A 288,358-nucleotide genomic window follows, 5' to 3' on the forward strand; every position below is an offset into this window, starting at 1 on the left:
TGATGAGTTTTAGTCAACAACGATGAATCAACCGAAGGGCCAGAGGTCCTGTGTCAGGTATTTGCTGGATTTTGTTCTACTTTTTAATCTTCTTTTGTCCTCCACACACTGCACTGAAATATGCCATGTTTAGAGCTAGACAGGTCTTTGGGAATCACCTTGTTGGTTTAAAAATATGATTTTATACCTGTCAAACTATTATATTTAGCGTTTTCCATATAGTCAACAAAAAAAAAAGAAAAGAAAGAAATGTCTATAAGCAACAGGCTGCTGGTAACAAAATGTCTAAAGATGCAATTTAAAATTGGTTCTTGCTAAGTTGTCTGTTATGCATAGACACACTGGATCGTCTTTTGAGTTGAGTATGAGGTGTGGACTGAAAATTCTCTTTTGTTTTCAATTTTAAAAAATGGACAAGAGATGCATGCATAGTTTGTTATTGCAGTAACAAAGGTTATTGCACATTACACATATTAACCAATGACAGTAAAAATTTTATTTTACTCCAACCCAAAGCCTGATCATTACCGAAATCTAACCAAAGCTAATATGTCTGCCATGCTGGGGGAATATATGGAACATATGCACCACATCTACTCACCTAATGGTGGTTTCAAGTTCAGTTGTTTCTGGATCACACTAATGGGATGTGATCATACTAATAAGCCTAAAGACAACAAATTATCTCTATCATAATCCACAGCCTTTGTTTATTACATAATATTTATAATTAAAACTAGAGTTTGAATATGAAATTCTCCAGGCTTATTACTCAGTCCAATTTCAAAGTGGTTTGAAGGCATTAGAAGAATGAAGGCTGATTTCTAATCTCAATAAACACCTGCAAAGCTGCTACTTAGCTTCAAGGGAGTACAACATTATTCCATATTAGCAGTGCTGTCGTGACCATGGCTTTGTCTCTAGATATGATAAGATTGAATCAAGGAAGTGATTCACGAAATATCTTCTGTTTGCGTTACATCTCTGCATCGATTAGGGATGGGGAATGCACCGAGCAGTCGCACTATAAAATTTTTCATATACAGGGAATTAAGAATGTGAGAGTCCCCAAGGAAAGACAAAAGAAGTGAGCTGAAAGTGGGAGGGAAAAGCCATTCGATACTAAGGCTGATCACCGAGAGAGGTGTATATAAGTCTTATGCATGGAGGTTGTTTTCTTAGAAAGCTATAGGGCACAGCTGCAGCCTCCATGTTGTAAAAGGACTCCAGAGACACAAACAAATCCTTTCTTACACACAAACTAAGTCACGCGCACATGCTTGCACACTTAGTCCACTCATGCATATCGGTAAAGCTGATGATCTGAGAGTGTAATCCATGCTGAACAGCAGCTTTGCTTGTGTCTTTAAAACCATTTCAAAGCATGTGTTTCTCTTGAATTTTTGCTGGGATCAAAATACATTCAACAGTGTTTTGAAGCCTCTTTATTCAAATCAATAACAAAAAACCTTTCAAAAGCTCCCATCCTAAGGCTACAAGCAGGAGAGACAAAGAGATGGAGGTAGAGGAGAGCAAAAACGAAAAAAAGATGTAACGTCATTCACAAAATGATCCTCTGACACACTATCAAAGAAACCATCAACAAATACAGGAGATTTCTTAGATGAACATAAGTGGTAAAAGACTCTTAACTATTCAGTACTTTGTGTTTGGAAGGGCATTAGTTTTTATTTTGTCTTATGAGTCTCAAAAAGGGAAACACACAAAAAAATGTATTATAATGATACTAATGGTTTTCTTAAATTGATATCTGAAGGCATACTGTCAGGTCTATAAGATATAGAATTTCTTTTTGTGATTTTGCTGCTGTACAACCACAATGGATTTCAAATCAAACAATGAAGATGTGATTGAAGTTCAGGCTTTCAGCTTTATATCCAGGGGTTCAAGAAAAGTATTGCATAACCTTTGAGGAATCACAGCCATTTTTATGCACAGACCCCTCTTTCAGAGATTCTAAAGTAATTGGACAGTTAACGGACGACAACTTTCATGGTCTGGTGAGGCCTGTTGGCGCAATATTTCATGATACATGGAGCAGATAAACAACAAAATGGATCGATTTAAAATGCTGAACTTGCATTTTCGAACTTTCCAATGGAGTTCTCATTCTGAGCTTCAAAGAGATGTAATTAATCATTAGGTTGAAAAACTTGAATAACAAGAGAGAAAATAGGAAAAACCAATTTTGGAACCAAATCAACAATCTGGTTCATTTTTTTAAAAAAAGGAATGCACTGGGCAGCTCAGCAACACTGAAAGAAATCTGTGCTTGGTTAAGAAAAACCCTTCACAACATAATCAAGTCAAGAACTGCCTGGAGGAGGAGGGCGTATCATTGTCAAAGTTTACAATCAAGAGATGCCTTCATGAATGGAAATACAGGGAGTTTACCACAAGGTGCAAACTACTGGTTACACTCAAGAACAGGAAGAACAGATTAGATTTTGCCAGAAGAAATCAAAAAGAGCCAGCACAAAATAAAAAACAAAACTTCTTGAACAGATGAAGCCAAGATTAAACTGTAGCAGAATGATGGGAAGAGAAAAACATGGGGAAGGAGAGAGACAGCCTGGGATCTGAATCGTACCACGTTATCTGCCAAACATGGTGGAGGAAAAGTTATAACATGCACATGTATGCAGACTGCCAAGGTCACTAGTGTTCGCTGATGATGTGACTCCTGATAGAAGCAGAAGGTGGACTTTTAAAGTGTACAGGACTATAAACTCTGCTCAGATTCAGACAAATGGTGCAACACTGATTGGGCTTCACACTGCAAATGGATAGTGACCCAAAGCAAACTGCAAAACCAATCAAAGATTTTCTTAAGGCAAATGAAAGGGATAAAGTCAGTCACCTGATCTCAACCCAGCAGAGCACACTTTTCATCAACTGAAGACAGATCCTTAAATAAGCAGCAGCTGAAGGTGGCTGCACTAAAGACCTAGAGGAGGATCGCAAGAAAGGAAACATATTATTTGGTCATTTCCATGGTTACTAGACTTCAGACTTCAGTCATTTCAGGCAAATTCATTTAAGCCAAGAATTACAAACAGTCCTTATGTTTAAAATGATGTGGGTTTGTCCAGATATGTTTGAGTCTTTGTAAAGGGGAGATTGTGTATAACATTAGCTGTACAGTATTCCCTCCATTATCGCCGGGGTTACGTTCTGGGACCCCCGTTTTTAATTTCTTTTAGACTAGAAAACAATCATTTTACTGCAAAATAAATAACATCTAAAAAAAAAAAAACAATAGGTAAAAAAAAGGTGAAATTGTACAAATACTTTGGGAGTTGATGGTAATTGCTGTAAAACTACAAAAGCTGTAGACAGCAGCATAAAGGAAACCCACAGGGATTTATCAATTCATGTCAGGTTTGAGCATCAGTGTCACACTTTCTTGATTGAACTACCACTAGGCCAAAGAGAGAAAATATACTTCTAAATGAGGGCTGATAGAGAAGGAGGATTGGACTCTCCAGGAAAGTGGGTTTTCTTTGAATTTAGTCAGGGAAATGAGTGTTGGCTGTAATAGGTCCAATAAGGAGTTTGCCAACAGCCTGCATGCTGGCATGACTGTTCAAATTGTCTGTGAATTCCAAGGAGTTTCTTTTTATTGGAAGCAGAAGTGAGCAGATTCAGTCTGCCTGAGAACACGACCAGGTGGCCTGAACAGGTTTGTGGAAGTGGAGACACAAACAGATACACAACATGCAAAGAATTAGCTGCATGATTTAATCAAAGGAGAACAGTAGATACAAAAAGAAAATGCCTGAGACAGTTAGGCTCCAGAGAGGGTAAAAAAACCCTTTGATCCTCCTCAGTATAGATTCTGTAAGTCTTTAGAAGTCTGCTGAAGTCATATATCGCAAATATTCCCTTACTGGGTTTTTGGCACTGAGCTGAAGCAACCTTTGGTGAAAAATGATGCCAACACAGAAGTGCCAAAAATGGTCGTCCTTGAATGGCCACTTTAGGCTGGCACCGAAAGCTAGCTAATCCCCATAGTCTACTGTGTTAAAGAAAAAAAAGCTTTACAGAAACAAAAAATAAAAATGCAGCTTTTAAATAATGATTTCCTTTATTAAGGGAAAAAAGATACCCAAGCCTACCTGGCCCTGTGTGAAAAAGAAATTGTTCAATCATGAATTAACCTTGATTGACCACGTTTAATTTTTTGGAAAGCTGAGTTACATTTCGTTAGTCGCACCCACACCTGATTATTGCCAGATTTATTAAATCAAGAAATCATATAACCCATCTGATAATGTGGACTAAGGTAAAATATCAAGTAACACATCATGCCATGATCTAAAGAAACCAAAGAACAGATGAGAGACAAAGTCAACAACAACAAGCCATTTTTAAGGTTTTAGCAACCCAGTAACCTGCAGAGAGAGACGTTGTCCACAAATGAGGAAAACTCTGAACGGTGGTAAAGCTTCCCAGGACGGGCTGGTCTATCAAAAGTACTTAAAGAACGCACTGACAACTCATCCAGGAGGTCACAAAAGAACTCAGCACAACATATAAAGAACTGCAGGCTTCACTTGCCTCAGTTAGGGTCAAAGTTCATAATTCAACAATAAGAGACAATGACATTCATGGAAGAGTTCCAAGGTAAAAACCACTGCTGACCAAAGAGAACATGAAGACTTGTCTCACATTTAACAACAAACAACCTGATGATCCCCAAGACTTTTGTGAAAATATTCTGTGGACTGACAAGACAAAAGCTCATGTTTTGGAAGGTTTGAGGGCCGTTACAGCTGACATAAAACTACCACATCATTAATAGAAAGAACATCATACCAACAGTCAGTCATGGCGATGGTAGTATAATGATCTGGGGCTACTTTAGAATCTGGATGACTTACTGTAATTGCCTGGTGAAAGTTTTGAATCAAATCAAATTGAAAGTCTTTGTCGTGACCTTACTTAAGGTCAGGACCATTGCAGCATGCTTATATTTATTTCCAGTCATTATAAATGCATCAGTGCAGCACCAGTAGGTTTGAATAGCTTTTTCCCCCTTAAATCAAATGACTTAAAAACTGTATTTAGTATCTACTCTGATTATCTTTGTCTAATAGTAAAATATGTTTAATGACCTGAATCAGGACCGAGTGTAACGTATATACAAAAAACTAAGAAATCAGGAATGGGGCAATTACTTTTACATGGCACTATATAAATACAGTAGTGCAGTGCACTCAACTCACCAGGGACTGACTAAGGCATGGAGGTATTACTATGGCTGACCATTAAAAATAGAAAGATCAACACCAGTACCAGTAGTTGGTAATCTAACAGTCTCATATATTGACTGATATTTTCTTTCTCTCGGGTAAAGGAAACAAACTGGTTTCCCTGACATTTGTTATGTGTAGCTATTTATGTGCCCTTATGAAGATAGTCCAACTCTGCTGAGATCAGCAGGTTGTTATATTTGTGGCTCTGCAAACACATGTGTTGGTGACAGAAAAGTTGTAGAGCGCCCTCTGCTGAAGAAACGATACAACATCAACACTCATTACATGGTTGAAGGGTGTTTCTCACATCTTGTTTTCATATATTAATTGGGCTCTAATTAAAAGTGAACATTAGCTAATAGAATTCTTTGGTGTAGTTATTTTCTTGATCATGAAAATAAAAATATAACTCCCTCTAATCTCTCTTTTGATACTGCTGTAGTTAAAGTTAGGCCAGTTCTCATACAATGATTGTTGTCACACTGCTGTTCTTCCTTGTGTCCTTCAGGCGAATGCAGAAAACACGAACAGTGTACTAATTGCACGAACTTTGCTTTCCACAGTTGTTTGATATGGTGCACACAACCAGACATCTTTGCAAAGGGCAGGCAGAGTGAGCATAGTGACATTTTCGAGAGGCTTGCAGTCATTCATTCATCCCCATCTCTCCCCTGCTCTCCCTCAGAGTCCCTCTCTAAGCCAATACTGATCCCAAGCAGCAGAGTGGCTGACTGAGTGCCTGTCTGGTAGACACGCCGACTGTGCCCAGTGGTGGATTAATGTGGTTACTATTGAATCCCCGGGTTAGGAATCGATCTGGCCATTCGTGGCATGAATGCGTAAGGAGAGTTGAATCGCTGTGCGAGAGCTGTTTTTGTGTGTGTGCTTGCACAGCTATCTTTAGGTCGTCAAGTGTATGCATATTCTGCGCGTTCCAGCAAATTGTGCATGTGCGACCTTTACACTGTGCCCATTTACCTTGTTTTGATGGGCGAACCGATCATTGATTTCGATGCACTGTTCTCTTCATTTCTTTTTAATGCAACAAGTTCAAATATGCCTTGAATTTTTCTCCTCGTCTGATCATTTAATTCTTGTTAATTGCATCTGTAGGTCACGTCTTTGCTGATCACCTGTCTCCATTTGGACGATGGATGGAGCACTGATTTCATGATGAGTCTCTTCATTGCCTGATACAGCTCTATTAAATCTAGTCTAATTTCATTTTCCTTGGTGATTTGGCCACATGTCTCCAGCCCATATAGGTCTCAATGAGCTCTAGATTGAATTTGATCAAGGCATATCAGCTTCTGAGTAGATTAGACTTACCTTTAGTTTCATGGCATGGGGCACATGTTTGATCTGATTGTAGAAATAGGGCTTTTGTATGTTTATGTGCTAATCTATTTATGCCCAAGATGCACATGATGATACTTAACAGAGAACGCTTACCCTTACCAGCAACCAGAATACCAAAATACAATACTGGTTGTGTGTTTTAAAATTAAATTTCAGAATTTTATTTTCATTCTCTACTACTGAATTATGGATTACATTGAACTGGATTCAGCAGCAGCAGGACCCTGGAGTCTATAGAAAGCAACTGCTACGTTTAGTATCTGGGCTCACTGACAATGGTTTGCACTACACTCACCAGAGAATGCCTGTTAGACTTACGAGGATATAAAAATATAGAAGTTGATTTTTATATGTTTTCATATTTACCCCACTAAACTTCTTCTGGCCCTACACAAACAAAAGAAAACCAGCAGTCTTTACTTTTCTACGTTTATTACATGGATTGCTTTGTATTGTAATGTTATACAAGCTACAGTACCTTTGGTGTAACCTCCATCTTTCTGCTCTGTAAGCTTTGAGCACGCTTTGGTTGGATGCTGCAAAACAGTTGCTGTATGGATGTGCAAGGATAGCAAAACAAGGACTACGTATGGCCAATCCACCCTCATCATTAAATAATGGCCGACAAATGAAGCAGGAAGTCTTGAACCTGATATCTGTTAGCCTGGATTCACTGTATACCTTGTTGGTGTAGTGAAAAATTCAATGTCAACATGATAAAGTCATAGGAAGTCTATCATGGGAACTATGGATGGTTGTCTTGGAGTACCAAGACGATCTGTAGCTGATTATGCAGTCTGGTCTAAACTACAGTGTTACAGCTACAAACATCCAGTTAGTCAGCTCCCACAACACTATTCGAATATCTATTTGATATTTAAAGGTTAAAGTAGATTTCAGGTTTGTGGGGGAGGATGAGTCACAGTCAGTGATAACATTTATATTTAAAATGACATCTTTCAAAAGTTTTGGTTTTGTTGTTTCTTTAGGGGGTAAAAGAGAGGAAAACCAGAACAGAGTGTGAGCCATCTGGAAAAGGCTCAGTTTGTCCTTTTATGACAAAATGTTATTAAAAATAAGGACCAGAACTCAGTCATAGTTTCTTAGTATAACATGCATTCACATTCATATTCTTGCAGTCATCACACTTGACCATTTTCATGATCATTTCTAGCCACCCTGCCCACCCTCCCACTTACCAGTTATCACCTCTGGTCTCTAAATCACTACCTTCTAGTTGCTTCCTTCCAGCCTGCTGCCTCAGTGTCTCCATGGGTGGGTCTCTTTGACTAAGACCACGCAGCAGCATGCAGCAGCTGGTGATGGATTGTCCCATTACTCTGCAACTTCCCTGCTGTTTGCCTGTGGTCGACCACATTGTGTTAGAGTGGATGGTAGAGTGTTTGTGTGTGTATGTGTACAGAGCGCATGTATTGCTTTAAGGTCCAAAAGCAATAAGAATACACACAGCTAAGTAAATCTAAGCAAAGGCGTCTTTACTAAAATCTTAATTTAAGTGGTGAATGTGGGATTATAACTAGAATTTGGGGTTTCAATTTAAAAAAGACATAATAACATAAAAACAGCAGTTTTTGTAAATTTTTATTAATGATTTTGACGACAATAAACAATTTATTTACATGATAGTGTTACATGAGAATTCATAACCCTAATTACAATTATATATGGGACACTTTATGAAACCTGGACACAAGCATGGACCACAGAGGTCACATTTAAAGTAAGTATTTGTACATTGAATTGAAAACAGACTTTTCCAAGGTGTTGACAGGAGCGGTCCATGTGTGGGCAAAGAAGGAGGGCAGGCAAGTTGTTTCTCCAAAGCACTTCTCATGGCAGCTGGTGTCTGAGCAAAAGGAGACAAAAGCAAGTTCAAGCTTAAATGATTATCACGAGCAAATCAAAAACAGACCGGGAAGCCAAGTTTTGATACCACATGCGGTGCAATGATCTGGAGAGACTGTGGGACAACTGCAGCCTTACGTAGCCAGGCCATAATTAGCTTAACTGTGCACAGGTGCACAATCAGCCACGAGTTTCAGCAGGAGCGGAGACCCAGGAAAAACACTCCGACTCTGGAACACACTCACACCGGCAGAGGATAGAGAGAGCGAACGGGTGGCAACAGAGAGAAAAGGCCAGTCGAACCAGTAGGAACAGCGGACCACGACAATTTACATGTTTTCCAAAAAGAATTTCACATTTTTATCCGTCTGGCCTCAGAACAGTTTTTCACTTTGCTTCAGTCCATTTTAAATGAGCACTTGGTCCCGAGGTGACAGCAGCATTCAACCTGCATTGGTGGGTGCCACAGTTTAAGCGTTTTCACAGACAGGGATTTCTGGAAGTGCTCCTGAGCCCATGCAGTGACTTCCATGAGAAAACCATACCTGTGTTTACTGCAGTGGTACCTCTGGGCCTGAAGATCACAGGCATCCAATATTGAAGCAATATTTCAGCATCATCTGTTACGCACAGAGATTTTTCCAGATTTTCAGAAGCTTTTGATGATTTTATGCACCGTAGATGATGAGATATTTATTCTTCACTTCTTTATTGAGGAGCATTATTCTGGAATTGTTCCACAACTTGCAGACTCAGTTTTTTTCAGATTGGTGATCATCTGCCCATCTTCACATTTGAGAAGCTCTGCCTCTCTAAGATGCTCTTTTTTATATCCAGTCATGTTCCTGATCTGTTGCGAAATAAACTCAATTATGAAATGTTACTCCTCTTTGTACACATTCTACATTGTGGAAAATTGGGGTTATACATGGAGTTGTATTTTCACATGTCAGAAATGATATGATGATATGATTCAGAAAGTCCAGTTTATGCAAAGATGGAAACTGATTACACAAATCCAGGAACAGAGCAGCATCTGAGTCTGTGCAACTTTAGATTTCAGTTTTGGTACATAGTTTCTTTTGCATCACCTGAGCTTCTCAAGCATTTCCCTGACACCACATATAATCAGAAACACGGGATGGCTTTATTTTCACCACCTGTGACCACTCAAAACCTTGCAGTTCAACCCTATTCCTATATTCCAACATTCTAGACCCTTGTGGTAGGTTCTGAAAATATGTTGCACTTACTTAATTCCACATAACAGTTGTGCTTTTTAAAGTAATTGGTTATTGGGAATATTTTTTAAATAGCCCCAAAACTTTCCACAGACTGTTCTCATGTGAGTAAAGCTAGGTGCTGAGCTTCACTTGGTCTGAACACAGCAGAAACAAATTTCACCTTAGTTGTTTTATTCAAAATGTTCATATGTGTCCAGCTTTGAAGTCATTTTTGTTAATACGGATTTAGATTTGAACTGGGATGAAGCCTGGGCGGATGTAGAAAGTATTAATATGCATTTGATCTTAAGTAAAAATGAATGTAAACTGTCAGTGTGTCCCAACATACATTCTGTCATTACACACAAATACTTGAAAATCAGTGTATAGAGTTATGGATTTTTTTTTTTTGTTATAGCTGCATAACTATGAGATAACAGAATTTTTTTTAAGGTTAAATGAAAACGGTGTCCACTGAGATTGTGCTTGTGGTCTATTAAAGTCATAAACACTTTGAAAGAACTCACACTGACAGTGAAATTACATTTCTGTTTGAACACGCCTGGATGTGCGGTACCAGAATATTGTGACTGCGGTAGCTCAAAGAAGCAATCAACTACATAATAAATAATAAATGTGTTATTTAAGTGTTGTGCATTTACAAATAGATTGATCTTGTGCTCCACTGTTTTCCTGTTGCAATTTTTGTCTGTTAAGTTATGCAGATTTTTTTTTAAACTGCATAACTCTCAAGTGATTGAAAACTTTTATGACTCTGACTATGAAAATAAATAAATAAATAAATAAATAAAACACGACATATTTAAATGTGACTCATTTCTCCTGCGCTGGAGTCTTTTTTTAACAATGAAGAAATTTCACATGAAAGTTTGGTCATCACTGTAAAGCAAATGAAGACACATCTCAGTCTCCATAAATAAATTGGGTTATTTTGACACAGACATTTATAGTTGTTCTTTGTGAAAGTTTGCAGACTTTTTCCCACTATTTCAAGAAACATAATATTACAGTATACACACAAGTGATAAAACCCAATAATCCACAGTGAGCTGCCAGCAGCTTAGTGGGTGGAGACCTCTGAAACTGGACCACTGACAATTTACCGTTTTTGTTTCACATCTTCATTATGTGAACATGGTACACTCTATACTGACCAGTATTCACTCGTCTGCCATCACAAGTATATGAACTGATATCCCATTCATAATCTCTAGTGTTTAAAAGGATGTCAGCCCACCCTTTGAAGTTAAAACAGCTTCAAAGTTTATGGGAAGATCAGACCATTCTTCCAAACTCAGACTCATTCATGGGATGCCAGACAGAGAAGCATGATACGTCACTCTAGAGAACACACTGAGTGATTTTACATGGTCTACCACTTCATGGCTGTTGCTGTCATTGCCGGTCACTTCCACTTTTTTATAATAGCACTAACAGCTGACTGTGGCATTTTTACAAGAAATTCCATGACTGGATTTGTTGAAAAGTGGCATCCAATCACTGAGCTCCTGAGAGCGACCCATTCTTTCCCAAATGTTTATACAAGCAGTCTGCATGCCTATGTGTTTGATCTTATACACCTGTGGCCATGGAGGTGTTGGAACACCTGAATTCAATGATTTGGATGGGTGAGTGAATACTTTTGGCAGTACAAAGCAAATGTGGGCTAATCTAGCCTCAATTAAAATATACTCCTGCTCCCTTTTATTGTCCTATCAGCTTAAATCTAAAAGGAAACACCTTCTTTATTCATTTAATCTAATCAAATGAGCCCAGAGCTACCACTCCTCTCACTTACCCACACAGGAACTGATCAGTTATCACGCTCCTCTTTATCAGTCCAATTAGCTGCACCTGTACAACATAGCTTCCAGCTCCTGATGCTGATGTAAATATCCAGCTGTGTTGGTATTCATACCGCTGTCTTTATTCCAACCTGTGGCACATTGCTGTTAAGTGCTGTTTGCTGTTCTCTGTCATCTTCTTACCATTAGCCAGTTAGTGAATCTCCAGGGACGTCAAGTTGATGTAAATCTGCTGTTGTTTTCTAATTCAGCAACATTTGGAGTTTTTTTTCATTCTGTTTCAAAAAGCCTTGTTAAGTAAATTAACTGCCCACTATGCTGCTGCCGCTGCTGGTGGAAAGGCAATATTAAATGTGTAATCTGTAGAATCACGTGGCTGCAAATCTCTTGGAGGTTTGACCGGCCGCACTGTGTTTCTGGGCTACTGTTGCTGTGTGTTTATGCGCTGCCCTGGCATGGAGAGGGAGGAAAAACACAAGCAAATAAAAGCCAATTAAAAAAAGAAAAAAGAAATGAAAAAAAGAAAGGATCTCAATTCAAAACCAGTGGTCAGCAAAAGAAAGCTAAGCTGCCACGCTGATGTTTAGTGGATTTATATACAGCCAACTGCTGTGGTTATGAATACATGGAAATAAGATTACAAACTGGCCAACTGTTCTTTTAAAGCCCAATTGAAATTAAAAATCACTCATGCTACAAAATAAGTAGCCTTAGAGTTTGATTGACTTAGTGCGGTGTGCTCACTTGGTAAAAATTAAAACTAGCAAAACGGCAAAATTGAAGCTTAAAGCTTTAAGGAGGTTGAAAAGTACTTTATTTATGTCTGTTTCAACAACCCACATGCAGTTACCTGGAAAAGCTTTGTTAGTGATAACCAACTGCGGATCCCACCTGTGGGAACAACAACAGATCTGGGAGTTATTAGGAAGGAAGTTATTAGAATCTGGGAGGTGCATCGCTTTACACTTTTCTGTATATGCCTACAATCAACAAATGAAAGTTTAATGAGAGACATCAGAGGTAGAGTGACTGAGTCTGTAAATGAATCGCAACTAATATTATTCACCTTTTAAATAACCTTATGATGATTCATCAGCTGAATAGCTAATATGATAGCGAGCTTCATACCCCCTACAAACACTAATCCAAAAATAAAGAACACAAGAGTTTTTCTCTCCTTGAACGGGGCCTTTTGGGAGGTGACTGTGCTTCTAAGCCATGTAATTGGTTGAAGCAAAGTCTGTGCATTTTCCTGATATTTGTAACCATTTAATGAATAAAGAACAGATTCTAAACTAAGTAATACATCCTAAGGAAGAAAACTGAGTACATGAACCACTTATGGAGACATTTCCTGCATATTTAATCTTTACATTCTGGATTAAAACGCAATTCTATGATTCACTGTCAAACAGAAAAGTACTATATTGGCTGATTATTGAAAATATTAACATTTAATTGGATTCCTACTATTGCACACAAAATGCAGATATCAGTTACAAATGTGGTCATTAAAATTGAAAATAAATGTGTTCGTGCTGAAAAGTCCCTTTTTATGTTTTTGTACTTTAAAAAAACAGTTTATGTAAAGTTACAGGGTCTCTTATTCTATGTGGAAATATGAAAATTAGTTGTTGCAGACTTGGGGATTATTAATTCTGTCAGTGATTGACAAAAAAATTAGAAAAATGTTTGTTGACTCATTTTTTTTCTTTGATAAAATAAAAAGATATGGAAAATTTTAAAAGGCCTTTAAAAGGACATTATAACAGAAACCACAGTACTGTGGAAATGTCACCCCTCATATCTTTATATTTTGTTTCCAAGAATCCAGGCTTTCTTGTAATTTTGTAAAGTGTCCTTGACAGGAGATTGGCTGCTTTTTCACCTTTTTAATTCTTTTTTAATTTTTGGTTTTTGTTAAACCATCTGCACCTGTGTTGTGTCTACACATATGAGACAATTTAACTAAGAATTCATTTTTCTAATAAATCTTATCTTTATACAATGTGTTCCTAGCAGCCTGTCACAAAAACACACCACTTCTCCCATATCTTTAGTTGAATCCATAAGTAAATGCCAAATATTAAGATTTGACATACATTTGTACATGCTTTCATTTTTTTTATATTTTTAACAACCCAAATGTAAAAAAAGTGAATTGCCAGTGTGTGTAGTGATGGTGGGAAAACATAACAATGAAAGTCTCAAATCATTTTTTTTTCATTAGATTCATTTTAAAATTTCAGATTGAAAAGTAAAAATGGAAAGCATTAAATGGATTGCATAAAAATTGGCTCAAATAACACATTTATTCCCCCTAGGAAAACACTTCCCTAATAGTGACAAAAATATCTTTCTTTAAAAATTTGAAAATGCAATAGTATCACGAAGTGTATTTTCCAGCTCAATTGTTGAGATGATTGTAAAATTAGAAAACACAAAGGACAAAAAACTAGCAAAATAAAGTAAACAATAACAAGGAGATAAAGTAGTTATTTCTTTCTTTTGTGTTATTCTTGGTGGCTGTAATTGTACGAAAGCAGATGAAAGTTTATTACTGAGGCAGGGGTTTAAAGAAAAAGTGTGGTTGACTTATTTAAAGTGTACAAGCCTGGGATCGGTGAGGAGCGTAAGAACTGTGGAGCAATGATTAGGGTGCTTTTTCTATCCATGAGCCCAGGAGAGTTATGGCATTAAAATGGAGCACTTTCCCTTCCTTCCCACTGTGAGTTCCTGGCTCAGAAAAAGGCTTTACAAAGTAAGCTCTTCAAGTATTTGGACAGTGACACACTTTCTTATTATTTTGGATGTGAAATGACAGCACTACTGCTGACTGCCAGCTTTAATTTTAGGATATTTTTCAAACATACTGGTTGAAAAGCCAGGCTGGAGTCCTTATTTTAAAGTCACCCCTTATTACACTGCATTAAATCATCAGATTAAGATTGCAACAATTTATTAGGCCTTCATTTTTTTTCCTCTTTTTTACTTGTCAGAAATCCTTCATGTGCAATTACCTCAGGTAGCTCACTTAGAAGAGAAAGCTGGAGTGGTAGAGCTCACTGCTGATTCAAGACAAGCAAGGTGACATGTGGCGAGAGATGGAAAAAAAAGACGGAGATGTTGAGACAAAATTAGAGAAGGAGCTGTGAAGGGCAGAAAAAGACAGATAGGCAAAAAGAGAAACACCTGACAGCTCCAGCCCTTCACTCCACTTTGCCAGCATGAAGCCTTACACATCGGCAATATTTGCCCCCCAAACAGCTCCCTCCGTGGGCTGTCAGCCTCTAGACTGTCCCTTTTCACACCCAGAAGCTATCCGCAATCTGACAGGTATACACAAAGTCAAACTCACACACAGACATACACCCCCCACCACCCTCGCCAAAAAAACAACAAAAAAGCACTACTACACAAGTAGGCTGTCAGGTATGCACACTGTGCACCCATCAGCATACCTGCGCTGATGGGTGCACACACATAAAACCCACGCGAGCTCACTCAGAAGGCCAAGTGAGGTGTAAGAAGAATCCTATCAGCTGTCCACCTACAGATTGAGAAAAGCCTCGCTCAGGGACACACACACACATACACACACAAGGACACACACACGAGTGTAGTCCTGTCAGTTTAACTGTGCTAACCTGCTGAAGCTTGCATCTGATGGTGAAATGAAACGTGGATGACAGTCTTCACCCCAAGTCCTCTTCATCAGTGTATAAACAAACAAGTGAGGAAGAAGTAAGTGACAGGGTTGCATTGCAGTTATCCTGCCTTTGGGAGTCTGTGCTGCATTGCATCAACTACCCCTCAAAAAAAAAAAGGAAATAGGAGCAATTTTTCTTCTTCTCTTTTTTAACTAATTGTCTAAAAAGGGTGAATCAATTGATTTTTTTAAAAAATGTTGTACAGCCAGGGGCAATTTAGGGTACCTGTGCTGCGATTGAAATAGTTGGTTCATTAAATGAACCAGCTGAATCAGAACAAATCAGACTTTTACTGTGATTTTTTTTTTTTTGACTGAAAGTTGGCACTGCCTGACAGAAACATCTCTTATTCTACTGAAAAATAGGAAAGAAAATTCTCAACTCAAGTGAAACAAAAACCCAGATACAAGCAAATGAACTGTTGAATCAACTGTCTCTAACCAAATGACATGTCTCTAATGAATCTGACATCATATCTCTGGCGTCGTGTGCCTTTTCAGGTGTCACCGAAGGAAAACAATAAGCGGGAAGCAACTCTTTTCTAATGAGTTCATTTGATTAAGAGCACTCCGGTGGATTTCGCGTCTGAAAATAATGACGTGCCGAGTCGATAATATGTTACACGCTTCGGCGAGATTATGACACAGGCTCTGTAATTAATGCAAATATGTCCTCTGCTGCACAAGTGATACATTTGTGTGCCCAACACTGACTTAATTTCAAATCAGAATATTAATGAATTACAAAAAATATGAATCAGTTTTGCTGATGCAAATTCTGAAGCATGTCCAAAGTAACAGATAGCTAGAGTCAGTGAGCGATGAGGTAAAAGGTGGTAGGTGAATAAGTATATGTAATGAATATGTATATGTAAGCCTGCACTTTTAACCAAGAACAATATCTAATCTGTCCTAAAATGTAGGCTACTCAGTCACTGTGGCCTAACTACCTTTTAGCAGACTTGTCAGACTAGCATGCTGTTACCTGGTTGTTAGCCAACACGTTTGCTGCTAGCATTAGAGATGTTACAGACAGGGTGGTAATGTATGCTTTGTTTCTTCATAAAGTGAGGTAACTAAGGAATTCTGTTGTTTGCTTGGTGGATCTGGCAGCAAGCTAGCTAAAACTACTAGCTTAACCTACTGTAAGTTAGTTGTTTTAGCATGTTGCAATTGTATTTGTTTCATCATTAGAAAATCTCAAGCGTAATAATGCCTTGTTTGTCCTATAGCCGCATTAGTTGTGGTATATGACTGATAGTTGTCACTGCTCAGACAACGCCTCAGTAGCAGTGCCGGTATAGCAGTAGAGGAAATCAAAGATGTAAACATCTCCGTTTGTATAATCTTGGAATCTCTCAGTTTCTGTCCTGATATATCATTGAAATGGCGGTACTTGCGTTAACTCGGCCATGCCAAATGACAAAAATCAAGTGGTGCACAACAATCAGAAAAACTCATGGCCTAAAAAGCAGCTCATGCCAACAATTGTGGACTACTGTTTTAAAGTATTAAGTTTAAAACAGATTTAGCCTGGAGGGTAAAGCTGGGGAATTGGCAGCTCGCTTATTATGGTGATATTATTGGCTAGTGAATAGCATGCCTAAAACACAATGTATTCTTCCTCAACCTGACCACACCTTAGTTTATGCTTACTAACAAACTTTCTATAACTTAAATGGGCAAAAGGCCAAATGAAAATTAGCTACATTGTGCACTATTAGCATAAGTAGCTGTGCATCTTTCTAAGAAAAGAACAGAGCATTACAGACCTGAAAAACTTTGACGTGATAATGTTTTTGGACTGCAGTAAAAATAATTATAGAAAATAGCAATTAGTGTCAGCAACAAGGTCTGAAAAAAATAGAAATATTTTAAAAACTGTCTTAGATAAATTTTGAATGTATTATTGATGACCCCAAACATCATTGCACTATTATGGGATTCATTTATCTGTTTTGCCAGGACTACATAGTACAATTTTAGCTCAGTGACTCAATCCCATTTAACCAGTTTAGCAGGAAGCAAACAAACTGTACTGGCAAAGCAGAGACAGTGACACCAGTGTGTTCCCACATTAAGATTAGGCCATTTAGGATCGTACTTTTCTATGCAGATACATGAAACTGTTCTCTGCACATTACAGTCTCCTGTAGACTCATGTAGTCCTTACAGTTATGACACGATTGTAAAAATCTGGACAGACACGGTTTGAATGTCATCATCCACGCATAACAAACCTTAACAGCAGCTTCGGCAAACTTCACAGCCAGCCTCTTTAGGATAATCTCTCATGCTACGAAAACGCTTGATAGCGGTCATCAATCATTCTAATAATTACAAGACAGATAATAAACACTGTGCGGCTCCTTTGCTCTTTTTTATGTTCTTTCTGCTCACTTAATCTCTTGTCATTCTTCTGAATATGAAGCGCAAAGTTTTGACTTTGTGTGTCCTTTTTTTCCTTCTTTTCTTGCTTTAACCATCATCTGTTGCTCTCTCACTCATCAGTCATATATTCCCTCTGCCTTGCCAGTGCATTGTGTCTGTGGTTGAAAGCAAAAACGAAGCCACTGGCAGGTAATTCAAGAGAAAAATGTGAATCTGTTCTATAGACTGATATGCCAACAGCGCTACTTACCAACTCAACCTTCTCTAATTACTTCACAGGCAAACAGAGACACTTTGTGTTTACTTACGTGCGTGTGCGTGTGTGTGTTTTTGAGTGCACCTTTGCTGCACTGTTTGCAGTCGGGCATTTTTCATCGGAATGGGACTTTGTCTCCAGAGCTCACTGGCTAGCTACGAGCCTGGGCACTGCTACCCATCTGAGGGTATTATAGACTGAGCGGGAAAGGTACTGTGAATGGTGGAGTAGATTATGGAGTGATTCCCCTGTGCTCCACTCCGCCTCTTCACATTACACAGCTAATACACACACACATACACACACACGGGCTCTGTAGCATTGCTTGTCCCTTGGATCAAACCAGATTTTTATTCAGTCAGCTGGGAGCCGGCCAATTTGCGCTACACTCAATAGTATGGCTGCTTGTTTTGCCACGCTTTATTCTTTTTTTTAACATTTGTTTGGCTGTCAAGCAATTTTGGCATGATATAAGAAGAGGTTAGAGCTTGGCAAGGTTAGATTTTATTGTATTCCAGTCGGAAAAATAAGTAAAATCCTCACACCTGCAAGCTCTTCCGTTGCCTTTCCAATCATTGCAGCATGTACCCACACAAACAAGAAATCCCCACCAAAATACCAATTCCTCCTGCATGCTGTTGTCCCCTGAGTTTACTGTATATTTGCTATTCTAGCCACCAGAGATTGTTAGATATCGCAGACACATATTCCATATCCTCGGATCTCTTTCGGGGTAATTTTATATTTAGCCTTCTAGTGGCTTGTCTCGCATGGCTGCATGAGCCTCTTGCTCAATGCTGTGCCGAGAATCCATAAAGCCGCCCCGAGGATTCTGGTCTGTCAATTTGTGTTTTCTTTTTTTTTTCCTGAGTATACTGATTCCTGCCCTTCATGCTTCTCTCCTCTCAGTCACAAGGTTGAAGGAGGGAAAAAAAGATTCAAAGAAAGCAGAAGAATGTGCAGAAAGAACAGGCCAAGCCAAAAAAGGCTGCAGCTGTAAAGAGGTCCGTAGTTTTGGAATGTCAGACGTCAGAGTAGGATTTGACAGAAAATATATAATGGAGTGTAGTGGAGACTATGAGGCTGTGGGGAGAGAACAGACGTGAGACACGAAGACATCACAGTGCTGGAGGGCAACAAATGGAGGCAGTCCGAAGGGAGCGTTTGGTGCTGAGGGAAGAGTTGGGGGAAGAAGGAGGGCACAAGGGTTGCAAAAACAGTATGGAGAGGGAGCAAAGGGCGGCCTGAGCGCAGTGCTAGAGCATGTTAAAAAGTTAACTCAGATTGGAGATGAAAGCAGGGGCGAAGGAGAAGGAAGGAGCTGGCTAAAGCCAAATGGTGACTGGAGGAAAGGATTGGAGAAAGATTAGGCTGCTGCCTGCCTGTCTGGGGTGCTGATCTAATACACAACAAGGTGGCTGTTTCCTGATCGAATATGGATGATGAGCTCACAGATTGCCCGAAACAGCCCAAAGCGTGACGGGAGAATGGAACATGGAAAAGCACTTCCGCCACTCCACGCGTTAATCTTCAGCCTCGTTTGTGATCTAATTCGGAAAGTTCTCAACCCGTTTAGAAATCAATCACGTTCTCGACAAAAAGGGATTTGTTTGCAGTGAGACACAGCCTTATTATGGCGGAACAATGCCCATCATTTAGCTCTTCTGTAAAGAGACACAGCTCCCCTTTCTATAAATGGCTCTTTTACAGGCTTCATACTGAGCCTGGCAGATTTAAACCAACGGGAAATATGCGCACAATAGCTTTGATTAGAGCCTTGCTTCACGCTCACCTCTTATTCCCAGACTTCTGCTTCCAAGTATCTCATAGCACTGCTTCCAAAAAAACTCATGTGGGATCATTTCAGATTCCCAGTGAAATGTATTCATTACCATGCAAATTAGTTGGGAGTCGTTGACTTAAAGCATTCGCCATACTTCATTTCAGAGTCTGTAAATGCAATTAATGGGACCTCGTTCACAAGAAAGAGAACTGCCTGAAGATAATTGTCATTGTGGGGATCCTATTAAAAAGTTTTTTCCCTCCCCACCCCAGTTAAACATGGCATTGAGTGGAAGCGGTGGCCATTGCGTCACCGCGACATCGGCCCCTTAATGAGATAATAAAACCTCTTTCATCTGCCGTGAATAGAGTGATACTCACAACAAAGCAACACAAAAAATGATTTCCGACATGATTTCTGAGAGCACACCATTCAATTACCATTCTTGAACAATCTATGCAAATCGGCTACCTGCAGCGCCCAGCTGCGACGGATGCCGTGTGAAATCCTACTTAGCAAGGATCGTGGGGAAGGGGAGTCATAAAGAGATGTATGCAAGTGCAGGAGGAAGGCTATTAAAGAGATGCTGTTAGTTTTGTCTGTAGTTTGGTAAAAAAATAACTAGCAATGTCGTATCTCAAGGGGGAACCAAGAGGAAATTGAAGAAGGCAACATTTTTTTAAAAATCTAGGGCATCCAGTCTATCGCTGTTGTGATTATCTGTGATCCAGCATGATAGGGGTCAGAAGCAGGGGACAGACAAACAGCCCAGAGCGAATGGAGATGGAGTCGGCGGAAACTCCAGCTCTGCAAATCTCTGCCTCGGAGGGCAAAAACACATGGGCTGTGAGGTTTTGAAACTTAACTTGACTCTGCAGAATTAAATACTTATATTTAGGTCATAGCACAAAGCGCTTAAAGCGTCATTTTACCAAAATCATTTCTTTTAATATTGAATGTATTGTTACTGAAATGTTTTTAGCGGACCATATTGATTTTGCACTGCGTTTAGTTCAGTCTTCTTGCTGTCAGCAATTGTGCACCCTTTGCTCTCTGTTTTTTTCTCTTTCTCTCTTCTATTTTTTCTTTTTTTTATATACTGAAAATACGATCCTCAGCTTATAGTTTTAAAAGTTTGTGTATGTGTATTCATGTTAAGTTTGTGTTTCTAGCTAATTACAGTCGCACAGCTTGTTAGCTTATTACCAAGCTAACACTCTGGTAGTAAACACTGCAAAACCAACGTGTGGAAAAGATGTTCATGTTTATCCAGCAGGTAGATGCTAACAGCAGCATGCCAAAACCAACCAGTGGTCCAGCAACCCAGTTATTACCAAGAAATCAAAGAAATTACATTGTTGGCTTATAAAAAAACAAAAGTGCAAATTTAAGCTACGCTACTTAGATAGCCAAGTATTTTGCTGATATGCCTAGATGTTAGTGGTTTGAGCTAACTGCTCATTGTTTTTTATTCTTAAACCTTTATTTAAACCTTGCATCACTGAGATTGCTTGAGATGCTGATATGAAAATATAACCTCTTAAAATGTTAGCTTAAAAATATTTTTAGCCCTGTGGAGGTAAACACAGACGACACGAGAGCTCTCGATTAACACTCCTCGTTTATTCCTCATCACCACACAACTCAACACTTTTCCCTCCAAAACATAGCAACAACACTTCCTGAGAACTGGGTGTGAGTGGAGCCCTCCAGTGGTCCACCACAGCCCAGCCCTTTTACATGAAACGCTATATGAATAACATACCAATTAAGCTTATGTTATGCATTAAGATACCAGCACTGACTAAGAAAAACTTTATCCTAACCCAAACAATATACTTTTCACTATAAAAAAATACTTACAAATATGCATGACAAGCAAAATGTGCCTGAAGCAATGTGCTATAGATAAACAATTCAGTGATATCCCATAGGGGTAGCAACAAGGATAACCTCCTTGTAATAATTCATGAGCACTTTAAAGCTGGAAAAATGTGAGATTATCCCAGTCTTCACAGTCTGCCAGCATTGCATAAATGCAGCATATTAGCATTGTCACTTTGAGCACTGCTTTTAATATGATGCTGTTAGCACCTATCTCAAGTACCAACGTTTAAACCATTACAGAGCTCTTAGAATTGCTGCATACAAAAGGTGTCAAACATAAGGTTCGGGTGCCAGAATTGGCCAAGCACAGACTCCAACCTGGCCCACTGGACAACTTTGGAAAATATAAAAGAGGGCATGAATTTTGGACTTTTAACTGTATTTTCATCAGTTTTACATGATTTCCTACTCATAAAAAACTTCCCCATGGCCAGTCGTGCTACATCAAAGTAATTAAATAATAGCCAAGTAAATTAAATGATGTTTTCTGTTAACTGACAAAAACTTTATTTTTTTTATAATTATAGAACAGTAGTTTTAAACATTTCTTACAATTCATGCCCAAAGAGTCGTGCTGACAGATATATTTGATTTAACACAGCAGCATCTCTTTATCATGTAAAAAAAAAAAAGAGAGAGATGTATGGTTGAAATTGCACTTCTTTTTCTCATATTAAGATATCTCAGGGGTTAAATGTGTAATTAAACCTCTTTACACTGCCAAAAAGGCGATTTTCATTGGCCGGCCCCACTTAAGTTTAAAAGCAGGTGGTATGCAGCTCACAATGTAAAATGAGTCTGGCATCCATGCTGTAGACTATCACAGATCTTATCCTCTAATCTTAAATGGAAGCACTACATGAGATCATCATGCCTTATTTATTTCTAACTTCAGCTTTTTATTAAAGCATACATATGAAAACAAAAGCCAGCCATATGTTCTTCATATCAGTATTCCAAAGCATTTATGTCACACACTGATGTATTCACTGAAAGCAAAAATGAGAGGATGCTGCTGTTGCTGAAGGCTAAAACAAGAAATGTTACATTTATCCCAACTGAACAATTAACAAGCTGGCTCTATTAAGCCATTCAACTCCAGTATTAAATCTGAGATCTCTTTCTTCCCTGCTCTCTGCGGTGAACCGCTGTCTTGCACACATTCGGGAAGCTGAAAAGTCTTCTTGGTTCCCTCTATTTCTCCTAATCCATGACAGTCAGAGAGAGCCTGCTGCGCTACCAATAAGAAGACTATGTTCGCTTAAATCACTGAGTGGCAAGCTAAGTTCAAAGCCCTCCTCGGTGGCCCAATAAGGAGGAAGTAGCTTGTGTCTGGACGGATCAAAGTGAGGAAGCATAGAGAAAGGTCAGGTCTCAGACGCTCCCACAGCGAGAAGCTCAGCACAACACTGAAAAAAGGGAGAAGCTCACCAGCAGGTTTTCTATTACCGACACAATGGCTGCTGCGCCGCTCGCGCTATAGCGCTATGTGACAAACCAAGCCTAATGAAAGAAAATCCCGTATTCATCAGCAGTCTTTTGATTAGGAAATGCCATTACTTTCAAAATTTCGGTTATAATCATACACCTCCTTACAGCCTAAAATCTAATTAAGCCCTCACTGGTTCAATCTCCCACTCCCTGATTCCTAAACCACCCTGCTCCTAAACGGCCATTTCCCTTTTTTAATTCTGATGTACAGAATACGAGTGAATGCTTTCTGAATTAAGATCTAATAAATCTTGTTCTGGCAGGGTTTAAAGTGTATGCAACTAAAGGTTCAGTTCCTGGGACACAGCTTGTTATGCTCGCAGTAAACTCACTGACCACCACACATGCCGTGCACCTCTAATTAGACTCCCTGCTGTGGCACATCACAAAATCACATCATTTATAAGGAGAACGCTGTGTCTCGGCTCTGCTTAATTCTATAAGTACTTTTAAGAAATTCATCTTGCATTGTCCAGCTGAAGTTTGCCACCTGTAAAGCCTGAAAATCAGTCAGTTAGTGACTTTGCTGCTTTAAAACTTGAAAATATCCCTAAACTACTGTGTAAAGTTCCTCCTCTTCCTCCTCCTTGTCTTATTAAGGTTTCACTGGGTGGTAAAATCCTTGCAAAATCAATAAAACATGGTGTTGACAACTGCCAACAATCAATTACATAACAGCAGCAGGAGACGTATCAATAGAAGAGGCATGGAAACTGAGATTCAAAGACTGAAGTAGTGCATTAAGAAACAGAGACTCAAAGTGTTCTGAGCTGAAGAAATGAAAAAGCATCCTACGCACATCTGGTTCCTTGACCCAAGAAAGCCCTTTGTCAGAACCCAGCATAGTGTGAAAAGCAAGCGTGTCATGCAGAATCACGGTGCCACATCTGGCCCCTTTTCTCTAAATAATCTTTCCTGAGCATATCCAGAGTGGCTTCTAGTGCTCTTTCAGCCTGGTCATCTGTGGTGTCACTGATGCAGGCATCCCTGGGAAGATTTCACCTGTGCATTCACTGGTACCGCAGCACAGGTCATCAATGAGCTCTCAAGGCTGCGGCGATCCATAAATGACAGAAGAGCCTCTATTTTCAGTGCCACTGCCAAATGACTGAAAAGCAAACTCTGATGAGAGGTGTAGCTGCCATCAAATACAATTCATTAACGCTGCACTGCATTTTCCAGTACCCATGAGTGAGTTAAGGACCATTCATTATCTGTCTGTAATCATTTGATGTTTCTGAAATATCCAGGCTGCTTCAGTTTATTCTCCGACCCTGCTTTATGCAATACTGTCTTTTTTTTTTAAATTTTATGTGGTGTGATTGCTCATTTTAAAAAACTGGAGGTGATACTTAATTCATAACTGGATATTGCCTTTGGATACCATATCTCTTTAAAAGCATCATTAAGCATTATGTAAGCATAGAAAAGAGCTCTTTTTAGACTGGTTATATGCCTGTAGTGCTTTGGCTACAGGTATCATTTATTGCTCCTTCTGTGGTTCATCCTTTCTCTCGTCTCAGCTGCGGAAGTCCTTAGCTTTCTGTTAAGATGGGGAATCATCCTTTTACCAAAGGAGTGTGTTTATCTGATTTTTTTCAAAGCTGCCGCACTTGGCAGCGAGCTCGCTGCCAAGTGCGGATGTTTCTCTTAGAATCCCCATCTGCATTTTGAAGCACCATTCAAACTCTACACATATTTCTGGAATCCATTTGAACTCCAACATAGGCCAAACCCCAGCGCTTAGCACGCAACAGAACCAGTGTCACAATGTTGACTCATGTCAAGAGCGAATAAGATAATGTTTTATTATGGTTCACAGCCAAAAAGTAAAAAAAAAGGAGCCTGTCAGCCTTTGTGTACAACTTTGAAGCCTTTGAAGGGAGTGAGGGGGTAACAAGAAATAGCAAGAACTCACTCAGTGTTTTTTATGCCTTGTGCACTTCCTTCTGTTTGGAGTTGCAGAAATGTTACGTAAAAGTGAAGAAGAGGATAACATATGTAGGCCACAGCTTATGCATTATATCCAAGCTGAAGCAAATGGCTGTGAGAATGTGTGAGAGAGCAGCAGAGAATTATGTATATATGCTTACTTCCATTATTTGCAGCAAGAAACGTGTGAGTTTGAGTTAATGCATGTGTGTGTGTGTCTTTGTGTGTGTGTGTGCAAAGCAGGCTTTTGCATTTGTGTAGGAGGTAACGTTCCTGTTCTTGTGTGCTCTTGCGTTCAGCTAAGGAAAGCCATAGACTGTATGTAAAAGATGGGAGTAGTCACTGTGACATTAAGGTAAAATGGTTAACTCTACCTTGTGAAACTACCATCATGGTGTTTTTTAAGACAAAAGTTGTTAATGTTGGATTAGAATGGAGATTGCTAAATGGAAGTAAATTGTAACTGCAACTGTACACACAGATGTGCTATCTGCCTGTCAGTAACAGATATAAAATATGATTTCAGTTACCAAAAATGAAGCATAAACTTTCCCTACAGCCTGAAGAAGGTGCAAACCCACATGTGTTGATGTATTTTTAATGTGGCCAGCCCCCTGAAATAAAGTCTCTTTATTACTTTAGCTTAAAGACCTCATAGAACCTTATTAGCACTTAGCACACTCAGACTCCAGGCTCACCTGTGGTTCCTGGATTCAGCAGACGCGAGACTAGATGTAAAACTTTGCTTTTTGACAAAGCATGTAGTTTGGGGGGCAAGGCTGGGCTAGGCTGCTGGAGGCTTCCCATGATGCACTAAGCACTTCTTCACTCAAATATTTTCACTTCCTCTGTGTTTACACACCACTACTGTATTTAATCATTGGGCCATATTAAATTCTGGCTCTCTATCAATAGTTTGCCTTCCGTCCTGCCTCCCTCTCGCTGCTCTCTTCATTCTCCCCTCACCCCAACTGGTCGTGGTGCCTGACTCTGGTTCTGCTGAAGGTTTCTTTCTGTTAAAAACTGTGAGTTTGGGGGGTTTATTTGAACAATGCAGGGTCTTTACCTTACAATATAAAACATCTTGAGGCAACTGGGGCTATATAAATAACATTTAATTTAACTGTACTGAAAATTGATTTAAATTGAATTGAATTACTTGTTCAAACCATGGACCTTGGGTGTCTGGATTGATTTTTTTATGTCACTTTTAGGTGTGAATCTTTCCATTTTCACTTTTCTTATCATACACGTTTACAGACTCTGGTGGCACTTTTTCATGGCACAGACCTCTTTGATAGGTTGCATCTCACAGCAGCCCATATTATTTTTTAAGATTTCCATTTAAATGCTCCAAAAAGCCAACAACTACCACAAACATGGTGAAAAGGTGGAAGGTGACCCTGGGTAGGAAGCTAGCATCTGCCAATAAATACCAACTTTTTAAGCTTTTTTAAACTCCAGAAAGTTCAATTATAAATTAATAACAAATTTAAAACAGTTGCTTTGGCACAAATGATGTTATTAAGGGGACGCTGTAAAGACCAAAGTTGTTTCTGTACCTGTGGTAAACTTCGTGTTTTCATGGCTGACTCTATGAGGACTGGAACCAGCCTTAAGTGTTAAGTGAGGCATGTCTATTATTTTAGATTAATAATATTATAACCTCTAGAATATGGGTTTATAGGAACTGTTAAGGACACATACTGAACTTTACTGTTCAATTACAACCTGTCTTATTACACTTTGGTGGACTACTACAACAAAAATGTATAGCGGACAAAGCTCAGAATCTTTATAAATGATATTTTTGGAAGTGAGAGCTGCTCTTTTTGGCTTCATGGGAGCGTAATTCACAGTGATGTATATTTTCACCCTAAAGACAGTGAGATAAAGTGGCCACAGACATCAGCATTAGCATGCATGGCAGGTGAATACGTAGTGTAGAGGCCTCCAGGGTCAGGCTGCCAGCAGCCAGAACAGTTTCAGGCTCTGGCGCTGTCTGTGGTACCAGCGTGGCTCTGTGGGCTTAGCATTTGGCGCTGTCCATGGTACCAACGTGCCACTGTGGTGTCCGGCGGGCTGGCGGTATTCGTGGTGCTGAGGCTCCATTGCCTCGCTGTCCAAGGAGCTGTTCCAAAGATGGTGGAGCTGTCCGTGGTGCTGAAAACTGAAAAGTGCTTCCAGAGATATTGCAAGAATATTTAGTCATGTAATGACTAAATAATGACACCTAAGTTTAAGTTAAACACGTCCCAATTAATGTGCTGAATGATGGTTAAAAGCTATCTTTATGTAGAAAACCAGTGTTGTATTATAGCATACAACACTAAAAAGCTGCAGGTCGTAGTGTGCTTTATAGGCCATCCCTCGGTTAATGTAATGACACTGGGTTCATTTATATCCAGTATTACACAACATCGCCCCACTTTTAAAAATAATTGTATTAATGGGAGTACACCAGTGTGGTAAGGAAAAAAATACTGCAGAACTGGACCTTAACACAGCATTTCAGTAAATGTTCTCCCAGTGCTGTGAGCCTCGGGTCAGTCTGAGATGCCCCAACAGAGTACTGATCAATTTGGGAGGAGGCACTGTTACCGTGAAGATGGTTCGATGAGCTGATAACGTCACCATGCTCAATACTGGCAATAATATCCATTTATTTCAAACTGAAGCTTGTGCTCTCCCAGAGACGCTCAGTGATGTTTTGAGAAAATAAAGAAAGGCTGTGCATGCACTGAGACCCTTAACTAATAATGAGTGTATGATGTGTATGGAAAATCCCCACCACGGAGAAGCACATAAACAGCAGCACAAGCAGAAAAATATCGGACACCCCCCCGCCCCACCCTCCTCCTCACACCCCCACACCATCACTTTGTTAGTATCGCCCCTGTGTGTCGATATATTGCTGAAATGGGACAAACTCATCTTGATGCCACTGCAAAATAGTTCAAATCACACATTTGCTCCAGAACAAATATTGACCGTTCGCGGGACGATCTCACGTTTTCAGACGTGATTGATTGGAAAAAATCAAAGCGGGGTATATGAAATCGATACACTGTAAGCTGTAATTCACGCCGATTTAACGACGCAAAGCGATTGCTTTGGCGTAACAGCACCAAGCTGTTGTGCTTCCTCTAAAAAAAAAAACGCGACCTCAAGTGGCTTATTGCTGACGTAATATCGATTATGTGGATGTTTCACTTTAGGCAAAAACACTTGGAGTCGCACAGTGCGCACTTTTTTCCCTCTCCGTCTGCCTCTACCCCCTCCACTCTCCATCCTTCGGTTCCTTCTGTAAGCATGCTATGATCTTCATCCACTCTGTGCCCAAACCGAGAGCTTGAAGGACCCCCAGTCTCTCTTTCTCTTTTATGACCAACCCTCTTTCATCTAGGCAGGCGTTTGTTCGCTGGATTTTACAAGAGCCTGTTTAATTACATATATATATTTTAAACACAGTCTATGAGCGTCGGGGCTGCTGAGACTGAAGAGAATCGAGGAAACCTACCACAGGTGAAAGGAGCTTTTACGACGCTGCGGTACAGATGATTGAACACTTTAGCAGTAACTCAGCGCAATCTCCCCGCTTACTCTGACTGAAACGGGGCGGAAATTGAGGCTAAAACACTTTGGAACAACTAAAAAGGGACCAAGTTGTGATTCCGAGCGAATCAAAAACCCGCTGCGTTGTTTCCCCAACTGGGCTTTCTGTGGAAGATGTGACCTTTTCTGTTGCGCCCCGTGGAGCAAATCACTGCTTTTTTTCTTTTGTTATTGGTTCTTTTTTGGTTTTTTTCTTTTGTTTTTTCCACCCCCTAATCAGTTACTCGAGCTTGACATGTCTTTTTGTGGGATTACACGCGGAGATATGATCACTGTCAGAGACCGAGCTGGATTGTGAATTTACTGTCAGTGCTTTTTTTTCTTCTTTATTTTTTCTTTATTTCTTCTTCCTTTTTTAAAACTTGTCTCCATAACGAAGGAAGTGCTCTAGCTGTTTTCTTCAATGGCTTCAGTGTCAAGGTTGGCAAGACGCAAAGATGCCAGTCGCTGGCCGAGAATGTCGTCAAGTTTCTGGGCTGTGCTGCTCCTGACAGCGCTGCTGCTTCTCTATTGCGGTAAGTCCCGCCGCTTTCCTCCCCTCTCTCTGTCTGTCACACGCTCTCTATTTTGACCACACACACACCCACAGTGGGTGACCGTGTCATGTGGGAAGGCTTTGACAACAAAATTATGTGAGTGGTATTGGCAATCGCTCTTAGCGTATTGATCTCAGTAGTTGTCGACGTGTCATATTCTTCTTCTTTCCCCCCCTATTGGAAAACACGCACGGGGCTCACAGCTGCGCGTGCACACACTCACTTTAAAGCCCCTTCCTGCTCCTGTGTATGCAGACAGGCAGAATCAAGAGAAGCCCCCCACCACCACACACACAAATCCTCTCTCATAAAAAACAGGGGAATGTGTCTCATTGTCTTGTGAAACTACTTTCTTTGGCTTGGAATAGGAGTGTGCCACAGGCCTAATTAAGTCTCATGTGACTCCCGTTAATTCTTATTCTATCTGTCTCTCCAACACACACACACGCGCGCACCCATCTATTTCTTAAAGCTTCTCAGACTGACTGAGCGAGGTCAGGCTGTCATGCATTTGTCATCTCTGAAACACAGAATCCAGAAGATGTACATAACAAATTCACAGAATGTTAAAAGGTACAAATCTGGCTTTTTATTATTATTATTATTTTAAATTTATGAATAAACCCTATTTAGTTGGACAAACAGTACTCCAGGCAGTAATTCAAGAGTGCCCGAGGATAACCTTATTAGGCAAATGTATGCAAGTACAAGCACACACACACACACACACACACACACACACACACACACACACACACACACACACACACAATTTCCTCCTCTCTCTCTCTCTCTTTTGGGCTACTTCTCTGGCCATGGGTGTCTTTTCATTTCTTGTTCCCTGGCACCCTCACACCTTCTCTCCGTCTTGCTTTCCTTCTCTCGCTCAAACTGCCTCTGACTCACTTATGAGGAGGAATCCAGCTGGCACACAGAGCTTCAGTCTGCTATGTGTGAACAAAAAAAAGGAGGCTATGTGCAATAGCCATGATAAGCTCATGGAAAAAAAAGAGGAAAGGGAAAAGTTATTTCATTAGCAGCTGAGCTAATGGTTAATATAATCACCCTGTCCTCCAGTGCATTAGCTATGCTGGTGCTGTAACAGATTCATCCTGTGATGTTGAGTTTTCCTTACAGCGATGTGGACCGACCTCAGCTTGTTCATTTCCTTTTTACCGTTTCTTTTTTTTTTCTTCTCCACAAAGGACACAAGATTGAGTTTGCTTTGTAATCACACAGACCTCAGGTTAATCAATGACAGGCTTAATTTATAAGAGCGAAAGCTTCTGGAGTTTAAGGGGGGGGGGGGTGTCTTTTTCTTCTTTTATGGTGCCTTCGGCCATGTCCATTGATCTTCCGCTTGTGTCCAATCACGGTGCTTGGGTGTTTGTTTCAGTCAGCAGTCTTGCTTTTTCCTTTTGCAAGGATCTCGACCTTTTTACCCAGTAACACCTCGAGCCTTCAGAGACTTAATAATCTGAGTAATAATCATTCCTGGATTTCTCTTTTATGACCTCTTTACTCCACGCTGCTCAAATTGTGTTATTTGGTACCTTTTGTCCAACAGTCCGCCTTATGGGTATATTTCATTTTTGTTACCACCATTATTGGTCTATTAAACTGTAGTGCCGGGGCCGACTTTGTGCAATTTCCTCCCTTCTCGCTCCTCATTTCATTTTTTTGGGTTGTTAATTTCCAAACATTTGATCTCGCAGCTCTGAAGATCGCACAACTCCCTTTCACTGTTAGCTTTGCCTTTCTTCTTGTGGGTTTCCTTTTACTCTGACCTTCCTCGACAGTGCAGTATTTCTGTTTTATGCTTTTTGTATTTTTTTCTTACCCTCTACTTTGTTCATGTGTCCTCCGATGTCCCGGTCACACTGGGTTTGTTTGAGTTTTTTTTTTATTTTATTTTTTACATTTTTGTCTATCTTTGTCCCTGTTTTGTGCTTAACTTTCTTCTGCTTGAAATTTTTATGTTGTTTTCCCCCCACTCTTTGTAGCACTTGTTCTTTTATTCATTTCCTCTTTTTAACCAGATCTTTCAAACCATATCATGGTTTGGGTCTCTGAGCTGAGCTGACCAATGCATGTTCTCTATGCTATTCTGTCTGAAGTCTCTGCTTTCTCAGCAGACTTCTCTTCTCTTCTCTTCTCTTCTCTTCTCTTCTCTTCTCTTCTCTTCTCTTCTCTTCTGATTGTTGTTTATTTTACAACCCAAGCATTCATTATCATATTGACTGCATCTTGAGACAATAATGATATTTGTGATAGTGATCAATTCATTCTCACTACAAGATCAATATACATTAATGTAAGACAGGGGACATGTTTTTAGAAGCTGCAGCCCGTAAACCTTTGACATTTTGTGTGAAAAATGACCATTTTCAAGCAATTTGCTGATTATTATTCTACTATTGATTGATTGTATAATTAATTTTTTAAAAATGGCAGCTTTACTACAGCCTTCTACTCAAAATTAAGAAAGAAACCAATAAAACACGACTAACCATTGGTTTGTGTATATAAAGGGCAATAATCATATACACACATGGTAGTTATTCATATATATTCTTACAAAAATTGTCCACAGTTTGTAAAGGATTTGCAGTTTTACTAGAAATTGATGTCCATGTTACTCACAGGCTGTATATACAGAATCAGCATAACTGAAAAATGAAGCCAATGCTGAAGTTTCTGGAATCTGCAGTTTTTCTAATGGCCAGCAGGGGGCATCTCCTCTGGTTGCAAAAGATGCCAAGTTGTATAGAAGTCTATCAGAAAATGTCACTTTGGCTTTCTTCATTTATGACCTCTGTGAATCCTTTCCAAATGAGATTATGGGCTCAGTTCCTTCTTTTAAGTTTTATTGAGTACAACATGATGTTCATTTTGTCCATTACCTTCATCATTAGAGTCAAGAAGGAGCAGGATATACCTTACATCGTGATGGAAAAGCTGCAAACCTGTGAGCGTGTAAACCCTCAGTTTGCTGGTCAGATTCGCTCCATCACTGGTTTTAAACATGGATGGCAGCTACACTCATAAAAGGTGGACCTACCGATTTCTAAAGTCTGATTATTTAATGCCTTGAGAGGAGCGTTTCCACCTTCACCATCTTTGTTGCAGAAAAATCAACCAACTCTCATCTTTCAGATGTGACGAGTAAGGGCAGGTCTGACTGTGAAACAGCTCACTGGCTATCGACCAAAGAGTGTGCAGTTTCATGCTGCAGATAATACTTCATTTTGAAACATAGCATGACCAAGATTTACAGAACAGACCTAACTTTTCATTCAGTATGATCCAAAATGAGTGTCATCCATCTATCTATCTATCTGTCTATCTATCTATCTATCTATCTATCTGATAGATACCAAAAAAAGAAAGAAAATTCTCAAGTGTTTACAAAATGTGTTACATCTTAGAAAATGCATTTGTGTGATGGTTAGTAATGTATGGCTAATGTCAAGGGCACTTTTGCTTTGCATTGTTGCTGTGTTTTACAGCCAAAAGGGTGGTGGTGGTGGAGCTCTGTGATTATGGCTATGACTCATATGGTGCCTGTCACCTAGAATCAACATCCAACTTCACACGATACGCCGTCCTCTCTCAGGCCCTCGTGAGAGGGAGAGATTGAAGAGAGAACAGAGAGAAGCACGGGGTGGAGGGAAGAAAGGGAGAGAGAGAGAGAGAGAGAGAAGCAGAGGCACCGAATAAGGTGAGAGCAGCAGGTGACTTGATATCCCCTCTAATACCTTGATAAGGAAAGCAAGTGAGGCAAGAAGAGAGAGATGGGAAAAAAGGAGGGTATAAGGGGAAGGATGAAGGCAAGAGAAATAAAGCGGTAAAGGAAAGACAAGCCCTGCTGAGGGTGAAATAGAAGGCACGGTCAAGAGGGTGGAAGTGGCAAAAAAAAACAAAACTGAAAGGAGAAGACAAACATGAGGAGAGGAGAAAAAAGTAAAAGAGGGCGAGATAAATAAAAACAAGTCAACAACTGAAGTATTTGGAATGTACGCGTCGGTGTTGGAAACATTAATCACACCAGAATGCTCCAGTACCTTTTGATTACATTACAAAGAAGCCAACAACAACGACAACAACAACAAACAATATTGTATTCTGTGCACTAGCTCCCTCATCTGGAAGCTCTCAGCCGTGCATTTGTTTGCCAATGGTGCAATTATGTATTCATGAGACTGTAGCCCTGCATGTGAGCTCGGAGGAAGGCGGATGAGAGAGCCCACAAGGCTAGCTAATCAGTATGCTAATCTTAGCTTGGGATAGCTAAGGAATGTAACACGGCTGTGGTCCGGGTCTGAACTGCAAACACACTGAGAGAGGCAGAGACAGCAGAGAGCGAGGTAAGACAGAGTAACAAGTAGAGAAATTGGAAGCAAGAGAACGAGGAGGAGGAAGTGATAGAGAGGAAGAAAGGAAGAGAGGTCACGCACAACTCTTTTCTTATAGCAGCCTTCATTTTTAGGCATGTAGCAACTGCTGATTCATTCCACCCTTGGATACAATGTTGCGTGCAGGTACATACACCTCCGGCGCAGGCACATGCACACTCAGATCTGAGCCCTGAAAAGCAGACTCGTAGCAGAGACAGTAATGAACGTAACATCAAAGCAGGCACGCGGGTTACACCGGGGCACGCAAACGAGCGCAACATCATCAAGCAGTTATTCAAGGTCGTTCAGGAACATCAATCACCTATTTGCACATACATGACCACCCTGTAAAGATACAGACTTTAGAGAATGTTGAAAGGTCAGACACACACACACACACACACACACACACACACACAGAAACAAAAACAAACAAACAAACACACACACACACACACACACACACGTGCATGCATTCCCCTGCTGTCAGGCACGAAAGCTCTCTGCTGCCTCTTAAAGCCATTCTCATCACATCACTCTGTCGCTCAGCGTGGTATCCTGTGTTTCCTGCCTGTTTGTTTATGGGTCGCTGTACTTCTGCAGCTGTATCAATAGGTTGTTAACTGTTACTGAGAATTGCAGGCCTGGGGGCATTTCAACCCATCGCCCGAAGAGCTCAAAACACACAGTTATGCGTCTGTGGTGATTCGCCAAGGCTTACATGTGCTCACGTGCAACCTCACACACACACACACACACACACACACACACACGATCTGTTGCTGTTGCGAGGCTGGTTTGCCAGTGGAGATGACAGGACTTGACTGACCTGAAAAAAAAAAGAAAAAAAAAGACGCAAGAACTTGTAGGTGAACGCGCGCACTTATTTGAATATCTTATCCTATTTTCAGCATAGCCTGGAGCTTCTTCCTCTGCAGGGAGGGAGACAGAGAGAGCAGCCACTGTCAGGGAATGGCAGAAAGGCTTGCAGATGGCCTGGGGACGCAAATTCATAAAGAGTCAACTTGTTGAGTTTTTCCACAGAGAAAGCAAAGAGCCACATTACGGACTGCCGGAAATGGGTCCAGGGATCGCATGCATATTTGAGCAACTTTTTAAAAGGTAGCTTTGCAAAATTTAAAGACCATGATGAGTGTCATTTGAAGGGGAGGAGGAGCGTTTGCTGTTATCACGTAATGACCATGCTACTGATGGGAAGTGTCGAGCTTAGTAAGGCGAAGAACTAATATTGAGGCTTTGGCAACTTAGAGTATCAAATTTTAAGTGGATATGGAAACTTTTTTAGTGTGTGGAAGGATATGGCAGCATAGCCACAGGCAGTATTTTCTGTTTTTCCTTGTTCTGTTTTATGTGTAGCACTTGTGTCAATTCATTGATGGTATCTGCTGTGTGGAAATGATCAGTACGTTTTCAATGTTTGGTGTGCTGTAAGTACTTTTGGCTCTCTTTAAGGCAATCTATCATCCTGTAAGTTTTAAAAAAGTTTGCACATTTGGGACTGTGATACCACTTTATAAATACTCTTGTTAATAAATCATAATTTAATAGCTTATTTGCTAGTTTGTAAAGCTCATTTTATGTAAGTATTACTGAGACTGCATCAAAGCATTGGCTTAGGTTCAACTGTGACTTTATGGGGAGCAATGGGAGTCTAATACTCAAGCAGTTGGTTGCATCCATTTTAGGTGACCCCTTTGGTCCACAACAAAATATTTTAGCAGCTAAGGGTGGGCTCTTATTACAATTTTGGAAAGACAAACAGTATGCTGCTAACTTTGGTACTCTAAATACCTGCAAAGTGTATAATGTTTCCATTAGCTTCAGCTGTATGCTAATGAGCAAATATTAGCATGCTAACATACTAAATTAAGATGCTGTACTTAACATCACATTTGAATTTCAGAGAATGTAGGGAGAATAAGGCTAGGGCATTGTCGGAAGTTGTTCTTTACATGAATTAGTAGGCTATCATTAAACAGTAAAAAGCTTGGTTAGCATGCTGTAGCCATAAACTGGATGGGTGCTACACACAAGAGGTAATACCTGATAATTCAGGGTAAGTAACACCCAGGTAAAGAGAAGGGCTGCAGCTGACATCTGGCTATACTAAAATACTTGTATAGAAATGTTTAGAACTCTGGTGCATGTGTGAAAATGGATATTGTTACTATTACCAAACCAATTTTAGCATTTAACTCAAGATACTTCTGTGCCTTAGTAGAACTTCATAGATTTACTAACATGAAGGGGCTCAGTTCTGCTAAAAGAAAACATCAAACCAACGTTTTCTTAAAAACTTGAAAAAAATATCAGTAGATTTACATCAAAACACACATAACAAACAGAACTGCTTAGAAGTAACAGATGCATTGCTCTCCCACACTGTCACTGAATTAATGAATGCTGGCCTTTTAGGTAAATACTCTATTTAAGCCTTTTAGACATAAAACTCACAAATGAAGGTAAACACTCAGTTACATTCCCAGTACTTCTATTTCCGGTATTATTGGTGTGTATTTCTGGGCTTCTGGTTAATAATATTGATTTTAGGTATACAAAATACAAAAATATGCACATACACTGTGTGCTGCATACATGTAGTGACTGAATATTCAAGCAAAATACAGAGATGATGCTGACTAGTAAGAACAACCTGTTCCTCCAAAGCTGCTTTCATGGCCCCAGAACAGTTAGCAGCTACAACAGTTTGTGAGGTTGTTTACACAGAGATGCAGTAAAAGTTTCATCAAAGCTTCTTCCTTGTCTCCTTGCTTCATCTTCAACAGCCTCTCCTTTTTTCTCTGTTCCTCCACCTGCACCTTTGTAAGCAGACTCTGCTGTGTAAAGGGGAAAAAAACAAAACATAGATGTCATAATGGCATGCTAATATGCTGTGACATTTACTTAATGTGAAAACAAATTGCAAAGTGTTTGCTGTTTGCAGTTAGGCAAAGTATCACCGTAGCCGCCTCCATGGCTAATTGCACCTTAAATGCTCCGTGTCCCATCGTGAATTAATTTGGTGTCGATGTGACTTTAATTACCATTAAAACCACATGTGCAATATTTACATATCATGTTACGAGTAGTATATGACTGCAGGGCTCAACAGGTCACAGCTCAAAGAAAAGGGTTGTTTGTGTATAATAATTGTACGTGGTATGCAAATGTGAACTTCTCGTCCAGCTCTCCAGTGACAATAAAAATGTGGATTTTCTTATTCAGGAGCCTCATTCTGAGCTTTTGACAGAGAAAATGTGATTAATGGTACGTTTTTTTGTAACCAATTCTGTAAATTGCGTGAGATGGCTTAATTGGGTCGAAATCCGGACAGAGACTCACGATGTGCTCCTGCCCCGAGAGGATTGGCGGATGTGCACTTGTGCTTGTTTTGCCTAGGGCTAGTGAGCCCATTCAGACCGAGATGCTAAAGCTACTCCCCTTTATTACTGCAAGAAGCAATTGCTTGGAAGAAAATGCCAGAATGGTGCTTTGAATTCCTGCAGGGGCCCATCACTGAGACTCAGCCCACGGAGCTGAGACAGCTAGCATCTGGAGCAAAGACATGGCGGTAAAGTGGAGAAAGGAATAGGGGGAGGAGGGAGATTTCAGAGAGAGAGGGAAAGAGGGAGCAGGATGGCAGGGAGGCAATGAGAATGAGAGAGTAGGGGAAGGAAGCCAGATAGACATAGCGCACATGGGAGACAGAGAAATGGTGAGCATGAGACAGAGAGAGCAAGGGGTTGACGGGGGAGCAGTAGAAAGAGCTTGGGAGAGGAAAAAAAGGACGCGCAAGCAATGAGACAAAAGACAGACAGACGAGAACACTCAGACGGTCCACCAATTGACAGCCGGTTGGGGAATAAAGTCAGCTAACACAATGAAGCAGTCGGCAGACAGACTTGCCGCAGAGTAGCCGAGAGGCTCTCAGAAGTAGAAACAAATATTACATTAGAAGAGACAGAAGCCATTTGTCACAGTGGGAGGCCTGAGAGGTAGTTAAGCTGCAGAATATAGGGACCCGTGGCCTGGTTGATGCATGTCGCCACGAAGAGGAAATTGTGCTGAAGTCAACTCCGTTCAATCAATTGTCTGGTGTCCTTCAGTGACTCTCGTGCTTAACAAGATAACACCGGCGCAAAGTTTCGCCAGCCCAACTCTTGAGAACTTGTTATGGGGCCTTGAGGGCCTCCTCTCAGTCCTTTTCTTCCTCCTTTTCCTTCCATTCATGCCCACAGCTTGTCAGCCACACCATCTCCACATCAAGGCCCGGTGAGATACATGCTGACAGCCACAATTCAATGTTAATGTTTTTAGAAGATAAATCTTTGGGGCGTTTATGATCTAAATGACAGCTGCACTCAGTCTGCACCCACATGCAAGAGACAGTTGAGATTCTGAAATAGTTTCAAGGATTGTCTGTCAGTCAGACACCTGGTGGCTCGGTCAGTCGGTTGGTCTGAGTTTTGGCTCTGCGCCTCGCGGTGCATTACTTTGCCCTCGGTTTGAAATGGCTTATTTCAATAATAGCTGGAGTATGTATGTAACAACAAAAGCATCTGTTTTCATACTTTCAGCCTTTGCCTTTCTCCCTCTCCTTGTATCGTTCCATTCCTCCCTCTTTCCCTTTCTCCTTCTCCTCAACCTAAGCTGCTGACACTATGATTGATATGGAAATTACATTGTGCTTGCCCTCATTTATCTTGCAGCGTTGCTTGTTGCTGCTCCAACAACCATTTTGGGATGCAGAAACAAACTGATCTGCAGCTGCTGTTGCAGAGAGAAAAAGAAATATACAGTAAAGATTTGATTTGAGACCGTGTGTAGCCCAGTGGATGAGGAAGGTTTCCTGTTTTAATGGAAAAACTACCACTGTGCCTACAAGGCGGTAACCTTAATCTTTCCTGAGGCACATATGAAGTCTCAGAAGCAGCAAGTATTACTAACCAGATAAGTCAAACATATCATGGAATAGACAAATACATAAATAAAACAATGCAGTTAAAAAGGTAAATGTATTTATGGCTCTAAAACCTTTTTGGTTTTTCTTGTTTTGTTTTTTACCTCCAAGTCACCCATGAAAATGAATTTCTACATTCCATGTCCTTTTTGTGGGTCATAGCACACATTTCCTCTAATTATTTTGCAGTCAAAACATTTTCCATTTTCTTCTTTTATGCAGCTGATTAAATGCCGCCAAAAAGCTGCTACATTACCCCTCTTTGTCTACTAAAGGAATATTAAACTGGATGCTCCTCAGCACAAATAACAATATGAAATGTCACATTCTGAATGTCTGTTATCATTTTAGCTCATTAACAACTGATCCAATGGAGCCACTTTTAACTGCTCCCTTGTTGCAAGGGGGTCACCACCGCAGGTTCAATTCCAACTCTATTCAATTTTATTTAAATAGCACCAAATCCCAATAACAATTGTCTCAAGGCGCATTATATATTCTAAGGTGAAGACTTCACAATAACGCAGAGAAAAAAAGATGAAAACCCCAACAATCATATGACCCCCTATGAGCAAGTGATTTGGTGACAGTGGGACAGAAAAACTCCCTTTTAACAGGAAGAAACCTCCAGCAGAACCAGGCTCATGTAGGGGCAGCCATCTGCTGCCACCGGTTAGTTGGTTGCTGTTTAAGAGAGCCAGAGATCAATAATAACTAGTGATTAAATGTAGAGTGGTATATAAACACACTCCATAGCTCCATATATTTGATTTGGAGAAGTTTTACACCAGATGCCTTTCCAGACACAACCCCAAAGGGGAGTGGTTTATTTGGCAAAGAGTTAACCAGTGACCTTTTATTTGCCAAGCTAATATGTAACCCAGTACACTATGGCGCTACACTACTTACTGAGCCAGTAGAAGTTCTGATTTCAGGTGTTTATTCATTTAATTTATGCATTCATGTCACCTTTACTACAACAAAGTTACTCAGCTACCCAGGTTATTCCCATCAGTCCGTTTGTCCATCCATCCATCCTGCCAGCCAGCCAGCCATTCATCTTCTTCCATTTATTCAATATAGCCACTGTGACATCAACCACTGGTTTGCAAAGGCCTGCTTTGAAGGCTTTAACTTAACATTACAACTATGGCCATTCTTTTGTCATTTAGATGACAGCCTAGAATTAACACCAGTCAGCTAATGCTATCAAACCTGGATAGCAATTACTGCTACTGTATGGGTACGTTGCACAGATAACTAAGATAACTGATAATCAATGCGACATAAGTTGCAAATAAAACGCTAGTTCTTCACTTTACAAAACTGCAGCACATTCTTCTTGTCATTCTTTTTACATTATATGGAAAATATAACGGGACCCACTGGTGGGCTACCGGCCTACTAATGTCCAACTTTCAATCTTAATGTAATTTGAACTGGTAAGTTGTGAAAAATAAATCCCCCGACAGTTGTCATGATGTAAGACATCAGCTATAAAGGCCAGGGGCCTGTTCTTCGTACCTCGCTTACTACATCCAAGATCAAATGACACATCCAAGATCAAATCATCGCGCTAACTTTGAGCTCGCTAATCCGGTTCTCCGAACGCACCTGTTGTTGACGATTAGTATAGCTGGCTGAAGTAATCTGAGATCACTGGGTGGCTTAAAAGGGGCTACGCATCGATAGTAGAAACATTGATCGGCAACCCTGTGATTGGTCGGCGAAGATGTCGAAGGAGCGCGCGCAGTATCTCACGGCAGCAGAGCAAGAACTCTTGATTGAGGGATATCAGGAGTTTCAGAGTTTAATTAAAACGCAGGGGAACACTGCAAAGGCTGCAAAAGCACATTAGAGCCACAACAGGACCCACTAGAACATGGGAAAAAGTAAAAGTGAAATATAAGAATATTCTACAGAATGGTAATATTTATCACTTATATTGCTTTTAGTCTATGACAAGAGACCCTGAAATAATCTGTTTGTTTGTTTATAACAGCAACCAAGAAAAGGGCAGAGCAAATAAAGACAGGTGGTGGTCCTGCACCCCCTCGTCACACCCCTTTTTGTACTGTGACATTTATTTACATTGTGGGTTTTTATGTGTGTAGTTTGAATAACACTCCATCACTTTTACCTGTTCCCATGCAAGGGGTGACTGAAGCATACACAGTAAGTCGGGAGTAAGTATATACAGTACAGTAAGTATATATATATATAGAGGGAGAGAGAGAGAGAGAGAAAGGGGGAGGAAGAAAGTAAATAATACCCTCACGGGAGAATCGATATCTCTCTATGAGCACACCGTCGCGCCGAGCTAAAGGATCCTGTCTATCCCGCAATATACGCTAAATTCTGTAAACTTTCCTTATCAATCTTGCACCTTCCTTGCTCGCGTACAAACGGACAGGACATGGCTGCGACAGACTTCCCAAATCCACCTTCGCTTTTATAGTCGTGGTCTCTCATCTTGATTGCACGTAGTAATTTACTATTACTACTCTAAAATATGAATTACATCTGACATGATCTACTACATGTAATAGAATGGTTAATAGTACATTTCCCTTTTTTCGGAAATGACCTGTATGTATCTGTATGCAATCAATAAAAGAATCAAATACTGCATTATCTTTAGTTACATTGATAATATTTATTTATGGTAAAACAGTGGAGAAATGTCGCTCTTGCTTTCATATAACTGCAGCGGACATACCTGAGTGGCCGCGATCTAATCCTGTTTACATAAAGTAAACCTGCTCCCGAGCAGGCTTACTCTTACGGATCTGTTGCTATGACAGCAAGTCCCAGATGAGCTTCGGAGAACCGAACGATCCAAGATCACGCGAAATCGTCAACATTCAAATCCGGCTAACTTACTTAGCGAGGTACGAAGAACAGGCCCCAGTTCTGTTTGTTGTACAAGGCTGTAAATATGTTTATTTCTGTCATGAAGTTGGGGCATTGTAACATTGGAGTTTTGGAGCCAGCCTGAAGTGGCCATTAGTGGAACTGGATTTTTGGCAGCTCCTAAATGGCTTCACATGTCCTCTGGGTGGGATACAAGTCTCTCTAGTTAGGATGTTATTAGAGATACCCTCTAATAACATCCAAATAGTTGTATCCTCTGTACAGCTATTATTTTAAACTGTAACATATAAAACATTTCTCCTTTGATAAATGTGCTTGTTTGCTTGATGTTACTCATTTACAGTCAGAACGCCACTCTCTAATCCAACAGATTTTCGAGATGTGACATAAAATTCTGAAGGCAGCAAGTTTCATTGGAGCTTGGAAACTCAGTAAAGTTGCCCAGTGGAGTTTTTTTTTTGCAATGTGAATGTTGGAGTCTACATTAGTTGGGATTTAAAAACCTCAGTGTATAATCCTTATCCCACACTACAGCAGCAGGTAAAACAGAAAACAAAGGAGGATGTTTCTGCCTAGAAAGAGACAAGGCAGTCAGATGAAATGAGTAGCTAAGGTGAACTGTTGCAGTTTTAGCTTCTCGTGAGTCTCTTAAAGCTTCCTGGAATCTTTAACAAAATTTCAATGCAAGATGTTAATTTGATAGATGTATTTTTCTACCTTTTAACAGTTGTGTGAACAGCAGAAGAATGATGGATCATCTCTACTGATGGGTATTTTATGGTATAGTTAGAGTACTCACTTTACAGCCTAGACCCCAGTCATCACCAGCTAGAATTGTCTCTTGTACAGGTGTGTCCCTCTGCAATGTACTTCTTCCAGAACATTGCCATTGCCTGAACACTGAGTTTAAAATGGGCAGAAGCTTTCACTTTTGCCCTGATTATTACCAAAGTAAGTATTACCAATCAAGATGGAAGCAATAGAAGCCTAAACAGTTTTACACCACTGCTCAAGTACTTCATGACGAAATTTACATTGAATTAGGCCATCTAAGTTGCTACTCTAAAACCCTTGTCATATACATGCTTGCTTTTGCTGTCCAGGTCTTGTGCCCAACGACTAGCATGTTAAGCTGACCGCTGCCATTTTTGCGTCAACTGCTTTGCATATTGTGTTTAGCCAGTTTCAATCAGACTAAACCACTTAAAGAAGTGTCGGGTGTCTCCTAAAAATTGCTGAAGCATAAATTTCCTCATATATTTTCTATTAATATCAGATGGTTTTAGCAAGCCTTGCACTTCTGTGACCCCAAATTGTGCTCTAGACACTCCAAAAGCCATACTACTTGAATGTTTGATGGTCTGGTCTAGAAGTACACTCATACAGCACTAGCTGCTTGCAGAGATGTCTTTTTATTTTTCAGAAATATGAATAAATACACTGCTGTGGTTTGTGCAAGTTAGATTCTTTTGTCAGCCATCACCTCTGGGGCCCTGTCGTGTAAAACGAGATCCTCGTCTTCTTTTTTTCTCTTTACCCTCGTGACACAGTCTGAGGGAGAGATGGGCAAGACACAGCTAGGGAGGCAGAGATGCAAGCGAGGAAACTCAGAAAAGAGTGTGAGAGGCAGAAGGGTGGGACAGAAGGTTAGTACTGCTGCAAGGAATACAGTAGAAAATGTTGCCTGAAAGTGTTCACTGAGCTGCGGCAGTCTAACTCCTGCTGATACCCCTAGACATGCTGAAACATGCCTCTTTATGCATGCATGGGATGCTGGAGGAGATTTTTTTTTATTTCTCTCATGCACTCTTGCTATCTCAGTGCCACCCCCACCCACCCCACTCCTCAGTGCACACACTCTCCCCACAAGCCACTGTCAGTGATAAACCCTTCCATTGTCATAGCGACAGCATAACATGCGAGTTATGCCTGCCTCTTTAGGTTTGAAGAGCTCATTACAACTTCTGAGCAGAGATCCTATGGGCAACATTTCACTGTATGTGATGTGACAACCATCGTTACCAGTGTACTGTAGGCAGCCAGCTTACTGCATTCAGTTAAGAGTCATAGTTTCTTTTTATTTCACGCCATTAACTCCTCCCTGGGTTCTATTCGTGTAAGATATCATCTGGGAATGCATTCAGATGGTACAAATGGCTAAGTGCCATTTGTAGAAATGACACATTTTGACTCTGATAATTTAATACGATATTGGACTAACTCTGAAGAAAACATCTAATCTAATCTTAGGCAAAAAACAGAACACTGTCAGTCATTACCTCCTGAAAAAGACACAATCTGCATAATTTCAGAGCCATCGCTGACCAGATGGCCCCTGTGTGAATATGATTTTTCTCAACCATTCATAGCTGTGTCTTTAACCGGGGCCAAGTTCTTTAAATCCATCTACATTTATTCTGCTGAAATGGGTGCAGAAATCTGAAATCTTACAACCTGAATGAATTACTTTCCAAACTATCAGTCTGCATTGCTACTGGAAATTGTCCGTAAAACTCAGTTCCTATTTTACTATTCAATGTTTGAAAAGTTTTGCTGCATAAATGTAAAAAGGTGTAATTGCTGAGCTCTCTATTCTTGTGCTTCATGTGCTTTGTGTTGTTAGGTTCAGGGAATATTAAAGGGCAGGTAAAATATGTAACTTTGTTTAAACCGGTTAAAGTTAACAGATTGTCTTAGTGACAGAAATCCTTGCCTTGGTGTCGGTGTAGTGACCCAAGGCTATGGCAGAGGCCTGAGTTCAAATCTGCCCCAAAGCCATTTACAGCATGTCTACCCTCTGCTCTCTCTCCCAGCTTTCCTGTCTTGTCTCCACTGTTATATCTCAGTAAAGACCCCCCAAAGTACTCCTTTCCTTATCCAAACCAATCTCACCTGTTTACTTATCTTAAAAATCTAAAATTTGCTCACAACAACTATGAAGAGATTGTGAAAGGCATTGTTATAAATAATAAATACAATATCGATCAACATAAAACTCAAAATATTTGTCAATTTATTGATTGAACAACTTCAAAAATGGATTAAGTCATTTAAGAAAAATGAAATAACATTAAATTTTAAGGATTTGACCTTTACAAAGGGCAGAATTATTATTTGTCATTGCTTTATTGTATTTGGGTTGGATAGCACTATAACTTGGTAATGTTGGGGTAATAGTTTCAAAATAAAAAAGCTACAAAAATATTGTGATGATCTTATGTAATTATATTACCATGTAAGTATCATCTTAAATGTTTGGTAATAACAATGTTGGTAGGTTGCATTAAGTTACCAAACTACTCTTATTAATTTCAACCTTTAAATCAGTTTTCCTTTATTTTTTCCTCCGTATTACTGTGTTACATCAATTTTGGTCTGTACTGATACCAATCAATTAGAATCAATTAGTTTTTTTTAAATTGGGTAATTATTGAATTATTACCTTTTGTACTGAACAGTTACCCCATGTAGAGTGCTAGCATTTAAGAAGAAGAAAATGAATTTTCAACTGCTGGTGTGCAGAAAATAACCAGCTATAGCTGCAAAATGCTGCACTGAGCAGTTTAACTTTTGAAGTACACTTCCTGACTTGACTTGAGTATGAATGTGCCTAAGATTCTTTATGCAGCATGTTAACCTATAAATTAAAGTAGTGTTTTTGCAGTGTGATATTCTTTATTTAGGATCTAGTAAGCATTCTCAACCACTGCCATTAGCTTAGGATTTTGAGTCTCCAATCATGTAGCTGTCAGTCACATGTTATGGTGTGCATATTGCAGGGAAAAGTTTTTATAATTAATTTCTGTAAATGTTTTGCACATACATTACGAGCATATGTACATTTTGTATTAACAGCTGAAAAATCAATGATGAGATATTTCTACAGATTTGTTACTTGGTGTCGTGTCCACCAAGTAACAAATGGCACTGTACCTCCTGCACCTCTCAAATCATGAATAATTGCGACTCTATAGCAATTGTGTAATTGCTATAGACCAAATTGTATATCATTGACTCAGGGCTGTACTGAATTCCATATATAATACTGGGGGGTGATTTCATTTTGATAAAAAATGATCTGTTATCACAGGAAGATGCATGTGTCATCCGCTCCCCAATTAAATCAGAAGCTTTCTGTAGCAAGCGTTGTTTGATGAATCAATCCTACACACTCACATAAATGTAATTACTTCATTGGTCAATGTCTGGGGAGACCACATTGAGCTCTGTGTACCCAAAGCTTTCAGCAGAAAAAATGAATGGAGAGAACTCCTCACCATTTCACCCTCCTCTTCATCTCCTGTAGGATCTGTCCCGTACAACTTAATTATAAGTATAATCATTCCGTAAGAGCAAAAGTTATCCCTTTATCAATTCCGTTTGGCCCCTGGAGGACATTACAAGCAGGATATGAGTTTCACATCAAAGTAGCTTGTACCCCCATTCATACCCACCTACACCCAAATACACATACACAATTTATCACTTTGCAGCACTCTACCAAAGAAGGCCATGCATTATTCAACAACATGCTAACGTCAATTAAAGAGGGATCACATAAAAAAAAATGAGTCATTTCTTTTTTTTTATTCTCCTTACCTCTCAGCTATTGCGGTGGGGGTGGAGGGTGGTTGACATCTGTTGTTATGGGTGCTGTTGCGGAAAGGTGGTGATCATACGACGGGTGTTCTGGGTTTTTTTGTATTCTAATCCCATCTTGCATAGAGAGGACAGATGTTGGCAAGCTAATTAACAAATCCTTGGGCGATGTCGAAGTACGTCTTCGCGTTCAGAGGCTGCGGGAGGGAAGGGAGATGTTTTGTTGGATCATACACTGTCAGCATATCAATACGCAAACATGCACATGTAACTAGTTTATGGGTGCCGGTAGTAGCATTCACTCTCTCCTCTCCGCCACCGCCAGCTTCTGGAGTGACACATGAGTTTGAGAGCAAGTGAAACCAAAGTGAGAGACACAAGGCACAGAAGAGGTGGGGTGGCTCTCTTTCCATTTCCTGTTGACACGCCATGTCATCACCAGCCATCAGCTGTTGCTGTTTTATGTGCAGTGAGACGGAGGCATCATATTATTGCTTTGATGAATCTGATAAAAAGTAAACAGAATATTTCAACACTTTTGCATCAGAGGGGTATGTAATAACTTGAATCCATTTTCACAGCAGTTGTTTTAATAGATTTTAATTGGGACATAAGTGCATATTAAACATCTCTGTCAAGTGCACTGATGCATGTTTCCCCCTTTTACAAGTTAATTATCCAGTCCTTCCTAAGCCAGCCCATCCTGGATTTGATTCCAGTCTTTCTCCCTTTAGGACAGGGGTCCCCAACTCCAGGCCTCGAGGGCCGGTGTCCTCCAGTTTTTAGATGTGTCTTTGATCCAACACAGCTGATTCAAATGGCTAAATCACCTCCTCAACATGTCTTGCAGTTCTCCAGAGGCCTGGTAATGACCTAATCATTTGATTCAGGTGTGTGGACCCAGGGTGAGATCTAAAACCTGCAGGACACTGGCCCTCGAGGCCTGGAGTTGGAGACCCCTGCTTTAGGACATGCCTGAAAAATGCAACTTAAGAGGCATTTACGAAATATGGTAGTTAACTGCCCAAACCACCTCACCTGACTCCTTTTGATGTGGAGCCCAGACACCTGTTGGGGAAACGTCAGTTCTCCCGCTTGTATCCACAATCTCATTCTTTTGGTCATTACTCACATCTCGCGACTATAGGTGAGGGTAGGAATAGAGACGGAGATAAACTGATAAACCGACATCTGTAAATCTCCCACTCCACTCTTCCCTCACTTATGAACGAGACCCCCAAGACACTTAAACTTCTCCACTTTGGGCAGCAATTTGTTCCTGACCCTAAGTGGGCACCTTTTGCCAATTGAGAATTATGGCACCTCCAAATTACAGATTTGGAGGTGCTAATTGTCATCTCAACTGCTTCACACTTGGCTGCAAACCACACCAGTGTGAGCTGGAGGTCATGGCTCGATGACACCAACAGAACCACATCATCTGCGGAAAGCAGAGACGAGATACCAAGACCACTGAACCCGAAAAAAAAAAAAAAAACGAGAAAATTATTGGTCAAAGCAGTTAACAGTAGCCCGAAACCTTCCACCCCTTGGCTCCATTGAGACAATGTCGACCCTATGTACACTTTAATCTTTCTTTGAAGGGGAACACTGCCAATATTTAATACAGTACAACACAAAAACCATTTTAGGCCAGTTGGGGAAAATGAAAACAAGCAGCATTAATTTAGAATTGCGTCGCCATTAGCATTCACTCCCTTTTATGCACTTGGTCTCTATCGCATCCTTAGTGATATATCGGTCTCTTCAGCTGCCCCATTAACCAGTGTTAGAGATCAAATTAAAAAAAAGAAGAAGAAGTCAGCCTTATTACAGCGACCCTTGTATATAAGCAATGAGATAGACTGAAGACAAAAACTAAAGCTGCTGGCCAAACAGTTAAATGATGATCTGAGCCAAGAGAAAGATTAATGACAATTCTCTTCAGCTTCATTAGAAAAATGTGGCTACTTTTATATTAGATTTTTTTTTTTATTTAAAAAAGTTAAATTAAAGCAGCTTTAAAGATTTGTATTTAGCGAGCATCTGGCTTCAATTATGAGAAATGTATGATGGTTATTTTATTTTATTACCCATACTCAAAATCCAAAAATCAGCAAGTGTCTTCTGAATTGTTTTGATTGCAGTTTTTGTAAGACCCTTAATTGCTTAAAGTGCTCTTTTCTCTCATTGCTATTTGTCTTTAATATTTCTTCCATAGTTTTTGTCCTTTGTCTTCAAAGCTTCAAGAACTAGATCCATCCATTCTTACACTTATCCAGTTAATGATCACAGATGGGATGGAGCCTATCCCAGCTGTCATAGTACTAGAGGCACTGGGTACACCAAAGAAAAGTCACCAGTCTGTCACAGGGTTAAAAAAGTACATGAAATTTTACTAATTGTCCAAAACATTCCTAATGGATAATGAAAGAGATAATAAATGGATCTGATACATGTTTGTTGCTTTGCTTCATGTTATACATTGGAGTCAGAACTAAACAACGTGCATCATGATAGCTTTAACTATAAACCTGCAAGTAATTTGTCTCAAAAATTGCTTTCTCTCTCAGTTTTCCTCTTTCTTTCTTCTTTTTTTCTCTCTCTCTCTCTGCCCGTTTTTGTGCTGTTGACTCGACTCACGGTGCCCTGTGGGCCTCTGGGTTGACATTTGCTTTTACGTCTGCACTTTAGTTGACTCAGCTTTAAGCGTTTGACCAGAGGGCTGAACGTCCGCTGACCCTCATGAGGAACTTCGCCCGCCCTTGTGAGTTCACAGGAATGCAGAGCGTCAATGATTCGGTTATTAAGTAGGTGTTTAGGGCTCAAGGGGAAACTTGGGGCACAGATGTATACATTTATATACTTAGACCTAATATATACACCATGAGACTCACTGTCACTTTTCTAGTCTGTCTTTATTTTTGTCATTTTCACACACAAACAAGCACACTAGCTTACACTGTTTACTATTACACTAATATCCTGCAGGTTTATCTTTACCTCCCACCTGATTTAACCCCATCTACCTTTTATCTTCATGCCCACAAGTACAGTTAAGGAGAATGACGCACACACATAGCCCGACACACACTACGTTCACCCATCTACATAGAGTATGCAAATTCACAAGATTGCGGAGAGAGGGTACCAAATAATGAATCCTCTTCCTACTATTGCAAGGGGATGAATGGCCAGGAGGGTGGAAATAGAATTCCTCGATTTCATAACCCCGTTCTTTTGTTGTATTGTCATCCTCTGTAACGAGGTCACCTCAAATCACTCCTCACGCACGCTGGAAATCAGGGAACAGGAGTATGTTAAGGGAGGAAAGGGGAGAGAATGAGGGCTGAATGTAATGTCAGAAATGCAAGGGTTCTCTGGGGCCAATCTTAACTGTGCAGATATAGTAGAAAATGTGTTGATGTCTTTGAAAAGCTGCATTTCAACCTGCGCCGTGCTCGGAATGAATACGAATTGTGATGCGATTCTGAATGTCCGGCTGGAGCGTGTGTGCGTGAAAGCGGTTTTGTTGAGGTTTTCTGGTGTGAACTCGGAGCGTGTGAATGTATTGTGCGACTGAAATGAATTATCAGAAGCTTACGAGGGAAACACACCTTTGAATATACATGCAGGCTTCCGGCCCATCTTTCAATCTTTCTCCTTTCCCCATTTGCAGACACACACACACACACACACCTCCTCCACTCTACACCTATAGCCAAGGGAAGGGGCACTAAGTTCTCATCCTTCGGGAACCACCAAGGGAGATTAACTTGAAGTATTTCTCCCTGCATGGTGGTTCACTTCTGTAGTGCATCTAATCTAATGCACACATTATTCAGCGAGGCTCTGCATCTATTAATGGAGAGCACAGCGAGATTTATCGCCCAGGTTTAACTTTATGGTAAAATAGCACATTAAGCAGATGATATCGCCGCATATATGAAATGATTATGCTGGCTCCCCAATAGAAAAAAAAGAGGCTGAGGGGACCTGCTTAATTAAATGCAAGGTTTGCTGGTATACATCAGTTTTTCCCCCACTTAATGTAAACCGTAAGGATGGAAGCTCTTTTTCCCTTTTGCTCCTCTTTTACTTGTAAAGATCTGATTTTAATGTTTCATCCCGTCTCCTCCCGCTCCCCCTCCTTCCTCCCTCCTCCCTCCTTACTCTCCTTCTCTGCTGTGTCATCTCTAGAAGCCATTGTGCCTTAATTTCGTCTCAAATTTCCCCCTGCTTACAGGATTTTCGCAAAATACGAGCCAAATGGCTTTCTCCCACAGCAGTTGTAATCTCTTTCTCGCCACAACAGAATATCACACTTGAAGTCCATTAATACTCCAAAAATTGTCTGCTTGACGCTAAGAGTTTGCACTCAGAAGGGTTTAAACTGACACATTATTGACAAACTGGGAGTAATGAGGGCTCTCAGCGGAAAGCCGCGACCTTTGTGTGAGGACACGCACTCTGTCAATGGTCACATTCAGGCTGCCACCCATTCCCACTGTAGTACAAGCATATAGGCCTTGGAATTCAACAAGAAATCCCAGCATGTAGTGTCACGCTTAACAATGTGCCATGTTACTTGTAAAGTGCAGAAGCTGTTTCCTTACGGGCATGCAAAATTTAGGTCCTGTTTGAGAGAGACGGATTTGAGCACAACGCAGTGGCCTTTAAATAAGCCATAGATTTCTTCTCTGTTCTTTTATCAGGGTGAGCACACAAACCCTGGGATAATTCAGGCAGAATTGAATGCTCACTCTATTTTTTCCGTCCTGCTCCTTGGAGCTCCCCGAAGCTTCTTTATTGAATAGCCCTAGATGTTGTAAAAGGAAAGTGGGAAGGGACCACCAGTGCTGCCAGAAATGCAATGATGGCTCCAGGGTGAAGCAGTCAAAGCATTAGTGTGTGATGGGTTTGCATACTGCAAGATGAGTGTATATATTATATGCACACGCTTTATATTTCATGTGAGTGAAGTTTAGATCAGAGTGCTTCACAATATAAAAGAAAGACAAAGCATTAAAGCTTAGCTATTTGCTAGCTTAAAGAAAACATAGCCTGTATCCCCACTTGGGAAAAGATCATTAAATGCTGCTATATTAATGGCGCTATTAATGGTGTGTGTGTCTGTGTGTGCCAAAACCTTTTAATGGTTGCATCATAAAAAATAATGGCAAAAAAAGGGAGGCGGGTATAAAGTTGACACATCACCTCTGAAAAGCCCTTCAAGCTAGTAGGGGAGAATTAGTGTATCTCATTTTGAATACTTTAGGTAGTATACATTCATGACGTACACTGTGTATGCTACATCATGCTTGTGTAGTACATTAACCTTGACAAAGTAGTGTAATATTTGCATATGATAACAGATATCGCGGTAGCTACAACAGTTTGTGAACATTTGATACTTGTTGTGCGACCGACAACACATACTGAATTCTTCTACTATGAAAATGTTTTTTACACACAGACACTAAACAGCACCGTAGCATATAAAATGTGTGGTTTGCCACTGTTAGCATTGCAATCCTCCTACCAACAGGAAGTTGGTTGACAGCCCCTCCTTTTCGTGGCCACTGAAAAAAAGACATATGGCCAAAGTTTATACCTCTGTGTCAAACTAAACTGGAACCAAGCAGCAGAAGCCAAATGTAATTGATTATATGGATTGCTGTTGATTATAATCATATAATGCACACCAAGTTGTGGATGCTAGCATGGATGTAACTAAGAAGAAGCCAGGGCTACTGCTACTAGTGTTGCTAAGGTTAGCCAAACTCTGCAAACTGATATTGTGTGTCTGACTTGTGGATTTAAATTATTACTTAGCTTTAAATGTTTTCTGTGTTTTAAACTTTCTGTTTTAAATTAAACAATTAGCAAATTTGTTGCCAGAAACTAACCCTCATTGTTTGAACAAACTAAACCTAGCTGTTCTTTCAGTACTCACTCATTTGGGTCAGTGGGGTAAAGGCCATTACTCACTGAACAAGCTGCGAAAAAAGTGAGTTAGATTCAAACTTGTCTTGTAATTCATCCTCAAGTGACAAACTGTGAAAAAAAATGAAGTCGACAGGAAGTGATGTTGAGCTGGTCCTGATGTTTCTAAACAATTTAAGCCATAATTTGTATTTACTGCAGGTCCTGATAGCTAATTGTAGGCCTGTTGCATGTTTAGCTGGTCCTGATGTTTCTAAACAATTAAAGGAAGAAACTGAGATTCTGGGTTCATCCAGTTCTCATGAGAAGTAAGAAGCAGGGAGAATTTCATGGTTTGATCCAGGAGTTGAAGCTGTGTCACAACCGCTTTTCTACATATTTCAGGATGTTAGTGGCACAATTTGAGGTCTTGTTGGCACAATTTGGGCCACGTCTGAGGAGGCAGAAAAATCAATTCAGAGAGCCGATTGACCTGGAGAGCATCTATCTCTGTGTCTGAGGTAAACTAGCATTATTATTTATTAAGTACCAGTGCACAATTTAAGCTACAAGCACACTTGTTGCCAAATTCAGGGGCCTGATTGGTCAGATCTGTTTTTTCCCATCAAAAAAAATGAGCTTGGCTCAAAGCGATAACTGCTGAACATTCGTCCAGCTCAATTACCCGGTCGGTGTGAATGACTGCATTAAGAATAGATGAGTCAGAGAAGTATTTTAACGCACAAAATATCCGGTGTGTAAAGGCCTTAATAGGCCGAGTGACAGCGACTGGCAATACAGTGATAAAGCGAGATGCACTTGCATTTCGCTGCAGAGCAGATGGAGACTCTTGCAAAAAGAAATGTAGATACATGACATGACTCCCACAGCACACATACCTTGTTATAAAATGAGCAACAACAGCATAAGCTACAGCTCCAACTACAGTATGTATACATTCTTAGCTTCTTTCAAGAAATGCATGCATAAACATGCATTCACATAAAAACACACACACACACTGCATTGCATTAAAATACTCATAAGTGGTTTCCTTGAGAGAGCGTAGGTGGCATGTATAGGGGCATTTTGAAATACTAAAGCATATTAAGTCACTGCACTCTTAGACAAACTGCTCTTAATAGGCTTTTCCTCAACTCAGTGGGAGTTAGCTGTGGAAAAAAGGGTGACAATGAAATACAAATGATCCTACACCTCTGAAGATTGCTTGGAGGCATGTTTAGAGTCATCCATACTTATAAAAGCTTTAGTTTTACAGGTACTGCCCCAAGGTTTGGTACATATGAAAATGAATAAGTAGTAGAGACATTTTGGTTACGGATAGGAAATTATACCTTGTTTGAATGCTTTTATCCTTCATTTTCTTTTCTTCTGTTTCCTTCCCTTTCCTGTCCCAGCCCTCATATCTGCCATTTTGCAGTCCACTTTCAGGCAAGCTTCTTTTTTTGAAAGTACTTAACACACAAGTTCCTCCATTCTTGCCACTACCTTTTCCTTTTGTCTGTTGTTTCTCTGCTCTTAAAGGTCTTCATCAGCAGCAGAGCAATAAAAGGTTTTATTTCATGGTAAACCAAAAAGATTTGACAATTTCGTCTTGCCATGCTGTTAAAATCACGCAATTGCTGTCCAAAGCATCAGTCGCTGCCACAGGAAGCAATTTTGATGTGATTTAAATGGAGACAAAATGTGTAAAAATTCCAATTACAGCTGTGTTTACTCCCCTAGTTCTCTTTTATTTATTCCTTTATCCAAATCAGAGGAGGCAAGAAGAAAGGAATAGAGAGGGAGAGAAATTGCATCCATGCCTCCTACAAACCATCGTCACTGGTGGTTCTTTGAGAAACGTGGCTGTAGTCTACTTTGTGGATCCTGTTGTCCACTAATCATGCTCTGAAAGTCTTTTTTAGATAAAACACTCGATCCAAAGTCCCTTCTGATGATAAGCCAGCACCTTACATGGTAGCTCTACTGCTGTCAGTGTGTGAATGAGTGAAAAGCAGGGAAATTGTATGTTAAAGACACCAAGATACCACAAACAGACTGATTTGGTGGAAAATAATTGATTTTATTTGGACTAAAGCCTTAAAAGGCATTAAAATGGGCATTCACTCTTGATTTTGTCTGATCACAAACAAAAGATGGCCATCGTGAATAAAATTACAATTTTTACAGTGTAATTGCTGCTCAGCCACACATGGGCATTTGTCAAGGGAAAGCAGAAAAACAAAAACAAGTCTAAACAGAAATGATGGTGGTAATAAATGCAAAAAAAGAAAGAAAAAAACATGCTTGGGACTCCAACAAAGAAGGAAACGTAGTTGAATTTCAGCAGCAGAATCTTCTTTGTATGATGCATCCTCCAGCTGTTATCATGACCACAATAGTGTAGATGCAGTGCATCATACAGTTGGTACTATTTACCCACGTTTGTTTGATCCATGTCACGCAGTGTGGCTTGGAATAAATTTATAAGATTACAGAAATTGCAGGATGAAGGCGCCTTTAGACATTTGTCAAGTTTCCTCCTGAATAAATTTGCTAAAAAGCCCATGAAGAGTTATTAATCATTAGCTATGCTGACGCCTTGGATATGGAACTTTTAACACCTGCGTTATTAGATAGCGTTATCATTACAAGTCACCTGCTGTACTCTGATTGTTAAAGAAAAAAAATATTAAGATGTGGTGATGTTACATGGAGTCTATCGTAAGGCTGAGAGATCCTGGCACAACTTTATAAACCAAATTCAGTTAATTACAACGGTGTGTTTGAGGTACCGACATATTTTGAGTCGGCTCAGCCGTTCAGAACAGGAAAAAAACCCCACTAATTCAAGAATTGAGACGTTTCCACTTAATAATATCATTCCGCTTTCAAGAGCTGCCACTTTCTCTCCACATGGCTGATGTCAGTGTCCCTGAGATAATGCACTGGCTGAGGTTACAGGGCAGAGTGAGGGAAGATGGGGCAGGACAGAAGAGGATGGGGCTGGTGAAAGCAAGGAAATAGAAAAGACTTCATTTCATGGTTTTTGCCTTGAGAGTGTCCTTGTGTGCTTTGCATATTTATGACAGTGAGGTAGAAAATCGGAGACAAGATTTAGAGTAATTCCCAATTGACCCCCCTGGCAGTAAAATTATAATAATCCAGAAGCCATCTGATATTCAAAGGTATATTAACTTAGTGGGTTCACTGTCTCCCTTCTCCTTGACTATGTGACTCAATGACTGACCACATTTGACTGTGCTGGAGCACAACTGCGTTATTTGCCATTTTAATTTCAGGCTTACAGATGGGTTTTCTTTCCCCAAAACATAATGCAGATCTCTCCACCGACCCTCCAAATCCAAACCCTTACGTGACATTACTGGGTCATACTATTCATATACACAACACTTGGGGTGTGGGGAGGGTTCATTGCCTCATTGCATTCACCTCTTTAAACATTACAGTAATTCCAAGAACGCCTTCCTTCTTAGTTGTAAAGCCACAAGCTGCGTTTGTCAAAATATAGTTGGTTTAAATTGCACTCTACTGCCTAGTGGAATAAGCCCATATTTGACTGTTCATTTGACATAAATGTTTTTCTTCTCTGTGCTAAAATTCAATAAAAGTGGCTGAAGACATAACAATGCTTTCTGTGTATTGTTGTATTTAACAAAAGAGGATAATGGAGATAAATTTCGGACCAAAAAAACCCCCCAAAAGCCAGTCAGTCATTACGAAATCAAAACAATTTCAAAATAGTCGACACATTAACGTCACATCCACATCATTCCTCAGCCTCATCAAAATCCCTTTTGAAAACTAAGTCCCTCAGCAGGAACCTGTCAAGCAAATCACGGAGGAGTACAAAGTGCACTGAAGAACCTCTTGCGTGGTACAGATCAATTTTCTTTGTGATCAGTCGAGCTTGATGAGATAAAAGTGTTTCAAAACGTTTTAAAGGCAAAGCTGTTTCCCTCTCTGTCTCCCCAGTCAGCCACTTTGAAGGCTTAAGGCTTTTCCCCTTCTTTCTTCTCTTTTGTTGACTACACTAGGGGTGTTAAAGTGGGCTTCTCATTTTGTGAGCGCAGCACGAAGACAGCAAGAAGCCACCATGCAGACTATCATAACTAACAGTGAATGTATTGTCGAATCAGAAACTAAATCTACCCTTTTTGTTTACCCTTTTCAGGTCTTAAATCCAAGCTGTGATTTTTTTTCTGAAATATCATCCCCCTCTAATTTGGATATTTTTGCCTGAGAAGAAGGAAGGGGGGCACGACAGGATTGTAGGATCGCAGTGTGGTTCAGGATTTAAACCGGCATGGGTGGTGGCAGTCTGTGCGAACGCCAGGCTCCGGTGTTAGCTACTAGTCTTGCCAAGGCAGGCCCCGCTACATCAACAGGATTTCCCCCTTGGCGGACAGGCTGGCGTTGCTGGCCCTCATGGCCCTTTGAAGTTATAGGCCCCCTGAGTCCCCTGGGAGAGGCTTGGGATATGATCCCTCTGCTCTCTCTCTCACACACATCCACACTTTGCCAGGACACAAATACACACATATTCGCATATCCACATTGATGCAGGCACCGACACGCAATCTTCTCTCGCTCAATCGAGCACCCAAAAAAATACGATCTGCCTCCGTGTCTGGCAGACATGCACACACACAAACACACGTGCGTGTATCCACCGAGCAGCACACAAACCTACACTTACATCTGTGTAGCCTGTGCTGATAAAGGGCAAGCAGGAAGCTCCCAGAGTGCACCTGGCTCTGTGTTGATAAAGGAGCAGGTCGCGGCTCCCAGCATGCATCCAGGGATGGGCCAAGAAAAGAGGGTTGAGGCTGACCGACAGAAAAAGAGGGGGATAAAAGTGCAAAGCAAGAAAAAATGCTTATTATATATTGCTATCACCTACATCACTACTTCTCTATTTCATGTCCATTATCAAATCCCAATATAAAAGTATTGCATATTCTAGCATTTACAGATAGCAGTATGCCTTAAAGTTCCCCAGGGAATTACAATTGATTTTAGGGGTCTTTAATTTCTCCTTTAAGGCGCCCACAGTTCATTTCAGAACTTCTCTTAATCAGTTCAATCTGTGGGTCTTAGATGTTCAAATCAACTCTTTTCAACTGTTTCATAATCAAGGTAAGGGGGAAGCAGAGATTGTGCTTTTGCTTTTTCTACTTTAAAAGAATAACCTTCTTTTACAGTCAAATCCCCTCTGTTTTATAAATCAACCTGATCGGATTAAATAATAAACCAAAAGAATCCAATCTTTTTTTTCTACAATTAATCCTGTTAATGTAACTGACAGAGGGATAACAGAGATGGCTTGCTATGATAAACAAGTGCAAATGCATTCTGTAATACATTTTGTAAAGCGTGCATGCAATTTTTGCAGATTTTAGTGGATAAATCTATAACGTCATACAGTTCTCAAACTCACCCATCCAAATCATTGAATTCAAGTGTTCCAGTCACTTTCATGGCCACAGGTGTATAAAATAAAACACACATAAAGGGATGCCACCTGTGTAACAAGTCCAGTTAAATTTGAAATTTCTTCGCTACTAAATATTCTATAGTCAACTGTTAGCAGTATTATGACAAAGTGGAAGCAATGGTAAATGACAGCAACTCAGCCGTGAAGTGGTCTGCCACATAAGGAGCATAGTGTGCAGAGGTCACCACCTTTCGGGAGAAACCTCCAAACTAGCTCAGGAACAGTGCACAGAGAGCTTCATGCAATGGGCTTTTCAGAGTTCAGTTCAGCTCTTTAGTTCCTGTAAAAGGAATTCTTAATGCTTCAGCATACCAAGACCTTTTGGACATTTTTGTGTACCCAACTTTGTGGGAACAGTTTGGGGATGGTCCCTTCCTGTTCCAACATAACTACAGACCAGTGCACAAAGCGGAGTCCATAAAGAGATGGTTAAGTGAGTTTGGTGTGGCAGAACCTGACTGGCCTGCACAGAGTCTTGACCTCAACCTGATAAAACACCTTTGGGATGAATTAGAGCAGAGACCGTGAACCAGGCCTTCTCATTCGACATGGGTGTCTGACCTCACAAATGTGCTTCTGGAAGAACGGTCAAAATGTCCCATAAACACACTCCTAACCTTAAAGAAAGCCATCCTAGAAGACTTAAAGGTGCTATAAGATAAGATAAGATAAGATAAGATAAGATAAGATAAGATAAGATTATAGCTGCAAAGTGTGGGCTGACATCTTATTAAACCCAATGGATTTCGAATGGGATGTCACTGAAGTTCATATGCTGAAGCCAGACAGGCAAATACTTTTGGCAATATAGTGTAGCTGTTGTCATAGTGACAAACAGATACATATACAGATAAGTAACACTACAGATAATTAGCACCTCAGTTTAAGAGTGCTGTAGAATTTCTAGTTGTTTCTCTCTCGTGGCTTTGCACATATCCAGCCTGCTTTAAGTGAAAAAACTCTAAAACCCAAGAGTATGGTACCTACCTGACACCAAACAGCTGGTAAAGAAAGTTGGATTTCTGCAACTAAAGAGCCAGATGGCTTTTCTTTGCAAGTGGTTTGCACCAAAACATATCTGGAAGGAGCAACAGTAAATAAATTGAATAAACTATGTTGCACTAGTTATGTAAACAGGCAGCTGTTAGTGATCAAAAACATGAAAGTGGATTGTATTGTTGACTTATTTTCTTCTTGTCATTATACTTGCGTCTGCTGGGCCGGGGTGACCAATAATCATTGTTTTTAAAAGGAATACTGGTAGTGTCGATTGAAAAATCAATTTTAAACCAGCGAGTTTATGCATAACTTGGGGGTGGTCCAGACATGGTCCAAGACATGATCCAAGGGCTCTAGTGTTAAGGTCAGTACTTACTACAAGCAACTATTTACACTGATCTCTGTTCACTTTACACTTGCTGAACTACAACCCACCACCCTAACACACACACACACACACACACACACACACGCACACACACACGCACACACACACACACAAAGGTAATGCAAGAATATAATTATTTTAGAGATTTGATTTGGTGTGGAGGTTTAACAAACACAGTGAGGTTCATAAGTATTTGCACAATCCTCTGTGGCATTTGTAGTGGTTTCTACATCACATTCAAGGTGAGATTGAGATGCAGACTTTCAGCCTCGCCATAACTGTTTAGGATTTCTAGCCTTCATTTTCTGTCACAGTATTTCCAAGATGTAGGAAATACATGCAGGACCCACAGAGGGGCTTAAAATGACTTCTTGTTTGGTATCTTAAAAAATGAAGCAAAATCCACTAAGGCCACAACACAAAGAAATACAAGCACTGGAGGCAGGTAAATAGAGGTGAGTCGGGGCTACGGGTGAAACTAATCAATGACAACAAGACAAAGTACAAGAGATGAAGGAGTAACAAATTAAAAGAAAATTAAAATAATTGGGAAATACCTAACATAGGGAGGTAGGTTTGACAAGGAAGCACAAGGCAGGTAGCATAATCTGAAACACAAGAAATCAACACAACTATAACACAAGCAGAGTCTATATATCCAGAACATCAATGACTAGAACTCTTCATAGTATTAATACTTGCTAAGGTAACAAAGGAGCACATAATTAAAAATAAATTAGATAATAAATATTAACTACGATTGGAAAAAATACAGAAAACCTCAACATGACAAATAGAAGGACTCAGAGCCAAACTCACAGACCTTAACATCTTCAGTTCAAATGTCTCAAAAGTAATTGGATGACAGGCAACTTCTTGGCCAAGTGCAGCCTGTTCCCTCATTATTTCATGACAAATTAAGCAAACAAAAGATCTGGAGTTTATTCCAAGTGCTGAACTCGCATTTGGTAGCTGTTCAGTGGAAATCTCAATATGAAACCCAATGAGATGTCGATGCAAGTTAAGGATGAGATCGTTAGGCTGAAAAATCAATATAAACCTATATCTGAGAGGCTGAATCTACAATCCGCTCCATTTTTTAAAAGACGGAATGAGCTGACCAGCTTAGTGAATGCAAAAGGCCACGAAGACTGTGAAAGACAGCTAAAGTGGATGATCACCGAATGCTTTCCTTAGTTATCAAAACTGCCTTTACATTATCTTCACAAGTGAAGACCAGCCTTGAGGAGGTAAGTATATCATTGTCAGAGTGTACAATCAAGAAGTGGAAAGCCAGATTACAAGAACCTGTACAGTCCTGGGGAGAAAAACAACTTTGTGGAAAAAATTAACTTGTCCCTTATTGATGGGAATAGAATAGTATGGAGAAGGAGGGAAACGGCTCATGAGCTGAAGCACATTGTCTGTCAGACTTGGTGGAGGCAATGTTATGGCATGAACATGTAAGGCAGTGAGTAGAACCGGGTTCTGAAGAGTACATGACTGCACTCTCTGCTCAAATTCAGCCAAATGCTTTAAAACTGATCAGACGCACTTCACAGTGCAAATGAGTAGTGACCCAAAGCATACTGCAAAAGCAACCCAAGAGTTTCTGAAGGCAAAGAAATGGGATAAGTCAGTCACCTGATCTCACCCCAGTAGAGCAGCTTTTCAGTAACTGAGGACAAAACTGAAAGCAGCGACCAACAAACACACAGGCAGCTCAAAGCTGTGGCAGTGAAAGTCTAACAGAGCAGGAGGAATCACAGCATTTGGGGATGCCCACGAGTTCTAGACTTTAGAGAGTCATTCACTGCAAAAAATGTTCATCAAATATTTAAATTCCTAATTCAAAATCCACAGAGACAAAATTACAAAAAAAGTGCCATTGTCCGAAAACTAACGGACTGGCTTTATCTTCACATGCTTGTCTCATATTTTAGGCGCCACACACAGACCATCTTTTCAACTAAACAGTTGCAAACAAGTTGTTGAAATAGTTTAATTAATTAACCCTCTCTGTCAAGTGTTTTTCCTACATGATTTAAATACTTCTCGGCCTCTCCATTTGCAAATTGACAATTATAATTATTGGATTTTGCCTAGAGGGGAGAAAGCTAATGATTTGAGCTCAATTTATTGGGATTAATTTAATTTATGTTTTTGAAGATTGTGTGTACTAATTGATTAGCTTTAATCTAACTAAATGTGGATGTCACTTTGCTCATGGCACTGCGGATTATGTCCTGACGCCTGTGGCTCGGGTTCGGCTATTAGCTCACTTCCTCGAAATGTCTTGCTTTGCTTATCTGGCCACAAGCTGACAGGTGTTTGTTATACACATCAATGGACACCGAGATTGATTGCGCTGTGGACGGCTGAAAAGATTAAGAGAGAGGGGAAGACAGACACATAAATAAAGACAGAACTTAGTGAGAATGACAATTCAAGAGTGCAAGAGAGTTAAACGGAAAGAAAAAGGGGTAGGGGAGGGAGGGGGCAGAAATCAAAAGAGAATCAATGAAGAGAGAGACGCTTTCAACTCAGTGCTGAGCTTTGAAAGGGACTTCATCAAAATTGGTCTCTTCGACTCTCCCTTCCTCCCAGCCACCACTACTCCTCCTGTTGACTGTGTGCTCCATTAGCCAGCGGCTTGGCAGAGGCAATGGTAATACTGCAGGAGTTGCCTATTATCGATATGTTCATGGCAGCCCTCCTTCATTCTATCTTCCACTATTAGCTGTGAAGGGACAAGAGGGAGTGTGGCAAGGGGTATAAAGGCAAGGCTGGGCTCACATGGTAGATGAGTTTATTTGGAGTCTGCAGAGAAAAGAATAAACAGCGAAAAACAACAGGCACAAATATGCAAGGAGAATGTGGAAGATACAAATGTTTAAGTGCCATCTGGGTTGTAGGTGCTGTCATTCTTTTGTGCAGAAATTACTGGTTTGGAGATGGTAGGCTGAACCTTATTTTTCACGGTCTGGTACCCAGTACAACCCCCCCGCCCTCACCCCAAAACCCAACAACATCTGCCCTTTTTTCCTCATCTCTCTGAAAATGCACTCCTAACCATGGCCATGTTACAATAGTACCATTTCCTCCTGAAAATGTACACTGGAACCACTTATGTTTTCTTTATCTTCTTGTATGCTCAACCTCACATTTCATTCTCTTCTATGCATGACTATTTCCTGTTTGTTCCCCTCTTTAATTTGCTTTCATTTGTATTTGTCTCTCCTCTTGTACAACTCATCAACCCGTCTTTATCTTCTGTCTCCTCCTGCCTGCCAAGTGATTGAGAGGCATGATGTGATGGAGGGAACAGAAAGAGGAAGGGCGGTAGGTAATAAACCCAAAGAATGAGGGTGCAAAACTCCTAGATCTCTTTCTCTCTTCCCCCCCTTGCTGACTTTTCTTACATCCCACCAAGGCACATAAGGGTGTGGTGATGAGGTTGGCAGGGTAGCAGCAAGAACTTGCTGAGGAATCACAAATTCTTGCACTTTCCCCCCCCTTTTTTAATGCCGCTCCACCAGTAAGGCCCATGTAAATAGTTGCGTCTTGTAAGCAGTCCAGATGACAGGCAGCAGCTGTTTACCCCGGGGCTTGGTAAATCACAGGTTAGTCACTTTCATTATGGACCTTCGTCAGTTCCCCAGAGGAAGAACTTGATAGACATTAAGGCAAGCTTGTGGCATGAATTGTAAATAACACAGTCAGTTACTGATTTTCGATGCGCCAAGGAAACTTTTAAGGCCTTTGCTTCAAGAAGCCGTTGCACTGACATTTAAGGTAGGACTATAATTTTCCAGCAGCAATACTCAGACTTATATACACAATACAGTATACATGAAATAGGAGTATTAAAACTCTCCAACATAATAATTTTCATGTGTATTATTCTCCAGTGTTGTGGAGATTAGTCCAGTCCTGTAAAGCTCCGCCACTGCAGTACTCATAGACTGGTGACCCCAGAGTGCTTAGTAGATGAGTACATTAGATATTGTGCAATACATTTTCATATAGCTTAATATAGAATATTAACTGTGAATAAATCCGTTTTCACCACTTTGTACTTGGACAATCAGGGTAGAGCAGGTCGTGCGATTCAATATAGGCTGCTTCTAAAAAAGTGAATGCAGTTGATGATTAGAAAAAAGCATTACAAAGCGACTGTAGAAAATGTACAGTTTGAAAGCATGGAAAAAACATATCTGAAATTATATTATAGTCAATAGAGGCAGGATGAAATAACTAGTGATATGCTGATCCTGCTTTTTGTTGTCTCAATAAGGAATTTGCCATCAATCTTCAATTAATAGGCTGTATTTTTCACTGTCACTAAGAATCAGTCTCTCTAAATTAAGAGATATTTATTACTTAAGAAAACAATAACACCAGGAACAAGGCAAACATTTACCATTAAAAAAAATCGTATTTATTTATTTATGTGCACGCATCTTTCCCTTTCACATCATCGAGTCTCGACATTACTACATGTCATTTACAATCACACTACTGTCTGTCCTCTCCTCCTCTGCTCGCTGTTTCACCAGGTCAGCATTTACTCACTCGCACACAGGGCAGAGTAGACAATGGTCAGGTAAATCAGCAGCTCCTTACATCACTATAAGGGCGATGAAAGTTTTGCAACAAATGTTAGATCTAACACAGAAAGAGAGCCGGACAAGCTGACAGGGGAGGCTCGGTTGATGGCGCTTTTATATCACTGTCGACTGAACTAACCGCCGTTAGCTATTCACAGCTGAGCCATACAAAAAACTGCAGACTACCAAACAGTACTTGTGAAATAGCTCCATCCTAGCCTCATGCTATGTACTCCTTCTCTCCATCAAAATGAACAGGTTTGCCTCGAGAAGTAGAATAATATATTAGACATATATAGAACAGAACTGAACAGATCAGACCTCATAGTTCTTGCTGTTGTCACAGATACCTGATGCTGCTATCGGTCAGCCTCAGAATACATTTGTTTTTTTCTTATTTATGTCATGATAATATTTCTATAGTCCATTAATTGGACACATAGATTGCCTTTTTTCATAGAAACTTTGACATTGTTAGTCATGCCACTTCAACATTTAATAAAGGCTGATACTTTTTTAACATTCAAGCCAAGATGTTAAAAATGTTTTAAATGCGGTAATAAATATTACAGTTTGTGTGCGTAGGTTGTAAATAATATACAGCGCAACACAGACACTGTTAACATGCTACCATTTTTCTTATTAGCCTAACAAAGTAGGGCTTGAAGCTCTTCTGCAACTGTCTTGCAGCCCTCCATCTGTTATTATTTTATGTGATATGTGAATATTTCATGGCAGACCAACAGTCAGTAGATCCCTGCAACAATCAGGATTCATTACGATTCATGTTTTGGAAAATAAACTGTTTCCTAGGAAACATTGCTGTAGTTTCTAGATGTCAGTTGCTGTGTACTCATGTACAGTATGTACTGTGTGGTTGTTTTCTGTGACTTTGAATGGCTGGGTTACATACTTACATACACTGAGTTTTAGTGTTTGACATGAGACCAGTCAATGTCTTCCTGTCCACAAAAGAAGCTTTCTGCTTGTTCCACGGTAGCACATGAAGCCGGTGCAAGCTGCCCATGTGTCTGTGTGTGTGTGTGTATGTGTGTGTGGCAGCCAAGCAGGCAGTCAGACATCATGCGGCCACTGTATCAAACAACAGCAGTGGATGCCAGCCACACTTCCGCTCCTCACATGAAAGGAAGCAGGATGGAAATGTTTGTGGTTCAGGGGAGAAGATAGAGGGGGGAGGGGAGATGGAGCAAAGGTGGGGGTGGGGTAGGGGGGTTAGTGGTCGGGTTGAGGCAAGGAGGGATGGATGGGACGGATGGATGGCTGAGTGGCCAGAGGAGGCTGCCAGGCACCCAACTTTCCTGCACAGATGGAGCCTCCTCCTCCTCCTTTTCCACCTCCTTCTCCCAACACTGCCCAGCACCAGCCAAACAGTCCACTGACTGAATGTGTGTGTGTGTGTGTGTGTGTGTGTGTGTGTGTGTAAGATCTATGTGTTGGGAATTTTAAGGTGCACAGGCTTACATGTGTGCATGTAGACAGTGAATTTTTTTTTTTTTAGTTTGGAGCATCCCACAGTGTTTCTGTGAGTGTGCAGGATTTGCTGAGATACAGGAAGGAGTTATGTGTATCGTACGGTAGGACGTGAGGTGGTTGGAATGTAAATTCCCTCCAGACGGAGAGAAATTCAGGCCTCAGCTCATTTTATATGTTTTTTTAAATGCTTACCAAGCTTAAATCAATCAATAAATAAAGCAAACGTGGGTAAAAGAAAAAAGAAAAAAATGTGCATTTGTGGGCAGAATATTGTTGGTGGATAAATATGTAAATGCCCAGTGCTGCTGTGAAACATTGCCATTTCCCTCTAAGCATTTTGGGCCTACTTTAGATGCAAACACATGAGTGATCAGAGTCGAGGCTTTGCTTGATAACGCTCTTCTTGAGTAAGCTTCCATGACATACGCTCTCTTTCCTCTCCTTCTCTTCCTAAGCAGTCCGCCGTCCTCTCTTTCAGTTAATCAGTCTATTTCTCTCTCTCTCTCTGTTCACCACTTGTACATGTTCAATTAACAAGCCTCTTCTTTTTTTAATCACCCAGCAGATCTTAGCCACACCAACAGTACGACGCTCCCACCACTCCCCGTTGTTCATGTAAAACTAGCACCTTCATGCACCAATAGGTGTGTGTGTGTTTGTGTGTGTGTGCCATATCAAAGGAAACATTTGACTCCACCTTGACTCCTTCATGGATCAGTCCCTGCAATGAAAGCAAGAACAGACATCCGTGCCCTTGGCAGCGACAAAGGGAGATGATTATCAGTGAGTGTGTGTGTGTGTGTCTGTGTGTGTGTGTGTATGTGTGCGCACGTCCATAAATGCTGTATGTATATGTGGCTCTGTGTAGGAGAGATGTGCTGATGAATATGTTAGAAGCTGCCTTTGACTCACGACTGGATGCAACCTTGTGCGCTGCTGCGCTTGTACATCTGGGCGGGATCACTGATCTATAAATTCATGTGTGTATATGTGTGATCACTCTCTCCTTTCTTCCCTTCACACTTTCCCTCACACACAACCACACACACACATACTCACACAGCAAACACACAAGTACTGAGAGAGAGAGAGATACAGGTTGCAGAGCCAACATGTGGCACTTGCCAACACCCCACAAAACTAATCTCATATCTACTTCTGCTGCTGGGAGATTGTTTGTGCGACGACCCTAAGGAGAGCTGAGAAGGCAGAGAGGGGATAAAATCAAATCTAGCTCCTGTCACCAGCTCAATTCTCAAAGTGATCTCTGTGTTTGTGTGTAAAAGCGACATAAAACACACGTGGGACTAAATATGCGTGTGTGTGAGTGTGAGTGCTCAACTCTTGTACGTTACTCCCGTGAAAATTGAGTTTACGGTGTTCACTGGTATGCCAAAGTTACGGAACACTGTGAATATGGCTGTGGCTCAAAATGAGTGTCATCCATCCTCTGCTCTGCTTCTATTTGCCCTTCAACTAAAAAGCCTCTTGAGTCTATGAGAATGGGTGAGAGCATTTTTTAAGGCTACAGCTTCAATATACAATGCAGGTGGTGCCATACCCTCTGCGCTGTGGAATAAGAGATGAAGATGGAGCTCTTACATCTCTATAGCCAGGGATAATGGGATTCCAGGCCATATTTTCATGGGGTAAAGAGACAAAGCCCGGTTGGAATCAGTGTTGATCCCCTGTCTTTTTAGAGCTGTCAGAGGGAGTTTGAGCCCTGAGGAGGCCAGAGGATGGGGCTCTGTCTTTACAGTGTTTGTCATCTTCCTCATTTTCTCTTACTTTATCTGCTTTTGCTTTTGTTTCTTTGTGTCTGTCAACACGTTTCTGCCTCCTTTCTCTCATAGCTTTCTGTCTTGTTGCCTTTGTATTTCCCTTTTTTCTCACTATATGCTGTCAGTCTTTTTTCCTTTCTGTTACAGTCTTCTAAGACTATCCTGTCAATGAAGTATTCAAAATATTTGTCTACCAGTCTAAGGCCTCTTTTTGAAGGACCATACCAGTTTCTTTTAACGTCTTGCATTGCCTAGAACAAATTCTGTATAGGCTTGGTTATTCTCATCATTTCTAATGCATGCTTCACAAAAATACTGTAATTCAACCAAGATTTTTAGAATTGAAAAATACAGGCTCACATCTTACAACTCAGTTGGAAACAGGTCAAGGATGTTGTTGGTAACATGTCATTGATAATGTGATTGGGTTAAGAAAGAGAGTGAGAGTCTTTTATAAGTAAGTGGGGGGAGTTTGGGGCTCGTCACAAAACCTCTGAGGGCAAAAATGCAAGGAATTTGTGGATTTTGTCCTCTAACGTCATTAAAATATTTAGAGAATATGGAGGAATCTCTGTATGCAAAGGACAAGGCAAAAACCAATATCAAATGAAAGTGATCTTCAGACTCAGTTGATGCTGCATTAAAAACAGACACACTTATTTTTATATGTTTAGTAGTGACAAGCTAAAAAACTTTTCATAGTCTGTTTAGTTACTATTGAGAATTAATCCCAACTGGTATGTTTTTTTTTTACAAGTATTTCTCTCTTTCTCTGTCTGTTTACATATATATATATATATATATGTATATATGTATATATATATATATATATATATATATATAAAACAGATTTCCTTTCCTGATTTTTTATATTTTATATTGATATATTGATTTTATATTGAAGCCTTACCAACACAGCATGACAATGCATTTCAAAAATATTCTTGTTTTACTGTTACAACAAGATCAGCTGCCTGTTGTGCTTGTGGTGCTCCAGGCACATATTTTGCCAATAGGGCAGTTGCACAGTGCCCTCTGGTGGACACAAATATGCAAAACTCATAACTTGGCTGAAGGGTGTTTCTCCTGTGTGTTCTTTACTTTTTAAATTTTGAGTTATCAGGTTTTAAAAATGTAAATACAGATATATCAACAAGCAGCCATTATCGGCTCATATATCGGCCCTGTCGAGATATTGGTCGGGCTCTACTTTAGCAAGAATGCATTAGCTATTCATTTTGCGGAGATTAAGTTTAGTGCTTCAGATGCTAAATCTTTTTATGTACCCTTTGCTATTCTGAAACACAAACTCTTTCAGATCATCTGTACACTACATGAAATACACCAAATGAAAATAAAACACAGACAAGCATATTAGTTTCTGTGACAAGACCTCCGAACAGGCCTTTTGACTGTTTAATTGAAGGCTAGGTGTCTACAGTGAGGAACTGCATCTGAGTGAAGAGCCGGTGTATGAATCCAATATTGTGTGTCCATCAGCAGCCTGTGGTGACAGGCAGACTGTGTTAGTGTCTGACTTTCTGCTGAAGTGTCGCTGCAAAACTGTGAATCATCTCACCCTTCATGTCACTCCATATGCTTTACTCGCTCTCTTCCTCGTGCCCCGGTAGACAGATTTCGTTTTTATTTTTTAATGTCTGACCCTTTTTTCCCCTGTTTTCTATGGACATCTTGCTCCATTCTGGCTCCCTCTCTTTTCAGTTTCTTTCTCTCTGCATGCCGTCATCTAATAATCACATTTCTTTTCAAATGCCTTTCTTTTTTTTAACTCACAGATGAATGCAGGCCTCCCAGGGTGATATTCAAGGTTACAGCAATCTAGCGAGCAGAGTTCTTTTTTTTCTTTCTTTTTTTTCACTCGTGCCAGACAATGCTGCTACCAAATATTATCATTATCTACTCTATTTTCACAATTGAATTTTGTTCTGGCCAGAGAGGCCACAGCCTCCCCTGCTTTAATGCTATTGCTGCTTTTCAATTTCCGTTGTATTGCTTTTCATCCTGTAGCAGCCGGCTGTGCATCATTTATTCAGAATGTACTTTAGACGCATTGAAATACTATATAAGAGTCCAGTAATGATCCAAAACACATAAAAAACAGGTTTGACGTAATTTTACAATGCAAAATCGGTGTAGTTACTACAAAATTAACTGGACTGATATGTATACAGAATAAGTCACATATTGCAGGAGGATTTTAATTTTGCCTATGGATAAGGTGAATGGGCTGTTGTATGCTGAGAGCTCATCCATTATTCTCTGCCTCCCTGCCAGAGACTCAGTGATGTGTTCCGAAATGCGCCAACAAGATATTTTGACCACATTTAAAACCAGCGACGATGTTCCCCACGTGGAAGATTGGTATGAAAATTGAGACTCAAGTCAATTAACTTTCTTTCAGTCAATCGAGAATAACACAGAAAGAGCGGCTCATTTAAAGTTGATAGAATATTGATTTTTAATTACACGGTAACAGATTGAATATGACATCCTCATTACAAAAGTTGATCAATATTTAAATGATGAAGTCAGCTTTCCTCCTAAAGTGCTCGTGTTGAAAGTGAACCGAAGTCCGCCCCAGAGAGATGTCTGTTTTGACACTGATGTGAGCTGCCGTTCCAGGACTCGGTAATTACAACAGTTTAGCAGTGATGGCACTTTTTTGGCTAAAAACTGAAACAGATTAAGACAGTTAATAATGCTGTCAATTTTATTTATATATTGGACACTGTTGTATATTGTGTAGTGCCACTTGTGCTGTGCTGTTTAAGAGTCTGATTTCCAAACATGTTGAAGCTTTCGTGTGTGAATTGGATTAACAGAAATGAGAATACGCTGCTTAAACTGTTTGTTTTTTTTTGTTTTTTTTTAATTACTAATATGATGACAGATGTGTTTTAGAAACTTACTGGTCACTAATAATTAAAAATGCGTTGCTATGAAATATCTGTTAAGTCTGCAGAAAGAAAACAAAATGTTCTTTACCACATCATTTGGGCTTTCTGGTGGAGCTGAACTTGCTCGTCATGCAGTGGGTCTCCGTGTTGTGTATTTGACATTAGCTTACCCAATGCTTTCCAAACTTTCACTTAGAATTTCAGTTTTAATTTATTATAACCTCCATAATTTGGAAGACAACCAGAACAAAACCAAAAACCCCTTGCCAACAACCTCAAACTGAAAACATGCTGCTTTGCATGGGACTACTTCTAAATTTGACAAAGGTGATGACCACTGAGACTTGCTACAGTTTCCTAAGTAATAATTATCCAGTGCAAACAGAGCTTAGTTTTATGAAGATTTCGATTTAAAGGCAATGATCTTTACACATCCATTTAAAAAAAAAGAAGCAAGTACTGTATTAGAAACAGAAGTCACGGAGTTGTCACTCATGTTTATCCTGATTTTATTTGTCTTTTTTATGTGTCTGTTATTTGTGTAAGACCAGGTTACCTACATTGTTTGTGCACAATGGAAACCCTTCTAAAATAGATCCAAAACAAAACAGGTGGAACACCTGATCCTAATAACCTTTAATGCTGACACAGGCACGTTTGGTTTTTAATCCGTCTCCTGGGTATCATTACCAACAACTCTCCCTGTGGACAATTAAAACACTTGCTAGATACACTCGTGTTTGGTGCTGTTGATACTTCTGTGTTAAATATTTAATTGACAAAGCTGTTGCTTTCATTTGCCATTTAATTTTGAGATAACTAGGCAGTAACTAAACTGTAAACCAAAGATGGTTTTGTTGTTGCTGTTGTTAGGGCGCTTCGTCTGCGCTGTCATTCAGTTTACTGAACACAATGTTACATAATTGCGTAAAGGAACCACTGTAAGCTAAAAGAAAGCACCATTAGTACTTGCAGGAGTTTATACAGAACATAAATATTGCTAAATTACCCCAAATATTAAGCATGATTTATCTTTTCTGCTAGAGTATATGTTCAAGAAAGCGCCATTTTATAGCTGGAGTTCGGTTTACTGGACTGAATCAACTTCAGTTTTAATTTATGGCTGCCCCTCCTTGTGCCTGCTTCTGCTGTAGGTCTCTTCCTGTTGAAAGGGGTTTTTCCTTCCCACTGTCACCAAGTGCTTGCTCACACTCGTTTGTTTGATTTTTGTGGTTTTCTCTGTATTATTTTAGGGTCTTTACCTTATAACATAAAGCGCTGTGAGGCAACTGTTGTTGTGATTTGGGGCTATAAAAAAACATTGAATTGCATCAACTCATGTATCTATTTAACACCCTTACTGTGGTTATGACTATGCAAATTTGACTATTGGAAAAACAGGCTTTCATGTGTTTTAGTGTCTGACATACACAGCTGGATGTACCAGAATTACACCTGGATCTGACCAGGAACAACTGGGAGGAGGTGACAATAGAGATGCCTTTTCGTTGCTTATTTTTCTCGTCTCACTACAGGAAATGTAAGAAGCTTAGTAGAGGCCTCAAGAGAATGAGTCCATCACTATGTCAGGCTTCCGGTAACACGACTTAATTAAATATGTTGTGCGTGAGTTTTAATCATGAATACTGTTAAAACTTAGTTGTGTGGGTGACACCGTTTCTAATTAAAATCATGTTAAACGTTTAAGATGTTTAGATTAAACCATCAATATGCCATTTCCTGTATCAAATTACAGCATATAATGATTTCTATGTGGGTCGAACGTGGCTCATTTTCCTTGCATACTGTTTTCATAAAAGCTCCTAAAGAGATGAAATTCTAAGAGAAGCAATACATGCAATGACTAAAAAATGTGCAGCTGAATAAAATACTCCTGTCAGGTTACTCAATTATTGACTGCAATGGAAAGTAGGCAGAAAACCTTGACAGAACGCTCCAAAAAAATGTGCGTGCTCTGTAAACCACTGAAACATTTTCTTTTTTGATTAGGCTCAGCAAGGATATCATGTTCTCCAAGAACAAAAGTGAATTAGAACAGAAAAAGTAATAAAAGTATTTTTTCTATTTTTTCTTTAAGAATACTTATAAACCTGTCATAGACATGTGTGTGCTATCTTTATCTTTATACCTCAGATGTTTCTATTGTTAGATATCCTCATGAGTTGCATAATGAGTGAAATTAGACATATTTACTAAAAACACACAAACTTCATGGTGTGAAGTTTCACAAATAACAAATGTTTCACAAATATTAAGACAAAAACAGGACAGATATCTAAGGTGGGGGTCTTCTCACAGGTAACTTCTTGACAGATGCTTGGATTCTTTCCCCAAGTGTCAGTGTGACTGACAGTAAGCAAAGTGAAACATGTAGTGGCTTTCCTGCTTTTATTTGAACAAAATCTTAAAAGTGCTTTGTCATTACTAGGGTGATTTTTGCTTCTTTGGACAAGCTGTGTCTGATCCCAAAACATGTGAGAAGCCCTCCAGTCCATCTTGAGCAGGAATTTATATGGTGCTTTTCTAGTCTTGATGACCACTCCAATTTTACACTTCAAGCCTCGTTCATCCATTCACACGCATGTCCATGGAGATGTCTTGATGCATTCTCAATCATCCAGGAAAGTAAATCTCCAAAAGTTGATTCTGTTCATCTGGACGTAGCGTTTTGTGGGAGAAACATTTCGTCACTCATCCAAGTGACTTCTTCAGTCTCAGCTGACTGCAGTTTTCCCCGATCTTATAAACAGTATATTTGCATAATGACTGAAACCAGCCCACTGAAGGAACAATGGGCTGGGAGGTCAGTTCCTTAATCTTAATTATGCAAATTCTCATGACCATTGATCAACAACCACTGACCAAAACCCACTGATCAAAGAACACTGATCAATGGCCATGAGTACCATTCACAGAGAGTTGGGGAATGGCTGCAATCACAGCATTGTAAGATGGCGAAAGATGTACCCTTAGGCCCCTCCTCGATTCAGAGATGGTCTTTCCCTTTTCACGTAAATGGCCTCCTTGACTCCGCGCTCAAACCAGCGTTCTTCCCTGTCCAGGATGTGTACATCCTCATCATTGAAAGAGTGTCCACTGGCCTGTAGGTGTAAATAGACTGCAGAGTCCTGGCCTGACAAGGTAGCTCTTCTGTGTTGTGCCATCCGCTTCGCCAGAGGTTGTTTGGTTTCCCCGATGTATAAATCCTGGCAATCCTCCTGGCACTTAACAGCGTACACTATGTTACTCTGTTTGTGTCGGGGGACCCGATCCTTGGGGTGGACCAGTTTTTGGCGCAGCGTATTTTGGGGTTTAAAAGCCACAGAGACCCGGTGTTTAGAAAAAATGCGTCTCAACTGTTCCGATACTCCTGACACATATGGGATCACTACAGGTTTTCGCTTGGGCAGTGGTTGTCCTTCTCTCCTGGATCGGCTGGAGCTTTCTTTAGGTGCCTTTCCAGCTTTGACAAAAGTCCAGCTGGGATAACCACATTTACTCAGGGCCTTCTTGATGTGCTGTTCTTCTGCCTCCCTGGCCGCTACATAAACAGGGTGCACCTTTAAGACCTATTGTCTGCATGATCAACTCTGTCACCTATAACATCTCCAAGTTTCTGGCTTCGATCCTCAACCCGCTGGTGCAAATGCAAATGTACTGTTTATAAAATTTGGGGAAACCTGCAGTCAGCTGAGACTGAAGAAGTCACTTGGATGAGTGATGAAACATTTCTCCTACAAAACGCTACGTCCAGATGAACAGAATCAACTTTTGGAGATGTCCATGGAGAAATTTGTTCCAATCAATCAATCGCACATTCTCACACACTGAGTGATCCATGAAGTGCAGTTTTTATGGTTTTATATGTTGGCCAAGACCAGATTTTTCATAGATGGATAGGTTTTGCAGAATACAAGCAAACCCAACAGTTAAAGCAAAACACCTAAAATAAAGCTAGCTGGAAACACAATCCAAAATAACCTCCGCTAATGCTAATATTACTCCCCCTGGCTATTTTCTTTAAATCAAATATTTTCATGCTGATTTGCACACCATTTAGTATTTGATTTTTGTTTTCATTCCACATAAATCCAGTCATGGAAAATATAATGGGCTAATTCTAAAAACTAATCCTCCTAAAAAGTCGGCTAACTAATTAGCACAAGCTAGTTTGAAAAACTAGCATTTTGTTTGTCTATAGTGTATTTTCCCTTCCTGTATCCAAGCTAGAAAGCTTTTTTTAGGTCTCTCCAGAGTTGGAGGTATGGTTTGTGCCAGCTTTTTAAAGTGAAGGCTTTTCATACTGTATAGCTACAGTTTTACCCTGTTAACCACAGCTAACAAATTATTTTCCTTTGTAGTGTAGGTAAGTGTAGAAGTGTGATGGATATGCCATGCTACGAATAAGGTGTTACAGCATAACTATGTAATTGTGAATAATACTGATAACCATCCCAGTGACTGTGTAGAAAGATATCTTCTTTTCAGCAAGAATCTTTTTTGGCTCTGCCACTTTTGGTTGGCATGTGTTTAAAATGCTGAGAGACACATTAGACTGCCCTAATCTGCCTTGAAACTTTGATTTTTCACTGAGCAATTCATGAATTTTGCAACATTTATTCAATTACCTGTCTATTAAGTTCTTCGGGGACTCTATTAAGACTCGACCTGATCTCAGAGGCCCAGAGGCAGCTTTGTTGCATGACAGCAGCAGTGTGTTCATCTCCCGAAACAATAATGGCTCCACCTGTCAGAAGACAAAGTGGGTCACAAGCAAAGCCTTATTGGTGGCTGCCACCTCAACTTTTATCTCTGATTAAACTGTAAGAATCCTTGTGTTGAACACCCTACTGGGCATGGGCCGTATGTTCCAGCTTTTCCCTTTGATTAAGCCCTTCTTCAGATTTATTGGCCATGGGAAATAATGGGAAACACAGCGAATGTAGAAGTTTTAGCCCATTACTCATGGCTTTTATTGGCATGGGCTCTGTTTGGCATACAGCCAGTGACCTGTACAGAGGACAAAGCAAGTAACGCCTCTCCTGGCTCTTGGCAAGGAAAAGCATAGCACTGAGGGGGTGGCAATATAGAGAAGGAGAAAGTGAGAGAGGAGACGTGGCAGCAGTGTAGGTGGGTGATGTGAGGATAGAGAGGAAGGAAATTGTTTAATAATTTACAAAAAAAAAAAGGAGATTTCAGTATTCCAAAACTTATCTCAAAACATTTTTGCTATCTCTTTGTAATATAGAAAAGGAGTTGCACATAATGCAAGAAACTGCCTAACAGGGATTTATAATAGTGTCTAGACAGAACAGTTGATCCCTAAGGAAGTAGTGCAAAAAAGATGAGACCCTGTGCTGGGTGACAAAATTAAAGTTCAACTGTTACACAAGATATTAATCCTTACAGTTTATACTCTGTCTATATATAGTGTATCTATATGTGAGTGTATTAAAATATATTTTTTAATTATGGGAGAGCTGCTAAATATAGTTTGAAACCCACAGCAGTAAGCTCATTAGTAAGTAATAATCATGTAGGATGATATACTATAACTTAGCTTGTGCCTTTGGATGCTTTTCTGTTGCAGACAAAGAGAATATATTGTATTTTCTCATATTGGTTTAGCGTGTTTTATTACAAAGCTTTATGGTAATTTTGATGCTTTTCACCTTCTTTAAATGTGCAACGTTTTCTAGGCCATAAGAAAAAGGAGAAACAATACAGAAAGCTGATTTAAAGCAGAACTCCACCAATTTACATACAAAGTTTAAGTTTACAGGCTGTGGAGGAGATTCATGAATTTTCGAAAGAAACATTTCTGATGATGTCCAATAAAAGAAACCTTCAGGGTAATCTGCAGTAGGCATTTTGATTAGAGGAAGTAAAATATCAGTTTTGCAGTTGCTGTTTCCCCTGGGGTAGATGGATGGGTCAACAAAACATTAGCCTTTGACTTAAATATCTCTCTCCTCCGCTAACACTATTGTCTACAATCAGTCCTGGAGATAAAAGGTGCAGTATGAAAGACAATGACATCTGTGTAAGAGATCAAATGCATATTTCTTTTCTTTTTTTTTTAAGCCTAAAAAATCTTGCCATATATACACTTGCTTGCACAATGTTTAAAATATGCCCTCCCTCACCACGGGCATCAGGTGTTTTAGCAGATCTTAATTCAGGTTGGTTTCTGGCAGATATGCTGCAGCGATGTTTGGAAAATTAACACAATCGCTGCTGGCATCGAGGTCCATGTGCCATAGGATTTTTAAAACGTGGAAAGTAGAGCTTTATCTAGGATCCAGCACAGCTTCTGCACGCTAATGAAAACAGCATCTCTGACTCACATAATACAACATTAACTATGAGTAAATATAATTGTACATGTGAAAACTTACTTGAACTGCTTTATATATTCATAAACTCCAGTAACTCTTGGGTTTTTAGAAAACCCTACAGAAAAAATTGAAAAAAGGGATAGACATGTGAAGGAAGCAGAACTCCATCAACATTCTTGCTGTTTTATTTGAGTTACTGTACGCACTGTACAAATGGATGCACTGCCTGCAGATGCTGTTCCGTGCTGAGTGAGTGAGTGAGCTGAAGCCTCAGCTGCTCGCTCCAGAGTTTGTGGAGAAGCACATTTCTACTTTATAAATAACACAAAAGCCTAATTGCTGGTTGATGTAAAAGCTGCGCAGCTGAATTCTTTTCATGTTCTAAATATTTACTCACAGTTACGCAAATTGCTGGTGCCACCTTAAACTGGTAGTAAAAAAAAAAAAAAGAAGCTGTTCTTAGCGCTGTACATATGGTGGATGTTATTGCGTGTGGTTCAAACGTGCGAGGCGAGATGTCAGGGTTGCATAAAGATGGCAACCTCGTGAACAGCTGTAATTGGTTTCCTCTGACAGATCAAACCATCACTCTGTCTCGGAACATCCAGCTGTCAAACTTGACACACAGTTAGATTTAGCCATTTGCGCTTTCCAGGGAGTATAGACTTGTATCGAGTCCGCCGATGACAATGGCGGCTTTGTACACCCACACTGTCATGGGCACACATTCAGCCTCCTCAGCCCAAATCCATGTCGAGGTCAAGTCTCTGTTAATTGCTTTCCACAGAGTAGATGGATGGATCACGGCTTCAGTTGCCGAGGCTGGGAGGTGTAGGGAAAGAAAAAACACGCGTGTGGTAAGACACACACACAGAGTCTGGCACACATTTCAGCCAACGGAGACTGTTATCAGCTAATTAGTAGCAGTAACTGCAGGGGCCAACCTTATTGACACTGCAATGACGGTTTTCTGGTTTGAGTGGCACTGTCACTTCTCCAGCCGTGTCATTGTGATTCAATTATAAATACACAGATGCAGGGAACGGAACGTACAAACACCCCAAGGAGGAGACGCTGCTTTCAGATGCTGTGATCACTTGAGCGGCCATATGGGTTATTGTGTGCACACTGGCCACGCTCTCTCCCAAATGGCAGACTAAACTTCAGCGGATAAATAAATGAATGAATATTTATTTCACATTTCACATCACTCGGCAAGTCCCACATCGGTCGAGCCTCGAAAAGCAGACTGTGACAACACACAAACTGAAACAATGGCAGTGCTTTTTGTGCCGTGCAGAGGGGTTTAGGGTAAAGGATTACACGTGCCATTGTGTGGCCATTCAGCCTTGGTCATCCTCCAGCTGGATTGCTTTCATTCCCGTGATCATGATACCCATTCAAAGCTCCAATGATGAAAAGGGGACTAAATGTATTGTTTGTTAAGAAATTGCAACAGCATCAGCTGTTTAGATTGTTTTAATCAGAGGAATTTAGGCTGCACCTGTCATAGGTTTGCTGTTGGGTGTGTGGGGGGCGGTGAATGATTAAAAAAAAAAAAGCCTGAGGCTGAGCTAACTAGCCAAACCTGTTGCCTGTTCCAATATCTAAAAGGTCTGACTAATATGGAGGTATGCACAATTTCCAGTGCATTTTTTTTAAAGAAGAAAAATATTTGTACAGGCTCCAAAACTAAAATCAGCAGTTTTAAATTTCCTCTTTAGCCAGAAAATATACTCGGATCACTATTATTTATTTATTTATTCGTTGAGGCTAGCGTCTTTTCTTTTTCTTAGAGCAGCAGAATGTCTTCTGCTTTGAACCCGCAGGAGATTATTTGGGGAGTTGTGACGTAACCTGGAGCTAAGCAGAGGGGGGGAAACAGTGGATCACGTATGAGGGACAGAAAGTAAGATGTTCCCACATACCTGGCCGCAACTGTTTCTTATTAATCTGCTACATGATTGATGGGAGGATGCATGGGAAGAACCTGAGCAGAGAAGGCTGGGGGAGAATTGCTGACCACAGCGCCTCTTAATCTTAGATTTTGAATTGGGGTGTTTTCTGAACGGGGAATATCCTGGAGATGCATAGTTTATGAAACTGTATCGTTCTCGTGCGTAAAATGCCAAGAGTTGCACTGGACTGGAGGAATAGGGGTTCGGGGGTTGAGAGGTGGAGTGGGGGCGGGGGTAGAGAGAAAGTGACGGATCGGCCGAGCGATATGGTGAAAAAGTGGGAGAAAGAGAGAGAGACAGCGCGACAGAGAGAGAGAGAGAGAGAGAGAGAGAGAGAGAGAGAGAGAGAGAGAGAGGGAGGGAAAACGAGAGAGAGAGAGAGAGGCTGTGAAGCGACTTGGTTGGCAGTGTTCGCCTCTGTCTCTCAGGCAGTGGGAGAGATGTGCGTAACATGCAGCGGAGAGCGGTGATCATCTGCGCGCCGCAACGCCGTGGACCGCCGTGCGCACTCATAGACGGAGACACCGAGGGGTGCAGCCCGCTCTCCTGAACCCGTCGTGACCGACACTCCCGTGAAGCCAGCGAGAGACCCCTGAAGGAGCAAAAGAAGCAGAAGAAGAAGTGGTGTGAGGAAAGATGCCAGCCGCTCAGGCGGTGATTTGGGGTTAATCGCCCCTCTGTTTGGAAACCACTCTGACGCACCGGCGACGAAGCGAGCGCGCTTATTTTTGCGGAATCCCATCCTCCTTCCTTCTGTGTCACATCTAAAGCGGACTATCAAGTGGGGATTTTTTTCATTATTTATTTTTTTTAAAATTTTAACATTTTTCTTTGCACGAAAGCTGCATTCCATGGCCAACAGAATATGAGGCAGTGCGTGTCTGTGAGCTGAGGTGGAGTGTGCGTCTATCTCTCTCTCTCCCGCTTGCACGGCTGTCTCGGTCCGCCACAAAACCTTCCCACGCCAGGATGCAGCTGCTCAGAGTTGCGTGGGCACTGACCGGAGCGGCGATCTGCTGCTTTCTCATTCTCCTTATCCACTCCCGCCTGCTCAAAGAAGGTAATCACACCGAACTCCACCGATTTACCCCCTCAATCTGATCTGTTACAGAGCCATCCTCTGCCGTGTAGTTTATATGAAGTTTTCCGCTAAAAAAATACAAATACGTATATATACATATTCAAACATGATCAAATATCCCATTTTCTTAAGTGGCTCCGATACACAAAAAGAAAGAAGAATCCAATCCAGTTTGCACAAAAGCAAATTCATTAGCATGAGGCGCACAAGCGCTGCTGTGATTTCTATCCCACCTGCATTTCTGCATCTCTGCTCATCAACAAGTAATCAACCCGAATATGTTCGATTAACCAATATTGAATGCCAGAGGAGAAGGAAGAATTGTGCTCAAGGAAGAGGGGGTGAAAAAAAAGTACCACTAAAAGCAGTTGACTGTATGGAGATACTGATTTGTTTTAAGCGTTTTCAATAGATGGCACTAGAGTCTAGCTTTAGGGTAACATTGAGGTCAAGCGGTTCTAATGTCGTTCCATTCGCCTTTACATTGTGTTTTCAGACCCCCTTTTTTTGGAGTCGAAAGTCGGGTACAATTCCAATTCAGACCCTCGGTCACACAACTCCCAGCTTCTCTGTTGCTCTGGCTGCTGTGTGTCTGTCATTGCTGCCATGCTGTCTGGATGGCACAGCCTGCAGACGTGGCTGCATTGTGGGAAGTTGGTGCAGCCTTTTTGGGGGGGTGGGTGGGTTAATTAATTGAGTTCCATTTGCTGACATTCAGCTGTGAATGCTTTAATGAATCACAACTTAGCCGATGTCTCAGTGTGGGAGATTGTTCCGTGTAACCGGTCATTAATTCCACCTACAGTACACCGCGATATACACAAATCACATCTGTCTGCGGGGAGACTTTCATGCAGAGGTTGAGCACACTTACTGCTCAAACTCCTTATGAAAGTCAAATGGTGTAAGCTGGGGGAATTACTGCACTGCATAAAGCTGGCACGTAAAACAGCTCTTAATACTACCCTTACACATGTATACCCCGGGGCGAGCAGGGTCTGTTTGGCACTTAGGAACAGTCACGGGTTTTCCTTTGTGGTGATTTTTGAAAAGCGAAGGCTTGGAATGGCTCGCCATGCCCTCCCTGCCTCCAGCCCTGGGCAGATATTCGGGTCAAGCAGCAGCAAGCACTTCCCTCGCCGTGGTGAGTCCATGACTGCTTCTGGGTAGGAGTATGTCCAGCCATAGTGAAGGGAGTGAGGGGTGAGAAATAGGTCTGTCAGCCAAAAAATTTGAAGCAAGGGGAGTTGAGGATTCTGTACTGGCACATGTCCCAAAGCCACCCTTTGGAGTTTTAATTTACTGTGGCACACTGGCCTTACACAGAGGTCAAAAAGAGGATTGTGTGGCCACCTAACAGTACAAAAAAATGCTGCTTGTGGCCGTGTTGATGCGAGGGGATCTCATTAGATTCGGGCCATCAGCATTGTTGAGCTTGTTGACTGGCAAGGCAATATTTTTGACCTTCACCGCCGAGTTGTTTGCCTGTATCATGTTGTGCTTTTTACGCTGAGGTGTCGTTCCCCTAAGCCCGTGTTTTCCTGTGCTTTCTAACTTGACACAGAATAGCTTTTAAGTTTTGGTGGGGGGGGTGGAAGTCTGCTGGTCACTCTCTGGCAAGAGGCCACATTTAATTTCGGTTTGGGCTTTATTGAAATGTGGCACAGAGAGACGGAGGGAGAGGAGTGGTGAGAATATGCTCACTTTAGGCTACAAGAATGGCCAAGGTCAAAGCCTGCTCTGAGGCCTAATAATATGAACTGATAAAATGAATTCAAAGGAGTGCATTAGCGACAGTCTTTTGGGAATGAGGATAATGAAAGGCATGCACAAGGGACCTAAAAAAAGAACAGAGGCCTTTTAGTCTCGGCCTGCATATTCTTTCATTAAGAACATCGGGGTTGTCCAACACTACCATCTTTTAGTGTGAATTAGAACAAAAGAAAGCGGGGGGGAAGAAGTATTTTTAGTCTCCTCTCTATCATGTCACGGATTGATCGCCTCCTCTGTGCTTCAGTGCGTGAGGACGCTGAAGCTGGCTGTACAGATGTGCATGCAGGTGGTATATTATTTAAGGTAGCCTGTCAACAAGAGAGTTATTTTCATACCAGTGATTGTGAGCTTGCCAACTACAGATTGAAGATGGTGATTTGGGCTCATGGAGAAAGAATACGCCAGCTCTGTGTCAGCTCGTTAGGAAGCTGAACACACTATGAGCAGAAATATGCATTTAAGATTGGGGGGCTTGTACACCCCGTTGCGTCAGCCCTCTTGCATAATGTGGCACAGGATCTCCGCTCGCAGAGAGGCTTGGGTTTGGGATTGGAAACGTATTATGCACTCGGAATGTGGATGAATTTTGGGCCATAAATTTCTCACACTGTCCACTTCAATAATTCACACAATGAAGCGAATCCCGTTTCGCTCTTTATTGGCTGAGATATTTGTCACATGGCAATAGAGGGTCCGACAGGTTCGCAGAACAGCTCCTGGTGCAGAAATCCCCCGGCGAGTCCGGGACCATCGAGGCACGTGAAAGGTTTAGTTTGTGAAATAACATGTTAGTCGCTGTAATAAAATGGCCTGCATAATATGTTACCGTTATATCTGTGGTGTGCTTTTAAAGCTAAAAAGAGCAGCCTCTTTAAAACACCACTGGCTTGTTCGCTCTCAGTATTGGAGTAACATTGTGAAGGTGTACAAGAACAGAGCTTAGTGGCTTTATCGAAAATTCTCTTAAGTGTTCATGAGGACGCTTTAGAGCCTTTAAAACCTTAAAGACAAATTTGAATAATCTTGAATGATTAGTTTGCATCTTCTCCTTGATGTAACTGTGCCATGGATGGTGCCATATAGAAGGTTGTTTTCCCAAAACATCTAAAGCGTTGTGGGCCACATACATCCCACTCTGATTTCAAGTCAGCCGAACCAGCTTCTGTCAGGAGAAAGATGTTTAATTGCACATTTAATTCCATTTAATTTAAAAAATAACAGTAGCTTTCATTGTGTGGTTTTCTACATAATAAAGAAATGCTGCAGTGCTAAATAAAAGAGAGAAATGTATAGTATGGTAAATGTATGGAAAATTCAGCAAAAAGTCAGAAATCGATGCTCTCTGTCACATTTTTCAAAGATGTGGACCAGGTTGGCTGATTCTGGCCCCCGGATCTTATGTTTGAGACCTCTGATTGAAATGATCTTAGATGCACATTCGTTTGCAAGCATACCCACACAAACCATTTATTCTTATTTAAGTTAGTTTTTTTAATGAATAAGTCTTGAAAAGATGAAAGATTAAATGTCTCTGTGACAGGAGAGGAGCTGAATAGGTGTAGCACTCATAAAAACCTCATGTCTGCACAGCCCAGTGGCCTCTCTGTGTCCTCCACCTCCCTCAGACAGACCACCAGGCTGCCTAACAACTGCCATTATTGATCTTCAGGTAAAACCACAGAGTGAGCCATAATGGACCAAAGTGACAGATATACAGTGTGTGTGTGTGTCTGTGTGAATGCACTGCACTCGATGTCAGACAACCAAAATCATTTACAGCAGGTGCTCTAAAAAGCACAGTGAAGGGTATCCTCTTTTTTTTCCCAAACAAAAAGATGTGGATTAGAATGACATCCCGTGCTGTGGAGGCTCAGCTCGGAGCAGCCTCAGGCAGATTCGGGTCAAGCGGTGGCAAACTCGTGGTGTCATGCATGCACGTGGCCCGTGAAGGAAGGGGAGCCCTGTCACTTAGGACACCAGTTGAAAAAGAGAGGGTGTAATAGTGTAATAATAGACATATGAACAAACCATGAGTCTGCAGTCGGGGGTGATGTGCTCAAAACTCACATCACTGCCTGAAACGCAGGACACCCCTGTCTCTGACGTCGAGCTCTTTTGCTCAAATTAAACTGATTGCATGACAAAAAAAATCCTAGCGTGATCGTTTTTATGCGCCAGAGTTGTCAAACACTAGATGGTTATGTAACATACTAAAGATCTGCTCCACAACTGTTGTTTATATCGGCAGTTTTTTTTTTCCCTCCACTTTTCGTGCTATTTTGTCCTCCAGTTTCCTCCTATCGCTGCAGAGATTTCAGTACAAGTATTCAATTTCGTCGTGCCATCTGCGGATGCCGTGTCTCATTTCTCCATCTGAATATTAATTCTGTTTGTGCCACTGTAGCAGAATGCACAGTGTGCGCTAGGCACGGCATTTAAGAGGCGTAGCCGCTTTGCCAGCTATCACCTGCATCTAAAACCTGCCGATGGTTTAATTAGAGTGGAGGCCAGGGCGAACTGCTGCACGAGCTCCCACTCGAATGTGATTTTGAGATCCAGCAGCAGAGGTGCAGTCATTAAGTATTTCTTCCTTTTTTTTAAGCATCTATTATTAATCTGCAGAAAGGAAGGATTTTAGGGAACTTAGCCCCGAAGCACAGCTTTAGGCTCAAGTGAGATAAAGATAATATGCATGTATTTAATGCTGCAGTAATACTCCTTCAGCATACAGAAGCAGTGTCACAATCACCGTGTTTTACTTGGCAAATCCTTGGTGATTTCAAATCCCTCACAGCCATGGGGTACGTAGGTAAAAGCGGAGCATCTGTCTGAATGTAATCTGCTGTAAACTGCTCTAAATTGAACACAGTTTATCTTTAATGGTCAGTATCAGCTGTAATCCATAGGGGTGGCGCGCATTAATCAATTGCTTAATTGATTCATTAGTTAAGGGGTTTGTTAATTAAATCACTTCTGTGAGTCAATCACAGTTGCAGCAGAAGCCTGTGGTGGTTTTTTTCAAGGTAATCTAAGCCTGGTCCCAAACAAGCCCCTTGTGCCTTGTGTCCAGGGCCACTTTTCATCTGTTTGTGTGTGTGTGTTTGCTCATGGCACTGTTCTTCACGGTTCCTATTGATTGTGGGACAGTAAAAAGTGTGCACTATTGCACCCAGTTTTCCAAAAGTCCTATTGATTGCCTTTTGGCAGAGCTGTGGGACGATTGGCGTTGGCTTTTCTAATGAAAAGCTGGCTGCGAGGATCCTCTTAGGGTTCCGTTTTTTTTTTACTGGAAACACTCAGCGGCCTTTGGAAATAGCGATGTCAGAAAGACATCGCCCTTACACACTTCATTCGTGCCCTTCCACCCATGAAGTGCCGTGTAAAACTCCCCAAGGCCCTACCAATCCAAGCCTGAAGACATAGATTTGAGCTATTCTGTAAAACCTTGGATCAGCAAGGACATGCGATGAAACATCTTCCAAGCACATTAGTGTAATAAAGATGCTGGTGCTTAAAAAAAAGTGTGCCACACATGTTAAATTATGGCCACACATCAGGAAGCCACAGAGAACAGATTGTTAGGTTGTGCTGCTCTTGGGTGTAAAAAGTGGTGAACAGCGTAAAGGAGCTGAGTGGTTTAAGTAACTGTGGCTGCATCTTTGAATAAAACTCATCCAGAATATCTCCTGGTCACTTCGATCTAATAGAGCTTGGCTGTATAAATTAATCATGGGTGCATTTGCACGCGCATAAAATGAAAGTGAATGGTGGAGTGTTTGGCAGTAGACACCCAAACTGAGGAGTAGGACAAGAAGAAGGAGGGCCAGTAGTTTGAGAGGTTAGAGGCAAGCGGAGCCATTTGTCTATCGACTTGTCAGCTGGTGGGAGAGAGATCCTCTGAGATCAGCATTTTCCTCAGAGGAGGGCGGATTCCTGTGGGTCTGTTCTTGCAACACTGGCAACATGTCCATCATGACCATCTCTCAAAGAGAAGCTGGTCCCGCCCCTTGGATGATCTAACCCGAGTCAGTGGATTCATCATGATATACTGTGCGAGCTGAAAGAGTGCTGATTTAAGGGAACTGAGCCTGTCCATTTTATTCATAGGCCAACTCTCCAGACTATTGATTCCCTGACCACCAGGGTGCTTGAGAGTGATACATCCACACATTCTTTAGGAAATGATGGGTGAGAAGTGTGCTTACCCTTCTGCCTTTTCTATTTGTGCCTTCCTGCTGTGTCAAAGGTAGCGATGAGGTCATCCCGAGGTTGGATCAATCGCCGTGTCTCTGTTCATCTAGCCGATCGATAGCTGCTTAAGAAGTTTGATCTTCTGTGTGCGTGAGATCACAGTCATTCAGTCAATGGATTTCGAAACTAGCGTTTTTTTTCTGTCTTCACAAAAGCTTGGCCCCCAAGGCCATTGTGACACAAATTTGGTGTCTGCGATAACAGGCTCGGTCATGCTTTATGGATCCGCTGCGTTCTAACCGTTTTTCCATTTCCATCTGACAGAAATGTAGGTTTAATCTGACATTAGGCGGGCTATAGTGCATTAGCTTTTTGTGTCAAAGGGGCAGAATATTACTGATGCTATGCTGCTCCACCAAAACAAATTGCATGTTACTCTTTAGAAAACTAATGGAGGCTTTATCGATTCGAACAGGGCCAGCCACTTGCTTTGTCTCGGCTGTCAGATTGTGTCTAAAGCAATTTCATAAAGATCATTATTTTCTTTCTCAGGATGTCTTGCAGCTAAACAAGATCCTCCCTCGTTCATTCCTGCTTTTTATACTGCTTACGGCAGCAGCTCTTATGGTCCAATTGAAAATGAATTAGAATAGAATGACACATAATGAAAATCACTAAAAAACATTGGCACGTCACATCCCCTTAGCTTGTTGCACCCTTGAATAGATTGCTTGTGGGGTTCCAATTCCTATTCCCGTTCTTACGCAGTAGAAGAAAATGGGTTTAGCTCACTGTAAAGGACAAACCATATCATTATGGGTCATAACAAGCAGTGCCACTCATTTATCTTCTAATGGCATTAAAGCATGCGGCGAGAAAGGTGCTGACATGGATGTTAGTCATGCAACGAAGCAAGATAAGTCATCAGGTTTGCTGCTCGTACGGTGATCATCATTGACATAATTGATGTAGCGGGCAAGCATTGCGGTGTCAAACTGTAATCCAGCAGGTTGCTTGAATAACATTATTCAAATGATCGCATGCTTTAGCTTGTTTACTCACTGGAACTGTCTTTGTTCTTCCAGTTGTGAAGAATTTTAAATGCAGAAGGAACCTGTTGCCACTCCATTACACAGTGTAAATAACTTATAACTTATAAAGAGACTTATCTTCAGCTGATAAAAATTTAAAAAATTGGGGTTTTTCAATTGTAATCCTGATTTTTTTAAGTTGTAAAATGTCAATAATAATAATCCAATAAAACAAAATATAATTAAAATGTAATATATAATATTTAAAACCATATTTAGATGATAATAGGAAACAGAAACTGTATCAAATAATGTAATGATGAAGTTGCTGTTTTTTGAACAAATAGATCTATGTTTTTCATTTGGTTGCACATTTACCATAGTTTCTCAACATGTCTTTTTAAAACAACATTCTCTGGGTTTTCTTATTTGGAAAATCAGAACAATTTCTGTAGTTGAGAAACTTCAATGTCCCCACTCTTGTTTAGTTGTTCATAGCCTCCGCTGTTTCATTTAGGATATCTTACTATTACACAATAAATCTCTCTCTGCCTGTGTGTTTGTTACTTTGTCTACAAGCTCCGCCCACGCTATCAGGAGTTGAGCAATCAGCCACCCATCAAGAGACTAAGATAGCCTGTTTTTAGCACTTATGCACCTTTGACACCTTATAATAGCATTTTATCATTTTCATTTCATGACAGCAACATCGTATATTCACAAAACCTGAATTATAAATGCCTAGCAACCACCTAGTAACAGGCAAAATTGACCCATTTTTAACATATAAACAACATCTACCACACTAGTGAAGCAGAATGTATTTTAAAGTTGTCCCACTGAGCTCAGTCTAACCACGCCCAACAATCAAAACGACGTCTGGATGGCAGCATGTGGTGCTCCAAAACCTGTATGTATCATACAGTAAAAAGGCAGATTCTGTGCTGGAGGATGTAGCATGCATGATTTTCAAACAGAATTTCACATTTTGATTAGTCCGACCGCAGGATAGATTTGTACTTCATTTCGGGCCGTCCGAAAAGAGGCAGGGTCCAGAAAGGAAGTGTTTCTGGCACTGACCCACACAGCCTTTCACAGCGTTGTAAAACCCCAACTTCTGAAAGATTCAGCCTCTGGGAGGCTGCTTTTTTGCCTAATTGTATTACTAATTAAGCTAACTTGTTGTGACAAGTTCCACCAGGTATTTTTAAACGTTACATAACCTTTTCAACCATTTGGCCTTCTATTAAAAAAAAACAGTAAAATGTCCCAATTTCAACTTTTTATGTGTTCTTTCTACATAAATACCTAAATCTAATAACAGTTCACAAACTGTAATATTCTGTTTTTATTCACATTTTACCAAATGTTTGAACCTTTTTGAAAAGGTGTTGTATATCAGAGAATAGACTTCAAATAGGGCACCCTAAACAACCACTGAAGCCTGTTTTTGCATCTTTTTCCAGGCTTGGCCTCGCTCTCTGCATCTGTTAATAGTTCTTTTTTACAGTTACATCGTTGCGACTGCTAGCCCTGCTAGGGCCGTAACAGCGACATATAGTCTTATGCTTATGTTTACAGCTCTGTCAATACAACAGCAGCGAGGGGTGGGAGAAAGAAAAAAAGGAAACCAGCCAGCAATTCTGCTTCATCACAATCATTACGGTCCATTCCACATGGGAGAAAGGAACTTCATTATTGTACCTGCAGGGACTGTTAAAACCAAACTCATGAATACAGAAAGCTTTCTTCCATGGCGTGTTGTTTCTTTACAGTGCTGCTGCTGGGGAATGTTTAAAGGCACATTCTTCACATAAAAATAATGCATATATAGTATACACGCTGTGTACACAGTCATTTACAAGGCATGATGGGTATTTGCTGCTATGGGTGCTAAAGCAGCCTGGACTTCGTAGCTGTCTGAACTCAGATTGTATGTATGTATTAAGCAGGGCGAGGAGGGTCACTGCTTTCCCAAACCTGGTGTTTCATCATCTGAGAAGTAATGCACATTTTTCTACTTGGTATGCATTGATATCCATCGATGTGTCTGACTCTTTTACCACTGTGCTTTCCCCTTTCATAACACTGACTTCGCCAGTCTCCCCTCCTCACACAGAGGTTGCCCGTCCTCCGATATTTTATATATATTATTGGCAAGAAATTCACAGTGAGGCCAAGAATCAGATATCCCCCAGATAGCATTTCTCCGCACAGTGCGAAACAAAAAAAAAGGAGGTGGGGGGGAATCATATTTTAATAATGATATGTTCAGCAAATGAAATATGCCAGGTTTGCACATTTGCCTTGCTGAACAGACAATAAATTATATCTTGTGCTCTGCCACATAAGCCCAAGGATAATACCACATCCAATGAGAAAGGAAATGGGGCTTGTGGGATGCAGGAAACAGAACGCCCTTGCCTGAAATCAAACGAACGGAGAGAGGAAGCATTGACATGTAGGTCCTGTCGGTGCGGTTTACCTCCTGAATGTGCTTTCTGTCGTGCCTCTGAGCGCTTTGGTACGGCGAGGTCGGTATGTAAACACGTGGGCTCTCCGTTTCTTGCAGATAAACGTCGAGGCCACAGGCATCTGCACATGTTAAGTTAACATGCAGAGGTGGGGTGACAAATACAAACGCAAGCATATGCATACGCAGGGGCTGCAAGTATACACCGGAGGTTGACAGACTGTATGGACTATCTCGTGGCTGCTTTAGTTCATTGCAAAGCAAATTCCTGTAGCTCCAAGTCTAATTTATCAAACAGACTGTGTGAGTGTGTGGCATGGTGTGTGTGTGCCTCTGTGCGTGTGAAGTTTCATCATACATTCAGAACACACACACGTGCTGTTCTCCATGATAGTGAATAAATGCTTGGAGCGAGTGTAGATGTGCACACATGCACACACACACACACACACACACACACACACAACACACACACAGAGGCACAGAGGCAGCCATGAATACATATGCATACACCGCCACAAACACACACACTCACACAGAGTGCCGCAGGTTCTTAGGGGACTCCAGAAAGGATGAAATATTGCTGCAGAGGCCACACACACGCACGCACACAGTCCACAATGAAGCACTCACAAAAATAACAGTATACACACACTTCGAGGTATTGCTGATGAAATCTTGACAAAGACGGGGGATGTGTGTGGACAGAGCGGCGTCAGCTACCACTTCTAGATGTCAGCGGCTTCATAACCTGACACATAACATGCATACACACACGCACACAGCATCCGCAAAATGTTAGCATCATCTGTCATTTGGTTGCCACCCATTGACAGATACAGTTCATTCCAGTTATCACGAACACTTGACATAATCTCCCGTTCAGTCATTCACACACACACAAACATACACAGCCTATAAGACATGCAGGCAGACCAAAAAAAAAAAAAAAAATGCAGAGCTGACATCATGGAGGCAGGACAGAAGTAAAACCAGCAACATCCCGGCCCTAATAGTGTCTGATAGGTAAACAGAGCATAGCCACCCACCTGCCTTTTAGCCCAGGTGGAACCACTTGAGCAAATTGCCTCCTTAATTGATGGACTTTAACTGGTTGCTGTGTGCTAGCTTGTGTGTGTGTGTGTTTGTGTGTCTGTGACTGCTGGGGTTTGTGCTGGTGCCTGTGGCTAGGGGAGCGGTAATAGTGGAAAGAGGAATCTGTCAGCCGGTAATGAAATAATTGGCACAAACGGTTACACACGCGAGCACCCATGCACGCACACACACACACACACACACACACACACACACACACACACACACACACACACACACACACACAGTTGCACTTCTGAATGCATGCAGAAACACACACGTGTACAGACGCTGTACTTTTCCCTCAAACACACGCAGCTCCAGCCATGAGTACAGATAACAACCTAGTGAAGGAGCCTGATGCACCATTTCCTCTGGTGGTAGCTACAAATGAACTAACCCAGTGGCTGAATATGGACAGACTATGACAGCAAATGAGGAGGAAGGGGACAGTCAGATAAAATGCAGAAAGGGAGCGAGGCGGAGGAAGAAAGCATAGGACACTATATGTGGACAGACAGCCTGAGAAGAGAGGAGCAGGAAGTGTGTGAAAGGAGTAAAAAGGGTAGCGCGATGACGAGACGGAGGAGGAAGAGGGAAAGAACGAGAGCGACAGAGAGAGAGTCACAGGTTGTTGCCGATGGGTTGCTTCCTGAAATAAATTCTTTTTGGGGGAGGGTTACCATGGCAACTCAGGTAATGGCAGACAGGGATTGGTTGTGCTAGTAACCTGCACCAATGCTAAGAGAGAGAGAGGATATCGTCCAAATTATATGTAGTTTCTCTCCCAACGTTTGCCTCAACACAGCTGAGGATTAATTAATTCTTGATGTCTGAGAGTTCTGTTCTCTGTCAACAGAGAGCACAGAGGTTTGTCATTTAAGAGATTTGTCCCTGTCGTAATTTTAGGAAAAAACATGTCACACCTTACCGTATGTTGAAGTTTGATGTGCACAATTTAAACTTTCTGACAACAGAAAGAGTCAAAAGCTGTACCCTGAAATATTTTGAAAAGACAAACTGGAACATTGGAATAATAATAAAACTTTTTTTTAAAAGTTTGTATCTTATTATTAAACAAAGTGGAAGTGTTCAGATTGTTCAAGTAACATTAAAAATACAAAAGCATTGCAATTAAAATAGCACATTAGTACAAGTACAATCAATTAATCTCCAAATATACTGGAAAAAGTAAATCATAACCCAGGGATTGGGAACCTTCCCTTTTGAAAGGCCAAGTTTGGACTGAAAACATCCATATAGAACAAAATAAAGTGTCAATTACCCTCCAATATTCTTATATTCAGTGTCGCTGGGCGTGAGTGGATGGAATGGGTAAAAACGTTATACTTTTGATATATACACATATTAGTATATTGCATTTTGTATTTATATTTATGTTGGTTTATTTATATTATTTAAATTGCATGCACCGTGTGAGGAAATATTGCCATAATGCTTGCATAATAACATTAAAGAGAGTTGAATCTTGAATCTACTGAAGCTTGCACAGCCTTTTGAGTATAAAAGATATAAAATATATTTGTGATTATTTTTTACCTTAACTTTGCATTTTTATGACAGCGATGTCGTATTTTTATTACATTAATGATCTTATAGAACAAAAAAAGAAGAAAATTGTTGCGTTATTTACTCATACTTACATATCTAAAAAAACAGAACAATTGTGAAGTCAAAATTGCAAGTGTAAAGTGAAGAGGGGTAGATAGAAACTTTGATGCACATATTAAATTTTTTCTTAAAATTCAGTGTGTAGGCTTTTCAAATAAATATTTGTTTTCTGTCAAAGCCCCAGGGAGTCACTGCAGATGGGCTAAAAACGAGGTATGTCAACAGTCATGTAAAAATAAATCGGTGGAATTAAAATTTGTCATCGGTACATTTTGGTATTGAACACTGGAAGTACCAACATACTCACATGTGTTGTACTATTTTGCATTATATAATGAATTTATGTATGTGGATTATTTGCTGAATAATACTTAGGGTGTAACAACATTCCTTATATGTTTTAATATCAGTTAGTGTGTCATCTTTTACAGTTACTATGTGTGTAATCGATACTAATCATTTTAGTATTCTTAAAATGATTCTTCCGTCGATGTAGTCTTATTGCATTTGGCTGCTTCAGTGAAAAATAAGAACAACGCATTGCAGATCTTCTATTCTCCTTATTGTTTTTCTGAGTAGCTGGAAAGCAACTCAAATCACTACATCAAAGAAACAGTGGAGCTTCTAGAGGTCGGATTAGGCCACTGAAAAGAGACGGTAGAAAAACCAAAACCAATGATTGAACTGCAGGAGTTCTTTTATGCTGTAATAATATACAAAATAAATTGAAAGTTAATAAACTGAATACTGATATACTTTAGTTTTCTTATTTGGCATGTAAGTCACTAATGTTGTACATAGATTTCATACCAGTTTTAATGTGCCATGTATCTATATATACTTTTGTTAGGGAATTGTTTGTTCTTCATACAGGCTAGTTGGTCTTCTCTTATAGCAATACGCAGCTTTTGATTATAAGGAACAAAACATATGTTCTGTTGCCCTCTGAGTGTTTTCATCACAAGTAGATCCAATTCATTTGTTGAGATGCTCACAACAACTATTGGATGTGGAGCGGGCTCTGCAGGTTGTTGTATTTCGCTCACTTGTCTCTTTTTTGTTTCTTTTTTATCACTGCATGTTGAACAAAATCTGCATGGTGTCCACTCTTTCACACTTAGAGAATCTGCACACTGGCTTTGAATAGTTTCCCACTGAGGCTGAATCCAGTCTTTTACTCCTTTCTCCTCCCTTTTTCCCATCTTTTCTATATTGTGCCCACTTATTTATTGGCAAAGCAAAACAAAGAAACTCTGTTGGGTTTGTGTGTAAGGGGGCAGCGAAGCAGCAGTGAGAGAAACAGTTTCTGCTTCAGAAGGACAAACTAAACATTTTTGCTATAGGTAGAGAAAGGAGACATATGGTGCAAGGCCAAATAAACAGCTTTACTTTACAAACAACTTGAAAAACCTGCATTCTGCTAGTACACATGCTTGAGCAGGACGTCAGTAAGTTTCAGTAAATTAAAGTAATCGACTACTATCAAATTTGAGGTCGCGATTGAGGCACTGGACACTGTTGGCAATGCCATTGTTTAGAAATCAGCCATTAAAAGGTAGATCAAAGAAAACAATCTGATTAATAGTATTTTGTATTGATCCTTTGTGAGTAGTACATGCAAGTCGAACAGCTCTTTTCTTGAATTCAATGTTAGCTACACTTTTAAATAATCCTTAGTGATCACCATGGGAAAAGCTAGAATTGCTGCCTCTGTCAAACCAGTCAAGGTGCAGTTTCCATCCATGTTTGTCCAAAGTCTTAGATGGCACCCAAACTTAGTGTCACGTTAGACCACATGGGAAATATATTCTGAATTTCCTCTTCTTTTCCCGAGTTTGGGGGTTAAATAAAGGTAAAATAAGTGCTTTTAGCAAAACTTGAAAAATGGTGACTTCGTGGTGTAGTGGTTAACACATCTGTATATTAAAGATACCCAGGGGAGGTAGCTAGTGTACTAATGCTGGTCCCAAGTCTAGATATTTTATCAGGAGGGGCATCCGGCATGAAATCTATGCCAAATCAAACATGTGGCTCTGTCCTCAGAGGGTTAGGGTTAAATCTTGGGAAATAAGGGATCATCTAAAAGTACCACATCAGTTTACATTCTGTCAGATATTTGTGTGAAATTTGGTCAGAATTAAGATTTGAATTATTTCTATGAAAATGTGTTTGTGAGGTCACAGTTGATTTCTTTTTTTTGTAAGTCCATGATTCAATGATAGGACTAAATTTTAAGAAAGCACTCAAAAGAGAATGAATGTGCCACTAACCAGCCTGTGTGACATCATCTTTCCACTGAGGTCAAAGGTGAAATATGTTAACAGTGCATCAATCCCAGTGTCTGTCTGCATTTTCATCAGTCTCAAAACCTGGTCAGACACTCTAAGTGACATGCAAACTAACAACACTGTCTGTAAACGATGGAGATAACCTCTGACATTACCGACTGATTTCAGTACTCTGTATTGTGAAGCCTGAACTTTAGCATTATTTCATATATTTATGTATTTCTTTTCTTTTATTCAATGATTTATTTGGAGTCTTCAGTAAAACTCAAATTTCAGTCACCAAAACTGGCAAACAAACTGTCTTTCACACCCTGAGCTGATTTGATTTCATGATTTTGTTTTCATAATCATTATAAACATATTATAAATATGATTTCCTTACTTATTGAAGCTACAGTTACATTTTACAGTGTGCAGAGAGATGCAGCCGTTTGCGTAGTTCAAGAGCTGGGTGCACTCACTCAGCATCCTCAAAATAGCCCCATAATGGTGCTGTGCAAGTACATGTGTCTTGTAGTGTAGCCCTCTGGAATTGAGAGGAGACAGAGAGGACACAGTGAGAGTAGAGAGAGAGGGAGAATCTGTGTGTGTAATAAGTGTAGTAGATGCAGATGTGGGAAAGTTGTGCCAGCGGGCTGTATCAGGGTTGTGTAATGTCTGTGCAAGTGTGTCTGCACACACAGGTTGTAGTTCTTCTGTGCTTCTTCTGTGCAGTTGTGTGCGATTATAAACTCCAGTCAATGTGTGAATTCCTATTAAGGGTGTACGTGCGTGCGTGTGCGCTTAGGAGCCTGCAACACAGCCAGTCAATAATTAGCACAGACAGCAGGGGGAGGACGATGAGAGAAAACAAGAGGGAAAACAACAAACAAAAAAAAAGGAATATAGAAATAAAATATAATAAGAGCAGCGAGTGAAGCTGAACCCCCCCCCACCCATCCACCCACCCTCTGGTTACTGTGGAAATCCAGATAAGGATGTTTCCTCTCTTATTCTGCTAACAGGGCTCTGCATTGGCTCTGACAGAGCCTGAATACCAATTACGCTGCTCTGGCACCTCCTCCGTGGAGATAGAGACAGAAATAGGGGTTGTGGGAGCAAGAAGGAGCATCGGCAGGGGGTGGGGTGGCTGTGGTGACAGAAAGGGACATCCAGAGAAGGGATGTAGGGTGAGATGAATGCAAGGACAGAGGGATGCCATATAAAATGACATGGACAGAGAGAAAACTGCAGGGTGAGCCTTGCATGTGTCTGGGAATGAGTAAGAAGAGAGGCATAAAAGGAGGGAAACAAGACATCTGTGAGAGATCAGGGGAGCTGTAACCCTATCATCACTCCCTCTGTTCACAACTTTTCATACCCTGTAAGCTGATCAACACAGCCTAACAAGGTGTAACCCCCCTGTCCTGTACTGTCGTGGAGCATTTTCTACAAAGTTAAACTTTTTTCCCCCTCTCCATTGCCTTTTAAAGCAACAGCTGACCATCGGTTTGTGATAATAACAGAGCCCCGATGATAGCTCTGGTGTTGTAGCCAATGAATAATTTATCACATACGCCGTGCCGCAGTGAGCACATAGTCTCCATTAAAGCACATTGACTGTCTGTGCTTCAGCTCTGGCTCGCTGGCTTTTGTACCGACGCGCACACGTGTGGACGTGCAGACGCACGAACACTCGCACATTTTCACAAAGGCAAAAACTTCCTCTACGTACTTGACGCGCTTCCATCTTTTTTCCCTCCTTTTTCCAGGTTCCCCCATTTGCTTCTCCTTTGTCATGCAAAGAGCTGTCGCTGTACAGGAAGTAGTTCAGTTTCTTCTGCAGGAGCAGGTTGCAGGATGAGAATTCAGGTTGCGATGAGGGGGAAAAAAAAATCCTGGACGTCGAGTCGAGATGCTCAAGTCCTCCGAGAAGAGCTACAACAAAGGAGGCAGTGCACTCTTAAACTCCCAAAGCCCCAACAATGTGTCACCACTTGCTGTGATATACAATGCATTTTTTTTCTTTCCCTTCCTGTATCTCTCCTACTTTCTCCTCTCAAAGGCAGTTTTTTTTAAATACTTTTTTTTTGCAGGAGTCAATTGCCAGGCACTACCTTTGTGACTGCCACAAAGACTTTGTTAGCTTTGAAAAGCAGCAACTGTGCCAAACTATCAGCTCCCCCTCATCCACTTATTGTGGAAGGCTGCACGTCTGCAGGGCACACAGCTCCATGCTGCAATGGAAGTTATTGTCCTCCTCATATCTTATTTGTATGTGCATTTAGCACTCTGGGTTTTGTTGAAGAAAATGATGTATTTTTCTGCAGTATGTGGGTTTACACGGTGACTTTGTGTCTACACATGGGATTTAGCCGATCACCTATATGATAACACTGTGAGTCTGCCAGTGTTTATCAGATGGGTTTTTTCCCCTACTATAAACAATGGGCTATTTAAAAGTGTAAAATATGTACGGTAGAGAAAGCTGCATACATAAGTGTCTGATTTCTATAAAGAGCTACTAAAAACACCTGATTGCTACACTTAAATCTCTCCAATCCATCACTAAATTCAAGGCAAACTAATTTTTTTGTCATAATGCAGCGGTATCATGATGATACTATAATCAGATTGTACCGCTTCACTGGCGATCTTTGTCTTTCTGTGGGGAAGGGAACTGAAGTGATCAAACTCGTTTCCAAGCGCTGTCGTTTAGAATCAGAATTATCTTTATTCTCATTATACTGAGGTAATTTCATATTTTGGAGGTGATCTCCCATAGAAATAAAAAAAGTATACCAATCAAAGACAAATACATTGATAAAAAGAAAATTATGTAGCATATACAGTAATATTATACATAAAATTAAAATGTATCATAAGTTAGCGTAACACAAAATATTTTGAGTAACTAGTAAATTGGTCCCCACACAAATATGTGGCTCACCTCATGTTGGACTTTTAAACTTCAAGAAATATGAAATATTAAAAAATTTGCTTTCCACACACCCTTAACATGTCTAAAAACAAGATTTTATTTCTTTGATTTTTGTAGTAAGAGTGGAACAATTGGTGGCGCTTCATGGAGCTTTCACGGTCTTCACGCTGTGTTGTAGAAACTGGTACTTACAGGAATTTGTGGATAATCTTAATTCCGATTTTAAAATAGTATGAAAGTACTTTAGGCTGGCCTCTTATTTTCCAGTGAGTGGCCACAGCAGGTAAATTGGCATGTTTGATTTTGCACAATGGGATTGTGTCTGCTCCTAGACTTAAACCCAAGCTTTGACTCATGTAGGGCAAATGTGTTAGCTTTTAAACCACAAAGCTGCTCATTTTTTAAGTGTACTTATTAGCAAACAGTAAATGTAAGGGTACATTTCTGATATGGCTGGAGGAATTTTCCAAATACAAACAGCTATGAGGTCAAATCATAACCAGTTCCCAATAAGGTCAAGTCTGAATCATAACACAGGCTGGGGCTGTGGCTAACCTTTAGCCCTTGCCTGGCGGGATGTTCAATAAATGCATATGACTTCCTGTTTTTTTTATCACTGCTGTTTTCAGGCTAGGTTTATCAATTAACCCATTATGTGATGCAATTGTAATATTTTAGGATACTGTTACATGTTTTTCATTTAAACCGATGAAATCCAAGGCCAAAGACACTAAAGAGGAATCAAAGTCTGTGATGATAGAAAAAATTATCAGAGAACTCAGACTGGACTTGAGTGCTATAGTACTATTTTATTTTATATTGCTGTCATGATTAGTCAGCATTCTTTAAAATGATTGTTTTTTTTCTGTGCAAAGCAAATCTTAATTCCTCTGACAGTGTAGTGGTCGTGGAGGTGGTGGGTTTAAATGAGCTGCCTCTGACAAGGTTACATAAGTTCAGTAAAATAATTTCACAGTGACTCACATGCATGAGAAATTAAGTTCTTTTCCCCTTCAGAGCTATATTTTAATTAGCTATGTCACACATTTTCTGATGATTTTTATTGTGTCCCTATGGAGTTTATCGAAATGCATAACCTCAATATTCAAAGTTAATATTAAGGCAGCATTGCTTGTAATGTTGCCAAAGAATTGTCATAAAAATGGTTATAAAATTTGCATTCTGTTTATTTTACAATGACCCAGCGTGCTCAGTAATAGTGCACTGAATATATTTGCAATTAACTGCTGTGCTTTCACTGCCCAAAGAAGATTATAACTGCATGCAAGAAGGCCTTCTTTCTACTCTGAAATGGTATCCTGCAGGTTCCAGTATGGCGTCCATGCCAATCTTCACCTCAGTTCTGCAGGGAACATTTCTAGCTGTTTCAGAATTCTTCTGTATGCATCCTTTCTCTTTTTTCCTGGCCTTTCTGCACCCGAGGCAAAAGATTGCGCTATCTCTGCAACCACTGGGTGGCCAGTATGGGGTGTTATCAGGCGATGCTCTCTAAGAAGCACCACATATGTACACATGCAGGTACAGCATTGCACAGATTAAAAAAAAAGATTGCAATGCTATGCTTCTAAGTATATACCTCAGGGGCAGAGAAGAAAAAAACTTCACAGTTGTAACCTGAAATAACAGAAATGCCATTTTACATTTTTTTTCCTAGTGACAGTTTAGCTCAGTTAACTGGATTTATACATTTTACAGTAAAAGTGTATAAATTCTGTAATGCTAACAAGAAAATATAGCTTCAATTGTTTATTTTCCTCTTTTTCTATTAAACATTTATACAAGTTAATTTGAATATATGAAACCTTAAAATTTAAATACACACACAAAATGTAATGTAATTATGAAAATAATCATTTTCTTAGATGTTACAATAACCCTCCCCCCCAAAATTATATATATTTATGTAATATGCAAATGCCATTTTCTCAAAATAAGATTATCAACTTCAGTAGCACTTACATAAACAAAACTTTCCATTTATATTTCTAAAATCATGTGCAATCTTGACTTTTTGTTGATGAATTTACTGATTGAGGCTGTAAAAATAAATATTTGAACCTGACTTTAATGTGTATATGTGTATTTACACAGACCTTTAAAACCTGTAATATACCTGTAATACATATTTAGGCCATTAGCTTCAGAAGTTTTGTAGTAATATGTCTTTTTAAATTACTATTATTGTTATTTTCTTTTTTTCCCTAATCACTGTGAGGCAGTTCTGTTTATGTCCTTAAACACGGATACGGTTCCCTCTGTTTCTCCGTGTGCATTCTGTTCATCATACCAGTAGCCAGGTTAGCTCCTCCTTTATCATTATCTCTTACACTAGCTCATAAATCTGTGTGCTGATAGTGCTCCTCTGGCATTCTAATGCATATTCATAACACCACCACCTAAATATTCATGAGCAAATGTCTGGCCAAACAGCTTCCCCTGCCAGAATAGTGAAATATAAGACACAGTTTGCCTTTTTATGTGCTTGTTTTTTGCTGCAGTTTGTGGCAATGGGTGGGGAGTTTTGGAAAAGATGATGTATTTGCATGTCTTGAAGGAGAATTATGGGAGCAGAAGTTTCCCTCCAACAATGCGGCGGCCTTCACTGAGGTAGTTCCCAGTCGAGTTTTTTTTCTTTTTTCTTTCTTTCGTTCAAAAATTGTCCAGAGGCTTGTAGTTGAAAATGAAAAATGAGCAGAGTAAGAACTTTTGATAGGTTTATTTTCCAGAGATGGCACACATACATCATGATTACAGAGCAATAAATGACATATTACCATGCAAATAAGATATACATCACCTTTGCTTTATTTTTTATTTTTCACAACCAAAACAAAACTTATTGTATTTCATAGGGTGAAGTCACGAGCTCCGTAATAACTTTTAACAGCTTTTGTTGATCAGCGTTACGTAGTCTAGTTTTTTGTTACCAGTCATGTGTGTGCATTCGACTATAAACCTCTATCAGATTTATTTTTGCGCAGTCAAATGTGGTGCAGTGAAAATGTAGCATTCACGTTGGCCTGTCTGACACCTTTTCCTCTGATTCTCATGGAAATAAGACAGAGGGGAGAAAAAGCGTGTTTGGATGCGTCACGAGATTAAAAAACAAAAGGTGAGGGTTGTTTTTCCTTTTGTTCCTTTCTTTTATTCACTTCAGTTATTCTCTAGATGAATAATTTGATGGCAGATTGATGGCAGATGCAGAAAGCAGCATGAGAGGAATGTTAGGTTGTCAGACACAAGAAGAGGTTGTCAGGATCTTGTCATTTTTTCATTACTTACAAGTGTTTGCTACAGTATATTTTCAAAAGTATACAGTGAATTCCGCCTTACTGCACAGGCATTCACATGGCATTTAAATATGACACCCAAAGTGGCATTTAAAACCTTATATTAAGCAATGCTCCACTTTTAACCTTTATCTTCATGTCTTTGTCTTTTAGAGTAATGATCACTACATGGTGTAAAATGTGTTATCAAGAAGCCAACTCGCAGCACTTCAGATAGTCCTGTAGATATAGAAAAACTACAACTATAATCTACTGGTCAACTTTTCTTTTTTTACACAAAGAGTGAGAGAAAAAAACTCTTAAAGAGAGGAATCCCATGTTTTAAGGGTTTTGAGAATCTGGACCTTATGACTCAGGGTATTTATAACCATGTGCTATGCACCACTTGGATATTGCAACACCCTATCATTCTTTTGGCATCAAACTTTTTATTTCAACTCTCACATCATGTGGGGACAGTTATATCCCAGACAAATGAGCCCCTTTTAGAAAACCTGATGACTCAAGCTTAGCTGAACAAAATGGCTGGGCTTATGAGATTGCGGTAACTGCTAAGTAACCCAATTATATATGCTGTGCAAAAAATGGCCTTGGGAGAATTCCTCTATTAATGGTCTTTTTCCCTCGTGATGGTTAATATGCTGTTAGATTTCATTCTTGCACTTCTATGTTACCCCAGTCTCTAACATAGAAAATATTATGTACTACGCAGTCATTTACCATGTTTATGAGCCATAAAGTATAATTACATGTCCATAACACATTTTAAGAGAAACATTTTAGCTTTTATATGTTACAAATGAATCTTTTACACCGGAGACCTTAAATACCAAAAATGGACCACAGATAGCAGCTTCATTCTCAGTGCATGTTACTTGTACCATGAAAATTGTGTTACAGTTAAGATGTGACTTGCAATTTAGAAGAATGTGCACATACAGTGAAAATTAAAGGTTGTGGTACATACAATAGATGATAAGTACAAACATTAGTGGAAATTGTTAGCACAAGTACTGCTGCTCTGGAAGTGCTGCATGGTTTTAATGGGGGTGATATGCTTGATCTGCATAAGCAGCAATGTTACGAATAATTTGGGAGGCTTAAGTGCTTATTTATCTGTAGAGCCATTAGGTCAACTTGAGCCCATCACTTTCTTTGGTTATAGGCAGAGGCCAAATCATTAATTCATTTGATCTCTATCGGTGCAGCTAGGACATATTACAATATTAGTATCTTGGTTCTGTTACTGGCTGATGGCTTTGGGGCTTTTACCATGCTCATAGAGATGTAGTTTTGGGACCTTGTGTTTTAACCTGTGCTCAGACTTGAATAAGGGCAGCCAATAACGATGTAGCTGTAACTCTGGATTTCACGTTACCATAAATTCAGCAGTTACCAATACCAAAAGAAAGCAAAGGTAAAAGATCACAAAGAAAAGAATTCCTTTATTTAAAAAAGAAAAAAGTAACATTACAAAAATGGCATTTCTCTAGATAACAAAACAGAAAATATTCATATAATGTTTTGTTAACAGAACACAGACTGAATTATTAGGATGGTTGCCAAGTAACTTAAGGACATCATTCTACATGGTTTACAGTAGTTACATGATGTTTAAGTAGCTTGAGTAGTTAATGTTAGCCATTGGTAACATTTGAGCCTATGGGGGACATATTTGTTTTCACAACAGTAATACCAGCTGTCTTAAAAAAACTTGTCAGTTCTTTTTCAGGATAACACGATAAGAATAATAATTTGAATGTTGTTGCTGCAGCGTGAAACTTACTCAACTTGAGTTCTTTGAACGTATATAGATACGTCACACAGTATTTTTTCCCTTGGTCTCAAAAGTATGATAGCAGTGTCTGGATATTTCCTTTTGTGAATCAATTATCACCCCTTGGTCATCTGCCTGAAATGCAAAGAACTTCCATACCCGGTTTATACTGCCTTTCTTATCAATAACTCCTCTACTTGTGGCCATCCTAAGGCCTTTTTCAGTATGCTAAATGTGCAGTACTGTAAATTTTAGTATCGATTAGTAAATGTAGGGCCAGTATTGCTGATACCGATACAGGAGAGCATTGTCATGATGTATGAGAATCATATTCAATTTGCCAAATTTGAACACAATTTAATGACCACTAAATCACTGTGGTTTTTACTTTTCACACAATTAACACAATAAAATGCATCTTTCAGCTTTTTATTTATTTTAAAACTAGGTTTTTTGTAGACTTTTTAAATGTCTTAAACAGTTAGGTTCAACATCTGCCTTTTAAATATGCTATAAATGTGTCGTTAAGACATTTAAAAAAAAATTATTTTATAGTTCATATATGAGGCAAATTTGAAAATTGAAAACTACAATCAATAAAATAAAAACTAAAATATCAGTTCTTTCATTCTAGTATCGGTTTGACACCAGTACCAGTACCAGTATCGATGCCAACATCGATACTATTGATATTTGGATCAATCTGCCCATCCCCAGTAGGTGTATGCTGTACCTGTCAGAACTGCAACCTTGGTACACATGCCGTCTTTGTTACCAGTGTTACTGAAACAAAGCATGCCATTGTTTTTTTCAGAATTTTGATATGAAAGGTATCATAAGTATGAGTTCTGGTGAACTGATCACGTATTTATTGTTAGTTATGATTGTATGTGCCAATTACCCAAGGACTCATTGACGATTTAAAGACCTGCCGTAACACTAAATTAAATAATGCCTACACAGATGCCCAGGTAAATTGTGTGTTTCAGCATACACTAGTGGCATTACTTTATTGAGCTACAATGAAGGAATTCCTCAAATCAGCTATAGATTTTTTCCTTCTCAAAAACCTATTATTATTATCAGCCTTTCAAAGAAAAATCATGCAGCATCTAGTGATGTGAAATGACACTTTTTCACTCTTTTAGTCAGTGCATTTAAATTCCTTTTTATTTTAAAATGTTATCTCTTGCTCTTTTCATCAGTGTGCAGGTTTTTCTGTGTAAAAGAAAATCACTTAACAGTCACTCAAAGAGCTAGTCCGCATGGCCTGATTTTCTATTGTACCAGCATGATACGGACGTGTTGTGAGACTATGACAAAATGACAGCTTGTCCCTGCATCTGAAAGCATCAATCACACGAAACTCTTCTCAGTAATCATCACAAGGACACCAGATTATTCATCTGAAAAACATTTGAAATGAAGAGAAAAGTTGGAGGGACAAATTACTTTCTTCTTTTTTTCTTTGTCTTTCATCAGATGACATTTGTGACACCGGGTTTTCCACTTTCGAGCATGCCGAAAACTGTCGCAGTCACTCACGAGCAGCTCTGAGGAAATGTAGCATGTGTGTACATGAATGAAAGCCCCTCTTAACAATGGTCCGACATGAGACGAGCTTCATGTTCTGTGTATTTGTCTCATTGTCAGTCAGTCAGCTGTCAGCAGCATTATTGGGATGATTAAGAAAAGACCTTTTGTTCAGCTGAGGGAATCGTCTTTATTCGGCTCATCTGGTAGGGAGGTACGGTGGAGTGGAGAGGAGAGATAAATCTCACTGAATAACTTAGGTCATGGCACAAATCACTCAGTTATTTCTTTTACCTCTTTTCAGTCTCTCTTTTGTGATTTTTACTTGATTGCGCTCTCATTTTCATCTGCTGCTTTTTTCTTCTCAGCATCTCTCACTTGCCTTCCCTCTCTGTTCATCAACTTTCTCTCATTTCCCTCCTGCTCTTACTCCCAGACATGGTGACATCCACCGAAAAATGCAAATTGCAAACTTTGAGGGCTGAATGAAGTGAAAGCTGTAGGCTTATTTAACGGCTTCCCGGCACTTACTGGCACCCTAATGTTGCACAGTGATAATTGGGTGAGCTGCTAATCAGGCACAACATATAGGGGTTTCTTGGTACATGATGAAACAGTTGGAGACATCTGGCAACTGACATTTTCCCAACTTCCCCACTCCTCCCGTTCCCAGGTCTCTTTGTATGCCTGTGCATTTTAGAATGGCTTTTATTACTTGAAAATCTTAACACCCTGAAATTGCGGGTCATTGATTTCAGACAGATGTAGACAAAACAGTCCATTTTCAAATCAGCAACCTCAGACTCTGACAGCTGCAGTGTTGTAGTTAATTATTTATTGAGCTAACACTAGTTTCATGTGCTGGTTGAAAATGCCATAATCTTCCAGCGTTTCACCAGAAAAACCTTTAAAACTGGCTTTTACATGCGATCACAACATTTGTTGCATTGTCTTTTTTCCCCCATGGGTCAAATACTGCTGATCTGCCACAGCACCTTTTAGATACATGTTTTTCAGCATCTGTACCTGACACAGGGCAGCATGGTGATATAGCCGGGGCCGTTCTGCATGGGGTTTGCATGTTTTGCGTGGGTTCTCTCTGGATACTCGGGCTTTCTCTCACAGTCCCAAAACATGCACATAATGGTGTTAGGTTGGTTGGTGAATCTCAGTTGCCCTTATGTGTGAATGTGAGTGAATGGATGTCTATCTCTTTGTGTTATCCCTGCAGACTGGCAACCTGTCCAGGGTGTACCCCGCCTGTCAAAAAAAAGCAATAGTTCTGTATTTTGTATATATTCATGTTGTATTCTCTGTTCTTTTTAAGCCTATTTTAAAAAAGTTTGTAGTGCAGTAAAAATCAGATAAGGTATGACAGATGTTAACTTTGATGACACAGACGTTATGTAGGAGTAGGTGATGAATAACAGGTATTGATATGTAAATAGACATGAATATGGTGAGTTTATATAGTACAGAATGCTTCTAAGTAACTAGGCAGCATTCTTTTCTTGACTATTTATAGATATAACACATTTTGATTTTAAAAATTAAAAACAATTTATGAAAGTTCAACCTAGGGATCCAAAAGCACATGATATTTAGAATCCCCATATATCACTCCCTATATGCCTATATGTTGACAATACAAACGATGACAGTAGGAAACAGTTTTAAATAACTTCATGTGGAATTATTATCACTTTGTCCTTTAGACCAGATTTCTGACCTTGAAGGACATGTCAGAGGTCAAATGTGACATGATATTTTAAATCTTCATACATTACTTTCTGTATTGTTGACAATAGACACCCTACTTGCAAAAATCGTAGTTTCCACGTTATAAGGATTTCTGTCAATTTTCAACCAATAAATCGTTAAGTTGACCTTGAAAATCTTGGTGGATGTTATTAACATTAACACCACTGCTCCAATAAAACTCTACTCCCTCCCATTCAAGATTAACACAGAGAACAGAAAGTCTACTACTTTCACACTTACATTTTAAAAAGTATTTTGTTTATTATCTGTGAGTACAATGAATATATGCGCTTGTATCTCCATGGATGGAGATGTAACTGTTTCCCTAAATTCCAACAGCACTAACGACTTGCACAAAAAAAATTACCTGGAAATGCTTGTGTTACTCATAAACAGAGTTGTAGAGTCGTTGTTTGTTTGTTTGTTTCACTCTAGGTAATACTCCGGCTAGTCGGCAGACATTCCAACATTTACACCTGAGGCTATATTTAAGCACGTAAATGCAGAAGACCCACCACTCTGCAAATACTTTGAAGTAGATTTCTCACTGATTTTCATTTTGATTCTCCACACAGCCTCATTCAAAGCATGTCAAAAAAGCAGGCCCGTTCTGAAATTTTCATGCGGCAATCAGCTTCAGCCTCACTTTCATTGCTTATTGATGCTGGAGCAGTTCACCTGAAAAGCAGCCAAAAGCCGGGACCCATCAGTGAGAGTGGAGGCTCTGATGGGTTGCGCCTCTCTGTTTTCGTCTCCTTTATCCCAAGTTGTGCTTACAGTCTCGTTTTTTTTTTCCCTCTGGGAGACAAAAATATTAACTTTCAGCCTGGTGTGGCTGCCAACTTCCTGCAGCTAACAGCATATCCTGTCCATCACAGGGGCTACTTTGGATGAGTATCTTCTGGGTTCTCCAAGCCCAAACTTTGCATTTTCTCCATCTGGTTTTTTTTATTTGTTTTGTTGATATTATTTTGTGGAGATTCCTCAGCAAGAAGCAATATACTGCCAGGTCTTTTCTTTGGTTTTGCAGGCTTGTTATTTGTCTGTCTAAACATGAGGACACTGTTCCATTCCCCATGCTGGACTATACTGTAGTGTTGTACTCCCTGAGGTCGTTTCCTTTCTTTTGTGAAAGAGGTACAGAGTTGCCTCTTCATATATTGACTCTCTGCTTTTAAATAATTAAAAATGCTCAAGAATAGTTATCTTCTCCCCACGCTTGCTTGGGTCACCATCTTCAGCAAACTGGATTTTCACATGCACTACACTAGCCAGTACAAAATATGGATTTATTTTATTTTATTTTTTTGCTTTTAAGGGTTTGTGAACAATATTTTCCAAGGCCTGTTAAATTATTTTTTTCCACAAATTGCCAGTGCCTTCAATAATAATTGCAAATATGGATAAATGTGTTCATCACGTAGTAAAATAGCCTTTTCATGAAACCTGAAAAAATGCCAGTTGTTCCAGTGTTGGAGATTTGGTATGCCATTTCAAAAAAAAAAAAAAAAAAAAGGAGGTAGAAACAAAACAAAAGAGCGCTCTGGCTGTTTTGTCACTGATAACTAGTCATTATGAATAGGGTTTGCGGATCTACCGACGTGACTTTTCTGTTTTCTCTGCTCACCCTGAAATACAGGAACAGAGTTAATAAGAACTCACAAACAAGCCTTTTATTTTTTTACAAGTCCTGTTTTCTGCAGCTTTTACTTCCTTGTTCAGTATAATGCCGACTGCAATCGCAACACACACCTACCTTGCTCATAACACCCCCCATCCCCCAACACACACAGTAAAAATGATGAGGACACGGGAGTACTGGTTTACTGTTACAGATAACTGTAACTAAACTCATTCAGTATGGTTACACCACTTATTAAATACAGTCTGTTGTGTTCCCTATTGGGCAATAAAATAAAATGCATGGTGCTCCAGGTATTATGTGTTAGTTCACATGCACTAACACATAATACCTGGAAGGTAAACTCTCATTATTACACTAGGGACTCCGCAACAGTTTGGCATCTATTTATATTTTCTGATTAACTTACAAACTGAAAATAGAGGGCAAACACAGTCAGAGTACCAAAAGGTGGATGAAAAAAGAGAAACAGTCGATCAGAGATGGGGACACGCGAAAACACAAAGATGGACATACCAGAAGACAGATGGGACTGAGAGAGGGCTGGCAGACGTGGCAGTGTGTATGTGTTTGTTTGTGCGCGTTGGTGTCTTTATGCCCCAGCTGAGCCTCAGCAGAGCGGCAACACAGAGGCCAACTTAAATGGGGAGTAGAGATTAAAGGCAGTGCTGAGGCCTGCAGCCTCTGTATTCAATCACCGCTCTCCCCAACATCCCAGCCTGCATGCTGATCGAGCCGAAGTGAAAGGAGCCATGCACCCTGCCACTCCCATACACCAGTGCCCAGACTGCACACTCCTGCTGTCATGAAATGCGACTTTAACTTTACAATTAACATCGATACCATCACACTATATAAAACAGATTTTATTATTATATTACCGTTATTTCATTTTTAGGTTGTCTCAGTGTGCTGTGAAATATATTACATGATTGATAATCTTTACATCTTTAATGTAACTGAAAGAAGATAAAATGCTGTGGAAAGAATTGTGCTCTCTCATTAATACTTAATTAGCCTATAAAGCCTCAGAGAATTGAGATAACTGAGCTGAATACTGTAGTTCAGGTGGATGGATTAGGTATGGATGGAATCCATAGGAGCGAATGTGGATGTGTGACCAGCCTGTTTCACTTTTCACTTAAACTCCAAGTTCATTTATATTTATGTGTCTCTGTCGGGGTTGCTTCTGCTTTAGATTCCCCTGTAGGAAGGGAGTTATTTATAGCTGAGTGTCACCTGTTGATCGCCACCGCAGTGTGCAGTAGATGGATGATTCATGTGAGATTAAACATTTTTGTTTTGAAACTTCTACTTCCCTGGAAACATAAGTCACTTTCATTTTATTCTTTTTTCAAACAATGAAGTTTAGCTTTACAGTTTTGACATAATGTAACAACAAAGAGGTGACCGTGGGCTGATTATATATAAAATTAAATTCTTTTCACTTGATATAACATAGTTATTAGATTATGTTATGTTATTTGCTGGTAAAATGGTGATTCGACTTTTAAAGCTTTAAATGTGGTGGTATGTGTGATTGAAGATTAAACTGCAATATCCAGTACAATACTAGAATTTTAAACTTGATACCTATACACAGGACAAATATGATACTCGATATCATTTTCAAAACCACAGAGTGAAAAAAAATGCAAAATAAAGATGTACGTTAAAAAAAAAAAGTAGGTTGGTGCAAGTATATTGAGCTATGTCCCTTTTCTGGGCTGTGTCCGGCTGGGCCTGGCTCCAGGGCGGGGCCCTAGTAACCCTATCCTGGGCAGGGTGAACTGTTTCCTTGATGTTCTACTCATAGGGGTCTTCTGAATCACTCTTTGTCTGGTCCCTCACCCAGGACCAATTTGCCATGGGAGACCCTACCAGGGGGCAGAAGCCCCCGGACAATATAGCCCCTGGGATCCCTGGGACACACAAACCCCTACCACCACGATAAGTTAGCGATTTGCTGAGGTGAAAACGGTCGATCTACATCCCTGCCCTCACCTATGGTTACGAGCTGTGGGTAGTGACTGAAAGAACGAGATCGCGGATACGAGTGGAAAAATTAGCTTCCTCCGAGGGGTGGCTGGCCTCTCCCTTAGAGATAGTGGGGGAAGTTCAGCCAGAGTAGAGCCGCTGCTCCACATCGAAAGGAGCCAGTTGAGGTGGTGTGGGCATGTCCCACTGGCAGAAGGCCCCGGGGCAGACCCAGGACACGCTGGAGAGATTATACCTCTAGGCTGGCCTGGGAACGCCAGGCAAGCTGGAGGAGGTGGCTGGAGTGAGGGAGGTCTGGGCTTCTCTGCTGAGACTGGATATTCGGCACCGGATAAGGAAAGATGGATATTGTACATATTTTGCCTATGTTCCAAGTAGGGAGCATAAGACAAGTACCACTGCATTCACAGAATTTTAGTATCAAAAGCTGCCATAAGTATTGGTTCTAGTGACATCCATAATATCAGCATGTAGTGCTGCACATATTTACAGCTAATTTCTAACTCTTAACTGTCTTTTTAGCATGTAGTGTAATACATCAATAGTATTGAAAAGTGTTTATAGTTATATTATGACAATTAAAGTTAATTGCAAGCATTATTTAGTTATGGCACGTTTGTTTAAGTGTATTCCATATATACAGCCCAATACAGAAACGCAAGCACATAAATGCCAAAAATTCCTGACTTCACACATTTTCTTTCCTTCGCAGACAGTAACAGATTATGCCAAGAAGTCCTTCACATTAATTATAAAGCCTACTTGAAATAATTGTGCTTCCATTTTTGTAGCCACTTAATGGTTGTGACAATCACTGAGAAGCCCTCGAAATGGTTTTGCAAGATCACAAAATATAACATTGTCTAAGATTATCAAGAGCAGCAGACATTAGTTCACCTTGTGTCGCGTTTTAATCCACACTAAATAGAGTTTTTGTCTGAATTAGAGACATACAGGGGCAAATACAAACACCTCTAGTTGACTAATCACACTTTCTGTTCTGCAGTTACATTTTTGAGTTGCATCACAGCACTGGAAGCACTTCCAGCAGAACTACAAAGACTTTGTGGCACCCTGATGCAGAAACATGAATCCATTACTTTTTTGTATGTTGTGACTGTGACTCAGAAGGTTAGTTTTTGTTTTCTCCTATCACTGTAGGTCCACATTCTTCTTCACATCACGTTCAAAAATGTGTCGGTGCTTTGTACAGAATCCAGAACATCTGCACGAGTGCACCTTTTTGAAGTTTGGATAAAGAGTTTTTCAAAAAAGAGCTTTTGTTCAACTGATATTTTGTTGGGGAAGACAGGTTATAAATCGTGAATGTCCCACCCCCTAGCGAGTGTACTGCCCATGTCAGTGAGAGAATATAAATAAGGGGGCTAGAGCAGCGGTCCCAAACCCCCGGGCCTCGGACCGGTACCGGTCCGTGAGTCGTTTGGTACCGGGTCGTGAGAGTTGAGGCTCAGGTGTGAAATGTATGGTTTTCAGGGGTTTTATCGGTTTTCAGCGTTATTCTGTTATCGTTTTTATTGTTAACTCGGTTTTCCTGGGTCTTTTCACGTGTGTTATGAATAAATCTTCTTTTTTTCGGTACCGGTACTAGTTTTATTTTGTTGTATTTATCCGCGATACCTTAAAGGCCGGTCCGTGAAAATATTGTCGGGCATAAACTGGTCCGTGGCGCAAAAAAGGTTGGGGACCGCTGGGCTAGAGAACATTTTTTATATAGGAAAATAAAGTGCAGTAACAAAGACTACCCATTTTGAAAGTAATATGACAGCTGCAGTCCATGCAATCCATGCATGTGCAAAATGTATATAAGCTCTTACCAAACACAGTTATAGATACTCTGTTATAGAATACATTCCAGATCTGATCAGGAGACTAACGCTGTCTGACATTAGATGCTTCCCCGAGGGGAGCAGAACAACAGAAATGATTGGACTTTGACATGTTCTGGGTCTCTAGTCTGCTAAACCATAGCAAGATTTAAGGGATTTCACCTGAACATCATTGCCCTGTTGTGACGTATCCTCAGGGTGAGAAAAAATGTGCTTTACTGCTGTAGTGAAGTGGCAGCATGTGTGTAAGCACATGAGCTTTCCTGCGATATCGAGGCTTACAGTGTCTATTTGTTTCACTTTTTTTCCCCGCCATTTTAATTGATGGTCATTCATTGTTTCGCACCAACAACCTGTTATTAAGCGGAGTTCATTATTCTTAAACACTAACACTTGGGAAAAGAGGGTGCCTCTAGGGAAACACCATTCTTTATGGGCTTTATACAAGGTCACAGTAGGAAAAGGGGGGTCCCTGCTTCATTATGTAGTTCATAGAAGAAAAGCATTTCATTTGTCTCTTATTGCACTTGGACTGGGACCTCAGTAAGATTGTGAAATGTCTGATTTTTTCTAGCAATAAACTGATTTATCACATGGTCTAAAAATAATAAAGTACCACTTTTTGCTGAATTTAGAAAAATGAGTTAAAGGGGGTAAAAAAAACAAGACAAACAAAACTGTCATCAAGACTTCTACTTTATTATCATAGTGTACTTCTATCTCCACATAAACCATAAAACCAAGGTAGCATTTTCACATTGACACATTGTGGAGGCCATTTTGGAAAAGCTCTGATTACTGCGTGGAAGAAGGTCATGGAGCGAGACAGTTACAATGTTGCTGGAAAGAGAGTGGAAATAGTGGTAGATTTAAGCAGTTTATCTACTAAATTCTACTCAAATTTCTGACTTTTAATAATTTGTAATGTTATGAAAGGGTGTATTTGAACCCAAATATGATGGAGGCAATCCTCATTTGCCATAATGAATAATCAAATTTTAAACACAGCATTAAATTACAGTATATAGACAAATGTTACGTACTTGCCATTATGCACTGTTCCCTTTAAATGTATTACTGTATATGCTGTTACATATATATGTTACATACATGGTCTAGTTAGCAACTAGAGCAAATACAAATCCTGTGTCCATTATTTGGACACCGTTTTTGGTTTTAGTAAAGACAATATCAAACAGAAATATGAAAACAGACAACAAACAACTGTATGATTAATAGTTTCAGCAACTGAAATCAATACTACTAAGCTGTTAAAACCTTTGAGCCCAATTGTATTACCAAAAAATAAAAAAATAAAAATTCCAGCTTTAGTACTTTAGCATATTTACTGTACCTAGTGAACCCTGAGGGCAAGAAAAATATGTGTGTGTGTGTGTGTGTGTGTGTGTGTGTGTGTGTGTGATAATAATACACATGCACTGAAATTAAGGGAAAATGTCCATGTGAATGTGATTTTGATTTTAGATCATATAGCCCAGCCCTACTGTAAAGGCAAACTTCATGGCTAGTACCTTGAGTTAATACACCTATGACACGGTGGGACTGAAAACACCTGAATTGAAAGATTAAGAGTTGTGGCCCTGCCTATTTACAGTACTTTAGTCCATAAAATATAGTCAGAATTAAACTATTTGTATTTTTTGTATTCATTTTCATTACAAATCTTCCTTTTTTTCTTTTCCTTTTCAGTACACATTCACCTCTTCCTAAAAGCTCAAAGTCATTCACTGTTTGGTGAAGCTAGAGGCAAGATGAGAGAAAGAGAGCCTTTGGTCGACAAGCTATTTAAAAAAAGCATTTAAAAGAAAAAACATGCAAGGTTTCCTTAGGTGAGCTAATTCAAGGTTTATCATTAGCTTCCGATGTCTTCTGGTTGCGCAGGGTAGCAGGTGCTACTGTTAGTTTTCTTGAACAAAGCGAGAAACCATTTTAGTCAAACGTTCAGGTCTAAAACTCTTGTCCCCACAAGCCACAGTTGCTTTTTTTTTTAAACTTTTTTTTTTTCATTGAAATTATACAGACCCAATTCCAAACAGTTGGAACTTTGTCCATCCACCCGTTTTCTTCTGCTTATCCAATTCAGGATCACCCTATGAGAAACAGTTTCCAGGCTCTCACAGCCAACTATTCAGACTCATGGGCAATTTAGAGTCACAAATTAACCTAACTCCTGTATCTGCATGTCTTTGAACTGTGAGAAAAACAAGTGAGAGTTCCTCAGAGAAAACCCACATAGACACAGGCAGAACATGTAAACACAACACAGCCAGACTGTGGATTTGAACCCACACCGTTCGTGTGGAAACATTGCGTAAAATTTAAATGAAAAGAATGCAATGGTTTGCAAATCTTATAAACCCTCTTGTACTGGGTTGTTTTAATATATGCGGCAGATGTTATAGCTTTTTTTGTCACAGAGAAACATTTTTTGTGTTGCTTATTTTTAATATTTCTTTTATGTGAATATCGAAAAGCATGACAAATGTATGGCTTTTTTTTTTTAAGAGAAATAGGTCACAACTTCTAATCAGCCACCCTATGCAGGAGAGAGGCAGCTCTGATGTGACATCTGTGTGACACATTCCCAGTGTAAATGTTAACTGTTAATATTTACCTAGTATAATGCTGACCATGTTTGCCATTTCACTTTTGTAAATTAATATACTAACACATGGGTCATCACTGAGAGACTGACTGGAATTAAAAGCAGCTCTTTTTATGCCTATCATCTTTTTCTTGAAATTTTAGACATTGAGAACTAGGAGCAGAAAATGTATCTTCATGAGGTGTGTACAGAGCAGAGGCTCGACTTAAGTTTTAGTTATGGTTGCATGGCAACATTCAGTTAAGTATGTCTGGGTGCAAGAGAGTGAGGATGATAGAAGTCTGTCTCATGGTTATATCCTTCGCAATAGTTTGTATGCTGCATTGTCTGCTTATATTCTTTCATGCATAATTGTATGTTTTAGTGTGTGTGTTTGTGCCTCGGTGCGACTGCTTCTTTGCTTGAGCATTTTAGGGGAAAACGCAGCAAAGAAAAATCAAATCACTTCCACTTCCTCAAAGCAAGTGAAGCACTCATACAAGCTTGCTTCACCCAAAATAGATCGGCCAAGCTACAGTTCTTTTTCTCCCTCACTCTCTCTCTGCATGATGAAGAAGCTCTCCGATGAGAATTGTCTCCAGAACTTTCTCTGACTCATGGCAGCATAGGCGAGGTATTAATAATTCCAAGGCTAACCTTTTTATGAGTTTTTGGTCACTCTAGTCTAATGTGTGTGTGTGTGTGTGTTTCAATCAGTTAGATTTTTCTGAGTTTATTTTAATTAAGTATCCAGAGCAAGTCAAAAAGTAGTTCAACATATGAGCTGCCCTTAGGAAAAAGGAAAAAGAAACTAGGAGATTAGTTTAGATTAGTTTAACCGGAGATGGAGCAACCTAAGATTTTTTTTTTATAAAAGATAATGAAATCTACCTTCCAACAATTATATTCTATTAATCAAATAAAATAATAGTAAGTGTATCTCTGTTCTTATTAAAGTTAAGTAGAGTTAAAGTAAAACTACTATGCTAATATGCTCCGTATTGATTTTAGAACTGATAATAGATAATAATTTAGAATAGATGATTTAGATTTTAAAGACAGTGGATTGTTTTTAGAGGAAATAGAGCATGTGTCATGCTGGTTAGTAAGCTTTAGAGGTGGAAGTTGCTGGACGTTTTTGGAGAGGATCATGCTGCATGCTGCATGCCTTGATCCTGTATGTTTGTTGAGCCAAGCTAATTAGCTTAGCTAAACCTGTTGAGCAGATATGTTATGTTAAGCTTGCTAAGATAAAACCCTTTCACTAAAAATATAAATTGATGTTGCAGCAAACAACAAATCTTTGTTTCAAGTGCAGTTGTGTTTCAAGAGCAGCGTTCTGCTCTTTTACCTGAAGCTGTAATATCGTCTGCTCTGCTCTCCTTCCCATCACACCACATGCTGTTCAGCTGGCTCTTCCAGCCTTGATTAGGCTTGTTAAAAGGATTTGTTTAAAAGCTAGCCCATCAGGCCTTAGGGTAGAATGATGACACCAAGGTTCTACTAATGCTACATTTGGCTAAAACAGCAGTACTTGCAATGTTGGCGCTGGACTCTTTTCTCTCGATCGAAACAGCTGTAGTGATATAGTATTTTAGCCTGGCAATGTTTGCGCACACACTCACACTGTGACTTCTCCGAACAGAAATGGCAGTCTCCAACTAGCTTAAATGACGAGTATGTAAAAAATAAATTGTTGTTTAAGCATTACATGCATCGCATATCTGCGTGTTAGCACTGTTGTATTTGCTTCACAGCTGCACAATATACACAAGTGACTTGGCTCCTCGGAGACACAATTACAACAATGTTTGCTTAATACACAAATCAATACTGCATGTATATATTTCAGCATTTAAGGTTCTTCCCCTTACACAGCATAATTTTAGCCATGCTAGTGAGATCACAGGGCTCCACAGATGCTGATGGTACCCACTTGGTTGGTTCAAATTACAACAAATGTGTGGCGACTCTAAAGAACTACAAAGCTCCTGTTATCTCCTCCTAATACAGTTTTCAAGACTATTGCTTTGCCGCTAAATGTGTCCAATACCATCGTCCCAATGATTGTCTTTGAAATTTAAATTTGACTAAATATTTTTAAGGATAAGCTTTACGTATTTTGTGCATTAACAAGCGGGCTTCTAATTATATCTATCTGTCGGGTTCCTGTATCCTGTTATTATAGTACAATCACAAGCATACCTTCCAGTCAATCAGCGCTTAAAAATACGATCAAATTATTCTGGTTCCTAAGCTAATTATACCTTCTCTGTAAACAGATATTTGGATATAAATATGCAAACTCTGTAGACTAATATTTTTGTGCTGTAAAGCACTTCATGATATGTATCTTGAAAGGTGCTATATATAATTTACAATCAGTTTATAATATTACCTGAAACATGCTGCAGCATGTTATTTGAGGCAGCATGTATTAGTTTGCTTTAAAAAAATCATAATAATGATAATAATAGGAATAATAATGATAAGAAATGCTGATTGTGTTTGAGTTAGTAATTGATGGGGCCATCTTTTCTCACATGCCAGTGTGAGCAGTTAAGGTTTTATCCCCATGTACATCCCATTTATAATTTGTTTGTTGCACAGCCATTGTTAAATGGCTGAATTTCATTTACTACTTCAAATGTGTGCGCCGTGGTGTTCATTTACCATCCAGAGACATTTTGCAACTATTTTTTGCATGGGAGGACTCATCTTTCTTATGTACGCTGCCATGAGTATTACTGGAAAATGAGGGCTAATTAAAAACTCATTCGGTTAGACCGCACTTCAGTATCTCAGTAAATGTCATGTCACATTGTGTTTTTGTGCTGCATTTAGGAGGACACTCAAAAATGGTTCAGTAATAGCAGCTTCTTGTTTAGCACAGTATGCAATCTCAGCATGAGTCTAACACACTTTAGATTTTCAAAGGACGAAGAAAAAACAAGAAAAAGAAAAAAACAGCGACCAAACTATACCAACCTTTCATAGCAAGCCTAACCACACATTTATAAATATCTTAGACATTCAGATCAGCAGATTCTTAGAAGTAGCTTTTTCTTGCATTTGGATCTCTTGAGCAGCAAAACGAGACAAAAAAAATAATGTATTTTTAAAAAATGAATGAAAAAGCACCTTCTGAAAAACATGCAAAGCAAAAGATGGAAGGAGCGGGGGGCGAGTCAAGTCTTCCTGCAATGCCATGCTGGACATTTGTCAAATAGCCCTGTATGGCTGTGCAATTTTAATGTGCTGAATAGCGGGAGAAGGAATAATAAGACACAGGAGCATGTCAATAACATTACGTTGCATTAAGCCATACGCTGTGCCACATGAATCCATCTTCTGCCACAGTCAGAGCCTTCATTTCACTCTAGGGTGGCCACACATACATTTTAATCAGGCATTTGGCTGGCCAAGCTGACAACTGCTCAACAACAGGAGCCGATAAGGGTGATGATGAATCATAGCACTACTAGTACAAGCTTTGGGCTACTTTCTAAGGATTCCTTCCAGTTTGAGATTTTTTTTCTCCACTGTTTATGTGGCTATCCCCAAAAAGGGGATTACAGCTTCCTCTCGTCACGGTCCATTTTTTTCATGGGATGATTGTGAAAAGAATGCATTAGTGCATGTAATAAATTGGAAATGAACAATGATATTTCATATTAATTCTGAGAAATACAGAGTTTGTGTTGTGGACCAAATGTGCAGTTATGCTGTGGTGAGACAGCCTTATCGGAGCTGTGTATCCTCTAACATTTCAACTTTTTCTGCAGATCCCCCAGGACCAGTGGGAGGAGGGATACTTTGTTGTGTTGGGGAGATTTGGTTCGGTTCATTTTTTTTATTCTTTGTTTGTTTAGCTTTGCTGTGTTTCACAGTGGCAGAGTCTGTCCTATCCTTGGCACTGTGTTCTGGAGGCAGAGCCACAGGGACGCTTGGAGCAATTTGTTTTAGAAAAGAAGCAATGAAGTCAACTCCCACATTATTGGGAGACAGAGACCAGCTTGTCTTCAAGTTCTCTTATATATTATCTGGAAAAACTGAAAACACCTAGAACACTTGCATTTAGAACTTGTTTTGGCATTTCCCTAAAGACTTCTGTGAGATTCCCCCCAACTATCAAACAAATATCTTTCTGTCTGTAAAACTGTCTGCAGAAAGAAATTCCTCAGGATGGCAACCCAGATACATTTTTAGTATTAACTTTTTATTATCATTTTTAGTAGCATATTAAGGGCGCTTGCAGAAATTTGATTTAGAATTTATTGCAAGAATTCGAAGTTGGACCATATTTTTACATTTTATTACTGATTTAATTATGGACTGCTGTGAAATCTGAGGAAGATATTTGTTATTATTAAGGATTAATTACTTACTATGGACATACCTGTGGAGCTGTATTTCTGGTGTTAGTGCTAACTGATTAACATCTAATATGATGAACGAAGAAGGTGAATATCATACCTGCCCAACATTAGACTGCTTTCTAAGCATGTTAGCGTGTGTATAATGGCTTTTAACTCTTCTCATTAAAGTATTGCGTCAGCTGGCATGGATGAATTATCTTATCATTGACCAAAGTCCATGAAACACATTTGTTACACTTCAATTTAAAAGTGAAATTGTTTTTGAGTTTTACAGCCATAAAATTTGTTCAAGCATGCACAGAAATTCAACCCATTGAATAATTTGACAATTTCAATTCAAGGCCTCAGTCACACAAGCGTAGATACTCATCGACGACCCCCTGGAAAAACGTGTATTTCCCGGTCAGTTGGTGAATGTTTGCTTGTCACATAAAAGGTGCTGCGGATCTAAGTTGTAACTTACGCTTTAACCCCATTAAATTTATGCTGCAAGCTTCTATGCAACCTGACATGCACCTCCTGTGAAATGTAACTATACGTCGGGTCGACGCATACCACAACAAATTAAATGGTGTGGAAAGTTGCACTATAGGAAAAAAAGAGCTTGCAGTTAGTATGTAAGTTGGTTTCCCACAGTCTAAGTGGGAAGTCTAAATCAAGCTTTAGTCATCAGTTTTAGCAACCTCCAGCAAACACTTGAAGTACTTGAAGCTGCTCAAGGTCTACTCATTTTATCCTAGCGACCAGTGGTTGCCAAGCAATTCCTGACCAGTTTATAGCCCTGTTTCAAAGTTTTAAAGGTATATAGTCCAACAGTTAAGATCAGTGGCAGCAGCTCAAAAATATACATTTAAATAAAACATGAAGTATTTTTCTCTGTCCTATTTAGCTTCATAATGTGAGTAAGGAACTGTTTCGTTTTAACCTCAGTTTAAAATTAGAAGATTCATCATCATACCAAGAAGTAGTATACTTTACACGGCAAGACAACAACATAAAACAGATATTAATTCAGTTTCCTGACAGCTACAGCTGTGGTGGCAAAAGCAAGGCCCCTGTTTGATGAAACATAGTCAATTAATGAGCTCCATCAACTCAAAATAGACGAACAACAGAGAATCGCAGCGTCAAATCAGCCACAGTCTCTGAACTTGTTGACTTCGCACATGGTAACTCAGTGGCACAGTGATTCACAAGATTGCATAAGACAGATCTAAACAGTCTGTCCAGCGTCTTGCAATGGAAGAGTTCCAAAAGAGGAAGCAGGAAGAAGGCAGTGAGTAGCATTAAGATGTGCATAGATGCAAATACACATACAGCAGTTCAGACATCATTATCCAGCATCAGGCAGAAAAGATAGAATAGATGCAAGAGGTGAGTTAAGTAAGAAGGCATGAAAGAGAAGAAGAGCAAGTGTGTGTGTATGTGTATGTATTTCAATTGGGAAGGGGCGCTTCATCTCAGTGCAAAACATTTCAGACAGTGAATTTTGTTGGCATGCCTTTCTGAGCAAAGGCATCTTGTGTTAATTTATCTTTCTGCACATCTCTAATCACTTCTCCTGTCTTCTTCGTAGAGTTGTATTTATAGATATAACAAATTGTATACCACTAATGCCTGGTAACTGGCTGCACGCACACACAAACAAACACACAGACAATATAGGTGGAGATGGGTAATGATGGGTGCTGTTCTTAATTGCGTCGATAAAGTAGTTGAAATAATTGGCCACTTTGATCTGGTACTTAATTTGACATTTATTGGAGTACAGTACTTTTACTTTGACCTTATATTTGACATACAAGTGAACCATCAAATGCATCTGCCATGGCAAATACCAAATTTGTGTCACTTTTCCAAGTGGGTTTCTCAAGAGTAGCTAATTCTGCATTCTGTTTATCAGTGACCTGCCAGCTCCTTGGAAGCAGTCGCAGTAGTTTTGCAAAGCATTTTTCACACTGTGTTTCTGACATTTTGGACAGAAGTAGCACTTCTGCCAAAATAATTTGGCCTCTTTCAGCAGAAAATATGTCAGGAGATGTTTTAAGCTTGTTTTCGCTCACTTGGAATCTAATTATTTGGTGTCAGCAAAACACACAAAAATGTGAAACAAAAGAACAATAATTAAATTACGAAAAGGTTAAACTATTAAACTGAAGAATGTCTGTGAATGCTGCGCTGGTAGAGGTGTGTTGTTTCAGGTATCACCAGTAAGAAGATTAATTCCAGGAATTTGTTTGAGTATTTGTCTGAACCCTTACCCAATGCTAAAACACTACAGCGCTGTCTAATTCTCTGAGACGACTTCTTGTTACATGAATTAATTTTTTTAATATCTGTCTTCTTATATAAATATATTAATTGAAGTGCAGCATAATGCTACTTAATCAACGTACGAAGGTACTGAACACATGCAAACCTATATCCATAGACATATTATTCAAATAGCACATGTAAGAGTATAGCAAGCTAAATATTATATGCACACAGCCGTGTTCTCAGTGTGTGTGACCATGGCCACCGCAGGTACCTGCGTGTGGATGAATCCTGATAGATCCCCATTACCCTGGGTGTGACCCCTCGCCGCTCAGTTCATTAAGCTAGCCACCCAAGTGTTCGCGACTCAAGTCCAGATTTAATCACAACTTCCATCCTCTTGCCAATCACAATTAGATCCCGATAAGCCTCTCCAGGATGGCACCCGAGGGCCTCCACACACAGACAAAGGTTAATTTGCGAGCAGCAAGGGCCCAGCTACAAGGCCAAAGGTCACCTGATTGAATACATGGAAGGATATGTCTGTGTGTAAGACAGTGGGGCTTGGCAGCAATTACAAAGTTCATCAGTATTCATGCGTTTTATTCATGGGTAATGGGTACATTACCTTCAAAGAGGTGCGCTGATTGGATGTGGCCCTTAATGGGAAATAGCTCATGGGTAGTCTTTAGGTGGCTGAAATTTAAAAGTAATTTCTCCACCATTGTCTTTTAAAGTCAGCCCCATCGCACTGTCCCTCTGCTGGCTTGTGAGCTGTTCCAGTGGAGATGTCGAGGGCTAAGGATCTCAGGCCTGTCAAACCTTAATGAACGCAAATCGCTTTCACCGTGAAAGTGACAGCTTCAAAATGGTATTCCTGCTGATGTGGTTAAAAACAGTTAAAGGAAAGTAGATTTTTCATCTAGCCCTTTCAGATCTCCAATCTGTTTATTCAAGTTAGACTTTAACTTTTGAAAGAAGAAACACCGCAACGCCTCTTAGAAAAGTAAAGTTGAATTCATGAGCAATTAAAAGGACATCAAGAGGTGCACACTTTCACCAAGGTGTGCACTGCTCTGTCTTGTAAATGTAAATAGAAGAACCTGGATGCGCTCCATCATTGAACCTTGCTCTTACTCCTCTCTAGCTTTTATTAAACTCAGCACTGAAATCACACCTGCCTCTAAAATATACTTCAGCAGGGGAATAAAGCATCTACTTTCCAGGATACAACCAGTACAGCACAATGAGTCTTACCTTTCTGAGGTTAAATGATCTTAGCATGCATATTAATGTGTCTAGAGTCTTTGCTAAAGATAAGGATATTACAGGATGTGCACGTGCATTGGTTGTTCTCATAAGACCTGACACTACAAATTAGCTATTGTTAACCTGCTGCCCTGTCAACTGAGCTACCAAGGATTTAAAAAAAAAAAGTTCTACACTGCTGAACATACAACATAACACAAATTTAACAGAAGAGACAGGGTCATTTATTTTGCCCTGTTTATGATTTCATCTTTCTGACCTCGTGTCCTGTGGTGCAATGTCATTTCCAGGCCAGCTGGCAGCGGGGACATGTGAGATTGTGACGCTGGACAGGGACAGCAGCCAACCACGGCGGACCATCGCCAGGCAGACGGCCCGCTGCGCCTGTAAGAAGGGCCAGATCGCTGGAACTACAAGAGCTAGACCCGCCTGTGTGGATGGTAAGAGGGAGGAGGAGGGGCAGGGGGAGATTCTGACTTAGCTTTGCTGTCATTAAGAGTGAAAACTACTCAGACATGAACACGATTTTCCTCGGGCTTGTTTGGCTTTTACATTGAATTGTGTTTGCCTTGAAGCATGTAAAGAAAATTGAATGTAAAATTAAGCCATATCCAAGCGTAGAAAACTGCATCAACAGTCTCGGGGCAGCTAGATTTTCGCTGTTTTTTAGTTAGGGCTTAAGGTGGATAAACCTACAGTGTGGAGCAAAGTGGATCACAGGGCTTTCTTTATGTTGGCAAAACCTGCGCTAAATCTTTTTTTCTGTTCCATCTTTAAAAAAAAAAAAAAGAAGAAGAAGAAGCAGCTCCAGGGGTGTTTCTAAATCCCTCACCAACAGATGGACTTTTTTTCATGGAAGAGTGGCACTTCCTGTGTAATAATGTCAGTTTTAGTCCAGTCAGAATTCTTGTTGTTATTGATATTAGTAATAGAGAAGAAAAGAGTAAGCTGAGTAACCAACTACATCACTGAGAGAAAATAAATTTGGAGCTATTTTACCAAGCAACATTTGTCATTTGGAAGCAAAAATGAAAACTGCTTTAAGCTCTCTAAATGTGAGTGCTTGTTTAATTTCTCAGGCTGCTTTATCCTAATAATAAGATCCAAAATAATAAGACTGTCATCTTTAGATCAAGCAATTTGACGTCGACATTTGCGGCTTTCTGCTAATATGAGCATTCATCTTAGTAAGGACCCATAAATAACTATACATACAGATGTTGGAGAAATGTTTTAACATTTTGTGTTTCTGAAGAAAAGAAGTTTGGCCGATACATCAGATTTTTACATCACCAGATATCGTATTGGTATTGGTCCTTACAATCATATATAGTCGGGCCCTACTTTCCTTATCCGCTTGAGTAAAAAGCCAACTGCGTTTCACTGAGCCTAGTAGCGTAGAAATAGCAAAGTCAGCTGCAGCAATAACACGAAGAAAAAGGCTAACATTTATATTCAAGTGGGAAGTCATTACTGCAAGCGTTGTTATTAAAAATCTTGACATAACTGAACTTTTTATTACTGAGATACAACACATAATCTCTGCATTTCCTGAATAAAAGATTAAGAATCCTCACCTTCTTGCAACAAGCTCTCCAAAATATCAGCATAACACGATAAAACTAAAACATCCCCTAAATGCTAAGTGCTTTCCACGATGTGTTTTCAGATGGTAAATGCATAGTTTTCAATGGACAGCCAAAAGGGAGAGAAATGATCATTACAAAGAAAAGAAACTTAATGGTTGTTTACAGTAGAAAAGGGCTCATTAGTTGTTGCCCAGGCACCTTCACATACATTTATTTAACGAGGGGAAGCTTGAGCTTGGTCATCTCAAGTCCTTTTTCTCGTTATCACCATTCTGGCTCCATTATATCTCAAAGAATTTTAAGAAATAAGGTATCTTCACTGCAGTCCCATGGCCTCTTCGAGTGCCTTTTACTCTCTCTCATGATGTGGCCTCTACACATTGAGGGAGGGGAGGTTGTGTGCTCAGGTGAAGGCAGAACAAATGGCTCTATTATCAAGAAAGACCTGCAGTGAACTGTAACTGTGGATGTCTTGTTTTGCCTGTTTTTCAACTGTGCCTTCACAGTTGTATGCCTGGTTAGAGGAGCTACGTATTCTCAGTGCTCTGTTTGACTGTTTTTACCTGCTGATCTCATGAAGAGACGGCTTTGAACCGTGTTTAAATGGACTGAACATTAATACCAATTTGTTCAGCAGACAGGAGTCAACATGACATTCGAAATCTGGTCTTTCTCCAAAATCATTTTCTTCCTGTGGCTAAACTGCTTCACACTGAGCTTCGTGCTTCGTTTCAAGGAAATTCCGATCTTATTGACATAACCGCTCGCGCTGTGGAGGCACTTCACTTTTGCCATTGAATAAGCGGTATGCATGTTTCATAAATCCTCAGTATCTTGATAACATCAGGAAGTATTTGTCACAACGTGGACTCCATGGCGCACGGTGGCATTTTGTGTAGGCTAGATATGACTCTTATTGAAGAGAGCTTAAGCTTATCAGCTTGCCTCAAGAGACCTGTGGAGGTGGATGCCAGGTATAACCAACTACTGAAAAAAAAAAAGAAAGACCGATAGTGTGCATTGCGCTACATACATTAACAGGGCACACTGTGGCATGGAACTTTTTCCTTTTCAAAGCACATTTTAATTCGAAGTGCTCAACACAAAGCACGAAGAAGCTGTTTTGACCACTGTTTTTAGGTGTGTAACTACTTATCCTATATGCATAATTCATTTAACCGTTGCAATTAAGTACTCTGTAGAAAGCTCCAAGCTTTACTGCATTTTTGCTTTTGCAACTAAAATAAACTAGAATTCCTACCTATGTAAAGTGTGATGGTTTTCCCCCTCAGTCTCTCTGTTTCTTCTTCATACTATAGCTATAGATGTAAAAATTCTGCAATCAGTGATATGTACTGTAGACTCACTTATGTGCACAATCTTTTCAAACAACTATCCTCCTCCCCAAATTAGAGAGGATAGGCCTGCAGTGAATGTAACGACTTATAGTAAATCCACAAAATCAAGGTATGTATCTTTATGCACTACATGTAGGTTCAGTGGTGCATTTTGCAGGTAAACAGCATATACCCACATCTGTGCAGGAAGATTTTACTAAGATCTTAAAATAATTAAAATTAACACACAGCTGATGATTTTACATGTAATATGTGGCAATTGCTGCACACAGGGGACTTTACAGGCAGTGCCTCCTGCCAGCCATTATAAAGCTTTATACAACATAATAAAACAGCCTACATAATAATCCCTAAATCCCCTAAATAACCTCAGATTTGAAATCTTCTGCTAACTAAAATAAAAGCATCAAGCATTTTAAACGCATGATGGCGTGTTTTTGTATTTGGTTAAAGGTGTGTGTACATGTACGTGTGACTGAATTGAATGTTTGGTTTTGAGCATGCCCGTACGCAGATGCGCATCTGTGTACATATTTTTCTGTCAGATAGTGATTTATCAGTTTCCTTCCATAATGTCACGTTGTTTCCTGTCAAAAAACTGACACCCATACACAGACACACAAGCGCTCAAGCACACACAAACACACACTTCTTTATTGCTGTTCATATTACAAAATCTCACAGCTTGATATTATTGCCATGCAAATTTGAGGCGCTTGTCTCCACAAATGCAATCTTATTTGTTTTATATTCAGACTCACACTCGGCTCACTTTGGGAACATTGAAAAAGAGAGCGGGTGGAGGGTGACGGGTGGGGAGGGATGCTGACAGAACCGACCACAAATGCCACAAATGGGATTTCAATCAGTTTTAATCTACTCGAGTCCTTGAGGTCTGCGCTCTGTTGTAATATGCCTTTGCCTTGGCTGACACGATCGGTGTCCTTCATGCTTCAGACTCTGTTCACATCGGTCATTCCGTGCATACAGGATAATCCATAGCTCCGTCAACAGCCTTAGACTGTTTCTGTTTCTCGGACAGGACCTGGAAAATGGAAAAAAAAAAAAAGACAGGGAAAGCTGTAGTGGCATTGATCCTGAAGAGCCATCCTCTGTTGTTGTGCATTTCCCATCTTCCACTTGCTCTGTGTGTGTTTATTGCTTTGAGGAGGTGAAAGTGGGAGATAAGCCGTCAACATGATAAGCTTTCTGTTGTCGCGCTGTTTGATGCACGAGTCCGTAAGGGAACGTGCTTTGAGAAAATAAAACAAAATGTTGCAGAATTACATATCTGTGGCATAAAATGCTGTCTTTCTCTGACCCTTTCCATTTCACATTTTTTTTCTTTCCCTCTTCTTCTCCTCTTTGCTTTTTTTTTTTTTCAATTGTCTCTGTCACATGCTGCAATAGTGTCTTTCTTTGTATTACTTCAGTGGCTCTGGCTATTTGAGGCCTGTATCACACCCTAGTGTTGCATAAGTACACCCTTTAGTAGCTACAATTTCATGCTCTTGAGCCTTTTTCATCTGTGCTTGATGATTTTTAAGAGAGCTGATAATAATTCTTTTTATGAGGCTGAGAGACCAAGAGATACTATTAGAGAGAAACAGTGTTACCTACTCAGACTTGCTGCAGGGGTGAGGGGGCTACAGAGGGAGCCAGAGACTTGAAGGAGCTTGTTACAGGTGGAGTATGGTGGTGGTAACAGTGGTAGCTCAGCAGGGAGCCCCTGCCTCAGGTGAATGTGTGTGTGTTTGATTTTGTTTGGCTGAAATGACGACATTGCCTCGTATGTGACCAGTTTTGAGGGTCTTGGGCCTGGAGTATGGTTTGAAGTGTTTTTTTTTTTTTTTTAACCAGTCCTTGACCAACTGATTCAACATCAGCATATATTGTTTTGTCCAACAACAATTGTGCAAACCTCTTTCGTAAACCTATTTAGCCTGGAATTGCAGAAACAGTGAGTGATCGAGCCGTGTGCTAACATCATGGCTATACCAAACGTCAGTCCTCTTTGATATAAGCTGACATTTTTTCCAGTCTTTTCAGACTAGAATGAGCATGTCCCACTAACCAGTACAAGAAAAACTTCAAAATTTCTGTCCTCATTTATATATAACTACATTATCATTGACTTTCACAATCCATTTATATTCCACCCTGATTTTAAAAGTTGCTTGAAATTAGTGTAAGTGAAGTCTTATCTGAAATTGAATGAGTATTCAGTGTAGGAGTGAGTAGCTTCAATTTATTGGTCAAGAATTTATTAGAACACCAATAAGAAACACTTTTTAAAATCTACCTTTTCAGGTTCCAGTGTATTGGCGACAGGGTTGTCCAACAACACAGCGCACAACTAAAATATTTCATAAAAAGTGCACTTTTGATGAATGACCTGGAAAAATCAAAATCTTTTGGTGGTTTTGTATTTCTGAGTATTTTATTAATCCCAGAGGATTTTTTTTTAAATTACCTGTAACATTCAAGTTTTTTTTATGTTACCAATTTCTACTTACTTACTGTAATTGTTAAATTCACATAATGGATTTAATGTAAACTGTGACTCAGACATGGACATATTAACTTGCTATACGTAGTTAAAGAGCAACATTACTTTGCACGCTGGTCAGATGTCTCCACTGTTTTAAAGAGATGCACTAATTTTCTTGACTCATTCCAATTTCCAGTTTTTTCAGTATTACCTTGGAAATACTGGTTTTTGAAGATTCCAAGAACTATAACTGGCAGCATATACAAATACAAATAACATTTTCTTTCATGCAAAATTTTATTTTCTTAATAAAAGAAATTATGTAACTCTGCAAAGACTGCAGGATCTTCTGTCAACTGAAAATAAAGCACTCTGCCGATTGAAAGAGGTACAGATAATAACAAGATGCTATGTGCTTCACTGTTACCTAACATATTTTACCTCAAAAATCAAAAGCAGGTGGAACAGATTTATATGACAAAATAAATGTCATTTACTCACATGTTTCCCAGTGTGTTTATTAATTCCAGGCACTGAATTTTAACTCATCTGATCTTTTGCTAATACCGAGGCTTTTTTTCCAGATTGATTAAAGACACATAATAAAAAAAAAAAAACATTATTGAATGTTCTTATTAACTTTATATAACATATATATATATATATACACATATGTATATGTTATATTAAGAAATGTAAATGTGTTAAGGCAGATTAAACTACAATCATTTTTTGAATACTGTTCCTATTTTTTGTACTACTATTTTTAATCTAAATAAATACTTGTCCCACCACTTCTAAAATCCAGCTTGCGTTGTCATTTCACTAAGCTGCATTACAAGCTTCAAAAATGACTCTTCCCACTAGACTCACTTCCCCGGGTAGCTTGCATATGAGGAATTGTTCCAGTGAATCAGTCAGTGATAGAGACAACAGTATGCGTCAGACTCAGTCTCTGGGCTATTAGATAGTACCACAGCTCCAATCATACTGCATCAGCACACTGGTTTGATTTGATCCAGAGAGGAAAGGAGGGAATCGCAGTCTGTTGGGAAAACATGTCATGTCATCTCCTGTAGCCAGTTAGCAAGCTAGCCACTACCACAGTGCTGTCTAGGGGCACAGAGACTGGAATGGTCCAGCAGTGCAATTGTAATATCACTCCTTATTTCTATTTTTCCCTTTTTTTATTTTCTGTTTCTGACATGCACAAGTATAGCAACGACTGAACACCATGGGCTGTAGTCTTGTCAAAGGGAGAGGAGTGAAAAAGGGCAGGCAGATGGGGACTGCAGCCTGGGGTGGGATGCTTCTCCTTGGGTGTGCTGGCTTAGAGGCTGTAGCCTACTGACTGCAGTGGGACATGAACTGCATGATTCTTTTTATGTACCAATAATACCCAGTACAAGCAACTCCCCCAGTCTGCTTACCGTTTGCTTCCTGGATTTTCTTATTGACAGTATTGGTGCTATTAAACAAAATTTATTTTTCTTTCACAGAAATCTCCCATTTATCATCCAATATGCACTAAAATATTAACTTCAAATAACAATACCATAGTAATGGATATACAGAATCCTGCTTAAATTCATAGTTTTCCTTGCTGACACTTTCATTTTATATTAAAAAACAAGAAAAACAGTACATCCACATTGTATATTTTCGTTTTGGCATCAGTCTTTTGTATACTGAGCCACTCTCTGTGTATGTATCATATGTGGTGTGAATCCATTGTGAAGGACCCATTAGCATCTTGTGGCCTGTAATACTGGAACATGAATACACCAAACAACAACTACTGAAAAAGATACAACTGAATAATGAAAAATGCAGAAAATAAAAGCGAACGTGAGAAAAATGGCAAAGAAACACAAATGGCCACGTCTGACTGATGTCTGAGTTTTATACTGAAGGTAAAACTGCAAGTGTAACTTACATCAGCTGCTACAGTTTTATTTTCTGCAATAATGAGGCACTTTGACACTGACCATTGTTGTGAATTCTATATTCCCTTTGAGATTTAGGTCAGAGAAACAGGTGTTGGAAAGGTACACATTTTTACTCAATCACAGCTTACCTGATGTAACATTTAAAAGTTGAAATGGAGCCGGTGTTTCATAACGATGGGCTTTAAATATTTAACTAACAGCTAACCTAATTTATAAAGGCTTTTTAATAATATAGGTAATGAATTATTGAGTGACATCATAGGACATAAGCAAGTATTTGGGAAACATTCATTCACTGCGTGGGACAGGAACTCTAAGAAACTCAGAATGAAAAGTATTGAGTGAGAGTTAAAAATAGCAGCATCTTTCTTCCCCAACACTCTTCAAACATTATCCAAGCAAGTTGCTCCAACTGTCAAGCCATCGGTTTTGCAGGCTATAAAAGAGAACGAGAACAAAAAAATTCCCAAATGAGCATTGTCCTTTTTTTTTTTTTTTTTTTTTTTAATACTTTCCTCCTGTTTTTTCCCATTTCTTGGGCACTCTGAATTTTTGGAAAATATTACTGCGGAGCTCTCTTCCCCCCAGAGCGACTGCTATCAAAACAGCTTCTTTGTGAGTTTATGCACGCACACACACACATCATGAACTGGTTTGTGTTTTGCAGTATGACAAGCAGGAATATAATACAAAGAAAGCTTGTGTTTTCCCCCGTGGGGTGAAAAAGCTGACGAGTGGCGTACATTAGCATAAAAATAATGCAAAGTGTTGAGCTCTGACTTTCATTCTGTGGCATAGTTACAGTAAGTTTCCCATCTATTAACCTTGCATTATGTCGCTTTGTAGCCTCTTCCCTGTTGAATTGCCCAACAAGGCAAATTTGTTTTTCACAGTTATTTAAAAAATGTCCTGGTTTTGTATTTCTTAATAAATGATGACACACTCACATATTATGAATGTGTGATATGATCGTGTACATTGGCAGTATCTTTAAAATAAAAACCTTTTAAGCAGACAGAATGTCTTTGTTAGCTTTTTATGGAATCATAAAAAGGTCACATTCATGTAAAAGTCATTTTTACATGAATCAACATAAGCAGGTAAAATTCGTGTAATGTCATTTCAAAATTCTTGCCACATTTACAGCAAAGCCTTTAAACTTTTGTATAAACAGATGTGTAGTTTGTTTTTGTTCTTGCAGATGATGGATATTAATGCAGCCAAACATAAAAAAGTAGTCCACTGGATGTGTGTGCGCAGGCATGTATAATTACATCGATTCATATATTCAATATCCCAGATGATATAGCTTATGCTGATGCCATAATGCATTCTTGCAAGCCATTACGGTCTCTCCTGATGAAGCTGCATTATCCATGTATCCCTTCTGCCCAGAACCTATTGCACTCTGCGTTCATAAATCTACACCTTCAGTGTGATCAAGTGGACCCAGGTGTTCCAAGGTTCTGAGATGTTGATAACGTCAGGCATTATTGATGCCCTATTGTTGTACATCTTGCACTCTGTGTTTTATTATAATTAATCCAGGTCAAAAGAAAGAAGCCAGTGAAGACTGGTTTAAAATGCTTGATAAGCATGTACGTGTGAAATGGAAGGTAGCCACATTAAAAATGTAACTCGCAATCACCTAAAACCATCTATAATTTCAAATCTTTTATTCCTCATCTCTTGTCATTTTTGACGCAGAAATCTTGTGTTACCCAAGCAACAGTGAGTCACCATTAATTTTGGTTCAGGATGAGGGGAGAAAAAAATAACTCTTGTTAAGGTCTATGCTGATTTGATGCCAAATCATTCAGCTGAAGATCAACTCTGCGCTAAGTGTTCATGAAGAGGGATGTTGGCTTGGTGGATTGCCTTCATGTGCTCTGTCTGGCTTTCAAATGAGCCATCAGGCTCTTGTGTTGAAGTATTACAGAGCTCTTCATAAAGCGAATTCTTAGCAAGGCCAGCACACCAATCACTTGGTAAGCCCATCAGAGTCATCCTAACATCTCAGCCTCATAAATCTTCAAGAGCTAATATGTCTCAGCCTCCGCTGTAACTCACTCCCACCTTGTCTTTTACATCCTCTGAGAACATACACACGCGGAACACAGACTAACACAGACCTCACATACAGTATCCTCACTTATATGTATAAAAGCACACAGATGCATGGATTAATAAAGTCTGTTTCTCCTCTTTTGCCGCCATTTTCAGTCTATTTTTTCTTTACCCCTTGACCCCTGACGCCACTCATAACACCAAAGGATGGCAAGGACACACTTTTGGCTGCACACAACATGGTGTGCCTTCCTAAACACCTGCCGCCTCTCCTTCACATCTCCCACAAGTCTGCGCACGGGCACCATCGTGGTTGATGGCCCGTGCTCTCACCATCTCCACCTCACTGGGCTAATTGGAAGAGAAAAGTTCCCCCCGCTGTGAACGCATGTCCAAGGGGCTATGCCTGCTCAGGCTATGAACAATTAATAAATAATTACTGCTTCTACAGACCCTCTTGGGGCACATGCCACATTTACAGGATGATGAGGGTGTTAAAACGAGTCTGTAGTCTTAACTACTGCTGAAACACTGTGTTTGAATAATGGTTAAGCACCTATGTTTGGGGGGTTTTCTCATGATTTTGCATGTGATGGGCCTCTCAGGAGCACTGTTATTCAACAGAGTACTTTTTATAATACAACCTTGAACAGTAAAAAGGTATGAAATATGAGATATATGTCAAAAATATATAAATATGATGAAAAAATGCTTCACAAATTTGAAAATACTTTGACGTTTATATGACTATAGATCTTTATTAGCAACATCAAATTGTCAAAACATACACATATATTTTACTGCAATTTAAAAATAATAATAATAATTTTCAGGCCATGAGACAAATTGAAAAAACTCAGAGTTACCAAACTCTAACTTTTTTTTTTTTTTTTTTTTTTACATCATACTTGGTTCTTATATTCTGCTCTATTCCTGCACAAGGTCTGAGTCTCAGTAACCAAAGATCTTTGGCTTCTGGATAGAACAAACAAGTATAGCATGTGTTTAAGTGATAACATTTTTCTAGCTATATGCATATATAACATTTTTTAATGAGATATTTTCAAAGAAAAATATTTTTTTATTCTGAAATATGGATTTTGTAAATATGAAATCTCGATCTATCTATTCTCTTCTGTTTATCCAATTCAGGGTCACGGGGGATGAGCTCTTGATAATGTACTATAAACCAGTGTTTCCCAATCTTTTGGAGCTACGGCACATTAGAAAAATCACACGGCACACCACCAAACAAAAATGTCACAAAAAGCTTATTGATAACTTTTCCCTGCGCACCAGGCATAGCGGAATTGGTTCGGTTTGTCGCCGGTATACCTTTTTTGATTTCTTCTGACCACTACTCATGCTAGGGCCTTCATCTGGGTCGGAATTTTCTCCAGGACCCAGGTCGGATTGACTAATTTTCCTTGTCTCACTCACAGCACGACTATCATTTAATTTCTTCTTAGTCTTCTTCTGTTTTACTGACAGTCGGCAACCCATTTAATTAGAGCAGGTAATTGTACTGCCCTCTAGTGGAAGAGAATGTAATTGGTCTGCCCGTTACTCACGTCAGTCGCTTAGAGTACTAATCAGATGGCACACACACTAATCACGGCACACCTATGTGCTGCGGCACAGTGGTTGGGAAACACTGCTATAAACTAACAACATAGGAACGGGAATTCTTTAGAAGTTGCCTCAAGAGAAAAATGTAATAAATTCAGTGAACTTAATTTTCCTAAATCTACATGGGTTGAAAAGGCGTTTAGTTATTTACCTGAAACCGTCTCAGGGAGAAAAACAAACCACTTTGTCATCTACCAGCATTTTAGACATCATCAAGAACTCCAGCAAATGCCACAATCTCTCATACGCAGATGTTAATTTTTTCCCCCCTTTTTGGCAAACATTAAGATGCAGTATGTAAAAAGACAGCTTGTTCTTCAGTAATTCTCTTGCTGGATTGGAAAGCGTCTTTTCCTGCCAGTTCTCGACGGAAGCTCAGACGAGGTAGGGCCGGTCATCCTTCGCGTCCCCCGTGCTATTTGATTTCTGCTGTTGACGGAGGGGGACTGCTAAGAAGGGACGCAACTGTTCACTCACTCATTCACTCGCTCACTCACTCACAGCTCTCACTCAGCACACACGAGCCCATCTGGCACTGAGAGAGAAAGCGCTTTTCCCTTTTTAACCCCCATTACTCATGAGGTGCTGATTCCATATGACGGGTGTCAGAGCCCTGCAGTGTACATCTCCTCCTCCCTCCTGCAGCCACTTATCTTCCTTTCAGCTCTACCTTGTGATTACAGTTACTTTTTTGTCTTTTTAAGAGCCAAAAGGAAAGGGGTGATTGTCTTCCTGGATGAATGGATGGTTGGGCAGATGGATGAGCGGATGGATGGACACAATCTGATAGACCGGCAACATGATATTACAGCTCCACCAGAGAGTCAAGGATCTGTGCTAGCTTTGACTGTCAGGGACGTGAGGGGAAAGCCAATGGAAGAAGAAAAACAGGAGGTCATGTGTAACAGCCTGTATTCCTGCAGTGTCAAAACACAAACAACCACAGAGGGAAAGCAAATACCCTCTGCCTTATATAATATTATTAAACTCGTGTGGGTAATTTTTGTCTCTCACAGGCTTTACTGATGGACAAAAGCAACATGAACCAAATTCAGTTTATGCTCAAATGAGGGGACTGTGACTATGCGGCCTGTACATGATTGGGAAGTGGTGTGTTTGTGTGTATGAGATGCTGCAGCAGGAAGCAATTTGGTGGTCAGTGGATGTTAATATAACACGGTTGTGATTGTTCTTTATCTTCCTCATTAAAGCAGTGAAGGAACAGCTGCACGAGTACACTGGGCAGCTAAAGAAAGGAGGCACTCTATTGTGACTGAAATGATAAAATGCATAATTAGGTAGTCAATGTTGTGTTCCATCTCACTCTCTCTTCCCCCTCTTTCCCTTGCTCTGTCTCATGCTGATAGGTGAAACTGTGTGTTTCCTCTCCATTTTCAGAAATGATGTTGTTCATTAATGCAATGCAATTTCGGGGAGGGCCCTCGCTCTTCCTCGCCGCCGCGTTTTGTCTTTGGTAATTTACCTTTATTGGCTGGCTTAGCAATTTCATCTGAACACGGGTTCATTTAATAATGTATGCGTTTCGTTGTGTACCGTTTCAAACCCACCTGTAATTGCTGTGCAGCTGGGTGCACTCTGCTGGATGGGTGCACAAGCTGAATGCAAGGACTCGGTATGGAAGGCATGAAGACAATGACTTTCTGTTACTAGAAAAGCAAACAGTTTCCTCATGCATAGTTTTCTTCCCTTTTAAACCATGTTTGAAATTTCTGAGCATTTTATCTACTTCTTTACCAAGAGTCGGATAAGAAGACCCTCTTATGCCGGCAAGGTTAATATGGTCTCAGCAGCCGGTTAGCTTAGCTTAAGACAAAGGGGATAAAAGCGAAACAGCTAGTCTAGATCTGTGCAAAGCGAACAAAATCTGCCCATCAGCACTTCTTAAGCTCACTAATTAACATATTGTGTTTGTTTAATCTTAACACTTTTGCATTAGGGTTTTGTGCCCCGAATACTTTTTGGTGGGGACCATTAACTTGCTGGAGTCCCTGCTGGATACTTGGCTGGCCAAAACATAGAAATATTAGCATATTAAGAACATTGCTTGTTTTTGTTACAATGGCAGCTAGGCCCTTTGGGGTAACATTGTTTGTATAAAAACAGTTTAAATCATGCCAAAATCATCTTAATTATCTATGATAATATTTCCACAATATTTGTAATCAGTTTTCTATATTCCATGTATCCAATTAAAGGTCAATACAAGTTAAAAGACCCCAAATTGTTAGACAACACAGCACTCTTTGGTTCTTATTTTTTGGTTTGTTTAAATTAGATCGGGGTGTCCATCTCCAGGCCTTGAGAGACGGTGTCCTGCAGGTTTTAGATGTGTCCTTGATCCAACACAGCTGATTTAAATGGCTAAATTACCTCCTCAACATGTCTTGAAGTTCTGTAATCATTTGATTCAGGTGTGTTGAATCATGGTGATATCTAAAGCCTGTAGGACACTGGCCTGGAGTTCCCCAACCCTGGTCTAGGAAAAAGGTTTTTGGGGGAGATCTCAGTAGAAGCAAATCTACAGGAAGTCTGCTTCATGGTCTCAACTCTAGACAGTCACGTTGTTTGTGGTTTAAAAAAATTCTGCCATGTTTCTGGAAAATTAATCATTGTCTTCTGGACATCACCTAGACAGTTGCTATTTAATGGACACCATGTAGCTATATATGTCATGTTGGGAGGGAACCAGAAAAAAACCTAGTACAATATTGTTTTAGCAAACTTATTCCCCCTTTCAGCATTAAATATTAGAGCCTGATGATAGGATTTTAGGATTTTTATAGGATTTTTACAACACGGGTACAGATAATTGCTGATTTACACCTCAGATATTCTCATTCATTTCAGTGATATCGATATTGGGAAATAGCTAATATCAGCCCGTTGATAAAACAGCTGGGCCCTACCGTTAGAGCAACAACAGGATTTACTAATTGATGCAAGCTGGTGTTATTACTGCTATCATTAATCACAGTGTCACTACATCTACTTTTGTCTTTTGCCACCAGTTTTTAGTTGGATTCAGTGTTTCCTGTTCTGACTGCTGGATATTCAGTATTGAAACTTGAAATTCTCAAAGTTACCCAGCCAGCATGAAAAAAGTCAACCCCCCCTCCAAGAAAAAACTTAACATCTACAAATGTAGATTAACATTTCAAATATCAAACAAAAAATGAATTCAATAATAGTATATTGCGCATAAATGTATTCACAGAAAATACACCCACAGTAATATCCTTGTATTTATAAAGTTAATATACAAACTGAAACCAAATTTGTTGATGATTTCAGTTGGAACACCAAACTGGACACCAAAGTGTCCTGTAACAATCTGGGATTTGAGAACAACGCACTCTTTATTAAGCGAATCTAAGTATAGCACATCATGTATGGGTAGGAATGATGTATCATTGCTGAAAATAATATGTGGCATATTTCTTTTATTTGTATGTAGAATGTCTTGCTGTTGCATCACTCAGTCTTGCTTATTAATTCTTAAATTGTAGATTTCTCCCTTTTCCACTCGTTGGCAGCCTCGCTAGAGACCCTCTGGTGAAAAAGAGTCATTGTTACCATTGCATCCCTACAACTAGGCTGATCTTGTACAAGTACTGGAGCTACATGAACCTTCCTTTCCCTAAATTGCTTCAGGCTAGGACATTCCATGTTCCTTGCTGTATCCCCTTATCTTTATATCCTCACCACTTTTTGACACATTACAGAAATATGGCAGACTTGGTTATCTGTGTGACAGAGGAGTACTATTTTAGTTCAGCATTGTGATGACCTGTGGAAGTTTTTTTTCACTCCGGCTCTTTGAATACATCCATGGTGTATTGTTCTTTTGAAAAATGTTAAAAATATGGTTTCTTATTATTAAAATAAACATTCATGTTAAAATGTTACCTGCCTCCATATTGAATAATAGAGATTAATTTTAATTCATACTTTATGAGGAATTTTACTTATCGCACCTTTTAACTTGCATCAACGCTCTACCTACGCTTATACATGCCCTGTGTTCTTATGTGTGTGTATGTGTGTGTGTGTGCTGTCCTGAAATACAGCTGCAGTCACCCTCCACGCTCTTCTAATTGTTCTGCAAAGCCCCGCGAGGAGGAGATCGTGGTCACAGTTGTCTTTGTCCTTGGGTTGGAGCACCACTGGCTCACCTTGCCAGTAATAAAAAAAAAAGCCAGGCCTTCTGTTAAATGCACACACATTTCAAATGTGTGTCTGTGTGCATTTGTGCGGATGTTCTGGGGGACAGACATTATTATCCCCACCCTTCACACATTCCTATCCAGCAAACCTTTTAATCTCTGTGCAAAAAAACACAAAGAATGAAATCAGATCAACGAATTAAAACGGAAACCCCTCCCCCCCTTCTCTCTATGCGTCATCCTCTGCTGTCGCGCGGGGGCAATTTTTATAAGAGCCAGTTATGGGACATCACATGGTCAAAATAATATTAGTGCAGTGGTGACAGGCATGTGAAGGCAAGATGAATCTGGGATAAAAATAAAGGCAAATGAAAACAAATGGTGTCTCCTTCACCTAGAGGGGGGAATAAATCATATGTGGACTAATGTGTTGTGCGCTCTCTCCCTCTCCGACACTTTTTCGCCATCTCACACACGTTCTCGCTCTCTCCACCTCTTTTTCGTTGCCTTTCATTCCCCACCTCACTTCATCTGATTAAGTTAGCTACAAAGTGTCCTTCCGTATTAATAATCCGCTCAGAGAGGTAAGGGCAAGAGCTGAGGTATTTACCGTATGTAGGTGTCAGAATGTCATCGTGCAGAAATACAGCGGACTTCGCCATCTCATTGAGGGGAACGCTCGTGTGTGATGTGAAATGTACTTTACATTTTCTGTTTACTTATACACTCCATTCGTGACTAAAGAATAAACTCAACTCACTAGTGTCTTTTGAAGTGCTCTTCTCCTCTGTAGCAGTACATTTGTGCTGGTGTAATTGTGCTTTTTAGACTAATTGAAGCAGCAGTCTCTCTTTTAACAACAGAGCTGCTTTCCTAACCTGACATCTAGTGTACACTCTGTTTTGACTCTCATAGTGTATATCTGGAGGGCACATCAGGAGTAAAACTAATGAATGGTGTGAGCTAGGTCAGGCAGGCAACCCAAGCTGCACTGCATTTCGCTAACACACATACACAAATCCTCCTCATGTAATATACCAAACACACCTTCCTTTTGTGATCTAAAAGTCTCTCCAGCACCCCAGCATCCACCTGGAGGCTCCAGGGAATATGTACTCATCACTTCCCAACATATGTGATGCAGCATGGGAAAAGCCGGCCAAAGATGCAGGCCAAGAATCCCAGCTGTGCTTAAAAATGGCCAAGCAGCGATGCAATCAAGAAATATCAGGCTTTCCAATATTTCCAGGGTTTGTTGTCTTAACTTTACTGTCTGCAAATGTCTCTCAAATCTATGTCTGACTCTCAGATGACACTAAAATTTCTGCCAGTGAAAAACACACTCACTCATTCAGCAGACCTCTCTCCTGAGGCTGCGACCTGGCCAATGAGCCATTTCGCCTTTAGTGATTTTTTATCTTTGGCCTAATGCTGTGTAGCAGTAATGCTGTGTGGATTGTGATCGATGGGTGGTTTGTTATAACCTTACTGGAATTTTTATCAGAAGTTTGATCATTTACGAATGTGATACGAGTCTACTTGCATTGTTACTAAACAACAGTTTGACATCTTTGAGTTCAAAATTAATAAAAATTAAAGAAAGACCAGGAAATGCATGTTACTCTAGAACATTTGAAATTTTAGGAAAAAAGAAAAAAAATGTTTGGATGCTGTTTTGAAATGAATGATGAGCTCAGAGCCTAGACGCCAAACCTAAACTATATTCTCATCTTATATATTATCATTTCTTTTTTTAACTTCTGTAGTTCCTAATCTTTCTTCTATTAGAATAATTTATACAAGCCAACTTTATTTGCCGTTATGTATTTTGGCATACGCTAACTGCTTTGATGTTCCCTTCTTGGCACTCTATTGCATCCAGTAATCCACATGATTCCCTGTATCCATATGCATTACTTTGACTAATTCTATTATATCTATTCAGTTGTCCATCCTGATGTTAGTGTGGATTAAAAATCTCCTGACATCACTTTTAACATGTGGATGTGGAGCTAAGCCAACAAATGCAAACTGGCGAGTAAACAGCTGTGATGATTTCCAAGGACAAAATAGCCACTTTGCCAACTGACAAACAAGCTAGTATAGAGAAGAGGAAAATGACTGTATGATTCATAAGGTGGAACAGGCATATGTGAGGGCTCCCATTAGAAAATGTGTACAGAAGCCCATATTGAATTATCATAAGTAAATAATATAATTGGTAGAATATAGTAGTCTGTATTCCATCTCACCCTTTCTCCCCTCGTTGCTGGGGCTAATAGTCTCTCTCAAAGTAAGCTAGCTGGTGGATGTGCTACTTCAAAAATGAATGAGAGGCATGATGGAGGAAAATGGAAAAAGATGGGGATGACAATGGCCATTGTTTGTTAAGCAAACTGAACATTAAAAAATTGCAGATCACCTTAAGGTAAGATGACATGCAAGCTAATCTGAGGTTACCTGTAGCAGCCGCACACAGTCACAGCGGATTTATGACCTAAACTTTGGAGCTAAAAGAAGCCAGGCTGTCCTCACCAGTGGAGGGCCCGCTGCCCTTCACAACTGAAGAAGCGAGTATCCAGGGAATTTCTTACTTTCATTATTTTACTTTTTTTAAATAGAGAAAAAAGTATTCCTTTTCTAAGTGGACACATCCCACAAGTGCTTTTTTCTGAGAAAAGCTCTCTGAGCTCTACTTCATTAGTGCTTCAACACTCATCTGGGAGCAAAACTGTGGTACTGCCAACAGGCGCTGAAAGGAGGAAAAGGAGGAGGTGATCGCCAGGAAAACAGAGACAGAGAGAGAGAATGAGAATGGAAGAAGACAACAGGTGTGTGTGTGTGTTGCACGTGGCAACGTACAGTAAACATAGTATTATCATTATAAAAAGTTAAAATAGTCAATTGGTGTCATGTAAACCTGGACAAGTTGCCCATTCATAGTACATCAGCCAATTTGTTGTCACTTTGTTGACTTGATGTTCACACCTCTCGCTTTGGAGAAGTGCACTTACGTAACCCTTATTAAAAAGAAGGAAGCATGAGAAATAGTTTAAATAAAGACTAAAACTGCAATTACTTGAAAATATTTTTCACTCTCAAGGTTACAGGTTGAAAACCAAAGTTTCCTCTCTAAACAAACAAAAACAGCAACTGCTACTTTTTCCTTGAAAAAATTGGATAAACTCTGGCGTAATGGGACCGGGCTAGACTGATTTGAGGGAGCAGAGGGCACGTCCCGATTGATAGATGGAAGAGGAAGAGGTAAAGGCTCACATCAGGTTATTGTGTGTTGCAAGCACGCCCGCAGGCAAGCAAACCTTGCTCCCTGCAAATCTTTCTGAGTCTAGACTGAGGCCAGAGGTTTGGTCCCAAGGGGAACAACACTTTGTATGAGCACTTTAGCGTGGCTATAGCACTTTAAAGGCCAGGGCTGCTGAGAAGTGTTGTGTACCAAAATGGGTTTTTGCCAAAAGTTGGTTTTATGTACTCTGGTGATCAACAGGCTACAGTTGTGAAAGTGAGTATGATGATAAGTTATGAACTTATCAAAGTGCCCTTCTGTATGAAGTTATGAAGTTTTCTCTGGAAGAGCAGAATAAACAAGATTTTATGGGTTTTATTGTTTATGAATTTCTGTTCTTTTACTATAGTCAGTGTAAATATGAGACATTATAGTTAAGTGTCTCCGGTTAGATTGAACTGTTGTCCCCAGTCTGGCCATTCCTTGATACTACTTCAAAATTGCCTATTACTTTCAAAGCATTTTCTCACAGGCTTTGCTTTTGTTCTGCCTAAACTACAGTTTTTGTTGATTGGAGAAGAACCGTAGTATAAAATCTCAGGCCTGAGGAAACAGAGTCCTGCCGGTTTTTAATTCCAGACATTCCTTCAGTGACTGTTTACACCTGCAGACTACACCTGAGTTACTGTATCATAGAAAATCAACACTACTCTTGGTTATTGAGGGAAGAAATAAAAGCCATAATTCCTATGAAGTTGACAGAGCCTTCTTAAAATTCTAGCTGTGATCAGTAAATATTACAAGGTTTTGGTAATCACACCAGTTTATAAAAAGTTATGGGACATTAATTCATGCATGCAACTCAAAATGAACATTAGCAAACAAACCCAGATAGATTTTTGAATGAGGCCAAAAGCATTTCAGTTAATAGGTTGAACAAGTATTTTGATGTAATTAACATGGCTAGCTGAAATTTCAATGTGCATTTTGTATTTTCTTTTCTTTCACACAAGGGAATATCAGCATTGCTATTCAAACCAAGCGTCTTAAAAGTAGTCACATATCAATAGGTCTCGGGATACAGGGAAGGGAATTAAACTATGTAACTGTTTTCAGCCTCAACAGCACCAGGACAGCTCAGACTATTCACTGAGCACTGTTGGAGAATTGATCAATATCGCTTGCATCTTTTCTTATCTATCCAAAATGGCTTCACATCCAACAGCTACACCCAACATCGCACACGGGGAATACTAAAACATGTACAGTCTTCTCATACTTCTATCTTTTAAATCTCCTTGCCCTTTCACTTTTTAAAAGAGTGACCTTCACTCTGCTTTTGTCTACTCTGTTTGTCCAACATACAATTTGCAAGACTTTTAAATGTTAGAATAGCTAACAATATACCCTGAATGAAAAGAAATACCTTGTTCGAAACTTTGTAGCTCATTAATTACCCTCTTTTCATGCACTGATTAAAACACTAGCTAACAAATACTGTTAATTGTGATTTAATATGAGATGGGCTGCTTTGAAAGCAGCCTAACACATATTACAATAATTACAGTGTTTTATTTAAGGACAGGAATTATTCATTCAACAGTACAAGAGCACAGGAATAACGTCACAAAAAGGGGTATGTGGTTAAACAGGTCTTATATTATCATATGGAGTCCAGCTGTGTAGGATGGAGTTAATGAGTGTAACAAAAGCTCCACCTCCTCATCACTGGCACTAATTACACTCATTTATATTAATAAACTCATTTGCATAGCGATGGGATATATGCTGATGATGAGCTTTGTGTCCACGCTGGAGGTGGTGGAGGCGATAGCAGCAATGTCAGTGAAATGAAAAATAAATAAATAAATTGCACACATTGGGACACAGTGGCCTCTCTTATATCCATTCCTTCTTTATTTGGGGTTATAAAATACAGTTCTGATCACAGCTGTGTTTTGTTCGAATAAATAGCTTGTTGACAAAGCGTTGACGAGCTGACCTTGCCGCAGTATCTGGTCTTAGCTTATTAACTGTGTTGCAGCTTTTAATTTTTGTTTAACCTTTTTCATTTTCCAGAGAGTTATAAGCCAGAAATGGACACGTTTAGAATAAAATGATTGAACCTATTGTCCCATTAGTGACAGAGGTACACTAATGAGATTACTAAGTGACTGCTAGCTAGATAATTTACTAACAGAGCTTTATTCTTTAGTTTCTTCTCTTAGTAGTGTTATTTATTGGACATGATGGTGTGCACGGTGACTTAAATGTCAGGTGGAAGTAGACACAGTGAAGGGAAAACTTCTCAGCCTGCTAATGACCCAGCAATGCTAATGAGTTTGCTTGTTTGCTTTTGGAGTTTTGAAATCTTTTTTTCAGTTACTTATTTTCATTAAATATTATAGTTTGCAATGGTTAAAAAAAATATAAAGGAGATTTAGAGACAGCAGAAAGAAAAACTGTTGTCATTTTAGCAACTAGGCTAAGTTAACAAGTTTATTAACTGCCTCTTTGCTGTCTTACATTATACTATGGCCTTTAGGCAATCTTGAGATAATAGCCACTTGCACCTGAACAAAATACTCTTTTCTATATGTTAGTGAAAATTATTTTCTCAAAGGCACAAAAGACGATTGTAAATGCAGATCATTTTAAATGTAATTTTTAGTTATTTTTTTAATGGCTTTATTTTGTTGGTTGAGATACAGTATATACATATATATAGTACTTACAGAATCATGTTAGAAAACTGTGCTCAAATGACTAATATAGTATGGCTGTTTATTTTCGCATTTTAATTGCACGTTAAGTGCTGATGCTATGATGCAGGTTATTGCTATAACTATAGCCTCACACAGTTAAAAGGCTATTTTGATCATTGATATGGTGAATTTACACAGACGTTAAAGTACACTTAGTGTGTTTATATGTGTATGTACCTGCAATATGTGCAAGGTTGCATGTGCATGAGAAGTGGGATTCCTATGGGAGACAAGATCATCTCCTGAGACAGGACAAAGTCAATATGGAGAGTTACACAAAGCCCAGAGGGAGCAAGTCACCAGAGGCTGGACTTACACTGACTGATAAAGATGGAGAGGGAAAATTGTGCAGCGTGTGTGTCTGTGTGTGTGTGTGTGTGTGTGTGTGTGTGTGTGTGTGTGTGTGTGTGTGTGTGTGTGTGTGTGTGTGTGTATTTGTTTGTTTGAAAGAGAGAAAGCAAGGGCAAGAGAGCAAATCAAAGTAAAGGAGAGCAGGGTAGAAATTATTTTGTTTACAATAAATCTGGTGAACACAGCTGTTGGCTCACATTAAACCCAGCACATACACAGGTATGAAGTGATAAATTGTCCTTTGGTGTTTGGTTGTCATGTATTTAATCACACATTTGAAGCTGTCCTTTTTCCATAACCTCTGTTACCTATTGGGAACTGACTTTTTGGAAAGATTTCATTACAGCTGGTGTGTGTGTGCGTGTGTGTATGTGTGTGCTGCTGCATATGTACAGGACATGAGCTGTGATAGAAAGGACTAACAGCAGGAAAAGTATAGCTCTCATTAAAAAAATAAAGTTTCAGCACACTTTTGAGTTCAGGTTTTCTAAAAGTGCTTACCTTTTCCAGAATACTCATGACAGAAGCTGCCAGCTATGCGTCACTCATTGCCATTAGGTTTTCCTTTTAATTTATCAAAGCAGATCTGTAGATTCATAAATAGAACTTTGAAAGATACATTAGCACTTTCTCATTAATTAAATTAAAAGTTTGGCTTTTAAAGTAAAAGCATTATTAAAAGGTAGCGGGCTTTTCATTTATTCATCTCTTGATTTAGATGCACTTAAAGCAATCTCTTTGCAGCTCGTTAAGGAGAAGAAGAAAAATAATTACCTAACCCATTTGCATGTGACTTTAATACTGGTAAGAATAAGACAAATAAAAATAATGAGAAATAAGATAAGAAAATACATTTTGCTGAAGTTAGCCTAAGATATTAAAGTTCGGAAAAATAGTTAGTTAATGACTGGAAATCTACTTTTATGTTGCTGATTAATTTTCATAGATGTCAACTATCAAATTATGGATTCTAATAATTGATGATTGCCCAATTTGACCAGTAAAACCAATGCATTATATATATATATATATATATATATATATATATATATATATATATATATATATATATATATATATATATATAGATATATATATATCTACATATATATATATATATATATCTACATATATATATATATGTATATATATATATATATATATATATATATATATATATATATATATATATATATATATATATATGTGTGTGTGTGTGTGTGTGTGTGTGTGTGTGTGTGTGTGTTTTTAAAACATGCCATTTTCCATCCTTTCTTTTGTGCAAAGAAGCACATGTACATGCTGACAGCATTCCCATTTAGGGGAACCAGCCATTTTCAAAACAGATGAAAAGCTGGGAGGTATTCAGAAATATGTACAACTTCAACAATAAGATTCAGTTTTTCCATATTGAGTCTGCTGTCATTAGAAAGAAACAAAACAGTCGTTACTGACAGAACCACCTTACTTTGGTGTGATATGGCAGACTATGGGTAACGTACTTGTCATTTGGAACACAATGATTCAGACTGATTCAGATTCCCCAGAGCTTTCAGATTCAAGCTCTGGGGAAATGATTAGTTCAGACAGCCATTCTCATGATGTCATCCGTTCTTGTAGACAAGCAGCTGAACCCTTCCCAAATTCAGTGAAAATTCCAAAAGTCACAATTTAGTTAACAATTTTCACGCTCAGCAAACCGCTGACCTTAAGTATCACTCCTTGTCTTGGTAAAATGTTTGTGTTAGTGGGTTTTACAGTTGTGTTCCTTTGTTCAACTGTGTTCTTTTATTCAAACTTCTTGCCACTTATTTACGAGATTTAGGAGACTGCTAGGAATTCACTTCATCTACATACCCTTCTCTTCTCAATTATTTTTTAATAGGATTTTATTTGGAGAAACATCATACTGCAAAAATCATACTGCAGTCGTATAGTGAACATGGCAGTCTATAAATGGCAACCCTCTGTTTATGAGGGGCAGTCAGTCAGGGGAAAGTTGGCTTAATGGGATTGTGGCCATAAAGAGAGCAGAGCAGTAGATACGCCAAGAGCCTGCCCAGTAAAAGGCCTCAGTCACACAGACCTAGAAACCAACTGGCAACAACAGGTCGCTAGGGAAAATGTTCCCCAACCAGTTGGTGAGTGTTTGCTGAAAGTTGCTGGGAGTCACTAGGTGAAATTTATCTGCAAATCTACTAATCACCAAAAGGTAGTTTAAACTGTAAAATGTGTGATGCCGTCAAAGTAAAAGTTGTGCCTTTACTTCTAAAACAAACACATTTCAAATTTTACTTTGAAAGCTAATGGTCTCCGATCCAGGTTTCTGTCACACTTTTTAGTTTCCCTACTGTCTGGCAAGTAGTCAGCATGTGTCTGCAGTCAAGTCGGTATATATAAGGGTGACCATGACTGCAAAGAGATGGGGGCAGCAACCTCCTTGCGACTAATTTGAACCACGTAGCAACACCCTCGCACAACTCCTAGCAAACCATCTGGAACACATTTTTCCCGAGGGAACTATGGCTGCCAGGGGGTCACAGATGAGTCTTTAGGCATGTGAGATTAAGTCGTAATATAAGTAAGGGACATCAGTGTGTTTGTGAACTATTGAATGGTTTATTTACAGTTAATTTGTGGTATTTTGCTACTTTTTATTGAGTAATTTCATGTAGTTTCATAACATAAATAGATTTATGTAAACCATGTTGGCAGGCATTTTGTGAGTATGGATTTTTGAAATGTTTAACACTTGATGCATTGCGCTCGCTTTGGAGTGAGTGTTTCAGCTTGCTCATTGCTGCTCATCACTATCAGTTCATATACTGCCACTTGATCTCAGCCCCCGCACACTCTTTTGTAGATAGCCAAGCAGATGCTCAGGACTGTAAGTGGAATGTCATTTAGCACTGGAAAAAGAGAAGCTAAAGGGCCAAAATGGGTGTGATTATATATGTGTGAAAAACTGTGTGAAATAAAATATAGCCGCCAGAGAGCTTGTAATAAAAAGGGAATGGTCATAGGGGAAAAAAGAAAGGAAAAAAAGCAGAGGGGGAGAAAGAGAGTCCAAACCTCCCTTGTACCTACATTCTCCCATGGTGCCTAGTTGTTGGGCTGCCTTTAAATTTGTCCAGGGACAAAGCAGCACAAGGTATAATCCACCTGCCAGTCCCGTTCAGCATCAGCAGCACTCTGGCAGGAACATTCTGCCCCCCCACTTAAACACAAAATACCATCAGTGCGGAACAGTAGAACCCATTCTCCTCTCCAATCTTTCTCCTCCTCCTCTTCTCTCTGCATTACAAATGCAGCACGAGAACACAACGTGGGTGGTGGTGTAGAAAGACCGAAGAAACACACTCAGAGAGGGAAAACAGACAGAAAGATGCGTTCGAGACCGAGCAAGTATTAGCAAGAGAGGAAAGGAAATGAACAGAGGGAGGAGATAAGACACGGGGAAAGAAGTGAGTGAGAAAAGGGAGACAGAGTGGTTTTCCCGCTCCATCCTCACCCTGCTCAGTGGCAGGGAGGCCCCAGGGGAGAGCTGAGATTGATTGGTTCATTTGGATTGGAAAAGTGGATCTCTCCCTGCAAAAAAAAAAGAAAAAAAAAGAAAGAAACGTGTTTCCTTCCAAACAAAATGACAAATGAGCTATCGATTTGTTGTTTACAATCTGAGGTGCACAATGCCCCCTCAGCGTGCATGATGGACTTCATAATGGCTGGGGTCTCCGAGGTTTACTGTTGCCGCTTGCTGCTAACTGGCAGCTCTCCTGGCTGCTCAACGCCCACTACAGTACTCCAAGTGCAACCCTGTTGTTAGGTTGAGTGCTTTGATGCTCTGCTTGGTTCCACGTAATGCTACAAAGACCGGTGATTCTGGGAAGAACTCAACTTGAATGAAGGGAGATTCAATTCAGCTAAATTCAATTTTATTTATATAGCGCCAAATCACAACAACAGTAACCTCATGGCGCTTAATATTGTAAGGTAAAGACATTACAGTAATAAAGAGACTCCAACAATCAGATGACCCCCCTATGAGCAAGCAATTTGGCGACAGTGGGAAGGAAAAACTCCCTTTTAACAGGAGACAAGACAAAATACAGTGATAGGTTGAATCTACTGTAGGATATAGTTCTAATTCTTAATCCTCGATGTGCAGATGCTGTTGAACAAAGCAGGATTATGTAAGTCCGAGGTGCATTTGTTTCATAATATAATGGCCACAGCTTGCAGCCCAGTCTTTGATCGATGCAGATGGAAAATATACTGTTACAGCATCAGGAGCTCAGCAGTGCAGACACGGGCACAATTCCTCTACCAGTCGTCACAACAAGCCGGAGGTTATTGTTTCACTGACCTTTGCTATTGATCCTCGCTGATCCTTTGGAAATGTCAAGTTAGAAACTCCACAACCCTTAGCCACGCTTACTAAATGCAGTTGCCCGCACACAAACATTACAAGAACCTACTTTGTGCGGCCGGAACAAGACGGCGATTCTATAACCTAATTTTATTGTGAAATGCAATTATAAGACAACATTATTCTCTGACAAGTGCGTTTAATTGTGATAGTTACTGGTGGATTGTATGTCCAGAGATATGACAAAATGCACAAGCCTCGCAATCACCACTGTATTCTTTCATGTCTTTATAACACTGCTCATTACCATCAATGAGCTTTTGTAAAGGAGATTACTTTATTGGCCGTTTCACACACAAGACGGTTGAAATAGGGTTGTTGTGTTTATGTACTGTATGCATTCCTGCACACACAAAACACCCCCTCGTATGTGTATGGGTATCTAAATAAGGAATTGCACTGTGTGGTGTTCTTTACCATTATGCATTATTAGTAGAAGATTGGATTGTCTTTTTGTTTTAGTGTGTCAGAGAAGCAAGTAGAAATGGAGAAATGGAACAGTGTTCATACTGGTGCTTAAAGATTTGATGTTTCCATCTGTCGGAGGAAACATGAACAAAATCAGTTAATCAAAATGTATCAATAGAGCACAAGTTATGAAGTGGGAGTAATTCAAGCTGGTTAATAGGACTGATTAAAGCACTCACACAGATACAGGAGTGAGGAAAAAAAATGAGGAACAAAAGTGTATTTTTTAATAATAGCACTAATTTTAAACAAAGAAAAAGAACAACAACAAAAACTGAATGAATCAAAAACAAAGGAAATCACAGTACTGGTACACTAATTATAAGCTAAGATAGAAAGATGTGTTTTAGAGGATTTTTAGGGTCCTATTAGTAGGTTGCTCTATAGAAACCTATAGTATTGAGAGAACAGCTGGCTATTCGAAGACCATATAAAACACATGAAATATGCTTTGCCTGAGCAGTTTTGCAGACTTGCAAAAACATTGTTTTTTTCATGTAATCTCTAAGAAGAAACAAGACTTTTACGAGGAGATGCTTTCTGGGTTATTTATTATTATTTTTTTGCTCTGTTGCATATAGGTAAATAATGCTTGGTTAACAATTCAACGACGTAAAGTAGAATGATTTTTCTCAAATCATTGATGATAATTCAGTAAAGTTATATAAAAATGTACCTCATTGGTACACATTTTTGAAGTAATTTAGTACAAAAAGCCTAAAGTAAACCTGCATTCACACGGGAAGTGATTCGCAGTGACATGATGACCACCAGAAAGCTAATTCTCCAACCTTAAGTGACTACAGATCCTAACTTTACTCAACTTCAAAGCGGGCAATTGTAGAGACTACCACTGGGAGCACAGGATACAGATGACTGACATATGGCAGAGTATTAAATACATTATAGGCAAGGCGGCTGGAATATCCACTAGTGACCAACTGTCAGCTTCAAAGCAATGCACAACGAGGGACTCACTTTTTTTGTGGATACAGCTTCAGTACGTGGATATCAGACTTTTCTCTAGCCACAGAGTTTTCGCCACTGCAGACATAACCTCTTCTTTTTAGCCCAAAACCGCACCGTACCAGTTATCACTTTCACCGACCTGCTGTAGAGAGACAATGACTGAGGGAATGTGAGGTAGAAATGCATCAAAAATTGAAGTTGGAAAGTTCTGGTGTTAATCTAAACTTGGCAGTTTGATACAAAAAAAGGTAAAAAGAAAAAAAGAAAAAAGAAAGATAGAATCAAGAGGAGAGGCAGATTGGCCAGATTTTGATCTGTAACTCAGCACTTTTCTGGCAAGGAGTGAGGGCGAGGGTGCGGGGGTGGAGGAATTGTGTAGGAGTGAGAACTAGATTGCTTCCTGATGAAGCTGCCATGCCAGGTTGGGAGGAAATGACATCACACATCAGAGGACAGAAGAGGAGCGGAGAATAGGGAGCAGGAAAGAGAGAGAGGGAGGATGGATACAGGGCTCAGCCAAGCAGTACTCTAAATACATAACTAATGTTCCTTGCGGTGCAACTAGAGTCCCGGCTCATTTATTGTCTCAATAAAGCTTGTCTGACGGCCTCTACATCGGTTATCAGTCACAGAACCATCTTAACTGGGTCAAGACCGCTGGGGTGGGGATGGAGAAGGGGGAACAATCAGTTCAACGCCCCCCTCCTCCTCACTTTCTCCCTGTGTCTTTGGAGCGGTTGTGGTGGTGGTGGTGGCAGAAAGCACAGCTGGGGCCCTGTTATCGCTCACACTTAATGGAGAGAGGTCTTAGAAATTCAGAGCACCAGGACAGATATATTTGGAGCGTTTATCCTTTGAAATGCACATGTGCGACCAAGTGAAGGACACCTGGTGCACACTGGATCAACTGGAGTAACCAGCCGATGCCTACGCTACTTTGTTGTATAATGTGAAGTTTTAAAAAACGAATGTGTTTTAATATTTAACATAGAGAAAACTTTCATAGATTTAAGCCAGCACATTTTAACTGTATGGAAACAAAATGTTCAGCCTTTAAAAAAAAAAAAAAATGCTTCTGTTTCTTACATCTTTTTTTCACTCATTTTTACGTGCTCTGTGAGTAAAAGAACTTTTTTTCTTCCCGTTTGTCAAAGGAAATTAATAACACAGGCTGCCTTATTGAGTGAAACCCTCTTATGAAAGAGAGTGAGGTGGGGGGAAAAAATACAGTTTTGAAAGTAGGTAGGATAATGAAGCCTGATTAGTCTTTGTTACTGCAGAAAGAAAAGTGCCTTTAAAAAAAATGAAATTAATCATCAGAACAACGAGCAAGAGTACACTCAGAGGCAGCATTAAATAAATTAAATAACAATAACAACAACAAGTGCTGCGAAATACATCGAAAAAGTGCTTCTCTTACACAGAGTTTGGGAAAATGAAGGTAATTTTCAGTCCTTTTGACATGAAAAAAGGAAAAAAAACAGGGTGGCTGTGTTTCCTTTTTTAAATCAGCATATTCATTTAAAAGTGTATTAAAGAGCCTCAATAATTCAGCAATAGAAATGGAAGAAGGAAACCCAAACAATGGCTGGTGGTGTCAAATTGACTCAAACGACCTGTGTTAGCTGTTTTTACATTTTTCTGATAACATTTAAAGTTGTTCCTCCTCCAGTTTGTGTCTTTTTATTTTACCTTTCAAAATCAAAGCTTTAAGATTAATGCCTGACACATTTCCAGTTTCCCTTATCTTAAGAGGGGGGAAGTGTTTCTGGCTCAAAACATTGCATAATCCATTATTATTTTATTTTGTTTCCTTGCTCTAATTACTAAATTATCATACAATGTAGAAGCTGAATAAGCAATGAGATCTGAGCTGGTGGCAAAAAAAGTAATGGAAGTATCTCGATTCTTAAAGTTTTTAAACTTTACTTTAAAAAAAAAAGGATAAAAGAGTTGCAGGTAATGGCTTAACCCTGTAATGCCATTTATATCATATTTGATAAAGGAGTTTTTGAGACCTCTACATCATCAGCATGAATTTTATTTCCCTGGAAAATGTGATGTATACAACCAGATACATAAAGTGCACTAAAGTAGTAAAAATGATACAAATTTACGTATGGAAATTGATCAATCACGTGTCAGTTCTAGCAAACATTACATTTTTCCTTCATTGAAATAAAAGATCCTCTGGATACCTTTTATGAACTCTTCTTGCAATTAACATCCAGTGTACACGCATGCTCTAATTATTTTGCTCAGCAGTAATTTTCCTGCGCTGCTGCCCTTCACATGCTGAATTCAGATTTAACTTCCTACGCATCCTACGCACTCGGGATTGGCAGGATGCTCGTTTGATTAAGCCCCACACTGTAGCTGTGTGTAACTGATACCAGCTTTACGTTGACTCTCTCTTCTCCTTATGCCGTATCACCTTTGGAAACTTAATACCAATGCAAGCACTTCCTCCTGATGCTCAACAATAAAAACATCCAACTAGAAACAAAGGTGGCTTTTATTCCCATGCTTTGTTAAATTACATTTTTTCGTACATCATAAGCTACTGCTCGCATTTGTTTTGCTTCTCATTCATCACCTTAGGTGTCCGCTGGGGGCTTGGATTCATTCAGCGGCATGACAGCAAACCCGACTACAATATATTACTATAGAAACACATTATTTTCATATGTAAGTGGAGTACATTTGTAAGAAGGCATGAAAGAGAAACAACCGTGTTTGCGTGAGCTTGCAATATGACCATGTGGGACACATATTATTCATACATGCACAAGGATGCAAAGGGCCACACATTAGTGTGATATCACTATTCATGAAAAAGGGAAAAAAAACAAAAAGCAAATGACCTAAAATAATTAAACTAACCACATTCAAGGGAAATTCGACAGTCTTTGTAAGCTGACTTACACATAACAGCAATTATTATGCTTTTATCTGCTTTGGGGACTGCACTGAGTTGAATTATCATTCATGCTGTATTGCTGTTTTGCTTAATTGGAATTTGTTTAGTGGGCTTTTGTAAGGGAGCAAACAGGGAATAAACAGATTTATGGGGAGCTCTGCCAAGTAAAAGGTTATGCATAATTTAAGGCGGATTAGTTTGGATGTAGAGGTCAATAAGGCTAAATAGACAAGAATCATCAACATCCAGGAAGGAGAAGAGGCGTCATGAGGGTCCGGGCCTCCACCAGCTGAATGAACTCTGTGTTATGAGACTTTAAGGCCTCCTCATATGAATCCTGGAACATGCATTAGCTCACATTAACATACTCATACATGCACCTTTCTCATACATCAGCACACACATGAGCGGTTAACAGCAGGCATACTATACGTGTGCAAACTAATTATGTCAGTATGTTTATTTCTGCTTGCAGCCCCGAGCCATTGTTCTACTTTAGACTAAGTATGCCACGATGTCATTCATCATCAGCTTCAACGTAGTCACCTTCATTACCGTCAGCCACATCACGATCACGACTGTCATCATAACCCGTCATTACAGCGCTGTGCCACGGTGCTGACGCGCTTGTGTGTTTGTCACAATCTCCGTGCTCTTTGCATTGTTTACGACCTGTTCACTCAGCTGCTGATAATGGCAGTATAAGCAAACAGTGTTTTTTTTCTTTTCCCCTCCACTTTGCTTTAAGTTGCTTCTGTCAGACAGCAGTTCAGTGTTGGTACATCATGCAAGGAAGCGAGCATCCAAAAAACAAACAGCAGGCAGCTGAGATAATAAAAAAAGAATGAGAATAATGAAGGGTTTATTTTGCATTGTGTGAAGAGCAAAACAAATTGGTTTCTAGTAACACAAAGAGTAATTTAACACTCCATTTTAACTTGAACGAATCTTGCTTTGTTTACATATTCATAAAAATGCTTTACATTTTAGTCACAGAACCCACTCAGCTACAGTACTGGCTACCTTACTGCCATCATCCTCACCTCTGTGGTATTTTCAAGCACTCCTTGACACACTTGAACTGATACCTCATAAAAGTGGATTTAGCGACTCTTTGAAGCAGGGGTGTCAAACATAAAGCCCGGTGGCCAGAAATGGCCCGCCGAAGCTTCCAGTCTGGCTCACTTGATGGTTTTGGAGGACATAAATGTTAGACTTGTAATTTCATAAGACCATAACATGGTCAAACCATGGTCATTCATAATGAACCAAAGTAAAAACCTAATAGATGAGCAATTAAAAAACAAAGTTTGAAATTTCTATTGAAGAAATGTAAAATTTTTACAGCACATTAACAGTAAAAGAAACAAATTTTTTAAAAAAACCCATATTCTGCCAAAGGACAAACATTTCTTTTTATAATTAATAATATAAAAATATTAATAATAATTACAGGAGCTAACAGAACTTTTTCTGTAATTTTACACATTTATTTCCTATAATTTAAGCCCAAAGCAGATTTTCTTAATCATGTAGAAAAACTTATATGTATTTTTGAAATAGCACTTATTTTTGTGATATTAAAACATCTCAGGTATTAAATGTGCAGTTAAACTTCTTTATGCTGACAGAAAGAAGAGTTTTACTGGTCCGGCACACGCAAGATCAAAATGTGTCCCACAATATAAAATGAGTTTGACATCCCTGCTTTAAAGCTTTCTAAATATAAAGGCATAAGCCAAAACCCAAATTTCACTTCTCTTAAAAGAGGCCCTGCTTAGACTAAATGTGCCTTCTCTTCCATTCTTCCTGCTTGTAACCACAGTTTTTTCTTTCTAATAATGGAACTTGAAATGATAACTAAACTGTGTGAATCAAATACACAGCGTTCTGTTTTTGTTTGGCCGTCTGATTATTTTTGGTCACTTTTGGCCTAAATATGAAATGCAATGGAATAACTGGCTATACTGAATAAGTAGTTTGTGATCATAAGCTGCTTCCAGGTGTGTGTGTCAGGGGTTTACAGTTCACAGCTGATGTACCGGTGTCTCTGTAGACAGTGGTGTTAAATGATCTCTTTCACACAGATCCTGTTCACATTGACATTTTCTCCTCTGGCTCACAGTGCCTTTGGGCTCTCCTTCTTTGTGTGTGTGTGGCCACAAATCTTGGGTTGCTGTTGGCGTTCAGCTGTGAGGAAATGTCAGAGCACATCTGCGAAAGAACGATATCGGCAGTACCTGGTGGCCAGTACACACACACACAGGAGAAAAAAAGCCCAGAGCAACGGTACGCCGCACAACCTGCCAGTTATGCACAACAATGGTACCTAGCATAAATAGTATGCATGGAAAGCAGGATGTAGCTGGAAGCAGCAATGTGGCAACCAGACAGTTGAGACATTTGGACACGAGGGAACAAAGAAAGTTTCTCAGTGTCACGATTCTCAGGTTTTAAATTGTGTTTGAACTTGTTTCCATTTTTAAATCTTGTCGTCAGAGTCTGTTATACAAATATACCTCTGTGTGTACTGTATGTCTGTGTTTGTGAAGCACATTTAGTTTAAAAACCTGCTTGTTGTTTATGTGGTATATAAATGAAATGTAATATCATATAGCCCATTAAATAAACTGACAGATATAAAAAATATTTTTAGATGTATGAATTTCAAAGTTACAAAAAGACATATTTATATCCACGTTTTTGTTCTACATTCTAGCAGAATTTAGAGAAATACTGTACAGTATTTTCATTCATGAAATGGATTACAAAATCACTGTAGAAAAATGAAAACAAAATCGAATTATGTACAAAACAAAGTGCCAACATTTCAAGCATCCAGTCGATTCAAGAACAAGAACAGTGCAAGACTGCGTTTAGTTCCATTAGATGATTGTGGAAAACAAAGTGAGTATTTATTTTAAAAGAAACATTAGTGTCTCTAATGAATAGCTGGTAAAAAAGACATTTTTATTATTTTAATAGATTGCACTGCTTTTTTCAAACAATTCAAAAAATGTATCACTGAAAGGTTATTTTTAATGGAGGTCCCACATTTTTAATTACAAACTTATTTTCATTCTTGAACGTAGTTTGATGAATTGTCTGTTGCCACTGGTTGTAAGGGGAAAATGTCTGCTCCTCACCTGTATGGCATGGGACTTGGAAATTGTCTACTAAAACCTTATGCACACAGGGCTAGAAGTGGGTCAGTGACCCCCTGGCAGTCACAGGTCATTGGGCAAAAGTACATGTTCTCCAAGTTGTTGCTAAGGGAAGTTGGTAACAAAGAGGTATATGGTTCTACATCAAAAACATTGCAATTGCTTTGGTCACCAGCAGATTGATGCAGTTGCCCAAGGTTTGCTAGAAAAGTTTGACACGTTTGCAAACACTTGCCAGCTGCTTGTTGATAGTGGTATGGAAACAGTGAATGAACAGTGTGGTGTTTTGCAAGCAAACTACAGGAGATCGTGGCAATCTACTAGTGACCATATTTGGCATTGGCGTCATGCGATATGATAACATATCTCTATCTATCGAGATAGATAGATAGATAGATACAGCATAAAAACTCCACCAGATTCAAGATGTATTATGTTAGCATGAACCTTGGAAATTACACAGTACAGTGTCAATACATCCAAACCTTTGTGGCCTGATATGACTTCCTTAATAGAGCGGAGCCACAAGCAAGCAAACATGTTATATTAAAATGTTGGCGACGCTTTCATTCGACTCTGGTTTTTATTACCTTTAAACAGTTGGGCTAGCAGTTTCCTTGCTTTTGAAGTCTTTTTGCTAAGCTCAGTTATGAGAATCCAGTCTCTCTACGTAAAGGTTAGACATGAGAACGGTCTCTCTCTTTTCATCCAAGTCTTGGCAATTAGCTACAAGTATTTTCCCCACAAAGTCGAACAATTCCTTTGCTGAATTTATCTCACTTAATTGAAGCAGACTTCTAAGCCAAACTTTTGTGTTTTAGTTACCCAAAGGCAGCTTTTTCGTGAGGGTGGTAAACCGCAGAAATAAACTGACTTTAATTTTAAAACTGAGAATCTAACATTAATTTCAGAGCATCCCAGTCTATTAAAGAGAATCCAGTTGTAACAGGGTAATATCTTTTCGCATTAAAGATGTTCATTTAGCACATCAAACGACAGAGGAAGCAGTTATCTCAGTTTTGGAAATTTGAGCAGTGAATATGGCATTTAAACTTCAGTTTCATTTTTGTTTCTGTCCCCCCTCAAAAAAATTAAAAGGTCTGTTTCATATGTTTGTCTGAAATGCACAAAAAATAAGCACATCAGACAATTGTAGAGGCTGTATTTGTGGTGGTCGAGGATTATTAGATGAATTTCTGTTATGCACACAAATACATGGAAAAAGAACTCAAGACACCCACACAGGCATACATGCGTGCACACAGACACAGGGCCAAGGTCTGGAAATGTCAGTCAGCATGCTATCTCATTATTTCTGCCTCTTGAAGTTTCATGAGTGCAGAGGAGCTATTTGGGACACAAATTCACTTCATTGAAAAAAGAGCGGGGGGGGAACTCTGGCTTTTTAAAAAGGGCTTGACAGCTTTTAGTGCGCAGATACTCATCAAGGCCGCCAAACGGGTGGAATAATCTTATGAAAATCAGGCAAGGCAATAGACTGGAAAAGAACAAGCTAAGGAAGGAAAGGAGGTGAAGGGAGAAAAAAAGAGAGGAGGAAGAGATGAGATGGGGGGGTAAGGGAGCATAAAAAGAGGGCAGCTATAAAGTGCAAAAAAGAGAAAATAAAGGTTGCGAGGAAGGTACAGATGAGGGTGAAGGAGGGCGAAAGGAAAAAAGACAAGACGAGGGAAAATTAGCCGAGAGGAGATCAGCTGTGAGCAGAAGAAAAGGCGGATAGAGAAATGGTGGCTAATTACAAAGCGCAGGGATTTATTTTCTTTGCATTGGGTTTTTCTCTCACATGCTGCTGGGCCGCCTCCTAATTCCAGCTAGGCTCGATTCAGTTTTAAGGAACGTCTGCCTACCACGGCAGGTCAGATAGTACAGTTAATTATCCAGATAGATGATCCACTGTAAAAGGAGACACGGGAGGGGATTTCCATGATGAAAGCAAATCTCAGAGTTTTAATGGCGCTCAACTGGGCTTCTTCCAGCCATCTTTTGTCTGACTTTGTTGCCTGACATGTCAGCAAAGAGATTACTGCGTGGGGTTGTGTGTCTCTGTGGGCGAGCTTGCGTACGTACACGGTGGAAATTCAAATGAAGCGCAACACAGAGTTATCTTAAATTGTCGGTTTTAAGATACAAGGATCAGCCTTGCTTTTATGTGTGCCCATGTGCTCGGGCGCTTTCATGTGCCATAGAGAAATTCACACACTTGCCGTGAGAAAAGGTACACAAGGAGAAACCCTTGACAGATTCCCAGCACTCCTCTGTGAAATGAAGACACAGTGAATTTGCTTAAAGGGCTACTTGACTTGCCATTACAGGGTATAGGGAGGCCTGGGCTGTGTGCTGATGCATTAGAGTGGCAAAGGTGAGTAGAAATGGCAGCCAGTTGACAGAGAAAGTGTCAGAGCTCTGTTTTGCAAACACCTCATTGTAGTGCTTCAGGAGTGATGTTGATTTGTTTCTATCTAAGAGCAAATGCGAGTGTGTGATAGGGCTGCCACAAACGATTATTTTGATAGTCGACTAGTCACCGATTATTTTTGCGATTAGTCGACTAATCAGATCATGCATCCATTGGACGTAAAACGTACAGCTTATTGCACCAGCATGCATCTGCTCTTATTTAACTATCATTAGCTTACAGCTTGAAGTGTTTAAGGTATGTGCTAACTAAAAATAAAGACAAGATGATAGTTTATTAAATTTTAATGAAATCTGCAGGTTGTTTCAGTGAAGTTTAATAAACTCAGCCCTCTGCTCCTTGCTATCTAAAATATAACAGGACACCGGAGTATATTCTCGAGCATCTCACACTTCTGATAATCAGTTTTCTGCTTGACGTTTATTCAGCTGTGTAAAAACTACAACTTTATTTCTCAGCCAAACCGATTTACTCAGGAACAAATAAAATACTAAGAAAAAAAAAAAAAAAAAAAGTCAAACAATATAATTTTTAAGTTATCTAAGTGACTTATATTACATGTTTAACCTGAGTAGCGAAAGACAGTGGTGGGTTTGAAAATGATTTGCCGGGAGTCCGGTGTTCTCACCGGCTCTAGTGAGCCTTGCCCCGGCTAGTTATCGAGCTAGTGGGTAACAGACGTTTCCGAAAACGTCGGAGCGCTTTTGAAAATATGCGGTGTCTTGATAAACTGAGCAGATATTTGAGGTTTACACAGTTACATTCTCGCCTCTAAATATGTTAAACTTTATTTTGTGACCCAAAAAGAATAATAAGAGTGACATTAAAACTAACTAGCTAGCTACCGCCATTGTTGACAAATGAGCAGAGCCGCGCTGTGAATTCTGGGACACAGCTTCTTCTTCTTCGGGGTTTAACGGCAGCTGGCATCCTTGTACATGCAGTGCTGCCATCTTCTGTTTCAGTCCGTTATTACACTCTTACATACTACTACTTATTCCTGCGTCTTTTGCGATCTTACAAAGCTTCAAACGACGCGTCGACTATTAAATCAGTCGTCGACGATTTTAATAGTCGACGTAATCGTGACTAGTCGACTAATCGTGGCAGCCCTAGTGTGTGACACAAAACACAATCAATCTGCCCCAGCAGGAGATTTAACTACCTGAGTAGTGGTTCTTAGTTCAAGCAGTTAGAAGGCAATAGTCATGGCAAGTGTGTGGCAATTATTTCAATATACAAGGTGCATCAAAAAGAATCATCCGATTTTAAAGTGCTATATATATATCTTGCACTCTCCCATATGCTCCAAGAGCATATGGGAGAAGGACGCAACCCATAACGGCAATGCTCAGTGGCTAGTGGATCTGAGGGCAGACCACAGCAACCTCCCTGAACAGGGTCCAGTAACCATCACAGTGGCAGATATCCAAGAAAGGGTCTCCAGTATGAAGAGTTGGACAGCACCAGGGCCCGACATGGTTCACGCCTACTGGCTGAAGAAGCTGACTGCACTCCACGAACGTCTGGCAGCACAAATGAACCAGCTGCTAGTTAACGAGAGACACCCGGAATGGCTAACCGAAGGTCGGACGGTCCTGATCCCCAAGGACCCCAAGAAGGAACCGGTCCCATCCAACTACCGACCAATAACCTGCCTCAGTACTACATGGAAGCTCCTGTCAGGCATCATATCGGCTAAGATGAACAGGCACATGGGTCAATACATGAGTGGGGCACAGAAAGGGATTGGCAAGAATACCAGAGGCGCAAAACACCAGCTACTGGTAGACAGAACAGTCAGCCGAGACTGCAAGACCAGACTGACCAACCTGTGCACAGCCTGGATTGATTACAAGAAGGCCTATGACTCAATGCCCCACAGCTGGATACTGGAATGCCTAGAACTATATAAGATCAACAGAACCCTAAGAGCTTTCATCAGGAACTCAATGGGGATGTGGCGTACAACACTAGAGGCCAACTCCAAGCCCATAGCACAAGTCACCATCAAGTGCGGGATCTACCAAGGAGATGCTCTGTCCCCACTGCTGTTCTGCATAGGCCTTAACCCCCTCAGTGAGATCATTAACAAGACTGGCTACGGATACCGACTACGAAACGGAGCAGTTGTCAGCCACCTCCTGTACATGGATGACATCAAGCTGTATGCCAAGAGTGAACGAGACATCGATTCACTGATACACACTACCAGGCTATACAGCAATGACATTGGAATGTCGATCGGACTGGAGAAGTGTAGTCGGATGGTAACAAAGAGAGGGAAGGTAGTCAGAACTGAGGGAATTGAACTACCAGAAGGCAACATTGCAGACATAGAGGACAGTTACAAGTACCTGGGGATCCCGCAAGCGAATGGGAACCATGAAGAGGCCGCTAGGAAAGCTGCAACCACCAAGTACCTGCAGAGGGTCAGGCAAGTCCTGAGGAGTCAGCTGAACGGTAAGAACAAGATCCGGGCCATCAACACCTACGCCCTGCCCGTGATCAGGTACCCTGCTGGGGTAATAGGCTGGCCAAAGGAGGAGATAGAAGCCACTGACATAAAGACAAGAAAGCTCCTTACCATGCATGGAGGGTTTCACCCCAAGTCCAGCACCCTGAGGCTGTACACTAAGCGGAAGGAAGGGGGCCGGGGACTGGTGAGTGTCAGCACCACAGTCCAGGATGAGACAAGAAACATCCATGAATACATCACGAAGATGGCCCCAACTGACAGCGTGCTCAGTGAATACCTCAGGCAGCAGAAACCCAAGAAAGAGGAGGAAGGCGAGGAACCATCATGGAAGGACAGGCCCCTGCACGGTATGTACCACCGGCAGATAGAGGAGGTGGCTGATATCCAGAAATCCTACCAGTGGCTGGACAAAGCTGGACTGAAAGACAGCACAGAGGCACTAATCATGGCAGCACAAGAACAAGCTCTGAGTACAAGATCCATAGAGGCTGGGGTCTATCACACCAGGCAAGACCCCAGGTGCAGGCTGTGTAAAGATGGCCCAGAGACAATCCAGCACATAACAGCAGGGTGCAAGATGCTAGCAGGCAAGGCATACATGGAGCGCCATAACCAAGTGGCCGGCATAGTGTACAGGAACATCTGTGCCGAGTATAACCTGGAAGTCCCAAGGTCAAAATGGGAGATGCCCCCAAGGGTGATGGAGAATGACCGAGCTAAGATCCTGTGGGACTTCCAGATGCAGACGGACAAAATGGTGGTGGCTAACCAACCGGACATAGTGGTGGTAGACAAACAGAAGAAGACGGCCGTAGTGATCGATGTAGCAGTTCCGAATGACAGCAATATCAGGAAGGAGGAACACGAGAAGCTGGAGAAATACCAAGGGCTCAGAGAAGAGCTCGAGAGGATGTGGAGGGTGAAGGTAACGGTGGTCCCCGTGGTAATCGGAGCACTAGGTGTGGTGACTCCCAAGCTAGGCGAGTGGCTCCAGCAGATCCCGGGAACAACATCGGAGATCTCTGTCCAGAAGAGCGCAGTCCTGGGAACAGCTAAGATACTGCGCAGGACCCTCAAGCTCCCAGGCCTCTGGTAGAGGACCCGAGCTTGAAGGATAAACCACCCGTAGGGGCGTGCTGGGTGTTTTTTTTTATATAAGGCAAGTGCCAATTACTTCCATTATATTCAGCAGAGGTCAGACATCTCTATGGCCAACAACTCAACAACTGGGCAACTCACACCAATCAATCTATAAGAATAAAAATAACTACAGTTATTTTGCGAACAACTTAACTCTGACTGATTATCTTCATAACCACAGCGTTTACTTGATTCATTTCTTTTTGTAGAAAAAATATGGATGCGCTTAAAAAAGGGAAGGAGGGTAGAGATGTTTGTGTCCTCTGCTACCAGGCACAATAATTATGCTATGTTATATATTTTCCACATACATGTGTTTAAATGTTTTGAAAATTCCACTTTCATTAAAATAAAATAGTAAAGTGCAGCCCAGCCATATCTGGTGTCCAGCATCAGCAGCCTTTGACACTCTGCAGATTCTGCTACCCCCTCAGACCATATCTGATCTGTACAGCTTGCAATTATCTTTGTCCATCTTCTTATCTTAGTACCATAGCATGCTGAACTACATTTATTATATCCGACTGGATGTGTCTTTAGGTCTTCTTTCTTTCTCATCATTTTTCTTACTGTATTTCTTTCCTCTCTCTCCCACTCTCTCTCTCTCTCTCTGACATACACAGACACAAGCCCATCTTTCTCCTGTCATCTCAGGCTTGGCGTTAGACAGAATTTATTAGGGCAAGATGCTGGCTGTTGACATGAGTGTGATCTACCATTTGGTGGGAAGATAAGTGTCCTATGGAGGGTTTAATAATGTTCTCCCCTCTCTACGTCTTATCTTGCGCTGATGAAACCGAGGCTGATACGTTCCCTCACACATGCATAGCTTGAAACCTTTATGTGTGTCCGTGTGTTTATTTCTGTCCATGCCTGCCCGCTTTCCATGTGTGGGATGTTTTTATCACCCCTGAATCTAATAAGTTTCAACATAAGCCACTGCCCTCACACCAGCGCCATATCAGAGCTGTAATATGGTTGAATGGTAACAGGGTCACTATGCTAGCGAGATGAGTTTAGTTAGTCACACAAGACCAAATGTGAAGAATGTTTTTTCACCCAACTTTATGGTTTATGATTTCTCATTTTAAATGGTTGCTGGAGGTTTTTCTTTATAGTTTTTCTTTAAAACTCAAGATTGAAAATAATTGCTGATGCATCTTGCACTCACACCTCTGCCTTTGAAATCCAAAACACTATATAAAAATATTTTGTAGTGATCTGCTGTTTGGATCAAGTATTGGTCCAATGTTTATTCAAAAAGGCGACGGGTATCAGTGACAGCTGGAGCTGATTCATTCAATTCTGTTCTACACTTTATGAACAAAATTGTTGAGCGACTCCTCTTAGTTTTGATTTCAGGTATTTTCTGTCTCCTTGCCATCAAACACCTAGCCATGCAGTCTGCCTTTACAAATATTTGTCAAAGAATGGTTCATTTTAAAGAGCTTTGTGAACCTGAGTGTGGTACTCTAATGGGATGGCACAACTGCAACAAATCTGTTTTCTGTGGTTTAGCAACTCAGCCATGAAGTAGCAGACCACGCAAAGTAACAGAATGACAGTCAAGTCGCCAATGCTCTTCTGGCTCAATGAACACAGAGTTATAAATCTCTGGCATTAACATCAGCACTAACACTGTGAGCCTGGAGCTTCATGGCATGGGTTTCCATGGCCGAGCAGCTCACGTAGGTGTAATGCGCAGGTGGCACAGTTCTTTTGTCAATATAGACTATGATGTTCTGTGTTTTCTATACAATACATCAGCAATGGAAGCCACAAAATCCCAGCAGCAGTGAGTCATCAGTTTGAAAGTATTTCATGCTTGCTACACCAACTCTTTCTCTTGATATGCTTGACTCCACGTTGGCGCAAGTATGGCAAGGTACACTGATGGAGAGCAGGGGATAGGGCAGGATTGGACCCAAATGCAGACTTGACAGGCAGGCAAAAAGTAAACTCTAAATCAGGTTTATGGCTAGACAGAAGGAAATACAGAAAACTAAACTGGGAACTAGGGCTGGGCTATATCATACCGTTCACGGTAATACCGGTGTAATTTTGGGCAACGATAGGAAAATGAAATATCGCGATAGAATATGGGTAAAACGCGCATGCGCAGTGCCTTTGTTTACATATGCACATGGCGGCGACGCAGAATGAGAAGAGCGAAAGTGGATCGTTAAATGAAACAGATGAACCAGAATTGGTTTGTAAAAATGCTGCAACTTCAGTGGTGTGGAACTGGTTTAGCTTTCATCCGTCAGATACACAACAAAGCACTATTTTTGGTAGCGCATGCTAGCGGGCCGTCGTTATCACCGTGTTGTTTGGGAAATACGGCACACTTAAAATCAATCCTTTGATTTTTCTGAAAATCAACAGTGCCCCTTATAATCCCGTGTGCCTTATGTATGAATTCTGGTTGTGTTTACTGACCTCGAAACGATTTTATGTGGTATACGGCGCTCGAAAATCTGTCAAATGTTTTGGTATGACTTTGCTAAGCTACGAAGCCGCACCGCTTGATGGATTGTCGGAGCATTACGGCAACCTAGGCAGGAGCCTCGCGGAGTAATACGTACTGTGCTTCAACATAATATTACCGTATTGTGTGTGTATAACCTCTTTTTAAGTTTTGTGGATATTATACATGGTTATGGTGAGGATATGTCGGCCAATTTCCACTGGAAATGCCTTTTGGTTAAACTGTCAGCGAGGAATTTGCACTGTTACATTTTCATATAACTTTAATGCACATAAAAAACAGCTGCTTGTTTAAGTGAAAATAAATTGATGGGGTTTTTAGCACTAATAAAGTTGTGGAGTTGTAAAGTATTTTGTCTAGTGTCAATTATATCGTCAGTTATATCGTTATCGCAAATTTTCAAATGTATATCGTGATAAATATTTTTGGTCATATCGCCCTGCTCTACTGGGAACACTAGAAACTAAACTAGGAACAGAACACACAGCTGGGTATGAGGGAGATTGCAACACAGGACAGAGGAAGACGTTGACATAAATACACAGAAGGACAGCACATCTTATACGAATAACTATAACAAGACAGGGGAAGCAAAACTGAACAGAATGAACATGGAAACACGAGACCTTCACAATTAAACAGGAAACGGAGGATAACGATGCAGGAGTGGAGGCGAGGCAGACGAGAGGGAGCGAGGGAACAAGAGGGAGAGAGAGCAGACATGATGGGCTGGGGAAACATGGATAAACATGACGGAATAAAACACAAGGAGGGGAAACAAGGCACAAGAACTCATATAAGCACATAAACACAGGCACACAGAGGGCACAAGGGGGAAATAAACAAAAGCTAAACAGTAGGTTTTATAGAATAAACCTAAGACTAACAAAGTGGACTTAAACATAAATCATGATACAAAATGAGAAAACTCAAAACCCTGAGCCAAATACCCAGGGTTTTGACAGGTAATGGTTTTTTGGACTTGTTGTCATTGATTGTCAGGAAAGCAGTGATTTAGGCCAATCCTAATTTTGCTTTGCACATAAACAATATTCTCAGTGTCTTACAGCTTATACACAGAATACATAAATAGAGATAAATTTACTATTTACTTATAGACAAAGTTGACTGATAGCATTATTGCTATTTTTTGTGTAGATAGATATACATACATATATTCAGATGTAAATTATTCTTCTATTTTTGTATAGTGTCCTTTTTTTATTGTAACAATGTAACCCAATGCGCTGGTACTAATAAAGGTTGTCTTATCTTATCTTATCTTAAGAATAATGATGTAGCTGAAGAAGTTCAGGTCAAATACATCTCACAGCATCTACAGAGGTTCGAGCTACAAACATTTATGTGTAACCGTTGAAGTCAAGCTGCTCAAAGTCATACATAAGGGCTTTTACAATTTTTAATTCCATATCACAGGAACGTGCAAGTTATAACGCTACACGTTAGTGACTGTAATTAATGAAAACCGGTGATATTCTGTGGAGCTTTTTGGCTTTTTGACCTACTGGTAATATTTTTAAAAAATGCAAAAAGGATGTTAAATTGTGATTGTTTTCACTTAAAAAGTCAATAGGGCAAATCTCCATTAATCACACTTCAAAACCAGCTGGAAATCTGTTATGTCAACCTGAAATGTCTCTGTGGCTCCATTATTAAATCTTAACATCATTCATTTGACACAAGTGTGATAACTTATCCCTCGACTGTCATCACTGATGGAGCTGTTTTATAGTTCTTGCTGTCAAAAATGACACTTGTAATATACCACTTGTACACGCGCATATATAACAGCACTCGTTCCCTCATTACTGATATTTACCAGACATCACGATACATCTTCATCAGCTGAGGGTCACCCTACTGGATGGTAATTCAGAAGTTAAACAAAACCCGTTTGTGAATTGTTTAGTGACCTTGATGACAACATTCATTAGACAGATTCACAGTAATGGATTAAATAACAAAAGGAAGAAGAAAAAAGAAACTCTTGAGAGCACTGCCAGGCCTCGAGCCATTACATCTGACATGATTTTCACCCAAGTGAATAGTTTGTTTACAATATGTCCTTTAATTTTCCCTTCTGCTCTCTTGCTTCCCCTTTGCATCTTCAAAGGCCTGCTTTACATCATTTCTGCTACATTACACTCACTGCTGCCGAGTAGTTCTGTTTATAGTTCAGAAGTTTTTGTACTCACACATAAACTGGAAATTTGTCAGTGACACTAGCGTTCCTCACACATCGCACTTGAAAATACTTGTTAGACTAAAGAATTTCCTTGAACTTTGAATTTGAAGCATGCAGCTGTTAAAAGGAGCGGCTGGGATGCTAATTCAGAGTACTGTAGGGTCACGGCAACAGGTAGCTGAACCAAAACCTTGTCGCCATTTATCTTTGGAACACTGTCAACATATAAAGATGGCGTCTTCAGTATAATTACACAAAACCAAATAAACACATGGACAAAGTTAGCACACCCATGTATTTATTACATCCATAATATTTGAGCTCTTTTACAGAGTAACAGGTGGAACCTATCTGATTTGTTCCCATCCAGGATTTTGTACCCTCTTTCCTATTGAAGTTTGTGCTCTACCATGATCTAAAGAGCTCTCTCAGGCCTTCAGAAAAACAAAAGAAAGAAGCTGAGGATGCCTGTGGAGACTGTGAAGCATGGTAGTTAAAAATGTTATGATTTGGGGTTGCTTTGCTGCCTCGGGGACTAGGGAGGTCGGAGTCAACAATGAATCTTTCATTAAATGAAAGATTACATGAGCCCATCTGCCAGCAAGCTGAAGCTGGAGTGGACATTTTAATATTATATGAACTTGAGCCCAACTTTCGCATGTCCATCAAGGATTAGCTGAAAAAAGAAGAAACTTGGTTTTGGAATCGGACAGCCAAAGCCAAATTTAAAACAAGTCAAAATAGATGGATTTGAAAAAAAAAAGATTTTGAAATATCCAGCCAATAGTAGCACTCAAAGCTCTTTCTACTGGAAGTCTCAGGTAACCAATATTACACACATTCATATCTTGTATCTATACCAAAACACTTTTATCTATTTGCACACAAACTGACATTCTAAAAGCATCAGAGACAACTTATGGTACAGTATTGTGCGCAACGATGCTTTGGCAAACGGGCAGGAAAAGCTCAAGCCACCCACCCTAGGATTGTTTGATGACCAGCTCTATCACCTGAGCCACCACTGCCCCCAAAATATAAATAATAGTATAATATCAATGTGCAAAATGGAGAGACGACACCTGTTACAGTTTATGTGAACTATGTGCATGTAAAACATAAAGGATATAAATTACATCTCTTAGGAACACCTGTAAGGAAAAGCTTGTTAGAGAAGATGTAAAGGCCAGGGAATTCTTCAAAGTTACTAGTTTGTAAGAAGTGTTCCTCTAATCACGTCCGTTTTTATAGCTTATTGTGTGACAAGCTGAGATTCAGTAATTGTTCCAATGGGAATAACAGCACAAACCTTTGGAAAAGCTTTACACAAAGGGACGCCCGGTTCTTCACTCATTTGTACAGTGATGGAAGTAATGGTGAGAAATGGTGTTTGAAAAAACTGAAAAGTTGAGGCCAGCTGATGCCTGATGCAGAGATTATCGGGCTAGAAAAAATGACCAACATTGTCAGTGACCACCGTCCACTTGTCACATGAGAAATATTCAGAATAGTGTGGTTTCAGACACCGTATGACAAGCACTTCATTTCAAAGCCTACTGAACCGGGCAGGGATGCAGGGAGGCTTTAAGGAGGGTCAACAGTACTGATCATACAGATACTTAGCACCTCTAGATGTCTAGAGATTGATAGCCAGTGAACTGTTTAATAGGCAAACTGCAACACTGAATTTTGAAATGAATGACAGGGCAATGTGCTTATGCACATATGCTGACAGTTTTTAATAGGTTTCAGATTTTGAACTGTTTGAAATTGCTTTCTTTTGCCTTGTGAAACTTTGTCCCTGAAGTAAAAATAGTGAAGTTAAACATAGTTTATATTGCTTGGGTGCAGCTAGCCTTGAGACGAAATGCAGTATCGCCAAGTAATTCAACCTGAAGCAGCATGTCAGCAAAACGCACTCAACAATAACAATGCTTCACACGGACGTCAGTTTGAAGCTCCCGTTTCACTGAGCTGACACTGTGTTCACGGTACTTAAGGTATGCATATTCTATAGATTGATTGCTATATAAATATTGTTTATGGCGATAAGGTATTAACATCGAGAAGCATGCTTGCCGATGATTTGCATGCGAGGTTATTACAGCTACTGAAGGTGCCCTTCGGGAAAATTTATAGATACGGAAGCGAGCACAATTCCCACCTGTTTTATAAGACAGCCAGTACGCTGTGAAAAAAAATATGATGTATGTTTGCACTACAATTCATTCTAGGTTTCACTGTTACCCATTAAAGAATACAATTTTCAATCCATAAATGCATACTGATATTAGTATGAATGTATCCTTCTTACTTTATCTCGCCCATATCCTGTAATGGTCAAGAATGTTATCTAGATACGCTCTTCCTCTACTTTGTCTTCATCCATTCTCATCTATCTGTCTCAGTTCATCTCCTTTTCATTTTTGTGGCTCTGAGTGTGGCTCTCATGCTCTGTGTTGCATGGTTTTCATCCTTTAATATTTTTTCTCAAACACAGTTTTTCAGTCGTGCCAAACCACGAGGCCGTGATTAAACACCTTATTTTTAAAGGGGTTTGTAAAAGCAACTTATTACACCACATACATAAATTTGTTTTTTCTTTTATTATCTATTTTTCCTCCAGCAGCCATTATTTTTGAGAAATCTTGTCAAGCTTTTGTTTACAATAATAATGTTCGTTTACAAGGAAATCCCCACGGGGCACGTTTAATGTCACCGGAGATTGTTTTCATGTTTTGAGTTAAACAGATTTCAAATTGTCCTTTACATCACAGTTTATGACAAATGTTGTTTAAAAAGTTCATGTTCCTGATTGGAGTTGCGATTGGGAATGCAGCTTTAATTTGATGTCATTTTGACTGCGTTTTTCCACTTTTTTTAATATCTTTCTAAAACACAGGAAAGGAAACGTGCTTCCGACGATGTTACGTGGATATTAGATGGATATAATTTGAAATGGTTGTCACGAGTACATGCAGATGTCACATGTATTATGCTTTAGGTTTAGGGTTCTGTGTTTATGTGTATGTATATTTGTTGGATTTCCATAGTGAAATATCTCCTAGAGCGTTATCTGTGGTAGGCTTTTGTTTATGTTTACATTTGTTTACGTTTATGTGCCTGTCTGGGTGATTCTGATGTTGCATGATGGTGGTTAACATGTCATGTTTGGTTTGTTGTTAGGTAACGTGTCTGAATAACACATTAGTAAGGGATGGGACATGTAAATGCCAGACATGAAAATGAAATATTCATTCATTTACTCATTTAATATTCAGTACATTCATCCTGGCTGCTATTATGCAATCTGGTGCTAATATGTTATCATAGCGGCTCTTTTCCAAAGCCACGGGTTTAATGTAAATTTGTGATCCTTTGATGATGCTTATTGATGATTCATTCTGCAGCATGGCCTGTCACAGAAAGCAGCTAGCTGCATATATCTTGTCTGATTTTCTATAACTCACTAACTTCTGCTGCAGCTGAAGACAATGAAGACTCCTGATAACTTAGTGGGGCTATATGATGGATGACTTACAGTCGGAAACTCAACGAAAGCTTATTTACAATTGAAAACTGCAGATATTAAAACTACCTATTGGATGGCCGTGTTTGTACGTCATGATAAATACAATTACGGGGTTTTTTTGTGATGAAAAACCATTTAATCTGAATTTTAAAATATATAGTACTGCGCAAATATCTCTAGCCAGCCATTTCATTATGTTTTCCTTCCAGTGAGTCAGACTATCCTGCAATATCTTAAAGTGGTTTTGAGCAACAGTTCTCCAGCTTTCTGAACTTTTTCTTTGGACATTGACTGCTCTTTTGAACATTTTCAGAGGAATGCATTTTTAATCTTTAAGCTACATAACAGTGAACTATACAAGCACAAAAAAGAGATGCATCCATACATAACAGAAAAACTGAGCAAAGAACTAATTTCAAATTGTATCTTTAGATACTTTGTTACTATCAGCCTGTGGCAAAATCACATAATTTGTTTCTGATTTCTTTATTTAAATCTACAGAAACCGATAACACAGTTTAACAGGCATAAAATAATATTTTTGCTCCAACAAGGTGATTCCAAAACTTGGCATAACTCAGCATGGTGTGCAGTGTGCCCTTAATAAAAGAAATCTGAGGAAACTGAACAAGTGGAGGACAAAAGTGATATAGTACTATCTACCGCAGATGAACTGGACCTGAAAGCCACGTGCTTAAGAAAAGGGAAAAAATACCCAGCAAAGACCTGACACAGGATCTGAGAGACACATCTGGCCCTTCAGCTTGTCAGCCTCATAAGAAATGACCTCAGTGGAAGGTGGCTGCCAAGCAGCCATTCAAGAAAAATCTAAAATATGCAAAATTATACAAGGACTGGTCTGAAAATCGTTGGAAACAGGTCTTATAGAGTGATAAATCCACATTTGACATTTTTGGTTCATACCTTCATCAGTATGTACTGAGGAGCTCAAGAGAGTTACAACAGTGAGTGTCTACAATCATCTGCAAAACACGGTGGAGGTGCCGTCTGCATTTCAGCCTGTGGTGTCGATCTCAAGTACACTGCCAATGCAGTTAAAGCATGCCTGGATAATAAAACACAAATTTAAATAGTCAATCATTGATTGGTCTTCCTAGAGCCGGGATTTCAACATTGTTGAAGCATTGTGGGATCATCTTGACAGAGAACAGAAGAAAAGGTAGCCAACATCCAAAGAAGAGCTTTGAATGTCTTTTAAGAAGCCTGGAGAAATATTCTGAAGACTATTTAAAGGAAAAGACAAGAAAGCCGAAGAACACAGGTGGTCACACTGAGTGTTGACTATCAAGCTTATTAGAATTGAACAAACTCTGTGTTTGACTTGTGTTTCCCAAGCAAAATACACAACATTGTACAAATATTTTTCCAATATATATCAAACCATTGTGTTATTTCGTCTCGCATTACTGTGGATAGATAGCCAAATAGTGTGACAGTGTAACACACAATGCCTGCAATGCAACAAGGACCTGCTCAATGCAGTGAGCAGCAGTACTGCCACTTTTTGGGACACAAAATATATTACGAATGTCCAAAACAAACAAAAAATCTCCAATATTCACCAGAAAAAGTCGAATTAAAATAAGATGCTATTTGCCTTCAACTCAAGCACTTAAGACAGGGATGACTGGGAACCTATGCCAGCGTAAGTGCAGGTGAAAGAATACACTGCACCTCAAACACACTTTCTTTGAATTGACAGAAGCCTGCTTCAGTTGTCGATACATTTATCAGTCTTGTCACTGTGTCTCAGTCTGTCAGTGAAGCCTAGTACGTGTTCAGCCTCTATGTAATAGGCTGAATCCTATTGCTTTTGAGAGACGAGTAGAAACTAACTAACTGGAGTCTGAAACTTCAATAAAGCAGAGCAGTGCTGGAAAAAAGGTACAACATCTATCATACAGCTATGACAAAATGCGCACTGAATGTCCCAGATTGTTCCAACTGTATTTAACATATGAATTGTTTTTGTTTTGTTTTTAAAATCCCTTGTGGTAAAAATTTAGGTGGCGTGCTAACAAAATATATCATCCTGGTTGAAATGTTGCTGAAGGCAAGATGGCCGTAAAACCTCCTAAATATCATTTGAGATGTTTGATTTTATTTACCTGACTGATCACAGCTCTCTCCATTTCACTCCATCTGTCTGATTCTCCCCATCTTTCCCTCATCTCTCACTGTCATCATCTGCGCTCATACCTCTCAATTGTCCCTTTACTTCATTGCTCTTCATCTACCTCCACATCTCATCTCTCACCCCACCACCACCACATCACTCCTTCTTTTTTCCATTTATATTTCTACATTTTTTTCACATCTCTGCTTTTCCATCATTTTTCAATCCTGTTATAACTTTGCCCGTATCTGTCTTTCTCCATCTGTCATTCCCCGACCCGCTCTTCTTCTGTCTTAATCGTTACATCTTTGCATTGACTTCTCCCTATCATTTCTCTTCATCTGTTTATTTCACCCCTTCCAGTCACTCTCCTAATCACTCTTTTTCTCTCTGTGTCTCCTCCGCAGCTGGTATTGTTCGGAAAAAGCAATGGTGTGAGATGGTGCCGTGTTTGGAGGACGAGGGTTGCGACCTGTTAGTCAATAGATCTGGCTGGACTTGTACGCAGCCCGGAGGCCGAGTTAAAACCACTACGGTGAGTTCAGGCTGTCTTTTAGTGCCTCAGGTTACACAAAACCACTCACAAGCTGGTCGGTGTGCTTAGAAAACCAACTGTAGTGTACAACCAAACCAAGGACGCGTTTTTTTTTTTAACAAAATAACAGTGATTAAAAAGTAAAGGTTAAGAGAGCATTTTGACAAGCTGACTCATTGTACAGTACAGCTTTGTTCTCAATAAAAGCTCTGATCTGCAAGCATAGCAAAGCCATTTCAAATCACTATTTTCAGCCTCAGTTATTTGGCTTGAAACATTTTTACTGTTATTGATATTAGACAGTGATTGGGCTACTTCTGAACCTTTAAGAATCTGGGTTTTCAATGTGAAACACTTTCAATTTTAATTTCAATTTTACAACACTATTTCATGGATTTAAAGAATAGAAAAAATGTTATATAATGTTATACATTTTGTTAGTCGGTCTACTTAACACAAAAACTGGTGTAGTCCTCTGCTGCTTGTAGGTTTTTTGAGTAACTGTTGCCTTCCTTTAAGCTACAAGCTGAAAAGCTTTTAGCTGAAAGGAAAAGCTTAACCCAGAGAACTGCTGCTCACTAGATTTTTTTGTCTCATCATTTTTGGATTTTCTGTAAACCTTAGAGATGGTTGCGTTATAAAGTGCCAGCACCAACATACCAGCAAACAAACAAGTTCAAAGCCTCTTAAATCACCTTTCTTCCACAATCTGATGCTCCAGCAGGTGGTCTATACAGTGTCCACCTACCTAAATGCATTGAATTGCTAATATATAATTAGCAGATTAGATATTTGCATCAGCGAGCAGTATAACAGGAATAGCTAATAAAGTGGCTACTAAGAGTTTTCATTTGGATTTTACAGTCATAGACACATTTTAAGTTTCTCTATTGACTGTGCACTGTGTCAGTTGTTTGTGCAAGAAAACAAACAAAAAATGAAGAAAAGGAAAATCATTCAAAGATGCTACCTGTACAGCTTAGAACTAGGGTGACCAACCGTCCTCTTTTCCCCGGACATGTCCACTCTTCACATTCCGTCCGGGGCGTCCGGGGGGATTTTCGAGATTGATAAAAATGTCCTGGTTTTCCTATAGTCCGACAGAGGACCCATGTGTGTGACGTCATACCCAAACTCCTGCTTTGTGAGCGCTTGTTCTGCGCTCAGAGACGGGACAGACAGCGCGCAGCAAAGCGCCTATTATATTATCATTATAATGATGTCAGAGATCTCTGGATCCCAAAGATCCCAAAAGCGCAAGTGCATCTTTTCAGACGCACTGCAAAAGACATTTCCCTCGTACCGACCCAGTACTGGTAATTTTTGTTATGCAGATGAGGTATTATTTTTGTACCATTATTTAATTTCAGAGGCTTTTAAGTTATTTTTTTGCACTTGTTGTCTTGTAAAAGCCTACATGACATATTGTATTTCACAATTCATTAACCGCACAGAGAAGGCATCGTTTTAATATGTTAAATATGTTTCTTTAAGCACGTTTTTCATGACTGAGCCAAGTGTCCTCTTTTTTGGAAATTAAAATATGGTCACCCTATTAGAACTGAGTTTACATAAGCTGCTGAATAGAAAACTGACCTGGTATGGACACATATATGGACACTGGTAAAGTGATAGCAGTGGATACTATGGTGCAAGCATTTTTCAGAAGTGAGACACCCAGATGTTTTACTCTACCATATTTCTATAAATTAAGCTGAAGCATTTTGACAGTATACAGGTTACATTAAAGTACAATATAATCACTCAGAAAAAAAAGAGTAATTTTGCATCACTAACTATAGTAACTTACTTGTAAGATTAGCAAGTAGGATGTAAATGAACTATTAGCTTATTTCAATCCTACTAGCTAAATATAGTACAAGGCATCTCTTCTTGTAGAAGATTACAAGAAGCAGTTCTTGTACATGGTCCCTGAGAAATTAACATACTACAAAATCCATGCAGCTAACATTAGCAATGGATACTGAAACCATGCTTTGCTTAAGCCATGTTGACTAAAGTAAAGGAAGTTTCTAAACATATATTGCCTTATCAGATTTTTTGTACTGTCTGCCACAGATAAACTTTATAAAAAAAATACTACAGCATATCTTTGCAGTTTCATATTTGTTAGCCTATTTCATTCACTTTCAGCTAGCTAATGGAATGACGAAAATGTTTTTCGAAAACAGTATTATTTCATAGTTTCATAGCTCTTTCAAATGGCAGATAAACAATAACTTGTATGCATACAGTCATTTTAGCATCTTTTAAATTAATGTGGAAAACATTTAATATATTTATACAGAGTAGGTAACTGGAATATACTATAAATGTTAGCAACATGCCAATGTTGTCCACTAGTGTTGGCATCTAGAAAAATATTAAACATATATCATAAAAGTGTTGCCTATCAGTGGAAACCATGTTGGAACCCAACACTATGGTCTCTGAACACTGAGTTGAAAGATGCTAAAATGATTACATTAAGCTAAGGAGAAAATTACAGGGAGGCAAGATAGAAAGTCATTACAGGCAACAATCTTTTGTATTATAAATGGACCGTTCATAATATATTGTATATATTATATAAATATTCATTAGTGCAGCTCTAAACAACTCACTTAGGTAATGCAAGAAAATTAATTTATCATCCTTGTTGCTTATTTGCAAAAATGATGTAGCCCTGTTTAGCATAGCCATTTAAGCTCTGTTTCAGCACCTGTTTCCAGACTGTACTTGACAAGATTTCAAGTGCAGTCTGGAACCATTTCACAGCCTCCTGAAAATGTTTCTTTTCACCCTCCTTGTCTTCAGCTCATCTCCAAACTGAACGTGCTTTGTTTACTTCCTCGATGTCAGCAATTAGCTTAAATTAGGGACGCTCTTACTGTTAATGATGGCAGCAGATGGGAAGCCACGGCTTCTACTGGCTAAGATGACACCCATTCATTCACCCGCCTGTCCTCTACACCGCTGCATCCAGCTCTCCAAGTCTCCTCCTCTCCACTTCACCCTCTATTCCACCCCTCCTTTCTCCTCCTTACCCAACAAACACCGTCCTCCCATTGATTTCAACCCCCACATCTGCTTTACAAGAAGCATAAACACTGTTGCTCTCCCGCCTGTATGCGCGGAGTCTATACTGTGGCAATTAAAGAGGTCTCGCTTGAGAAACATGTTACGCAACACACACACACTCGTACACACACATATAACTGCCCTATCTGTGAATGTCAATGCGTGAACACTGAGGACCAGTGGTGCATAATTAATGCATCTGTCATGATTTAGTCATCAGCTGACTAACTTGTTTATTCCTTCCTGTTGAGAAAACAAACACGTAAATACAGAATGCATAAAATATAAAAATGCTGAATGGTTTGCTATCAGGTTTCCTTCCTGTGTTGTGAGTCATGTGCGTCTCCCCGTGCCCAGACACAAACCCGAACGTTAACCCAGTTGCGGAGACTGCGGTGACAGCCGTTACAAGTTCCACCTACAGTGTAGCTTGTTATCTGGGCAGGTTATCCCACACACATATTGCATGCACACACTGTAGCTGTAACATTTATAATACACGTCAGATAAAATATTGTATGAGGTGTTGCAAATCTTGGGGCTCACAGTATGATCGAAAAGCTAATGGCATGTGCATTCGGGCTTGCATGCTAACAGGCTCTAACTAATGACTGCTGTTGTGGATTTTCCATACTGGTATCCGTGACCATGTACCCCTACTTTGTTGCACAGGGTAGCCCTGCATGCTCTGGCCTACATGTACTTTTCTTATCCTGCTCGGGATGTCACTCAATGTAGTTCTCATCGGCTTACAATATGCAGGATGTGACAGGTATTTCGTGCTTGCTTCATTGGCTACTTTAAACTTGGTGACAGCCAGTCAAATGGCTGGACAGCTATGCGCACTCATCTGTGCCAGTCCGCGTATGTGTGTGCGTGTATGTGTGTTTACGTGGGTTCTACCAGCTTTCACTGTCAGGGAGCATAATAACTGGCAACAAGCAGACTCGGGTCATTGTTTAAAACTCTTCTTAAAATGTATGAATTTGATGGCAGGACTGGGCTCCTGTGACCACCACCTTCAAGCTCAGTCACGTGGAGAAATCTCTAAAAAGACATTTACTTCTCAGCCTTAAGTTTAAGGGCAATTCTAGCAAGCCCAAAAATTACAATAACCTCTTGTTATCTGCTCACCCAAAGGGGAATCACTCACAAAAACAAAACCATTTACTCCCTAGCTTCCGTGTTTAACTTTGAACAAATAGCCCCTTCCCTGAGGCTTTTCAAGGTTAAACCCAAACTGCAGCCGCCCCACTGTTGCCCAAGGTTGACTGTTAGCTGTGCACAGTCCAGTGAGCATGTCTGACCTGTCCGTCAGGTGTTTGTGCGAAAAAACCCCAAAACATCAATGCAGACAAACAGACATATCCCTTGTGGGTATTTGACTAAGCCAAGTCAATCTGACTCAGCTCCCGTAACCCCATAAAGGGTTATTTTGAACAAATGTCAAAAGGCAGTTTGCGTGTATTGGTCAAATGTTTGGGAGTTTGTGTTTTCTCTGTCAACCAGAGGGTTTGGGGGGGGAGGAGGGGCTTGTTGTTCAGGGTGACGCCGCTGACCTCCTCTCTAACTTTACTCGGCAACACAGCAGCGTGAGTTGCAAGAAAGATTAGACGTAATGCCACGCGTCCTCTCTCGACCTACACAACGTCACTCATCTCAGCGGTCACCGTTTGATGTGCTTCGGTGTAAAAATAACTTCCTCGCCTGCCGCCTGTCTCGTTCTCAGGCATTCAGGCATTTTCTCTTTTCGGTTTTTCCTCTCATCCTCCCCCTCGTCCCCTCTCTCTCCAGGCATTTATCTTACTCTGACCCTGCTTTGGAGAGTACACAGTTGTTCCTGTCAATAAAACTACAGTATGGATTTCTCAGAGGCCGGCTCCAGAAGAAACGTATGAAGATTGATATGTGCGTAGCTCGATGTTGACAGTGACGTTTTTTGAGGGAGGTTACTTTTAGCAGCGTCGCACTCCAACCACAGCTGAATAGGACGCATATCAAGCAGAGGTAGAGCTGTGAAGCTCCAGCATGTCATTTATTTCAGAATCAGGTTTCTCACTGATAACAATGACAAGTTTCTCCTCTGAAGGAGTGACCTAACAGAATATGAAATTCTACAAAAATAAGCTCTAAGACTGTAAACAAGCTCCCCGGAGATTTACTCGACTGCGCTGATGAGCTGCATGTTCGTCATCACCTTGTTTTTTTTTCTGTTACCTCAGGATATTATTGCATCTGCCAATATATGTAGCATATCCACACGAATGTAAGGTGATAAATATGCACTTACATCAGCTTTAGTTGAGAATGATCTGCCAAAACATAACTGATGTGACAAAATGTTTTACTGTGCTGGCAAATGACTAGCTCATTCATTCTGTGCACTGGCTTTTTAATATGGCTGAGTTTATACACATCTCCCTGCTGATTGGCCTGACATACTCGTCAACAAAGTTTAGAATATAAATAGCAGCATAGGGCATTTAATCCAGTTTTCTTATGTAATAAGTGTATTGTCATACTGTTAAATCTGCAGTCTCCCTTGTCCGTGTCCGTGTGATGTACATTTGTGTCCTGGTAAGGTTACAGCGAGTAACCGTGCAGAGAATGACAACAAGCTACCGTGTGCTCACGTGCTCCCTCCTGCATGCTCTATCCACGCAGCACTCTAGCCTTACCTGAACAGAGCATTGCTCATGTTATGTGCTGAGAAAGTAAACATTCAGACAATGTGCTGACTTCATTCTCCTGAAATGGTGCAGAGCTGCTGCCTGAAAATGGTTTTGTAACAATTGATAATACAGAAAATACAAATCCAGTGTAAATCAACCCATTCTGCTACTTGTCCAAATAATACATCTTTCTCTACTAAACATTTAAGCCATCCAAGTTATGTTAGAAAGAGTACTATTCCAACCACAATTTGAATTACAGCTACAGTTCCAAGAAGATCCTAAAAAGTATATATGGGTTTTAGGCAACATATTACTTCCATCCAGAAGACAATGTTAAACCACATCTATTACAACAGCAGGGCAAGAATCTGGCTGCTGAACTCGGGCGCAGGCCAAACCTTTCACTAATTGAAAATGAAAGGACTGTTGAGCTGCTAGAATCCTGTATCAGACAATAATATGACAACATTTGTGCACCAGAGGTTCAGCAATTGATCTCTTTAGTTCACAGACATTTACAGACTTTTGTCCACAGTGGTAAATATGGCCCCGACTATGCTTTTTTGGAACCGAGGTTGTACATGACACTGCATACAACTCTAATTCAAATTATAAAACACGCTTTTTTCATGGTTTTTAATGGTTTATACATCGATCACCGGCTGCTGACTTTTTAATGAGGCATATTGTTTATGTCATTCTTGTATGAAACCATCCTATTAACATTAATTGTCTTTTATTTTATTCTCAATTTAGCCAGATGTGTAAAAAGATCTGGCACATGTAAGATGTTAACCAATAAATTCAATTTTAGCTTTAGTGTACTGCAAAGATCTCGTTCTGTGTGCAGTATCCTGGTCATAGCTTTCTGTGGTACCAAGAAAGAGCTGGGGGAAAATGGCTAGATAAAGAAACGCTTTAGCAGCAGTGAGGGGTTAATTTGACTATACCGGAATACTTTCCACACTGCGTGATGCTAAAAGGTTTGAACATACATTTTATCACAGTTACCACAGTGAAATGCTGTCTTTGCAAGGGCCTCTCTTTTAGCAGAACGATATGTAGTCTCAGCAGTCATCTTCCATACCTTCTTCTCTCGCTGAAAGGCCTACTGCTGTCTCTCTCCAGAGAGGAGGATGCTCTGCATCATGCCCTCCACCATTTTAGACTGGCAGATGAATCAGCGCGAGGAGCTATCTCTCTCTGCGTGTGCCGACGCGGGGAGCTCGGCGAGAACGAGGCAGAGCGAGTGCGCTGTTAGAGGAGAAAAGCAAAATCACCTCAGGTTATCTGCCAGCTTTTGTGACAGCCTGATAAGAGGAACAATTCAAAACAGAGGCAGAAAAGCAGCGCAGGAGAAGAAAAGAGCAGCGTGAGTGAAAGACAGAGAGAGAGATTTGAGCCAGTCAGACGTAAAGCATCGTAGAACATTAAGTCATTTTAAGTTGGTTTGAGTCAAGCGGATGCTCTTTAAAACTCTCGAGTACCCGTTAAGTTCATACACAGGGACATTCGCTGCCAAAGTAGCTTTGGAAGGTTATAATTGCACAAAACCCAACAGCCAGGCCGCTTAGCCGGTATTTTCAAGTGAATATTACACATCAAGTCACAAAAAGAGCTCTTGTTATCGTGAAAAAGGACTAAAGCGCGCCACAATTTCAGACATTGCAGGAAACAGTGAAAAAAACAACTGGAATGGCTAAAAATCCTCAGATGTCTAACTAAGTCTTAATCATATGTTTCATTAGGACGATCCCGATTGGGGTATTTAGGCGTTGAGCAGAGAGCTATGAGCAGAAGTGGCACCTACTGAGAGAAAGACTGTGATTACTGTAATCAAGACTTTTTCACTGGGGAGAGGAGAGGAGAGAAAACACAGTTGGGAAGAGCAGTTACTTCAGCCTCTTCAAGGAAAGAGAGAATATCACAATATTTGATAATATGAGCTCTTGCGTATGCATATTTTATGAACTTCGTCAGGGTTCTGCGTGGGAAATTCATATGCATACGTGGTTGTGGACATCCTGCCATAAATATCTCCGGCTACAAATGGGTGGGTTTGCACTAGATGATCTCCCAGTCTGTGTCTGCCTGTAAGCGTCCTCTGTATTTACACATTTGTATTTCTGCCAGTGACGGCAAGTGTGTTCAGCTGAGTATGAAAAAGCTTTTTCGACTGGTGCTTGTAAGCGGATGCTGATGGCCTCCCCCATCTTTGCCCCCGCCATCACTTCTTTTCCATCTCTTCTTCTCAATCTTTCTGTGGATGCGGCTCAAGCCGGGCCTTAAGGTATCCCCCAACGCCTCCACCATCACCATGTCCCCCCTCACCCCCACCCCCCATGTGGTTCTGGGTCGGTATCGACCGTGGTAATTGATCCCTCTGGGCCCTCCAGCCACATCCAACAGTGAGTTGAACAGAATCACCACTAAGAAGACAGCTGCTTGGCCACCACAGACAGGCCAAAAGAAAGAGAGAAAGAGAAAGAAACCCTGTTGCTGCTAACCATTAGCTCTGTCTGCCAACTTCCTTCTGGAGGGAGCCAAGTCAGCACATTGCATTGGCTTGGAGAATACTAAATCCTCCATTTTGGGAAGCTGGGAATAATGTTGGGACTATAAACAGTGAGAGGCAAGAGGAAACGACTTAAAGAACAGGAAAGTCTCTCTTTCTCTGTTCTTATCAACTCCCTGTGAGGTTGTGAGATTGATCTGACCCACTGTTACCTAAACCCAAAGCCTCTGCTAGCCAGTGAAAGAATACCTGTTTTATTTCATTCTGAATTTCAACCCTTCTTCCTTTTCTACAGCTTCCAACATTTCCAAGTGGCCAAAAGTGGGAACTGATTCCATAAAGCGCAGCGTGATAGCTGGCTTATGTTTGCACTCCAAGCAGTTTCAAGTCCCAAGAGGTGCAGGTGTATTCCGACATGAAGGAAACAACAAACACACCCATGCAAGGACAAAACATGGGCACACTCACACCCAAGTCAAGTATCGTGTATTACCTCTGATCTCAGAAAAACATGTTTCTCCTTTTCAAACAGTGAAAGAGAAACTTATTCATGTTTTCAGCCTTGAGGCATTTACCAAATAAGGCTGTGGGGGAATTTTGTTCTTTTTTAAACTGTCAAGATAAGCAGTGTTTGCTGGAGATTGATACTAATTACTGTACAGTAATTACTGAAAGTAGTGTAAGCTTCATCAGTCCTCTCAGAGAGATATTACCTGTGAAAGCTTTAACCTGCTTGAACGACCAATACGTTCTTAACTAAGGGTGCTATGATATACCTGCTGGTTAATTAAATTCTGTTAATTGTGGAACCTGCCAGGTGAGCTGTCACAATCTTGGTATCTTAAAACTGGACATGACAAGCTGAAATGGTGTTATTTTCAATAAAATTTGCAACTAATTCCATGAATTTATCAGACAAATGTTTAATGAGGTTGCAGATCAAGTAAGCCGATAGCTTTTTTGCTAACAGTACAAGAAAAAATTGAAACGTGGCCCCCTGCTGCCCATTAGAAATGATGCAGATTTAGGTTTTCAGGGCCAAGCAGTACATCCATTGTTAACATATGTCATGCCAGAGGCCCTGGCAACTCAGAGAAATGCACAATCTTGCAATCAGCATTTGATCCTGTCTTCCTCCCCTCACCCCCTGATAGATGGCTGCACCTCCCTGAGCCTGGTTCTGTTGGACGTTTCTTCCTGGTAAAAGGGAGTTTTTCTTTTCCACTCTTGCCAAGTGTTTGCTCATAGGGGATCGGTGTCGTTTGATTGTTTGGTTTGTCTGGTATTGAATGGAATTGAACATGTCTCTTTGCAAAAGGAAAATCAACTCAATCAGTGTATTCTGGATTCTGAATGTAATGTAGTTGTTATAAATTTCTGTGTATGTAGACAACAATATATTTGAAATTTTTGCCAATTTGTCACAGTTAATCACAAACAGATTGCATGTAATTACCAACTTGACCTCATTCAATCACAGACTGATAGCACTGTTTCTTTAAAGCTGGCATCGGACTGCGAGCGGTCGCAGACCTGGTCCCCATCTTCAAACCAATCATTTCAAAGGCACCAAGTCGCAGTAATTGTGGCTGTGTCACAGTCTCCACCCGCCGTTTCCCCCAGTGTAAGGTTTACACATCAGATCTACTTATTTAAATTAAATCTCCAAAATCTACTTGGTTAGGTTGCATTTAAATGTGATCCCAGGGGGTCGTTTTGTAACCATGTGTATTTGAGGAATTAATTTATAACTATTAGATGCCACAGGCGTTTTTCAAAAAGAAGATATTTGATGCCCTTGGAAAAGGAATGAACTTGCGTTGCAGGAATAAAACAGTTGTTTACCATAATTGCCAGTCTCCCAACTCTAGGACTATAAAAATGTACACCAGTATAAACAATAATTCATGCAATAGTTTCTGAGATAGTGGAAAGGCTCTAGCGGGCCTGAAAATTGTGATACCTATAAATTCCTGTCCAGCTTATTATTTTAAATAAAGGACATTTATTTACGAATTATTTCAGAAAAATGAATCATGAATGAATCTGTGCTTTACATTTATAGCATATTTAAGAAGTCACTGGAGAAACACAGGGCCGTTTTCTATTTTCCTTCCATGTGGGCTACTGTTACGCAGAATCAGACCCTATTCAACTCCCACACTCCTATATTTAACTGGAACACAAGTAACACAGCATCAGTGCCCAGCACATGCACAGAATAGCTCTCCATGTTTAGACAAATCCAAACGGGCACATTTCCGCGACACCTTAAAAAGCTAAATTTGGTCATGGTGGTGGTGGTGGTGGCGGTGCTGTGACTGTGTCTAAATCTGGAAAAAAAACATAGAAATAGAAATGAAACTGAGCTTTATAACCATACCGCCTTCCCCTGTCCCTTTCTCCCCTCAGGCTCTATGACGTGACAAGAGTCCCCCTCGACACTCTTGCACTATGGAAAGCATTGATGACCCCTTGACAGACATCCAATTTCCAGCTACCACCACCACCACCATTACAACAGCTCCACCCTTACCTTGGCCTCAAAGGCAGGAAGCAACACAAGCAGCTACAGAGCACCAAGAGCCTTGTGGAGGCAGTAAGGTACAAGACAAATCCCTTGAATTAGGATCAAGAAATCCTTAAATGTATGACTAGAGCCTGACTGATATAGGATTTTTAAGACTGATACCGAGACGTGGTGATTACAAAAAAAGATAAAGACCTGATATACTCGTTTATATTTTAATCTTTTTTCACATTCACATCATTAAATATAAACAGACACACACACACATATATATATATATATATATATATATATATATATATATATATATATATATATATATATATATATATATATATATATATATATATATATATTCGGTGAGGAGATTTCTTAAATCAGACGGCCTTCTTATTCCAACCCCATACTGAATGTGTCTCATCCCAGACTCAAAGTGAGGATCTAATGTGTAGAACATTACACTATAGAGCCACTACAAGTTTAAAAATATACCATTTGTACATTATCACTGCCCAATCATCAGTTACAAATGCCGATACCAACGTATCGGCAAATAAAAATATCGGCCGATGTGTCGGTCCTGCTGATATATCTGTCGGGCTCTGTTTTGTGACCTCTTGTGATGAAGGTAGTTTTCCACATGGTCTTACAGAGGAGACTGATCTTGCCTGTTGCTCACGGTCAAATGTCTTAAAAGTGTATGAATATCATTACAACCGACATTATGAACTCATTACAACACTAAGACCGCATCTTTCAGCTTTAGCAGAATACACAAACAGCAGGAAGCATAGACTCTCATAAATCCTGATACAATTTAAGCAAGCGTCTGCTTGTTTGATATCCTTGTTTGGCTTACGTATTTTACCATAAGCTGACAATTTCCCTGGTGTGCGTTTAACCAGAGAAAATCCATGTGTGCAGCAAAACCCCCTCAGTGTATTCTCAGCCTGCTTTATTGGCATGCCTTGTATATTGTTTTAAAGTCTTGTGTCAGATGGTGGCTGTGCACTTAAAACAAGGCGCCAGACAGACTCTGATATTAATAAATAGTGATCGGGAAATAGAGAGTGGCCATGCAGTAAATTTGAGGTACAGCATTATAAAAAAGGGATAAGGCCAAAGTCATAAAAATGGCCACTCTCGTGGAGTCTTTGAGAAACAGGCTCTTCTTTTGGTCAATACTGTCAGCGTTTATGGCCCATGTTATAATTTGCTTTTGAGGGAAAATGTGATCCTGCTGCTTTTCACTCCAGACAGCAAGTCTTCAGTAGATTTGGAGCTATAAATAGAAAAGGGGTGGAATGTGTGTGGTGAACTTGGGTCTCTGCACAGTGCATCAAAGAGATTATTGTCTATTTACTCACAGAAGAGGCCATCTGAGATTGGATTTAAACATTTGATCCTTTAATATATCTCTAAAGGAAGGCGATTCTGCATTGCCTGCAAGCAGCTGATCTCACACAGAGCCACGCAACGCAGTAGCTTTACGAGCAGCTGCAGTCGATGCATAAAGTATTGAAGAATACGTTGGCAACATTGTCACCAGCCTGATGCCACCGTGGTTAAATCTGTTCTAATACTCCCCTCTTGAGCATTAAGTTCTGATCATATTGTTGAATGCAGATAGTGAACTGTGTTTGCTTTGATGTTCTGAAGAAATGCAGTATGAAAGGGCTGATAATGACATAACACATAGCTTTGAACTCTTTCCTAATGTGGAATGGGGCCTAGTGTCTGGAGGCGCATGCATACATGTTCATGTATTTTGATCTCAGCATCTGCTTCAGGCATTATCCAACTTCACAGCATGTAATGAGCGATTTCCCATCCCTTATTAACCTGTGGATCATTCCTAGCCAACAAGTTCACTTATGAATATTCATCTGGAATCATGTTGTGCCGCTCGCCTGCTAAAATCTGAAGAGAGAGCGCGGGCTCAGCTGCACAAGACTTAACGTTGAACGGCGAGCGCAAAGACGAGCGTTAGAAATGAGCAGGAAATCCAAAAGCAGACGCACTTTGGAACGAGGTGAGCAGGAGGGCTTCAGCGAAGCTTCCGGCGAATGTACAAAAACACATCAATTAATCAGCTGGGTCCTCTTGAGATTTTGCATTATTCCCACCAAACAGCGCCTCGATGAAGAGTGTGGATAGGCAAAGTGGATCAATTTTCTTTCATGCGCGCCTACCGACTTGTTCTCCGTGGGTCACAGGGCCGTGACATTTCGAAGAGAGTCAGCAAGAGTTCAGACAGAGAAGAAATGTCAAGCCAGGGCTGTATGTCCAGGTGCATTCGCTTTCAATACTTCCAACTCGCGAATATGCTTTTATTTAGAGCAGTGCGACGCAAACGAAAGCCACTGCCACATGTATGCAGATTCTCATTTTTGTTACATTAAAGTACTTCAGCTGTGGCCTCGAGACAGGAAGCAGTCTGTACCGTCCCTGAAATCAAATGTTTTCCGCGTCCTCGATCGAAAGCTGCCGGGCGCGTATCGATAACTATCGAGTGGTTTGTCCGCTTGGTCCATAACAAGAGAAATGCTGCACAAATTACACATTAACACAGATGGATTCAGTCCATGATGCTCCCTTCTGTTACTATGACACCCCCAGCAGTTATCAGTCTCAATCGAAAGTCCAATTCTCGCTCTTACTCGAAGAGCAACGCCGCTCTCCTAAAAGTTTTCCCAGCATGTTCAATAGCCAGAGAACTGCTGCATAATGTTTCCCTCTACTCTGCACCACCACCTGCCACCAGAGTGTAAAGTATTTGCTCGCTGTCTGCATAGCTGCTTCCTGATAAACTAAGTAATAATCACCCAAGGCCTGTGAATTTCATTCACGGGGCAGATTCATCTCATATTCGTCTGACATTCGCTGCTGTTTTTAAATAGGAAGGCTTGCGTTTCCCTAAGACAAGACCTGCGCGTGAGATTTATGAGAAGCTGTTCGTAACAGTGTGGGTGTGAAAGAAAAGGAGGGAACAAAAAACAAAACAAAACATAAAGACAATATTAAAAAACAAAAATCCACCACGGTAGACACACACTATGCGGCTTGAATAAAACAAGACCGTGTCTATATGCTGTGTCTGCTTGAAATCACTTGCATTGTATTTCTGTTCTTTCACATTTTTGTGCGACTAATTTATCCTCCTTCCATTTTACCAGTGGCTTCTTACTACTGAGCTGTAGTCTCTGTGTGCCCTCTAGGAGGCACAGAGAGAAACTATGCTTATTATGCTAGGATTAAACACCTGTTTTGGCCAGGCGTCACAGTCAAGCAGTTAGCAAAGTCATGGCCCTGCTTTAACCAAGTAAACCTTTGGGTCATTCCATGCCCAGCTCCAACAAAACCATGACATTATCTCCATTAAAGCCCGAGCTCATTGAGATGTTTATTATTCCCAGAGCATAAGACATTGTCATCTGTGATACATGCTAGAACCCCGTTCAACACCTGCCCCTTTCATGGTAATTTGCACCCTGTGAAATCATCAAGAGTTCATTATTATGAATTAAGTTTCAGTGGCAATGTCTTGGAAGGCATCAGCACCTCTATCAAGTTGGCTGTGTGACTGGCGGGGGCCAGATGGTGAGGAGGCTCTGAGATTTGTCTTTCTGCTGCTAGATTAATTGTTTTTCAGTGTCTGCACTGTGAGACTTGTTTTGTTACTGGGTTATACCCCCTGAAGAGTTCTAAATATTTGACTCGTAAAGCTCTCATACGATCCTGTAATTAACATCTAAGTCTGGCATAGAGCAATAGTCATGTGTGATGCTTATGTCAGCACAATGGCTGCAAAAAAGTATATTTTTTCTTTAGAAGAATAGACTGGCATACTGAGAATGATCCCTATTAGCTTTGCTGCTGAAATTTCAGTGAGATGTCTCTGTCATATGTTTTTGTTGAAATGGCGCTTCAAAAGTAGCCACTTAGCGTTGTTTTATTTTTAACATTATGGCGGAGAAGGAAAGGAACAGTTTGCTCTGCTCTGTTTTTTGAATGGACTAAATGTAAGCCTTGCTAGCTTATCTTAGAAACACAAAAAGTTATGTTAAATGTCCCTAAAGATCACCAAAATAATGAAATAGCTCCAAATGGTGGAATGCCATTTTTATATATTTATTAATTAATGAGCTTTTGAGATGTTTGTATGTGACCTTTAATATCTGGACACTGCAAGGCTAATCATTTAATTCTGCTTAGTCTTTTTGATAAGCTGAATTAATCGTAAACCACGCTAAAGCCTTTATTTCTCCATATTTTGCTCCCAAAGAAACAAAAATTTCTTGTGATTTTTGAAAGTGTTCTTAAACAATAGTTCTCGAGCATTTCTGAAGGATTTTCTTTGGATATTGGATGCTTTTTAAGACATTTTCAGCCCAGCCCTTGGACCTGACAAATTTTCAGAGGAATGTTTTTTGTTTGTTGAACCAACTTAAGCAAATTACACAAGAACTGGACTGAACATTAATGACAGTAGCTCCCTTTTCAGCATGAATATGATCACAAAGACACAGGCCATGCAAGAAAGCATACCTGGATTGAACAACACACAATGGAACGCCATCAGTCATGAATTGGCCTCCCTAGAGTGCAGACCTCAAAATTACTGAAGTAGTTTCGGATCATTTTCATAGGAACAAAAGGCAGCCAACATCCAGAGAACACCTTTGAATGTCCTTCAAGAAGCCTGGAGAACTATTCCTGAACACTACTTAAAGAAATGAAATAAAGTTTGCATAAGAGTGCTCAGGTTAAAGAATAAAGGGGGTCATACCAAATATTGACTTTTAAGATTGCAGAGTTGTACAAACTCTGTTTTGGCTTTATATACAGTATTTCCATGTTTGTCTGCACCAATTTTCCCAGCAAAATATATAGCATTAAGATCTGGCTTAAGTCTTGTGCACAGTACTCTGTATACACAAGTAGTATCAGTCTTGTCATGCAACTCTTGGCAAACAAGTAAATAAACAGATTGCAAACTTTAAAAGGAGATGACGGTGCTTATTTGAATGAAAAAGAAAATTTCTGTTGCAAATAAAAAGCCAACGTCACATATGTGACTTGTATGTAAAAAGACAAAATATATTTTCTGTCATTTTCTTTCTGCTGGCCATAGAAGTGAAAATATTTGAGCCAAAATGTTTTTGATACAACACATCCTCAGACATTTCTCTCTGGAGCTGAGAATGACTGTGACTGAGTGCTAAAGCAGTTCTCTCATGTTTGCTTTGTTCTTGTTGATTCACAGGTCTCGTAACACAGCCAGAGACGGGAAAACCAGGGAGTGATTGTTTGAGAGAGTCATCTCTCCCTGTGACACTGGACAAACTTGCTATAAAACACTTCCTGTTTCCTGTGACTAGCCACCGCGGGTTTCTGACTGCTCCCTCCTGCTATCTGTCGTTGGGTCAACACGTTGTATCCACCTCCTCTCCACTGTTATCTGCCTGCTCTGTGAATTTAGCAGCACATGCTCATGCCACGGAGGTTGGGACACCTTAAAATCCCATGAATGGTTTCTTTTTTTTTGCCTCACTGGAAGTCCACTGTTTGGAGCTGCTAACTGCTTTTAATATGGGATTTCCCACATCTCTCTCCTAGACTCTAGTGCAGGAGTTCCAGGGCGAAGACGGGGTCATTACAGAACACAACGTGACGCTTCTCGGACCAGCTCGCGAGGCCGTAAAAACCGAACCGAGCGCACTCTGCTGTGAATAGGCCTTCTGCTGGAGTAAACCTCCCATATTTTTATAGACCAAAGAGCAAAACAACAAATATGATCATTATGACAGAGAGGACCATCTGGCAAAGACACACGGAAACGTTGTTAACATGCTTTGAGTGTCGCCACCGACCAACGACTGCCCCCACAGAGACTCAGTGCACAAACAAACCTTTGCAGCCGGCGGCGTGTGTGCCGAACACAGTCAAAGGAGTACTTTTCAAACTTTACGGACATTTTTTCGCAGACTAAGCTCACCACTGTATTTTGGAACTGGAGATATAGGTACTACATACGTATAACTGTGTATCAAAAAAAAAAAAAAAAAACAACAAAAAAAACCAGAAAAAAAAATCTGATTTGCATTTTTCAGTAGCTACAGTTGGGACAGCTTACAGGAAGAATTGTCGTGTTGATCATGGATACGGAGTGCAAATCATTACCAGAGAAATGATAACTATCTACAGAGAGTATTAAATGCTGTTAAGTCTGAAAAGAAGGCGTAAAGAAAAGTCATTAAATGTATTTTGAAAGGCCCTAAAAAGTTATATATTTAACAGTTTTATATGTTGTACCTTTGTAGAGAAGCTTATTGGACTTAAAATGTGATCACAATGGCAGTTTAGTAGGATGTGAACAAATGCTGTTGTTCTCATTACTGCTGGCTCGTAGTCCCAGGTTTTCTGTTCACACCTCAGTAGCCGCTTTCTTTTCATGGTCATCTACAAGTCACTGTCTATCCGAACCATTAATGAAAAAAAAAGGAAAGTGACACAATTTATTAAGGACTGATGTGCAGCCAACTGAACATTGTAAATCTATGGTAGTCAGTGGAAGCCATTGAAATCTGCTAATTTGCTATGATATTGTATTGTACACGGTGTGGAATACTGACTCATTTCCTCTCTATGGGTTCTGATCTCTTAATTTATTTTTGTGCCTGTGTTTCTTTTTTTTGTTTGTTTGTTTTTTTTTTTTTCTTTCTTTCTTTTTTTGTTTGCACAAATCCAGCTTCTCTCCAATGGCGATGAATACGGTGAGGAGAGACAGAAAGAGGAAGCACTGCAGGAGTATCGGTCATTTACATACATTTTATATCATGAAATATTTTAAGAATAAATATATGACAAGAAATGTCCCCTGCAAATTTAGATGGTCTTGATGTTCAAGGTCATCAGCGAGAACTTTAATTGATCGTATTCTGGTCTTTTCTAATGAATGTATTTGTTTCTGGCGCCAAAGAAGGTATGAAAAAAAATTAAAGTTTCCTTTTCCTTCCCAGGTGATTCAGAGGATTTATAGCTAGATTGTTTCCAGGGTGAAGTCCTAAGAAATTCAGTAAAAAAAACAAAACAAAGGGAGTCAAAGCCTGCTCTCGCCTGACGTTAACATGGGTTTCAGATGAGCCAGCCAAAAGTGGACAACTAATCACGTCTTCTGTTCACACCTCAATGTTTTTCCAAATGCTCAAGTGAGCTCTTGTGCCTGGATCTAATTTTCCTGCTCTCCAGTGTAACGCACGCTCATCATTTTTGTTTGCAAAGCCACAAAAAACCCCAAAGCAATCAGCCAAACTTTCCAGTTTTTCCAGTGTATGTTATCTTAACTTTGCAAGTCTCCAAATATCTCTCTAAATAACTACACCATGTCTGAAAAATGTAGTTTATGAAACAGTTTCAGATGCTTAAACTGCAAATAAAAAGCGCGCTGCTTTGTCCACCAAACTTGTCAGTCATGAGGGGAAAACTCCCATGTAGCCCAATGACCTGGCCAATCCAACAGTAGAATTTAGTCTGTGGTGATAATGCAGTGAGCATTACACAACAGGTCACCACAGCAGATACATCTACATATTTAGACAATATTTTTTTACACTCACATCCTCTTGATGGTGTAACCCAACCAGAGATTTATATCTTTTCCTAATATTAAAGTGCAGATTTTACACACATCATGTTATTGTAAGAAAGTAAGTAAATTAATTTTTATAGCACATTTGAAACCAAAGTGCTTTACAATTAAAAAAATAAAAGTGTTTCTGAAAATTTCACACCACAACAAACTATCGTTCAGTAACAGTTCAACAATCAAAGTTTCCAAATACTTTAGCTTCTATTTAAAGACAGTCACACTTGATGCTTGTCTGAGGTCATTCCAGAGTCTTGGTCCAACGACATCAAATGCAGGACTCCTTCTGAAACAAGTTTTGATTATGGGATTGTCAAGAGTGATTAAAAAGTTGACCTTGAGCAGATTTTTAGTGAGTGTATAGATGCAGCGTGTCTACGACATATGCAGGTACCATTTAAGGCTCAAAACACAAACAGTGTCACTTTCTGTAACACACAGGGAGCCAGTGCAGGGCTGCTAACGCTGGAGTTTATTTTTTTTGCCCCAGTCAGTAATCTGACTGTAGCATTTTGGCAAACTGTTAAGAAGCTAGAGATAATTGACTAACAAGAGTATAAAGTGTATTACAGTGGTCCAGACTGTTACATTCCCAACCGTTCTGCAACTACTAACATTGCTCTCTGGCAGTAGAGCTCACCTTTCTCTGGCCTTAAGTGCTTTTAATTGCTGATGGGAGTCAGCTGTACAAAAAAAAGATGGCACCTAGGGCAGGAGTGATAGTAGGACACACCCACACGGGCATTTTCAGGAGGAGGCCCTGCTAGGGCCGTAACACAGACTAAATTTAAAAAAAAAAAATGCATGGATGAGCCTTTCCAGATCTAAAGAAGATTACAGTCTGCTGTTGACCACAGCATTGACTTGGTTGTTCAGTTTCAAATTGGTGTCAATGATAATCCCAGGGTTGTTAACATGCGTTTTAATAAAACTAAAGATACCCAGTTATCTTTCAGCCTCTCAGTTAATAATAGAGGGCCAAACAATATGACGTCTGTTTTGGACTTTTTATATCCAAGATGCATTCATTGAGCCTTCACATGCAAATATGATTTACAAGATTCAAAGGTAAATCTAATTGCAAATCATCTGCATGGCAATGAAAAGAGATGTTATCTTGATGCATAAGCATGTACAAGGAAATAAAGAACAGGCCCAAAGATAGACCCAGATGCTGATGCAGTGAATTTCCAAAGTTAACTGCAAAAGTCGTGAGTTTCATATAAGATTAAAACCAGTTAAGTGCGAAACCCTTGACTCCTACACAGTGTTCCAGGCGCTTAATGAGTAAATCGTGATCAGCAGTGTCAAATCAGCACTAAGATATAACAACCACTAGAATCAGCATCAAGTAGAATAGCCTTTGTTGCTTTGAAAAGAACAGACTCAGAACTGTGAAAGGCCCTGAAACCTAATTGAAAGGACTCACAGATATTGTACTTGTCTAGAAAGGATGGTTGATTAAAAATGACTTTTTCTAGAACTTCAGCCAAAAGTTTTGATAGATGGCGATAACTGCTCAGAACATTCACTTCCAAATTAGGCTTGGCTGGACTACTGCATGCTTAACACACATAGGAGCTATGTCACAAGCTTGCATTTGTGAGAACATCACAGCCTTTCATGTCAAAACTTTCCTTAACGGACCAAAATGGAAGAGAATCTTTTACCAAAGTGGAAAATGTCACGTGAGAAACCAAGTCTAAGAAATGGGAAAAGGAAACCGCTTCAAAATCCTCAGTAACCAGCTGATAAACAAAGGGATTAACTCGAGAGGTTAAAGTAGTTGCTTTAATACTTTAAACCTTATTAAGAAAGAAATCCCGAAATTCTCAGTTTATTTTTTAATATGTATATTTCAGGATTTTTTTTTTTTTTAGGATTATGACTTAGGATAGAATTTATCGCATGAAACAAAAACTTTGGTTTATGTTAACTTTTTTAAAACAAATCTAAAAAAAATCCCACCTTTGCAGATCCATCTAGAAATCTAAGAAAGCAAGGTTTTAAAATCTCCATGATACTTGGAGCTTATCCTTCCTCCATCTGACTCAGCTTTCCTGACACTCCTAACAGAATCATTCAGCCAGGCCTGACTTTAAACCTACAGTAGGGCGTCTAATTCTAAGCAGTGCAGCCAAGTCCGATATATATGAAAAGGATGTACTGAAGGAAGCGGTGAGCTCTTCAACACCAAGCTTGTAAGCAGAGCAGGCAAATGCAAAGCGAGGTATCTATATGGTAGGTCCATGTTTTCTACACAAACATTCAGCAGTCCTGGAGACCACAGGATGAGAGTGTACAAGCAACCATAGGCTTGTTAGGACAGCATACATGGATATAAAGTCCAAAATCAATCATGAAGTATAGGAGGATAAAAGATCAGAAAATGAAAAAGCTTAATTGCTTAATAAATAGTTTTTTTGTAGAGATGGATGACCATTTAAAGCCTACTTCCGGTAGCCTGTGGTGTTAAAAAAAAAAAAACCAACAACAAAAAACTACAGTGTTTGAAGCATAGATCTGAGAATAAACTCAAATCACCACATCGCAGCCAAGATTCTACTAAAAATAAGAAGCTCAACGTTTGAGAAGTGAAAAAAAGTCATTTTAAATGAAGGCCTTATTTCAGAACCAACAAGACTAGCATTTGCCCAGAGCCACTTTCATTTCATTTCATTAAAAAAAGATTGAGCAGAGACCCGAGATGGATACTGCAGAGGTTGAAGATTATGTTACTGAACACCTTTCCTGTATGCCACATATGGGGTGATGATTGGCCCGGGTAAACAGGCACTAAGTGAGCATGGTTTGGGGTTGAGGTTGACCTGATCCATGAATGAGATCTGAGCCACTGGAGCTCAGTTCCTCTTGGGTGCCTTCTGCTTGTGAGATAAATATTAATGTCACATATTATAATGTCATATATTAACTCTAACCTAGTAGAGTTTCATCTACTGTAGTCACCGGTGCTTCTAATGACAGCCTTAGACTACAGAATATTTTTGTGTGTTACCAAGGACACTGTGTCAAAACCAGGTGATTATAGAGTCATGCAATGTTGCCTTTTCGCCGACTGCGAGACATAACACACCACATATTGCTCTCAGATTAATCATGCCTGCCATATTATAAGACATGTGGGATGTCATCAGGAAGGAGGCACAAACTGTCTTGTTTTACTCCAATTCACACTTCCATCTAGCTGCGCTGGCAATATCGTTTCTTCTTCGGCTTGCCATGTCTACAGTTGTACACAACTCGGAGGTAGAAAAAACTCTGACAGAATGGTGGTATGTTCTGTGCTCACATTGGGAACCCCCCCCCAAATTCTGGTATGGCAGTCTTTCTGTAAGGATGTTGTGAGACATCCCTAATTCAGCACTGGTTTTCCTTCATTTTGAGATATAACAATGGACTGTGATGCATATTAGCCTATGCCCCATGCCCTGTGGTGTCTATATTTAAATTTACACTTCATAGGCCACAGTGTTGCTGATATTGTGTAGCCTAAATAAAGCATAAAAAATAGTTTCAACTAACAGGAGTTTCAGCTGATCAGATGCTTACTGTGTAACTATCAAGCTGCGGGTTGATATTTAGCTCTATCATAATGTTGAAAAACAGTGCACAGTTCAAGAACCAGTAAAATAATTGCTTAAAGAAACATTTTTTCCAAATATTGGTACCTTTAGCCTCCTAATAGATACACCTTTGGTATCAATTTCAAAATCCTAGGTGACTCCCTTCATGAGTTATGCATTCAGAAGATTTTCAGAAACCTTGACCTCTGAGCTTGACCTGGAGGTCGTGGTTATTGATGTTCGAACTCGTCTGAGAGTTTTAGTAGGTACACCTTTGGTATCAATTTGAAACTCCTACGTCCTTTCTTTCTCAAGTTATCACGTTCACAAACTTGGGTATCCACATCTCTCAAGCCAGCAGATAAAAATTAATTAGCATCTCAGTCAACTGGTAGAGCTTGTTTATATCAATGAAATCTCTATCAGGATCCCCTTGAAACCACACTACCCTTTAAAGTGCATCATAAACATCCTCTTAGTCACTGACGGTTAGGTACAACCATGTTTTTAACAAGCCATCACCAACACAAAATGTAATGTGGACCATTAAAGGCTTTGACCACTTATATATACAATATATATATATATATATATATATATATATATATATATATATATATATATATATATATATATATATATATACACATACAGTATTTGCTGTTGAAAATGAAAGTGAAACACATGTTTGAAAAAAAAAACATTTTGAACAATCACTTTACATTTATCATCTTGAAGGTAAGTAAGGTCTCCACCTTACTTTAAAACTGTTTGAGGAACCTCAAGAAAAAGTTGGGAATTTTTCTAATAATGTTAATATTAATATACAAATACAGTCAGTTAACAGTTACATCATTTATTCAGGTTTAAAGACCTTTTAACATGATTGATGCAATAGGTTTTAAGAAAGACAGAAAATGTGACTTTGAGGCAATATTTGAGCGAGCAATTAACAGAATTCCAGAAAACTGCTTTGTACAAAGATGATTAGGGCTCAAGGGGCTGTTGACACAGTAATATTGACAGCATTATTATGATCTAAGGTTGTGGCTTTGTTAGGTTTTGACTGGAAATAGCAATTTGCACAGCAACATGATGCATGTTCAATATGGGCTTTTATAGTTATATGTACAATTTATGGTTCCCTGTGGAAACACTATAGTACATTTAAAGGTCCAAATAAGACCTCTCTGTCCTCTGAAAACAATGTGCTGTACCTCTAATGCTTTCTAGTGTTCATGTGCTTAAAGTTAAAATGTTTCTTTTACATATATGAAAAACACAAACTGCAGAGATAACATAATTTTTCCTTAAAAGCATAACGAAATAATAATGCATTTGATTCTGAAAATATTTTAATCTAAACTATTAAGTTTAATTTAATAGTTAATAATTGAATACATGGAAATAATGTTTTATTGCAAAATGTGAATTCTAAATCTTAATGTGATTTTACTAAACGAAATCAATGAAGATGGGGTTAATTATAAAAGGTCTTCTAGTAGTGAAAAGGGTTCCACGGGCCCACAGTTTGCCACACTATTGTCAAGCTACTTGGAAGTTGCTCATTACCTCTCTGCAACCTGGCAAAGATTGAAAACAGTGTGAGCTAGGCTATACTGTGCACAACATGTCGCTTCTGCAGTGATGTTAGAAGCAGATATACATCAACGGCTCTTCAGATGTAAATATAAATAGAAGGACTATAAGAAACTTCTAGGTATATGAAGTATCTGTTGCATCCTACAGTGCGCCACTGGGAATGTGCGGGAATCTCCTCAAACAAGAATCGTAAATCCATCGGAATCCTTTCAGGCTTCATGCAGGAAACAAAGTCTTTTGATTCCAAGATAAACATGGAAAAGGGAAGATCTTTACTCCAGCTTCTCTCGTTAAACCCGACTTTGAACCATTCGGCACCCCCATACTTGACTTTTGCTCTGAGAGTTAAGGCAGTGATCTGACTGGATCATCCTATGCACCACACTGTGTGACTCATTGCAAAGAGGAATACCAGGAGCAGGAATCAAGACCTCAAAGGGACTTTTTAAAAAAAATTCTCAACTGGTGGGGGAGAGGTGTATAATTACACAAGATTGAATTCCAATAATCTGCTCCATATCCTTGAGGGGTTTTTGTTGTTGTTGTTGTTGTTGTTGTTGTTTCTTTTCTTTTTTGACATCATTTGGAGTCATGCCTTTACATGGTTTAATTTGATTAAGACAGGACAATGTGGGGTTTCCTGGAGCAACAACTATAAGCAGGTACTGTCATAAAAGAGCTCGTCAGAGTATAAAAACACAATTAGTGAGTCAAAGTGGGGCAAATATTATAGAGTGAGTGTATCCATGCCTTAGGTAAGTCGGCCCACTTTTTTAGCTTCAAATATGTGCATTTGCTTTTTTTCTCGTTGAATATGAGAACACGTGCCACTCTGTTTGAATTCCTGCACGCTACTGTTTGTCAGTTGACGTCAAGCAGTAGTTTCTTCGGAGAGCAACGCCTGCAGAGAAGAGGGAAAGAGTATGTGGGCTACATGCCGCTCCACAGCCTGCAGTAAACCCTCAGGGTAAAAGATTCTCCCTCGTTTTACAGCACAGATAAATCTTCTAAATACCAATACTGCATCGCACAGCACAAAATATTATTATTTGCTTTGATGGATAACATTTACCTGCTAATTCAAATTTCATACTGTGAGTCTTTGTTTACAATATAAATCTAATTAAGTGCAGCTCTCACAGCACAAGGCAGATCAATACACAATATGGCCAACACAGCTGCTTACCTCACAAGGATGTTTTCCCCTGCCAATATTTTCAACCCATAAAACGGTTTGCGTTTTCTCAGCTTGGCCAATAATCTGTCAAGGTTAGAGCAACAAGAGACATAACATTACCTCCGTAGGTGACATATTTGCTACATAAAGAAAAGGATTAAACGAGAGCCATGTGGGTATAAGATAATTAATCTGTAATTTTCTTTTATTTAATAGCCAGTTTATGGAGGTTTTTCCTTTTTTATTACCTCAGTAATTGAGAAAAATGTTGTTAATTGGAAGCACAACATATTTAGCATTAATACTGTAAAGTTGCTGGGTTTTTTTTTAAAGAAATGTGATCTAAGTCACTGTGTCAGTTCAAAGTTAGTTTTCCGTCTGTCTCTAGTCTTTTAACCTCTTTTAGGTAATTAATTAACTTTTCTTAGTCCCATATTTGGACAGTGCATTTAAAATCCAACAGTCAAGATTTGATTGAAGGAAGGACTTTCAGCTTTATTCAAGGTAAATTTACTTAACAGTTTAGGAACTGAATTCATCTTTAACTCCATTTTTAGAGCAGCTCAACAATGGACTGACAAACAGTTCCATAGTCAGATGAGTCCTGTTCCCTTGTTATTTCAGATAAGCTGATAAAAGATCTGAAGTTGATTCTAAGTATTGAACATTTAATAACTGTTGTCTTTATATGAGGTCCAAAAAGATGTTGATGCAAGTCATGGAAGCCATCAATGTATGAGTACAACCAAATCATGGAAACCAAACCAAAAATCTAGTTCATTTTTAAAAAGAACAAAGACACTGTCCAGATCAGGAACACAAAAATGCCTGGAGGACTATTGAAGACAACTAAAGTGGAAGATGACAGGATTATTTCCTTGTTTTAAAAAATGACTTCTGAACATTTGACTAAGCTAAAAACACTCGAGGTAGGTGTATCTTTCTCAAAGTTTGCAATCAAGAGGCACGGTAATTAATAGAAATACATAGGATTTACAACAAGGTGCAAAATACTGGTTACACTCAGAACAGGAAGGCCAGATCAGACTTTGGTAGAAAACAGCTAAAAGAGCCTGCACAGTTCTGGAAGAAAAAAATTCTTTGGACAGATGAAACTAAGATTAACTTGTACCAGAATGGCAGTAATAGCAGATTAGTGAACAAGGAAAGTAACAGCTCATGATTTGAAACAGCCATACATGCCCATACCTGCCCATGCAGTATGGGCAGGTATGGGCATGTATGGTTGTCATCTATATAGGTTCCCCCAGTACTGCAAGCTGTTCATTCTTGTTTACGTGTCCCACCCTCTCTCCCTCCTTGTTCTCAATTCTTTAACTTCTTCATGGGGAACTGCCAGGCCCAGGAGCCATGGCCAGTCCCCTTCGAGGCCTTCCCCAAACCGCAGCTCAATTCATGTCAAAGCATTCACTTTTACCTACTAAAACGCTGTCAAACCTAAAATGATGACGTGGGCCCAGCTAGTGAAGTTACTAAAGACAAAACTGAATGCACAAAAACCCACAAACAAGCATCAAATGAAGCTGGCTTCAGTAAAGACCTGGGAGAGCACCTCAAGGAAGGACACAAGGAAGGAAGTCTAGAACGTGTGTTCTCGACTTTAGGCAGTCATTAATTTCAAATTATTCTCATTGAAGCATTAAAAATAACCCAAAAGATTATTCTATTTTGTCCACCCACATGCGAGTCTCTGAAAATGAAGAACCTGTAAAAAAATGTAAACTTCCCTGTACAGAAGAAAAATACAAAAATTGTGTCTTTTGTTCTTTAAACTAAAGCACCTTTATTCTTTCAGTCCACTCTCTTCACTTTTATCAGCTCCATTTCCTGCCACAGCAAGCAGCTGTTGTCACTGAAAGAGCTCAGATAAACACACTGTCCACCATCTGCTTTGCACCAAACAGCAGGAACCAAAGCTAGTGCCCAGCTTGTAGAAGTGCAGGTGAAAAGAAGATGCACAGCATTAATGTTAAGCTTGTGCAATCACATCCATCATTTCCTGTGGAATCAATGCAACTGATAATTGAGGCCCTTCATTCAAAAAGCCTTGTATGAAACACGAAACTGCTACTAAAATCAGCTCACTTACTAGAAGAAGAACCAAGCCTGACACATTTCGCGTCAGAACCTTAATTAGTGTATCTATCCAGCAGTAGTGCTCCTCTCACCTTTTGCTGCATTGACCGCCTTGCCCCTGTGTGGAGTTTGACATGTATAGTCTGAGGTTAAGCTCCGGTGCTTCAGGCCCGAGCTCTGCTGTTACGCCCCCCGATCAACCTCTCTGTGGTAGATGGTTCATTGTCAGCTGGGTGTTCAAGCTCCATTTAGCTCTAACTAACTGCCTGTAGTCCTTATCACTGCTCATTAATGCTGCAGTGGTGTTGCTGAGCAGCCCTGAGAGCATCTGCGTGAAGTGGCTGCACTATGTATTAATGTGAAGACCTTACAGGAGTTGTTTTTTGATCATTTTGTCGTGGCACAGTTAATTGCATAAACATAATACTTCCTTATAATGCGTTATATTGAGGTTATTTGGTAATATAATCCCTCATTAAAATGCAGACACCTGTAATCATCTTAGAAGCAATGTTTACTTTTGACTTCATAGGATGTGAGGAAATCTTTGAAGCCTCAAACAAAGTCCGCTATGCCAGTGCCTCCCAAGTACTTGGTCCTAAGGGGATTCTTCTGTATTTAATAGGGGTGGAAGATCTAAATAATGGTTGAAATACTTTATTAATGTTGAAGTAATTTAGCGTAATGGTGTAATCTTCTTGAAATAGCCACATAAAAACAGCTAAAATGTCCAATTAAATTAAAACTAAAACAGCATTAAAAAAATCATACCAACAGTCAAACATGGAGGTGGTATGGAGCTGGTCTGCTGCTTCAGGATATGCCTGACTTGCTGTAATTGATGGAAACATGAATTCTGCTTTCTAAAAGAAAATCCTGGGAGAAGGAAAATGTCCAGCCATCAGTTTTTGCTGCAAAGCTCAAGCACACTTCAGCTGCAGCAGTACAATGAAACCAAAAACACACCTGGAAGTAGACCACACTAATCAAAGTCCAGACTCAAATCTGATTAGGATGCTTTGACATGATCTATAGGGATTTATATTAAAACAGAATTTATACTACATGAATGAATTACAAAGTAATTAAGTTATTGAAATCAAATATTTAGGTTGACGAACCAAAACTGATAGTGTAGTTAGCTTAAAGTGATCAAGAATTGTAAATAGCTAAAGACAAAAACTAAAATGAGCAAAAACTAGCTGCTTAAAATAAAATAATGATTCAAACATTTGACCTTTTTTTTCTAGAGTATTTTAGTAGTGTTTATTAGCATTTTTACTTTGGTAAATGTTAGCATTTTCCACGCTAATGCTATTTTACAGCGGCAAATTTTTAAATGTCTTGCTTGCAGTCTAGCTCTATGCAATGTAAAGGAACATTTCTTTGGATAAAAGCTGGAGTAAAACCAAAAAAAAAGCTGGAAACCATCATGCTGTGCAACTTTCTATTCAGGAGTAAAAAGAAAGGAAAAAAAGACCTGAAAAGTGTGAAATGCATCCTCCTAACGCCCTCTTTGGTATTAGTGATCAAGGTTTGCTGCCGTACGCTGAGTGCGCCTCCATATCCATGGAAAGGCAGGGATGCAGGGTGACAGCTGGGGACCTAGCCAACACACTGGACCACTAAATGAGAAAAATGACCAGCTTTCACCAGCTCTTTTAAAAACTCATTTACATCCTGTCAGATTCCATTATGGCAGGGGACCTGCAACGGAGCTGCAGGACAGGACTGAGTCTGAGTGCACCGACCGTGCTGGCCAAGCTCCTATCAGCCTGACCCGGCTCACCGGTCCAATAGACAGCTGATTCTCCTGTGTCAAGGTTTTTTGGCTTCTCTACTTCTTTTTTCTCCCCTTCCATTTTCCACACTACCTTTGGTGTGCTCTTGGCAAAGAGTAGGTGATTATCAGAGTGCCTGAAACCCCACTTTTGCTCTTTTATACAATTACTGTACAGTATGTGGTCCTAAAAGCATCAGCAGAGAGGATTAGGTTTGCTAAATGCTGAGCCTTGAATAAATTATATGCTAGGGGGCGGCAATAAACGAAAGGGAAGGGAACTGTAAAGCAGGTAAATTCAGCTTCTCAAAATAAAATACATACTACAGAACTTTTATTTCAGGGCTGATCATTTTTGACATCTGTCAAATGACAACTTGCCAGTTGGAAGAAAAGTTGAAATAGGAAAAAAAAAAGTTTTGAGAATAGAAAATGCATTCCAAACTGGCCCAAAGTGTTATACGAGCATTAAAGGTTTGAACAGGGGTGTCAAACACAAGGGATCAGAATCGGCCTAGTAAAGACTTCACTCTGGCCCACTGATATTTTCTGTAAATTAACAAAAACTTTATATTTTGAAGTACCAGAGCTCGGTTTTTTTACACATTTATGGTGTGATTTTACTGGTCCCACTGAAAGTCAAAATGAGCTGCATATGGCCCACGATCTAAAATGAGTTTGACACCCCTAGTTTAAAAGGATGATAAGTGTTTAGTTATATTGTAAATTCAATGATTTAGGCTTTAAACAAGAGCAATGCCACACTAAAACATAGACTCTGCCCGTCATTAAGAGGAAGCAATAATCTTAAGTAAAATGCAACTGAAATATAAAAACATATAATTACTTTTCAGATAATTTAATCATTTTGGAAAATATGCTTAGTATAAACTAAAGCTGTACCAATCAAGAAAATGTCCTTTAATTAGATTCCACTGAATTTAACATTTTACATTATAAGAAGTAAGAAAATTAAGAAAATTACATGGAAAATTTAGATGCTATCAATTTAAGTTAGCATTTTGGGCATAAATATTTTTATTATTCTTATTTAATAAATATTAATAAAGTTGTCACTGAAGGAAAGTTGTGATCATTTCAAACATCTGTAGTGGTGCCACATTCATTGTTTGCACCAATGCACTTGTAGCATCTATTATGATCAAATTATTTGTGTCAAATCACAAATGGCCAATAGATTATAATCTATAACCCCATTATAGGAAAGTTAATAAATATGTTAATATAGTGCATGGTTGTGCATGAAAGCTCATTGCAATTCTCATCAATTAACTAAAAGGTCATTTATACAAAGTGTGAGGCTGTGGAGAAGCAGATGAGATTTGTTTTTGAGTTTAAGAAAAGGATGCTTTAGGGTTATTTTTAAAATAGTTTGTCAATCTCCCCGTCATTCACTCTGCTACCCATCTGTTCCACTTCACGCTGCTCTCATCCCCACAACTCCTCGACTTACTTTCCCTGCCTCTGCATTAATTCACAAACATTTCATATTTGCCGTTATATTTATTATTATCATTTTTAGAACTGTCAGTTACTTACCTGGAAGTTAACAATACACATGACACTGCACGCCACAACAGCTGCAAGTAAGTAATTCAAAAACGACAGCTATTCAAACATTCCACAAGTGCACTTTGGGTATAAGAGCTCTAACAGCAGTTAAACTCGCAGAGGTCACAGTCTGTGGTCATGCTCTAAACCTCTTGTGTGTCTCATTCAAACGCCGAGCATGTCTCTAACGCGGTGATCTGACGCATACATCAAAGCCACGGAGTGTACCTCGGCGCACTCTGGGAGCTCCATCAATCCCCTCCGGCCTGCGGAAACTGCCTTTTCCTACACAGTTGGCCATCAAGGGTGACATCCTTGAGGAGGCGATACAAACAGTGTCTAATGAATTTTTAACGACGAGCGTTACGAGCGGCAAAGAGAAGGAGAAGGGGAACCAGAGAAGACGAGAGAGACCCCTGCTGAATGCATTACAGTGATTTGTGGGCTCACCTTTGAGTGAGGGTAAGAGGCCTCCTGCCTCAGATCATCGGGGTGTTAAGTGTGCTCTGCGGGGGAGCCTCTCGACACCGCATTGTGGGCCAAATGATGTTTGAAATGTTTTAATCAAGTTCTGTCTGTTCATTAGACTAACAATAGGCTTCATGGAGAGAACACCGTGGTTCAGCTTCTTACTGGCCTCAGGGGAACCATCCTGATAGCACAAGTTTTCTAACCTCCCAGTGGCAGTTTTTTCCCCCATGATGTCCCTCTATACATTTAAATGGGTCTTTATCAGCAGTGGCAGTTTGTCATGAAGTGTAATTTATACAAAGAAACATTTGGGTTACACTTTCAATATGTCTCCCTGGGCAGTACATCTATGCCAGCTTACGTGTCAAGGTAATTTTACCTGGAAGCCATCGAGTTGGCACAGAAGAGCGATAGCTTTTTACTGTTAACAGTAGACTTACTCCTCAGATAATCTCTTTTGTGTTCATTCACAGGTAAAACGCTTTGTCGAGTGTGAAATGTTTAACAATACTGTTTGTGGGATTATTTCAAATTAAGCTGACAGCATTGCTGCTGGTAATTCAAGGAGGCTTTGAGAAACAGTATAAGCAACTAGAATCAAAGCAGCCTTTGGCACAATGTCTATCCATCCATGTACAGGTAAATGGTAAATGACTGGTTCTTATGTATTGCCTTTCTACACTACCTGAGCACTCAAAGTGATTTATACAACATGCTTCATTCACTGCTTAAGTGCTTTTTATGCAACATTCACACATACTCACACTCTCAAATGGATGCATAAGAGAGTAACATGGGGTTAGTATCTTCGCCAAGGATATACAGACTGCAGCAGCTGGCGATTGAACCAACAACCTTCTAATTAGTAGCGCTGTACCTCTGGAGCTCGCTCCATCCATCCATCCATCCATCCATCTTTCGTCACTTATCCGGTTCCAGGTTGGTTTGGAAGGATTCTAAGCAGAGATGCCCTCAGTGCAGTCTCCCCAGCCCTCTCTCCAACTCTTCTGTCAGGGACACCGAGGTGTTCCCAAGCAAGCTGAGAGGCATAATCTCCCCCGTGTGTCCTGAGTCTGCCCTCCCAGTGGGACATGCCTGAAAGACCTCAACTATAAGATGTCACCTCAATTGGTTGCTTTTGAAAAAGATGAGTAGTGGCTTTACTTTGAGTAAAGTAAACCTTTGCTCTTAAAGAAAGCCCAGACACCATTCGGCAGAAACTCTTTTCTGCCACTTGTATCCATTATCTCATTCTTTTGGTCACTAAACAGAGCTTGTGGTGCGATCATAGAGCGACCGGTAAGCCAGCAACTTTGCTTGAACACCCACCTCTCTTCACCACAACAGACCGGTACAGCATTTGCTCACTGGAGTCGCTGCACCAATCTGCCTGTCACTCTGGCACTCCTTCCTTCCCTCATTCATGAAAATGACACTGCGATACCCTGGAGTGGGCACTCCATCCTTCTCCAGCTGAGAACCTTGACCTCAGACTTATAGAAAAAAATTAATTTAAAACAAGAGAATATAGTAAAACTATTCAATAACATGATGCAGATTATAAAAGAAAAACAGTAAGAATCGAAACATAAAGGCCAGTATGTACAGTATCTCACATGTGAGAATAATAGTGCAAATATGAAGAAAATAGCAAAAGACTGAGCCTTTTGCTGTGTGTGCTATGGTGACCAAACTGTGAGGCATACGGGATGGTATGGATTGTCCATGATGCTGACGAGTTTCTTCAACATCAGATAAAGTCATTGAAAACTTATTCTGATATCAATCAAATAACAGTAGAATGAGAAAATAATATTTGTCAAATACAAATAATATAAATAAAATCAGTATTAATAGTGAATACCAACTTCTAGAATGCTACAAAATAAACCTGCTAAACCTCAGCTAAGCCATGGTTTAGCTGGTTTTGCCATCCTATTAGCATATTAGCATTGTGATGTTAGCATTGAGTTTAAATAACCACTTTACCAAAGTACAAAATCATAGATGTTCCAAAGCAAAACTACGCAACCACAAAACTAAACAAATTTCTTATGCATTTCTTAATTTCATGCAGAATTTGAAATAGAGGTGAAACGGGAGTGTTTTTTTTTTTATTTGTCAGGGTTATGTTTTAATTATTTTCTTTTAAAGTTTTGCAGCAGCAATCATGTTCAGTTAAAAAAGAAAAAAACCCTTTTATAGTACAGTTAAAGTAGGCTTTTATTGTCACAAACTTTAGCATAACATAGTCTGTCAAAGAGAGGTTTGTGTCGGCTCAACATAAATACACAGTGCATTTAACCTAAATGTGCTGTGTGCACATTTTGGCTGAATCAATCATGAAATCCTAAAGACAGTCTAATTAAAATTTATGATTTACTAATTTATTTCTCACCCCCTAGACTGCATTTTACCTCTGTCTTCCAAAGTATTAAAAATCCTTTTGGACTCTTTTTATGGTCAAGATCCTGGGGGAAAGTGCCAAGTGTGGTATTACGAAGGGGAGTTTTGCCTAATATTTCAAGGATACATTGAAGGATATATTGATTTTAAATAGAGGGCAGATGCATTCTCTTAATATATCTACATTTATTTTCACACTTTTATAGAAAAAACTATTATATAACACCAATTCAATATTAAATGAACTTATAGCAGTGCTCAATCTGTCATTTAATTGGGGTGGAAGGAGCTACTGAATATATAGGCAAGAGTTGCTGTTCCTGATGATGAGCAGTGTATTTTCACCCATGGTGATGAGCAGACTATAGAGACTATGCTGTCAGGGGCTCTACTATACAGCCTCAATGCAGAACTGTTTCCTCAGTGTATTTAGTTTTGGATCATTATGTCTAAGCTGGAGATAATCAGTTATTTGTCTTATTTTGTTCTCTTGTTAAATTCTTTGCTCAACTTGAGTTTTCATTAGATTGGCCAACTAATTTGTACTGTAACTATGGCAAATTACTCCTCTGCTGTGGGAAATACAGGTGCAAAATAGAAATAAAGGCCTGTCGACCTGTTTAAAAGCCTTTTACTTCTGTCATCTCTCACATGGTCCATATTGCAGAGTGCTCTAAGATGTTTGTTTCTGGCTATCTGGCACTGGTTGGACACACTGGACCAAGCTGGATGTCTGAGATTAACTACTCCAGGCACCAAGTTCATTTAACGTACTAAGCATAATGGACTCATCACAGCAGCCACTGCTTTTTAAAATGACTGCCAAACTGGCTTTTTTGGGGGATATGTCTGTGCCCCAGTGGAACACTTCCATGCTTCATTTTTGAATGTCACACCAGATGGGCACTGGAGTGGTCCAAAAAGCCCCTATTGGTTGGTCCAATTTTCTCTTTGATCAGCCCAAGTGCCACTCTGTGTGACCTTAGGGCACAAATATACTCTTACCCACCACTGAATAAAAAAAGAGCTGCTCCTTCAATATTGCCCCAACCCATTCACACCCCTTCTTTAGAGGAAAATGATACATACAGTAGATTTCTGTAAATTCTAAATTGAACTGAAGTGTGCTGGCATTAATCAGCAAAATAACACAACTGCAAATTATGTAAAGTAAGTCTTATACAGAATTATTTATTAATCCCTCTATAATACAACAAATTTTTAACATAATTGGCTACAGACGTGATGGAACACCTATTCTGGAAATGTATTTTCTGTCATCTGCTCAGGACAAATGAGGATACACTATTAGAAAGAAAAAATCAGTATCGGGGTTTTGTAAAAACACATTTTTGTTGTGTCTCTAGGACTCACAATCTTTTGTTGCTTTTGCTGCACTAGATCTTGTTTTTTCTTTTATTAATTGCTTTCCTAGTAAACGTGCATTACAGTTTTCAGTGGTGCTGTGGACTAATTTGGGGCATTCCCGTTTGTTGGGGATAGAGTTTTACTCCTTTTTCCAATTCACCACGCGCCATCCTTTATTCTGAAGTATGACGTGCCCCCGATTGATTGACCACTAAATCTACTTTATTGTGTTATTTCAACCTGTCAGACCTATCGATCAGTGGATTAAGACAAAGATGATGTTTTAAAGCTTTGACTGAGGGTTTCATAGCAGACCTGAAATCCAATACCAATAGGGGTTCATAGATCCTGGCCAGGATTTAATGCTATGGGTAGGATTGATGACATGGATCCCAGACATAATAGTAGAGGGGCACGAGGCTCCATCCTTCACCATAACTCAAGATAACAGTCGGCTTTTTATTTGGTTATTAGAGTCGTTCAGTTGTCTGGTTATTTAAAACATCTAGCACGTCACATTGCAGAGCAGCTCCATCGTAAATAATGTCGGAGCGCCTGCTCTCCTTTTTCTAGGAACAATAGATTTGTCCTGAAACTTCTTCTTCTAAATTGCCTTGGTTGTATTACTGATCACTGCAAAACTGCAACCAATATAAACTATATTACTCAAAGTCAGAGGAATAATCAAATTTGGATTATTTTATTGGCTCAAGACAACATTTGCCGGTGGCAGCAGCAGACGATTTATCACCACTTCAAAGTTAGTAAAATCACCTGCTGTTTTTCAATGCATACTGTATTAAATTTCAGGATGAGTATAGCCTCTTCATTTGGTCTTTCAATTGTGATCACTTGTCACTATAATGTATACCACTGGAAGATAGAAATGCAAGGTTTACTAATGGCAAAAGCAGAAAACATATTGCCAGCCTTACAGTTTAACATTCATGGAATAAATGTCAATAATGCAAAGTGATGCTGGGAAAACAAAACAATAAAAACGAACATAAAGGCAAACAGAGCTGGGGGTAATGCTTTAAAAAACTAATCTGTTACTGGATTCCCTTTATATTTGTGTGTGAAGCAGTAACGTAACCAGGGGTAGGTGGGAAAACCCTAAGATCAGGTGTAGCAGTGCAGTGTGGGGTAAAGACTTATCTGGAGTTAGGGATGGGTATCGAAAACCGGTTCTTGTTGAGAACCGGTTCCCACTTTTTCAATTCCTTGGAATCGTTTGCCATTTTTGCAAACGATTCCCTTATCGATTCCAGTCGCCCCGAATGACGTCACCACGTTGCGGAGCGTCGGAGCGTACCTGGCAGGAAACACGGCGCCTAAGCGGCTCAAACGCTCAAAAGTTTGGTTATACTTTACCAGAACGGATGACAACAGGGCAACTTGCAATACTTGCAAAGTAGATATTTCATTTAAGGGAGGAAACACTACGAATATGCAAAAGCATTTGCTCACAAAACACGCGATGAACTTAAATGAATGTCGTGTTTTTAATTCCGCTCCGGACTCGTGAATCTCAACCCAGCAGCAGCGGTAACGTTTGCACGTCATCTCCCGTTAATGCGGCAGGTAAATAATCAACTAACAGTGCATATTATGTTAGCGCGATCTGCTTTATTACAAAACCTGCCATTGTGCATTTAGGTGACCGTGATAAGAGAGACAGACAGTCTGGCTGGCGCTCGCTGGCAGTTGTCGCTGCAGTCCACCGGTGGCGTCTCTTTTCAGGCCCGAATGTCACCGAGCAGTGACTAAGTTTGTGGTAAAAACCTTGCAGCCATTTGCCACAGCAGATGGTAAGTGAATGTGTTTAATTGTAGGCAGGGACATTACTGGATATTCTTGTGTAATTGCTACAGAATAATTTATGTTATACTTTGTTATTGCTACAGAAGAATATTTATTTTATTATTTTACATTTACAATTTTCCCTGGGGACCCTGTGACACCCCATTGAAGAGCCGTAGGCTGGATCTCTTAAGATCTCACTGTTGGGTTCGTAAGGCCATGTTACTCCTAAATTTCTATCTTGTTCAAAGAGAAGATATAAAACAAAGTTCTAAGCTAATCGACCTTAGTGCTCTCCTTTTTAAAAATAAAAATCGATAAGAGAATCGATAAAGAATCGAATCGTTAAACAGAATCGAAAATGGAATCGGAATCGTTAAAATCTTATCAATACCCATCCCTATCTGGAGTCACATAATCATTTATTCTGTGAGCTTCAGTAGAGTCTTCTTTGTGTAAAGATGATCTGCGCTGCTGCTCTTTTTATGGATTTAGCGATTTGAATTCAACAAGATATAAGCAGATGTTCTGCATGCTTTATGTATGATTTCCAGCTGCTAGACACTATAAAGCTGGTTTAAAATGCAAAATTCATTGAGAGAACCTATTCAGCATCATGAATGGATTGATATCGGAAACTTTATCACAATACAGCAAACTAAGCGGTTAACCCTGCTCTAGCATTTATCTAGTATGCCTAGTATTTTCATGTCTATCAGGGCGTCCAGTAACATTTTTTTTTACTCCTTGGTAAATGCAGTAATTACATTTGGCTTATCTGCCACTTAAAAAACATTACTATTTATGTTCAATTTGCTTCTGTAGCTAGCTAGATACAGAAGTACTGACACTGAAACTTTATATACATCATTATATATATCTTTATATATCTGCACAACGAACAGATCACAGGAATGTAAAGGAAACAGATGTGTTCAAGGTGTAAGCTGGCAGTGGGGTGTTGCTATGTTCTTATTACATGTCAAGTATTGCCATTCCGTCTCTGGCAGCAATGCTAGATACAAAAAATAACTAATTTGCTAGTAAAATGCATTAGCCTGCCTATCAGATGTAATTACTCATTAACTAAAGGTGATGGCACGTTCCAGATTGTTCCAGCCCACTTTAAAGCCTAAGTGTAACATGTGAAATTGAAGTATTAAGGTAGCTAACAACCAAGCAAATTTGTCACACATACATTTTAAACTGCACTAAAATTAAACTAAACAGACAAAGTATGTCACACATTTGCAGCACAATCCTCTAACCTCAACAACAACAACAACAACAATCTTTATTTATAGAGCACATTTAAAAACCAACGGTATGCCAAAGTGCTTAACATAAAACAAGGAAATAACACAAGTATAATCAGGGTCATAAAAATGTAAAAATGTAAAATTATGTTCACAGGAAAATGCCACCAATACACAATGGCGATATGACATACACAGCGCAAATAAAAGCATAATAGGAAAATTAATAGAATAAATCTATGCAAACAAGGCCAGCATTAACCGGTAGAAAAAGCAAGATTAAACAAATACGTTTTAAGCTGTGATTTAAAAGACTGAATAGAATCAGACGCCCGGATGCCAATCGGAAGGTTGTTCCACAACTCTGGTGCAGCCAGGGCAAACGCTCGGTCACCTCTAGACTTCAGCCGAGATCTAGGCTGCACCAACAGTAACTGTGAAGATGATCTTAAAGCCCTAGCAGGAACATATGAGTTTAGGAGTTCCTTAAGATAGCTTGGTGCTGTGTTATTAGTGATTTTAAAAGTAAACAGCAGAATTTTAAATTGGATGCGGTATTTCACAGGCAGCCAGTGCAAATCAGCTAGGACGGGAGTGATGTGGGCAAACTTCCTAGTTTTGGTTAGAATGCGTGCAGCAGCATTTTGGACTGTCTGTAATCTATAAAGGAGGGCAGAGTGGAGACCAAAATAGAGTGAATTGCAGTAATCCAGCCTCGAAGTTACAAAGGCATGGATGAGCTTTTCCAGGTCTTTATGCGGGATATACTGCCTGGCCTTAGAAATAAGGCGGAGTTGGTAAAAACTGGATCTAACAACAGCAGACACTTGTTTATCAAGTTTAAACGAGCTGTCAAGTAACACGCCCAGATTCCTAGCAGTGTCAGAAAAGGAACTAGTGAGAAAACCAAAAGCATCACGAAGTTGGGCACGAAGAACGTTACTGCCAAAGACCACAATTTCAGTTTTCTTATCATTAAGGATAAGAGTATTTGCCAGGAGCCATTGCTTGACCTCGCACATGCACTCTCGAAAACAATTCAAGGACAAAGCTAGGTCATCATTTAACTCAAAGTAGATCTGAATGTCATCAGCATAACAATGAAAAGCGATGTGATATTTCTCAAAGATAGCGCTTAAAGGAAGCATGTACAATGAGAACAGAGTAGGGCCTAACACAGATCCCTGAGGGACACCACAGCAGACAGGTACAGCGGAGGAAGAGGAATTGCCCAGGTGAACCGAGGAGAGCCGATTGGAGAGGTATGATTTAAACCAATCCAGGGCAACACCCTTGATGCCTACAGTATGCTCAAGTCTCGCCAATAGGATGTTATGATCAACCATGTCGAATGCCGATGATAAATCCAATAGCACTAGGACCGCGGAGCGTCCATTATCAGCCATTAGTAGAAGGTCATTAAGGACTCGGAGCAGCGCTGTCTCGGTGCTATGATGTGGTTTGAAGGCCGATTGGAATTTATCATTAATGTTATTCTCATCCAGGTACGCCTGGAGTTGAAGCAAAACCATTCAGACCTCAGGTCTGAATAGTATGAAAGTGGCAACACAGTCTGTAAGTTATGAGGAGGGAAGATAAGCATGTTACTTCAAAAGTATTGCACAGGGAGTCAAGAATATGAAAAGGTTAAATGAAAAAAGGTTTATTATAAGTTTAATGTTCTGATGGCATTTACATGTTGCATACTGGGCAAGTGGTTAGTGGTTTCACATCACAGCAAGAGGGTTCCTGGTTTAAAACTGTCAGCTTTGTTATTACTTATCAACATGTAACATGTAAGTCTGGTGGAATATGGGAAAGTTCCCTGTCTAATATTAGGATAATTCAGGTGTCTTGACTTTTTAATAATATATATTATATATGGTCCGGAGAAAAATAAAAAAACTTATTTTAACTAGAAGCAGTGCCACTAACATCGTTTCCTAAAATAAACTGTTAATGTAGATAATGACTCCGGAGGCACACTTTGCTTGCTGAAAATGCCATCTTTCAGAATGAACTGTAATTGCCAACTCACAGAAACAAAACAAAACAAATATGACAATATTGCTTAAATCTGAGAAATATAAATATGCTTGGAGTACTTTTTGTAAATATTCCAAATTATCTTTGAGCACAATATAATTCAAAAAGTATGAGAGGAAACGTCTTGATGCATGCTCAACCATCCAGGTAAGTAAATCCCAAAAGGTTGACTCTGTTCATCTGTAGCGTTTTCAGTGGGAGAAACGTTTCGTCACTCATCCAAGTGACTTCTTCAGTCTCAGCTGACTGCAGGTTTCCCCAACTTTATAAACAGTACATTTGCACAATGACTGAAACTAGCCCACTGAAAATGAACAATGGGCTGAGACTGAAGAAGTCTCTTGGATGAGTGACGAAATGTTTCTCCCATTGAAAACGCTACATCCAAATAAACAGAATCAACCTTTTGGGATATGAGAGGGAACAAATTTTGAATTTTGACTGGGCCACTGCAGCACGTTGATTCTTTCCCATTTCAGCTACTCTGTAGTGGAATTGCTGCTGTACTTGTGGTCATTGTCCTGTATTTGTCCTGAAAAACCAGTTTTAGCCAAGCTTTAGCTGTTTGACAGATGGTCTCACTTTGAGTCTAGAATACTTTGGTACACAGACGAGTTCATCATCAAGTCAATGACTACAAGGTGCCCAGCTCTTGTGGCTGCAAAAACAAGCCCAAATCCTCACTCCTCCACCACCGTGCTCGACAGCTAGTGTGAGGTGTTTAAGCTGATGTGCATTATAGCCAGACATCTACTCTTTAGTCCCAACTGTCCAAAAGTCTTGTAGTTTGTTCAACTTTGCAAGCCTACGCTTTCTGGCGTTTTATTTTATTTAAGACCTGGTAATCTCTCCATCAAACCATACTTGTTCAGTACTTGTATTGGCGTGACCAGCTTTGAAATTTAATGGAGGTCTGTTGAGTCTAAGATGTCGCTTGGGTTTTTGTTTTTTTGCAAATTCTCACAGGATAGCACGGTCTGACCTTGGACTGAATTTACTGGTGTGTCCAATGCTGGGAAGATTGGCAGCTGTCTTGAATGTTTTCTACATATGAATAATCTTTTTCACTATAGAATGATGGACTTCAAATTGTCTGGAAATGGCCTTATAACCCTTGCCAGATTGATGGGCAGCAAGAGCTGCTTCTTTAAGATCATTGCTGATGTCTTTCTGTCTTGGCATTATGTTAACACACCTGAATATTTGGTTATCAACACCTGGCTGCTGTGTGTCTTCATTCCCATGGAATGTGGCTGCAATTTGTTTTTTAAACAGTGTTTCTGCACTTTGGCTTAATTTTTGTTAAATAAATAATGAAATGCTGTAATATGGTACGTCATGTTTTGCTGTTAGTTTGAAGTTGACTCAGAAGTTGTATTTACTTAATTTTAAGACCTGCTTAGGACCCAACGAGTTTTATGATGGCCTGATATGACCTTACAATTTAAAGAGGGTTTAAACATTTTTCTACCGTCCCTGTATGCAATTATACTAAGTGCTGATATCATTTAGCAATATCAAATTTACTGACATTTCCAAAATGTCATTTTATGTGGATATGGTTTAATAAAGTTACAGTTGAAGTTTAATTTTATTCATACATTCACACACTGTCTAATAGGAAAAAAGTCTTTAAACTGTGTTCTAAACATTGTTAAATAAAAATTATGGTCTTCAGTTATATAACTCGGCAAACTCATACATAGTTATAAATACTAAAACCCTATATCCACCAAGTCCTTAGAATATAAATTATGATCAGGTTAAAGTTTAATTCAGGTTCTGAGTCCTGACTGAATATTTATCAGGCTAACTATAGTGATCTGAATTTCATACTCCCAACCTGCGGCAAAACAGCCTTTGTCCACATTGCCATGACTCCCTGTGCCCTCACCTTCTGCTCGTCCATCCGGACTAAATTACCTGGTCTTAATAAGTTCAAATAAAAAGGGAAAACAGCATTTTCTGGCACCATATGTTGGTGCTAAGCAGGTGCACAAGGCGTGGGACCTGTGGAGGCTGACTAAAGGCTGATTTCAGTATTTAAAGGAATATAATGCCTGAATGTGCCATACGATTTGTTTGTGTCATCTAAAAAAATATTTTAAACAATATATATTAAATAAATGTAATATATTTTTACAAACATAACCACTACCAGGTAATGCAGTGGTGTAGTTGTTAGCACTGTTGCATCACAGTGAGAAGGTTCTGGGTTCAAATACACTGGTTGAGGCTTTTCTGTGTTGAGATGATGTGTTCTTTCTTCCTCCCAGAGACATCCATGCATGTTAGGCTAACTGGTGACTTTTAATTGGCCATAAGTGCAAATATAGTGTGAATGGTTTCCTGTTTCTTTGTGTTAGATCTGCAACAGACTGGAGAACGGTCCAGAGCATGTCTAATCTCGATCCTGAATTGCGTAAGTGGAACAAAATGGACTGATGGAAATACTACGATTTAAGAATACGTAACTCAAATTTTCACAATTTCCATGTGAATAACAATCAAATGAGGTATGACTCAGACAGTCATCTAAAAACATGTTCCTAAAGGTGACATGATTAAATATTGTTCTAATTGAATCTCATTAGATGGCTAGCATTCATGAACAGTGCAAGTTGTAATTTCTTTAATATCTGCAGCTTTTCTTTTTGAGACAGTTGCCGTATATCTTATTTTTATTGTCACAAAATTATCATTGGTGGAAAGATTAGACATTTAGATATATTTCAGTTACACCGATAAACACATACATTGTCTGTTTTGTGCACACATGCACACACACAGGTGTGTAATCATTTTTTATGATTAAAAAAATGTTACTTTACACATGGGCAGGAACACAAATGTGAAAATGGAGGAATAGCTCAGTAAAAACAGACCCGGGGCTGCAGTGTGAGCTCTTTGCTTCACTAGAAGTCTGTAAATTCTGCTTCTACAACTGTCAATAGTCCCAAGAGCAAAGGCAAAGCACTTTAAATCACAGCGTCATTAGTATTCAGTGCATTTCAAAGGGCTGAAACTTTGTTAAGAAATTTGAAGCCATAATGGGGTCAGGAGCTTGACAACTCTATTTCAGCATTTCACCACCATAATTACTTCAAAAGAACATTCTTGCATGATCTCGTCATTTCCATGCTAAGTCTTATGTCACTGCACAGAAGTGATTGCCTACATTTTGTTTTAAATAGCTTATGGAAAAGAGCAGCCCATCAGCCAAACTTTAATGGCTGTTTTGGATCTGCAGTGAGAGTGACAGGCAGTCTGTGTTCCTCTTTGCAATCCCACATGCGTTTCTTCATTTGTTTTTCAGTGCATGAAATTTCATATTCGTCATTAATGCTTTTAATTTTTTGTGACTGTTTGAGTGAAGCCACGAGTTCTCCGTCCTAAGGACATTTTGGACAATAGTTGACTGTTCATTCAGTGAAATATATGTGTTTTAGTCTAATTCGATAGGAGAAAGCCACAGGGCTTGGAGTGTTCATTTGACAAAATAACAGAGCACAGAGATCCAATATCACAATGATCACCATAATATTTCTGCTGCAGTCTGGTAGCAATATAGGAAATCTCAGGCCTATATGTAAAATGATTTTCTTATCTGCCCAGATGTGTACTTTTCAGTCACTTTGACTTCTGATTGCCTTCTCTTTTTATGATTATATGTCTGTAATTCCATTTGGCTAAAGCGATAAAGCAGAGCAGAGCAAGGCCTGCATGTTCTTCAAATGTCATTTATGGATTTTTCATATGTGCAGTCAAAGGAAGGGAGAGCAGGCAGGTTAGCTGGGCTTTTTTAAAATCTTAAGTTAGAAGTCGATGAATCCAAGCACTGTATTCATAATAATCCTGACAAACATGCATGTGAATATAAATAAAATACAAATGTATGTGAAATGCGATGTAAATCAATTGTCGTCTCAAATCAGTGTTTTCGGAACAGATTTGCTTGGATGGTGTTTCAGTAGTGAACAACCAGCTGGAGTACAGAAGAAATTTACATCTTGGGTGTAGAGCCCAGAGGCTTTTGTGTGATTTTTGCTGGTGTGTTGAAGAATTCAGGTAGACAGCAAGTATGGCCTCTCCGTAGGACAGACTAGAGGCAGGACTGGGGGCACCAGTATAAGCAGAAACCTTCTTTGGCCAGAAAGAGATGAGTTGAGCAGATGGACCTCATCCAGAGGTGGTGAAGGTAAAGACCCTCCAGGATCAAGGAAGGTGGCTGGTACAAACAGCTCTCTTGGGATGGAGCAAGGAGCTGGTGATGAAGGCTGGGACTTCTGAACCCTTCTGGCACAGACTAGCCAAAAGGGACAAAAACATATTTTCGTGAATGTCAGCCAAGAGGTATAACTTAGAAGTAGAAAGTGACAGAGGCTAACAGAGACCAGAGGCTAGCCAACACAGATGCTGTTATAGGCTGGGAAGTTCTTATGGCTCGTGCACTGGAGGCTTAGTAGGCCCACTCTTTCAACTGTGAAAGTTGAGGAACTAGGGTACTGGGGTGGGATGACATGAATCTCGATAACTGTGGATTAGGGTACCATGGGGGGCTAGCTGGTAGCTGTATCCAGCATGAAGCTGACAGACCTAAGCCTGGCAGGTATAGCTAGGTACACCTTGAAGGAATCTAGAACCCAGACCCACAAGTCTGTACAATATTTATCAACCACACACAACAACTCTGCCATGACTGGAGCTTCCAAAAACAATGGCTTGGCGTAGATTGCTATTTCAGGTGAGATATTAAAGCTTTCCCCCTCAGTTTTCTCCAATTCCCTGCACTTCCTTGTATATTTAGCGTGTTTGTATTGTGAGATGCCCCATTTTGGTGGCCAAGTAGCCCTTCAAATACAAGCATGAAGGGCTAATTGATATACTCTGTAACCACAATCTCAGCAGCATAAAAAAGGTGGGGCCCAGAAGCAGGTCAGATATGATTCAATGATGGATCTTTGACTGTTATGTTTCAGCTTTCAATAAAGTTTGGAACATGTTTTGTTTTTCTAAAAGACAGAGGATATAGTTGTACATCCCTTACATTAGAAGGACACCAATAGCAAACTGGTGTCACATCTTTAGTCTACAGAGACAAAACAAAAATGCTGTTTGGTATGAGTAAAAATATTTGATGTGTGCTCACTGTTTGCTGATTCATCAGTGTGGTGTCTATGTATGATGGAGACCACAACTCTTTTATACTTTTCTGCAACTGTCATCAACTTATTCAAACTATCCCCTAAAGACCAGGTGATAAGTGAGGGACTGCACTTACTAGAGGCACACTGCACCTTGATAATGGAGTGTGGCTGAAGCGATTAGCACACTAACAGCTTCACACAAGAGGGAGGGGAATTCGCGCTGGGAGGATGCTGGGAGACCGAAAGGAGGACATGACCCTCCAACAGCACAATTCACAGCAGGGCTGCTGGTGGTGCTAGTCACAATGACACCACCTGAAGGACTCTGTACCCTCAAAGTAGAGGTGAAAGTGCATCTAAAAGTCTTTAAAGACAGTTATATTTTAGTGCAACAATTCCTGATTCCAAGCAGGCATTAAATTTAATTGCATCCATGCACACCATGCTTAAAACATGATATATGTGGGTGAATAAACAACATTTTTTATCTTTTTAAACAGCCATGCCAACCACAATGACATGTGCCTGTGACAACAATGGCTTTTAAATGAAAGCCAAATAAGCAGATGTGAACTAGCAAGAAATTCAGGTCACAGAATTTAAATAAGTTTGATCATTTTTCAGTCAGTTCTTTTTTAAACTAAAAAAAGCTTTTTTTCTACAAGCACAGATTTTTGCTCTATTTAATTTATTGTATTAAAAACTCTTATTAATGTGGCACTGATTTAGCCATACCTCTGCTGCCAAATGGGTGAAAAACAACATTTTTGCCAAAGAGTTCCTGTTACATGATTTTCAGTCTTTAATCAGTAATAGCTGCTCTTATTGGACATCTTCAAAATAGAGAGTAACTGCAGCTTGATGACAGCTAAGTATTCTTTAATTCTTTTATTAAATTACACGTTAATTCTTATTCAGGTAGCTCAAGGGTAAGGACTTCTTCCAGCTAGCGAGCAGCTGTAGATGTGCCAGAACCGCCTCGCCCACCATCTCAATCAGGTCCTCTGATGTCTTAAAAGGAAAACGAAGTAATCCATTTGCATGAGGGTATGACCACAAATGAAGGCACACCCACATGTTCTTATATACATTAATAAATCATAGCATATATACTTTATGAAAATAAATAATAGAGCAAAAATCAGCTTTCTCTCCACGGAGTTTCTCATCCCGTCATCAAACTAAAACTACACCACTGTGTGCTGCAGCTGGCAGTCCTTGTTCTGCTCTATAGGCTTTGGAGGCTCAGCACAGAACCAGTCCTCCACCTGCTGCAGGTTCTTGTTAGAGTGACACATCAGGTCAGACAGGGTCCCCAGAACAGAACCAGAACTATCATCAGCAGCTGCCATCCAACGTGCAGGAGCTGGAGTCTGTCGGACAAAGGGCTGACAGTCACAGCACTCTCACAGCAGTGAGTTGATCATCCGATTTCCTATGTTTTGTGATGTGGTCCTTTTCTCACTGTATCAAAGTCAATCTGATTCTCTGAAAAAAAGGCCTGCTTTAATGCCACATCTATTTATATTTATTTTTATACGAATGCTAATTTTATTAATGCAAAGCCCCAAGAATAGTACTTGGTAACGTTTCTGAAAAAATGCAGGCTGACAAAGGTTAACTAGAGTTCTGCTCTGCTCCTGATAACCTCTTAGGCCAAACTACATTTCAGCAGCTTCTTTTGAGAACACTCATTTTCTTTTGCATTCAGCTTCACTTATACACTCATGTGGAGAAGAAAGTGTTTACATGACTGTATGCAGTCCTGTGTCCAACTTTAACCAAACCCAGTGAATAAGGTGGAGAGGCCCAGTGTTGAAGACTGGACCCCTCCTCCATTCTGTTTCCTGGGGCATTGTCCTGATTACCCTGTTGGAACTTGTGCCTTTGACAGCACATTAGCACAAACACCTCATACAAACTATCAAGCACAATGGTAGAGGGGTAATGATTTGGACTTGCAGCCATGGGACCTTGTAGTCACTGAGTCAACCATGAAGTCCTCTGTAGACCAAAGTGTTTTAGAGTCACATGTGAAACCATCTGACTGAGTGTTAAAGCTTGTCTGAAATGGGGTCCTACCACAACAATTACCCAACAGTGAATAATGATCCCAAGCATGCCAATACATATACAACAGAACGGCTGAAAAAGAAAAGAATCAAAGTGTTGCAATGGTCCAAAGTCCAGACCTCAACCTGCCTGAAATGCTGTGGCAGGGCCTCAATGAACTAAATCAATGTTGTAAAGATTGTAAAGCAAAGTGGTCCAAAATCCCTCCACAACAAGAGACTGATAGTCCTACAGAAACGCACAGAGTGCTTAGATAAGTGTATTACATTGTTACTGAGGCAAGCATATTATGAAAACCTCACAGCTTCTTAAGAGGATAAGAAAGTCTAAAAATGAAAATGTAAAACTACCCAGAAATGTGGAGTGAGTTTCCGTAGTGGTATCAGTGCTGAGAAGTGGACCGTAGCTTCTAGTCTGATAGTTATTTAAACAAATGCATCAACTGATGCAGTCTGCCATAACTTTTGATCAGCCATGTGTCCCCTCTCCTTTGTCACCCTGCTGATTCCAAACAAAGTAAATCACTGTACTAAAGCTCAAAGCCCGCTTACCTCAGAAACATCTTTCCAGATAGCTTCCGAGCTGTCATGCCAACCATCATTCATGCCCCATGTCATCTTTACCCAGCAGTGCTTCTACAATGGAACCATAACCAATCCTGACAATGTGGGAGAGTGTAGCATGCACTGATCAAAGTGACTTTTAGATAGTTTTTCATCTTTCAAACAGAAAAAGAACAAAGCCATTAGTCTGAAAAAACACATCTGCTGTTGATATGAGTCCATTATGTTACATGATCATCATCTACAATCACTGTCATCCTCTTTGCTGACAGACAATGGAAAGAAATTTTGGCTCACTTATGACATATTGTGATGCCAAATCGAGGTAGTTTATAGAGTTTCCCACCCTGCTGCATGAGACATGTTTATTTCGAGTAATCATTCGGTGAGGAAATGTAAATCTGAAGGTTATGCATGTAAGCAATGTGCCCTGAGAGAGGGAAATGATGTACGTCAGTGGCTGCATAGCTGATGTGTTTGGCTGAAAGCCATGCTTTTAAGCAGCACATGATCTGTCTTGGCTAGTAACAGCAGACCGGGAATGTTCAGCTTTGGAATCAGTGATACCTGGAGGACAGAGGAAAAAACAAACTATAGGACAAAGGATACAAAATTCATGGCATGCAGGAGTGGTATTAATGTATGGAGAATGAAGGACAGCCAAGTAGAGAGGTACTCAGGGTCTATACCAGCAAATATTAAGGAAAAATTCAGGATCACCCAGGGCACCTTTAAATGCTATAAAAAAAGCAAAACCCCAAAAAGCACAATCTAGAAATTAGATAGAGCATCTGCTCCCAGAACATAAAACTGAGTTGATTCTGTATTGACTTTGCCTGATAGCCAGGGCTGGAGCAGTCTGGTGTTCTGTTAGTGAAATCTAATAGACAGTTTAGTACAATATACTGTCAAGTGAATTCATTTGCCAAATCAGTCCTACAGTGGTCCATCCAGATGCTAAGAAGAAAGTATATGGTCTAGTCTAGGTAATCCTTGTCATGTGTTCAGACATTCAGATGTCAATAAAGTTCTGTTCAGAGTACTTCAGCATGTAGATGCTGTTGTTGTCAGAAGTTTCTATACACTTGAGCATGAAAGTCATAGTAATTTGGGCCTTTTAATGAAATCTTTGAAGTTTATTTGTAAAAGTTTTAATTTGTTTTTGTATTTTCTCTAATCTGCACAGGGCAGAAACACAAAAAGTACATACAGACTCAAATATACACAAACATTCATTTATGTAAATCTTTTAATAAGTGCTGGGGAAGGTTTTACTACGACTCTTAACTTGACAGGATAGCCTGACAAACATGTTTAGGAATTGTTTCACATGCTTAACAAAGTGAGGATGTTTTAACTTAAAATGTTGTATTCTATACTAAGAATAACTAATCTATACTAACTAATTGAACTTAGACAGGATATGAGTTTACTGTAAAGCTAATTGTAAGAAGTTTATTGGGCAAGTAACGGCAGCACAGCATGTAAAGAGGTATTTTTTACGAAACAAATATTTTTTACTTTATGTTTATACTAAATATTGTTAAATTGTCATTATAATTTACCTGTGTTAACATTCATGAATATATCAGTAAATGCAGAATCATCTGAGGTGACTTTGTTGTTCCGTCTTTTATTCTGATTTATTGCATAGCTTTGAATTGTATCATTTTATTTGCCAAAAACTTACCAGATTTCTCACATTGGCTCTAAAACTGACTCTATAGCTCTTCAAAAGAGAGAGTGTACTGTAACTGGATGTGTCTAGAGAAGGTTAAATTTACTTTGACATTCTAATGACCTTTTTATAATTCAGAGTTTTTAATTATGTAGATTTGTTTTTATTTAATGACTAAAGAAAAAAAAGGGTGTCTGCTCCAGATAGTTTACAAAGTTTTTATTAGTTAATAATAACCATTGGGTTATTACTGGGTTTTTGTTGAAGAATGCCAGAGAATACAAGAGGAGTGTGGTTTGATTTCTCTATAATCACAAAAACCAGCTGATGGAATTCATTTACTATCAATCTTGTAATAGTAAGTCACACAGAAGGTGTGATAGATTTGTTAGAAAACACAATAATCTCTCCTGTTTGGATAGAGTCAGTCCCACATTGTTGCTGATACTGTAATCACATGAGGCTTTAATAAGTAAAGCAGACACACTAATATTGCCACCACTAAGATGAAGGAGCACACTGCTGTGTAGAATTTCTTTTAGACAATAATATGATCTTATTACATAATATTAGGTATCATTGATCATACCTAATATTACAATGCAGTGCTTAAAGGAAACTTGGTTTGGCCTGAAAAGGAGTGAAAATTCTGCCTTACCTACCATAAAATGAGGCGAGAAATATCAATAATATAAATGTGTGTTTCTTTGAGAAGAAAAAAGCAAGTTATTTGAAACTACCAACATTTACATGGCAGAGGCTAGAAAAATTAAAAGCAGCCCCAACTGTCAAGCAGTCATTTACAGTAGGGGTGTCTGTGTATCACTGTGCTTCATTGGCCAAGGTTAGCCATTTTCTACAGCTGTGTAATTGCTTCCCTGTTCACGGCTCACTGGCTCCAAACTTCAGAGCCAAAGTAATTTTGTTTCCCTCTCTGCTGGGCCACACATACCAGAAGATATTTTATCAGGTAGCGGTGTAAAAAAAAGAGTGACCGGATGAAATCTCTGTCCTGCTTATAGTTTAGTTGCTAGTGAGTAGTGAGCTCTGTCATGTTGTGCATCTCCAAAACCTTGCAGAGAAAACCAAAGTACAGTTTTCTAGGTGGGTTTTATCGCCTAGTTCAGTGTTCCAGGTTTAAATAGACTTCAATTTTAAAAGCATTTCTCTTACTGATCATTCAGAGCGCTTTATGTATGTATGCATGGTTTTAAAGCACCATATTAAAACTACACATTAATAACTGAACTGAAAATTCAACTGCTAACTTGATACAGGAAGACCAAGAGGGCAACTATGGCAGTGATGCGAGCCACTTTGTTCACAGAGATTTTTATGTCTATGATGGTCTTCAGTGATTAATAACTGAAGCTGAACACATTGATGTTCTTCGTTAAAACACAAATGCTGGCTCAGACAGACTCAAATCAAAAGGAACTGATGAATGCATTTCCTCCAGAGGAAAGGTCAAATTATATCAAAGGCCCAGTCTCACTCGTAGCAATTAGCCTTATCTATAGGAAGAAATACCTGTTGCATTTTACAGGCACATATATACACACATAGCACTTAGCAAGGACTCCTGAACTTCAGTTCCTCCTTCTTTGCTTCTATTCTTTGTATCTCTCTCATATCCTTGCTGGGAGGAGCCAAGATGCAAGTGAAGGGCGCAAAGAGGAAAATTAGCATAATGAAAAGTACAGATGGAGTGATTGTCACATATATTTCCAACATTATATACTATTTATAGTTATATTAATATACTTATCTCCCTATCTTTTGAGTCCGAGCACTGTATTTCTGATTACGGTTTATATGACAGAGTGTATGTATCTATAAGCACTTGGTGATAAAGCATAAGTGCCAGTGTAAATGTATTTGCCACCCTTTTCTTTCCCTTCATGTCTTTGTATCCCTTCATGTAATCTTTTTTCTACTGATGTACTCGAGATATATTTGGCAACTCCTACAGGTGCTTAACCTGTTAGTATTTTTAAGTTATTTTGCAAAGTCTTACAAATGAATTCTGCCAAACATAACACACTGTCAGTTCCTTGGAGGATAAGACAAAAGAACATAAAAATAAGATAGCTTCATAGCTGAAAATACATTTCCTGCAAACACTTATACTGAGGACAGCACAGTGCTAAACTTCAATCACAGAGATTATGAGATTGCAAGTAGGCTTACAGCTGAGCATGAATGCATACTGACCCTTTGGGAGGCATTTTACAAGTCAGCATGTTGATCAGACTGAAGCTACTATTGATGACACAAACTGGGTGCTAATATGAGGAAATTAAGAGCCCCATTCATGAGTCATTCATAAATTTTATGCAAAGCCACTCTGGACACTCATTGCACTTTGCTAAGGGACTTTTCCAATTGTTGCCTCATTTATTTTATTCTAACCCTGTTCCTGCAGCAATGAATAATTGATAATCCAATGCAATCTTGAGCTTTAAAAGTTCGAGTCTGTATCTGTCTCGTAATGATTAGTGAAAGGGTCACACAGCTCAAGCCCCTCAGTCACCAGCATCCGCCCTTAATCCCCTTAATCCTCAAAACAATGGGCTCCTCCATGCAGGGAACTGTGACAGATTTTTATCATCCTGGTCAGAGGGATCAGTGTGCTTTCACACTACCAACACAACAATGATAGCAGTTTAGAACTGCCTGTCCTCAGAAGTGCCAAGTCCAGCCTTACACATGACACAAACCACAGCAAGTGTGGGTTACGAATGCAAATGAGATCTGACATGTGTTATATAGACACCTCTTTTCCCCTCACTGCGATTTGTGCCTCGGCGTTAACATGTTTACCCCATCCAAGCCCTCGTACGGCCAGCAAAACATTTCATATGGAAGGATCAAGGCTGGCTTGTTGTTTGTGCAGCCAGAAGAACTGGCTTTGGTGTTGGCTTTGGATTCCGACCAAAGAGCTGAGGTGATTCAGACTGAGTGAGAAAACCACTAATGCAACACAGGAACCGAATGACCAAAATATCACCTCTTGTACACAAAATGAGAAAAGTGCAGCTTTAAGGTATTTATCCAGACTTGGAATAGCTCTGCTGGAAAGTACACGGGCATTCTTCATTGATTACACTTCCAGGGGCATACTAACATAAATGTGAGCACGGCTTTTAGTAACTCTGTGAAGTTTGTATTGCAGAAATAAACACCTGCATGCCGGTGTTTAACATTACTTTTTAAATTCTATATATTTCAGCTGGTACACAGTAAATTTCCCAGTGTTAAATCAGCAGTGTTAAAGTGTATTTACTCTAATAGAGTCATTATAACAATAGCTGGAGCAAAACGCCCCCCAGTGTGGGTGATGATTCGTGGAGTTAAAAGAGGCAGTGTCAACGTTACTCTAGAAAGCTCCTCCCACCACAGACTCGTTTTCAAACCAAGAGGATTTTTCAGGACGCCATTTTCTTCACATCAGTTGCAGGGTAAGTTGCTCATATTTACTTATTAAACCAACAATTCGACATTTTAAGCACAGGTAGCACGTTAAAATAAGGTTACATTCCTTTTGTCCATGTTTATTATATATTTCATTTTGTACCAGAAGCAAATGTGACACTGTCTGTATGCTAATGTAAGGTTGTTAATTAGCTAAAAAAGTTGACTGATATCAGTGTTGGACTGTAAGGCTTGTTATCAAAATTTATTTCAGTGTGCAGTGGTGATTGTGTTGTGTTCTAGCATGTTCGAAATTCCATTAAATTAAACCTTCCATGTGTTGGGATCTACATATTAACATTAGCTAGCTAACTAGCATTTTGGCTAACCTCAGTGCGCGGCAATTCGCTAGTTATCATTAAATTTTAAATTAGGTAACCCAAGCATTAACCAATTAAAAGTTTACACTAAATGTTACATCTTTCTTTTTTTGATACCTAGGTACCAGATATAGAGGTCGTTTTCAGTAAGGTTATTGTCTTATTTTAACTCGGCTGTCTTCAGCGATTTTACAGTTACAAGATTACAACCAGCAGGTGTTATAAGCTTGATAAAGTATCCAAAATGTCCAGGATTCAGTTTTTAATGCTTTTTTTTTTTTAGTAGTTTGAACTTAAGATGACAGCGTTTGTATTTATTGTGAGTTGATGGTATTGACAAAAGTTACCCCGCTCATTTTTCCATTTTGGTTACCAGACTGTTCAGTATGTTAAACTAAAGATGAACAAAATACTGACTCCCTAGTGCTAAGTTAGATCAGACAAATGGTAAAAAGTAGTAGGAATTATATTAGTTTTGTATTGAGGATTATATATCTTGTAGATGAAATACTCATTTAGTATAGGGCTAAAAACTACCGCCAAAGAGCCGAAACACCTTGTTACACTGACATAAAAGTAACATACAGTGTAAGAAATAATATTGCAAGGCCGTTTTGCTGATATTTATGGGACTGTTTTAATATTCACATTTTCTGTTTACTGTAGTTCAATGAAGATCACTGACTATAAGAAATTACTGTCTACAGGAAGCATGCTGCTTAAAGCAAAACTTGGAGGTGTGCAGAAATTTGTTAGAGTATCTGTGCCAAGCCTTAAGGAGTTTTTGATTGCTGGTAAGAAACCAACATTGTATTGTGAAAGATATACAAGGGGCTTTGAGTTCTTTTTGTTATTTAATCTCTTCAAACTGCATTTTATGATTAATTGAAAATGATCTGTGTTTTGGAAGCATCTTAGTTATGTCTATTTAGTGGGGGAAAAACTGCATAATGTAAGTGTCACCCATTTTAATCTACCACTTATCAAGCATGTTAGTGGCACTTAATAATTTAGCTTTTATTTATCTGACTCACTTTTGAAAAAGTGTCTTGAAATGATCTTCATTTTAAGCTACAAAACATTAGATGTCATGTAATCTTTTTGTTTACACAAAGTTGTGTGCTTGTTTTCAGCATTTGCAAAGTTTGGTGTGCCAGCCGTAACAGAAGGAGTGAAAGTTTTTGATAGTTCAGGGACTGAGTTGGATGAGGATGTATTTGAGGATATAGTAACAGATCCCTCAACCGGGGTACTAACCATCAAATATGAAACAGGTTTGTTTGAGTGATGTGTGTTTCATTGGATGTCTTTTTTTTTGTGTGTGTCATTATTACATTGTTTAATCAAAGAGTGTATAAAATGAGTCTATGGAGGGACCATGCAAACTGATTTGTTCTGCTCCTATTTTTGAGGTCTGGAAACATCTGTTGCAGAAGTGTCTCCTGAGCGGTTCCAGTTATCATCGCCACATTCATCAGATTCACAGGATACGGTCATCCTTTCAGACAGCCCTTTGAGGAAACGTCAGAAGCTGGATGCAGAAGCTAAGCAAGTAAGAGTTAACAGATTTCCACATTCTTCTAATAGTGTCATTTTTGTTTGTAGTTTAAGTGTTCTGAACTTTAGTGGTTGTGTTTTCCAGTTGGTGGAATCGATTCTCACCAGCAAACCTGGTGGAGAACGTATAATAAATGAATACAATCGGACCAAGTCCCTGGTTGATGAAACCAGAAGAAAAATGGTCAACATACTGGTAGCTGACATGACAGAAAAAAATGGGTAATTTATTTCTGGCCCTGTGATTTTTACTATCATTTTCAAATTATTTTAAATCTGTATTAATTTCAGGGAAGCTGACTGGTTCTTTCCTTTTGATCTTGCAGTACATCACCACCACGGCAGGTAAAAGAAATGTATGCCAGAGGAATTGTAACCTTTTTCCCTTACCTCAGTGACCCGTACTCAAAAATGGCTATGTAAGTAGCTACCAGTAATAACTGATACAACTAAAATCAAAATTTTAAATCCTGCCAAAATGTATGTCCTTATCAACTGTTCATGGTTACTTAACTTACTGATAAATTAATATAAAAAATGTCTGTATATGTCACTCTCCAAGGAACATTATTATGATGGAGAGAGTGGCACTGGGTACTTGGCCTGGAGGATTAAAACCATACAGAGATGCACTGCTAAAGAGAGGCGATTATCATCTGGAGGTAACATTTATAATTCAGTGGAAACATATAATACAGTTCCAAATTGTGGTTCTGTATTAATAATGGTTATCAAATGTTGTTATTAGTTTTAATAAAGTTGTATTTCATATTGTCTAGCACCAGGAGATGGATCATCGGGTGAAGACCAGTGTGGTGGACCAACTGTCAGACGAGAGTTGCAGTTTGTTACAGAGAACGTGCTGAGTGAGGATGAGTGTAAGGAAGCAATCTCTCTGATGAAACATTCAGCTGATGAAGACACAGTCAAGAAGAAGATGAAGTTGACATTTGTTTATCGACACAACATGGTCCTTGACCCCCTGCTGTCAAGCAACATACTGTCTGTTTTTCCACGTTTCAAAGATATCAAAGGCTTGGTGAATATTTTAATTACGTTGACAATGTAAACACTTTTTATTTTTGCAGATAGTAAATATTCTTTATTCTCTATCCTTGTTACAGATCGAACAGGATTTGTACTGATGTTTGGTGAGGATGTATCAGGCAGGTTGCTGGAGAGGTGGCCAACAACATTCAAAAGAAAGATTATTCAACAAGGCAGAAAGCTTCCTTCTACCACTGACCTGGAAGAACTCTTGCTGGCAGCTGACTCTCCTGAGGATGCCACTGAAGTTAATGCTGACATTGGTGAGCTGTTTCTTTGATTAGCACATTCACAGGATATATAATGTTTGTCACAGAACAGCTGTCCTTTTGTATTTTGGGTCTACTCAAACATTTTGTCAATGCAGATGCATTGAAATTTGTTATTGATGATGATGATTCAACTTTATTAAAAACAAATATTTTTTCAGGCTGGGACAGTGACCTCTCAGCGATTCTATTGCTATTACATCTGATTCCACCATCTGGTCAGGGTCGGAAGAGACCAGGAAAGGTGTCAGCTTCTCAAGCAGAAAGGCATCTTGTGGTTTTCAAGAAGGTTTGTGTTTTTCTATTTTTATGGTATGAATTACCAGTTTAGGAAACACTTGATTCTTATTGCCTGTCTGTATTTGTCTTTCAGACTGGAACAAATATCCAAGAGCACCTTGATGCCATCACTACCAGCACTCAACCCTACCTCCTGGCTGTTGGGGTGAAAAAGAATGACATCCACCAGTTCTTCATTATTCTTGACAAGAATGCCATACCCTGCAAGTCTACCTCTTCACTTGGTGCTTTTGATGAACTGTTTAAAGCACATTTTGTGTTTGGCACATCTTACAACACCATGCTTCACAACATGTACACGTTCATCCAAACCACTGTGTACAATATAGATGTTGGCAAAGTCAAAGAAAGTCCCAGAGTTGCTGAAATAAGGACAAGGTTGCTTCGTTAGGGCTTGAAGGTTAATTCTCCATCATGAAGTGTTTGTCTGTCAGGCTGAGTTTACTGGTTCAAACATGCTTGTTAGGCATTTACGGTTAGTTCATGGTTACTTACCTGGAAGAAATCTTCGCCTTAAATGTGCCCAGCGTGACTGTGGCTGTGTGTTTGGCACTTTTTCAGGTTTTAGAAAACATTTAAATACCAAACACCTTAACTATTTCAACCAACAGGCTGACACTGATGTTAATTTGCAGCCTGATGTGGCAGTTAAAGAAGTTAGCACTACAGGGGAGGTGGTGTCAACTAATGTAGAAGAAACACCCACAACATCTGAAATGTTGAAAAGTTCAAATAAGAGCACTTTGGATATGTGTGCCTCTACTGTTGCACAGCTCAGGGCAGCTGGATTAAGCCAATCTACTGTGAATAGTTTTGTCTCCTCAATGGAGGAAGTGTTTTTTGAGATTCATACTCAGGCTAAAGATGCAGCTTTACAGAGCGTACCTTTACAGGACACTACAAGTAAAAAGAAATTAGAGCAGTCATTCGAAAACTTTGAAAACCCATTCACACTGTTAAATTCAGAAGCTAAACGAAATAGGCACTTTAAACAAAAATGGGCAACTGTTGAACCTGTTGAAATGGTGCTTGGCACAAGATTTGACAGTAGAAGAAACAAGATCACAGGGACTTTTGATCAAGTCATTGTAACTGATAGGTTTGCATATGTTCCTATTTTGGAAACACTGAAAACTATCTTTCAAAACCACCATGTTGTCGACATGTTCAAGTCGAGGAATATGTCCAGAGAAGGTGTGTATGCAGACTTAATCGATGCTGCCTATGTTAAAAGATGTCCCCTATTTTCTGCAGAAAAAGATGCCTTACAAATTCAACTGTTTTATGATGACTTTGAAACTGCAAATCCTCTGGGCTCTAAAAAGGGTATACATAAATTAGGTGCAATATACTTTACACTAAGGAATTTTCCTCCAATCTTTAATTCGTTGTTGGTCAATATTCATTTGTGCGCTCTTTTTCATGCACAAGACTCAAAGCGTTATGGCTTTAATTCAATCCTTGAGCCACTTGTCAATGATCTGAAAGTTCTTGAGACAGAGGGACTGAAACTTCCCATGTTTAAACACTTGGTTCATGGCACTGTAATCCAGGTCACTGGGGACAATCTTGGCTTGCATAGTCTGTTTGGGTTCGTGGAGTCATTTGCAGCTCGATATTGTTGTCGTTTTTGTCTGCTTGAGAAGGATTGTTTTCAAAGTGTGTTCTGTGAAGATGATTCTGGTGTTGTACTAAGAACTCTTGATATGCATAAGCAGCACTGTGAAAGTGTACAAAGAGATCCTACGCTACCTCATGTATGTGGTGTGAAACGCACTTGTCTCTTGAATTCACTTAAATATTTCAACGCAGCCAACAATTTTTCTGTAGATATCATGCATGACATTTTGGAGGGAGTTGCTCAGTTAGAGGTGAAACTTGTGCTGCAGTACATTCAGGAGAACTTCCTAAGTGCTGAACAACTTGCTGGTAGAATACATGCCTTTGATTATGGCTTCAATCAGCAGCGAAATCGCCCACCAAGGGTAAAGTTGTTTGATGGCAGTAATGATTTAGGACTAAATGCAATTCAATCTTGGTGCTTATTGCGTAATGTACCTTTGATGTTTGGTGATTTAGTACAGGTGGGTGATAGCTACTGGCATCTTCTACTTCTGCTTCTACAAATTGTCAATATTGTGTTTTCACCAGTGCTGTCAGAAGGTATGACCATCTACCTCAAACATTTAATTATTGATCATCATAAGCTCTTTAAGCAGTTATTTCCTACACTCAGTCTCTTACCAAAGCATCACTTCATGATACATTACCCTCGCAGTATACGAAATATTGGCCCAATTCTGCACATGTGGTGCATGCGTTACGAAGCCAAACATAACTTCTTTAAGAAGCAATTAAAAAGCTTTAAAAACATTACAATGACATTAGCCAAGAAACACCAAAGTTGTATGGCCATGTATTGGGAGTCTTTTAGCCTTGAAAGATTAGCTTTAGGACCAGGAAAGATGGTGACACTTGGAGAGCTGAAAGAAGGTCCAGAAATTGCTTTAAAATTTGGAGCTATGTTGTCTACCAGTGTTTTTTCAGCTAAGTGGATAAAACATCATGGTACAGAGTACCGCCCTGACTTTATCATCTGTACAGAGGTAGTGTCTGAGATTCCGGTGTTTTATAAGATCAAAAGTATTGTTGTGAAAGATGACATTGTATTGCTCTGTGGAAAGCTGATGGAAACCCTGTGTTTTGATGACCATTATCATGCATTTAAGGTCAGAATGCATCCCAATATGGTGCTGAAGGTGTTGAACATAAAAGAGCTGTGTTACTTCAAACCATTTGATCTTCAAATGAAGTATGGCACTTCTGATTCCTCCCTGTATGTGGTTCCATATTGTCATTTTATGCCGGACTAAATTCATTGTTTTAAAGTGTTTTATGAGTGTGTTTTTGTGTGTAGTGTTTTATGTACACTACATGAGATGTTTTAATATTTTGAGCCTGACATCAAAATAAAGCTGTTAAATGTATTATCTAGTTGTGGTTTTTGCTTACTTGTTTTATATTTAAAAGCATTATTAGAAACCAGGTTTTCATGCTGCAAAACAGTAAATTGAGTGTAAAGGTAACACTACAGGAAGAGTTTTAGTAACACTACGTGGTGTAAAATTAATTTAAAAGTTTACTCTGTGAGAGCTAATTTTTCACTAGAGATTAGTGTATGAATAACACAGTATAGAGTAACATCAACTCTCATCAGAGTTATTTGAACTCCCAGTGTTAATTTCAGATATATCAATTCAGTGTTAAAAATCTGTGGAATTTTACTCAAATAGAGTTAACTTATCACTATGGTAGAGTAAATAATATGACACTACTAGTAGTGTTAGGTTCATTTAACACTCTGCGGTGTTGCTCAGTGTTAAATTTTTACTCTATTTAGAGTTAATTTTACTCTAAAATTTTAACACTATAGAAAGAGTTGATTTAACACCACTTCCGAATGGGACCAAATAGACTCGGGACCAGTGTTAAATTTAACTCTTTAAGTGTTATTTTAACTCTTCGAATTTTACTGTGTACCCTGTTCTGGTTACCTGGAGGAGCAACACCAGTGATTTTTACAGGGATTTTCAGAGTCATGAAAATGAAAAAAAATGTTATAGGTATAGATAATGGAGTCATTAACTTTTTGTTAATAGATATACATTTACACGGCCTAATAATACTAATAGGGCCAATCCCTGTTATTGTGGGCTGTGTAGTTATATTTCTGGGAAGGTTTTCTTTTCAGCCTACATTTAGGCTACAGAACAGAGTATGTACCTACACATTAGCTATGACACAGATTTTATGTAATACTACAAATTAAGCTTCACTTGACTGACCTTTGCGTCAGGATGTAGCATATAAAGAATATTCCAAGAATCAAAAAAATGTCTTGAAGCAAATCTTGATCAGGTTAGATTAAAAAAAAATGATGAGCACTAGCTGCATGAAGACAGTTCATCAGTGTTAGCTGCAACAACTTAGAAACTTAAAAAAAAAGTTGTTAGTGTATTAACATAAGCATTGGATTTACTTAGTCAGATTAAAGCTATCCTGTACAGACACAACAGCGAAAACATTTTATTTTATACACTGGACAAGTTTGAGATTTTGGGCTATTTTGTCTTAACATCACCATAACACGTAAGAATGTGTTTATTTTCTTCTTCCACTGGTCATTTTGTTCAAATTTGTACAGTTTTAATGACATAATCCCACATTTGCATGTATAAAAATACAATTTAAAGGCTTAAATTTGAAAAGATAATTGCCTTAATGTGAGTAATCAACTAGGGATCTTTTTTTTTTTTTATTCCCAGTGTTTTGCAATACAAAGATTTGAAAAGCATTCTTTGAAAATGAGTTTTCCTCATACTCTGAGCCACACAGCTCCACTTCAATCTATTTTCTGGTTATATTTTATTTTAGTTTTTGCAGTGGGATTTGCTCAGATCTCATTCAGAATCTGAAGTATAGAACATTTTTCTCCTAAAAACATGAGGGAATTCTAACTTTTTCTGGCTGTGAGCAGTATTGTCTGAGTTGGAGTGATAAAAAAAAGATTTTCAAAATTTCCCTCTCTAAAATTCTTTGACTCTAACATGCGAAAAAAAACAATATTATCACCAAGATTTGCATATCTCTTCATAAAAAGTTTGAAAAGTTGCACAAATGTATTTATTTAGATAATTCCATATTTGTATATTTAAAAGATATAACTCAGAAAAATGCTATTCACATGTAAAAGGCTTAACTGTACTCTAAATTAATATTTTTAAAAAACAGAAACTCTACAGTTCACCTTCAGTGTCTCGTCTTATAAAGGGATGATAGGTGGACACCTTTGCATTAAAACTCAATGTCAATCAGTACCAACTACAAAAATACAGCAAAATTTGTAACTCAAAATGACTTCCTCAAATGAAAAAATCTGCTAAAGTCTGCTCTTATTATACTCTAAACAGTAATTTTATTATACTCTAAACAGTAATTTCAAGAAAATACTTAAATTCAGAGGCAACTGAGTCAAACTGGCCTTTCAGGACACTTTCTAACACTTTCCTGTTTCTACACAACACAAAAACAAAACCACTTTTGTTTCTAATGATATAACTGACCCGTGTTTAAAACAACAAGATGAACTCAATGATTAAATGAGTGTATGCAAAGCGTATTCACAGCATTCATTGTGCTTTAGAAAATAATTCCTCAAACCTCCAGGTACTCAGTTGTGTCAGTGGATGTGTTCATCCCGGGTTTGCAAAGTCATTACGATTACTTCCCACATGCCTAAATTATACAGCACTTATTGCCAGGCCTTTTGACCCACCTGAAGACATACTCTGAATACTCTAACACTGTATTTCAAATTCAGAGCAGCTTCCACCCTTGAGCATTATGATAATCTTTCCAACTAGCCATATCAATGAAAAATGCCTATCACACAGGCATGCACAAAAAGCACCCATTGTATCTTTTTCTGAAAGTACACATAGATGGCACAAAGCAATGGCTGCATCCATAAGGAAACAGCAGAATGGAGATGTACAATAACAGCCGTTATTACTTGGCATTTGGCAGTGACATCAATCAGATCCAGCCATTCTAAGCACTGTGATGGTACATAACTGCTCAGCCAGAGAGCTGATTTAATAGAGCATGGTCTGATAAAGTCCCTGCAGAGATCACTTCATGGCCAATAGGTTGCTCAGGCAGCTAATTGGTCAAAAAATAAAACCTCTCTCAGGAATTGGATCCAGTGTTATCACCGTGAGTCTGGCACACTATTAATGAGTTGCACTGGCTCCCGTTAGCCCCCTAACTATATTTCTGCTCAGACTGCGTACGGGGAATTGTATTTGGGCATAATTATGGTGATGATGACCAAATGTTTACCTTATAAGCAGAGTGAACACAGGAGCATTTCAGCAGACGCTGTACAGTTGTAATAACACGGAGAATAATGATGCGGGCACACAATCTCAGCTGGACTCACAGCAGACCAGCCAAAAAATTTGCATTCACCTGAACATATGGAGAAAAAAATGTTTCCAGTTCAGTAAATTGTAGAATTTTGTGCTTGACTGCCATTAAACAGAGTCACAGCCCCAGTCCTGTGATTGTCACTTGTACATAATGAGGTATGGTAGCAACACAGTTCTATGAAATGCAGTCATTTCTTTTTAGAGCAGAATAGAGACACACAATTAATCTTGTTAAGATCACATTCTGATTAGTTGCCAGAGGTGCAAACTCTCGCCTGGCTTTGATGTTCAAGGCACCTTTGAGCTTTGCAAAGTAGGGAAAGTGGTAGAAATAATCATTTTTGCTGTTTCTTAATTAGCAACCTGAAACACAATTATAAAGGCCGATGTCACTTTGTAAGCAAGTGGACTGCAACTTTTTATTGTTTTTAAAACTAAAAATTCACAAAAACTGATAAAAGACACTGAAAGCCATCATGATGAGAAAATTTGTACTGGAAAATTCCAGTTGCTCAATCAGTCATTTATCACTTTTAAGAATGTGGTATCCATCCTTAGACAAAGATATAACTCTGATCATAACTGCAAAACTAGCCGACTTCACGAGGATCACACAAAGAAGCAGCATTTTACCTGTTGAAGCTTCAAGATCAAAAACAATATTCATGAAAACATCCTCCTGTTTTTTACTGGACAGGTTTTTGGTCCAAGCGGGATTACCACTGGTGAAAAGTGGGTAACCATTATTGAACCTCAGGCCACCAAGAGACCCAAAAGATTTTGCTTTGTTATTTGGGTTTTCTGCCAGTTGCACATGATGCCTGTATCAAAACATATTACTATCTATTTATCTGATAAGCCATTTCACCTGGGAAAAGCAGGTTCAACACATTCTTTTAATTATCTGGCTTCACTACACCTGACAATAACAGTCAAGCTAAGTGTTTCATTATAATCTTAATCCAGTCTTGCTTAAACCAAATCTATCTTAGAGCATGTTCAGTGAAAAAGGGATGGGGTTTGAACCAGATGATATTTTCAAATATGGACCAGTTTCAGTCACACCGCTAATTTAAACAAATATGCAGAATGAAATAACACAATAACAAAACTCAAAGTTACAGAGTTGCTGCAGTGAAAGCAAGCAAAAGAAGGTAGCAAAAAAAAGAAAAGAAGCACGTAGAAATTTTCTTTTGTTCCTGACCACTCATAGTCCTTTACACTACAAGCCACATTCACCTTTTCACACATATTCACACATATTCACATAGTACTTTAGATATCTTGGAAAGCCAAATTGCTATCCAAGGTTAGAACAATCAAAAATTTTCCTAACACACATATATTTGGACTTAATATCCATAATAACATCCTTTCCCCACAATTAAAGCACAATTAAAGCATGGTAGAAGGTGGTATTTATAGCTATGTATCTTTGTAGCTTTTTAGCTATGCATTTCATTAAAATAATATTTTGCTTACATGTATTTTTTTGACAATTTTAGCTTTATTCATTAGTTGCAGCTCTCACAGAGTTAAATAAGGTCAACTAGTAGCCTACAAGGCATTTGTGCTATTTCTTTTAGGTTGGCGCTGCTATTTAAAGGCCTTTAGAACAGTGACATGGCTTTGAAATTTCTTGCAGCCTGCAGGAAAGAAATGAAGGAGGGAATAACATTTCTTCTGCTGAAAATCTGCATCTGTCATTGATGCTTGTCAGCAAAAGATGAAGTGTTACACTGTCTCTATAAACTAGAAACAGTTCCAGTGCCATGGGGTTCACTGGATACTATTTGTCCAGGGAACTAACTAATCAATACACATTGCTTTTTCTTTTTGTTTTTTAACTTTTATTTAGTCAGGATAATATGATTATTGAGATTAAAGATGTCTTTTACCAGCATGTCTTGGCCAAGACAGGCAGCAACACCATCACTGGTATTTGCATAGACTAACACATATCTGAATACAAATGGCAATGATATACAAAATAAGAATACAAATGTATAAGAATAAATACAACAACAAAATATTATAAACTTCAGTGCCAATAAAGCCTAAAATGTCAATAAGTCATTTTCTCAAGCCAAAAAGATCAGGAAAAACATCTGCAATGTGAAGTAATTAATTTAAAATCACCTTTCATTCATTCAATGAGAGGAGCTCCTTAAATTTTAGTTGGTTTTGCAGTTGATTGCAGAAGAATGGAACTGTAAATTTAAGTGCTGTTTTTCCAGATTTACTGCAAAAAAAATTTGAGAAAAACAATAACTTTCCACCCTTTGGATGAATGAAAGTCAACAACTGAAATGGGAACAGACCAAGAATACTCTTTGTAAATAAAAACGAGTAACATCCAACTTAAGCATACAAAGTACAATTGTGGGCAAGAGTTTGAAGGTTTGTAATAATTCTCAGCGCTGACATAAAGGTGGAAACAACATGTATCTTTCTTGGCTCAAAGGACAGATGTGATTCTAAAATAAATACCCAGTTTCAAGTTAATCTTTTTCACTAGTTGCAGAAGGTGAGGTGTAAATTAGGAATTTTTATTCCTAACTTATTTTGGGATACTAGGTCTGTCTAAAAGCTATCATAATAAAAAAGTTCAGTGGTTTTATTTTATATTTGAAAACACCACCAGTTTAGTTTTGTCAGCATTTAAAACAAATGTATTGAACTCTGATTGCAGCTGACAGAAAGCCTGGCTATAAAAGATACAGAGGAGTACATCACCATATTATCTGCATAAAAATGAAAGCTTCATCTTGTAATATTATCACCAAGATTGCTTAAATATAATGGTAAATCGCAGTGGTCCTAGAACTGAATCCTGGGGCACACCTTTAGCTACATTAAGCAAGCTGGAAGTGATCTTTTCTACCAGCACACACTGATCTGGTAGATCAAATGTCAGCAGCAGGTTATGTTTGCAATTACAATGGTAAGTAAGAAGTGACCTTTGTGGTGTGTGACATGTTTATCAAAATATGAACATAAGGATAAAATGGGGCATCGACTGAAGCTCCCTGAGTTTATGTAGTTTTATCATTTAAATTCTCTGATAAAAACCATAAGTAGACCCTGTCACATAACACTTTTTTTTCTATGCTGACTGACATTCTTTTATTTGATATTGTAGTAATACAGTGGACATCCTTAAATTATGTTAGTGAATTTTTTTTACCTGGGGCCCTGAAGATGTTAATTTGGGCTATAGCTTTCAAGCTAAAGCTACATCTAGCTATAAAGGAGCTGTGTGTATTATTTACAGCACATCATCTCTTCCCTCTCAGCTTCTATATCTCCATCTCTGCCCCCCACCCTTCTGTTGACTCTTCTCGTCTTTCCTGTCCCCGTGGCCACCACGGCGTGACAGGTGACTGACGACGCTAACAATAGTGGGCGCGGCTGCCCCTGCTCAGTAGAGCACAAGCAGCATGATAAATTACCTTCATCAGTTTGTTTTGCCAACAGCCCACACAGGTCACCACCAAGGCCGGTCGTGACATTTTGTTGCGTACTGTATATGCAAATACCTGCCAATCAATTAGTGCGTTGCTCCCCGTGCTCCCTGCGCTGCCCATTGTGATTAAAATGAATTGATTGCGGGCTAAAATCAACACCAGCCAGCCTGCCAGAAGCTGAGGGGTCAGCAGGACATGACAAAGTAAATGTGGGGGGCGGGGGGTCCAAGTTATTTTATGTTTCTGTTTTCTATTTCTTCTAGTCTCTCACCACTTCCCTTCACTTTATTCTTTATTGCCATCACAACTGCAGTCATAAAACACAGTTAAATTTGCTGAAAATGAGAAAATCGCAATGGAAACAGACTGAGCGATAAATCTGAGGAAGCCTGTCAATGCTTTCTGCAGATCAGGATGATATGTGATGGGAAATGATGGTGGCAGCAACATTATGAGCAGCTTGAAGCCTGCTGGTTATCTAGGCCAAGTCACGTGTGTTCTATATGTATGAGTACGATTTTACATGCATGTCACACAGGATAGCGCACATTCGGAGGGTTTTTAGTAAGCACTGACAAGACTGATGTACAAAGAGCAAGAGCTTTGCAGGCTGTTAAGAAGAAAAATACAATCAGTTTTTAATTTAGTATCAAGGGCTTAAAAGAGGGGTAAACAACTCACTGCTGGTTTACAGAGGGACTGATTAAAAGAAGAACTCATCATTCAAAACCATGCCCGCTTACACAAACTGTGATTGCACAGGAAAAGGAGAGTGTAAGAAAGTAGAGGGTGCAATTCTTTAAAAAAAACTTATTTTTAAACCTGTGACTTTGGATGATTTGGGCTCCTGTGTTGTTTTTCTGTGCATGGACAAGTAGTCAAATTTTTTCCTGTAATTACGGTACTGTGCAAAAGTCTTGAGTCACACCACATTCCTTTATATTTTCCTTTCCAGCAGCTAGACTTTACTGTATTTTTATAGTCTTGGGCAGTAGCTTGCCATGCTTTCATGACATAATTCAAAGCATAACAAGGATGCTTAATTCAAGGGTGTTGTGTCTACATATTACAAACAACTTAGAAAAGAAGCAATTTTAAATTGTTTCTTATGGGACTATGTATCATTTTATCTTGAGGGACTTTGAGTAAACCCAGTAAACCCAGAATTTGTTCCCATCTCTTTTAGTAAATCTACAAAAGATGTCAATGATAATACAGTTTGACAGCCATTAAATAGCATTTTAGAGGAAACTGGACAAGTGGCACACAAAAGATGAACTATATCTAAAAGTCATGTCCTTAAGAAATAAGGACAAAGATCTGATACGGGGCTTTCAGAGATGGATCTGGCTGTTTAGCTGATCCATCTACTGTTCACTGACGCCTCATAGTAGTGTCAGTGGAAAGGTGGCTGTCAGAAACTTACAAGTACTATAAAATAACAACTATTGACTTTCAGGCTTGTTAGAATGGTACAAACTCTTTCTTACATTATGTATTTTCATGTATGTTTGCATATTTACAAAAAATCGCTGCACTTATTTCACATTTTCACACACATAAAGTAAAACAGTAGTAAAAATGAGTTGTGACTCGAGACTTTTGCACAGCACAACAAAACCACTGTTTTCTATACAGATGCAAAAATATTTCCTGCCTGCAAGCTATTCTCAGACCTTCTCTTCCTCACCTTCCCCAACGCATCTTGGCCTTCCTCTCTCCATCACCAGTGACTTCAGCAGCAGCACATTGTGTAGGTCGAGCTCACCCACTTCCAGTCTCACTGCAGCACCACCATCTTCTACATAAAAATGAGCAGATGTCTTTACTTTTTTTAAAATCATGAAATAATTCCTGCAGTGGCACACTATCACTGAGTTTCTCCTATTATTTTAGAAGAAGCTGCCATTAGCAATCAAGCCATTTTATTCAGTAATTGCAGGGCCTGGTTAGGGTTTAGGTACAGCCGTGACTCTTCAGTCACCACAGTTTCCATACATGCTGATTATCCTCAGCGTCCATTAACCTAAAAGGTTCACATGTTCATGCAGGTATTTGTGCATCTTTTTAGGATTACGGTTCATTCGGTTTAGTCCATCAGCGGTGGATTATGGCATGTTTGATCACAGAGGCCACTCATTCAACTAAACACTGCCTGATCCATCCGATCTCCTTATGTGGGTTAAGACACACACATTCAATCATTCTTTTCTTTTCATTGCTGGAAAATAAAGTACAAAGCAAGTTCTAAACAAATGTCTTCACCCATTAATTGTTTGTAATTTATGACTTCAAACAGTTATGGCCACTGTTGTCGTTGTTTTTGGATTTTAATCATATTATTTATCGGTGGTTCTGCCATGTCCACCATCTGCTGTGTAGCTCTAAATGTCATGAACAGACAGACCTCCAGCTGCAGTCAAATTTCTAACCATTTGCTCGCAGAGCTGTTTGCAACAGCAGTCGGACAACCTCTGAGATCATGATCCAGGTTTCAGTGACTGAAAAATAATAATAATAATGATAATAATAATCAAAATCTAATGCAGAATAATAAATGGATGTTATAAGATACTTATCAAACAGAAGACAAAGAAAGATTAATGTTGTTTCTGTAATTTATATTTGTTGGCATGGCTCTGTTCTGGCAGAGTTAGTTTTGTATTTTTCATTATTTTTTGTTTGGTTTTGAATGCGTTTCAGCCTTGTATAAATTATTTATATCATGTAATCATGTATTACGTTTATTAGTTTCATTAGTATTTTTATTTCTTTTAAATATTACAATTTGGTCCCTATTTCTGGAGCAGATTGAAGCGGTTCAGAACAAGTATTACAGTAGTATAATGATACAATAAACAAATAAACTCTGAATAAACATACATGTTTATACATAATCATACATGTTGTGTTGACAAAACGACTTATATGGTTATATGGAGATATCAATATATTAGTTATCTGAGATATTCTTTTACTCTTTGTACGTGGAACATAAAAGAAAAACCTTTAGAGACCAGACGGTGCGCCCCTGGCAACCTAGGAAAAAATGCCTATTCCCTAAAGGTTGTACAGTCAGGTCCAGATTGTTGATCCCTCAGATTTATTATAGTTTTTCAGCCTAATGATTGCCTCCTTCACTTGTCTCGACATCTCTTTGGACCTCATTCTGAGAGTTGCAGTGAACAACTCAGGAGGAGAGGCTGTACCTTGGGATGAAGAGCAGGTTGTCTATCAGACGGAAAGTGGGTGGTTTGATCGCCAGCTCCTCCATGTTGGGTGTTAAAGTATCCTTGGCAGTTACCCTGATGTATTTGTATCAGTGTTACAAAAAGTGTTTAGGCACAGAATAAAAAGCAATGAGGGGATGTTTTCATGATTGGGTGAATGAGTTTTATAGAAAAAAAAAGTTTTCAGTTAGAGTAGAAAAGTGTTATACAAGTACCACTCCATTTTTTTCCACAAAAAAAGATTGGCAGTAAAATTTTGAATCCCGAAAGATTTGGGTCTATGTAGAAAATTTGTTGCAATTTCTAAATATTAACTGAACACTATTGTTAACCCAGCTGAATAAAAGATGACTGATCAGAGGCAAAGTAACCAAAAGTTGACCAAATGTCTGTCTTCGTGCCTACCTAACCAGATTCTACAGTCCATATAGTAGGAGTCAGAGTTCACAGCATGACTGAGCAGTTCTTGTTTTAGGATCGAGTGTGAACCAGTGACTGCTTTTATTGCACTTTTCAGAACTAAATTATGACTCCATTCGCATTTGTGTGGCAGCCTGTTTGCTTAATTTGCATGCTTGTGCATTCATTGTGCGTGTGCTTGAACAATACTCAGTGGGTGTGTTCCTAATGTTAAGATGAACAGGGAAAATTTGGGGGGGGGGGCGCAGTAAACTGCACCACAGTGCATAGCCCTTGCATAATTCATAGCTCTGCACTGAGCCATAATCTTTGCTCAGTGTGCTAATGAAAGCTGCAGCGCTGCATTTTTACTGCATGTAAGTCAAGCTGATGTTAATGTGGCAGGAGAGAGAACATTGCATCATGACTGGGTACACTGGCTTCTCACTCCTGCTATTTCTACTTTGTCCCTCCAGACACTTGCAGCGGCTTTAATCCAACAGTCCATCAAATGTCACTGGGGGCTGATGATTCACACACACTTTTATGGTTTTTCAAAGCCAGAGAATGGGTTTGTGGGGAAGAGAACACCTTTAGATAGGAGGTTTGTGTGGCCAGTAATGAACAAATTCCTGCAGGTAGAGGCGATCCAGCTGCAGCTGGCTACTTCGACAGCAAAGCTTTTCGCAATTCCCATCCAGGACTGAGAATCGGCGAGCAAAGCCAAATCTCCCCCTGCTTTTCTTTCAAAGAAACTTTATGTTTATATGATGAATAATATGCATTAGCAAGAGCAGCAAATCATTCACACTCCTTTCCTCTCCCCTCTTTCCCTCCCATTGCCCATCAGTTCCGTGGGTTTGGCTCATTGAGTGCACTGGAGTGAAACCGATGCGCATGGTCGCGCTCAATAGCTCCGCGCTGCTCAGCACGGGGATATTAGTGTACTCTGCCAGACGGTTTGGATACAGTCCTCTGACATCACTTGGAAAGAATCGGCTTTATATCTTTCAACCCCTGACGCGTGTTTTAGTGCCCCACATACAGAGATCCAGACGAGGGGTATAGGAGAGGTAAGCTGCTGATCAATGCTGACAAGAGAGAAGACACTGAAATTATTTAGTTGACTGAAAAAGGACAGCGAGGGACAGATTCTATAGAATGGTTCATGATAGTGGAAATGAGCGAGGGATGACATGCGTTCCCTACACTGTTTATCCCACAGCATGACATCATGATTTAGCTTCTTTTTTTTCTTTCTTTTTTTTATTTTACCAAAATCAAAGAACCTTTTTGTGTTTAAAAATTTCAGGCATGATTTCCTGTGAAAAGCTGCAATTCTTCCCCACAAGAGACCCTGAATTTGAATCAGAAGGAATAGCTCAAGGCAGGAGACAACTGTGAGTCTTGTAGGCGTTCTTGTGCTTCCACATTAGTCTCACTCCAGGCTTCATGGCTGACGTGATGTCTCTGAAGCAAAGTGGGCGTGTGCTAGGTGTTATAAAAAAAATGGGAGCGCTTTATTAATTTCAAACAGAGCAAATAATCTAAAGAATGAATTTTCTGTGTCTCCCTGTCTGTGGGGCTAAGCTAACGTGACAGTGGGAGATGGCCTCATTATTACAGGCGATGGCTTTAAAAGGCTCGCCTAACACCTCGCCACCTGAGGTTCATTCTTGGGTGTTTCATGTCAATCGTCTCGCAGCTTTATAAACCGGGCAGACCTCTGAGGCAGGAGCTTGCAATGAGCTTATCCATTATTCTGAGACAAATTCCCTTTCTATTTTTAAGAGAAGAGAGGAAGCCGTGGAATATGGAGAAGACAGCGCGTGGACCATCTCGCTCTCCACGTTTCCTCTTTGATTAAATTCTTTTTATTATGATTTTTTCCTTCCTTCTGTTTCTTCATCTCAACTGACTTACAGTGTCCTGTTGAAAAGCTTAAATACAATGCACTATATTTTGAGTTAATCATGTGTTCAGCTAAACTTATCTCATGCTATGCTGCATTGACATCAGTACTTATAATAAGAAAGAAGCTTAAAATCTAAGAAAAGTTTTAAGAAGCTGTCAAAATGCTCAAGCTGGGCTTGTGATTCAGTAACATCCTCTCTTCCAAGAATGTCTCTTCAGAGCAGAGGAGAATACAAATTGGAGTGTGTGCTGCAAAGTCACAACCTAAAAAGGAGGACAGTGTTGTTTTTTTCCCCCTTTGGTATAAATCTTTTGAAATTTGCCCAGCACATCTGTCTGTTTTGGCCCATCCCCCATGAGACAGATTACTTTAAAAAGTTACACTGCAATATCTCATAAAAATTTGCTAATAACCTGTCACTTCTAAGCTGAAGCAATATAGACTGAAAACCCCTCCAGAAAAGAATATTTGGCTTAAAGGTTTGATGTACATATTCACATGTTTGCTGAGTTTAATATGAGGATGGTTTCCACTGTCATGACTTTCTGATTAAACCAAAACCAAAAAGGAAACAGGAAAAAAAGTATGTCCAATTCCAATCTGGTCCCTACATTGACTTGAGGATAACTCCATTACACTCAACAATCTCTTATGCTACAGTCACGAAAGGGAATGCAGTGGTTTGAGACCGCAGCGGGACTGAAATTGTTGTGACCGTATGCAAAGTCTTGGTTCCTATAAAATGGTTGTTTCGAAGATGGAGACCAGGTTTAAAACCACTTGCAGTCAGTTGCCATCTTCAAAGCAAGTTTGGTGGATCAAAACCTGGATATAACCTGGCAATAACAGACAGTGAGTCTGCTATCAGTTTGCAGTTGAATGGGGTCTAGTTCTGGTGTGTGATGTGAGTAATCATTGGAAATCTGTTGAAAATTGGTTGCTGTCTGCATGCAGAGAATTTCTCATTAAATATTGTGCAGCCAGAACCTCATAGATCTGAAATAAAATATCAGAAATGGTGACGTGGGTGCTGCAGGTCAATGATTTAACTGTAAAATGACATAGGCAGCCAGCAGCCTTGCTTTTATACAATAATATAACCAGAAAACAACCAGCTGAGTCCTCCTATTGCAAAGAAACATGAGTTTATCGATGCAAACAAACTCAGATTGATTGTTATATGTTGACATATTGTAGGCGTTTATAAATAAGACAGTTATTATTTACAAACCCTGCAAATCTGTCTGAGAGTGATTGCAGTCAGTCTGAGCCCGAATGTGACTGTTTTAAGACAGGTTGCCTCCCACCAGGCAACCTTTGCAATCTAATGGTGATGAAAAATGGTCGCTCAGAGGTTGAGGGTATTGCTGGTCACCACAACTACATGCAACATTACTCTGTTTCCTAGTCACAAGGAGGTTGCTGTCCTGTTTTCACTCCAGTATAACTGAGCTTTGTCATTAAATACACTGGCATGCCTTATCACCATTCTCTTATTTATCAGCATCAGTGGCAGTTCATGCTGCTATTACATGGATGTATTCAGGTCATGTCCATCACTTGTTCTAAAAAGCACCTAATGTGTTTCAGGAATTTAGAGCATTTCCAAAGGCTCCAAACTGCCTTTATGTGCTTCTTTCTTCCTGGTCTTTATTATTGGCATTCATAACAAAAGCAATAAAAAATGCACAAAAAAATGTAGAACAGGGTCATGTAAAGTACAGTGAACAAATAACTACTTCCTCTCAATAAAAAGTTCTGCAACTTGTGATCATAATTATGCATAAATTCTTTTTTTTCTGTCTGCAATTGCTGCGCTAGACACAAAAAAGACCTAAAGGCTACATTCTGTAAGACTCAAATATCTGTCACTGGTAAACGCTCTGAAGTTACAGACAACAATCCACAGATTCTGCCTTCTGTATATAACATGCGCTGCACGTGCAAGATGTGTGGTAGTCTGAATAAATGTAGATTGGATGTTGGGGTCCTTTATAACCCATTCCCTTTCTAGTTTTTTTAAGAATGACAGTTAATTCCAGATGTTCCACATGATCCTACAAAGAAATGTGCGAGTGGATATGGAGAGGGTGTAGGGTGGATACCAATTGCTGTTAAAAGATCAAAGTTAAAAAAGGCAAAACTGTGGCTTGATTGACATGCACAAACACACAAAAACGAAAATGCAGGAAGCATGAGAACTGATCTTGAATTAAATGGTAAATAAATCAGAACATTGGTGAGCAGTTATTCTCAACTGAAGTAGCACATCTCCCGCAATATTTTTGAAAATACAGTTCCCAGCAAAGGTCACAAATACAGCCACACAATATAGGTGAGGCACAAAATGCTAAACCTCTCCCAAAACGTTAACATAAAAATAAAGTTCTGACACACACCACAGTCTTGTCCTTTAGCCACTGAAGAACTGCTGTAGTAGATTCCCAATATTCTGAGGATAACTGACTGATATTATGTGTCAAAGTGAATACTCAGATGGTTCAAAATGTTCTACTTTTTAAAGGAAAAGAACACAAAACATGTTTTTTGATGCAATAATCACATGAAATAATACTATACAGTAAGCAAAAAACAAAATGCCATTTAAAAACAGTATAAACTGTGAAACAGTACACACAGTACTGCCTTATGCCTGCATACCAATAAAAGAGTTTGTGCCATTCTAGCAAGCTTGAAAGTCAATATTTGGTATGACCACCTTTATTCTTCAACACAGCCTGAAGTTTCTTAGCCAAGCTTTTTTCTCAGTTTTTTTAAGTAGTCTTCAGGAATAGTTCTTTGGGCTTCTTGAAAGCTCAAAGTTCTTCTTTGGATGTTGGCTGCCTTTTGTTCTGTTGTCTGCCAAGATGATCCCACACTCCTTCAATAATGTTGAGTTCTGGACCCTGGGGAGGCCAATCCATGACTGATAATTTTCCAATTCAAGTGCTTTTTTTTCATTCAAGTATGGTTTTACTGGATTGTCAGAGTGTTTCAGATCATTGTCATAGTGAAAAACTAAGCTGCTGCCAGACTCTTTCCAGATGTTATTGCATGATGACTTTTATGTGTCCATAATTTCATCATTTTTGGCAAGCTCCCCAACATCACTGGCTGAAATGCAAACCTAAAACATGATAGAGCCTCCACTGTGTTTTAAAGTGTTGTAAGTTAAAATTGACCTAAAATAATAAATATTGGTAACTGAATATGGTCATTTTTTTAATTCAGTAAAAGTATGCTGAATAGCTTTCACCCGTGTTTGAGTAGACTGGTGTAAGACAGCACTTTCACTCCTGTTTAGAGTGAAATCCCATTTGGGCTCTTATCTTTGATGGAAGCAGCCCTGTTGATTTTAAAATAGCATCATTTTGCTGTTAAAAAGAAATCAAAAATAATAATAAAATACAGAATTTGTGTCTGTGATGAGGGATTTTTCCCTAAAAAAATTTAATACAGTAACACATTTTTGAGACTCTTTTGGCTAACCAGTGTTAATATATGTAATATAAACTGTCTAAAAAATTAACAAGATGGCTTTAGAGCTAAATATTAGAACTATTAGTAGTATCCTAGTACCCTATAGCTAGCTTAATAGTTTTTTGCTCGCTTTCACATAATCTTAATTTTAAAAGATTATTTAACTTTTATTTAACCAGGAAGATCCCATTGAGATTAAAAACCTCTTTTTTAACCCTGTCATGCATGAATTATGACAAACTCAATCAGGATTTTTTTTTCTTAAGTATTTTTATTCACTATTACTATTTAGACGTGAAAAGATAAATAAAAATACTTGGGGAAAAAATCCTGATTGAGTTTGTCATAATTCATGCATGACAGGGTTAAATAACAATAATTACAATGAAACACGTCATGCATCTATAGTAACATATAACGACCAGTGGGTGGCTGGGTATGGAGTGACACATCGGTGTCCAATGTAGTGTTTATGTGCAAGTATACCATCAACACTGACACAAATACAAGAAAACAGCCTTTGAATAGCTGTCCAATGTAGGGATCACTGTGTGGGAAAGGCACTGTGGAGACCTGACCAAGATAGGCAGCAGCAAGTGTCTCACAGTTACAAGAATTATACATTTAAACACAGGCAACAACAACAACACACACACACACACACACACACACACACACGCACACACACACGCACACACACACACACACACACACACAAGCAAAAAATTATAAACAATTAACTAAAATTACAAACAATCTAACTGAAACAGTTGCATGTTATGGAATAATTTAATAATTTGATAATTATTTTCAAACTGAATAATTTGAAAATGCATTTTTGAAACAAATGAGGGGGTGGCTCGAAACATTTGCCCAGCAATGTAATCCTCTCACTTGCAGTAAGTCTATAAAATGTCATGCTTTTGATTTTGACAGTTAGATGAAGTGTTCTGCATGTGATGTCTTACACAATGAAGTGATTCTGACATATTTTGGAGCCTAACAAAGATTGAGAAATGTGCTTTGTGTTGTGCACAAGTAACAAAAGTCTGTGAAGCTCTTCACACATTGTTTTGACATCTTCAACTGAGATCAGTGATAATAATTAGAATGTTTGGGAAATTCACTTATTCTCTTTGCTGATAGTACATATCATTTGTAGCATATACATATATATATATGTACTACAATCCCAAGTTTAAGTGACTTTGTTTTTTGTTCAGTGTTTCCCTTTCTGAGGTTCCCACAAGCCATTTTAGGCCAAGTATTTTGAGCAACACACAGAGAGAGAACCTGACCTGATCACAGTGACCTGCTGCTTTCTCTGCCTCTGCGGCGCTTCACGGGATACTTGGTCCCTGCAGCAGCTGTGTTCCAATTAGAGAGCCCTGACTTCTGTGGCCTGTATTAGCATTTCATTTAGGCTCCCCTGCTCCTCACCTGGCTCCCGTGGTGTGGTGGTCCACCACAAACTGTCACCGGCTCAGACCACTTGGCTGAGACTGCCCACCAATCCCACTAATTGACTCCTGATCTTCCCACAGTGCGCAGGTGAGCCCACACCACATTAGCTTAGATTTAACATGCAATCTGGAGGAATATCACCTAAACTTCTTACTGCATCCCTTATATAAGTGAGATAACAAGGCACAGAGCCACAGTTGTTTTAAAAGACACCAAGACAGCTTGTATGGAGGCTAATTTTGAACATAACCTGCATTGCTTATCCTCCCAGAGACACCAGGTCTTCATGGCAAGCTCATTGTATGTTCCTAATACTTTACTAACAGTAGAGGAGTTGCTCCAAATCATATTTTCAAGCGAGATAATATCACCAACCACAGGTCCTTTGTACCGCGGTGTGAACATTAAGGGAGTCACGCTGCTGGCTGTGACTGCAGAGGGGTGCCCCGCAGAGAATGAGAGATTCCTCTAATCACTGCTTGCCTGGGGTGAGGGCTGCAGAGGGCCAGGCACTGCAGTCTTATCTCTAGGAAACATGCCACAGCGACTCACACATGAGCACACGCGCGACTACTTTTTATGCGCGCCCGCCAGGATGCACACATACACAGACAACAGCGGGCGCACTCCCTCGGCAGCTGAGATATCCAAAGGAAGGCGGATACATACAGGCAGCGCTCACTGTGTGTACTGAATTATCTCAAGTATTCAAATAATATTATACGCTACCTTATTATATAAAGAGAATCCCTGGGCTACCATTGTTGAGGGGGTCTTGAAAGAAGTGATTCCTAAGTTTATTTCCCTGGCTGCTCCAGGATATAAAAAGATTTGAAAAGATCTTTAAAAGATAATATATACACTCATAACTTGCATAACATGACTCAATTTCCATTTTGGTTTACATAAGTTATTGAAAAATGTGTTAATAACGGAGGGGGGAGGGGGTTCACAGCCGCTGGGTATCAAGGCTGGGACTGTATTCTTCTCTCATTTAATTAGTGGGGTTTCAATTGAGAGAAACACCAACAGTCATTTCACTAAACAATTGGTTTCATTTTGCAACGACACGGCACCTAGTGGAATTACAGATGGCCTATCAATTAGAGCGCATAAGAATTACACAACACATTCTTTCTGTTAAAAAGCAGGCCGCTTCATCAGTCCTAAATCTGCCAGTAAATAAAATATATGTCAACCTTTTGTCCAAGCTAAATAACCTTTTAAATTTGGTTCTAGAATGAAGTGTGCATTAGTAAACAAGAACGACTGCTGCTACTCTGTGCTAGACCCAAACAGAATCTTAGAGCTTTAAATAAAACTTTAACCAAACTATTTTGCATAGGAAAAACTTAAAAATTGCACTTAAAAGGTTGCAACATCTAGTAGAATGACAAATTCTATACAATAAAATCTGCCAACTGTGCTTTTTTTTGGTTTAGACTTTCTGGATGCACGCATAAAATCCCCCATTGTTCCAGGAAGCAGTTAGTTTGCATTTAGTTTTGTACAATATGAAAATCGACTAAATGACAGTTGAAATCTATTTGGGATGTGTAATCCATCACAGAGTCTGCCAAGTCTGTGTTCATTTTTTGTCAAAGTCCTACTATTGTTGCCTGGTAATACAGTTTATATGCAAACGGATTTGAAATGTTGCCCGCCTTTAACAAGTTGTAAAAGTCTTAACCATCTGGAAAGTTTACTGCCAACATTTTTTTTTTAAACTTTTTATCTTCCAAGTGGGACTAGAGACTAATATCTGCTTACTGTGATCATACTAGTTACATATTATCTGAGTTCTAAATTATGAAAAAATAGGACACCACCATATCTGGAACTATTAAAAGACTAAAATGACAGTTTTATAAACATCACCTGCTATTATCGAACCTATCAAAGCCAGATAGATCACTTCTTCTTCACCTAGTATTATTGGTAGTCACCATTAATAATCACTATTTTTTCAAAAAATGTGTGTGCATTTTGCATTCTTTATCTATATCTATATGGGTACAAAGCTTCTTTTTAATGACTACAGAGCAGCTATGCTTAGTATGCTAGCTATGCTAGCGTTGCTACCTACATATCATGATGGCTACAGTAGATGTGGTATTCACAGGCACAGTTAATACAACATGGTTATAAGTTGGACATCTGAAAAGTGAAGCCATTGCAGAAGTGCCTTAAACCTGCATTATTTCTATTAGCCAGCAGGGGGCGACTCCTCTGCTTGTATAGAGCTGTATAGAGGTCCATAAAGAATTACCCTCACCTACCTGATCAGTAAAGGCTTGTCTGATGATATTTTGGTTTCATTCACTACTTTCAGGACTTATTATATTCAACAAGATGTTCATTTTGATCATTATGAGCCTCACTAGAGTCAAAAAGGAAGTAGCAGGAGTACGTTTTCAATTGGCAAGACGGGACCATATGGGCATGTAGTGTCACTGGTTGTAAAGTTAGAAAAATACCAACATGATCTAGTATCATTGTGAGACACCGAGTGTGCTTAATAGATATAAACATACTGAGTACACTGACATTCCAACAAGTGATCTTGATCACTCACCGAATGCTATGAGTCCTTGTTATTTCAGGTTTTTATTGGATTCAATTAAAATTCTATTAGCATGGATGTAAAACCTGAGTGTTGCTCCTATGCTTTAAAGCTTTCCCAACCACAGTACACATTTATCACCACGTTTGTCTTAAGCTGGGACTGTCTAAGTTTTTGTTGCAACCACAAGAAATGGATTGCGCTGCTTTCCCGCCCCAGTAAACAGGCTTCCTCCTTGTGAAGGTATAGATGGGTTTGATATAGGATCCTGTTTAACCCAGAAACGACGCCACGGCCCCCGGGACAGCCCATTCCTCACACTGCACATCCATCATGTAGGGCAATCGAATGAATGGGATACTGGGCTTCCCTTGGGGATGGCCAGGAGAAAAGGAGAGAGGCGATGTAGAGAGGAAAAGAGGGTGTCAGATTTCACCCAGGCATGTGGGTGGAGGTAACAATAGACCCGCCTTCCACATTTTCCCACTTACGGCGTTCAATTTTTAACGGCCTCTTTTGTCATGCTCCATCATGTTCTGACTGCTAAACAGGAGACAGAGGATCCGTAGGGAAGCCAGGTGAAGCCTGGGGAAATCTTCTGTTTAGGCTTGAAACACAGGATCTAGATTGGTGTAGTCGTGCTGGATTGGTGGTGGCTGTGAGGAATTTTCTGTGTTTACCGGCTCATTCTGATGTGCCAGACCTTGTAACAGCTTTTAGGTACCACAAACCCCACCGGAACTATATTAAAAAGCACACAACAGCGCTTTGCCCATCACACTGTGACAGACAGAAACTTATCAAGTCTGCATACCTTGAGCTGAGCCTGAGAATTGTTAAAAAGTCACCTCTAAATTTTCTCCTTTCACGCTGACTTTTAAGGCAGAGCTGATATCAACATTAATCCCTCCAAAGAAATTATAAATTCTTGGTACTGTAATGGGATTGGCTTGTGTAAGTAGGAATTCAAAATATTACTATTTTTTTATACTGTTGCAGACTATAATATCACGGCCTTTTACGTAGTTAGCCATCTTTATTTTTCGCTATAATTAAAGGATAAATTCTGCAAATTATTACTCATTGCCATCACTTTGTAACACATTGGGTGCTGAGGTTAAGCTTTTTAACTGGGTTGATGAAAGCCAGTGTTTTATGTAACTTGTGACAAACTAAATTTGTTGTTAATTTGATCACACACACACCCCCTGGACAATGTCACTGACATCCACAAGCTAAATCCAAAGAGGTGTTTATTGTAGTTTAAATGCAATACCACCCTAGCAAGCCCCCCACCCCCCTCAATAAGTAACATAACAGATTATATGAATTAATTTTGAATAATAGTAATCCTGCAGAATAGCATGGTACTTTTAAAAGTAACTTTATCCAGTCCTGCTAACGCTTTAAATGGCTCAGTGTATGTTTCAATAGTATGAACAAGCTTGCAGTTATTATTGTTTTGGAATCTATAGTATCAGCTTAATATTACTCTCTGAGAAAAATGAAAGCGTCCTTGTATCAGTTGATCTGTTTATTAATTTTCTAAAAGTTGAATTAAAAACTATATTATTTAGACGAACCAAATTTTGCTTCTTTAACAGGACCTTGGTGTCGTTTTCTCAAATGCAGTGCCACTAGCCTTCAAGTAATGGCACGTGCACTGGTTATGTTGCATGCAAACAAAGACTTTGCCACAACTGTGTACGTTGTTTTCCCAGAAAGTCTCATCTTTTCAAACTGTTGCAACGTCTCCATCTGTATAATCTGGGAACATCTAAGCTTCTATGCTGATATATCATTAAAACTTTGGTCAAAAAAACAAAAACAAAAAAAAAAACAATATAATCATACACTTGTGTCTTTCACCTGGCTGTGGTGGAAACTGCATCTGTGCAAGGTTGCAAAATTGAGACATGCACCACCAGCAGTTTGCTGTCTTGCTGTATGTTTTTTTTTTTTTTTTAGCGACACCTCTGTACTCTCAGTTAGTTACCAGCAGGACTTGTGTTTGCGTTTTTATTGTGATTTTTATTTTCCACAACATTTAGTTCAGCTTTTCATCTATTTTGAAACTGCATTTTGTTCGTGTTTCTAAAACACTTTGGGCCAGCTTCTGTTGTTTGAATGTGCTAAAAGCTCTAAATATAATAGAGGTGACATTCAACACAAAACGGTTCAGACATTTTTCATAGCACAGGTTTGAGGTATATTTTTTAAATTTCCCCCAACACAATTCAGTGGGCTACATACTGAACTTAAAGGACAGAATCAAAGTATCAACCCTATTGCATTAGTATCGATCCAACACTAATACCAGCATTGGTGTCAGCACTATCGATATTTAGACCACCCACCTCTTAGCATGTGGTTGTCGCTCTTTCGTTTCTTTTCTTCTCTTTATTTTCTTTCTTTTATAAAAGATATTTAGACCACCCGGATCACTGATGTTTACTGATAAAAGTACAATTTTAAAAAAGGTCATCATGTGCAAAATTTTGTGCAATTTGAATATCCTGTGTCTTTAAATATATATTTAAAGACAAACACATTTTATTGGACAGGTGACATCTCACTTCAGTAGGGAGCGACTGTAATAGCGCATGTGATTGGCTGAGACATTAATTATGCACTTGGCTTCCCTTGACTGTCTCTGTGTCCCCCTTGGTCCCCTCTCTCCACTGAGTGCTCATTAGTGAAATGGATTACTAATGGATTATTAATCTAAGAGGAGGGAGTCTGTGGCGACCCAGCTCTGAACACCTGGAAAGCATAGTAAATAGCAGTTTACACACACAGGGTAAAAAAAACAACAACAGAAAAACAGTGCATAAACACAAAGACACCCTCATAAGAATATTCACACACACATGCACGTTGGCTGGGTGTTAGTTACAAGTCTTTTAGGACGAAAATAGCACAACCATCTGATTTATTGTTGCCCCAGTAAATATAACGGATACATCTAATTAGCCGTAATTAATCGTTGCACCATCTCCAGGTTTTGGCCTCCAAATGTACGGCCTCCGCTACGTCCTCTGCTCCAGTCCGTACCACTGGCAAACAAATGGCACTCTCCGCTGAACCACACACAAGACACTACATATATCTTTTTCTTTTTTTTTGTGGCCAAGGCACCATTACATTTTGCTTTTGTCACATAATTATTCCTCAGGAGAGACAATTAGCCACCACACAGCAGCTACGCCTGAAACATGCTACACACATGCATACATATACAGGTATACACACACACAAATCCAGCACATGTGAATGCCCCGTACACGAGTGCACGTGCTGCAAAGCGGTAGCAAATTCATTCGAACATACCAGTCGTAATCACTCAAGCGCCTGAGTCCAGGGACAGCATAGTGTTTTTCACAGATAAAAGAGTCTCTGAAACAAACCAAGGAGTGTATATTTAGATGGATAATTTAATCAGAAATATACTATTTTTTGCATAAGCAGACCAAACCATAAACTGATTGTACTGTACATATTTTCCATATCAAAGAGAGACTTCAAAAGACAAGAAGCTTTAGTGTGTCCATTTGGGGGTTCTTCTTTTAAAAATAATCACTGTCCTAAGCAAAAAGCAAAATGATACAAAGCCACAACAAAGTGTTTCTTTTTGTAAAAGTTGCTAACTTCTTACAAGAACTTCGAGCTGCTGCTCCTCTCTGAGAGAGCGGGCCAAACGACGAAACGCACCTTCTTGTGTTTCACCCTAAATGTGTCATGTATTTGTCACAACTCACAACTGGCCTGGGCATCTCATAAACACTCAGAGTTTATCAAACCTGCCCCGCTACTCGCTGGAACGTCACTTGTAATCAGAGGCCAATTAGAAGTTCCAAATGCGACCGAAACAGATCCAGTAACAACTGACATGCCAGTTTCATAAAAAATGAAGCAAAGTCTGACGGGCTCATTTGTTATCAGTTCTTAACCACCTCTGAGGAATTAGCTTTTTAGTCCCAATAGCATTGTTTGCCCCATTTAAATAACATTTCAGTGATTTTAATATGAATTTCTGTGCGCATCCGTGAATGCCATTTATTTCCTGAATGATCTTATTACTGAGAAATGGCACAATCTTCTGCTTCTTCTTTTCCGATTGTTACTGTCTTGGGAGCTGATTAAATCAGTTGGCTTCTCCATGTCTAGAGATACAAGCTTAGAAAGATACAAGGGAGGTCTACAGCTCTCCATTTTCTCTGATTAGTTACAAAGGTCTCCCTCTCGCTGCCGCTATCCTGGCCAAGATACGGGGCCAAGATAATTTGGCACTGACACACAGCTATGCCCAAACACACGTGGCCACGCACACTGATGCAATGCGAGAGTGCATGCCGACAGCCTCCTTGTACACTTGATTTGGCTTAACGTATGCGAGCAAATACACACACACACACATGCGAGCGATCCACCCCCATCCTCTGTACACAATGCTGATTATTAGGGCCCAGTGTTTTGGGGATGCAAGGGAGAGCAGATAAAGAATTTGAATTCCTGGCAGGACTATCAGTAAAGGTTATTAAGCCGTTGTTGATGCATCCATTTGTCGTGGCTGTATCCAGCAGTGTGACATTTATCAAGTATGTCCAGCTAAATGTCACAGAGAGAGGTAGCTCGCTGTCCTGTCCCTAATTAGGACCCTGAAAGTCATACTGAAAGTCCCTCTCATCCACTCTTCTACTTCGGGACAACTTTGATCTCTTTCTTTTTCCTTTTCTCACTATTGCCTCTATCTTTATCTCCCTCACTCCTTTTTCTCCCCCCTGGCCTAGCAGGGAGTGCATGTTAAGCAAACTTTGGAGTTCAACAATTGATTCTGAGATGGGGGATAAAGCGCAGACAAATGGGGAGGGATGTAGGCCATCCGTCACGAACACAGGACTCATTGTTTGCAGATTTTAACCTATGGGAGAGCTAGCTTCTTCCCCAGTGGGCTCCACAAATCATAGGCAGGCAGGGGAGAGCAGCGCAGTAGGCAGGCCTGGCCTGGGAATAGCCTGAAAGCAGGACGGAGACTCAGGTGTAGTGAACAAAATGCCTAGCTTGTACTACTTGCTCTATCTCCCCGCTCACCAGCCCCAGTTTTACTGGCCAGAAACGGATTTTAAGGTGAGGCTACAAAAATATGAAGTATAGCAGGAAAGAAAGTGATTTAAACCATTTAAAGGAAACACTGTCATTTCTGATCAGTGTCGTTAATCCAGCAAAACAGCTTGAGAATAAGAATGCATCACTATTTCATACAAAAAAGAGAGACTTTTCTATGTGGCATTCATAACTGTTGTGTAACAGCTAAAGAATTATTAATACAAATGGTATAACATGCCTGTGATTGTATCAAATGATACGGCGCTGTACATTTGAAATATTCCTACAAGTTTATCAACAATCACTACGACCCCTAAATATATAACAATGCCAAGTTATAAAGTTGCATAAATAACTAAAAAATACTCATGAATACCCCCTATCCCCCTCCTAACCTATCAATTAAACCACAGTCACCATTTGTTTCTTTGCAAATGCATTTACCTTTTTGGTTTTTATATATGAAATTGTGTTCCAGATATTTATCCAGTGAGCCAGAAAGGACATTGTATCCATATCCTTTTGTTATTTTTATTTCAGTGTTATTTTAGATTTTAATGTGTGTCTTCGTAGATTTGCGTATACTACAGTTTCATGTAAAACACACTTAACACTGGTGAATAACTGTTTTGTTACTTTGATTAAATAACTTATTAACTTATAACTTACATTTGTTTAAAGAAATAGGACATTCTACCTTATAATGTTCAAAAAATAACGAAACTTCAAAAGTCTTATTCATCTGCATAAAACACCAAATATCCATCTCAGAATCACCAAATGTCTAACAAAATACACATAAATAACAACATTTTAACACTGTTCAGTTACAACTGGAAATTCTAGCATCAGTACCAGTCCTGCAGGAGCTACCATTCTCAATTTCAGATACCGAGACAAAAGGCTGATGTGTGGTAATTGGCAACTTTACATGCAAAATGATTTAAAATGATCATTAACAATGATTCAAAAGGACTTTAAGTTCCTATTGGACGATAAAAGTGCAATCACAAATATTAAACAGCGTAGAACAACCCTTATGAGAATAATGGCAGCACGAGTTACAATGACAAACTCTTGAATCTTTACATATCACACTTTGTGATACAGACAGACTTTATCTGCTGACATTGAACGATGACTCAGATTGAAATCTCATTTATTAAGCCCAAATCATTTTCATAATTGGCTCAGCTGTCATTGTCTCAACTTTTACTGAACTGCTGCTGGAAATGTCTTTGGCTGACATTCCTTCCAGGCCAACACAGAACGTCTTTGATTCTTAATTGTCATTTAAGACATAAATGAAATTTGGGGTTAAAAAGAAAATCTGGAATCACAACCAAGCAATAAATAAATAAATTAAATTAAATTAAACTTGATTTCCTTCGAAATCAAATTTTAATTTGATGACATCAATGTGAGAAAAAAAATCAGATCAAGATATGAGTTAAGATAAATTCCCTACTGGATGATTCTTCCTCTGAAGTCTTGGATTAATTTGTCCACATAAGAACATGAAAGCTGTATTTGAACTAACTGGTCAAGTTAATTATGATTTTTTTTTTCAAGTTTTGAATTAGTTTAAATGTTATACCATTTCACTTGAAAAGAAACTTACTGCGGAAGAAAAGTTTCTTACTATTCTTAGTTGGACGATAAAGTGCGGTGAGAAATCTGATCTGGGAATAGTCCACTGAAAGCAGGACGGAGCCTCAGCTGTGGAGAACAAAGTGCCAAGCTTGTACTACACCCTTTACAACTCACCGTCCTTATTTCCTCTGGACCTTCTTTTAGTCTTAACGTGAAGGGAAAGGGATTGAAAAAAGCAGACGCACACACAGTTGTGGAGAGGGAAAAGCAGACTTTGAATCAAGTGTTTGAGGGTTTGAGTGTTCAGGTTGGCAAACACCTGCTCTGCTACAGTGCTTTCCTCTTCTGTGACCTTCCTGTGAGGGTAAGTAATGAAAAGAGACTTTGACTGTGGGAATTAATTAAGTTGTATTTAAACATTTCCTAAGCGCTACCAAAAACATAAAAGTAAGCTTAGATCTCTTTTGATATGTTTCTCATTACTGAAAAGCAGATCTATTAAAAGGATATTCCCCCATATGACGAGTCAGACAGGAAAATTAATTCAAATCACTGGTCATATTTTTACTCATTGATGTGGGAACGTAAAACTGACTTTGGTTTCTTCTCATCCTTTTTGTTAATAAAAATTATGGCAAAAAAAGAGCATATGATATCCAAAGATTTATGAAATAAAAATATATATACACTGAATATGCACTTTAACATTTTCTATTAAAAAACAGATACTACAGTATCACAATTTAGGTCATGTCCTTCACAAAACTGTGCTACTTTAAGTCATATTAAAACCACTAACAGCTATGTTACCTGGTACCTGGACTTTGATGCTTTAATAGCGCAATACAATACAAAACATAGTACAATAATTTCATAGTATAAAAGGAGCACAACTTCAATGTCAGAGCTTAGAAATCACAGCCACAATCATCATCATCAGTCTATAGAAATAAATGAGTGAATTATATATATGTATCTAAAGATACAATATATATACATATATATATATATATATATATATATATATATATATATATATATATATGTATATATATTGTGTGTGTGTATATATATATATATATATGTGTGTGTGTGTATATATATATATATATATGTGTATGTATGTATGTATGTATGTATGTATGTATGTAATGTTTCAACATTTTCATAAAAAACAGATACTACAACTACAGGTAGGCAAACTAAACCAAATATTGATAACACCGATACCAACACCGGTATTGGTATTGGATCGATAATAGTGATCCAATAGAAAGGAATAGAAAAGATCTACATCTACTTCATTTATAGTCAATGGTGTATCTAAATAACAGAAGTTTAAACAACAAGGTGTGTTTTGTTGTGGTATCAGAATCAGAATATTTAATTAATCCCTAAGGAATTTATGTGGGTTACAGTTTCTCCAAGACAGTAACAGTAACAGACTAAACTAATTAAATAATACAATATGTTACAGAGTTTACAAATTTAAGAAATAGCACTAATATATACAAATTATAAATATCAAGAATACTGACAAAGAATATTACAGAGGTCGAATATATATGATTGACATTTTACTCTAACCTGTGAACGCTGTCGTTTGCTATTTTACTATAGAGTATGTACAAAAGGCTGTAACTATTGCAGCTTTTACAGTGTTTTAGATGGAGGAGTTGTACAGGGACATGGCCACGGCAGGAATGATTTCCTGTGTTGTTCAGTGGTGCTTTTTGGTAATCTCAATCTCTCACTGAACGTGCTCCTGTGACTAGCCAGCACGTCATGACAGCACGTCAACTAATTATCGTGGAAAGTAAAAATCGGTGATTTAGTGGTCATTAAAACGTGACCAGAATTTGCAAATTAATGATGATTCATTTCATAAGTCATGGCACACTGCTCTACACTGCCCTGCATAAGTTACCCTTATAGGATAAAAGTATCGGTATCAGTATCGGCAATAACACACCAAAATAACACACCGCTAATAACAACAACTTCAGCCATGTCCTTCACAAAACTGTCCTGTTTAACTCATATCAAAACAACAATTTTTATTAAGTGTTCTTTGCTGCTTTTTAATAGTAAAATATTTTCGTAGAATCAGAGATGATATTTTATTGCATTTTTTAATAGATTTTTTTTTTATTCAGTGAGAGTAGGTCTACAGTGAATTCCAAGCATCTGTAAACTTTCCCACAGCTGTTAAGCATCTGTATATTTAAAGATAAAGATGCTTCCTTGTGAATTTTGGACTTCCATAAAGAGAAATTCCCTGTAAGCTGTCACTCTGAATAAAGTGACAGCTTTCACTCTTTTAAAAAGTGTCCGTGTGCTGTGGGATTGATTCGTTAGCTTCATTAACATCAAGGTTTGCTGTGTTGCTTGGTTTCTGTTATCTCATGTTGTGAGCAGACTTTTGTTAATGAATCTGTGGATGTGAAATGTCGCTCATTTAGCTGTTTGATGAACTTGGCACTAAGTCAAAATTGCAATACTTTTTTTTGGTTATCACATTTAATTGCTTACAATTCATTTGGCACAACATTGACTTCAATGTGTATCTCGTACAAATATTTTGTTGCCTTTTCACGCTGTGATTTCATTCACAACTGCAAGCAAACAACGCAGGTCACCTTGGTGTTCAAGAGGTGGCCTCGGGCCGGGGGAGGGGCAAAAAAGGGAAATGGTGCAAACCCCTCTGTCCCAACACTTTGAATTCCTGATGTTTATTTTGGCTGTAAGAACTCTGCAGATAAGCCAGCAGCATAAAGGCTCACAGAGAAACAGAAACCCCTTGAAAAATCCCACAGGGATATCGAGTGTGGTCTGGAACATAGAATGTTTCTCCTGGCTTCTAAGTCAGCAACACAGTGCGGTCACAAACAATACATCTGATGTTTTCATTAAAAAAATAAAGGCAAGAAAGAAAAAAAAGAACAATGCCTCAAACGGTGATTCACCATCAGTCTTTTCAATATAGCCCTACACACCGACTCTGGATTCAGTTTTATAGGAAGACTTATAGGAGCTGCTGAAGGGAAAGGAACAGAAACTGATATAGGGTTCTTAACGAGGGACTATGTTGCATTAATGTGCAGTGAGGTAACCCAGTGGTGAGTATCAGGAGACCTCCTACCTGCATAGAGACAGAGCCAAAAACAGAGCCAAGGACTCATGGGGGGAACGGTTCTGAAGCTTGAGATTGATGATAGCTTGTGTGTGTGCGTGTGTGTGTGTACGTGTGTGTGCGGTCTCCAGGAACTTATTACACATATTCTATTCTATATCAGTTTGTGTGCATTGTATGCGTATCTTTGCAGGAAACATGCAAGAATCAGAGACGAGAGTCGCGCTGTTGTGTGTTCCTGTATGAATTTATCTGAGGATGTGGTCTATGTGCTTGCAAAGAGATGCACACATTCATCAAAACTGTGTATGAACGTGCACTCCATTCCCCTGATCCTACAGCTCCTTTCTGTTTTTTGTCATTTAATTTCCCTTTGCTCGTTACCTCGGGATCCCCACTGACTCCCCCAGGTTTCTCAGCTGGCCCCTGGCCCCCAGGTTCCCTAACTGAATCCTGGGTTGTTCAGACTCAGAGCTGTCTAGGGACCCGCTTGGCGCACCGTAAATAATTCATTGAATTCTTATGCTTTGGCAGAAAGGTGATAATGCCTTACTCGGTCTGTCTCATCCCTCAGGAGCGATACAGCCCGGCGCAGAAAGCATCAAGAAATGGCAGTGTGTGATGCAAAGTTTGCATAACCTTTTGATAAACATGTTCAGCAGTGAACACACATGCAAAAAAGCATGCAGGCTGTACCTGCTAATGCCTGAAGCCTGCTCTTGTTAGAAACGTTTCGATCTTAGAAAGGCAGGCAAGACATTAGGGACACAGAACATCAGCTGAACACAGTTGTGCATTTCAATCACATATAAGTATAAAAAAATAGGCTTCCATTTACAGAATACAGATGATGGAAAAGCATCAGGCAGAAGTAAAATTGTGAATTTAATTTACTGGAAAAGCTGGTTTAAGCTCAAGATTGCAACAGCAGCTACCGGAAAGAAATAAAAAAAAGAGGAGTAAATAAATTAGAAACCTCACCCACAGTGCTGCTCTACAAAAACACTGCAATACTTATGATTGACAGTTTTAAAAAATAGATAAAAACTGATGGAACGGCACAAGAGTGTACCCCCCCGCATTCTGCATTCTTGGCATCCAACTCTATTGCCTTAATTGACAGATGTAGGTGTGTTACTATTAGATGTATAACCCTAAGCAAAGATTTGGACTAGTGCTACAGAGAGTAACTCATCACTAAAACCCACTGATTCACCACAACATCAAAGCCACTGACAGGTGAAGTGAATAACACTGATCATCTAGGGAAGCCTTGGTTCCTGGCATTCAGGTAGATGTTTCTTTGAAGTGTGGCGGCCCCTCGCAGCAGGACAATGCACCCCACTGCACCACAAATAAACTGCTCGGGAACGGTTTGAGGAACATAATAAAGAGCCCAAGGTGTTGACTCTAAACTCAGAGATCCACAGCCTATTGTGCATTGGCAGGAAAAAGTCTGATTCATGGAAGCCCCACCTCGAAGCCTGCAGGACCCAGAGGATCCACTTCTAGCATGACAGGAGCAGATTAGAGCTGCTTTTGGTAGTATATTAAGCAGCAGGTTTTAATGTTATTATTTGAATAGATCTAATGGTGACCTCACATAAAAACTACAACATGTCAAAACAAAATAGAGGTAGTGGTCCAGTTCTACTACAGGATTAGATCGTTTTTATGGCACCACTTGACAAAAGCATTTATTCAGTTTTCATATCACTAGCTTACATTACAAAGTGCCAAACTAGGACATTAAGAACTTAATAGTTCCCAAACTTTGAAAACCTAAGGTCACAGTCACAGTCACAAGGCCACTACCAAAAATCTAATCTGCTGAAAACCAAAGCAAACTCAAGGAGGTTTTTCGGTGCATCACTAGCGACAGGCAAGAACCACTCTTGCAACCATTTGCCAACCAGGATCACTGATTGATCTCTGATTGATCAATTTCACAGTAACTACCAGCAACCACTCACAACCAGTTGGGGAAACTTAATTTTTCCCTAGCAGTTGCTGGGAGGTCACCAAGTGGTCTCTAGAATTGAGGCTGGGGCCTGCCCAGGTAATGTAAGCAGCTCTGACCTGCTCTTTGGATTTTGTAGGACTTATGCTGCAGCAGCACCGGTTGGCATTGGCTGAGATAGTATTACTTGTCATCAGACACACTGGTTAGCCCTAATATTAAATGTCTTTGCTTGTAACAGTTTATTCTTACCCATGCAAATCGTTCTAGGAATTCTTCCCACTGTTGCTAACTAGAAATCAAAGCCCGACTTTTGTCCGGCTCTGTCAAATTCAAGGGCTCAAAAAAAAAAAGCGATAAGAAATGTGACAGGGATATCTTTGTAATGGGTCGGTTATTCTCTGAACACTTTATTAAGAAGTCCACATTTTTGAGAGGTTGCAATGACAAGAGAATAGAAAGCAACAAGTCTTTGCAAAATAAAGGAAACGCGAAACGTTTTATCTGCCTGCCACTGGAATTAAAATCTGCTCCACAGAGCAGAGCAAGTTTCCTCTTTTCTCGTCTCACTTGAAAAATCTTGTGCGTGGAAGCCAGCTCCATTCTGACACTGCATCCTTTGTGGTTACAGAGATATAAATGTGCACACGCTTACATGGGTGAGCACAGACACACTGTCTTCATCAGCAGCCTCTGATGAATGAATCACAGCATCAAAGATGACAGAAGGTATCGCCTCAACCAAAGCTTCTTTTTTATTTTAACCTAATCAATGTTTTCCAAGTGTTTGATCCTTAAGGCGTGTGTGTTTCTTTCCAATGCGATGTGGGACTCAGCGGGAAACCAGTGTTAATAGAGCAAGAGGAAGAAACGTGGAAAGAAGAGAGGTGTTGATAAAAAAGGAACAAGATGCGTCTCAGATGCTCGCAGAGAGATGCATGCTGGGAACATGGCGGCACAGTCGTTTGTGCCACATCTTTGCGTCTCCAGGGTTCAATAGGTGCCATAAAGCTCACTCACTACTTGTAGTCTTTTTCTCTCTGTGTCAGCCGGTCTCATCGTGACTTTTTGTCTACTTATTTTTTTTTCCTCCGGTACACGAGAAGCTCTCTAATCTTCTTTTGGCAAATTTACCCTCCAGTATTTTCATTAGTTATTAAAAGCTGTCAGGCCGAGGTTGGCCTTCACTCCATCATCCCCAGGAGTTCCCACATTTGGTGCAGTCCTGAGGAGAGTAGGCATAACACACACCATCTATTAAGCGTAAAGTATGTGGGGGAATTCTGCAGAATATTCACTCAGTCTCACTCTGTGCCTTTTATAAATTATCATATTATTAAAGAGGCACATTTGCTATGTATGGTTTGTTGCCTGGGAGCTCGTTCTAATAGCCTGCTCTAAAGGAGGAGGTGGGGGAAGGGCTTTGGACTCTGATGTATGCTGGCCTGAGCTCACTGTCAGCGACAGACCCAGCCATCATTTATCAGATTTTTTTAAAGAGATCTCCAGATGGGGAATATTAACAAGCATATTTGGTGCAGCTAAAGTCTATAAGAATCTTAGCGCCATACTTTGCTGACACTAGACGGGGAGGGCGAGGCGGGAGGGGCGAAGAAGAGGAAGGAGGAGGAGGAGATGGGGGGGCGTTCGGGTGGGGGATTGGTATTCAAGATCTTGAGTGGATGAGTGGAGAAAATATCCACACAATATGCCTCAGTCAATTAGCGTGTGCCATGTTGTCGCGCCGCGGCCATACATCATCTGAGAGGGTTTAAATCGAAAAACTGACGTTGCCAAAGTGATGACATTTTCAAGCAGCTGAAAATGCATTCCCTCTTACAATGTTCCACCGAATAAATCCTCTGCGTTGTCAAGATAGAAAGCAACTCCATTAATGCGTTATTCTTACCAATGATTTTTCATCCTTTTATTGTCTATGATAGCAATTTGTACCGAGAACAGCACGTAATATCACACATTGCATTCAATCCAATGTCGACGAGTAATTGCGGTGCTAAATACTGCACGTGATGTGACACACGCATTCAAAGTTATTAGTCTAATAGCAGATTGTACTTTCTCAAATATTTTTTGCACTATCAAATCAACCCGCAGCATCTCCTTCACAACCAATTTCACCCAGTGACACTCAACCCCCAGCAAACACCAACAGGTCAGGAAATCTAAATCTTTTCCACAGCCAGAGGTTGCCAGTCACTCTCTAGGCCTGTGTGACAGAGGCCTACGACACAGCCTCAGTTTCAGACTGCTATAAAAATTACACGAATTTTGTTCTTTTTGTTTATTGTCTTTTTTGTTCTGTTTGTTCCAGAGAACAAGAAAAGTAATTTTATAGGTGCTCACAGTCCAACTCAGACGTGTGATTGAACAAAAATGTTTGACAAGTTGAAGTCTGCTCCGACAACAATAGGCTCGGCTCAAATTAAAAAGAGAACGCCGGCGAGGCCGTGTGTTACGGTCACTGTGGCTCCCACAACTGTAGGAATCTGTTCTGGATTTATTAGTTTCAATTTCATGCCTCTTCTCTTTTAAACCTTGCTACTTCTCTCCTTTCCTGCTCTGAGTGTTTCTCTCAGCTTGTCCTGATGTGATACAGGGCCCAACACTGATACTTTTAACTTATAAAAGCAGTTTATATTTATGAACACATTTTAATGACTACTAAATCCCTGTCATTTTTACTTTCCACGATAATTAGTTAATGCAACTAAACACACCTGTCAGCTTTTCATCTGTTTTGACACTGGGTTTATTGGCGAGCTGGAATGTAAAAAGGACTTTGGGTCAACCTTTGCTATTTGAATGCACTATAAATAAAAATCAACATAAAAAGGTTCAGACATTTTTCATTGTCCATGTTCAAAGTATATTTTTAAATTTCCAAACAAACAATCACAAATTATTCAACACAATTTAGTGGTCTACATACTGAACTTATAATCCATATCAATATTTGAATTAATCCACCCACATCTATCCCTTAGCTTCCAACTTGCCATTGAGTCACTGCTACCTGTTTGAACTTTCTGTTTGTGAGGGACAGCCAATCAGAAGAATGCTGTCTTGAAGGTTTGGTGGTGTTAAAGGTAGAGCAGGTATGATTTAAATCTACTCTAGTAGAGCCCAAGAGCTAAAATACGCAGCTGAAAACAATCACAATAACTGCAATCTAAAGAAGCCCTCTACACAGACAGTCCTGAAATTGCACATTTATACACATAGTCTTTTTTTTATTCCTATTCAACGCAACAGCATCAGGAGGTCAAATATATATATATATATATATATATATACATATATATATATATTGAAACAACTGTTTCTCTGTAAAGCTGGAGAATCAAATAGACTACACAGAGAAAAATAACATGCCGTGGTGTAGTTTTTCTATACCTGTGGTATGTGAGTGTGATGGCATAATCTATTTCTTTTGCCTTTTGTGAGGTGACTAAATTCGTTCTGTCTTCAAAAAGCGGCTTATGAATAAAACAATTGTTTTTAGTTTTTAATCCTAGAAATTTCCCAAAAAAGATATTTTGCCATAAAAAGTGTGTAAGTAAAATTCATTGATTTTGAAATACCCATTTGTGTTTATAGATGCAAAATAAAGCAAGAAGCATCAGCAGTTAAAATGAAAACGTTTTTGCCCCGTTCCTGATTTCTTAGTTTTTTTGTATATTTGTCACACTTAAATGTTTCACATCATTACATTTTGTCCTGCTCTTCTTTCCAGCATTGTTTTAATTAGGCCACATTGGAAGATTTAAAGCATGGACAGCCTGTTTGAGGTCACACCAAAGATCACAATTTGGTAAAACCCTTATCACACTGACACCACAACCATTGTCGACTGTTAATATAGTGCTGTTTTTCTATTGAATGCTGTATTAGTTCTTTCTTCTTCTTTTTTGATAAATGTGAGACAAGCTTTTGTGTTCTTTTTGGTAAAGGGTGGTTTTCTCCTTGGAACTCCCCCATGGATGCCAGTTTTGGCATTTTCTTCTTTTTGTTCAGCCATGAAATCTAAACCTTGATTGAGGCAAGTGAGGCCTGCAGTTCTTTTGATATTTTTCTGGATTATTTTGTGACCTCCTGGAAGAGTCGTCGATAAACTCTTGGAGTAATTTTTGTAAGCTGGCCACTACTGGGAAGGTTCCCCACTGTTCCAGCTTGTCTACATTTGTGGATAACATCTCTCACCATGATCTTTTTGAGATCTTTAAGCCTGCTTCACTTTATCAGACAGGTTCAGGCGTGGCTTGTGAAATTAAACTCCAGGAAATTCCAGACGCATTCCAGAAAATGTTGTTAATGTCATGGTTGTGAAGAATTTGGACCCAAAATGCAGACCCAGACAGTTTTAAATAAACAACAAGCAAACCTTTATTTACATGAGGCAGCAAGTCCAGGTGGTAAAAGAAACCAGGAAACATATGAGGAGAACACTCAGGCAGACAAGCAGGACAAACAGTACAATACAACATAGTGCCAATAAAAACTGAGGGATTAAATACACGTGAGGTAATCAGGGAAAGAGACACAGTTGGGGAAAACAAGGTGGAGGTGAACAGAACCAATTAACAACCAAGAGGGGAACACAACGCACATGAGCTGAGAGACTATCAAAATAAAACAGGAAGCCTAAACACTGACATGGAGCCTTTTTTCCCCTTAATAAGAGAAATCATCCATTAAAAATAAGGGTATTATTTCTTCGCATTATCTGTGTGTAATCTTACAATTTGTTTGATAATATGACATTTTTAAGTTTGACAAATGTGCAAATAACTAAGAAATTACAAAGGGGGCAAATACTTGTTCACGGGACTGTAAATTGTGATAAACATTACATCCTGACAAGAAATAAAAAGTTTTATAGCAGTATTTTTTTCACTGCTATGATGCAACATGTTGCTTTTTTTGTTGAAAAGTAATTTTAAAGGCACTCAGAACTCAGTTGAGACGTTAAACCTGGTGTCACTGAACACAAATGTTTGACAAGTTGAAGTCTGCTCCGACAACAATAGGCCCGGCTCAAATTAAAAAGAGAACACCGGCGAGGCCGTGTGTTACGGTCACTGTGGCTCCCACGACTGTAGGAATCTGTTCTGGATTTATTGGTTTCAATTTCACACCTCTTCTCTTTTAATGCCCGCTGTTTCGCTCCGCTCCTTCCCTCCTCTGAGCGTTCCTCTCAGCTTATCTGCTCCTTTCCAACCTGTCGCTGGCCTTCACTCTCTCTGAGCTACTTTCTTCTTAGTCCCGCCTCATTTTCTCCTCCTTGACTGCTCTCCTTACAGTTATCCCTCTCCTTTGTGCTGTTTCTTTTTCCACTTTTCTTCCACCCTTCGCTGTTGACGGCCTTTGTTGATTCTCATAACAACGCACACACACAAAATAGAGTTACAAAAAGCTTCTAATCATAGTTAAACACAAGAAAGCAATTCATAGTGGAGTAGAAATAGAATCTGGGTCATTCAAATTAATACTAATGTGCCTACCTACCATTTACTCGCCACGTAATTATTTCAATGTCAAACTAGCACCTGTTTCAGCCATGTGACTTCATCGTCTGTTTCATTTAAATATCACAATGTCACACGGAATTTCAGCGCACGCAATCTTTACCTATAATTAAGAATTTCAGGCTGTAGTTTGGTTTTTTTCCCCCCCTGCCGCAGTTGTTCCTGCTCCTCTCCCCTTCCCATCTCTTCTCATCAGTGGCTTTTAGCCGCCCTTCCTCCGTAGCAGTTTCTCATCGTCCCACTGCAGAGGCAGAATGACCCCCAGGCTGTGAATTTAAACGAGGCTGAGAGCTGGGCAGGCCTGGGCCGCACCCGGCCATATGGCTCTGTCTCTGATAGACGGATGAAGGGGGTATAGGAGAGACAGAGAAAGAGGGCAAGGATGAAGGGGTAGGACAGAGCAACGGAATGGATGAGGAAAGCTTAGTTAGCAGAATGAAAAAAGAACAAAAGGAGGGGCTTACAAACACAAAACAGAGGAACTCAGGTGGCTAAAAGAAATGTGCATGTCTCATCTGGAGAGGGGGTAGGAGGAGGAACAAGGTGGTGCGCGGTCAGGAGCAAATTACCTGGCATTAATCTGGAGGTATCAGTGAGCGGGACAGAAGACTGAGGAGGGAGGGCGGGGTGGTTGCAGGTGGTTGCAGGTGCTCACGAGGCACCGACTCACCTGGCAGAGCAGCGGTTCTTCAAAGAGCCGGGTGGAGGGTGGGCAAGAGTAGAAAGAGGATAGAGAGAGGCATCAATCTCAACTCAGATGGGTAAAAAAATCGTGGGACATAATGAGATAATGGAAAAAAAGAACTTGAGGAGCATCTGGCTTTAATTTAGAGGAGGCAGGAGGATGTTTAACGTTCTCTGAAGCTTAACAAGAAAAAAATAAGGTCATGATTAACATCAAGTTATGCCAGTCATGATGATATTTATCCATATTTATCAATAAATCAATCCCTTTCTTCACAAGACGTTCCTGTTTATATTAGTAGCTACTGATTTATTCCTGGTGGTAGCTCCAGGTGTAGGTATGTCTGTGTAGCTTCGCAGTCGTACAGGTCGCGGTAGTCGAAAGAGGCTTTTGGATGAGAAGTGAAACATCTTGAAAAGCCTAAAAGAAGTCCTGCTGACTTCAACTCACACACTTCAGACAGTCGTACTAAGTAGCTGCTCTGTAGTTCCTCATTGCTGAACAGCTGCATGTTATTAAAGTGTCTTCTAGCTATTTAGTAGTTCACGGGTAATCAGTAAAGCATAAGTTAGTTTCTGTTTTTGTGCAGTTTGGTGTTTAGATTGGAATGAATCAGGAGTGACTCATGATGACAGTGAATCATTAGATTGAATTATGGGTAATTATGAACTAATTATTGCCTAATGATATATGACTATAGTTTCTCCCAGCTGGTTCCTTAGTGAAATGCCATCATCCACTGTATAAAAACTGATAAGGAGTTCTAAGGGAAGCAGGCACGGCGGATGAATCCACATCTTTCATTTGGCACAGAGTTTGCACTGGATGCCATTTATCCAGGCTTGGGACCAGTGCTATAAGTACACTAACCTGTGACCTGCTCCTGAGCCTGCTTTTTTCTTTTGTCTTTTCATCTCCCCCCGGCCTTGACCCATGCATCTTTTGCATATATGGTAAATGTGTCAATCACTGCACCATGGGGATGTGGGAAGAAGCCCTGAGAATAGTAGAGAACATAATGAGCTTGTTCCTCATTTGTTCATTACGCCTTTTTTTAGTAACTAAGCAAGTTTTTACTCCCCTCATTATTAAAATTGTTTTTAAATGTGCAACACAAACAAAACTTTACAGAATTTCTTTTTAGGAAATAACACAATAGCTGAGGCTTTTAGCACTAGCTTTAAAAGACGGTAGGAATAAGTGATCCTGTGCTTGGTAGTAGTTAATAAAGCACTGAAACCAAAGTGTGCGGTTACACCTGTCATTGCTTTTCGTGTCAAGGTGAAAAGCTTGACCAGGTTTGCAGGATGTGGCATATATATTAACAACACTTTGAAGTTCAGGCTGCTGAGAGTGGACCTTAAGAAGAGTCAGGATTTTTGCATGTAACACTATGTGCACTGTCATCACTCAGTGATGCCGGTCAGCAGCAAATTTGGAACAAATCAACATTTTTGCCTTGGTCTTTGCATAGATTACATTACACTGCATTACATTACAGTAGTACAATAGTCAATTTGGACTTTAAGTCCTATAATTTTGTCCTGCACAACAAACGCACAATCAAAGTAAGGAATGCTGAAACTCCATAGAAGTGTGCAAAAAACTGAACAATGGCACTGGTTCCAGTAAATGGGGAAAGGAAGATGGATGGATCAGTGAACGGACATGAGGCCGAGAGGGGAAAAAAAGGAGTAAAAGCAATTTTTGAGAGGACAAGACAAAAAAAAATCCTGCAAGATGAATAGGTAGACAATACTAGAGAGGAAAGGATACATCGAGTACAGAGGGCCAGATGGAGGGAGGGAAGAAGAGAGGGAATAATGTAGGTGAGGACAGGAAAGAGGGCGGGAGACAAGACATACTGGCCTGGTGCTGGGCCGGCTGCGGAGGCAGGGTGTCGAGCTAGTCTCGGCAGGCCCAGGGGTGCAGACGGACAGAGGGAGGGGGGGACGAGGAAACAGAGATCAATTCTGTCAGAACTGGGTTCATACCCCCGGGGCCACAGAACTGGGCTGGCCCAGGGAGAAAGTCAGAGGAGGAGAGAGCTGGGGGAGGTGCAGCGGTGCTATTTTTATCATTTTAGTCTGAACTTAAATGTTTCACAGAAGAGAAAAGAGACATGTAGTATGCGAGCAAAAGACGTTTGTGCACACAATTGAACATCTGTGCATGCGGAAGTTCCGCGTATGCATATTTGCACTCTCAAATCAGTCGATAAAAGGGTTGTTGCCTCTAGAAAGACACAGACCGAGAGCTAAGCATCCTTTTGTCATTGCGAAGGAGAGTCATACATCCAAGAGAGCAACGGAGGCAAGACGGAGACAAAGAGAGAGAAAGAGTGAGGTAACCCTGCGTTGTCCCCAGCACCGGGGGAAATCTCCAACTCCAAGGTTAATTAAGCACTGGAAATGAGATCAAGAAGCTTTCCCTTTCCAACTCATTAACCAATTACAACGCTTCTTCAAAACAGTTCAGCACTCATCTGAGAGTGCAGAATAATTGTCTGTCAATGCAAATCAAAAATCAAATCACGCGATAAACCAAGACTAGCTGCAGCAACAGCCAGGGGCACAAGCGTGGATGTCCAAACCCCACAAATCAGAGCATGCTGAAAAACACAGTGTCTGTGTTTCAAAGCACTCATTAAACTGGTAGCATTTTTGAATCTTGCGGGACTATTTAACAACACGCACAACAAATTTTGTGGCAGATTTAAAAGAGCAAATGAACTCAAAGTTCACCTCCACTCTAAAGCTTGTTCAATAAGAGAGAATCAGCACTGACAGAAAGTTTTGGCAACTGCCTTAAAGACTGCAATCCTTGTGAGAGCTGAGGCCTCACTGTCAGCGAAGGCAACCCAGTTCTCGTCTAAAACAAATGCTCCTCCACCATAACGCTGAGTAAAGACAAAGAAGTCTAAGATCAGACATTTAGCTGGTTTGTTTTCCAAAAGCGAGCGCAGATAAAAACGACCATTTGTGATTTCTGCCTCTGCCAGCAGCCTTTTCTTTTCAAATAACCAAATATTACAATGCTGAAAATCAACGCCACATTCTCATAAAGGAAATAACAAACACAGCTTTCCTACAAATGGCAGATTCCAAAATGTGGTGCTCCAGTCGTTGCTTGAACTGAAATTTAATAGTAAGATCGTTTGTAAAACAATGTCCCCTTAGCTGCTTCTTTCACTGTCCAGGGATATAGAGTACTGTGACACCAAAGTCATTTAAAGCTCCTGCCAGCAGCTTTTGACCCCAAATCAGTAGCTCACTGTAGTCTATCACACTCACAAAGCTACAGGGTGTTTTACCAAAATATGCTGTACTGCTGACAAGGTCACCTATTTATTTTTAGAGGATCTAAAAGTCTGAAATCATTACAGGATACCTGGATGTTAGACACAGTGTACATGAAGCACACTCTAGTATAAAAGGTAAAGAAGATAAGATGAATACTTAAAATCAGAGCTTTGTCATGATGGATGTTGCAAGTATAGATGGGAAAATGTGGAAATCTAATGCCAGATCAACTGGGAGGAACTGTCGTCACATTCTACCTGATAGCTTCTGTATTATACTTTGCAATACAGAATGTGTAATTTGTGCAATTCCTTCCCTTCTGGATCATTAACGATCAACTGTAAATGGTATTATTGCAAAGCAGAAACATTTAGGAACCACAGCAACTCAGCAGTGAAGAGGCAGATCACGTGAAGTTGCAAGAACTGAGGCACAAAGTGGGTAAAATTGGCTAAAGCTCAGCTAACTCCAAAACTCCTCTGGCACTAAAATCAGCACAAAAACTGTGCGCAGAGAGCTTAATCACACAGATTTCCATGGCTGAGCAGCTCTTGAAGATGTAATGTGTAGGTGGACCAGTAAAAGTACGTATTACTTGCTTATAGAGGTTATCGTCACATTACCTGTACACTACATCATAAACTTAAGAAGACATTTAAACTGTCAGTTACATTACCAGCGTCAAAATATCCCTGATATGTAAAAATGAAACAGTATTGGTGGCACACAATTGATAATATTGCAGATATTTAAATAAATGTTCCTTTTCTACTTTGTTGTATGGTATGGTATTTTGAGTTTAAATTCATTTGCCAAAAAAGAAAACACAAAAATAACAAAGTTATGAATTAATTTGACTCATACCATTATATCTATTACAGTTTTTATATGTCAAAATTAAATACTTAAATATCAAAATAATGTGTTTTTTCTTTAATGAATTAATCAATATTTTTGCTAAAGCAGAAATATAATATTGGTGCAGCATATATTTTTAAATATAAAAAATGTATTCAAATATATCAAAATGTAATAAAATAATATGCTCCTACAATATTAGACTTTGGCTTTATATTAATTTTTTCTAGACTTAGTAAAAGTTGGATTCTCAAGCTGTTATAATTTAACAGTGTCTAAGTCACTTCTCACCCAACCATTTATCTGTAACCTAATCTAATATTTCCAATAGTTTAGCAGCAGTTATGCGAACTTATGCCCACCTTTAATATATTACTTTTAACAATCCCTTGTTATTATACATTTCTATCATTCCGTGTCTAACCTTGTCCAATGATTTTATCCAATAGTTGGAACAGTTTTCATTTACTTAAATATTTGCCCTGTTCAAGTGCCAGCCAGTTTTCTTGCACGAATTACAAAATGTAGTAATCAGGTGTTACAGTGCACTAATATATGTGTTGGTTTTTTTTACTTGCAATTTCTAGAGATGATCCACAGTGAAAGGATTCAATGCATGAAATAATTTATGGTTTACATGCACAAACCCGCCATTTTTCATACTGCTCGAGTAGGTGGATATCTCATTTTGGAACAAAAAGTGTGCTCGCTGAGCTGCTGTTGGTGCACTTTGGCTTCATCCTCAAGAGTCAGTGTTTCGGAGGGGGGAGAAAAAAATCAATATCTCTACTTTATCACACTGTCAGAAATTACAAGGAATGGCTTGGTAACTACTTGGATAAGAGACACCCAGTTTTGTGCTAGAATAAATTAATTCTGTTTGCACTGTGTAATAGTTAAGAAAGAATCCCCTGCAGCATTAGAGTGTGACACGCAGAATAAATGGAAGAAGCGAGAATTTTACAATGACTCCTATTGTATAACCTCATTTACCGATGAGGTTTGCCATACATGATTTATAGATTCTAAATGTATGAGAATGGGCAGATGGAGTGTGCTGCACTTCTTTTTTTATTTAGAGTAAAAAAAGGATGTGGATTTATATAAAAAGAGCGGACAAAAAAAAAGTGAGGTAAAAGGGCAAAAGATGGACTAGATAAATTCACTGTCGCCTCTCGCACACACCTCTCTCCTGTTGTTCATTTGTCTCAATTAGTGAGTGTCCATTCCGGTTGTACAGTCTGTAAATTTATCCCACCCAGCCATCCCTTTCCTTTACCTTTTCTATTTTTCCTCTCCCTGACTTTTTCCTTATTTTTGTTTTAATTTTCACGCTAACTGACATCAGTGTCTCACATTGCCTAAACTCATTTACTGAGATATTCACAACACTGGAAAAAAGGTTAAAAAATATTCTAATTCCCTAATGAAGCGGAAAAATCTTCTGTATTTTCTCATTTTCTGGCCTGTGACTTAATCGGAGATGTCAGTCAGCGGCTAAAATGAGAATCCAGTAACTGCAGGAGTTTAAACTGGTGACACTGGTGCAAAAACAAATTGACACAGTTGACTACAACCAGAGCGCAAAGAGACTGAGCTTTTAATGCCCCGCTGATATTTGCATTTCGAGTGTAAATGTAAAAAAGTAATGGCTGTTCCGAGCTCTGTGGCGCGCTTGCTGACTGCAGCCGTGACGCAGGGAGTGACCATTAAAACGATAAAATGACTGACTCGCTCCTCTGAATGGGCAGATCTTGATTTTTGTTATTTTTCATGCGATCCATTGTCGGTTTGTTGGTAATGGTGTTAAAATGTGCGCCTGAGCAGTCGAGGAAAAATATTCCACTGCTCATTCTCTCTCTCTCCCTTGCTCATTTTTCTGTGTAATGAAAAACAGAAGCAGCAGCAGCTGGGTGGTCAACTGTTGTCCTTCACATCTCAGTGCCCAGCTCGTACTGATCGCTGTGCCTTACTTCATGGGGGCTCGACCCAAGCGTCCCCGCATGTAACGTGTACATATGTGCAGTGGGCTCCTATTGCCAAACCAGAACACTAATATGGTATTTTAACAGGTATAATTTAAAAAAACATAACAAATAATAGGTAGTAGATAATTCAAAAGCAGCACTAGTAGTATTAAAGACTATTTAAACAGGCTCCTTAATGGCCTGTTCTCATACCAAACCAGTGTTCCACCTGAAGGCCTCAAGCAGACACTTGCTGGCAGCATTTCCTGTTAAGACTCACTCATTTGTGGAGTGACACGCTCAGGGGAACTCTTATTTTAAAGCACTTATTTGACTTATTTTGTATCAAAGGCAAGTATTATAACTTTTATTATAATTTTCTCAGGCTATTTTATGCGGAAGTATTTAGCTACACTGTAATTATTCTTAAAATATCCTTATTAACAGTGTCACTATATTGTATTTAAAGGTCACATTCTTTGATGATTCCTCCTCAATTCTTGTTGTTCAAAGAGGAAGAAGTAGAAAGAAATCTACACAAGTCTGGAGAATCAGCATACTTAGGTATGCAGCCGAAAACTTAGGATGTACACAGTTTTAATGAGTGTAGTATTCGTTAGTAATTCTCAACTTCCTATCCTTAATAACAACGTGTTCTATTAAATAGGATTTCCGTTGTGATGAACATATAAGATAATTATACCCAAGATTTTCATTCCCTGTTAGCTCTATAAAGAATTTTGTTTCATCTCTTTAGTTTTTCTTTTTTTACTTTTATTTTAAAGCTTCACCTTTACTGATGTATTCACAACGGCTCTTATCAGCAGCACTTGAAGCCACAGCAGGTTGGTGCTCTTGAATAACAGCTTTCAACACTACAAACTGCATATGACCTCTGCTGCACTAAACAGAAGGTAGGAAAAACTTCTGTTGAAAATATTTCCAGCTCAATATTTTCCTCAAGTCCAGCTCAAGAGACGGAAAGATTTTTTTTGTGTTGAAATAATACAATAGAAACTACTTCCACTCCCTGTTTACTTGCTCTGTGAATAGAAACTGTTTGCCAGCATCAACTTTACAAATTGATAAAATGTACGTTTTGTGTATTTGTCGGTTTGGATGCCCCCATGTGGCCAAAAACTTTGTTGTTGTAGGTTTAAGACAGATGGGAAGCTACTTAAACTACGTGGTTAGGGTTACAGAATTTTAGGTTCGACCTGGGGAAAAGCTGTGTAAAATTTAAAAAAAAATAAGGGAAGGTAGATACGCAAACCTCTGGTCTACTCACACGCACAAAAATCCAAGGAAGTACCAGAAGTATACCAGCTGCCACTACTGGAGTGGCAACTCCCTACAATGTGTGTGCATCTGAACGCAAGCTGTCCTAAGCTACTTTCAGCTGCTCCCTTATCCCCAGGAGGTCACCACAGCACGTAGCTCTGCATATTTGATTTGGCAGATTTTTTATGCTGGATGCCCTTCCTGATGCAACCCCCAAGCGATTTGTGTGTCTTCCTGGAATTGAACTGGTAATCTCTTGCTTGTTAGGTGAATATGTAAACCACTATTTTGTCCTAATAAAAGTTATAGTTTCTGTTTTTCACTTTGATTTTAAATGCACTTTTGATTGTAATATTTCAAAAATCAAGTTGTGCTATTCTAAGCTGCTTGGATCAACAATATTACTAGAAAGGACTTTATCTGAAAAGCACACAAGGTTTTGGGCAGCAGTTTTCAATCTCACAGTAACAAGAATGTAGCTGCCTAGCTTAAAATGGTCAAAAGATGTTAGTGGAATGAGATGCTCAACAGAATAAGCCTCAAGTGACCAAGCTATTTTAAGATGTGAAATAATCAGGTGAGATTATTTATGAGGTGTAATTCATCAATTATATTTTATGCAGGATTTTGTCTGTTTGTCTTACAGACTCCCTTATATCATAAAATGTTACAATGTTCTTAATTATCCCTTTTATGCAAAAAAGGAGTTTTGGCAACACAGTTCCAGTTCATCCGTATGACATCCAGTTTAAAGTTTAAAAGGAACTTACTGCCTGAAACTGTACCTGCCTCTGAAAGCTATCAAAAATATCATGCTATATATATTATACATATATATTGTATATACCCAGACACTATATACTTTATAATGTCTGGGTAAATGGGCTAAAAGTACCATCCAAAATGTGTCTTGAATCACTGGATTTGTCAGAAGTGGCCAGTAGGCCAGTGTGAGGATGGACCCAAAAGCAGACTCGAGGAATTCCAACTGAAACTGATTTCATTAAACACAGGAATTATCGACGGCAGAGCGAGGCACTGAGGTAACTTCACAAGGACAGGGACTGCAACGGGAAGAGAGAGGTATTATTTCCTGCACCGATGGCTACAGGTGAGTTGTATGACGAGGTAGATTGAAAGGAGAAGCTATTGAGGGAGGGGTGATTCTCTGGGGAAACACGGCGAAGTGAGCGGCGGGCAAAACGGGAATGTCCAGATACAATTTCCAGGAGAAGTGGATGATTGTGGTGAGCAGGAGGACAGACAGGTTAGTTTTCCGATTACTGCAGGTGGTGCAGTGGTGGCTGGGAGAAAGATGCAGGCTGGCAGGAAACAGGAGCGAAGGACGAGAGACAGAGGGTGTCCAGGAAGGCATGGAGGTAAGTGGAGAATAAACCGGAGGTGCGGGCAACTGGAGAAATGAGAGCATGAGATTACACACAAGGAAATAACTGAACTAGTTAAGCATGAAGGCCCATATATGGTCTTATGGTTGCTATGGTTTAGCTGATGATCTGGCGGTGAGCGAAGGTCTTGAAGACCGCCATGCTGATTGCTGGTGATGAGCTGCAGGTGCATGGAGACTGATTCTCTCCACCTGTCTGGAACCAAAGCTCCAGACAGGAAAACGACATCACATCTGAATCACCCTGGATCATGACAGAATTTTAACATGGACTGCCTTTCAGCAGTGCTCTGTTATCAAGCTGCATGTTCTTTGGGATATCAGTGAATCTTGTTCTAGGTCTGTTAGCAAAGGTTCACTGCATCACATCACACTCCTTGGGTACATCAAGATCCAATAATAAGGTTTTAATTGTCCTTTAACCGACTTTTCATTTTTAAGTCTAAGTGTCTTCATTAAAAATACAACACAAATCGCATTAAAAAATTAAAACTGATGGATGGAAACAGACTTTATGATTGTAGGGAGACTGAATATGTGCGAACATGGGCATTGTAAATGCTTTTAAGAGATTTTTATTCATCATGCAATACCATTAGCAAGGTGGCAGGTCACAATCAAATGATTCTGCACCATGACAACAGCATCCATGCAGCCAGAGTAGTGTAGACCTAACAGCAACCAGAAGTCCTGCCACTGTCTAGAATAGAATAGAAGTCTAATAGAATAATAGTCTACGCTCTTACATTTGCAGTAGCCTGAAAAGCTGAGCAAGTAGGTAATCTGGTGGTGTTTCAAAGGCAAAGAGAGGTATTATAAAGCATCAATCCACTCATCCTTATCAGGGTCACGGGGGGCTGGAGCCTATCCCAGCTATCATAGGACGAGAGGCAGGGTATGCCCTGGACAGGTCATCAGCCTGTCACAGGGCTGTTGCTGTTTAATAGTATTTATATATATTTAATGACCAAATCACCTCTCATTTTACTTTAATTGCCTTGGGGTTTGTTTTTGTTCACACATTCACACATAAAATAGCTCTAAAGAACTTGACCACAGTGTGTGTTTATACGTTCCTGTGAAAGATGGATCCTCTCTGAGAACTTGGCAGCTCAGGGAGACTGATTTAATCTGTGCACCATGGGGGTTCCCTGATTGGTTAGTCCCTGGGGAGCTTTGTCCAATGGAGACATAAAAGGTCAGGCTGAAACATAAAAGTACTTGGTTGTCACATTTGATAGTGTGACAACCAACCAAGGCATCAGTTTCACACTACGAGCATGGGCCTAACTCAAAAGCATACGCAAAGCCTTCCCTCTGCAGGGAACCATGCTGACAGTGAGCATGAAATATTAATGACCAATATCACTCTTTACACACATACAAAACAATAAAATGATCTTTGCTGGAGGGACTACAGTGGTGTGTCAAGGGGAAAAATGCATCGAGAAGAATGTGAATAATCCACAGGGGGGAAACACCCCCTGTACATAAACATACTCCTTTCCCCATAGGACACTAATAGAGACATTCAACTTCGCTGTGGGCCTGAAGGGCCAATTATGTTTATCTGATTTACATCTATATCATGGCCAGAAAAATGAAACCTGATGGAAATGTTAGCATTAGATCCACAGGATAAACACACACACTGATCATGTACATGGCTTAATTTTTAAACCCCAGATAACAAGTAACATATAGGGAGGAATGCTTTTCTAACTGGTTAAAGATACAAAACAAGAAAATAGATTTACCTTTGGTGAAACCTAAAATCTACCTCTTTTAATGTGTTTCAGTTTGAGTAGCACTTTAATTTTTATGATTTACTGCTTTACGAGGGTATAATGTGTCCGACAGTCCAGTTCCATAGAGGTGAAACAGTTTAACTTAGACTCTAAATTAACAATAATAACAACAACAAAAACGTTCTCTTGTTGACGAGCCTAGATTGTGTGTTAATATTTACAGCATCAACAAATTTTAAAACACAATAAATAAGGCAAGAACCCTGAATTTTCACACTTTCAGCATTGGAGTGAGAATTGCACTCTTATTTTAGATGATTTTACAATTGTATCTTTACACTGAGAAGAACAGCAACATTGGATTAATGACATTAGGCAATGGCCTCAAAATGAAAACATATTTACACTTATGCGAAAAAGAACATTTTTACAGGACTCACTGCAGCACTGTGAAAAAATTGCAGAGGATTTTTGGCCCACTCTTTTTTACAAAGTTGCTTCAGTTCATTGAGGTTTGCAAGTGCTTGTTCATGCTAAGCTCTCTTAAGGCCCTGCCTCAGTATGTCTATCAGGGTGAGGTCTGAACTTTGACTGGACCACTTAGGCTGAAATAAAAAAGAATGATTTTGATGTAGCTTTGCTGGTGTGTTTGGGATCATTGTCTTGTTGTATTTGTTCAGTCTTTTTCTAACTTTACTGTTATAGTGTAGTGGTTTATACATTTGACTATCAATCAAAAGATCCCTGGCTCAGTCCCGAGAGGAGACACAAATCTGTTGGGGTTGTGTCAGGAAGGCTTAAAAATCTACAGAATCAAACATGGAGTTATGAGCTGTGGGGACCCAGGAGAGGAAGCCTGTAGAGTCTAGGATGCAGCTTTTGGGGTTTTGGAAGTTTCTCTGAGCACTGCAAGATCTGACCTTGAGGTGAATTTTCTGAGAATTCCACTCTTGGAAAGATTGATGCATTGTGTTCACACGAGTGTCAGGTGTAACACATCCCAAGTAACGTAAAAGTATAGTACAGTATAGTACAGTATAGTATAGTATAATAATTGCACTATAGTTACAAATATGTCATTAGTTGTATTATTAAGGTTCTTTGTGATAGTAAAATGCAAACTGAATCCAGGACAGAAACAATGCATTATACTGCTACATTGGCTTTTTGCAAGCATCTGCAGAGACAGCATGCTAACATAGAGCTAGTGAAGAACCAAGTGTGATATTATAGCTGAGCATATGCTGATCTCAGCCTAGCCAGAGCCTGAACTTTAACAGGTAAGAAAAGCAGTGATGAGCAAGCACGCTTGTAGCATTGTAATGTTTCTAAAATACAGTTAAAGTGGCAATCGCTTTAAAGTCTCTATTTGTTGGGTTTTAAGTTTGGATTTTGTTGTTGGTTTTGTGTTCATGCATAAAAGATTAAAAGACTTTGTGTCCTTATTAGGATAGCCTCAGGTTTAAATAGTTAACTGATATATATGTGACAGTGCATTTTTGGGTCATGTTAATGTGAAAGTAGTGTAATGAGTTAATTTCTCACATGAGTAACTACATATCATACTGCAATACTTAAAAAAAAAAAGGAATGAGTAATGGGTTACACTTTACTTTTTTTTGAGTAACAACCACAACGTCTGAATGCTTCAACAAGGAACAAACATTATATTTCAAATGAAGCCATAAAGTGCTTGAGTGAAGTCATTTATGACTCCAATAGATGTGCTGCCGTTGTGATATTTTCGGCTGTTAAAATCTCCTACAGCTTTTGATATTGTTTTAACAACGATTGGTTACAAGAAACAACCAAAGATTGTGTTCATTCTTTTTACATTTTAGGCCTTCATTTCATTGTAATTGCCCACTTGTAGTGACTATACTGTAATGTTTTACAGTGAAAGGATTACATTATGCATTATACATTATGCTACATTATAGTAGCAGTGTAGCAGCAGTGTAATTGTGGCAGGAGAAACCATCGGGGGCTAGATGTATAAACATTGTTCACATGGATTTTGTGAACATGCCTCTTCCCACGTGTAATCTAGTATTAATAAAGAATAAATGTGGAGTGAGAATGTGCTAACCTCAGGCATGCTTCAGCCCATGCATACATTTATTTTACAGTAAATCAAGCCTTACACAGTTATGTGGAGCTGAAAAATAAGGCAAAGCAGAATTGAACATTTCACAGAGCTGGCATTTCTTGTTTTTGTTCTCATCTTTCAGTTAACACACAGACTGATATTAATATGTATCATTCATGAACTGCCTCTTACTATTTTTGGTGGTGATAACTCTTGGTGTTTGTACCACAGCAGTTCCTTCCTTACCTCTGCCAGGGTTGCAGGGTTTTCCATTCAAAAGATTTCATAGATAATAAGTGTCAGATTTTCACTGCCATTTGGATTTTATGTAAATGACAAATTCTGGAAGTGTGTAAATCAGTCAATAACAAGACGGGAGTGTAAATAATACTTTTGCATGTCTGTATATTTTAAGGTTTAAAACCCATAAAACTTAAATTCCATATTATTCTATATTACCGTCATAATTTGACAGTCGTTTGGACAGACAGACTGTCACTGTTTTAATTATCTGTCCTAATGCCACCCATTTACTTCTTTAATATGTTGATTCAACTCACATTAGTTTGTTTAAATTTTTGTTGAAATGTATTATATTAGATGGCAGCTAGATTATATAGAAGCTGATTTCAGCAGATGTCCCCTAATCTAAATCAGCAAACATTTATACAGTAAATTGATACTGTATTAAACATTTTATTTACCAGGGCAGCAATTTCTAGTTGAGTGAAGTTATTTTTCAGAAGAGTTTTAGTTTTTAGTGCTCTGAACACAAGAAAAAGGAGGGCCCTTATGTCAGTCTTGATGTTGTTGTGAAAAGTCAGCAAATATAATTGTAAATACTCCAAAAATAAAAATAAAAATTAAAAAAAAGCACTGAAAAAATAACCTTTTCCCCCCATTATTTCCATTAAATAACCATTAGCGCATCTTCGGCTTAATATTGACACCATACTACAGAGCATGTCAACAGTTGACTTCAATAAGAATCTGTTCGTGTCCACTCACTGAGCAGCCACATACTTGATGATGCAATCAATACAGATAGCCTGATCCAAGAAATAATAGTACAGTGATGGGATTTTTTTTTTTTTTTTTTTAATTGCGATGGTCCTTGCTTTTATAGCGCACAAGATAAAATGAGCCTCCGGCAGCCTTCTCTCTGGCTCATTTCGTTGCTTTCCCTCATTCTCCTTTTCTCCCGTCCTCCCTGTTCTAATCCCTGTTATCTATTTGATTGACCAAACCCTTTAATCACATAGCTATCTCGAGGATGGAAATGGCAGTGGCTAGATAATTAGCTGCTAGATAATGGATGCCTTTTTTTTCAGCTATCCTCTCCTCCCTCGTTCACTGGTCATCCTGGAACAAGTTTATAGTTAATTGACTATTCATCACAAGCCATCTGATGCTTGCCGAGAGTTGCTTTCGCCAACATTCTCCACTTTTACCTCCCTGAATACAGATACCCAGGCACACAAAGCAAGCACATTCACGGGGAGTATGCACAAATGCATGATTGTACACACAAGTAGAAACACAGAAACGGACACGTCGAGCTGTATTAGAATGAGCATTCCCCTATAGGCCAGCTCATCTACATTCATACTGAAGCTAGCTACTGATTCAGCCTGTTTAGAGCTGTGATGAGGTGAAATTAAATCCAGCACATGTGTATGGCAAAAATACAAAGCACAGATTTTGTGACCTTCAAATACTCAAAGTACGCACACAAAACTTGCAGAAGTCGAAGGCAATGCTTCTGTAAAGATTTGTGCATTTTGCATTGAAGAAAATGAGTTAATTATAAACTGTATAAAAATGACCGGGAACAATGAACTCACTGCAAATACTGTGTAATCTACTGGCAATGGCCTTATGAAAATTCATACAGGCCAGTTGCATTGTTCAGGTATTGATACAAATCCTAATAGAAGAATTTTCTTGTATATTTTTCCCACTGTTTGTGGAGTTTTGTGTATGTATGATTAACTTAATATTATAAGCAAAAAGAAACTTTTTTTTTTTCCTTTGCTTTTTCCTCAAAGTGCTGTATGCTGCAACATAAAGACTTTATAGCATTCAGGAGACAATCTGCTATGAGCAAGCAGTTGGTGACAGTGGGGAGTAAAAACTCCCTTTAAGCAGGAAGAAACTTCCACCAGAACCTGGCTCAGGGAGGCGCAGCCATCAGATATGATATATAAAAATGTATGACAATCTACAGAAGAAGCAAAATATCACATCGGCACATGTAAATCTATGTCTGGAGTGGTTTGGTACTTGTTTGAGTTGGTATACTGTATTTTTTGGACCATAAGATGCATCGGATTATAAGGCACACTGTCGATGAACATGTCTGTTTTCATACATAAGGCGCACCACATTATAAGGCGCATTAAGCGAAACAAGCATTAGCATTCATCCTCCAGCTTCACTGTTTATATTATGCTAACATAGCTGTGTCACTAGCAATCACGTAGAACATCATTATGTACGAACTAGCCCAACTTCAGTAACCCTACAAACGTCACTGCTGTTTAGTTTTCTGTCTTCATTTATGTTGGAAGTGATAGCAGAGCTGTATGTTTGAATTTTTTTAGAAATCTCTCAGTCAGAACATGTTTAGGTGGAAACTAGTGAGCTAACTTCCTGCTAACTTCTAACTCTGTTGAATTCTGTTTTCATGGATGCCTGGATGTTAAACTTAATTGTTACACCTGGTAAAGCAGAAACGCTGATTATTTTATTAAAGATGAAAAAATTCAGACAGTTTTTAACTCTCCGTGATCGTTTGACTTTGGGACCTGAAGCGGACGGAGTTTTGGACCCATATTACTCCGCGAGGTTCCTGACTACGGTAGCTGTAATGCTCCGACAATCCATTAAGCGGTGCGGCTTCGCAGCTTACCAAAGTCGTAATAAAACATTTTTTGACAGATTTTTGAGAGCCGTGTACCACATAAAATCGGTTCGAGGTCAGTTAGCACAACCAGAATTCATACATAAGGCGCACTGTCGATTTTTGAGAAAATTAAAAGATTTTAAGTGTGCGTTAACAGTGCGGAAAATACGGTACTTGGTATTTTTTCTACTGTAACATGACATGGCATAATTGATTTCAAACCATTTTGTGTGGGTACAGCTGATACAACAGGCATATTGGTTAAAAATCTGTAATTTCTCAGTCCTGAGATGTTTTTGATTATCTTCTTTATCAGGCACAATCCAGCACCATACACATGGTGAACAAAAAGAGAAAACCCAGCTACTCCCACATTCCTTTGGTGTGCGTAGAAATACTCCTACGTGGCTGTACCTGCTGCTTCTCACCACATGCATCTCTCACATTTCAGGAATGGAATTTGGAGTCTATATCATACCCTTAAATTATAAATCTGCAAGAAGAGTGAAAATCAATTATTTAGGGATGTACCGTAAATTCTTGTAGCATTAAGCCCCCTGAAATAGGCCTGGCAATGCCAGTGGGCTACAAGAAGGTGTTTTCTCATCACAGGGCCAAAGTGTCACTATGAGATCCTTCATCAAGAACCTGCAGTTTTTGCCATCAGGCAAAACAGAAGGACATTCACATTTTTCCCCAATTAAAGGGAAAGACTCTGTGGAAAGCTACGGGATAAATTGCCTCCTAATCGGGCAGGTGGGCTGTGAGGACTCTGGGCGTCAGAAGGCTTTAGATCATTCCATTTATTACCAAGTTGATTTAATCAGCACTGCCCGCTGATTTGATGAATTGCTCTAATAAGCCGCTTGGTGAATTGTTAATCTTTGGGGCAAGACACGGCATTCAAAACGTCTTTTAATACTGCCAACATGGATAAATAATTGTGAGAATTAAATCTGAAAGCAACTTATGGAACTAGAAAGCAGAAAGAATAAGTGTGAGTTACACTTACTGGTTAGTACCAGCTAAACATGGAAGTGAACAATCAGTGCATGAGTGTAATTCAAAACTAAGAGGGAAAAAAAGGTTTAATTGCTCTCGAGAACATACAAGGCATGTACTACATATATATATATACATATATATATATATGTATATATTATATGGTTATTCAAGTTTCAGTGATATTGGTGTGATCAAAAGGATACACTCTATCATCCAATTTATCACCACAGAACACAGCAAAGGACAGTATGCCCAAGGTTTTATGCTCCAAATACTCTTTTTTCATGCCTAATTTACACATACAGATGATTAATGAAACAGTAGTTGTTGTCATATGAGTGTGTGCGAGTGTGTGCGAGTGTGTGTCTCTCTCTCCGTGTGTGTGTGTTGCTCTGGAAATAAAACAACCCACCGAATGTGGTGACAAGTCATGCAGAGAGAAAGTAGAGTGGGTTGGTGGAGGTCTGTCCCATCTGCCTCCCACAAGAGCATCACACACACACACACACACACACACACACACACACAGTCAGCTCTTTATTTGATGAAAAGCTTTGTTTCATATACCTGTATTCATCTGTTACACTTGCTTTTTTTCCTATTTTTAAACCAAAATGTTGACAGGTTGACAAAATTAATTTTCTATTTGATCTATCTCTTAGTAAATATAATTGAAGTCACAGCCTTTATTTACAGTAATTAATTATGTATGGGCCCTTTCTCTTTGAAACAGTGCATTCTGTCCATGTTTGTTCACATGGGAACTGTTTAAATTCGCTATTTGTCCTTGTTAATCAGAGTGATGCGAGTCTTTGCAGGCTTGCTGTTCTTTTTAACTGGCACAGTGTGAGGGAATGCACACAGTCTTTTTGTTGTTGTTGTTTCTTAACGTTTGAGAAAATCAGTTGTGTTTTGTCCAGTCTCTCAAACTGGTGTTACAGTAAATATGCAGACCTATATCAGAAATAAACCTTGATAACATGTTAGATCTACTTTGAATTTTGCTGCTGACGGTGTTCTGTGGGTAGTGACAGAGCTGCAGAAAACTGTGGATCATTTGCTTTTTTTAGTGAGCATTAACGTTGTCAGACAAACTGTGTTTCAGAATCGAGGTGGAGCTGTGTTATCTCTGTTCATGTGGGAAAAAAACAAAGAACCCAAATCCAGTCATGATTCTTTTTGGTTTTCTGCCTGATTTCTGGAAGCACGGCTCAGTCAGAAAAAGATGATGTAAAATTCTTTTTTGCATCACATAATAAACAATATTTATTTGAATCAAACTCTGATGACATCTGTTGGGCTTGTTTGGTCATCTTCACTCTCATCTAATCAAACCAAACCCACAGGGTACTGATTTTTAAAAATACCCCTAATCATGACAGCAGCACTGTGCTTTGTGTGTGAGGGGGGCTATTATCTGTATTAGATACAATTTACAGAACTATTTTTCTGTTTTCAGAGTGATTGTCAAGTTGGTGAAACAACTTTAAAAAAAAATAGTGAAAGGCAACAGTAACTAAAATATCCATTGTTAGTACTGAGGTATACAGAAGAGCATCTCTTAATCCACAACATGTCAAACCTTGCAGCAGAAGACCACACTGGAAACATGAATCCATCCTGCCTTACAATAGTTCAGGTGGTGTAATGGTGTTGACACACTTTGACCTCTTAGTACCAAATTGAGCATTTTTTAAACACCACAGTCTAGCTGAGTATAGTTACTAATGTCCAGCCCTTTGTGTCCACACTGTACCCATATACAGTATGTATACAGTTTGTGCAAAAGTCTTGAGCCAACCCAGACTTTTTTGTGAAGTGGTCTTGAGCAAAAGTTCTAGTATTTCCAAAAGGCTTTTCTTTGGAAATTGACATTGTTTTCCTTGAATCACCGTTTATTAGTTTTGCATCTCAACTAAAAGATAAATCCAATCCAAAAGATAAATCCAAGTCGATCAACAGAAGGAGGAAAAAAGGAGCATTTAGTTGATTCTTAAAGTGAAGCAAAAGTTAAAAGTCCACCTATTGATTTCTTGCGTATGAACCACAAACACTAGCACAACAAACAGAGCAGTAAAACAGTAAAGACATATTTCACAGTTAGGCCGTACCTAATTTTCATGTTTTCATGGCTCAGTTTTCAGAGAATATTACATGTATCATTTTAATTGGACTTCTGTGTCAACAGCTCAGCCCTCTTGTTCATAAAACGCTGTAAAATACACTGCAGACTCGGCCAGTATTTCATAGCACAATGCATGCGATCCTTTATTCTAATGACTGCTGCTGGGATTCTTTGCATTTTGCACTTTGTATCTGTATCACGGGGGAATTAAACGTGCCATTGTTCAACTGTAGCTGAAAATGACTTTGTTTTAAACACAGCATGTAAAGGTAAGTGATGTAAGTAATTGTACACAGTATGTGCTGTGTGTTCTTTAAGTGACAAGATGAAAAACAAAACAAAACTGAGAGACACTTCTAATGACTGCAATGACTGGGTGATTGCACACGCTCTACCGCCGCTCGTGATGAAGATAATGTGCTCTGTGTAACTGATTCTGCTTTTGTTCTTCAATAGAGGGAGCACAATCAAGAAAAAAATTACATTCATTAACATCGAGTTTCATTAATAATGAACATCGTGATGAGCAGGGAAATGGGTTTTGATGGCATCTCGCTCACGAGCCGTCTCGATAGCAATTTTCACATGGCTGAAACTATCTTCATCTAAGAGGTCTTGGGTTTGAGCCAGGATTGTCTGGGATGAGGAGTGAGGTGGTGGGTGGGGGGACTAAATAGGCCCATTAGTCCTTTACCAGGAGGTCACTGCTGAACTGTGAAACTGTACATTCAGTATGTACAGTAGCGTTGCAACAAGATAAAGTATTAAGACTAAGGGGAAAAAACAGAGACATTGCCTATTTTTGTTTCACAGGCTGTGCCGCAGAGTATTATGTAGTATATATTTTTAAAGTTAACATAAAGAATCCAATAATTCGCCTAGAAAATGAGACCAATTTACAGTATGTCAGACTGTGTAATAAAAACTACATTACTGTTAAATGTACTCATTATTTTAATCAGCAAAATAAATCAATAGTGTAGTTGGTAACTATGGAAATTATGGCAAGTCTAGCCAAAGATATCTGATTTATAATGCTAGCTGCAGCATATGGGGCTAGATATCATTGTCCTTACTGTAAACACAAGCTACTGTAGTCATTGTTCCAGTTGTTTTCAGTCAGGTAGTAAATCCATGTTTGTAATGACCACCGGCCTCATCAACATCAGCCTGTCAACTGCTTCCATTGTGCTCCTAATTTCAGATCAGATTTCAGATTTAGCTGACTTTTCTTGGACACCAAAAACTCCTCATCCTTCCGTGCCCACAGATACATGTGGAAACAAGCACTAAAACACTCCCACACGGCTGCTGAGTCTACTGTTTCATCATCCCTCTCTTTTTTCTGTTCAGTACAAGACCTGACGTCCCCTGAACTTTCCGTAGCCTCCGACTGACACTGCACACAGACGACACGGACCTTAAGGTACACGAACAAACTCCCACGCTGTGAAGTGACCCGAGTCACACAGGGAAGGCAGCGCTGACATCAGAGGGCTATGATGGGGGTTCTTGTCATAGAGCCTGTTCCCACATCTGTCTCTGTTTTGACCTCTCCCCACGCTCTGAACTCTGTGGCCATGTGCACACACAGACACACACAAACCATTTAGCTAGCTGCAAACTGAACTTATTAGAAATGACTGGACATTCAGGAATAAATTCCTACAGTTGTGAGGAACTACTGCAAAGCCATGCACTGCTATAGGCGCACGCATATCTCATGTATGCACATACATACTATTCATCTTCTTCAGAC

The 288,358-nt window shown here is 39.4% G+C and overlaps 3 protein-coding genes across 8 annotated transcripts; all 3 read left to right on the forward strand.

Annotated features, from left to right (window-relative positions):
- The first annotated feature begins 28,200 nt into the window (after positions 1–28,200).
- tafa5a (TAFA chemokine like family member 5a) lies at positions 28,201–189,075 on the forward strand. 5 transcript variants are annotated; one of them, XR_003214548.1, is made up of 7 exons: positions 28,201–29,132; positions 121,110–121,259; positions 171,217–171,344; positions 179,911–180,012; positions 180,770–180,815; positions 182,028–182,219; positions 187,412–189,075. XR_003214548.1 is itself a non-coding variant. In XM_005451747.4 (4 exons), exons 1-4 carry the CDS (start codon positions 29,021–29,023, stop codon positions 187,418–187,420), a joined length of 399 nt encoding a protein of 132 aa, XP_005451804.1. In that variant the 5' UTR covers positions 28,213–29,020; the 3' UTR covers positions 187,421–189,075. The 5 variants fall into 5 exon arrangements, 1 of the variants encoding a protein (XP_005451804.1); XR_003214547.1 differs by having other exon boundaries at positions 179,911–180,815; XR_003214549.1 differs by lacking the exon at positions 28,201–29,132 and adding an exon at positions 78,306–79,017 and having other exon boundaries at positions 179,911–180,815.
- A 34,581-nt stretch (positions 189,076–223,656) lies between these two features.
- LOC109195013 (uncharacterized) lies at positions 223,657–226,190 on the forward strand. The gene is made up of 6 exons (XM_019346397.1): positions 223,657–223,877; positions 224,918–225,004; positions 225,344–225,484; positions 225,623–225,762; positions 225,853–225,989; positions 226,094–226,190. The coding sequence occupies exons 1-6, from the start codon at positions 223,757–223,759 to the stop codon at positions 226,188–226,190; spliced, it is 723 nt and encodes a 240-aa protein (XP_019201942.1). The 5' UTR covers positions 223,657–223,756.
- Positions 226,191–226,908: 718 nt separating this feature from the next.
- Positions 226,909–230,370, forward strand: LOC109194995 (uncharacterized). 2 transcript variants are annotated; one of them, XM_025899941.1, is made up of 4 exons: positions 226,909–227,077; positions 227,245–227,372; positions 227,457–227,672; positions 228,215–230,370. In XM_025899941.1, exons 1-4 carry the CDS (start codon positions 226,912–226,914, stop codon positions 228,299–228,301), a joined length of 597 nt encoding a protein of 198 aa, XP_025755726.1. In that variant the 5' UTR covers positions 226,909–226,911; the 3' UTR covers positions 228,302–230,370. The 2 variants fall into 2 exon arrangements, with proteins under 2 accessions (XP_025755726.1, XP_019201906.1); XM_019346361.2 differs by lacking the exon at positions 228,215–230,370 and having other exon boundaries at positions 227,457–227,802.
- The last annotated feature ends 57,988 nt before the right edge of the window (positions 230,371–288,358 follow it).

Source organism: Oreochromis niloticus, linkage group LG17 (genome assembly GCF_001858045.2).
Source record: "Oreochromis niloticus isolate F11D_XX linkage group LG17, O_niloticus_UMD_NMBU, whole genome shotgun sequence".
NCBI lineage: Eukaryota > Metazoa > Chordata > Actinopteri > Cichliformes > Cichlidae > Oreochromis > Oreochromis niloticus.

Coding starts and splice junctions, on each gene's coding strand:
- tafa5a (XM_005451747.4), top strand. CDS start 29,021: ATGGCTTCAGTGTCAAGGTTGGCAAGACGCAAAGATGCCAGTCGCTGG. Junction 29,133..121,109: donor GCTGCTGCTTCTCTATTGCG/GTAAGTCCCGCC, acceptor TGTCATTTCCAG/GCCAGCTGGCAGCGGGGACA. Junction 121,260..171,216: donor TAGACCCGCCTGTGTGGATG/GTAAGAGGGAGG, acceptor TCTCCTCCGCAG/CTGGTATTGTTCGGAAAAAG.
- LOC109195013 (XM_019346397.1), top strand. CDS start 223,757: ATGATTCGTGGAGTTAAAAGAGGCAGTGTCAACGTTACTCTAGAAAGC. Junction 225,005..225,343: donor TAAGGAGTTTTTGATTGCTG/GTAAGAAACCAA, acceptor GCTTGTTTTCAG/CATTTGCAAAGTTTGGTGTG. Junction 225,990..226,093: donor GACATGACAGAAAAAAATGG/GTAATTTATTTC, acceptor TTGATCTTGCAG/TACATCACCACCACGGCAGG.
- LOC109194995 (XM_019346361.2), top strand. CDS start 226,912: ATGTTTGGTGAGGATGTATCAGGCAGGTTGCTGGAGAGGTGGCCAACA. Junction 227,078..227,244: donor TGAAGTTAATGCTGACATTG/GTGAGCTGTTTC, acceptor ATATTTTTTCAG/GCTGGGACAGTGACCTCTCA. Junction 227,373..227,456: donor ATCTTGTGGTTTTCAAGAAG/GTTTGTGTTTTT, acceptor TTTGTCTTTCAG/ACTGGAACAAATATCCAAGA.